Here is a 263885-nt window from a genome sequence, read left to right as displayed (position 1 = left end):
TACATATATACATACAGTGGGGCAAATAAGTATTTAGTCAACCACTAATTGTGCAAGTTCTCCCATTTAAAAATATTAGCGAGGCCTGTAATTGTCAACATGGGTAAACCTCAACCATGAGACACAGAATTTGGAAAAAAAAAAACAGAAAATCACATTTTTGATTTTTAAAGAATTTATTTGCAAATCTTAATACTTTGTTATGTACCCTTTGTTGGCAATAACAGAGGCCAAATGTTTTCTGTAATTCTTCACAACCTTTTTACACACTGTTGCTGGAATCTTGGCCCATTCATCCATGCAGATCTCCAATAGAGCAGTGATGTTTTGGGGCTGTCGTTGGGCAACATGGACTTTCAAATCCCTCCACAGATTTTCTATGGGGTTGAGATCTGGAGACTGGCTAGGCCACTCCAGGACCTTGAAATGCTTCTTACCAAGCCACTCCTTTGTTGTTCTGGCTGTGTGTTTGGGGTCATTGTCACGCTGAAAGACCCAGCCACGTCTCATCTTCAATGCCCTTGGAAGGATATTTTCACTCAAAATCTTTCGATACATGGCCCCATTCATTCTTTCCTTTACACAGATCAGTTGTCCTGGTCCCTTTGCAGAAAAACAGCCCCAAAGCGTGATGTTTCCACCCCCGTGTTTCACAGTGTTCTTCGGATGCAATTCAGTATTCTTTCTCCTCCAAACACTAGAACCTGTGTGTCTACCAAAAAGTTCTATTTTGGTTTCATCTGACCATAACACATTCTCCCAGTCCTCTTCTGGATCATCCAAATGCTCTCTAGCAAACCGCAGACGGGACTGGACGTGTACTTTCTTCAGCAGGGGGACACGTCTGGCAGTGCAGGATTTAAGTCCCTGGCGGCGCATTGTGATACTGCTAGTAGCCTTTGTTACTGTGGTCCCAGCGCTCTGTAGATCATTCACTAGGTCCCCCCGTGTGGTTTTGGGATTTTTGCTCACCGTTCTTGTTATCATTTTGAGGCCGCAGGGTGAGATCTTGCATGGAGCCCCAGATCGAGGGAGATTATCAGTAGTCTTGAATGTCTTCCATTTTCTAATAATTGCTCCCACAGTTGATTTCTTTACACCAAGCGTTTCACCTATTGCCGATTCAGTCTTCCCAGCCTGGTGCAGGTCTACAATTTTGTCTCTGGTGTCCTTTGGCAGCACTTTGGTCTTGACCATAGTGGAGTTTCGAACGTGACTGATTGAGTTGTGGACAGGTGTCTTTTATCCCGATAATGAGTTAAAACAGGTGCCATTAATACAGTCAACATGTGGAGCCTCGTTAGACCTCATTAGAAGAAGTTGGAGCTCTTTGACAGCCAGAAATCATGCTTGTTTGTAGGTGACCAAATACTTATTTTCCACTCTAATTTGGAAATAAATTCTTTAAAAATCAAACAATGTGATTTTCTGTTTTTTTTTCCACATTCTTGGGGGGGGGGGGGGGGGGGGGGGGCTTTCATATTTCATTTTATTCACAAAGGCATCCAAAATTACATTTGAAAACCATAATTTGAAACACATACTGTAAATAAGAAATAAAAAAAAGTAACATTTCATATATATCTATTTTCATCATTTGCGTCAAGAGCTGTTTGTTAGTTTGGACACCCCTTGAAGGAAGTTGTTCCTTGACGTAACTTTGAGCGCATATATAAAATGCTCACTAGCCGATGAGTTATTTGTCAATGAACAATGAACCAGCGTACGTTTCATATTTCATCTGATTTTTTTTCCTTTACTTGATTGAAAGCGCGCACTCGCTGACTGTCCGGAAAGCGAGAGCAAAAACTTTTTTTTTTTTTTTGCAATTTCTTAAATGTTCATATTACATTCATTAAACCTGCAGCCAGCACAAATATTTTCAGGGCTTCAAAAAGTAATTAACTAAGTAAGCAAGTAAATAAACCTAAATGTACGCCAATGCTCCCCTAAAAGTTAAATACACCTAAATATGCGTGTACAGAAAAACGGATAATTTTTTTATGGAAAGTCTGTTACCTTTTGGTGAATATTGTGTACAACAAAATCTCTGTTTTTGACTTCCCAATTGTGGATAGAAGAAAAACAAAAATCATGAAAAATACAAAATACACTATCTTCTTCACATGGACTTTTTTTCTTGCAATATTATTGTCTGATTATGATATGAACACTCACGTGGAATACCGTAGTCATTGCATAATACGACAAAATGGATGAGGTGCTCCAGTCAAGTCTTATCACATGATCGAGACAATCCATGATAGGCTGATCACAACTAATGAAAATCAAACCAAAAATCTTGTCAAAAAAAAAATTATTCAGATCACATTAAGCAGAAAATCAAGCTGTGGCAAGATGACCGCTATGGAGGACCAGGAGTGAAAACATTTAATAAATACACAATTATATGAATCATTAAATGGGTTATAAAATATTTCTATTAAAATACTTATTTAATTAAATATTTCATTATTTATGTATTTATTTCAATTTTCATTTATTGATTTCAATTTATTTTTATTTACATTCTTATTTTATTTTATCGATATATTTCAATTTATATTCATTTATTTCGATTTTTATTTAATTATTTCAACATTTATTTCCGTTTTATTTACTCCAATATATATCGATTTATTCCAACATTTATTCATTTATTTCAATTTTTAGTTATTTATTTTAATATTTATATCTGCAATTCTTGATTTCACTTTTTATTTATTTCATTGTTGCACTCTTGTTCAAGAAAAAAAATTATCTGTCGTTGGCTCATCAAACTCGGTGGGCAGGCGTGAACTAGGTGGGGTTTGAGTTGAGTGAGTCAACTACATGGCTCTGGAGTCAAACTAGTGCACCTTCCTTTCCAACATGCATGCTAAGGGTCCAAATTTCCTGTGTCAATGTTTTCTGTCTAACATATCCGTTATTAAATTCCGAGAAAGCTCATGCAGAACCTCAGCAATCGCTGCCATGCGGGGAAAGAAGAGGCACTAGCTTGACGGTACTGTACTGTAGCTTGACTCGCTCAAGTCAAACCCCGCCTAGTTCATACCCGCCCACTGAGTTTGATGAGCCAATGACAGATAAAATCATTTCATGTAGTTCAAGGGGAACAAGAGTGCAAGAATGAAGCAAAAATCGAAATAAATAAATACTATAAATAATAATAATAATAATAATAAGAAGAAGAAGAAGAAGAAGAAATAAATACTGAAATAAATAAATATACTGTATATTGAAATAAATGCATGTTGAAATAAGTGAATACAATGGAGATAACTGTTGAAATAATTAAATAAATGCTTAAGTCAATAAAAAGTGATATATAAACATTGAAATAAAAAGTGAAATATATAAATACATAATACATAAACATAAATATTGAAATTAAAGCAGTTTATTGACACATTATTTGTGTATTTATTAATATTATATATATATATATATATATATATATATATATATATATATATATATATATATATATATATATATATATATATATATATATATATATATATATATTAGGGCTGTCAAAATTAACGCGTTAACGCGCGGTAATTAATTTTTTAAATTAATCACGTCAAAATATTTGACGCAATTAACGCACATGTCCCATTCAGACAGTATTCTGCCTTTTGGTAAGGTTTACAGTAAGGCTTTTTATGCTGTCTAACAGCGAACTCTTGTGGTCGCTTTGCGACATGGTTTACTTTTTTCTTGCCAGTTCTATATGGCTGCACGACGTCTCTGTTGTGCTTATATGATCCTTGGACAAGTTTTGTCCGTAAGTATGGTTGTTGTAAAGAATGTACATATTATATTAATAAGCGAAATGTTATATTTTTTGTATGAGACGCTTTTTGTTTATGTTCAGTTAACCTGTATAGCGTGCTAAGCTAACGTTGTTGCTAATGCAATGCTTGTGTACTTTTTTTTGTAGCTTTACGACGGTCTAAAGAGGACAATGGTTTGAGGCCATTTTATTAATAAATCAGATGAAAAAGGAAGAAGTCTGATTATTTAGGCGTCGTTCACTAGCTGTCTAGCTTTGGAAAAAGTAGACGCTTCGGCATGAGGACAGCATAGACAGATTTAAATGACAGTAGAGTGAAATGCCCACTACAGTCCTTATGTACCGTATGTTGAATGTATATATCAATCTTGTGTCTTATCTTTCCATTCCAACAATTTATTTTACAGAATATATATATAATTCACAGAAAAATATGGCATATTTTATAGATGGTTTGAATTGCGATTAATTGTGCTTAATTAATTTTTAAGCTGTAATTAACTCGATTAAAATGTTTAATCGTTTGACAGCCCTAATATATATATATATATATACATACACATACTGTATACGTACATATATGGTGGAAAACACTGACAAGACTGAAAAAGCAGTTTCTGCTCTTGCACTCTTTAAAATAAACTGCTGTATTTTAGCCAAAAGAATTGTTGTATTTGATGGAACAATATGTCTTATGCTGCCTTAGCAGATTCATGGCACAAGCCCCCGAACTGTTTTTAATTTGTCCGTTTACAGACGTCGCACAACCCCTTTTGTTTCAACCAGCCATAAAACGAAGGTAATTAATTATATTTTTTATTCAAAATGTCTGTCATTTTTAGCTTAGAAACATTAATTGATTTCTAATATATAGTTTAAAAAAAAAAAAGACTTTAAAAAATTATTCACTCGCATATTTTAAACAAATTACGTAACAATGAAAAAATTAGCGTCTGTAAAAATGTCACGGATATCCTTCTCATAACTGTCACTTAATTGTATTTTTATCATTGCTGTCGCATTTTCCCCAGTATTTTAGATGATAAATAATTGATCCAAACAAAGAAAAATTGAAAAAAAAATGTTAAAAAGGGTAAATATATGGAAAAGAAAATCTGGGCCACTCCTTGATGACTGCGATTACTGCATCGCGACCCTTGTTATATGACCATGTTTCACGTGTAAAATCCCCCCAAAATCCGGCTGTGGCCATCCACAGCTGTGTCTTGACACTCGGTGATACATGCTACATGGAGTTTTTGGATTGAAAAGAAGTAACTACGCGATAATATCTCGTTAAAATCATGGCGTCTTTAATTATGCTCTCGCATACTCTCACCTCCAGTTAGGGTTTTGCTGTATAATGTTTTTTTTTTTTTTTTAAATGCCCTCCTGTTTAATTTTTTTCTTCTACCAGAAAATTGAGATTTTAAGCTTTCCAATTATGTATCTCACATGCATATAGGACAATTTTTAAATTTGGCCAATTTGGAGGTCTCAGAGCAGAACTTCAAGTCAACCTTGGTGTTTTCCGCCATATATATTTAATTTTTGCACTCTTGGTCCTCCGTAGACCACTAACACATCTGAGTCGTAACACGAGGCAGAAAGGGGATTATTTTCAGAGGACTTGTACTTGTTGTGTAAAAGTAACGATACATTTTGCAGTTACTGGACAAGTCTGGCCAATTGGAAGGGTTCTTAACGGAAAACAATTCTGTGTTTGTCAGAGGTTCAGAGAGTGAAAGTGACTTTTCATTGATGTCCACATCAACTCGGACCCTCAGCACTTCAACAGGCGGATTCCATGCTCCATATGCGACAGAAGGTTTTGTGTATTTACAGTCACGAATTCCAATGCACCAAGTGAGTATTTTACCTGGAAAACAAGGGTCCCCCCACGCAACCCCCACCTGCCAATCATTGTTGCCTCCCACCTCAACGTCCCAAATGTGTCTTCCCGATTCCAAAGCACTTCCCAGCACAAAATGCCGCATATTCCTCTCTGGATTTTTTGGACGCTGCTGTGCTTCTTTTACCAAACTGGTCAGATCCTCGGACAGACTGAATACTGGATGGGCCGTGTTGGGGTCTAGAATGACGGGACTGTAGGAGAGCATCTCCTTCATCCCCTCCCACACGTTGAACTTGAGGTTACCCACGTGTTTAGCTTCGTCCAGCAGACCTCCTGGGAGCAGCTCTGGTTCTTTGGGCAGCTCTTGAATTTTGTTCATCGCAGTTTGGACATTCTTCAAGAAGGAAACGTCGCAAGATGCCAACTGCTCTTCTGTGCTTCTGATAATGTTCAAGAGAGTGTCCATTTGTCCACCGAGAGCCGCAATCCTCTTCTTAATGATCTGACGTTTCGTCTTCTCTTCCTCCCTGACTGCAGCCAACCTGGCATCCTCCTCAAAGTCAAGGAAGCGACGAAGCTCCGCAAAATCTTAATCTTGCGTTCGACCTTCTCCCTCTGGACATTGATGTACTCTGCTTGTTCATTGCAGGTCTCTCTACAGTCATGATAATCTTTGAAAATTTCTTTGGCTTTCTGTAGGCCGTCCTGAAGTTTCACTTTGAGATCTTGCAAAGCTTCATTACGGGGACAGAATTTGTGGCCAGCGTGGATTTTTGCGTCTCTGCAGATGAGGCACACGAGCTGCTGGTGGTTCAAACAAAAGAGTTTGAGTTCCTCCTGGTGCAAGCTGCAGATGTCTTCTGACTTGACTGAGGCGCATGTCATGTTTTCACACAGATTCTTCAGTGCCAAATTCAACGTTGGATCCATCCACCAAAATCGTCTCCTACAGACGGGACAGGATTGATCTCCTTTGACCTTCCATTGCTGCAGACAAGTTGTGACTGCACGGCAGGATGACAGGATCACTGAAAATATCCAAACAGGTCGGACATTGAAGATGGTCCGCCAGTCGTCTGGCCTTGGTTTACACCTTCTCAGCGTATAAGCTTTGAATGTTGACTTGAAGCTACCCCAAATGCCTTCTCGTTTGGTTTCGTTCTCGTGTTTTGTTTTGAAATGTGGTGATGTAATTGGCCACGACAGCCGTGCTAACATTCATGATGAACAGGATATTCAAGTTGGTGGAGTTTTCACTTGGCAGGTAGCCAACTCTAGATTCTCACATTTGAATCAGGGTTGAGCTATAAAAATATACTAGGTTTAGGTTTACTTTCCTAACGTATTGTCTAGTAACTAGGCTTGTCAAATATAACTTGCTAGAAAACAAAAATCGCACCTTTGGTGGATCTAGGGCGTGGCTACTTGGGCTGAAGCTATGTTTTTCAAAAGCCCCGGATCTTGTGAGCCACACTCTTGTTTTTGAGCTGCTATGAGTGTAATGTGCAGGACTGGAATTTACCAGATGGGCAGTATGCGCAGGAAAGCCTGACTGTTTGACTCTCGTATTGAGGTTTAACTTAAAACCTAACCTATTCAGGCACACAGGTGAAGGACATTAGAATATATAAAATGAAGATAGGCTAAACACGATTTGACAATGCAGCAATGAAAATCATCTTTCCGTAGGCAAGGCAAGGCAAGGCAAATTTATTTATATAGCACAATTCAACACAAGGCAATTCAAAGTGCTTTACATCACATGAAGATCATAAAAATCACATTTAAATCAATACAACGTAAAAACCAAGACAATCAAAATCGGAAATAAAATTATACATAAAAATCGCATTTAATAACAAATAGCATTTAATAACAAATAGAATAAAAATAAATAAATAAAAATAAAACAAAAACTACTACTACTAATAATAATTGAAATCAGCAATGGAGATAAGCACAAGAGGAATAGAAAGCAAGTAGATTGAAATATGTAGACAGTTATGGATATGCAGTGCTAAACAAAAGCGTTTTTGGCCCTGATTTAAAAGAGCTAACAGTTTGAGCATACTTCAGACGTTCAGGTAACTTGTTCCAGAGGTGAGGAGCATAATAACTAAATGCTGCCTCACCCTGCTTTGTTCTTGTTCTTGGAACATGCAGAAGACCGGTTCCAGACGACCTTAGGGGTCTAGATGTCTCATAGGAATCTAACAAATCAAGCATGTAAGGCCAGTAACTGTTTTGTAGACGAGCAGTAGTATTTTATAGTCTATCCTTTGACTCACTGGAAGCCAGTGTAGTGATTTCAAAACCGGTGTAATGTGATCCAGCTTCCTTGTATTTGTGAGGACTCTGGCTGCAGCATTCTGTACTAGCTGCAGCTTCCTGACTGATTTTTTATCAAGACCCGTAAATATACCGTTGTAATAGTCCAATCTGCTGAAAATGAATGCATGCATAAGTTTTTCCATGTCTTGTTGAGTCAGAAGCCCCTTAATTCTGATTATGTTTTTTAGGACTTTAGATGGCTATCAAATTTTAGGTCTGAGTCAATAATTACGCCAAGGTTTCTGACTTGATTTGTAGCTGTAAGTGACATTGAGCTAAGTTGCCTGCTTATCTTTGACCTTTCCTTTTTTGGCCCAAAAAAAATCACCTCTGTCTGCTCCACATTTAACTCGAGAAAATTCTGGCACATCCATTCATTGATTTGATGAATGCATTTACTCAGGGAGACTAAGGGACCATAATCATGTGGGGACACAGAAATATACACTTGTGTGTCATCTGCATAGGCGTGATAGGAGATGTCATACTGTTCCATTATCTGAGCTAAGGGAAGCATATATATGTTAAATAAGAGTGGTCCAATAATTGACCCTTGAGGGACTCCACACGTGAATTTGGTTCGTAAAGGAATCAATTCATATTGTGTCTGTTGGAGAAAAGCTACTGTATGTCTTGGCACATGCTGACACAGATAATCAAATGGGCAGACCATCAATGAGATGTGTGGCATGAATCGCTGTCTTTAGGTCATGCCACAGCATCTCAATGGGGTTCAAGTCTGGGCTTTGACTTGGCCACTCCAGAACGTGTATTTTGTTCTGAAACCATTCTGAAGTTGATTTTGGATCATTGTCTTGTTGCAGCATCCATCTTCTTTTTAGCTTCAACTGTCCGACAGACGGCCTCAGGTTTTCCTGCAATACGTCCTGATAAACTTTTATATTCATTCTAATGATTGAAAGTGGTCCAGGCCCTGAGGCAGCAAAACATCTCCAAAGCATGCTACTCCCTCCACCATGCTTCAAAGTGGGGATGAGGTGTTGATGTTGGTGAGCTGTTCCATTTTTCCTCCACAAATGACGTTCTGTGTTACAAACAATTCAACTTTGGTTTCATCAGGCCACTTAATATTTTGCCAACATTTCTGTGGAGTGTCCTTTAAGCAAACATTAAACGAGCAACAATGTTTTTTTTAGACAGCAGTAGGTTCCTCACGGAGTCCTCCCATGAACACCTTTCTTGGCCATAGCTTTACATATACTGTAGTTGATGTGAACAACGAGATATTGGACTGTGCCAGTGATTTTTGTAAGTCCTTAGCAGACACTCTAGGGTTCTTTTTTGCCTAAGCATTTTGCACTGAACTCTTGGCGTCATCTTGTGTGGACGGCCACTCCTTGGGACAGAAGCAACAGTGCCAAACTCTCTCCATTTGTAGACAAGTTCTCTGACTGTCAATTGATGAACATCCAGAATTTTAGAGATGGTTCTGTATCCTTTCCCAGCTTTGTACAAATCAACAATCCTTGATTGCAGGTCTTCAGACAGCTCTTTTGACTGAGCCATGATGGACATAAGACAATGCTTCTCATCAAGACAATTCTTAACCAGGTGTGTGTTTTATATTAATATATATATATATATATATATATATATATCATTTCTAATAATTCAAACCACTCATCAGTGATTAGGCACACACCACACTTAAATTGTTTGGCAAAAACTGGTTTCGATTGCTCTTTAAGTCTCCTTAGGGAAAGGGTTCACTTACTTATTTTTCCCTCTTTTGTCATCGTCATCGTGTCATATGAAAACCTATAAATGTTTTGGTGGTTTTAGTTAAGTTTAGTTCAAAAATAGTATTTCTCAAATAAAAGTAGAAGTCGTCCAAAAAAATGTACTCAAGTACAAATAAAACGTTTTTGGCAAAAAGAATACTGAAGTAAGGAGTAACATTGTGAGTACCTGCTTATATTTTTGTCTGATTTTCTTTTTTTTTTTTTTTAAACAATGGTATTTTATTTTCTGAGCACAAAGTTACCTCTACGAATAATTGTTATAATGATACTGTACAGGAACCCATTACATAACCCCATTAAGCTAAAAAATTACAAAAAAAAGAATTCTGACAAGAGAAAAAAATTACATAAATGAACCATTATTCGTCCAAAGAACATGAGGGCCCTCCGGTGGAGAAAATAGTTCTGATTTTGAATAGTGAAGAGTTCCTTCATAATTACTATTATGAAATTAAACGGATCGAATCTCCGGTTTATCCGTGGCCAATCGTTGCGAAATAAAAATTGGGAGGGGTTAAAATTCGAGTCCTGTTGAGGGCAGCACTCTATTTCAAATATTTTTTTTCGGTGCTTTAAAAGACAGCACTTGATTGAACAGGCTGGCGTGAACATAGAACGGCAAGCTTGCGTCTGATTGGTATAATGGAGTCATGTGATTATTGTTGCGACGCCTCATTTGTGAAATCTGGACAGCAACTCTTAGCATCACTAGCTAAAAGAATAATAAATCTAATATGTAGAATAAAGTGGAAAAATAACGACTCATGTGTATCCTAAAGTAGCGGTGTAAAAGTAGTGTTATTTCTTCACAAATCTACTCAAGTAAAAGTAAAAAGTATAGCTTCGTAAAACTACTCTTATAAGTACATTTTTCTCAAAACCTTACTCAAGTAAATGTAACGGAGTACATGTAACGCGTTACTACCCACGTCTGATAAAATGATAAAACTTGTCCACTGGCGCTCCTCCCCTCTTGATCCCCCAGTGTAGTTTTGCCGTACAGGCAGGGGGGTAGCCGACCGTACGTTCCTTCAGCCAATCAATCTGTCCAGGTGTTCGTTAGCCTCGATTAAGAGCACCAGAGGAGAAGGGTTCACGCTCGCACAATTGCCACACCCTCATTCTTCACTGTAAGCAGTGTGTTGATAAAGTTAAAACTGCAAAATCAAACCAGAGGAACCAACAAAATCTCCAAACATGGATTCAGCATGACATAGATGAGACTCTTTGACTTTTTATGCTGTATGTGAACTCCTGGTTGGAAGTGGAATGTTTTGATCAGTTAGTAGCTACAATGCGCCATTGTGGATCTAACTCGCCATACGCCTTAAATCGAAACTAGCTGGAGACAATAAGTTAAGGATGTGCTTAAAACCTAGGATGTACCTAAAAGATATTGTGTTTATTCTTATCACTTCGCTGATCATTCGTGGACAAAATCCTAACAACTTGTCAGCCTGTGTTGATGTGAGTTGAACATTTATACGCCGGCCTCTTGAGTGACCAAAATGAAGTGAAATCACAAATAATATTACAGTTGCCGAATGCAGAAGGGCTGACACGGATTTTGTTGTTACAAGGAAATACTACAAGGTATGTACTGTACATATAAACAAAAATAGTATGTCATTTTTTTTTTTTTCTATTAATGGTTTAATTACATATTGGATTCCAAAGACAATATATAGGAAGGAAGCTGTGCTTCATTGAATTTGTGCTTTATTGTATTTGGTAATGAAGTCACAAATCAGACAATCTGTAAAACAAAAGGCAATTACAAAACGAATGGTAAATGCTTTTATTGAAACTAATGATTTGTATAATTATACAATGAATACAGCCCCCCTGGCCTCAGTTATGTGAATGAAATTTGTTTTATGCTTGTAAATTTTATGTGGTAAATATAATTGAGTTTTAAATACTCATGGAGGATTGCAACTATTCATGCTGGTTCAGATCACAGAGAAAGCGCTTGCTGGTGATCTTCTATGAGCAGGCTGCACACTGACTGACTCGCCATTATGCCTGGTTTCTCTTTCCTTACGGTGCAGACAAGGGTCTGATTGGTGTTGGGTCTTTAAAAGACTGTGGGAAATAAATTGATGACATTTCATGAATGTTTTATAAACAAATCAATGAAATATTTATGCCAGCAGAAAAGGCTAAAAGGGACTTTATTCTACACCACTGTCCATAATTCATCCTGATCAGTTGCTGCTGCTGATCTTTCAAGGAGGGCAAGCTCAATTTCAGCCTACATCATAGAATGTGTCCATTTATATATACGTAAATTATACCTTCCGTTCTTTGTGACGGAGGTGGAGCTCAGCGGCACCCGCTGCTTGGTAGGGATAGAAACTGTAGAGTGACAGAAGTCACCAAACAGAAGCAGCTACAAAGGAAACATAAACACCAGAAATGGAAGCTTGATTTTTCGAAAGTCATTTTTACCAAAGAAAGCACTTATCTTTTTACATTTTAGAGGAAGCATCGTGCAATCATTGTGCATGCCTGCAGAACGACAACTTTTGGCAACCTTTGACACTCAAAGAGACATGTCGACCCGGTTCACATGGAAAAGACAAAACTGGAAGCAGCTCAACTTTTTGATGTATGAAATGATGATGTTAATTCAGGTAGCAGTTCACTTTTGATCTAGGGAGCCTAAACAACCCACATACTCCATTTTGTACATTGTGTGCTGTGGTGCTTATGAGATTAACAAAGGAATTCAGCTTCCCTTTAGTAAAAAAAAAATCAGGTTCACTAGTTTTGTATCTTTGTTCACAGAACACTCACGCAGGTCATGAATTGATCATGTAATGCCAAGGTGCCACTTGGAAGGTGTACCCACAAGTGTTTGCGTCATAGGGGCAGTTTACATGGCGACTCTACGACACGAAGACGCAATGACTGTGTTGCGGAGTGGCATCGCGTTCGTATGGTGTCGGCGAAGACGGACGGCAAAGACGAAAACCTTGGAATCCTGCCTCCAAAATGGAAGAATTCGATCGCTGGGGCTTGCTCCGCATGCATATCAAAAGCTCCCGCGGGACCACGCCGATAACGTCAGCACTTGTACACGTCACATTGGGCGTGCACAGCGGTGCTACTAAACATTAAAAACAGCAAATATGGCGGAACGTCGGCTTAAATTTACTGTTTTTATGACATTTTTATTTAAATAGGTTGAATGTTTCCATTTTTGTGCCTTTTTGAACATAAGAAAATGCCATTGCTTGGAGTGGGCGGGCATGTTGTCTTCCAGGCTGAGGAGGTCAAAGTGCATCATTTGCTGTCGCCTTGTAAATCTGCACTGCCCCTAAGGGCCTGGCATGAATATTACATCGTTTTCATGTGGAATTGCGACATTGTTCGAATGGAGATGGAACCATATAAATGCAAGCATGACATTTTTCGTCTTCTCGGAGAGTCACCATCTAAATGGCCCCATAGACTTGTGGTTAGGGGAGACTGGGGTAATGTAAGATAAAGGGAGAGGCAGACATATAGGCCTTTTTAATGGTGATGCTGCGACACCAAGATGCAACAATTGTGTTGCGCAATGGCCTCGCCTTTATACAGTATGGTGACAGCCAAAACGGAAGGCAAAAACGCAAACCTTTGATTCCAGGCTCCATGGTGGAAAGATTTGATTGCTTAGCTTGCTCCGCAACCATATAAATGGAAAATTCTCGTGCCGATGCCATCAGCACTCACACGCGTCACTTTGAGCGTTAGCAGGGCTGCTACTAAACATTAAAAACCGCAAACATGGCGTAACATCGGCTTCAATTTACTGTTTTTATAATATTTTTAATTTGAAAATGTTTCATGTTTGCATTTTTGTGCCTTTTGGAGCAAAAGAAAAATGCCGTTGTTTGGAGTAGGCGTGTATGTTGTCTTCCGGGATGAGGAGGTTGTTGTTTTCAAGGAAGTGCATCATTGGCTGTCGCCTTGTAAAACTGCACTGCCTCCTAGGGCCTGGCATGAATACCACATCCTTTTCAGGCGGAATTGCGACTTCGTTCCAGTGGAGACAGAACTATATACATGCAAACATGAAATTTGTCATCTTCTCGGAGCATCACCACGTAGACTTCATAACCTATTGACATGACAAAGGAAACGGGGATGATCCGTAAGGGCCTATTTTAAAAAAATTCAAATATTTTCAAAACCAAAGCTGCTACTGACCTAAAATCAAAACAGGCCCCTACCCTAGCTATATATGAGTCTCCATTAGTAGCGGCATAAAAAAAGTCAAAGTCGTTCCCTAATAAAATCCCGATTAATTATTTTTTATATAAGTATAACAAAACTTAAAATGATTAGAAAATTCTCAGATTTCACAGTAGATGCACAAAAATCACCAAATGCAGAGATAATCACTTATATTTTCAGGATCAATAGTAATATTTAACATATCATATAAGCTTTTGCCCAAAATACCAACTTATTCCATAGTATTTATTTTACGTAAATATGGCGAATGTGCGGCTCATCTTTAAGTTCACTGTGGCGCCGCCTGACCACAAGTCCACAGCAAAGAGCTTTCTATGTTGAAATTCTTGTGAATAAAAGCTTAAATCTCTGAATTGTTCATAGATATGGACGTTAAACAGTCTCGATTCTTGGTTAAAAGCAAAAGAGATCGTGCAGGTAGTATTTATTTTATTTAAATATGGCAAATGTGCGGCTCGTCCTTAAGTTCACTGTGGCGCCGCCTGACCACAAGTCCACAGCAAAGAGCTTTTTACGTTGAAATTCTTGTGAATAAATGCTTAAATCACTAAATTCTTTTTAGATATGGACGTAAAACTGTCTCGATTCTTTGTTAAAAGAGCAAAAAAACGGGCAGTTACGCAACTATTTTAAGTATATACTAGTATGTCGAAGAATGACGCCAATGCCGTAGAGGTTCCCATTCTCCCATTGATTTTTTTCGCAATGTTTCAAAACGCATGCATGGTACGAAAAATCAAATATTTACCCTGAATCCTCGAACAAATCACTCCTGAGACAATCCTTCCTGTTTGTATGTGGTACAGCTTTCATAGTTCTTCAAAAATCCAAGCTTAAATCCAGCTTGGAAATAGCGTGTGCCGTCTTCGGCAGATTATTACTAAATGAAGCTCGGCCCCCTATGGTAAAGCGTGACACAAAGAATGACGAAGTGTCAGGTCAATAGAGTTATGAAGTCTATGATCACTATGTAAAAAGCCCAATAGTGAGACACCCCCTGTATCTAAGTGAGAGCACATTTGTGATCATGCAACAATCATGTTTTCAAGCTCCGACCAATTCACCTTGTCGGTGTAGAAGACATCTTCCTCCTACTGTGGTAAACATGTTTCTTACACAAAAAATATATTCTTTGCATGTAAAAGTGAATCTTCTTTCTGTCAAATTAATCAGCTGTTGTGCCAAAGCAAATTGATTTAGCTTGAAAATACTTTATCACACATGTCGATGAAATAACAACATATAAAACCATGTGATGATGCTAGTTTAAGATTAGCCAGTGTTGCTAGGAGAGTGTGTCAAAATGTTGCGATAGGGTAAAGTGAGTCAGTTGATGTGGGGTAAAGTGAGACGTCTCACCTTACTCCCTCAGTCAGCAGTGAAACTACACAACATTTTATCTGGATTTCGATCTACTGAATTTTCTCTAATTTGCACCATCTATGGTGTCAGATGGGCCAAACCCTGAGCTGCAGCCTGCCACTGCAGAATATCTGGATGGCCCACTCATGCAGATGATCCCCCTTCAGATGAACTACTCACGTCAGACAATTCAGTAACTGATAATAATCCATCAACTGCACATGGTCCACCTGGACAAGCCTGGTCAGCTGACTCAGATGTGCTACATTGTTCCAGTCAGAAATTGGTTGGGAATAGGCAGAGTTGCAAAGGAAAGACCAACGCGAAAAATAAAAACAAATGAAAAAATTGATATTCTTGTCCCACTTGCCCCATGAAGAGATTTCTGAAGATGAAAGAAGTGAGCCAGGAAACAGTTCTAGTCATGGGTAATTTTGTCACATTATGTTATGATGTATAATGATATTCTATTATGGTGTAGTAAATCTTGAGTTGCATTCAGGTGTTTAAAAATTTGTTTAATTGACCAAACCAGAGGATGCTGCTACTATTCTGACTTTCATTCTGAATTGTCTTACTGTCAAGCTACCTGTTTGGTTTCTTACTTTCACAGCATTTGCTATTAGGATATTTTATATGAGGATGGAAAAAGTAACAATCAGTTTACCCAACACTGGTTCACTTTATCCCTTTAATTTTTCTAGTCACTCTCAGTTTGCCCTCAAGATGGGGTAAAGTAAGACACGATACCACTTTATTTTTTAACTAGTTATATTTTCAATTCTATTCATCCTATTCTGATCATTTCCATTGCTATGAAGCATCTAAAATTAATGGGAAATATGTACATTCTACCGGTTTGTTGTTTTAGCTTGGTAAAGGACAGAAAATGAAAAAAAAAAGATGTCTCACATTGCTCCAGTCTCCCTTACGTAGTTGGTAAATTCATGACCTGTGTTTGGGTTAATAAAAAAATCAAAAAGTGAGCCTTACTTGTTCTGCTTATTAAAGGAAAGCTAAATCCTTTTGTTAAATCTTGTATGCACCACAATGCAATTTATTCAAATCCTCATATTTTATTTTTTTAAAACTGAGCCACATCAAAGATCGAAGAGCCACATGCGGCTCCTGAGCCGTGGGTTGCCAACAACTGGTTTAGATCATTCCCTCAAAAGAACTAAGATCAATCCATTTTTTAAATGTAAGGGCTTACTTAGTTTTTTTTTTCTAGTTTTCTATTTACCGTAATTTTCAGGCCATAAGCCGCTACTTGTTTTCCTCATTTTGAGTCGCGCAGCTTATTTGTTGATTTATTTGGGTTAATAGATAACACTTTGACAGCAGCGTCATAAGACTGCCATGAGACTGCCATAGTTATGACATGACGCTATCATGGGCATTCATGAACGCTTATGATAGATGTCGTTAAGTGTCATCTGGTACATTATGTCACTAACTCCTTAAGTCAAGCTTGTATGTGTTACATCCATTCAAAAGTCAGATAATTTGCCGGATGCCGCAAAATGACATCTGTCATAAACATTCATGAATGCTCATGGCAGTGTCATGTCATAATTATGGCAGTCTCATGGCACCAGTGTGAAATAAAGTGTCAACAAATACCATGGATAGCGAATAATGAAACAACTAGAACAGTAACTTAAGAAATAATTAGCACAAAACATGAATTTCGATTGTTATTTACATCTGTAGCGCTGCAATGCATGCTCAGAGGCATGTTGGACGAAAACAGTGTTGCCAGTAGGTGGCAGCTGAGGTTGACTGTCTCCCGCAAGTGAGCAATGATGGCCAAATGAAACTTTTTGAAACAATGAGTGGTGGTTCATTTGATCTTATGACAGTCTTATGATGCTGCTGTCAAATAAAGCGTTACTGGTTAGGATATTTTGGTGTCAATATCCCAAATACAGTGAGGACAGCTGTGGCTTACACTCTGGTGCGGCTTATCTATGAAGAAATGTTGTTTTTGTGTCAAATTTGGTGGGAGATGGCTTACAGTCAGGTGCGCCTTATAGTCTGAAAAACACGGTACATTAAATTTTCAGTCATTATATGGATTTTTTTTTTTTAAGTGTGGTTAGTCATCTGACTAACCACAGACTCTGTAATTATTCATTAGATTTTGACCATATTTTATGACTCAATTTAAGCGGAAATGTAAGAAACTCCAAAGGGTTCACAATTTAATATATCACATATCAATTTTGTCAATGTTATCATTTAGGGTTTGTGATAATGAGAACAACATTGTAAATACAATACTGTATACAGTATATGTGCTGTTTTGAACCGACTAAATATTGTAATGGTTTGTGGGCCTGTAGTGTACTTGTCCTTCACAAGTCATCCTGGATCTGGAGGAGCAAAAGAAAAGACACCCAATCCCAAGACATGATGATGAAACTGTGACAAATCAAGTCTTTCTCTCCACCACTTTCTGTAAGTCGCTGTGCCATGGGATTCTAGCTTTTCTTTGAATTTGGGAGTCAGTGAATCTCATGGCTCAGTGGTGTTCATTTCTATAATCCAATCTCTGTATAAAACCTTCCTTTGAACAGCTACAGAAAGGCTGAAAGACAGCACATCTCCCTCCCTTCTTTCACGTGCTCTCTACCGCTCTGATCCACACACAGCGTCCAATGCACAAGCACTAGAATAAAGATGGGATGAAGAAGATCTAATTACGTTTTTTTTTTTTTTTTTTTTTAACAGGGAGAGTGATGATTATTGTTCTGGAATAATCACAAGAAAGTGGCATAGATGATAACTACTGTAGAATGACCTCCCCTTGTAAGGATCATCATTATCGCAAAAAACATCATTAAGACTGGCATTCCCCAAATACTCCAACATGTTTGGAATTAATTTAGCCTAATTATAATGTCCACTTTAAATGTACATTTAGTAGATTAAATCATTGTAGCATATTATTGACTTGTATTATTGACTAGGCAATGTTTTTACTGCTTTTATAGTTTTAGTTAGAAGGTACACAAAAAAAAAATACTTAACGGTTTTATACATAATTGTGCAATGTGTGGAGGGGCACTTAGGGGCATGGCACTGGAATCACATACAGAAGGGGGTGCTGAGGATCTTTTTTAGTTTTTTCCCCATCACAAAATAGCCATTTTGGTCCAAATTTGTCATGCTAGCGCATATTCTTCATACAGGACGTACACAATGGCAGTACAAACGTATGCTTGATAGTTTACGTACTACTACCGTATTGGCCCGAATATAAGACGGCCCTGATTATAAGACGACCCCCTCTTTTTCAAGACTCAAGTTTGAAAAAAGACTTTTTGAACACAAAATTAATTTTTATACAGAAAATAATTACAGTACTTCTGAAACAAATCCACAAAACAAAACAAAATGAGAAAAAGCATGTTATTTTGTAGCCTGGTACTCCAGACTCACCGCTGTTCCAGCTATTGAGTCTGGCCACCATTAAGCGGATAAAATTTCCAGGGCGGAGCAAGCCACAGCAAACAGACAGCAGAGTGGATCAATCAGCGACGGGCGGGACGGGGGACTTGTGCGCGGAAGTAAACATACAAGGAGAGCGGAGTTTATTCAACATGGCTAGCGCGAGACAGACTGTTGTCAATGACTTGTGTCGATGTGTTTTTGGTAATTTAAAACTTATTTTACCGTTGATTGAAACATATTCTCGGCTCTCCTGTTCGCCATCTGTGTTGTTGTGGAGACGACTTCCGACGCGGAAGAGTGACGTTGCTCGTTAAGAACACGTCACGCAAATAAACGAATCTGATTTGTCGATTGATTTCGTACTTGCTCAAGGGGCCGTTAATGGGCTGGGTCCCAGACTATTCTCTCTGTTCGAAAAACACAGGGAGAACAGTCTGGCCGTGCCAGGCAAGTTATTTTGCCTCATTCAAATCTTAATATCTGAACATTTAAATATGTAAACTAAAGTGCAATCACATTCGTAAATGAATGGCTTCTGGTTTTTGAAATGTAAAAAAAACAATCTATTGTGACAAAAAAACAACATTGCAATAACTGCATTAACCATCAAAGTGAAGTCTAACTGTAACTGTAGTCTTGAAACAAATCTGAATAAGGAAAAACATTGCAATAAAATAATGCAAACTGGTTGAACTTGAGAGTAGCTAAGATCTGTCATGACAGAACATCGCTTCAATGATTCCTGGCACCATCCAGTGTCGTGAATGAGTATAACGTCTAGACCGCGAATGTAAGACGACCCCCACTTTTTCAGTCTTATTTCAATGCAAAAAAAAAAAAAAACGTCTTATATTCGGGCCAATACGGTACTAGGCTACTATAAAGAAAGCATTAGATTTCACCGACAGTGCGTGTAGGGAGTTTTTGAATTAGAAATAAAAGCACCCGTGTATTATAATAATAATATACTGTATAACACAATGACACACAAACACATTTGAAAACTAAAAGGGCCAACAAGCCTCGGTTTGACGCCCCCTTTTGACAACACTGAATTGCACACAAATATCCAACAGCGCTCTGCACGGCGGCAGCTCAACAGCAACAACAAATAATAATATGGCTACAATGCAAGCATGTCTTACCGGTTTGAAGACACCAAAGGACAATCATCTTCATTTTCAACCTCAAACTGAATCTTTAGAAAATGTTGCTGTCTTTGTGAAGAAAAAATTGCTAATTCGTTTTTGCGCCATTATAATGCCTCCTCTGTCAACAGTTTACTTTTCTGTTCCAATATCACCTTATTCAACGTGACCCGGTAGCAAACAAGTTTCAGGCGGTGTTAATAATAAAAATAATAATAATAATAAAAAACGTTTTCAACAAATATATTGAATCCAAAGTTAAATATGCTATTGTTGCAATATGTTTATTTAATTTTACAAAAAAATTAAAGAATGTACCAAATCACTTTTTTCCCCCGACACCAGGAGGTGCTCCAGCACCCCACTTCCCGCGCCACTGTTTGGGGGAATTTGGCAGCACAGGGTGGGTGAGTTAAATGTCTCAATGCTGGAGTTCCTACAATTTCTTGGTGCCCTGGGGGATGGGTTGAACACCTTTCTGAAATAGGGAGGGATTATCTCGGGGGCGGGCAAACTATTCCACAAAGGGCCACAGTGGGTGCAGGGTTGTTTTTTTTTTCAAACCGATCACGAGGACAGCCTCACCAATCTGGTTTCTTACAAGTATAATCACATAATTGCAGTTATGTGCTTCTTGTTTCTGCTGAAACCTCACAGGTTAAACTATTTGTGCTGAATCAGTTGGAAAAAAGACCAGGACCCAATGCAGCCCTCGAAGACCAGTTTTCCCACCCTTGAGTTATCTGCATGATTCCAATATATCTGTGACCCCTGCTACTTCTGCCCCCTGACAGTGAAACAAACCTTTCGTTTCACAGCATTACATACTGTGTTGGTAATTACTTATGCCTTAAATTAACTTTGTGCCAACTAATGTGTAATACCTTTATGACTTCAGGGGTATTTCGGAATGTTCCAGTCGTACAGATAGAGATCTGATACACGCTGTAAAAAAATGGTTGTAAATATGACAAAAAATGCTGTAAAACATGACAAGCAAAACACGTAAAATGTAAAACAAAAAAGTTAAATTGGCTGTAATATTTAGAATTAACAAGAACTGAATATATGTTTATTTTACAGTTAAAGGAAGCAATTTTTTGTAGCTTTGATAACATACTGTACTTCAGATGTAAAAAAAACTACAACAAGCAATTGGATAATTCAGTAAGATTTACAAGACGATAGTGGTAAAATAACCTTTTTTTTCTCAAGTGCTTTTATTTGTAAAGAAAGGATGGGGATATCTTAATGTTCTCATACTTTTCAATAACCAAAAATAAGGACTTTGTAACATTAAAGTTTAGAGTTCTCTTATAATGACTTTTGAAGTGATAACCGATATCCGAATATTGCCCAACTCCAAAAGTCCAATGCTTATATCAAACAGATACCGATATATGCGGTCGTGCACTTAACATGTTATCGCTTATTGTATTGTAATGCCCCACTGAATGCTTTAATAATGGTAAATGTAACAACTTCAAGCTTTTCCAAATAAAATAAATATTCTGTGAAAAATAAGAGAATAATTTCATCTCAAGTTATAACAAAATAAATATCTATATAAATCATATAAATTGAAATGAGGCAAAATGTCCATAACTAAATAAAAAGGATCATTTACAATTAAAACACGCGTACAGTAGTTTCCCCAAACAGCCGCTAGGGGCGACCAAAGCGTTACAAAAACAGGCAGGTGTTGTGTAGTGCAGACAAATAGCAGTGCTTGAGTCTGTTGCTGCACAATTAATTTTATTTTGTTCTTTTCTTGTTTTTCCTAAAATACAAGAAAAATAACTTATTTTATATACAGTGCCTGTTTGGCATGGCTGCGCAGGTGTCTCATACGTCTTCTTTGCTGTAAAATGCATAGCATCCCTTCCTGTGCACGCCAAGAAGCGCACGCTGCTACCTGCTTGTTGAAATTTGTCATTTGTTGAGGAGAAAAAAAGTGATTTGGTAGAATATTTTTTGGGGGGGGGGGGGGTTAAAAATAAATAAATAAAACATTGAAACGTGTTGACAAAGGAGGCATTACCATGGCACAGAAACAAATTTGCATTGTTTTCTTTGCAGAAACAGCAATATTTTGTGAAAATTCGAATTCGAAAACGAAGATGATTTTCCTTTGGTGTCTTTATATAGGTAAGACATAGACTTCAAGATACATTGACAGGTCACATTAGGTATTCTCTGCGCCCCGCCAGCCTGTAGGGTGCTGTGTGAGTCAGCTTCATTTATTAGAAGTCGGTGGGAATGACTCTCACACACACATGCTTTTGAACACAAAACTGGAATTACCTTCAATTTGGACCACATACTAACAACAAGGATTGTCTCAGGAGTGATTTGTTTGAGGATTCAAATTAATTATTAAATTTCTTGTGCAATGCATGCATTTTGAAACGTTGTGGAAAAAAATCATTGGGAGACGCAACGGCACTGGCGTCATTCTTCCACAAATGTAGGTAAAATAACTGCCAACTGCGCGGTTTTTGCTTTATGTCCATATCTGCAAAGAATTCAGTGGTTTAAGCATTTATTCACAAGAATTATAAACGGAAAAAGCCATTGCGGCAGCCCCCTTATCATAACAAAGCTAGCCTAGCATCATTCTTTGACAGATTTAAGTAACTTCAAACTGCTTTTTATTTTTTTCCTTTTTTTTTTTCTGCTTTTACCCAAGAATCGAGACTGTTTTACGCACATACATATAAAGAATTGAGTGATTTAAGCATTTATTCACGCGATTTTTCTTCTTTGTTTACACATGGAGGCAGCTAATTTTCATAACTGAATAGCCTCATTGTTCGCAATATTTACGAGAAATAAATGCTACCTGCACATTTTTTTTAAGCTTTTAACCAAGAATCGGACTGTTTTACGTCCATATCTGCAAAGAATTCAGTGGTTTAAGCATTTATTCACAAGAATTTTAAACGGAAAAAGTCATTGCGGCAGCCCCCTTATCATAACAAAGCTAGCCTAGCATCATTCTTTGACAGATTTAAGTAAAGTAACTTCAAACTGCTTTTTTTTTTTTTTTTTTTTTACCCAAGAATCGAGACTGTTTTACGCACATACATATAAAGAATGGAGTGATTTAAGCATTTATTCACGCAATTTTTCTTCTTTGTTTACACATGGAGGCGGCTAATTTTCATAACTGAATAGCCTCATTGTTCGCAATATTTACGAGAAATAAATGCTACCTGCACATTTTTTTTTTTAAGCTTTTAACCAAGAATCGAGACTGTTTTACGTCCATATCTATAAAGAATTCAAGATTTACAAATGTATTCACAATAATTTCAATGTAAAAACCTTTGTTTTGCTACGGCGGCCATGTTGGATTTTATATCTCTAGATTTTATTTTAGATATATCTGTGTCCATATTAAAAATAATCAGCTTTTACATGTTTTATTTTATGTAATATTTCAATCTAATAACTTTCAGTGAAACACCATGGTCCTACACCAACCCATATATGACGACGGCAACAATCAGATCTTCATCTACTTTGACGCCGTGCACCTTTGGAAGAACATCTACAGCAGAGTGGCAGACTGGCAGAAAGGAGATAGCGAGGAACAGAGACTTATACAAGTTGAGGAAGCTGACCGGAAAAAACACAGCAATAGTCCAATATTCATTTGCATGCAATATTCTATGTTTAATACTTTCTCACCTGCATTATTCAAAGCATTAACTGTCAAACTGCTGCTCAGTCACTTCGATTATTTGCACTGCCTGAACATACGACTATCTCATATGCATTTTATATTTATTTAGATTTTATACTTGCAAGTCACTTTTGAGATTTTCATTTATAATGCACAGTAAAGGGAAAATTGTGATTTTATACAATTTGTGATTGTATATACAATTAATTAATAATCTATTTATATATTATTAATAGTTGATTCTGCATGTTTTCCTCACGTATTAAGTTTCTGATGTGAAAATTGATTGATTTATTATCTGTTGAAAACTTGCAGTAAGTAAAAATATAAATGAAGGTGCTATTTTGGGCAAAAACTTGTATGATATATTTAATATTGCTATTGATCCCGAAAATATACTGTAGGTGATTATCCCTGCATTTGGTGATTTTTGTGCATCTAGTGTAAACTCTGATAATTTTATAGCCATTTTAAGTATTGTTATACTTATATAAAAAAATAATTAATCAGGATTTTATAAGGGAACGACTTTGAATTTTTTATGCCGCTGCTCATGGTGACTCATATATATATGGCTAAAGTAGGTACCTGTTTTGGTTTTAGGTCGGTAGCAGCTTTGGTTTTGAAAATATTTGAATTTGAAGTTTTTGAAAATAGAACCCCTATGGATTGGCCCCGTTTCCCGTGTCCTGTCAAGTATAGTGAAGTCTATGGGTAAGACATGCTTGCATTGTAGCCATTATTATTAGTTATTATTAGTTTGTTATTGCTGTTGACCTGCTGCCATTCCCAGTGCTGTTTTGTGTTCACGTGCAATTTATTATGGTGTTGGGAAAAAGGGGTGTTAAACCGAGGATTATTGGCCCTTTTAGTTTTCAAATATGTTCATGTGTCATTGCGCCATCTAGCTACGGGAATTTGCATTATCATCCATGGGTGCTTTTATTTTTAATACAAAAACTTCAACACACACTGTAGGTGAAATAGAAAGCTGTCCTTGAAATAGCCTACTAGTAGTAAGTAAACTATTCAGCATGTGTGTGTACTGCCATTGTGCACGCCTTGTATGGAGAAAACAAGCATGACAAATTTGGACCAAAACGGCTATTTTTGGATGGGAAAAACTTAAAAAGATCCTTAGCACCCCCTGCTGTGAGTGACTTCCAGCTCCCCTGATACTGTATGAATATTTTGACCAACACAAACGAATGTATATAAAATTGGAAGGACACATTTCAAACACAGGGGGAATCAAATATGTGTAGACAAACTAAAAAACTAAAACAATTATTTTTAATTTGACTGTGTGCCGCACAGGACATAGGAAATGCCATTGAAATGACAAGTCCCAAGATGCATTTTGCTGGGCATTTGCACAATTTTTTGTACAAACACACACACACACACATATATATATATATATATATATATATATATATATATATATATATATATATATATATATATATATATATACATATATACATACATACATACATACATACATACATACATACATATATATATATATATATCAGAGGTTGCGCTAGACATTTTCGTTGTCTGTCATTTTGACTGACAGGGTCATAAAAATCCGGTCATAATCTATTTTTACCAGTCACTTAAATTTTTCAAATGATAATGATGACATATTCAATAGTATTTAGTTTTCATTCATTTTTAATTAATATTGTAACGCTTGCTTGGCGGCGAAAAATTAGACACGGAAGTTGTATTTTTCTCCCTCTTTTTACTTTGCTTACCGCCAACAACACCAACAAAACAACTCCACTCCCAAAGAAAAAGAGGCAACTATATAGACCCCAATCACCAACGTCGCACAATGATCTTAATTGTGGTTGTCAGCCCAAAATCTTCTAAATATATATTAAATGCATCTTACCAGATATAAAATGACTACTACATAGTCTGTGGTGATCGTTTGGTGCCCAGATTTCTTGTCGAATTACAGCAGTCCATCTCGCTCTCCTCTTCGGGTCTCTCAGAATACGGTAGAACTTCAAGTCTCTCCGTCTATCTTCTCTGTTACTGCAACCAACCGCCACACACGCCTTCACCATTTTGATTATTAATGTTAACGAGCAGAAAAACACGCCGTAATAGGAGGCATGTACGTAGCGGTAATGTGTAAACACGACGAGCTGACGGACAATATGGCTGCTCCAGTCAGGGGGCGGAGTTGTGACATCATGTGATTGGGGTCTATAGACAAGTTTCCTGAGCGAAATATGGGCTTCGCACTTCCGGTCCGGTTGAGTATCAGTGTATTAGCAGTGTATTGACGACGATAAAACTACGAAATCAAGCCAGAGCAACCCATGAAATCTTCAAAAATTGATTCAGCACGATCTAGATGACACGTAGATGAGATTGGATGGCAGTTCGTGTCACTTCGTTGATCATTCGTGGACAAAATTATTAACAACGGTCAGCCTGTGTTAACGTGAGGAATGGATTGATACTACGGCCATTAGTGACCAAAATGTGGTGAAATTACAAGTTATATTACATTTGCCGACTGCAGAAGGGCTGACATGGATTGTTTTGTTACAAGGAAATGCTACAAGGTTATGTACATATGATGTAAACACAAATAGTATGTCATTCTTTTTTTTTATTGCAGGTATTGATCGCAATAAAACATTTAGACATAATTCCATTTCTTGTTTTATTTAAAACGATTGGTACACTCCAAAACAGGTCAATAAATCACATTTATAAAAGTATTGCAAAAATAGCATACGAGAATGTGATATCAGACCGCAGAGCTCTGGAGCCTCGTGAACAAATAGCGACATCACGGAGGCCCTCGGCGGCATTTAGATGTGCTTTTTTCCCGTCCTCGGTAATTCCAGCTCCAATAGCATATATTTAAAGATGCTACCGTTCACAAGTTCGTAGTTGGATCACGGCGATCTCGGCGAACCGCCGTCTGTCACAATTCCTGCCTCTCTCTCGGCCTCTCCCGGGAGTCGAGCTGTCATCATCATTGTGGAACGCAAACGATATATGTTCGATATATGTCCATCAACATACAAGCCAAGTTGTCTTCCCTTTTATAACAGCGTTTCCCAGCTGTAAACAAACATTTAAAAACTTGCAACACTTGGATTTATGCGGTGCATTCAAACACGATTAGCAACAGGCGGCTAGCAGCAGGAGCAGAAGCTAGTTGTTGTAAAAATGATTAAACTTCGTAATTACAATCATCATCGTAATATCAATAGCAAAGGCAACAAGTCGTTTCATGCGCCAGATTTTAGGTTTCGTATTTTTAGAGCACATTACCTTCCATAACAGCGGGGGCATGACTGCAGGAGCTGTCAGTTTTTTACATCTCCTTCCCTCCCTCCTGTATGACGAGTACGAGCACCCATGGTTTGGAAATCGACATGGTACGACGCATGGAGGCCTTGGCTTGGTTCTCCACCCGCCTACATCAAAATAACATTCCCGGGATCTTGTATAAAGACCTTCCAACTTCGATTCCACCGCCATTGACTTCAATGGTAAACGGAAGGGGAAGGAAGACATAAGGAAGTAAACCGGAAGTACCTCGGAAACTTGTCTATACACAGGCGGCAATCTAGTCCACCAATTGGATGACGCGCTGGCACACCTGGTGCACCAATAAGAACCTCGCGTTGATGTGTCAATCACGGTGCTGCCGCCAGACCCGGTGACGCTACAATATTCTGACAGAATAGCCAACGACGTCATGCATTAAGAGAGACAATAGCTAATTAATATGCTCGCTCGCCAGCCTGTGGTCTGGGGTGTGAATTGCAACCTGTCAAAATGACGGACAGACTTCAGTTTTTTCCGTCACCGTTTTAAAAAACCGGTCAACGACGGAAAATATTCGGTTAACGCGACCCCTGATATATATACAGTACTGTGCAAAAGTTTTAGGCAGGTCTCCTGCTGTACTGTATATATATATATATATATATATATATATATATATATATATATATATATATATTTTTTTTTTTAAATTATTGAATTTATTAGGATCATGGAAGCTTCCACTTGGGGAAAATATATACATACAGCATATCCTGTATATACATAATATAATAAAAACATACAGTACTGTGCAAAAGTTTTAGGCAGGGGTTTTCATTTTTCTAGTTTTCTTAGTGAATATTTTATTCCTGGTAACACAGTAGTTACCGTATTAACCCCAAGGGGTTGGACTATTTAATGGAAACACCTAACATTTTGGCAACTTAATCATTGAAGATAATTGTCGGTAACACCTTATAATAACTTTGTTTTACTAGTTGATAGATCATTAATAAACTGTTGATAAATGATTTATTGTTGATTTGTGAAGTATTTGTTAACAGTTTGTTAAGCACTTACAGGGTATTCTTAACCTGAAACACAGTTTGTGTAGAAACGTTTCAAGTTTTTGTGTGTAACGTTTGGCATTTCTATCTTTTCAGGTTAAGAAATGCCATCCACTTCAAAAGAAAAGGCATTTTGATAAGGCATTTTGCAGGCAGCGCTCATGTGGCACATTTATGAAAATCTGCTATAGAACCAACAAATATTTGTACTTTTCTTTATATATTTAACCAATAAAACTTATGACCTTCAACATAAACTCTATATAGTTTTATTAAAATCCATCAAATAGCATGGGCATTTAGAATGGGGTCAACCATATTGGAACACCCTGTAAATGCTTAACAGATTAACAAGGTTAACAAATACTTCACAAATCAACAATAAATCATTTATCAACAATTTACTAATGATCTATTAACTAGTAAAACTGATAGTTATTGTAAAGTGTTACCTAACTGTTAAAGAATGGCATGAGGAACATTGTAATGTAGTCGAGCATCTCGTATGGCTGGCACAATCCCCAGACCTTAACGTTATTGAGCATTTATGGTCAGTTTTAGAGATTCAATTAAGACGTCAATGTTCATCGCCATCGTCTCTAAAAGAGTTATATGGTATTCTAATTGAAGAATGGCTTAAAATTCCTTAGGAAACAATTCACAAATTGTATGAAACAATAGCTCGGCTCATTGATAATTGCCGCAAAAGGCGGACCTACACCACATTAGATTAGTTTTTGTAGATTTGTCTACGGTGTTTCCATTATTTTCTCCAACCCCTGTACACTAAAATAAATGTACATACACTATTTCAACTTTTAAATAGGTGTTTTTTTAATTGTATAAACACATTAGTTTTGTGTTTTTACAAGTCACACCACAACTGTAAGTAGTGTTGTCTGTAAATAACTGGAGTGTGTTCAGTTGAAAAAACACGTGATAGTGTGCCTGACTTCTGTGCTTACCTAAGGGATGCAAAGTCCATCTGTTACCTGTCACGAGTGCAACAGTAGGGTACAATTGCCAGTTCGGACCATGTTCTGCACTTGGGTCCCCCACTCATCTAGAATATTCACAACATCACAATGAATATTTAAAATTAACACTCCTATTGTTAAAAACCAAAGGTGGTCACAATTTTGGATGTAAATGTTTTGAATAGCTTAACTTGTTCAAGTAGCTTATTAGGTCTTACTTTCATCATTTAGACATCTTTCATTTAATTACAGAACTTAAAGTGCGTATGACACCAAAAAGCATGTTAATTTCATATTTCACGGGGAGTTTTATTCTCCTGAATGAAATGGACCGCTTGGATGTGTGTGGAAGCGATCGTTTTATATGTTCAATTTTTTAATGCCGCGCCATGAAAATGAGTGATTTCCGGCTCCAGCCTTGGGTTTAGGACGAATGCGAATGTGACGTCACCCGCGTCAGCATCTCACAAGCATCCGTGTCCACCGAGAATGCCACTCGGCCGACGACCGGCGGCTTGTCGCACCTCCCCTCCAACCCCCCGCCGGGAGAGTGCTATACTCGCCTTATTGCCCTCTTCATGTGCCCGGTGTTCTGTCAAATTTTCCACCCCGTCAGAAATTGCAACTTTGTGTTAAAAATGGCCGCGAATACAGCGATTACAAAGTAAACTTCACAAACTTTGTGTAAATAAAGGAATATTTCCTTACTTTTGATCATGGACGTATATGTAGAAAAGTTCTCCTCAGACACATTCTGCCTTTTTAGCTGTACACAGCAACTGCATGCCGCTCTCTCACTGTTTACGTCTTTGCCGTGATTTTCAGCATTAATTTATGCCATATTCGTGTTCACCATGTGGCAGCTACGCACTCCTCTGAAGTCGGCCGGTTTGTCCGGCGTTCATTTTCAGTTGCTTCCCCGGCAAATGATCTCTCCTCACCGCAGCAGGGGTAAGAGTCCGACGAGCTGGAACTTACTCGCCGCCGGGCGGGTTGCCAATCGGTGAAGACAATCGACAACCCCGCCACCATGTCACATGATCCTGGGTTGTTTTGAGTGATTTTTCGCTTCGAAAGCTGAGAATATATTTTGAAACATCAGTAGGTTCGGGTTAGCATGTTGGCTAGCTTTCATGCCTCCCTGTTTGTCAAGCCGTGGCAGGTAAATGACAAAGCCAGACAAACTCCAGTGGCATAAAATATTGTTTGGGAGGTGCAAGAAGTGGACAGTTTTGACCCTTATGGAGTAATTTTTCCATGTCGTTCTGAATAAATGCATTTTTAATATTTCATATTCCATTTAGCACAAGACTGTTATTTGTCATGACCATACCATTTATTTAGCAATTGGGGAAAATAGTTTGATAAAAAGAATATCCTGTAAAAATATTGAAGTAGAAAGACTGAAACAATGAAATTTTGTGGCCCTCTTCGTCGCATTTTCCTCATTTTGAATAATTCCCCTTCAATGGGAAACCATGACCCTGCTGACATCATCCTCCTGTTGGGGACGCTAGAACCCTATAACGGTAGGCGTAGCTAAACGGCAGATCAAAAGACTAATTTTTCATCATCTGCGCTTTGCCAAATTGTTGTATATAGTCAAATTGTCTCAAAATATGATTGTAATTCACATAATAATGCTATTTAAGACTTTTTTTTAATCCTGTCGTATAGGCACTTTCATATTTACTTAAAGAAGTTGTGTGAAACCATTTGAAATAAGGTCCTTGCATAAATGCCATGTTTCTTTTTTTAAATTTTTTTTAGTGATTGGTCCTCAACTAAAAATGAGACACTTATATCAATAATGTCCGACATCAGGTTTTCTATTAAAATGTTGTTATACACATAACATCTGTCGAAAGTATACCGCAGTATTTTTTAACAATAACAGCAATTAAATGTAAAAATTACTGGGGTGGTGTTATGAGCGGCAAGCCGTTGATGTGGATCCCAAAAACAGACAAGGAGATCAGGTAGAGCTAATGTTTGTATTTAATAAGTACAACAAAAGGGAGCACGCCAAAATGCGAGTAGAACTGAGAGAGCACGCCAATAAACGCGGATATAATAAAATACAACAAAGGGAGCACGCCAATAAACGCGGATATAATAAAATACAACAAAGGGAGCACGCGAAAAATGCGAGTTTAACAAAGTACAACTAAGAGAGCACGCTAGAATGCATGAATATAACACAGTACAAGAATCTGACTACAAAGCCCAAAAGAGCACTAAAGTAAAGATGACCAAACCAGAATACGACCGTAGAACGTCGGGAAACTCGAAGGATGACGATGAACACACAGGCGGTAAGCAAGGCAAATAGCAAGCAATAGTCCGACACTTGCAGATGGTGACAGGCTTCCTTAAATACTGAGCTTTCCTAATCAAGCACAGGTGTGTCACATTACCCCGCCAATCTGGCTCAATCAGGTGCTGCATAAAGGAAAGAAAAAGAACTGAGACACACACAAATATGACAGAACCCCCCCCTCAACGGACGCCCCCTGGCGGACCACCTGGTTTCGCGGGATGAAGGGAGTGGAAATCCCGCAGCAGCGACGGATCGAGGATCCAGGAGCGGGGGACCCATTGGCGTTCCTCCGGGCCATAACCTTCCCAGTCGACCAGGTACTGCACCCCCCTACCCCGCCTCCTAGAATCGAGAATGGAACGCACCGTATACACTGGCCCACCGTCGACCACACGAGGAGCAGGAGGAGGCACTGGCGGGGGGTTCAAGGGACTGGTGGAGACCGGCTTGAGCAGGGAGACGTGGAAAACCGGGTGGACCTTCATGGAGCTCGGAAGCTTCAGCCTGACAGAGACCGGATTCACCACAGCATCCACAGCGAACGGACCGACGTATCTCGGGCTCAGCTTCTTAGAAGTCCCAGCGAGGTGCAAATCTCGTGACGACAGCCAGACCATCTGGCCCGGACGATAGACCGGAGCAGGCCTTCTGTGGCGGTCAGCAATCTGGCGGTTGCGGGCTGCCGTGCGGACGAGTGCATCCCTTGCTTTCCTCCAGACTCTATGGGCCCTCCGCAGGTGGACCTGGACAGACGGCACAACTACCTCCGCTTCTTGCGACGGAAACAACGGGGGTTGGAACCCGTACGCGGTCATGAATGGCGACCTCCCAGTGGCTGAGCAAATGAGGGTGTTGTGGGCATACTCCACCCACGGGAGATGTGATGACCAGGAGGCCGGATGCAGCTGACAAACACAGCGAAGGGCGGCCTCCAGCTCCTGGTTGACCCGTTCAGTCTGTCCATTCGACTGTGGGTGATAACCGGAAGACCGGCTCGACGTGGCCCCCAAGGCCTTGCAGAACGCTCCCCAAACTTTCGACACGAATTGTGGCCCCCTATCGGAGACAAGGTCACTCGGAATGCCATGACTCCGGAATACGTGCGCCACCAACAGGTCAGCAGTCTCCAAAGCAGAGGGCAACTTGGGGAGTGCGATGAAATGCGCCATCTTTGAGAACCGGTCCACGACGGTCAAGATGACAGAATGACCCTTTGATCGCGGGAGTCCAGTGACGAAGTCCAGTGCCACATGGGACCAAGGGCGAGATGGGACAGGCAGTGGATGCAGCAATCCAGCTGGAGGGCGGTGAACCGCCTTGCCTCGAGCGCAGATGGTACAAGCAGCAACATAGTCCATGACGTCCTTGCGCATACCCGGCCACCAAAACCTCTGTGAAATGAGGAAGAACGTGCGGGACACACCCGGGTGGCAGGCGAACTTGGAAACGTGACCCCACTTCAGCACTCCTGCACGTTGAGCATCTGGAACGAATAACTTGCCCGTGGGGCAGCCTCCAGGCACAGTTACACCCCGCAGGGCCTCCTCCACCAGACGTTCGATCTCCCACCGTAGTGTCCCTACAATCAGGTTGTCAGGAACGACCGGCTCGTCGGAAGGCCCTTCCTCCACTGGCTCATGGATCCTCGAGAGTGCATCGGGCTTCCCATTCCTTGACCCTGGACGGTAAGTAATAATGTAGTTAAAGCGGGTCAGGAACAATGACCAACGGGCCTGACGAGAGTTGAGGCGCCTGGCTGCCCGAAGGTACTCCAAGTTTTTGTGGTCCGTGAGTATCTGGAACGGCTCTTCTGTCCCCTCCAACCAGTGCCTCCATTCTTGTAAAGCCTGCACAATGGCGAGCAGCTCCCTGTTGCCGACATCATAGTTCGCTTCCGCCGGGCTGAGGCGGCGGGAGTAGAAAGCGCAGGGGTGCAGTTTCTGGTCGACCGAAGACCTCTGGGACAGGATGGCCCCCACTCCGGAACTCGATGCGTCAACCTCGACCACAAAAGGAAGATTAGCATCAGCATGGACCAGGACAGGTGAACTCGTAAACGCTCGTTTTAGGCCTACAAATGCGGCCTCTGCCACCGATGACCACATAAATGGCTGTTTGTTAGAGGTCAGCCTAGTAAGAGGCTCGGCCCTCATGCTATAATTACGGATGAAACGTCTATAAAAGTTGGCGAACCCGAGAAATCTTTGTAATTGCTTACGCGATGTCGGAGTTGGCCACTCGGCCACTGCCTGGATTTTAGCGGGATCGGGCCTGAGCTGTCCCTTTTCCACAATGAACCCCAGAAACTGTATTGAAACTCGGTGAAATTCGCACTTCTCTGCCTTGACAAACAATCGGATTTCCAGAAGTCTTTGGAGAACAAGGCGAACATGTTGCCGATGTTCTTGCAGGCTTCTTGAGAATATTAAAATATCATCCAGATATACGAAACAGAATATGTTCAACATGTCACGCAGTACATCGTTTATGAGACTCTGGAACACGGCAGGTGCATTTGTGAGGCCGAAAGGCATAACAAGGTACTCAAAATGCCCGAGCGGGGTTTTAAAAGCGGTTTTCCACTCATCTCCCTCACGAATCCGGACCAAGTGGTAAGCACTGCGCAAATCTAATTTTGTGAAAATGGTGGCTGATTTCAATGGGGCGAAAGCTGAATCTAACAACGGTAGCGGGTATTTGTTTTTAATAGTAATGTCATTGAGACCCTGGTAGTCAATGCACGGCCTAAGACCCCCATCTTTTTTGCCAACAAAGAAAAACCCCGCTCCCAACGGAGAAGATGAAGGGCGAATAAGGCCAGCAGCCAAGGAAGAGGAGATGTATTCCCTCATTGCCTCCTGCTCTGGTTTAGAGACCTGGTATAACCTTGAGTTGGGCAGCGTGGCATTGGGCTGCAAGTTAATGGCACAGTCGTAAGGGCGGTGCGGCGGTAAGGTTTTAGCATGCTCTTCACTAAAAACGCGCTTGAGATCATGATAATCAGAAGGAACATTGTCCAAATTAACTGGCTCTGTAGCAGTGTGTGCATGACTGGGAAGCAGACACGCCGACCGTAAACAGTGTGCATAACAAAAAGTACTCCAAGTTACTATTTGCGTTTTAGCCCAGTCAATATTGGGGTTATGTACTTTCAACCAGGGGAGCCCCAGCACTACTGGAGCAGATTTACACGGCATTACCAAAAAGCTACGGACCTCAAAATGATTTCCGGACAGTTTTGTTTTGAGCGGAGGCGTAATAAACCTCACGTCCGCCAGGGGTCGCCCATCGAGATCTAAAACCCGTTTGGGCCTAGCGAGTCTTATTAATGTACATTTAAGAGCGTCCACAACACTCTGGTCAACAAAACAATCATCAGCCCCCGAATCGATTAGAGCAGAAAACTTAATATTAACCCCACCGTGTGACAATTCACCCGGCAGTTGCAGTCTCATAACACCTTGGGGTTCGCTGGGTTCCTTTATCACGTCGCGGGGCAATTCACTTGACTGATTACTGTCATGTACGAACCTCGGCCCCCCTCGGGCAAGGGGAACCCCTGGGACCGAAGATCCAGATAGACGCGAAGGGAAAGCGTCACAGGCGGCGATATGGTGCCCCGGCGAGCCACAATAAAGACACAAGCCTGCCTCCAACCGCCTCAGTCGCTCCGCAGCAGAAAGGCGCCCGCCACCGAGTTGTGTAGGCTCCCCTCCTATCGGGACCGGACTCCGCGTCGGCGTAGAAACGAACGGCGGTTTGACGAAGCTGTCCCCACGGACTGCAGTCGGACCGCTCCGCGGCGATGACCAACGACGTCTCCGAGGCTCCATGGCACGTTCCCTCTCACGCGCTTTCAGGCGATTGTCCAAAAGCACGGACAAAGAAATCAGGTCTTCCAGATTCGATGAATCATCCCGAACCGCCAACTCGTCCTTCACCGCAGAAGACAGCCCACGCCGAAAAATCCCACACAGCGCCGCTTCCCCAAAACCGCACTCAGCGGCCAAAATGCGAAACTGAATAGAGTAGTCTGCAACAGTTAGATCGCCCTGAAAAAAATCCAACAGGCGGCTGGCTGCCTCCTTGCCTCTAACTGGATGATCAAAAACTCTTACAAACTCAGTCTCAAAAGTTTCAAAAGAATTACGGATCGCGGGCCTTGTGTTGCTTACCGCCATGGCCCATGTAGCCGCTTTACCGGCGAGGAGACTCATTACATAAGCTACACGGGATCTGTCACTCGCAAACGTACAAGGCTGCTGGTCAAAAATTAGGGAGCACTGATGCAAAAACTGTCGGCAAGCACCTGGCTCTCCCTCATAACGATGAGGGTGTGGCAACATCGGCTCCCGAAAAGAAGCCGACGGGCTCATCGGGGGCGGGGCGGGTAGATCGGGCGCCGCAGCAGCGTCAATTATACCACCGGGCTTTACAGGCGAAGCCATATTCGCAACTCTTGTGGTGAGCGAGCCAATCACATCCACTAATTTGCGTATGGATTGCTCGTGTTGACTGATCATATGGTAGTGACCAACGAGAGCACGGCAAAGACCCTCCGAGTCCGTGGGATCCATGTGGTCGGACTATTCTGTTATGAGCGGCAAGCCGTTGATGTGGATCCCAAAAACAGACAAGGAGATCAGGTAGAGCTAATGTTTGTATTTAATAAGTACAACAAAAGGGAGCACGCCAAAATGCGAGTAGAACTGAGAGAGCACGCCAATAAACGCGGATATAATAAAATACAACAAAGGGAGCACGCCAATAAACGCGGATATAATAAAATACAACAAAGGGAGCACGCGAAAAATGCGAGTTTAACAAAGTACAACTAAGAGAGCACGCAAGAATGCATGAATATAACACAGTACAAGAATCTGACTACAAAGCCCAAAAGAGCACTAAAGTAAAGATGACCAAACCAGAATACGACCGTAGAACGTCGGGAAACTCGAAGGATGACGATGAACACACAGGCGGTAAGCAAGGCAAATAGCAAGCAATAGTCCGACACTTGCAGATGGTGACAGGCTTCCTTAAATACTGAGCTTTCCTAATCAAGCACAGGTGTGTCACATTACCCCGCCAATCTGGCTCAATCAGGTGCTGCATAAAGGAAAGAAAAAGAACTGAGACACACACAAATATGACAGGTGGGGGGCATCATGCATCTTAATGCAAATAAAACAGAAAAGGTCTGTTCAAATTATAAAATTAAAATGTTTTACTGACTACATTATGGAGGAAGTCGGCGTGATGTCACAATGACGTCACCTTGCTTAGCAACGTGTCGCCGTTTTGTGAAGGGGGAACGCACAGCTAAACATTCCATAGACAAACGTCTGAAATTCTTATATTTCAGGTGTGTTTTGCGTCTCCGTTCCTAAAAACGTCTTAAACGTGGCTTACTATTATCACGAGTCACTGCCGACAGACGCGAGGAGGCGATGCAATTTAAAATTAGCGTTTATTCGCGTACAAAGCTGCTGATACAAAGTCGCAGCTGATAGCTGGATAAACAAAGAAATCGCCTGCAGTGGAGTTCGGAAACATCTAAAACTACCTCATAAAGTCACCCAGTAAGTTGACCTTTATCATTTACGTGGAATATGTACTGTGTGGAACTGAGAAAATTGGTAGTATACACGAAGTGATTATTTCTGCCGGTACCGGTAATTCGCCTCCAAGCGTTATTTAGCCGTCAACACGTCACGGCAAAATAACCAATTCCCACCAGGCCAATAATATACTGATTGACTAATTAGAGCAGTTCACGGCAAAAGAAAAAAAATTCCGGTTAAGGTAAAAATAACCACTGCCTAGTCTATTGAATCGTAGCAGCTAATTGGGGCAAAAAATAATCGATTAAATTCACCAGTAATAAAATGTCGGCTGCAAACGTAAATGTGCTTGGATTTAGGTTCCAACAGGCGAAAATAGTCGACAGAACCGTCTTCTTTCATTGTTCCTTGATTAATTACGCTCAGCCATTTGTTTCTCCTTTTCTTCTCACGTGGAAGAATGAAGAACTTCAAATGCGGCTCAGAACTTTTCCTTGTGTGACAACCCGCAACACAGCAACTTTTAGTCATTCCGACGGAAAAAAGACCGCAAATAAGACGAAAGTTCAACGCGTTTGTATTACAAGCAACTGCTTGTGACTCGTCTTTTGCCCCATTTTCAATATGGCAACGCTTTGTTGTGGCTGGTGACGTCATTAAATGGCCGGATGCCCGACTTCCTCTATACCAGCTAAAACTGAAAAGAGCATCATACATTACTAAAATGTTTTATTTTGCATGCATTTTATTTATAGATTACAGTTTTTGTCTCTAAATGTTTTTTTTAGATTTTTTTTTACAGTACATGTTATGGTAGTTCCATGAATTTTACAGCGTATAAGGGATAACCACATATTCTAGTGCATTATTGTATGAACGCACTCCGGTAAAAACTGTTCAGAAAGTGAAAAAACCAGAGGGAATGAAATAAGCGTTGATTTATATAGTTAAGTGCTTATTGGCCATTAAAACGACCTCCAGAAAATGAGACCACTCCAGCAGCACTTAGCCCCTCCATCCGTTGACCACCGCCTCTTTCTGAACACCTCCCACCCTCACTCCTTCCATTACACGTCCCAGCCAACCGGGAGTGCTTTCGTAGCAAGTATAAATGAAAAAATGAGACTGTGCGTTGTTAAAGACGGGTGGGAGAGGGCGCCGTTAATGCTATTCACTCAGTGCGCGGGCAGTGTGGCCAGTATCAATTGATGGTGTGCGCCTCAAGCTCATTTTATACGACTTGCTGGATAGCTCGTGGTAACTTTGTCTTGAAATTTCATCTAACTCAGCAATTGATTGCAGTAAACTGTTTAGTATATTAAATCGTCCCGGAATGGGTGAGCTTTGCGCGCTCTTATATGATCCGCGACTCGTCCTGTAGGAATTGAATCTGCTGTATGTTGCACGCCCCTCACCGGATCACATCAAGTGGACTAAAAGAAAATAAGGGAACAACAGGGAAGAAAAGAGCAATGCTACGACAAGGTCGACCAGCCTTTCCTTGAACGTATCCAGATCCAAGGGCGCTGAAAACTATTTTTTCCCTCTCCAAATGCTGCCTTGTTTGTGCGTCAAACCATTCACAACTTCGCCTCCCCATCAAAGGATTTAATGGAGACCAGTTCCGTCAAGTTACGGAAACCAGCGCTTCCCAACAAGGTAATAGACTTTGATTTCAATTAATACATGTCAAAAGTGTAGAATCAGATTGGGTTCAGTATACAATGTACTTTATACTGTATTACCTTTTGATATTGACTATAATATTTTGTATGTATTATTCATTTTATTCAATATTTAAATAAAAAATACTTAATGATGATATTTAGGTATTTTCCCCTATTCAGGATTATGGAAATCCATTAGAAAAAATCGTGTTTTGTTCAAAATCATACCACCAGGAGAGAAAGTCATTATCAGTCCCATTTTGTCCATGGTGGGTCTCTAACGTGTCAGTCTCCAATACAAAAGCCTTACTTACTGCACCTATATGCGCCCATTCATTACATAGATGCAACACACACGCAGTAATAGCAGAAATTAAAAAATATATAAATTGAAAATAAAATGGTTTCTCAATTTACACACGACTTTGCTCAGGGCCGTTCCTGACCAATTTGGTATCCTAGGCAAAATATTAAAATATTTGCTGGGCCAGACCCCCCCCCCCCACACACACACACACACACACACACTATTTTCACCACAAATATTTAAACACTCACACTGAAAAAGCACATTATCTCTTTCGTAATGTATTATATAAAAATAGCAACAACAACCAACTGCAGAAATCAAAAGAAAAATGCTCTAAATGGTGAAATGGTGTTATACTAACTATTCAAAACCACCAATCAAAAACACTTCAAAAACACACATGAATAAATAAATAAAATAAAATAAAATAAATAATTAAATGAATGATTACAATATTATTAATAACCACCCGCGCAAACCTATATAAACAAACACAGAACACTTTAAAATGCAACTTTTTTAATTTTTTTTTTTTTTTTTCACCTTGACTTATAACCTTACTCGCCTTGTCTTCACTGATGCAAAAGCATCTGTTGCACATATGACAGCTGTTTTGGAAGGGGCACTTCTTTCTCCAGTGGAAGTTTGTGTATGGGAAGGTACTGGACTTGGTGGGCTTGGACTTGGTGCTTATGTGGATAAGTTGGCTGTAAAAGATGGCCCGGGATGTACAGGGGGAAGGAAAATATTTCAGAAGAGCACCTACAAAGAGAAGAAAGTGGAATGTTACATTGTATTAGTCAAATAGCTGTTGATTGTAAAACCAGCATGACATAACCATAATAGCGCCTAAATTCTTGCAGCCTACTATACCTGGCCCGATCAGGTGTTAGGATCCGGCCAGTATCTTTGATGTGCGAAAATGAAAAATAAAATAAATTCATGAAGCACTGCAACCACACAGGACCATCCAATAATAATATATGATAACAAACTAAATAAATTGAATGTTTTTTTTTTACATCAACGGAATTGCCATTTTAATGAATTAATGACACATTTAATAACAAATGTTTGCATTTAAATCCATAGCATTTTTAGTCCCCCATACAACAGAACTATGAAATTATTAATTGCATATTTAGTGGTGTATTATTTAAATAACCTTGGCACTTTTAGGCAAGGCAGATTTAATAGCAAAATTTAACACAAGGTAAAAGTGCTTCACGTCACAAGAAAATCAGAGAGACACTGTTTTAGTCCCCCATATACTTTGTCCAACTTTCTCTAAAATGAAACTAATCCTCAGCTGGTTGAATACTGACTATATTTCTAAAACAACAAACCTGGTTAATAGTTGTACAATTACAGTATACAGTATAATTTAGCTTTATCAGTATGTCATATAAACACTATGTAAACTGCTAGCTTGTAATTGCGCTAAGTATACATGTTTATGCAGTTGAAAAAAGTTTTTTTTAATAAAAAAAAATTAATTTAAAGACAATACGATATGTTTTGTTTTATTGTCTTGTATAATTTTTTTGACTACTGCTATCATCAAATATTATTTGAACATTTTTTTATGCCCTTTTGGATGCTGCGACGCCCCTAGGCATTTGCCTAGCTCGCCTTATGGACCGCACGGGTCTGACTTGGCTTCTGTCTCAAACCACCCTCTCGCCTTTATTTCCTTTAGGGAATACCTAAAGTTCAAGAAGAATGAGGAGTCATCGGGGACGGTGGAAGCAGCATGAGTGGCCCCTGTATCACTGTTAGACTGACGGCCCTCATGTTTCTATGGAAGTGGATAACAATAAGCCTGCTACTGAGCTGGATGTTGGTAGAGGCCAACGATGGAGAGCCTTCAGTGACTGGATTCACTGGCTCTGCAGGGGCCCTAGGCTGGCTACTGACAGGCAAGGGTCCTTTCCACAACTCACAGGAGTTTACTGATTTCGCAGAGCGCTACCAGCAAGGATTCACCACGAAATACAAAATATACAGGTAGGACTTAAGAATAGTGAAATGGAAGTACTGTAAATCTGAAGCTTGTTAGTGATAAAACCATCATGCGGATTTATAACCAAGGTTTGTTTGTATGTTTGTTTGTATTGTTTGTTTGTTTGTATGTATGTTTTATTTGACTGTTAAAGATGTTGTTAAAATATCAGTAGAAGACATGGATTCACATTGAGTTTATTACCGGCTGCAAACAGACGAAGGCTACTGTATGCATGTGTGCTTTGTATTACTAAGCCCCTTTTAAATTGCCCCTATGCCTTGTTAATTTAGGAGGCCCCGTAATCATAAGATAAGACTGATATATAAAACTCCAAGGCTGCAAACTGCATATCAGAAAATAGATACCACAGACACATTTGAGCAAAGGCGATATCTGACTGAGCCAGCTGATGTGTGACAAGAGTTTACAGAATGTCTTCAAAGGTGCGTGTTGTGTAGCACTGTGGGTGTGCATACAGAAGCCACGGGGTATTGCTGGAAAGCCACATTCTAAGATTTCCTTAGTTTGCACAGATGGATAAAAATCAGGGATGAAGTCAACATTTCAAAATCCTCTGAAAAACAATGTACACAATGATGCACATTTGCATTGTCAGTCTGTGGAATTTGAAAGTCAAATTCTTAAAAGCTACATTTCGTCTGAGAATGACTAAAGGATGGCAACAATACTGACTTCCTTTTTAACAAGCAAATGCAGGTGTTTGCCCAGTATTTCCCCATTGAGTTGAATTCTCTGTTTAATATAGATATCACTGAAAGATATAAATTTCAACTAGCCAATTTAAGCTACTTTAAGACTGCAAAGCATGCATAATTTTGCAAAATACGTATGCCGTCTTTTATTAAGTGGATTAAACGGCACATGTGCAAATGCTGTGTGCGTATTTGTCTATTGAGTGAAAGCTACTAGAGGGATACTTGGTGTGCATACCAATATATGTACATGCTTGTGAGTGTGAGCCAGATAGGTAGATGTTCTGTCTAAGCAGCCACACTGATTTATCAGTTTGGGGAGCTGTTGCAACTTGGACACAGGTTTGACTGGTGCTGGCATTTAGCATTTGACAGCGGTGACAATGCCAGGTAGGTAGAGCTGGCTTCACTTAAGAAAAGAACAAATGACATTTAATGACACACATATCCCTAAAGCATGCAAATATAGCATGGTCAATTTAATCTAAAATGGCATTAAAACAATAACTGGCAGTAGCGGAGAGACGATGTGCTTAAAATTAGAGCTATTTCTTTCATTTCATGTATATAATTTGGCAGAAAACACTCAGGTGACGAAGTTCCGCTCTGAGACCCCAGATTTGGCAAACTTTCAAAATTGTCCGACATGCAAGTGTGATGCATCATTGGAAAGCTTAAAATCTCAATTTTCTGGGGGAAGAAAAATTTTGAACAGGGGGGCATTTTAAAAAATTAAATAATTTTAAACAGCGAAACCCTATCTGGAGGTAAGAGCACGCGAGAACAGAATTACAGACGCCATGACTTTAATGAGATATTATCGCGTACTTACCTTGTTTCGATCCAAAAACTCCATGTAGCATGTATAACTGAGTGTCAAGACACAGCTGTGAATGGCCACAGCTGGATTTTTGGGGGATTTTATTTGTGAAACATGGTAATATAACAAGGGTCGCGATGCAGAAATCGCAGACATCAAGGAGTTGTTGAGATGTTCTTTTTCATTTATTTACCCTTTTAAACGTTTTTAAAAAAAATATTTTTCTTTGTTTGGAGTGGTTATTAATCATCTAACATATTGGAGAAAATGCGACAGTAACAAAAAAATACCATTAAGCGATAGTTATGAGGAAGATATCTGTGACTTTTTTACAGACGCCATTTTTTTTGTGACATAATTTGTTTAAAAGTTTTAAATATGTGGGTAAATAATTTTTTAAAGTTTTTTTTTTTTTTTTTTAACTAAATATGAGACATCAATTAATGATTCTAAGCTAAAAACGACAGACATTTTGAATAATAAATATAATTAATAACCTTCATTTTATGGCACGGTTAAAACAAAAGCGGTTGCGCTACGTCCGTAAACGGGGTTTTTTTAGGGTAAAACTGACAAATTAAAAATAGTTCATGGTCTTAATGTGCCATTAATCTGCTATGGCAGCATATAGACATACTGTTCTATCAAACACAACAGTTCTTTTGGCTTAGAATACAGCAGTTTCTTTTAAAGAGGAGTGCAAGAGCAGAAACTGTTTTTTTGTCTTGTCTGTGTTTTCCGCCATACATATATATATATATATATATATATATATATATATATATATATATATATATATATATATATATATATATACCCTGCGGACCCTGAGCAGGACCCTCAAGCTCCCAGGACCCGAGCTTGAAAGGAGAGACCATACCGCCCGGGTGGGCGAGACAACGATTTTTTTTTTTTTTTACATATAAAATATATCCATACACACATTATTTTTTGCATTTGCATGTAAATTGTAATACGAATTAGAAAATGGAATATTTCATCAAAATAGCCACCTAACTTTGTTAATGAAACCATGTTTTTCAATGAGTAAAAAATTATGATTTATGACAGCACAGTCAGACTGTTGAATGAATACTCTAAGTGTTTATTCCAAGAAAGTAATGCAAAAAGTGTAATTACATCAAAATATGGCAGTAAAAAAGGGGGAAAACATGTATTGGCGTGAACAAAAAAAAATGCAATGCTACGAAACGAAGAGTATCCGGGCAAAAACAATCATACAGCAATGAAGGAGTGGTAAAGCAGGGAGAAATCAGGAAGACGCCAAAACTAAATGAGAAGAAACTAGGAATACATTGAAAAAGATCATAGTGGAGTCAATCAGATAACAGTAATGAGACAGAATGCAGCATAGTAATCAGCTGTAAATGAAAAGTCCTTGTTTGACTGCTGAACTTTGTACAGAAGCTGATTACAATTACTAGCCGTGTTTCTCGACACTCTATCGATAACCAAACTTACCTAGCTGGAAGAAAGAAACCCTGCAGGGAGCGCAACAGAATGAAATGGTTTGGTGCTCAAAAATACTTGAGTATATTACAAAGTATAGTATATTTGACACTAATTTTGCAATAGTATTAACCTAAATCACTTGTACATTTTGTTAGCCTTTTTGGTTTTTAGTTGTTGTCTGTTAGTGTTTATCCGGTTTCAGAGGTGGGTAGTAACTAGGGGTGTGACAAAATATCGAAATGGTGATATATCGTGATACTTTGTATCCCAAAAGTTTATCAATATGCTCCTGTCAAGACTCGAGATATCGTTTTAAAAAAGTGTCATTTAAAAAGAAAAAAAAAAAAAAGGCTCCCATTGACGGTGCTCGACGCTCAATCCATTTAGACTGGGAAAGTTTGTTCATTCAAAACCAGAGCATTCACAGTCATTCGGTCCGATTATCAGGGCATTTACAGGTCACTTGATGTTCATTTTAGGGCATTTACAGGTCATTTCCTCTTGAGTTTGAGTCACTGCCTATTCATTTGGGTGATTACCAGGTCACTTCCTGTTCTATAATGCAAAATAAACAGGAAGTGACCCATAAAATAACCCAAAATCAACACGAAGTAACTGAAAATCAACAGGTAAATGACTTTAAATGGCCTAAAATTACCTCATTGCCTGGCATTGGCTGCCACTGACGGCCATAGACGTTCAATCTGTTTGAAGTGGGAGGGATGGCTGCGAATGAAAGAATGTTCTTCCGCTGCCACCCTCCCGGTTCAAATGGATTGGATGTCTACTAGTGATAAACTCATTCTAATTCACAGCAGAAGCTTGTTTTTCGGGTTATTCGTTTTTTGTAGAATATCCTTCAATGATTTCCTGACCAATGTATCGATAATCGTTGTATCACCATATCGTTAGATCATCGTTATCGTGATTTTTGTATCGCAAATCGTATCGTATCGTGAGGTACCAAGAGGTTCCCACTCCTAGTAGTAATGCGTTATATTTACTCCATTACAATTACTTGAGTAACTTTTTGAGAAAAATGTACTTCTAAGACTAGTTTTGCTAAGCTATACTTTATACTTTTACTTGAGTAGATTTGTGAAGAAGAAACGCTGCTCTTACTACGCTACTTTGGGCTACACCAGAGTCATTACATTTTTCCTCTTTATTCTACATATTAGATTTTTTTCTTTTTTTTTTGCTAGCGTAGAGAAGTGAGAGTAGAGATGTGCCTAGTGTATTACCAGGGTAGCTCTACCAATTTCACCAATGAGACGTCGCAACAAATATCACATGACTCCATTATACCAATCAGACGCAAGCTTGCCGTTCTATCCTCACGCTAGCCTGTTCAATCATGCGGTCTTTAAAGCACCGTAAAAAATGAAGTACAGTGGTACCTCGACATATGATTGCTTCGACACACGATCTTTTTGACACCCGACGTAAAATTTGACTCGCCATTTGTTTCTACATCCGACGACATGCTCGAAATGCGATGGTTTTTGACAGCACCGCAATTTCTTTGTTTTGTCGGAATACGGACGCACAGCTGATTTTCTTGTGATAGAAATCAACACTGGATCCAAAAAGGTTAGTGCAGGTGGAGAAAAAAAAGAAAAGGTTACACTTACCATTGAAATAAAGATGTAAGTGATAGCAAAATATAAGCATGGTGTGTGCATCCATGAACTGGGTCGACAATAGGGCCGTGGAATGTTGATCTTGACCGGCGGTCCTTCTTCATTCGCCAGTCTTTATAAGTTAAGGTGACAATTCTTATTGTGGTAAAATCCCCAAAGAAATCGCCAGCTTCGTCAGGTTTCTAATCATTTATTCCATCAACTTGTGCAACACAACGCCAGCGTCCAAACAGAAAGCAAAATAGAGCCGTGCTCTCTTGCTCACTGTCACGTCAGCCCTGCGGTGTGTTCAGGTACAGCAAAAAAAGTCCGCCATATTAGAACCCGATTCATTACATTATTACAGGTATTATTATCATTATTGCTATTATTATATTATTATTATTATATATTATATATTATTATATATTATTCTGACTTTTACTCATAATTTATTTGTTTTGCTCTCTGTAGTTGCTATTTGCAATACTAACAGCAGTATTTATTCAGGATTTAGTGTAGGTTTTTGGGCTGTGGAACCTATTAATGGGATTATAATGTATTCTTATGGGAAAATCCTGCTCGACATACGACCATTTCGACTTACAAAGTCCTGGAACAAATTTACTTCATATGTAGAGGTACCACTGTATTTAGTATAAAGCGCTGCCCTCAACATGACTCGAAAGCGCGGATTTTAACCTCTCTCCCAGTTTTTATTTGGCACCGATTGATTACGGAAAATCGGAGATATGATCCTTCTAATTTCAAGACAGTAATTATGAAGGAACTTCACTATTCAAATTCGGAAGTATTTCCTCCACCAGTAATGCTCTTTGGACAAATAATGCTTACTTTTTGTAATTTTTTGTCTTGTCGGTAGACCTGTCGCGATAACAAATTTTAGTGTGCGATAATTATTCTCATAAATTATTGCGATATGCGATATTATTGCGCCCCCCCCCCCCGATTTTTTAAAAACTAATTTACAATAACACAGTGAGAATACACTATATATTAACATATCAAGTACACCCATATAACGCGATAAATATTGACTAAATTCAAAAATACTTTTTAAGAAATCACTAAAAACAATAGACCATGCCTCTTAAGTAAAAAAACAACAATATTGATACCGCACAAAAACACAGAATAAATAAAATGTGTTTAAAAAAAAAATAAAAAAATTGCACTTAATAACTTAAGCATTTAGGCGAATGAAAACTTCCCGTCATAGCCTCTGCAGCGGTGTTCCATAGGGATGCAACGATACAGTTAAGTCACAGATCGGTACGATTTTTGATACGAGGGAGACGATTTTCGACCTGATTCAATACATTTAATGCTCTGTAAACAAAAGAAAAAAAAAATTGTGTCGTTTATTTATTTATTTATTTATTTATTTATTTTTTTGCTAACGAGCAAAAATTAAATTGGCATCATATAAACATGTGTAACACGGTAGTTCTCGTTTGGTGCTGCTACGAATGGAACATCTTATTTTACCTAGGTTCGACTCAAGGAGCAAGAGCGACTAGGAAAAATATACAAAACATGCATTTTAGTGCATAATATTTATGTGCTTACTTCTTACTGATCTGATAAAAGTTAGTATAAAAGTGCTGAGAACAATCTTTACTGTTTGTAAAGTGAGGCAGGGCACACTGTTGACTGCTACAGCTCTCTTAGCAGCTATGTTTACTACATGAACAAGACATCCTATTTGTGGTCCGAATCCATCTGTGTCACGTACTGAATTAACAATATTTGCAACATTATCTATAGTCACTGGTATGGATTGATTTGGCCTTCTTAACTTCCATTCAGTCATGACAGTTTAGAATTCATCTGTGTAGTATATGGACTACGTGTCCCATAATCACTCTGGGCTCACGTAGCCAATGGCATGGGACGTAGCACATCTAGTTTGCCATTTCATGATATCTAGTGTGTGGGCGCATTAAAAAAGTTAGCAAGCACCGCTGTCTGCTCATTACTACACAACACCAGACTTTCATAAACAGGACGAGTTTGAAGTACAGCGCTCTTAATTTCATTCGACTGTTCGGTGTCAAAGCGAGGTTGTTCGTAGCAGCCAAGTCGGTAACAATGTTTTGGCGGACTTCGTTGTAAATATCTGGCGTTGTGCCGAAAAATTGCCGGCCCGCGTGAAATGTCACTCCTGACGGGAGCGCCCACACGTCAACTACACCGGCGCGCCGTAGATGGTCCACAGTCACTCCGGAGCACTGACGCGGCCGGTATACGTTGAACAATAGGATATAATGGGAACGATTGGCTCCGGCGCTAGTTTTTGCTAGACCTGGAAGGAAGATGCATTTTGCGCAGTTTTTGATTGAACACGTTTATTTCGAGTACTTAATACATAGGTACCGATAATCGGTGACAATAATGAAAAAAACAAAAAACAAAATATGAGTATTCGAAAAGGAGTGAGAAGAAGTAAAAACTTATTTACTCCCACCCCTTGTCCTTAAGTCCTGACATATCAGTTCCATTCCTTACATTTAAATATATACATTCTTGTTTAACACATATACAATCTCACCATATAACCCTGCATATGACCTATACACAAAAAAAAAAAAAAAAGCCCAGAAAACATGAATGACAGCACTGTCCCATATCCCAATAACCGCCCTAGTTATTATCCATATTTCCATCATCCTTATATTTCTTGAAAATCATATCTTTATACAGTTTCTTAAATTGTCCAATATTTATACATTGTTTTAAATCCACATGAAATTTCTTCAGTAGTCTCACCCCACATACTGATATGCAAAAACTTTTCCTTGTCGTCCGAAATCTGGGTTCTTTGAAGTCCCTAGATCCCCGTAAATTGTAACTTGTTTCGTAGTTTGTTAACAACTGCTGAATATTCTGAGGTAATAAATGTCTTACAGCTTTGAACATTATTTGTGCTGTTTGGTATTGTACGATATCTGAAAGCTTGAGCAATTTTGACTTATGAAATAGTGTGTTTGTATGATCCTGATAACCAGCTTTGTGTATTATCCGTAATGCCCTTTTCTGCAGTACATTTACTGAATATAGCGAATTTTTATAATTATTGCCCCACACTTCGGCACTGTATTGCAAGTAAGGAGAGACTAGTGAACCATATAGAGTGTGGAGTGATTTGGAATCTAATACCCACTTTGCTTTATTTATTATTGCAATATTCCGCGAAATTTTGCCCTGTATGTGTTTGATATGTTGTTTCCAGTTAAGTTTTTCATCAATAATTACCCCCAAAAACCTGATTTCATGTACTCTCTCAATTTCTATCCCATCTACTATTATCTTCAACTGTGCATCGTTTTTACAGTTCCCAAATAATATTAGTTTTGTCTTCTCTAAATTTAATGATAATTTATTATTACTAAACCATATTTTTAATTTGTTCATTTCTGTTGTTATTTCCCCCTGCAATTGTAATATGTTATCCCCTGAGTGAAAAATATTTGTGTCATCAGCAAATAACACAAACTGCAGTAGCGTGGAAACCTTGCACATATCATTTACTGTATATACAAAAGAAAGAATTTGGGGCCCAATACTGACCCCTGTGGGATACCACACACAACATCCAAACATGATGAGGAATTATTACCTAATTTGACAAACTGCTGCCTCCCCCTAAAATAACTTTTTACCCATTCAAGCACTATTCCTCTAATGCCATATCGTTGGAGTTTATTAAATAATATCTCATGATTAATTGTATCAAATGCCTTCTTCAGGTCTATAAATACTCCAGCAGCATATTTCTTGTGGTCTATAGCATTTGTTATTGATTCTATTGCTTCTATTGTTGCCAGAGTTGTAGACCTGCTTGACCTAAACCCATACTGATTTTCAGCAAGGATGTTGTGTTTTTCTAGGAATGAGTCTAGTCTATTGTTGAAAAGTTTTTCAAATATTTTTGAAAATTGAGGTAATAGAGATATAGGTCTATAATTCGTAAATGAATGCTTGTTCCCAGTTTTGAATATTGGTATTACCTTGGCTATCTTCATTTTATTTGGAAACTTACCAGTCTGAAACGACAAATTACATATGTATGTTAATGGTTTTGAGATGGCCTCAATCGTCTTTTTCACTAATGACATATCAATGTCATTATAGTCTGTAGAAGATTTATTCTTACATTTTAAAACAATGTCCACTAGTTCCTGCTCTGTCACAGGTTTGAGAAAAAGAGAACAAGGATTTCTTTCAGATAAATATTCTTCATAATTTCCGGTATCTGGTATATTTTCTGCTAGTTTAGGACCCACATTAACAAAAAAATTATTCATTTTTTTAGCAACTTCATCCATGTTGTACTTTTCTACATCCTCATCAATAAAATATTTCGGCAGACTGTTGTACATATTACTATTCCCTATGATATGTTTTAGTATCTTCCATGTTCCTTTCATATTATGTTTGTTATCCTCTAATATCCGTGCATAATAATCTCTCTTGGTAGCTCTCATAATATTAGTCAACTTATTTTTATATTTCTTGTATTTCTGTTCAGACTCTGTAGTCCTCTCTCTAATGAAATCTCTATAAAGATAATTCTTCTTTTTACATGCATTTTTTAATCCCGTTGACATCCATGGGCAATTACCATAGGCATGTTTTTTATTGTGTTCCTTAATTGGGCAATGTTTGTCATATAATAGCATAAATATTTCTAGAAATTCATTATATGCGTGGTTAACATTGTTGCCGTTATATATGTTTTCCCAGTTTTGATCCATCAATTCATTTCTCAACAAATTTAAGGATTCCTCCGTCTTCGCTCGTCTGCGTTCTGTTTTTTCCTCTTTTTTCCTTCCAAGTTTTATATTGCTTATTGTAAAGACCGGGAGATGATCACTTATATCATTTATCAATAATCCACTAATTGCTTTATCATCAATATTGTTTGTGAAAATATTGTCAATAAGCGTAGCAGATGTAGATGTAATTCTACTTGGCCTAGTGATTCTTGGGAAAAAACTCATGCTGTACATTGTTTCAATAAAGTCAGTTGTAGCTTTGTGACTATTAGAATTTAAGAGATCAATGTTCCAATCTGCACATATAAAAACCATTTTGCTACCTATATTTGAAAACATCCTTTCCATCCATTCACTGAAAGCAGCAATATTTGAGTCTGGTGTCCTGTATATACAACAATAATACTTCTTGAATTCTTACATATTTCAATAGATAAGCATTCAAGAGCATTATCCACCACAGTTGTCATTTGTTCAATAACTTTGAAGTCTAATGCTTCATCAATGTATATAGCCACTCCTCCACCACCTTTGTTTTTTCTGTTTTTATATATGAATTCATATCCCTCCATTTGAAAGTCTGTTCCTTTTTCAGTATTAATCCATGTTTCTGAAATTGCAATAATATCGAAATGTTCTGTAAAAGTATTCAAATAGTCCTTAATTTTCTTGAAATTTGCATACAAGCTTCTACTGTTGAAATGAATAATTGATAACTTTCCCATATGTTTAATGACCTTGTTATATTGTTCATCTGTATAATAGCAGCAGTTTTTGTCAATGGAAGAGAAAAAATTACTGTCCGGATCTATGTCCTGTTCTAAATCCAAATTGTGGTGGTCAATGTACTCAAAACTTTTTAGTTTCTGTTCCCCGCTGTTGCGTATTATCTGTGTTAGTTGGTTCCTATCCCCCGATCCATAATAAGTTCTGGCCAATTGTGAAGTCATGGTTGTGTTACGTTTGCTACCTCCGTATCCAGTCCAGTCTTGATCAGCTCCATCCTATGTTGACACTGCAATCCGTTGACGTTTATGAATATTTCTCCAGTTCAGTGATATTTCGTATGCAGATTACTCTTGCTTCTTCGGGGGTCCCGTTCAATTTTATATATACTTTGCAACTTGAAGTCCACATGTGTTTTGTATTTTCCTCTGTTTTTTAAGTTGTCGCGCTTTCCAGGCTATATCCGAGTTATGTTTGGTTAGGTGCTCATTGACGAAGACATCCGTTCCCTTCAGCTTTCTTCCTTGTTTCAATAGGGCGATTTTGTATTTTCTGTTTGTGAACCGAAGTAGTACAGCTGGCTTCTCACCATCTTTTCTCCTGGGCAGAGGGTGGCAGGCCTCGATGTTATTGTGGTCCAGTTCGATCCCTTTGGACCATAGGAATTCAGCCACCTGTTTCTCCGTGGAGCTATTATCTAGCTCAGCGGGCTCTCCCCCTGCGCTCTCCGCTGCCGCCGCCCGCGCGTACAACCTCGGTTTGATTTTAAGACCAGTCACAATAACGTCATTCATTCTGGTGTACTGTTCAAGGTCCGCGACACGGCTTTCCAGATGTTGAATACGCTTGTCTTTCTCAGCATTCTGTATTCTCAGCTGCATTACTTCCCCGACCAAATCCATAATAGTTTTCTGCTGTTGCCGAACAGCACTGAGTTCCTCCGTTATGAAGTTGAGAGACTGTTTGATCTCCTCAATTTCATCCATTGACGGGACTTTTTTTCGGCGGCATTTTAATGCAAAATGGGCCACGCCGAGTTATTCAGTGTCTATCGGGCAGTTGGTAACGAACTTTTAACGAACTTTTAACAGCACGTCAAAATTACCGCCTTCATTTTAATTTATCGCGCAATAAATGGAATTAATGCATATTGCGACAGGCTTACTTGTCGGAATTCAATGATTTTTTAAATAAAAAAAAATATATATATATATTATGCATTTATTTGGCTTAATGTGGTTATGTAATGGGTTATTGTACAGTATCATTATAACAATAGTCCATATAGATAACTTTGTACTCAGAAAAAAAAATACAGTTTAAAAAAAAAAAATCCAACAAAAATATAAGAAGTGACTCACAATGTTACTCATTACTTCACCAAATACTTTTTTACTTGTAATTGACTACATTTTTTGGAGGACTACTTTACTTTACTTGAGTAATATTATTTTGAAGTAACGCTACTCTTACTTGAGTAAATTTTTGGCTACTCTACCCACCTCTGTTCGTATTGCACACAGAAGTGCTAATTACTCACATCCATAGATGATAACATAGTATTAAGGTTGGGGTGATATTGCCTAAAAATAAAATCTCCCAGTCCCCCCCAAAATTGAATCACAATTTTTGTTCCCCCGATTTTCTTTCTTCCCTTTCTTTAAAAGGAGACAAGTACAAAAGAAATAGATAACTAAAAATACATTTTGTTTGTATTTATTTTTTAAATACCAGTAATTAACTAACGCAACCATAATTTCCCTATGTCTTGAATAAAACACTTTTGGAAACATAGATATACTTAAGTAAATTGTATGAAAAAGCACTGTGAATCAAAACAATCAATGAAATTGATAAAGTGCTTGTTTCAAATGTTTGTTCAACTTTGTTTTAATACTGAAATGAAAGTGCAAAACCTTTGTATAAAACAATTCTACAAACATTAACTTACCACATTGTTTTCAAATAAATAAATAAACTCCAACATTAGGATTAAAAAAGTACAACTTTAAAACGTTTTCTCAATTTGTTTGAAAAGCTGAAATCAAAGTACAAAATGTATTGTATACAACATTTCTACAATCATATGTCTACACACATTGGGTGCAAATAAAGCAAGTTTAATGCTAGGATTACTAAAGTACAAACATTTGCAGAATAAAATGAAGCCCCCTCCTTGCTGATTTTACTGCAAATACTGTAATCAACACTTGTGGACAAAATTGTTGGTACCTTAATGAAGGAAAAGCACACAATGGTCACTAAAATGACTGATAATTAATAAAGTAACAATAACTAACATTTTCTTGAAGATTAAACAATTAAAATTAGCCATTACTTTTGAATCTTAGTTCAATAGAAACATGTATTAATAATATTAATGATAATAATGTTGAAACAGTCCTTTACATAAATGATTATACCAATAAGTAAAACTTTTGTTGCTTCTTGTTTGTCAGTTTAGGCAATCACAGCAATTAAACATTTTCTGCAAATGTCAACAACACTTAAGAAACTGTCAAGGGTCGGTTTACAACCAGCTCTGTATGCAGTTTCGTTCTTGTCTTGGTAAACCCCACAGGTAGGGAGAAGTGGCGAATTTTCATCTTTTTAAGACAATCACTTGAAACCTGTTGTTAAAAATAAGACTGTATTCCGACCATTGCATGTTAGAGACATGTCATTTAGATGTGGCGGAAAACACTCAGGTGACTTGGAAGTTCCGCTCTGAGACCCCCAATTTGGCTAAATTTCAAAATTGTCCTATATGCATGAGTGATACATCACTAGAAATATTAAAATCTCAATTTTCTGAGGGGAAGAAAAAAATTGAATAGGAGGGCATTTTAAAAAATAAATAAATAAATAACAGCAAAACTCTAACTGGAGGCGAGAGCAGAATTAAAGACGCCATGATTTTAACGAGATATTATTGCATACTTACCTTGTTTTGATTCAAAATCTCCATGTAGCATGTATCAACGAGTGTCAAGACACATATGTGATAAGGTAATATAACAAGGGTCGTGATGCAGAAATCACAGTCATCAAGGAGTGATCGAGATGTTCTTTGTCATATATTTACCCTTTTAAACATTTTTTTCCCAATTTTTCTTTGTTTGGATTGATTATTTATCATCTAACATATTGGGGAAAATGCGACAGTAACAAAAAAAGCCATAGTCATGAGGTAGATATCCGTGACTTATTTAGAGACACCATTTTTTTCATTGTGACGTAATTTGGTTAAACGTTTAAAATATGCGAGCGAATACTTTTCTAAAGTCGTTCTTTTTTAAAACGAAATATTAGACATCAATTAATTATTCTAAGCTAAAAATAAAAGATATTTTTAATAAGAAATATAATTAATTACCTTCTTCTTATGGCTGGGTTGAAACAAAAGTGGTAGGCCACGTCTGAAAACAGGGTTTCCAGGGTAAAACGGACAAAATAAAAATAGTTTGGGGGCTTAATGTGCCATGAATCTGCTATTGCAGCATAAAGACATATTGTTCTATCAAACATAACAGTTGTTTTGGCTTAAAATACAGTAGATTAATTTAAAGAGGGGTGCAAGAGCAGAAACTGCTTTTGCAGTCTTGTCTTAGTTTTCCGCCATATATTGGTTTTACGTGAAGGAATGCATATGACGTTATACTTGTGCTGCAATTCTGGCAAGAATTGATAGATTTGAGCACAGAAAAATATATTGAGAAAAGAAAAAAAAAATCTACTCTGTGCTCCATATTTTTGTTTGCATGTTAATTTTACCGGCTCAATTACCCCGTCCTTCTCTCGCTCAATCTTTCGACCCCTGCGCTCGCTGGTTTGTTTTCTCTTCGCGCTCAGTTGTGCACACACGTTACAAATGTGTCACAAATCCAACCAGTCAGAGAGCTGAGAAACCACGCAGTAGAACAACACATTCTATAACATGAAACAATAATCATAAGAATAACACGGAACAATAATGATAATAATAATCTTGTACTGGAGGAGTTGAGATACAGAGCGAGAGCAGGAGGGGGGAATTGAGCGGAGTCGAGATACGTAGCGAGAGCAGGAGGGGGGAATTGAGCGGCACAGAGTAGATTTTTTTTGCTCAATATTATTTTCTGTGCTCAAAATCTACGATTGCTCGCTTAAAATCTTTAACTGCTCGCTCAATATAGTTTTTTGTGCTCGAAATCTAGGTTATTTTTGCTCATTTTCCATTATTAGTATGGTAACGTGTGTGCCATACTGAGCGCACAGAGAGGACAAACTGACGTGTGCAGAGGTTGAAAGATTGAGCGTGAGTGGGAGAGGGAAGTGAGTGGGTAAAACTGACATACAAACACAATTATGGAGCTTAGAGTAGATTTTTTTTGCTCAATATATATTATTGTGCTCAAAATCAATTTTTCTGCGCTCAAAATCTATCATTGCTCGCTCAGAATTGTGGCATAATTTTAATGCTAGAATTGCATGCCTAAAGTAAATGCAATGTGATTACAATTTGGCTTATGACAAAGCACTGAAGAAGCATTTTTACAAAGCGGCCAAACTACAAATATCATTATCTAGTATGTGTCTATTAAGCTTCAAGGCCTCACTAAATCTAGCACCATTTTCCTTAGCCTCTTTCCTACATTCCCTTGTCAAATGATCCAAACTAATTGCTTTTTCTGGCTCATAAATATTCTCTAGAGATCAGTTGGCCTATGCTGTCAGTAGAGCATGGAAGTCAGGGATGGGATGAAAGGCTGAGGGAGTTGGCTGAATAAGGGGACATGTGGGGAACCAATATGTAATACCTCCTGCTGATGGGTCGCTTTCACACACAAGAACAAATTACAGAATGTTTTTGCAGTATAATATAATAAGAATGCAACGGATTTCAGGCTCAGACATTCTGACATTGAATACCTTGGATCCAAGGAATGTAACGTGTGACTAGACATGTGCCGATTACGGGCTTCAAGGTATACCGTGGTATGAAAACGTCACAGTTTTAAAACTGCAAAAAAATCTGTCATACCGTCCCTACGGTATTAGCTATTGTTTATTTCCCAAAAAAGCGTGGAGAAATCCCTCACAAGGCTCAACCCTCCCCGACCGATTGTTGCTCAGTGTCAGTGAGTCAGCTGTGCTACACGATGGCTGGAGGAGATGAAACTCCTGAACTCCCCCACCCCCCATCGAAGAAAACAAAATCACCTGTATGGGAATACTTCGGCTACAGAAAAATTAAAGACGGCCACGGCTCAGAGGAGGAGGGCCAAGCGACATGTAAAACATGTTTGCGGAGGGTGTCTCCCAAGGAGGCAATACCTCCAATATGATTTTGCATTTACACAAAATTAAAGTTTAGTAAACAGTAGGCATGTGCCGGTATGATATTGTGATGGTATGATAACCTTACGCCAAAATATCACAGTTTCACGGTATTGCAATTACAGCTCTAAAATGTGTTACCATAATTTCCCGAATATAAGGCGCACCTGTGTATAACGCACACCCCAAATTTACTTGTAAAATCTAGGGAAAATTATTGTACCCGTGTATAACACGCACCCTAATTTTAGCACCAATAAATAGAAGAATACAAGAAAACAGAGCTGGTGTACAGATACAGAAATGTCATTTTACTGACTGGTGAAACAGCACAGGCATAGCACATTAGTAGTTCAAAACATTACCGTAAACTGACAATATGTACGGTAATAATATGATCTGATAACTTCTTGAACTTACCAGAATCCAGGAGAAAACAAAAAAGATGTGACTTTTCTTTTAAAGGCTGCTGTATAACTTGCTCGTTTCATCATGATGAATAAATGTTTCCTCCATGGATTGATACGGTAAAACAGAGGTTGCGCTAGACTTTTTCGTTATCTGTCATTTTGACTGACAGGGTAATAAAAATCTGGTCATAATCTATTTTTACCAGTCACTTAAATTTTTAAAATGACTATCTTGATGCAGTCACTATATGTATATACACAATAATACAATATAATATAAAGTAACTAACATTAGTGCAGTCATGGATTACAGTAAGCAGGCCAGTACTGTGTTTCCATATATATTTTTATTATATATATATATATATATATATATATATATATATATATATATATATATATATATATATATATATATATATATTTTTTTTTTATTTATTATATTATATATATATATTTTTTTATTATATATATATATATATTTTTTTTTTAAATTATATTTAATATAATATAATAAAAAAAAATATATATAATATAATTAAAAAATATATATATATATATATATATATATATATATATATATATATATATATATACACACATACATATATGTATATATATATATATATATATATATATATATATGTTTTTTAATTTATTATTATTATCAAATAAAAATGCACGTTGATACGACGCACATAAAGGCAACTTCCATTTTTAAAAAAATCGTTAGAAAGTTGTATGGACTTACAATCCGCTAGCTTGTTGTTTCCTGTTGTCTTCCGAAATACACCTGGGTGACGGCTTGTCAAGTGTTCATAGCCGACGTGCTACCGTGGTATGCGAGCTCAGCTTAGCAAAAAGAGTACACACAGTGGTGGCACCCTCCATATTTTCCTTGAAATAATTTCAGGCTCTGGCTAGTCCGGTCCGCTTTTTTGGCTTTATGCCGCTTTCACCGTGTTACCAATTCTGCCCTTCTTGGTAATTAGCGGCGTTTTCAACTGCTCGCCGCAGTGAGGAGTGAACCGGCGATTCACTTGATTCGTTGTCATCCTTCACTGCATCAGTCCCTCTTTTTTCATCTTTTTTATCAACACCATCATCGTTTTGGGGCTTTTTGAAGAAACTTCAGACACTCAGTTGCCTTGACATTTTTCCAAGTAAGGCCAACGACGTCATGCATCAAGAGAGACAATAGCTAATTAATATGCTCACTCGCCACCCAGTGGTCTGGGGTGTTAATTGCAACCTGTCAAAATGACAGATGGACTTCAGTTTTTTCCGTCACCGTTGTAAAAAACCGGTCAACGACGGAAAATATTCGGTTCACGCGACTCCTGCGGTAAAATGAAAGTCGGAAATGTGAGAGAGCTCATCGCTGTTGACACAACAGTAACAATAGGAACTATTGTTATTTGGATTTGAGTTTCCCGAGGGACAGATATAGTTGACGGACACAGAAAGTCTGTGTTGTGTTATGTTTGTGACGGTCCGAGTTGCGGAGCTGCAATAAACGTTGACTCAAAAGAGTTCAAGAAACTAAATTCTGTGCTTTATGAAGAGTGAAAAAAGCAGAATTTAACACAGACGAAATCATTCGACCAATCAGAGTGGAGTATTACCGTGTAGCGAGTTATAACATAATTCTCTGGCGGAACTTATGTTGGCACGTTGTATTGTTCCCGGGGGGAGGTATTTTGTTGAGGGAGCAGCTGGAAAGATAGTTATATTCCGCGCGGAGCATGTGAGAAAGACATTGCTACCGTATTTTGTTGTCAATAAAGCAACGCGGATTAGCTCCGTTGTATGATACTCCGCCTCCGACTCCTTCCCTAGCTCGCCACAACAGAAACGTGACGTCACGTACCGTAATGGTCGGCAAAGGATCGCCGCATACGTTTCTTCAACACAACATGGCCGTGTCAATAAAAAAAAATCGGTCTTTATATACAGTATATATAATATATTTATATTTTTGTCTCCATCCCTGTACCCATTTATAATACGCACCATGATTTTACAAGTTGATTTTTGGGAAAAAAAGTGTGCGTTATATTCGGGAAATCACGGTACTTTTGGATAGCTGGGTTATGGTGTTATGGTGTTACACTTATATAGCGCTTTTCCACCTTTCATTTAAAAATAAAAACATTTTTCCATTGAACTGGATTTTTATTTTTTGAAATATGAGCAAATTGGAACATATGTACAATGTTAAAATAAATTTAAAATAAAAACACAATATTCTGAATAAAATTAAAATAAATGCAGTCCTTTAGGTGAGCCTAAACCCACAACCACAGCTCAACATTAGTATCATCGGAACAAAATTGATTGAATTATTTTCCATAAAAAGCACTTGTGTAGGACTCATATCATGTTCACATTATACACACACTCACTTTCTCAACACAGACAGTTGCCAGAGAAAAAAAAAAACACATTTTACCACTGCTAGACACACTAATCATGATGGAGTTCTCTCTGAGCTGGTGGGAAATGTTCATGACAGTGCACTTTAACTTTCCTTTAATTTTGTATAAATGCAAAAATCATATTGGAGGCATTGTCTCCTCGGCAGCCACCCTCAGCAAAGATGTCTTACATGTTGGTTGGCCCTCCTCCTCTGAGCCGCGGCCGTCTTTAATTTATATGTAGCCAAAGTATTCCCATACCAGCGATTACATTTTCTTCGATAAGGGAAACATTTCAGGAGTTTCACTTCCTCCAGCCATCGTGTAGCACAGCTGACTCACTGACACTGAGCAACAACTAGTGGGGTAGGGTTTAGGCTTACAGCTGCAACAGAAATTTTTCTATGACATAAAAAATAGCTAATACCTTAGGGACGGTATGACGGAAAATTTTTGCGGTTTTGAAACCTTGATGTTTTAATGCCGCGGTATGCCTTGAAACCGGTAATCGGCACATGTCTAGTAAACACTGTCATGAACGTTTCTCACCAGCTAGGAGAGTTAACTCCAGCGTGTTTAGTGTGTCTAGCGCTGGTAAAACATTTGGTGTGTTTTTTTCTCTCTGGCAACTAGCTGTGTTGAGAAAGAGAGTGTGTGTATAAGCTAAAAATGATATGAGTCATAAACACATGCTTTATATGGAAAATAATTCAAGTACTTTTGTTCTGATGGTAATGATGTTGAGCTGTCAAATAATGATCTATGTACAACAAAAGAACAGTCGGCTAAATTACATAGCAAAAGTCCACTAGCTAAAATGATAGAAAAGGCTAACTTTTTTTTTTTTTTTTTTTTTTTTTTTTTACAATGCTCTTAAGAAATGGTTCAGACACATATTCCCACAAAAAACAGCTAAATATACCTATACCTAACTAAATTACGAATGCATTAAAAAAAAAAAAAAAAACATTAGCACAAACAAAAACTTATGTGGCTTATGTTGGTCTTAACATGGAGCAGCCGGATTCAGCCATGTGAAATGAGGCAGACTAGAGGGCAGTGTATCCACCCAAATCAATAAAACTTAATGCAAACACTTTCAAAATAAACCATTACAACGCAACTTTAATTAAGCGAATACTCGAATCAGCAAAATTTAATTCGAATTTTTTTTCTAATCGAATACTCGAGTTAATCGATTAATCGTTGCAGCACTAATTTATTTTACTCTTTATAATATTTCAGTATTTTTTTTCAAATATATTCTAAATTAACATCCTTATATTCCAATTTGCAAATATGTTTTGAAAAATAAAAATCCCGTTCAATGGAAAAAAAAATATTATATATTTTTTTAACCCAGATGTACAGTAACACATTTTAGAGCTGTAATTGCAATACTGTGATCCCGTGAGACCGAGACATTTTGGCTAATAGTTATCATACCGTCGGAATCTCTTACCGGCATATGCCCACATGTGACATGACAAAAATAAACACAGAAACATTTATTTATTTATTTATTTAAGAATGCAAAAAAAGCGATCCAAAGTAACTTACATTTGGTGATGTTCAGGTGTTCAAGTGTCTTGATACATTAATGCAGTCCTAAAAGAGGAAGAGGCGAAACAGAGATCTGATGTGAAAGCACTTAAAGGAAGCAATTTCACTTCTTCGCATGCTTAAAATGTCAGGCAATTAATGTCATTCCTTAAGTGAGTGGCCTTCTTTCTCACACTGACAGAATGAGTTTAACATGCCACCCCCCGCAACCGAAGTGGTTAGTGGTGAAAAGATGAGAAAAATGCATGTTTGCAGTGATGTGCCTATAAATTATTTCTGGAAATATGAGGGGCTCTCATACAGTATATAACATGAAATTCAACAAATTACTCAAAATGTCAGGTCCTTCTTTTATCCTCTTCATGGGCCATAGCTTTTATATCATGCCTCATCTGCCATGTTTTATCCTCTCATTTTTCATGTCCTTGCATAATGTTTAAAAGCTTTGTCAGATTTAGATATATATTGTGATTCTTTGAAAATCTCATTATAATCTCATTATAATGTTTTGATTACATCGTGTAGCACGTCACTAGAGTTGGAAGTGGAAAGGTTGACTTTGAAGGGAATAGTTACTGTTCTCGCACACACCATGTACTTGTTTGCATTAGTCGAACACATTCATCTAACTATAGTTTAGGCAGACTTCACTCCATGCCCTTGAACACAGTAAAGTGAATCACCTTATCGGGGCTCATGAGGGGGAAATGGAAAAAATGGTACCGTTTCTCGTAGGCACCGTCTAACTGTTTGATTTCTCGAACACACATAATATAATTAATCAGGGAATAGTATCATTTCTCATATTTACTGTAGGACTGAACTACTCTAAACACACCTAATATAAAATAAATAGCACGCCATTGTTTAATGAAAAGAAGCAGAATAGATACACACCGCCATCTTATCACAGAAGCCCAACGTGTGCGTCACGAGTAAGATTGATGCACCAACTATCGCAATCAGTTCTCCTGGCCACAACAAGGACAAAGAGTCACGCGCTTTGTCTTAAAACAAGTAGAGACAGCCTGGATAACAAAATTGATAGCGGGCGCTTGGGACGTCCAGACCAGCCTCGGTCTCTGTGGCAACCACGTCCCATCCACGGACAACCTAACCGCCCAAAACCGGCCACAGAGGGATGGTCCCGAAACAACACTCAGCCACACCTTCGGCCCGGCCTACTCCACCACGGACTTAAAAACACTGGACACTAAGATAACACAGATTTTGCTGCTCGGAAACATTTTCTATGTAGCCTTGTTTTGGATCCAGACTTGTTCCTCCTTCGTCTGTTTTTGCCTTGTTTTTGACCATTGTCGACGAATAAATTGTCAGCCTGTTTTCGGTGAGACTTCTTCAAACTTTTGCAACATGGAGTCAGTACAAAGGGTTAACACAAGAGGTGAACGCGCGGAATATCCGCCCTCCCGGTTGGCACACAGAAGCGTTAAGCAGCAGAGCACCACTTCGTTCGGCTGTTGCCGTTTTCCGTGCGGCTTGGCCGGGGGGGCGTACTCCAACAAGTTTGAATGTAAACAAACAGCAGTTTTTTTAATAGCCATTATTTCGTCCGTTGATGAGTAATACATGTACAGAAGGAATGGTTAGAATCACATCTCATTTGGTGCTCCCTTTTGCTTCACGTCACTTGAATTTAGCACTGATACCTCTCGAAATCTCCGGAATGCAATTTCTAAGGGGGCAGCGGCCGATTTCTTTCCATGCTAGGATCCGATAAGTCGGACATTGTTCGCTAATTATTCACAGCTTACGCAATGTAACAGTGCAAATAGTTTAGCTTAACATGAAAATAATACAAGGGTAGAAACGAATAAAGGAGATAGTTAAAAGTGCTGTCAATTTACAGTCACACTCAACAACAACCCCCAATATTATCCACCCAAAAAAATCTAATAAGTAAGATGCTCTAAATACTTCAGCAACATGTTAGTAAGATACAAAAAAAAAAGTACAAATAGTCTAGGGCTGCAGCTATCAAATATTTTAGTAATCGAGTATTCGACTGAAAATTCTATTGATCAATCGAGTAATTGGATGAAACAGTTTTTTTTTTTAAGTAAAGAGCAATTGAATATATACATGAGAAGACATTTCACCTAATATTGAACCATTTTCAGTCAATCAATGTCTTTTTTTATGTACATTGTTGAAAACATCCAACAATTGCATCTCAGATGTGACTAGAAAAAAACAACAACAACTAATTCACGGCTTTCACTCAAAACATTTGTAGATGTTATAAAAAATTTTAAAAAATGAAATCTTACTTCTTACTTTAAAATGTCAATACGCTTAAACACATCACTTAAAAGTAAGGTGTTTTTCCCACGTGTTTCAATTGAATATCTAGTTGTGTCTAGAAATCTTTGAGTTCTAGTTAAGTTTTGAATTAGTCTAAATTGTAAGTCCTGATCGGATTTTGAGTTTTTGCAGTGTTGAAAATAAATATATAAAACCTGTGGTTTTGGAGCACATTGGGCACCAGTGCTACTTGGTGTTTTATCCAGCAATGACTACTGAGCTAGAATTGACAGTTAGCTTTATTATGTTTTTATTTTACACACTTATCACTCTACAGTACTATGGTTTTACAGATTAAATAAAGCCTAAATGTAAGACACGTTAGCTACGTATCGACAGTCTTCATAAGTAATAGAAACCTAGCCCACCGCAGTTCTATATACCGTTATTTCCCTAATATAACGTGCACTTTTTTTCCCCAAAATCAGCTTGTAAAATCATGGTGCGCATTATACACGGGTATATGGATGGAGACAGAAATACAGTGGGGAGAACAAGTACACTGTATATACTGTATGCATATATATATATATATACAGTGCTGCTCGAAAGTTTGTGAACCCCACAGCGATGGTCAGATTTTTTGTAAAAAAAACTAAAATAACCTTATTAAATGTTAAGTTATACCCAAATCCACAATACTGACATTCCAAATAATGGACTGAAACAAAAGAAATAGTTATATTGTCATTCTTTATTTAACAAAAGTGGTTGATTTAAGAAAAACTCAGATATCATGTGTGCAAAAGTGTGTGAACCCCTTCAGTTAATAGGATATTGCGCCTCCTTTTGCAGAGATTACCTCAACCAAACGGTTTCTGTAGTGACTAATCAGCCTCTCACATCTACTTTGGGGGATTTTTGCCCATTCTTCCTTGCAGAACGCAGTCAGTTGAGAGAGGTTTGATGGGCGTCTGGCATGAACTGCTCGCTTCAGGTCCCGCCACAGCATTTCAATGGGATTTAGGTCAGGACTTTGACTGGGCCAGTCCAGAACACGAATCTTCTTCTTTTTCAGCCATTCCTTGGTTGTATTGCTGGAATGCTTTGGATCATTATCATGTTGCATGATCCACCTTCTGCCAAGCTTTAACTTCAAAACAGATGGCGTCAGGTTATGTTCTAGGATTTGACAATATTCCTCAGAATTCATGATTCCCTGGACTATGTGGAGTTGTCCAGGTCCTGAGGATGAAAAGCAAGCCCAGATCTTGACATTCCCACCTCCATGCTTCACTGTTGGGAGAAGGTTCTTTTGGTGGTATGCAGTGTTGACTTTTCGCCAGACATGGCGGTTTTGGTTGTGACCAAACAGTTCAATTTTGCACCTACATCAGTTGATGAAAACTCTTTTTAATTTAGTCTCGACAACACAACTGTTAAAAAAACAAAAAAAAAAAAACTACTGAATTGATTGATTAGGAAATCAGGTTGAAATAATAGAAAATTCCAAAATGTTGAGGGGGTTCACAAACTTTCGAGCAGCACTGTATATATATATATATATATATATATATATATATATATATATATAAAACATTTTTTTTTTTTAATTGACACGGCCATGTTTGTTGAAGAAACATATGTGGCGATCCGTTTATCCGTTTAAACTCTAAAATAGTCATAAAGAGACATACAGTAAAATGGATGCATTTTAGCAGAGCTGTAGCATCAGTCTGCCAACACACAGTTGATTTTGAACAATTAACCAACAGTTCAGCCAATTTGTTAATATTTTCATCAAATATTGTTCAGCAATACGTTTTAGAAAAACGTCTTATTATTACTGATTTATTAACATCTAACTGCATGTCTTTTTAACTGTCAACGGTCATACCAACACAACAAATATCAGTTATGTGGTGTCTCAGCCTAGACACAACTGGCAGGATTTAAAGGGAATACGTCACAAGATATGCTGTTGAGTCATGGACTTTGTGGAAAAAAACGCTCCCAGAGAGTGCGAGTAATGCCTGACTCACTACATGAGCTACAAGAGCCCGATTTTGGCCCTACAGATAGTTAAGAACCTTGGACTGTTGTCCCTGACGTTTTGAGGTGGGAGGGTCACAACACCACATGTAATGCGACATATTCACCGTCTGCCGATCTGAAGTCCCAGAAGCCTCGCGACCACATTGCAGAAAGTCTGGCTTGTCAGAATTTCTGCCTTTCTGCTTTTCGTGCCGCATAGTGTGACACGTCCTGTGTGGAAAGGTGGAGTGGCACTATACAAGAGTAACTCCATTTACCATAACAATCAACGAACTCTGATTCTACTCCAAAGGTAAAGAACAATGTTCAGTCTGGTGGATAAACAAGTAGGAATAGGAATCGCATGGAAACCATAGGATAATCTGCCAGGAGCTTTGTGGCATGTCAATATGCGGTTTGCCAAATTTCGGTCTTTTTTTACTACACACGCGCTAAATTTTTTATACCCACAGTGTTCACAGAAAAGTGCACTCCTATGATTTCAAAATGGGGGGTCTTTTTTATGTTCTGAGCCTGCTCCAATGCATTTTTGATTGATTGATTAATAAATTGATGGATTCAATAGCACATTAAATAGCCCATAAGCACTTCTCAATTTGAATTAAAGTATTATTGAGGATTTGAGAAAAAAAAAAAAAAAAAAAACGAAAAAAAAAAAAAACATTAAAGCCTGCGTGTTAATTTTCATTGCCCTACAACAAGACGGGAAAAAAACAACACAACATCAAAAAGATATTGAAGTGCAACATTAAATCCGTCTCAAGCCATCAAAGCGTTTGGCACGGATCTTGACTCTGTGTGGACACTGGAAATCTACCAATATTTTTTAGAGATGCATGTTTCAGCCACCGATTGAAGGTCCTGGTAATTAGGATAAAGACCCAGTATAGAGCTAAGAACACCAAAAAATGCTGAGAGCGAAACAATATTTCGGAAGTGGCGGTCCAGATGTAAATCCAATTGAACACCTACACAAAAAAGGAGATGAAATATGCTGTCTCGTAGCTCTGCTACTTTTTACCAATTCAAAAAATCGATCAAACTCAGTCTTAAAAACAAATACGCAAATAGTAAGCTTGATGATCTTTTTTTTTTTTTTTTTTTTTTTTGTATAAATATCTTGTTTGACAGTTTGTTGTATCCCACTGGAGACTAGACTGAGATGTAACACGATGCTTCAATACATTTGCAATTGAGGATTTCTTCCACCTTTATAACTGTTACCATTCTTGGCTGTGACTCTTGTACTGGAATGTGGAAATTACAAACTGCTCAGGATCACTTTTAACATGTGGTATTTATTGCTGCGAACACAACACGTCCGGCTGCCTCGAATGTAGCCACACACACACAACGCGCGCTTCCTTATCCCCCTGCCCCCGCATGCGCACACAGAGCCTGTCTGTTCCAAGGCAGTACTCGCAACATAAGATTCCCAAGAAAAAAGAATTAATGAAAAATTAAATGACTCTTGGAGGAAAACCTCAAGCAATCAGCAGCAACAGTGTATGGCACGCCACTTCATCTCCCTAGCATGATAACGACTCAAAACATATGTCACTCCTGGTAAAGAACTACCTCTAGAACAGGAGTGTCCGAGGTCCTCTTTTCAGAAACACAACATAAATAAAAGAAGGCGGCATTGTCAGTATGCCATTGTTCGGCTTTTGGATGTATGGAGAGGATGGAGGGTATACACAGTCTTAGGGAAAAATAAAGGCAACGAGCCACATGGAAAAAAGATGCTGCTACACAGCGTTCCTTTTTGGCCGACCAAAGGCTTCATCTGCGCCCAAAATTGAAAAAAAAAAAAGAACGCGATCCCACCGCGCCTATTTTATTTTTGCTTCTGTTTGAGTTTATCAGCGGTTGGGTGCTGTGCGCTAATGGTGTCAGTGTTGCTAACAATGTGCACAAACACCAGAATATTTGTCATTGAGATTTAACTGTAATTTAAGTGAGCTTCATTCGCCATTTTTTTTTCTCACGGCATACAACTGATAAGCCCCTACCCTTCTCTGCCGTTCTGACATATCCTGGCTGGCTGTTTGTAAGTTTCCTCCGGCAAATAAAGGGTGGCTTGGGTGTATCTGGTGTTGGATTCATTCCAAAATGGTAGCGCCCAGGAGTGTGTTATTTTCCGCAATTCAACATTATCGTCATTAGCATTGATATGCATTTCTAGATTCTTTGAGTAAACATCTTACATATAAAGGTAATTTTCCATTTGTAAAACGTCCTCTGACGGCTGTTTGCCAAATGTTTGCTGAAATTTCTGTCAGGGCACTGAACCGCTAGTATTTATTTTGTTGAAGAAAACACTTATGAGGCAGGTACCGTAATTTCCCGAATGTAAGGCGCACCCGTGTATAATGCGCACCCCAAATTTACTTGTAAAATCTAGGGAAAATTATTGTACCCGTTTATAACGCGCACCCTAATTTTAGCACCAATAAATAGAAGAATACAAGACAACAGAGCTCGTGTACAAATACAGAAATGTCATTTTACTGACTGGTGAAACACAGCACAAGCATAGCACATTGGTAGTTCAAAACATTACCATAAACTGGCAATATTTACGGTAATAATATGATTTGACAACTTCTCCAACTTACCAGAATCTAGGAGAAAACAAAACAGATGTGAGCTCCGGTGCCTCCCCAAACTTTAACCCGACATTACGGCCTCTCCCGCTGTCCTCGGTAATTACAGCTCCGATAGCGTATCTTAAAGTTGCTGCGGTTAAAAAGCTTGTAGTTGGATCTTGGGATTAAGCTGACGAGCCACCGTCTCCCAGCCGCCCCCAGGTTGAACGCACATACTCTTGAAATATGTCCATCAACGTACAGTAAGTGTTGTTGTGAGGCACATCAACTTGTCTTCCCTTGCCAAACAGCGTTTTCCAACTGTAAACACACAAACAAAAAACTTCTAACACTTGCATTTATGCGTTGACATAATTGTGCCATCCAACACGTACTGATTAGCAACAGGCTCGCAGCAGATACAGCAGTTGTAGTAAATAATATTAAATATCATCATAATTACAATCATTGTATTTATAATATCAAAGGCAACAAGTCATTTCATGTGCAAGATTTTAGCTTTAGTATTTTTTGAGCACCGGACACTAGGGGTGTGTCATCTTGGGCACCCCACGATTCGATTCGATTGCGATTCAGGGTGCTATGATTCGATTATTGAAAGATGATCACGGTACTGGCGATGATCACGGTTATTGCGATTATCGTGATTATCACGATTATCACGATTATCGATGCATCATACATTACTAATTAATAAAGTAGCCAAACAAATGTATGTCAATTATTTATTTAAAATATCCTTATGAGTCAACAGGAACCATGGAAACAAGCCCATACAACAAAACGCTGCCCTTATATATATTTTTTTTTTTTTTTACAAGAAAGTGCAAAATCATTAACCATTTTAAAGGCAGTACTTATTTCTCAACATGCCTATACAACAAGAAGGTGCAAAAACCTTAGCTGTTTCAAAGGCAGTACTTATTTGAGCGCACCCAAAATATCCAACTCAAGTCATGTAAATCCGCACCCTCCCCATTTACCTCTGGTGTGCCTCAGGGCTCTGTCCTCGAGCCCCTACTCTTCATCATATACCTAATTCCCCTTGGCAATATTTTTCATAAATTGAGCATTCACTTTCACTGCTAGGCCGACAACACCCAGCTTTACCTCACTTCCGAACCCTCGTCCTCTCTCCCGCCCTCATCCCTGATTGACTGTACCACAGAAATAGAAATCTGGTTTACCCACAATTTACTAAAACTCAACAGCAATAAAAATGATGCGGTCCTCATTGGCTTCAAATTCACCATCCCAAAAAAACATAGCCTATCCCTTACCATTGATAACTCCACTGTTTCACCCTCCCCCCAAGTCAAGAGCCTAGGACTAATCCTGGACAACACATTTTCGTTTAAATCACACTTCAGTAACATTACTCGGATTTCCCACTTTCACCTACGCACCATTAATCGCCTCCACCCTTTCCTCAACCCATATTCTGCTGCAATTCTGGTTCACAGCCATGTCACTTCCTGCCTAGACTACTGCAACTCTCTCCTCTTCGGCCACCCTCATAAAACTCTCCATAAACTCCAACTGGTCCAGAATTCAGCTGCCTGCATCATAACCCATACCCCCTCCATCCACCACATCAGTCCGGTCCTCCAACAGCTTCATTGGCTCCCGGTCCACTTTCGAATCCAGTTCAAAGTTTCCTCCTCACATTCAAGGCCATCCATAACCTCGCCCCTCTATACCTGTCCGACCTCATTCATGTTACAACTCCCTCCTGTGCCCTTAGATCCTCCTCCTCGATACAACTGTCTGTCCCCCCCGCTCGCCTCAGCACCATGGGGTGCAGAGCGTTCAAATTCAGGTTTGGAATTCACTCCCACCCGACCTCAGGAACACAGATTCCCTCCCCCTTTTTCAATCAAAACTCAAAACACACTTGTTCAGACTTGCCTATTCACAATAATCACTCATTTCTGGTCTGTATTTCTTTTTTCTGCCCTTATATCTCCTTTAGTATTTTAAAATTGCCTTGAACATTCTATGCTTTAATTTTCTTACTTTAAATATATTTCCATGTTTTAAATAATTGTATGGCAACCTTGAGTGCCAGAAAGGCACCTTTAAATAAAATATATTATTGCAATACAATAAAATTTACACTGGTGGAATCAATTCCATATTTTCTGGAAATAAACAAAGTGTCTTTAGAAATAAGACTTCTTTTAACCAATATTCTTTGTTTTCACAGATTTCTGTACTATTGCACATGTTTGTAGTGTTACCGCTGTACTTAATCCTGGTTTTACACGTTCTGCATCTGGAATTACTTTTGTACACAGCCAAACAACGCATAACTTGACATGGAAATAAATGTTAGCGAAGTCGCTGATTAGCATCGCGTTCGGCGCTAACTAGTAACATCTCAAAAACAACCACAATAAAAGCTAAACAGTACAAGATAGTTCGTGTACTCGCCTTTGATAGACAAACACGGGATTTAGCAAAACTCTCGGGACTTTTTCCAATTAACACGACTGGAACCTAATGCTGGACAACTTAAAGACAAGGAGCAACAAACTACAGTATCTCTCTTCCCTACTACTCACTCTCCCAATATTAGTAGGAGTAACGTTCTTACAGGAAGGTACTGCCTCCTACCAGGCCGGTGGCATTCTCTTCACATCCAATGTTGTGCGTGCGTCCGTTAAAGGTGTCCGGGTGGCAGACGTGTCTTGAATCTCTTTCTGCTACTAGCGGCTGTCATGAAGTTATGAGGCAAATTCATCGTTTTTGAACATTTATGTATCGTAATCGAATCGTCACGTGTCGATTCGCGATGCATATAATGCAATAATCTATTTTTTTATGGAACACCCTTACCGGACACATTAAAATGCAGTGTTAGGAAGAACATACCTTCCATAGCACAGCGGCAACATGGCTAAAAAAACACACGGTCTTTGTGGAGGTACGAGCTTGGTTCCGCATCTGCCTTCATGAACATGTTGTCCTCCTCTGTCGTGATGATGGCAGTTGGATGCGGTATTTCCAAATCGTCTTTTTAAAGGGATTTTGATGAGTAATGTTACTCCAGCTCCACTGTTGTTTTGGATTTAGAAATTCTAAAACGGAAGTAAAGCGGAAGTACCTTGGAAACCTCTATATTCTCATAATTTGCTGTGAGCGGTAGTTTGGACACCCCTGCTTGAGAAGACAAAACTGGATGTTATTGGATGCCCTGAAGAATACTTACTAGGAGGGGCCTGATAATTCTGTCCGCCAATGGATTTGTAATATTTGGTACAATTAATGCCGATTTTATTTCAAATCAGAACATGTTTCTGAGACACTACATTGCAAATATGATATATTGTAAAACAAGTATATACCTGTTAGAAAAGTTCATTTGGAACACATGAATATCGGCATGGCTTGTTGTGGGTGAGAATCTAGTCAAGGTTGACCGTGTCTTCAAGGGGGAGAAAAAAAAAAAAAAAACTGAGCAAAGTCCTTCGCTTGATTGCCAGCAGCAATATCAATGACGAGGACATCACCCAGCATTGAGCTTATGACTTGTGACACGTGTGTGATGGAAGAATGATTTGAGCCAGAGGTTCATGGAAACAGACTCTCCCACACTAAAGATTAAGTCTGTGTGAGCTTGTACCATATTGAAGAGATGAGTATTTGAAGTGACGTAGCTGTTACGCGTTAAACATTTATGAATATTGTATGTCTTGTTTTAGTTTTTTTCATGCATTTTTAAAAAATACACCCACACTAATTTGAAATTAATAAAAATAAATAAATAAATGAATGCATTTCATACGGTGTCAATGGGTATGTTAAATGCAGCCTGTGAATTCCAAAAACAAAGCCAAAACATCACATTAATCATGCCCCCCCCAAAAAGGTGATTTGGTCAAGTGTGGATGTTAAATAATATTAGCAAAAATCACAATAACTATGGGAAGAAGGTAATGTGAAATGAGTATAATGTACTGAAACAAATCAAAACCCTGAAGAAAATTACAGAAACACAAAAACAACAGGAAATCACAATAATACGGTTGAAGAGACTATTTGAAATACGAGGTGGCAACTAGCAGAACATAGGAACAAGCACGACAGTCTACGCAATTGCATGGCAGTGTCTACATCTTCTCCTGCGTCTAAATGGCCAAGAGAGAGCAGCTGCATCATAAAGTATGACATTATAGTTGTTGATTGGCCCTCTGTCTCTGTTGTTTGTGTTTTGTGGTGTTTGTGCATTAACACAAGTACATGCTTCATTATGTATTATACAATTCATTGCATTTCTTGTTTGTGTGAACACACATCACTTGTCAAACGTGTCGTGACAAATTGGAATACAAAAGGGATCAGTAACTTCGCTGTTGGCACACCCCCCTGCAAATCACACTCTCGCTGACTCTTGTTGTTCTCTATTGTCAGAGGTGCAGTGGCATTCATGGAAGCAACAAATCAATACTGCAATTTCCTTGTTTAATAAAACTCTCATCCTGTGGTTTTGTAGTCTTGCCACGCAATGTGGGATTCAACCATGTCATATGGCTTCATTGGCTTGTTAAAAATAAATCCGGAAATAAAATAAAAGCAAGATGGTGTCTTCAACCTGTTTTATCTATTTTGGTGCTAAAACAGTGATCTGTTTCCAAGTACATTGTTTGATTTAAATTACAGCACGTTCCACATTGGTGAAACATGTAATAATTAAATGGAAATTTAATGAAGTATGAATGGAAACACTGTAAAAACATACTGCTATTTTAATTTTCAATGAAGAAAGTAAGTTTATTCACCAATCCATTTTCATCTATTATTATTTTATATTACATACTGTATATTCTGTATTGTGTAATTACTATGTTCATGTCTCCAGAATGCTCCTAAATTGGGGCATTTCACCCATAAAAGTTTATACAAAGCAAGTACATTTTTCATTTACTTTCACCTGTGCAAGTAGGAATTTTGTAGATATAATTAAAAAAAAAAAAAAAAAAAAACATTATTCTTGAATTTTTTTCTGGCTGAAAAACTTCTACTCCACACTTAAGCCTAATTGTTGGCGGGAATGCACAAAAAATAAGCTAAAGCATTGTATTTATCAGTAATATAGTAAACATGAGTTGACATGAAAATATTGACAGGGTTCCATCAGCTCATGCAGAGTTAAATTCAAGACTTATTAATGTTGTTTGAGACCAACTTGACAACAAACCAAAATTGTTGGCGGGGGCGGGCACAACTGGGCGTCAAGTAGTGTGATCTAGTCGTTGCTAAAAGTCACACCCAATCGTATGACATCCAACAAGTGGAGGTACAAAAACAACATATATTATCGGGAAGTGATATCACATGATTGATCTGTTTTTTTCTTACCACCAAAATAAACATCTTGCAATGGAACTGCAAAGTCAAATTGTTAGTTGAATTTCATCATTTTGACAGTGCCATTGTTTAGTTACATTTGCGTGAAATCTCGCACAAAATTACGAGATTGGTGCTCACAGAAATCCTAGATGAGACGAGTTTTATAAGTATTAGTATTTATCATGAAAAATATGGTTCAGTCTGCGACCAAATGGTCGCATTTTGTGACTAAAATTAGAGCCAATACGATGTTTTTTTTTTAATCTACTCACTAAGGATGCAACAATACTCGGTTTTATATCGAACCGTTCGGAACGCCCTCTTCGATTCAATATGCAAAAACATTCAATCCAAATGAAAACCTCCCAAAATGTATTTTCCAAATTTATTTTTGTCGTCTCTCTCGCTAAAATGTCCGGAGCAGTTTTGCCTTGAAAAAACAAACTCTGCTGCTAGCAGCCCCCCTTTTCCACTCCTCCCCCAATCTGCATGAAAAGGTGGGAGCTGTGGTGTACGAGGATCATTGCTCGGGAGGAAAGACAGAATCGTAAATGTGAGAGAATTTTATGCTTAAAACACAACTATTATAAATTATATTTTGTACGCTTTTGTTATGCTTGCATGAGAACATTGTAGCATAAAGCATCATTGTTATATTAATCTGTTTGAGTGTGCCTTCCCATAGCCTTCGTAGACTGTATGACAATATGCCCAAATATGGACTGCTATGTTCCTGTGTTTTCCAATATGCCCTGAATGAGTACAATGGGTGTCTGTGGACCCCCTTATTAGATCTGACTCACTCTATACCAGCCGGGAGAAGTGCTCAAGGTCTCGGCTCAAAGATGTTTTTGTATGGGAAAATACCCAGGTTTGTGAGATGATGAGTTTAGTTTCTTAGAAAGTTTCGTTTCACGGTGGGCTTCGGCACAGCCCTTTCAACAGTATAAATGTCCAGCCTCTACTGAACTCCTTTGTACTTCTGGGTGATCACAGCTCCTGGCTGAATCACATCATTTTGTACCCGAGAGCTCTTGTTCATAAAGCCTTCGAAGCAAAGCAATCCATGGTTGGGGTCTGATTCATTTGTCTAATTGAGATATCGAGGTAACACTTGTCTTGGAGTTCAAAATTGAATTTCCCTGACAGTAAGGAGGCGGCTTGCCGGCTTTATATCGTACAAATCAGTTTTTTTGGCAGCGTTTTGGATGAGCTGAAATGCTATCACCACTCTTACATATTAAACAAAGACTGTCTTTACGAATTCGTACAATGAAGTCTGCCGAAATATTGTTGCCGATTTCGCTGCTACGAATGACCTCACTTTGACAAAAGACAGGTTAAGACCGTGGGTCACAGAGGGCTAACTCACGGTTACACGATGAACAATGAGTGGTATATTTAGAGCGCTGTACTTCAAACTCGTCCTGTTTATGAAAGTAGATTGTCAAATGCTGGCATTGTGCAGTAATGAGCAGGCATGACTTTTGTTAAAGGGATCCTCTGTTTTTAAGACAAGTCATTCTTAAAAGATACATGTTAGTATGAGTTATAATAATTTGATATTAAAACCCCTCTTAAAGTTTTTGTTTTAATAAAGTTTGTAAAATTATTTTAAGTGATAGGTCGGCAGTCTTGTTACGTCGCAGTGTGTGATGTCACTGGTCCCGTTGCGGAAATCCCAGCGCGTCACTCATTAGCTTTCCCAACATATCGTCAGTACTACCCTTCTTATTTGAACCAGATCTGAAAAGTGAAGAGCAGGACAGCACTGTTGGTCGTTCACAAGACGAGTTTCAGGGAAAAATGCATGCAGCAAATACCTGATAAGACAAAAGTTGGGTAAAACTGGTGATGCGAGAGAGTCCTGTTGGGAAGTCCGGTTGGGAGCGAGAGTGTATGCTGTCCGGTTTTATTAGCAGATATTCAAGGTAAGCATATTGTGTTTTCAAACTTATCCCAATATAATTATGTAGATTGTTAGCATCCAGAGCTGTCGTGTGCTTACAGTACAGGCCAAAGAGCACACCTTGTGTAATCCATGTCTTGTACATTGTAACGTGTGGTAGCTAGGATACGTGTATAAAAGTACCAAAAAGGGGAGAAGCTTCCAATTATGCACATTTATTCACAAAAAATAATATTTCCACCTTGACCACTTTTCACTCGGGAGCTCAGCAGTACGCAAACACGCGTTCCCTGACGAACTCCCAACACTGTTGTAAGGTCCACGTCAGAGTCACTGTCGTCACTGTAGCGTGCCATAGTGCTTTAATTATTTAGTATGATTTGGGGAAAACTCCCACGAAGAATAGTCAACAAAAAAGATAGCAATAGTAATCCAAATCCACGTTTTTTACTCACTCGAAGATCCAGGAATTAGACCGATACCATGGCAATGTCGCAGCCACGATTAGGCCGTCGATTCCACAAAATAGACTGATCCGAAAAGCCGCTGTGGGACCAACGAATCAAAAAAATGGACAGATCCGAAACCAATATTGCAGACGCGTTGGGACCGTCGGATCCAGAAAATAGACGGATCCCTTACTTGACTGAGGATCCAGGAAAAATGTTCGGGCGCTAGTTGTAACGCGTGGTGGGTAGGATGCGTGCATACAGGGACCAAAAAGGGGGAGACGCTTCCACTTGTGCACATTTATTCAGTAAAAATAATAATTCCACCTTGACCACTCACTTCACTCCCCTTGTTTCCATTTGACTGGAAATTGCATCCAAAAGCAGCACATCGTGGCATTTTACTTCGCGAGTTTAGGCAGCAATAAGCAATTGTTGAACACGCAAGATACCAATGACGTCATCACTGCGAGCCCGCAAACCATGGCGCCAACTAACGGTCAAAATATGGACTAAATATTATAAAATATTGCCATTGATTTAACATTTTATGTGTTTCTAACAACATATTTTAGTACAAGAGAACAATTGTGGTTTATTAGAGCCTACATGTATTTAAGTTAGAGGATCACTTTAACTTTTTTTAATGCCCGACTATACTTGAGTGCACTCACTAGATATCATCAAATAGCAACCTAGCTATGCTATGTTAGACCGCCCTCCACAAGTCCCATGCCATTGGCTGCATGAGCCCAGAGTGATCATAGGACGCGTAGTCCATATACTACATTGATGAATTAAAAACCGCCGTGACTGAATGGAAGTTAAGAAGGTCAAATCAATCCATACCAGTGACTATAGATAATGCTGCAAATATTGTTAATTCAGCACGTAACACAGATGGACTCTGACCACAAATAGGATGTTTTTCTCATGTTGTAAACATACCTGCTAAGAGGGTAATAGCAATCAACAGTGTGCCCCGCCCGCCTCACTTTACTAACAGTAAAGATTGTTCTCTGCACTTTTATACAAGATTTCTTCAGAAGATCAGTAAGAAGTAAGCACATAAATATTATGCACTATAACACATGTTTATATGATAGCATTGTTATTTTTGCTTGTTAGCAAAATAAAAAAACAAAAAAAAAAACCTCTTGTATTTTTTGTTTCAGAGCATTAAATGTATTGAATTGAATTGAAAATCGTGTCCCCCCCGTGTCAAAATTCATACCGAACTGTGACTTAACTGTACCGTTGCATCCCTACTACTCACACATATCAATGTCCAGTGTCCAGTAACAATTGCAGGGTTTTGTTGTTGTTGCTGTTGCTGCTGACAAACTCCTTCACGGTTAAATCCACTAGTTGGCGGTAATGTAACGAGTTGGTTTACCAAGGGAAAATACAATAGAAGAAAAATAAGGTGGAGGTGGGCGATGTGTGGAGCGGGTCAGGGCTTGACACACGGGAGTCGATGAGCGATGGCGAAATGCGAAAGTCATCGCCGTTGAGCTGAAAGTGCGACAGCACCGGCAAAGCGACATGCACTGCCCTCTGCCTGTGCGTCATCGCTCGTCTCCGATTAGCTATAAGTTTGGAGGGCATTTAAAAAAATTCCGGTCTTATCTGAGCGCAGACAACTTTCCATACTGCTGCCTTTTTATTTGTGTCCTGAAAATCATGCCGAGAGGTATCATAAAGTATGTGCTGGTCGCAAAATGCTGCTAAAATGGTGCACTCCTCCATGTTGACAAAGTGTGGTGTGTGGAGGATAATTACTGGGTTGGCCAGTGTCCTCGCAGGTGACTTGTCGGTCAAAAAATCCGTTGCTGATTGGTTGTAGTGCCAGGCGACAACAATAGAAATAGAACAAAAGTCCCATGTCAACCTAATTTCCAAGAAATATACTGTTTGATGTCAAAACATTCCTAAGTTTGTAGTTTTACAGTGTATCACAAAGCCCGCAAACAGTTTGCTGAAGACATGTCAACAAAGCACATGGATTACTGGAACCATGTCCTATGGTCTGATCAGAAGGGCGGGTTTTCTTTTGTACCGTCTTCAGAAGAGGCTTCCTCCTGGGGTGACAGCCATGCACACCAATTTGATGTAGAGTGCGGCGTATGGTCTGAGCACTAACAGGCTGACCCCCCACCTCTTCAATCTCTGCAGCAATGCTGACAGCACTCCTGTAACGAGTCACATGACATTTTGGAAAATGACAAGCAGTACTCAATTTGGACATTTAGGATGTACGTTTTTTTCATAGGGGTGTACTCACTTTTGTTGCCAGGGGTTTAGAAATTAATGGCTATATTTTGAGTTATTTTGAGTGGAAAATGAATTAACTCTATTATATAGGCTGCACACAGACAACTTTTCATTATGTCAAAGCGTCATTTTGTCAGTGTTGTCTCATGAAAAAATATACTTAAATATCTGCAGAAATGTGAGGGGTTTACTCACTTTTGTGATACACTGTATGCATTTATTATGGAAGTATTATCGGTTAAACAGTGAAAATTGGGGGAAACTTTGCAAGTCGATTCTGCTTGGGCTCCTAAAATTTTAAATAAGGGGCCACTGTGCTCCTAGTAAAAAATGTTATTGTATATAGAATATTCTTGTCCAGGGCATTGTTTTCTTACATTTTATTTAAGCTACTTTCAGACCTAAAATACAGCAACGCAACATTACCGGGTGATGTGATCCGGAATTTACCCGGGACTTTGTTTTCAGACACAGCGAAATGTAATGGGACATTAATGGCTCGTCTGCGTTTACATTAGAGGGAAATGGAGAGGTATTTACTCAGCTTTCACATGGATCATGCAAATCGGGCATGACGTGATGCCTGTTTACTTTCTTTAGATTTGGCTGAAGATTTAAAATTAATTTACTGGACCAATCTGACACATTCATTTGGAGGAGAGCAAGCAGCAGAAAATTGACACATCTTCAATTACGCTCATTGAAAAAAATTATACGAAGAAAATACGCTATGAACACTCACACTGTCTTTGCTCAGCCACAGGATCTTGCAGCGTTCCATTCAAAAGTTAGCTCTCCTCCCTAAGCCCAAACAGTGACAGTTGTCAGATCTAGTTTGCAACACATATATTGTTAATAAGTTCTTTGCTTACTGCTTGTCAAATCTTATTCTGGTCAAAAACAATGAGCACACGAGATAGCTACGTCATCAACCTTTGCACTCTGAAGTGCTACATTACCTGCTGCTGCATTCAAACATAGCGCCAGCCAGGAATGTACCTGACTTGTGACTAGGTTGCTAGCGAGTAAAGTCTGTATCAGCTGAGCCAGCAAATTGTATTTACACATGTCGCGCACCGAGTAAATACCTGTACATTGCCAGACTTCATCGTATGTCTGAAAGGGGCTTTACAGAAATAAGTCACGTCTATATTTACAGTTAAAGAAGGCTTCTTCACTTTGAGTTTGCCATTTTTGTGGTTTATTGTTTCCTCTGTCATTACAGCTCCCTATTTGAGTCGACTTGTTTTATGTGCTTCTGTGCAACCATTTTTTTTTTAAAGTTGTTTGTAATGCTGAATAATGCTAACCTAACCTGGTACGCCAGATTAATTGTTCAATATATCTGCCACGAATATATCACACATATCAATCTGGGCAAGATCCATTTGAGACCTTTTTCATGGGGGAAACCTTCAAAAATATATGACTACTGATTGGACGATGGCTCGTGTCATCGCACTCAAAAAAAACATTGTTCCAATCAAAAAAGCTTGGAGTGACTTTCTTTGCTCCTTTTTACGAGAAAATGTATTGTATTTCAGAAAAAACGATTGAAAATTGACCTATCTACAAGAGCAGCTTTGCATTTTGACATAGTATTCAAGCAGATCGTTGCTTCTTGGTCTCATCTGAAGCTCCTGCCTCTTTGCCTGATTGACTTGCTCATCAGATGGCAGCGAAGTGGTTATTCACTTGATTTTGGGAAAACTGTACTGTAGAATGAATGACTGAAGCAGACAGGTCTCGCCAGCAAGGCTAGTATAATGCCCTCCCTCTGTCACAATTCAGCAAAATTGTTACAGCTATTATGTTTTTCTAAACAACTCACACACTGGAGTTATTTTTAATTTTAACTTACACAAAAACCAGATAATGAAATGTTGTTTACTAGGGCTGTCAAAATTATCGCGTTAACGGGCAGTAATTAATATTTTTAAATTAATCATGTTTAAATATTTGACGCAATTAATGCACATGCCCCACTCAAACAGACTAAAATAACAGTACAGTGTAATGTCCGCTTGTTACTTGTTTTTTGGTGTTTGGCTCCCTCTGCTGGCGCTTGGATCCAACTGATTTTATGGGTTAGTACCATGAGTGAGCACGGTGTAATTATTGACGTCAATAATGGCGAGCTACTAGTTTTTTTTTTTTTATTGAAAATTTTACAAATTTTAACAAAACGAAAACATTAAGAGGGGTTTTAATATAACATTTCTATAACTTGTACTAACATTTATTTTTTAAGAACTACAAGCCTTTCTATCCATGGATCGCCTCAAGAGAATGTTAACAATGTCAATGACATCTCTTTGATTTATTGTTATAATAGACAAATACAGTACTTATGTACCGTATGTTGAATGTATATATCCGTCTTGTCCAACAATAATTTACAGAAAAATATAGCATATTTTATAGATGGTTTGAATTGCAATTAATTACGATTAATTAATTTTTAAGCTGTAATTAACTCGATTAAAAATTTTAATCGTTTGACAGCCCTATTGTTTACACATCACATAATGCTGGTGGATGCAAAGCGTTTTATCAACCAGAGCGGATATGGGTTGGAATCTCATGAAGAAACATGAAAATCTAATAAAAGTGAAAATCTGTGAACAATTGATCCAACTTAACAAAATATATATTTTTCAACAATTAATTCAGATACTTATCAACCCACACTCTTTAAACACATTCTACGCACAAAACATTAATGGATGTACTCTATGTGCTGTGACTCATTTTAAACTCAGTAACCTTACACACATACACTTCAAAACTTGAGAGATGACTCAGAGATTATTAAGTTTTCAGTTTCAATAACATATTTCTTAGCATCTATTAGATGAAACAGGGATATCAAAAGGGATGTTCATCAGGGCAGACTTCAGCTTTGGATGAAAGATGGGGAATAATTAACTAAAGGCAGCTTCCCTTGTATTATGCATGTACCTACATACCTATTTTAACCCAAGAGAGAGTCGCAACCTGAAAAAAAAATATGCTGCCAAACCCTTTATCACATATTTCAGAATGATTGTCTGTTTGCATAATGATACACATTGTTATTGTAATCTCTGAAAATGGACTAAAATGTTTTGGGGGAACAAGAACATAAGCAGAATAATGTATTAAATTCCTACAATTAATTTATATATTATTCATGTTATGATCACTTGATTGACTGTGGACCAGTCAGGCACTGCTGTGTCTGACCTCCTGTCATGTGATTTGTATCAATCTTCAAAGGCAGGGATTGAATAAAATTGAAGCATACAGTGGGGAGAACAAGTATTTGATACACTGTCAATGGGAAAACCCATTGTGGTTTTTGGGGTATATTTTATATATATATATATATATATATATATATATATATGTATTAGGGCTTTCAAAATTATCGCGTTAATGCGCGGTAATTAATTTTTTTAATTAATCACGTTAAAATATTTGACGCAATTAACGCACATGTCCCGCTCAGACAGTATTCTGCCTTTTGGTAAGTTTTACAGCAAGGCTTTTTTTGCTGTCTAACAGCGAACTCTTGTGGTCGCTTTGCGACATGGTTTATTGTTGTCTTGCCAGTTCAATATGGCTGCAGGATGTCTCGGGCTGACGCCTACGTTGTAATGTTGTGCTTATATGATCCTTGGACAAGATTTGTCCGTAAGTATGGTTGTTGTAAATAATGCACGTATTATGTTAGTAAGGGAAATGTTATATTTTTTGTATGAGACACTTTTTGCTTATGTTTTGTGAACCTGTATAGCGTGCTAAGCTAACGTTGTTGCTAATGCAATGCTTGTGTACTTTTTTTTTGTAGTTTTACAACGGTCTAAAGAGGACAATGGTTTTAGGCCATTTTATGAATAAATCAGATGAAAAAGAAAGAAGTCTGATTATTATGGCGTCGTTCACTAGCTGTCTAGCTTTGGAAAAAGTAGACGCTTCGGAGTGAGGACAGCATAGACAGATTTAAATGACAGTAGAGTGAAATGCCCACTACAGTCCTTGTGTACCGTATGTTGAATGTATATATCCATCTTGTGTCTTATCTTTCCATTCCAACAATTTATTTTACAGAATATATATATAATTTACAGAAAAATATGGCATATTTTATAAATGGTTAGAATTGCGATTAATTGCAATTAATTACGATAATTACGATTAATTAATTTTTAAGCTGTAATTAACTCGATTAAAAATGTTAATCGTTTGATAGCCCTAATATACATATATATACATATGTATATATATGTGTGTGTATATGTATGTATATATATATATATATATATATATATATATATATATATATATATATATATATATATATATATACATATACACACACATATATATACATATGTGTATATATATATATATATATATATATATATATATATATATATATATATACATATACACACACATATATATACATATGTGTATATATATATATATATATATATATATATATATATATATATATATATATATATATATATATATATATATATATATATATATATATATATATATATATATACATATTTATATATATATATATTTATTTATTTATATATACCCATTGGGGTATATTGAAGCTACCGTATTTTTCGGACTATAAGTTGCAGTTTTTTTCATAGTTTGGCTGGTGGTGCGACTTATACTCTGGATAGATTTATGTGTGAAATTATTAACACATTATTATATCATTTCACATGTTATTTTGGTGTTTTGGAGTGGCACTGATGGTTTGGTACACTTGTTAGCATGTTCTTTATGCTATAGTTATCTGAATAACTCTTAATAGGTATGTTATGTTACCTACCGGCCTTGTTGGCATTTAGTTGGTTATGCACCATGTAACATTATCATACTGTACACTTATTCAGCATATTGTTCTCTATTGTATTTTTATTTTAAATTGCCTTTCAAGATGACATATCTATTCTATGTGGTGGATTTTATCAAGTAAATTTCCCCCAAAAATGCGACCTATACTCTGGTGCGACTTATATATGTTTTTTTTTTCTCTTCATTGCGCATTTTTGGGTTGCTGTGACTTATACTCAGGTGCCACTTAAAGTCCAAAAAATGCGATACATAGTTGACCTGTTTGTACGGGCTCACACCTCTCTGAACAGGATAAGTGCTATAAAAAAAAACATGGAGAAATGGGAATTCCAAGATGCATTTCATTTTACATTGCTCCACTGGCTTCCAGTTTATATAGAATTCATATAAAACTTTTACTGTTGTTTTTAATTCTTTTAATGGCCAGGCTCCTTCTTATTTGTCGGAGATTTTAACCCTTCGTATCTCTGGCAGGTAGAGGTGGGAATCTTGGGGCACCTAACGATTCGATTACGATTCAGTGGCTACGATTCGATTAAAAATCGATTATTGATGCACAACCCCCCCAGCTATTAGCTGCTTTTAATGTTTCCTACATTAGTTACAAAATTTGTACAAAAATCCTCTCAGGCTTAAATAAACTACTATTTCAGTATCAAGTTAACAGTTCAAAACAGTAAATAAAATAATCAAGGCCCCATTCTGTATCAGCAGCTTTAAACTACATTCAGTTAATTTAATGTTGTGAATTAACCCTTAAAGCTAAAATTGCTCCCGTTATTCCATAATTTCCCTTTTCTCTACTTTGGACATGTGAAAGTTTTAAAACTGTTTCATCATCTAAAGATAGATTCAAGTCAAGATTTTGCCGATTTAGGAGTATTTTAGATAAAAAGTTAATTAGGTTCGCTCGCAAAGTTCGCTACAAATGTCTTTTAGAGAAGTCTACTGCTTTAAGCTGGCGGCTGTTTACTAACGCTGGCGAGTCTATCATTTCACGTCTAGTTTTCTATACATGTGCTAACGCGTCCGAGTCTGTCATTTCGCATCTAGTTTTCTATACATGTGCTAATGCTGCCGAGTCTGTCATTTCGCCATGTCATTTAGAGGTCTACATACATGTGATATCCACCGTAGCATTATGTGGCCGTAGTTTGTAGTGGCTGTCGGCCACAGTCAGGTATTATTGTTTTTTTATCTAGCGGCATGAGTTGAGCATGATGATTACTCTCGGTCCGTTCCTCATTGCGTCCCAAAGACTGCGCTGTGTTTTAGTTCTGCTTTACTTGGCATATTTCAATAATCGGAATCTAAATGTTTGTGAATCATTCTCAAATCTTCCACGGCTGAATCACGAATAATCTAAGCATCGGAAATTTCGCACACCTCTACTGGTGGGTATCTACGTTCTACTGGCCAGCTTCTTCTGAAAATTCTAAGGTCGAGACTTAAACAGTGGGGTGATCGATCTTTTGATGTTGCAGTCGCCAGGTTGTGGAATAGCCTGCCCCCTGAAATCCGCACCATTACGAATATTGGCCTTTTTGTATTGCAATAAAAGAGCCACTTTTTTGACTCGCCTTTCCTCCAACTAGGGTAGCCTTGTTTTATTTCTTGATTTCTTTTAATGTTTTCGGATTTAATCTGTTTTATTGTTTTATTTGCTGTTTTGACTTCTATTGCGATGTGTTTTACTTTTTTTTTCTCAATGTCATTGTATAATACTTTCCTGCCTTTTAATCAACTTTATCAGCTGTATCGTTGTTGTATAGCACTTTGAGGAGCTTTCAGGTTTTTGTAATGGGCTTTAGAAGTAAATTTGATTTGATTTGATGCGTGATTGGATGACACAATTGCAATATCACATAATCTGTTACATCATAATTAAGTGTAGCTACCTCCTTTTGAACCAATATGACTATATTACTTGCATTGAACTATCAGAGTATGATTTGTTTCGTTTTGATTTTTTTTAACCTTATCACAACAGAAGCATTTTCAGAATGCTGTGTGGTATTTTCAAAACGTGCCACGAGTGTATTTCTAGTGCAGGATAAATGGTGAAGGTTACACTATGAAGAGCATCTGGCAGAAAAACATCTAAAGCAATTGTACAAATTACAAACTTCACTTCCATAATAAACTCCCCGGGGCAGGGGTTAACAATGACTCCAAACAATCCTGCTGAGCTACAAGATCATAGTGAAAATTGGGTTGCTGTTGGTCAAAATTGTAGAGCACATGGTGGATTGGTTAAAAGATAAAAAATCTAAAGCAAACTTAGAAGTGCTGGACAGAGAAATGGAATGTCAAATGACAACAGGCTGGCATAAAAGCCAGATAGCTGGCTGGCATGATTCAGAGACCGGTAGATCATTTGTGTACTGGAGACCAGATGGAAGGGCAACAAGGTTAGAATCATCTAACGAGAATTGAAATTGTTTAGTCAGTAATGGAGAAGGGGTGACTGTGAGGAACGCTTTGTGCAAATCTTATTATTGAGGTGAAATTAGAGTCAAACAAATTGGTTATTGCAAACTAATGTCAAGGACTTTGGGAACAAGCAGGGGAGGACAAGTTATGGGTGGACCGAAAAGCTGGGAAGCAGGGAGACATGGCAGGTTGCTGGCAACTCAAAAATGTTTTAAAATACTGAAAAGGTCCAAAAACAAGGTACAAACAAAACCTCAGAAGGCAAGAAAAAGGCTGGGTATCAAAATCCACTTTCTATGAACAGCGCTTGGAAGGAGGCTCTAGAGCACAGGTGACATAGACAATCACGCAACAAGGAATGGCAGAACATGGGATCTTGAATATGCAAACATGGGGCAACGAGATAATGATGGCACAGGTGGGTGATGCGAGTGTTTCCCCGGAATGCCACTTGGTCCGTGTGTCAGCTCAGATGCAGACCACCTGTGTTGCCCAATGCCCACTGCATACGACTCACATGCGGTCCGCACACCCGCGGACTCTAGACGCGCACAGGCAAAACGTAGGAGACTACGTGATCAGATCAACACAAAGTTTATTATTGTGACAGTATTTTCAGAAATAAAAAACACATATATATGGGCCAATAATGCACGAAGGCCAATCATACAGTTCAACTGCAGTTAAGTTCCGTTCAACACACACAAAGGTACACAACAACCAGCGAACGCCCCCACCCCCCGCCCTACAAATTCATGCACGCACGCACGCGCACACACACACACAATTATATTGTATCACTTGCAAGAATTGGCAGCGGAAATTAGCTTCAGTAAATGAGCACAGATGTCTAGCTCACTTTTTACTGTTTATTTTTCTCTGCGCTCACTCAGGTCCTACCAGTAACCCACTAGGGAGCATCGCGTTGCTGCATCAAACGCATCAATAGGAGGGTCGTGCTAACGCATTATTTCAGCGCTTCCTTGTGACGCTACAATATTTTAGGAAGAATATCATTTCCTTTAGTCATTTTAAAATAGATTGTTTGATGCATAATAGATTAGATGCATAATACTTTTATAAACATTTACTTTGAAAAAAACAGATATTGCTGCCGTTCTAATTTCTGTTTTGTGCGTGCTAAACGGCAGAGATCTGGCCGCAGGTTGACAGACCAGAAAATAGACCTCGTCCGTATTTAATTTTGAGGGACCAGAAAGGCCGGCGGTTCCGGATCAGACCTGAGCAGATCACGTGGACCACCTCGTATTGACTACAATACAAATGTTTTTGTTGAGTTGTTTGAACTGTAGCTGAGAGTAGCGCAGCGGACCCAGTGGGATTCCGTGGTTAGGACTGAATTATACTTCTGCATTGCGGAGACGGCGGAGCAACGGCGTAGAACCTATGTCGTCATTGAGGATTCCAAGTTCTGCGTTAAGGGAACGCATTGCTCTGTAATTCACTGCCAAACCACTAGAGGCGTGTGGCTTGGTCTTTATACGGTTTTGGGAGACTCTTGTGGAATTCCTTGAGTTTTCCTCCGGCCATTGACAGCAATGGCAGCGCAGACAGAACATGTGTATTTGCAGCTGCAGCTAATCAATATTGAATAAAAAATGTTGTTAATACAAATGTTGAAGCATAAGCGACACAGAAGACATTTGCGAATGTTTGAAAATGGCGGTCATGTTGTGCTGAACCAGAAACAACGATATGAGCGGACCAATCACAGTCCTTTGTCATTCAGGTCACAACGCTTTGACGTGAGGCATAGTCAGGATTTTTTGGAGGCGCACGTTAGGCTATAGCATATGGTCATAAATCGGGTGTGCATTAACGGTGTAGGTCTGCCGTCACAGTAACGCAGAAGCATAAATCTGCCTTTTGCTGATTGGTCAACACAAAAGAGGCAAGAATAACAGGTGGGCGATCACAAGGAAAAGACAGAATAAGGGTCAAACTTCAATGAACCAATAAAAACGAAACTAACTAGAAAGTGATGGCATGATAAAAGTTTTTTAATTGGTTGTGCCCCACGGATGGAATGCATGTTGGAGGGGAAGGAGTCGTTTTGGAGTGAATCTGCTCAGGTCATAGAAATTATTCCATGACTGCAGAATGGTGACAGGTGAGACCTAAATTGGTAAGTTGAAGAAGAGATTAGTGATATTGAGGTGGTGATAGGCAGGATTTGTGTTGTGGAAGGGAATATGGATATGCAAAAGAGTTAAGAAATTGCTGTGGTGAACACATAATTTAAAGAGAACAACACAATGTGACATACAAGAGCATAGACAGGTATGTAAGGTATGTAAATGATGCCACCTGAGCAAAATTGAAGACCATATGTTGGTGTCACAAGGGATTGCATAAAATCGGCAATGGATGTCAGTGTTGATTTCCATTCATTTTGATGGGGTAAGAAGATTAGATATTTTTTTGAGTGTCGTCATGAATGCATAAACTATTTTTAAATGCATACCTCTTTAAAATGGAGTTTCTGCTTTTAATCTAATTGAACTATGTATAATGACAAATAAAGTAGATGTTGCCGGTGGTCAGACATTCTTTTAAAATTTTTATGTGGATGTACAATTGTTTGTACAATCCCTTTTCAATTGAAAACCCTGAATGTTCCTGAAATTGCTTGGAACTGGCGAGACTGGAATACGCCAAAATGCATATTGATGAGCCACAAAGCTTCTTCAACAGACAAGACAAAACTTTAGCTTTTGGCAAAGCAATATAGCTCTGTTTAGTGATGCAGAAATAAAGCCTGCATTCAAAAAAAAAAACAAAAAAACTTTTAACCATGAAACAGACACGAGATTTGTTCTTGCCACAGTTTGCTGTCCAGTTTCGGTACAGTGAAGTATGACATTGTGAAATTATCAATGCACCCGAATAAAATTGGCTCCTAAGTCTTCAGGTCATCGGTCGTCTTACAGGATATTGACCCTAAGAATAGTTAATCTACAGTGAATACAGAATTAGTATTCATGGATTATCTGGACCATATGGTCTCGAGATGGCAAACTTGAACCACCTGGAGCAGTACACTATCTGTCAATAGTTAGAGAAGTCTCGTCCAATTGCGGTGAGGCAATCAGGACTCCTACAATTATGCCTAGCAGTTTAACTGTATATAAGCACCACTCTTTTTTCTATTGTTTTGTTATTTGAATTGTTGTGGAGAGTACACTTCAGTTGGATGTTGAAAATGTTCTTTCCTTACTAAATGCCGCAAAGTGCCCTCTTTTTCAGTGTTGTGGAAATGGCCACTAATACTGTACATCATGGCTACCATGGTCTTCAAATTACATCTTACTGATTAGACTTGCTTTGTTTTTCCGTGACACTCAAATAGTCAAATGATTAGACCTATTGAGAATGCACTGAGTAGTTCACCACACATAAGTGTGTTTGGGAAGCAGACTGTTTCAAAGTTGTGAATTGAACAGCTTGTGTTGACCTTGGGTTTTCCTGTTTTCCCTTTGGGTGCACTTGTATCCTCTTTTGGGAAACATTTATGTTTGGTTTGTTTTAGACTGTGAATGTGAATGACCTCATCTCTTTCTCAGCATTCAGCCTTGTTAGCCACTGGAGAATTGTGATTTGTGCTCACTCAAATGTCCTTGGTAAGTTGAGTAGGATTTTTATACAGTGAAGTACACTATATATGGGAGTTCTACTGTGTCGTTAATTGTTGTTTAAAATAAATATACAGTATGTGTATATTCTATAATAAATATATACTGTATATACGGTATATATATATATATATATATATATATATATATATATATATATATACAGTGGGGAGAACAAGTATTTGATACACAGTCAATGGGAAAACCCATTGGCAGTCACCTCAACTTATAAATACTGGCAAACCGTGGTCGAAGGAGGACCGTCGAGATCGTAGATATAGACCCTACTCACCTACGTCACAAAATGACGTGTCGCTGTATCCGGCCGCCATATTGTCCGTATTTTTTAGACCTATTCTCATTGTTTTCAATTAGTCGTGCAAGTTATAGAGCAATTCATGGAAGCCCCGGTGTTATCTGACGCTGTAAACTCATTGGATGCGTTGCATAAAAGGCCTTATGTGGAAAAGCTTCAGTTTATCCATTCGCCAGATCCATATTTGATGCCTAAATCGATGTTTTTCGACCCGCTGTCTTCGCCGTCTTTGCCTGACACCCCTGATATTTACAACTATCTTGTCCACACAAAATCAGCCTATTCTCACGAAAGTTTGAACAACTTTAAGAGCTTGGAGGCTTATAAATACTTCGTCGCTGGTTGGGTGAAACAGGTCCTCGTCCACGAAAATTCGGCAGGAATCTATCTTATGCTCGGGAAGGTGAGTTACAAAATTTTCAATTGAAAATCTTTTGTTCTTGCTAACATCCACTGTCAAGTCTAATGTATTTCATGTCATTTGTCAATGGAGCTAGGGCTTTTAATGTTTATATGGTTCAGCGATAGCACTCTCACTAAATACATATATAATATGTAGTATATATGAAGTGCAATAGCACTACTCCAGATTGTCCCTAGTTGAATTTATTTTTTGGCTTTTGACCTCAATAGTGAAATTGTAAATTAATTGTATGACAACTGTCTTATTATCCCCTTATAATTATATATTTTCGGGTAGTTCATTCACAACGTCTGAGTGTATGTTGTCGGCGATTAGCCTAGCAATGATCTTAATTGTGGTTGTCAGCCCAAAACCCTCTAAATATATATTAAATGCATCTTACCAGATATAAAATGACTACTACATAATCTGTGGTAGTCTTTTGGAGCCCAGTTTTCTCGTCGAATTGCAGCAATCCATCTCGCTCTCCTCTCCGGGTCTCTCGGAATACGGTAAAACTTCAAGTCTCTCCGTCTATCTTCTCTGTTTTTGCAACCGACCGCCACACACGACTTGACCATTTAGATTATTAATGTTAACGAGCAGAAAAACACGCCATAATAGGAGGAATTTACGAAGCGCTAATGCATTAACATGACGAGTAGACGGACAACATGGCGCAGGGGCGTGGCTGTGACGTCACGTGAGTAGGGACTATTCTACGGTCGTATTGTCAAGCCTGTTCACGGATGCATACACCTCGCTCAGAATTTTTTATCATTTCCATCTTCATTTCAATGGTAAGAGTCACCTTTTTCCTTTTTTCACAGCCTGCATTAATCTTCTTTGAACCCAAGTTTATTTCTCTCACAACAAAATCCGCCGTGCAGCCGTCTTGCGGGAAATCAAAGAAACTGCGATGCTGTCACAAATCATCATATTTCGAGCATATCGTCGGGATATAGAAACAAAAGGCAAATCAAATTTTACGTCGGGTGTCGAAAAGATTGTGTGTCAAAGCGATCGTGTGTCAAGGTACCTCTGTATATAAATGTTATGGAGAGTGACTAAAAGTATGGCGTTAAACGTGTTGTAATGAAAAATGTGGGTGCGCTGACATTTTGTGCTGGTTCACCTTCAGAAAAATGTTAGGCCCACCTGTATAACCAATGCAAAAGGGAAGTGTGGAGCCTTGACAATGTGCTGTATATCGCCATCGTAATTTTTTTCCAGTATCTTTCAGACCATATATGGCGGAAAACACTTAGGTGACTTGAAGTTCCGCTCTGAGACCCCCAATTTGTCAAATTTCAAAATTGTCCGATCTGCAGGTGTGAGCTATCATTGGAAAGCTTAAAATGTCAATTTTCTGGGGGGAAAAATTTTGTACAGGAGGGCATTTAAAAAGACAAAAAAAATTAAACCGCAAAACCCTAACTGGAGGTGAGAGCAAGCGAGAGCAGAATTAAAGATGCCATGATTTTAACGAGATATTATCACGTACTTACCTTATTTCGATCCAAAAACTCCATATAACATGTATCATCAAGTGTAAAGACACAGATGTGAAGGGCCGCAGCTGGATTTTTGGGGGATTTTATGGGTGAAACATGGTAACATAACAAGGGTCGCGATGCAGAAATCGCAGACGTCAAGGAGTAATCAAGATATTAATTTTCATATATTTACCCTTTTAAACATTTTTTTTTTTTCCAATTTTTCTTTGTTTGGATCGATTATTTATCATCTAAAATATTGTGGAAAATGAAACCGTAATGAAAAAAATACAATTAAGTGATATTTATGAGGTAGATATCCGTGACTTTTTTACAGGTGCCAATTTTTTCATTGTGATGTAATTTGTTTAAAACTTTAAAATATGCGAGTAAAGAATTTTTAAAAGTATTTTTTAATGAAATATGAAACATCAGTTAATGATTTTAAGCAAAAAAAGACAGACATTTTGACTAATAAATAGAATTACCTTCTTTTTGTGGTTGGTTTGAAACAAAAGCGGTTGCGCGACGTTGTTTGCAGGGTAAAACGGACAAATTAAAAATAATTCAGGGACTTAATGTGCCATGAATCTGCAATGGCAGCATATAGACATACCATAATTTCCCGACTATAACGCGCACTTTTTTTCCCCAAAATCAACTTGTAAACTCATGGTGCGCATTATAAACGGGTACATGGATGGAGACAGAAATATATATGTATTATATATATATATAAACCGATTTTTTTTCATTGACACGGCCACGTTGTGTTGAAGAAACATATGCGGCGACCCGTTGCCGACCATTACGGTACGTGACGTCACCATTTTGTTTCGGTAATACTTCACTCTAATCGGCCGAATGATTTCGTCTGTGTTAAATTCTGCTTTTTTCACTCTTCATAAAGCACAGAATTTAGTTTCTTGAACTCATTTGAGTCGACGTTTATTGCAGCTCCGCAATTCGGACCATAACAAATGTAAGGACACACACTTCCTGTGTCCGTCAACTATATCGGTCCCTCGGGAAACTCAAACCCAAATAACAATAGTGCCTTTTGTTACTGTCGTGTTGACAGCGATGAGCTCTCATGGATTTCCGACTTACGTTCTCACTTTCATTTTACCGTATCAATCCATGGAGAAACATTTATTCATCATGAGGAAACGAGCAAGTTATACAGCAGCCTTTAAAAGAAAAGTCACATCTGTTTTCTTTTCTCCTAGATTCTGGTAAGTTGGAGAAGTTGTCAAATCATATTATTACCGTAAATATTGTCAGTTTACGGTAATGTTTTGAACTACCAATGTGCTATGCTTGTGCTGTGTTTCACCAGTCAGTAAAATGACATCTCTGTATCTGTACACGAGCTCTGTTTTCTTGTATTCTTCTATTTATTGGTGCTAAAATTAGGGTGCGCGTTATAAACGGGTACAATAATTTTCCCTAGATTTTACAAGTAAATTTGGGGTGCGCATTATACACGGGTGCGCCTTATATTCGGGAAATTACGGTATTATTCTATCAGACACAACAGTTATTTTGCCTTAAAATACAGCAATTTATTTTATAGCGGGGTGCGAGAGCAGAAACTGCTTTTTCAGCCTTGTCTGTGTTTTCTACCATGTATAATTTTACTTTTTAAGGCTTAAAAAGTAACAAAATAATCCAGAAATAAAATGGCATTGCCAAAAGATACAGAAATATATACGTTTTCTACCCCATAACACTCCTGGAAAAATCGGAAGAGGATGTACTGTAAAAAGTACAGTACTGTAACATGTTTTGAACTTTTGTTCAAATAAAAACAACATATCAACAGGGTAACATGTTTTGCCATATCCGGGCAATGCATTAATGTGGTTTCTGCTACTTTGGACCAGTTCTGGCCCAAACTTTTTGCTGATCCGGCAAGTGAATCCGTCCTGAGTTTGGCCCATTGTTCAAATAGACACTGGGGCAGATCGGTTTCACGAAATTGGGCCGAAATTTGCAGGACATCTGGCCCATGTCTGCTCCAGTTATATTTTGCTCTCTGAGTAACATTAACACTCGTTTGAATAACTTGTTTAACAGTCAAGCAGTGACTTCAAAACACAATTATGTCTTTGAATAAAGAATTTACCATAAATATTTGCCGTCAGCGGAGGAGCTGTGTGTTCTCCTGTTTAGTGTCACAGCACTGATGCCTGCCTTCAGGGTGCGCGCTGCTGTGACGTCACACGTCAACCGTTAAATTTCAGATTTTGAGCGCATCCGGTGTGCATGGCCTGCCCCGGAACAGTGCGTAATCTATCATTTGGACTGTCAGATTCATGATTCCGGCCACGTCTGGCGCACTGACGTTCAGCGGGCTATGTGGATCTTGCAAGCTGAGCCTGGATCCGGCACAAAGTCATCTGCTATTGGGGATGCCAGATTGTTGTTGTCATTGTATTTTCCTTTATAAAATGGTGCATTCTGATATACTGCAAGTCATTCAAAATATCAGCACCTACAACTGTTGCATGTATTGGGAGCTGTCACACCGAGTCACGCCCACCCAAACACACCAACCCATGTTGAATGGGGGTCAAAGGAGTCGAATATTTAAATTCGAAATAAATGTTATTATTTCTTTATTGTTTTATGATTTCATGATTCCCACCTATTTACACCTTAAGTCTTTGGCTTATGGGGCCGTTGGTGAATAATTGCCAATACTGCATCAGATGCCATTTTTCTTGATCAAGCATTATTTTCTTTTCATCAGACAGCTGGGGGTTCACTTTAACATTCATCACATGACAGTCCTCTTCAGCTGCAACCCTGTGCATATCTGCTCTGACGGGTAGCCTCCTGGCAAGGCTCTCATCTAAACTTGCTCCCTTATAATGGCAGACAACAATCTTGTCAATATCTGCACTACAGCGTATTATAGCATGCAAATACACTTATAGAATGTGGAAGTTCGAGGATGGAGAACCTTGGAGTCATCTTTTCCTCAGGATTGGCAATGATTGACTTACGTATGCTCAAATTATGGGGAGTTTGTTTTCTAATTCACCTGAAGTCAGATCAAATAGTAATGAGTGTATGACTGCTGAGATTATACTGTAGAAACAACGTCAGCCCTAGCACAAACAAAAATATAATCTATGCTGTACTTTTTTCCATCGACATGAAGCAAAGCTCAGATCAAATAATAGCAAATGCTGAGTCCTTGGATGAAACAGATATGACAATTTAAGACAGTGTTTTACAGAAAAAAAAATCAAATAATAACTAGGATAGCGCGAACCATAAAGGTAATGCATTGCAAACACAAAAGTGTTTGCTGCGGTTACCGTACTTAACCTCAGAGTTGTCAATAGGATTAGACATGCACAGTTCATTGCCTTTGTACCTCTTGGAAGTTGATGTGGAGGAATTTGCCTGAATGATAGGACTCACTGTATTTTCTTTTCTAATGAAAAAATATGTGGCCTCATGGCAATTTTGTTTGAATCTAGAAAGGCTGGAAGTAACTAAATGGTAAATGGTGTTATACTTGTATAGCGCTTTTCCACCTATCAAGGCGCTCAAAGCACTTTACACATTACCATCTACCTACTGATGACGCAGCACCAGGAGCTCATCAGGCAGAGAATCGAACCCACAACCTCTGGGTTGGGGGGACAACTACTCTACCACCGAGCCACGCCATCCCCATAACTAAATGAGTCACATGATAGTTTAGCCAGAAATCTGTGGCATATACCGCATTCCCTGAGCCTCAGACTGTTTTCATACACCTCGTATGTTATTAAATTAAAAGACTGCCTTTTTTGTAGACTTGACAATGACAATTTACCTTTTTCAGTAACAGTCAAGCTTTGTATGGTGAGAGCAAGTTGACTGACTGACTGACTGACTCGAGGTCTCTCCCAAATTGTAGAGGCTTAAATGTACACACTCCATTGACTCCATTGTTATGTTTACAGGGGTAGACAAGAACGGTAATTAGCCTCAGGCTTTTGAAGTTCAATGGCCTCACTATCAAAACCACTGGCCCAGGTCAACACAGTTATTGATCCCAATAATCACGAAAAAGAGCAATTTGCTTCAATAACATGAATAATATATATATATTTTTTGGTAGATTTAATGAAAAGTGAAGCAAAACGGTGCAAAAACATGAATCTAGTACAAATAATCCTTTTCCAATTCCATAATCATTCCATAAATACTCAAGTATATCCAGCATTTTTTTCTTGGGAGCTCCAGGGGCAGGCGGGCCCTTGGGAGAGCCCCATGCCTGGGCGAAGCTTTCCTGTCTTACCCTTACCGCCCTCTGGAAGTCTACACCGGCTCTGTTGTTGCGGTAACAATTTAGAAGTCAAAGAGATAACTAATTCATTTATGGCTAAAGATTTTCATGCTAGACCGTCGTTATGATATTGTTTTCTCCATCGTCACGCGGATGAATTATCACGTTATGTTACTTTACATTTTCTCTAACTTACCTGTCTGTCAAATGTGGGTATTGATCTAAACACCTCACAGTAAAACTTGTTTCTCATCTCATCGTTGCCGAGCCAATTCCAGCGGTGTCGCCACCGCTCTCCCTTTTCTTTTCTTATTGGATTTTGCTTTCCCTCGACTCTTCGGGTGACTTTCTCTTTCTTGAGTGGTTCTTCTTCCCCGGTGCTTGACCGGGTGCTGGGGGTCAGAAACATGTTGTCTTGTAGTACAAAATTAGGTGGGTACTGAGATACTGACAATCAATCAGGAGCAGTAATCACGTTGCACACGTTCACGCAGGAGCAAGCGAATGAGGTGTGTTTATGCTCCACAGAGAGCAACAGCTGACTGCATAGACTGTAAGGTTGTCTTTGATCAGGATAGCGTAACATCATCCTGAAACTGTAAAATAATATTTTATTCATGCTTATTAAACACATAACTGCTGTGAAACTATATTCATTTGTGCTGTGACTGTATCAATTCATGTTTGTGTGCTCTATCTATTTCTTTGACCATAATACAAAGACTTTGTGTGGACTGCCTTATCTGATTTAACTCCCTCTTGTACCAGCTACGGGTACGTTCCCAAGGTCGTAACTCAAGATGTTTTTTGAGTTGATACTTAAGGTTCACTTTTCGTTTTCGTAGGTATCGTTTCATAGTAAGTAATGCCCTTTCAACAAGCAAATAGACCCTTGACTTGTGTATTCTCATTGTACTCCTGCATGATCATAGCACCTGGCTGGATCACATTGTTTGTACCCTTGATATTTATTTTGTGTTCTATAAAGTCTTTGAAGCTGGCAATCCTTGATTGTTTTGATTCATTTCTCATTTGAGCTATTAAGTTGATACTTGTCTTGGAGTTCAAACTTGAACTTCCCTGACAGAAACCACTGGGAATTAATGTGAAATGTGATTTTTTTTTTTTTTTTTTTTTTGTAATCGACACATTGTCTTTACTGGCCCCACCGGGCAAATGGTTGGAGCATTCTGGTGGCCCTCACGGTTTTAAAAGTACATCCGAGCCACCGGGCCATTTATATTGTCAACACCTGGTTTATCCAATGGTACTGACACAGAATGGTTGATAATGGCTGTCCCATCACAGCGCGCATTGAACATCCAGCTCACTATATACGTATCTGATACCCATGGCAGAACCTCACCTCACAAAAAACAATCACCCACCCCGTTAAAGGAAAAAGATTGTGTGTTTGATTTATTTTTTAAGGTCTAATAAGTAACAAAATAATTCAGAAATACTATGGCATTACCAAAAATAAAATATATGCAATGGTACCTTGACATATGATCGCTTCGACACTTGCCTGGCACGGCCAGATTGTTATCCCTCTATTTTTCAAACACTGTGAGAATAGTCTGGGATCCAGCTCCTTAATGGCCTCTCGAGGCGAACAATATCATCCGTCCAATCAGATTTGATTATTTGCGTGACGTGTTCCTATCGAGCAAGGTCACGCTTGCGCGTCCGAAGTCGTCTCCACAACAACACAGAGGGCGAACAGGAGAGCCGACAATATGTTCCAGTTCGTGGTAAAATCAATTTTAAATGACCAAAAACACATTGACACAACTCATTGACAACAGTCTGTCTCGTGCTAGCCATATTGAATAAACTTCTCCATTCTCCACTCGCGCTAGTTTCTTGTCGCTTTACCAACGTCACGTCCGCCCGTCGTTGTTTGGTCCACTCCGCTGTCTGTTTGCCGTGGCTTGCTCTGCCCTGGGAATTTGATCCGCCGGACGGTCGCCGCACTCAATCATTGGAACAGCAGTGAGTCTGGAGTTCCAGGCTACTTCGATACACGATGTTTTTGACACCCGACATAAAATTTTACTCGCCATTTGTTTCTACATCCGACGACATGCTCTAAATACGACAATTTATGACAGCGCCGCTGTTTCTTTGTTGTTCCGCAAGACGGACGGACAGCGAATTTTCTTGTGAGAGAAATCAACATGGGTTTCAACAATGTTAGCGCAAGTGGAGAAAAAAGTAAAGAGGTGAGGCTTACCATTGAAATGAAGATGGAAATGATGGAAAAATACGAGCATAGTGGAGGGCTGGGCGATATGGCCTTAAGTACGTATCACGATCAATTGAGCAGATTTACCTCGATAACGATAAATGACGATAAATTCGCCCAAGCAAACTGTTATATAATTTGAAAATTTGAATCAATGCATGGAATACAAATTAAGTTTCTCATTAAATTTATTTACCAGCTTTCAATTTAACAATTGCACATGCAGTCTAAACATTAAGTATTAAAAAAAATCGTGTAAACAATAATAATTATTTTGTGAACATTTATAACAGCTTGTATGACTTGAAAAATATCATCACTTGAATTTCATTAAATTCATTCCGCATTGTTATACACTAGATAGTGGCATACGTTTAGATATTTAGAATAGATACAAATACGACACATCCACCCGCCCCCCAGAAATTATACTTAATTAAAGAATAAAATGTTTCACAAACCTTTCCTTTCTTTTATTCGGCTCAATTATTTACATCTTATGATTTTGGAAATCCTTACAGTATGCAATAAATAATATTCCTGTTCCCAAGCACTGTGCTTACTGTACTGTAATTTTTACAAAAAATAAACAATACAATAGTTACTCCCCGTCATCTAGGACGAGCCACTTACAAGACTAGCACTGTCGTGTATTACAAATACTGCTTTGAACACATCTTCACAGACAAAAGCAATGACACAGGTTTCACATAGTTTAATTGTGTAAATCACACTTAATAACGATACGATCTCCTGGTTGAAATAGACGACATCCACTTAATTCTATTGAAGATATGTAATGCTGAGGCAATTTGTCAACTTTACTTTTAAAAAGAAATGTGCACTGTTTATCCAGTAGATGGGGCTCTTGCAGTGTGTCAAACAGTGATTCAATTTAGGGCAATTGTCTTAAAAGTGGTTCATTGTTTCAGAAAGCCTCGGTTTTTCCATCCCTATCTGGAACCCGTCAAGAGTTTACTTAATGTCGGGTGAAAGTTTGGCGAAGCTAACTTAAGCCCGACTTCATCCCGTTTACTTGTAGCGTTAGCCGCTAGCGTTAGCTGCTAGCGTTAGCCTAACGGGCTTCTGTTTGATTGGCTTCCTGAAAACCATGTGACTCCAAACGTAAGCACACTGTCTGCTTTCTTAAAGGGGAATGAACATAGCCGAACAACACAGAGTCAAAGCGGGATGAAAAGACTATATTTTCTTCTTTTATTAAATCACCAAATTTACCGACATGGTCAAAATTACGTCGGTCATCGTGAAGAATTTCGGTAACGGTAAATTTTCGGTTTACCGCCCTGCTCTAGCATAGTGTGCGCGTCCGTGAACTGGCTCGACAATACGACCATAGAATGTCTACGATCTCGTTGGTTCTCTTCTGTTCACCAGTCAGTCGCGGTGTACCAGTCAGGTACACCGCGCAAAAAAACACCGCCACTTTAGAAACTGGTTCGTTACATTATTACAGGTATAACTGTTATTATCATTATTATTACTATTACACGCATTATTTCACTGTACTGCTGGAACGGTTTTACTGTTATACGGGACAGTTTGAAATACTCCCTTTGCTGGTGTTAAAAATGGAGCTGGACAGGAAAAGGTTTCAGTAGACAGACAGAAAGAACAAGTACGGAGAATATTATGCTACATGACAGCATTTGAAAAGTACTGAAGACACTCAATTTCAGTGAGTTCTCAGTGTTTTAATTTTTTGAACAATTTTAAAGCCAAATTTCACACAACTCACTAGGCTTGTTTGAGAAGCCAAAAATTCATAAAGCATAACTTTCAAATCATTTAATTGCATTTAATTATATGTTCAAAAACTGTCTTCAAGAAAATGTGTAAATGACTTCAATTTATAATAACATGAAGGAACAAAGAGTAAATGTACATCAATGTTTTTTTTTAAAATTTATATTTATATGTTTTTCACTTTACCTCTTGTTGACAATGTTCATTCGAGAGTGAAAACCTGCTTGTTTCTCATACAAGGGTGTAGGTTTGCTTAGGGAGGGTAGGGACAAAACACCCCACCAACTTTTAAGCAACCTTATTTGCATAATATATTGTGTTCAGTTTTATAGGTCATTTAGATTGTCTTACCATTTGTTGTAACCAGGGTGATAGATTGACCCTACCATTATTAAGTTAATTATTTAATTATAGTTAATTATTTAATTATTATTTATTTATTCACACAATAATACACACGGCCCCAGGCTTCAACTGGGACCGTGTGCTTTGGTCAGATGAGACCAAGATTGAGCTTTTTGGCAACAAACACTCTAAGTGGGTCTGGCGTGCCATGAAAGATGCGCATGCTGAAAAGGACCTCATACCCACTGTGAAGTATGGGGGTGGGTGCTGTGGGGCTGTTTCGCTTCCAAAGGCCCTGGGAACCTTGTTAGGGTGCATGGCATCATGAATGCTTTGAAATACCAGGACATTTTAAATCAAAATCTGATACCCTCTGCCCAAAAGCTGAAGATGGGTCATCACTGGGTCTTTCAGCAAGACAATGATTCTAAACATATGGCCAAATCTACACAGTAATGGTTCACCAGACACAAAATCAAGGTCCTCCCATGGCCATCTCAGTCCCCAGACCTTGTTTTGTTGGCAAAAGGGGATTGTACAAAGTATTAACACCAGGGGTGCTAATAATTGTGACACACATTATTTGATGTCAAACATTTTTTTCTTTAAGTGGGATTTTTTCCCCACTGAATGAATGCACTTGTATTGAAGGTTGGATTTTTTTTTTCCCATTAAGGTCCCATATTATATGAATAAAAAAAATATATATTAGAAGCTAGAAAACACATCTTTTTCAGGGGTGCCAATAATTATGGAGGGCACTGTAGTGATAATACACACTCAGCAGGAAAACAGTACATAATTTTCAATTAACTATACCGATCTGGATGCCATGGACTGTATGTAAAAAAGTGTCCAAGAGTTTTAGAGGACGCTCGCTGTTATCAATAGCCTAACGCGAACGTGAATGGAGTGAATTGGAATGAACTTGACGAAGCACTTAAAATGTCACAGTCCATCTCCCTCTTTAAGAAAAAACTCAAAACTCATCCCTCAGCAATGTATGTATGATATGCTGACTCTTTAGATAACATTACTAAGGTGTCTCATATCAAATCCAATGTAACCAGAAATTTGAAATTGTCCATAGTTAATTGTATGTAGATGTACGGGTGTGTGACTGTGTGTGTATGTGTATGCTGTCCAACTGGGCCCCTGCTAAAAGTTTTAAATAGCTTCTTTGGAGTGTCCTTTTCGCGCATCTTATCATATGAACTGCTTGCTTGCGCATGACCATGTACTGTATCTTGATTTGTGAATAAACTGAATTGAACTGAATACTATGCTAATTAGTGCTGCAACGATTAATCGATTAACTCGAGTATTCGATTAGAAAAAAATATTCGAATTAAATTTTGCTGCCTCGAGTATTCGTTTAATTAAAGTGGCATTGTAATGGTTTGTTCTGAAAGTGTTTGCATTTAGTTTTACTGATTTGGGTGGATACACTGCCCTCTAGTCGGCCTCATTTCACATGGCTGAATCCAGTTGCTCCCTGTTAAGACCAACATAAGCTAAGTTTTTATTTGAACTAATGTTTTTTAATGCATTCATAATTTAGTTTAAAGGTACAGTTAGCCGTTTTTTGTGGGAATATGTGTTTGAACTATTTGTTAAGAGCATTATAAAAAAACAAAACGTTGGCATTTTATCACATTTAAACTAGCGGACTTTTGCTATGTAAGTTAGTCAATTGTTCTTTTGTTGCACATATATCCTCTTTTATTTTTTTTATACCGTTTGAGGCGCAGGTCAGGTATTTTAATTCCGATTACTTGATTATTCAAACTAACTAGTTCATCGATTAATCGACTACTAAAATAATCGATAGCTGCAGGCCTAATGCTAATGATACGAGTGTGTAATGATCACTCGGCACAGACTTTGCAGACATTGCACATTTTTGTCTTGCTATTTTTCGTCTCCCAAGACATTTTTTTAGCTTGTTATCGTCTCATCATCATCATGAAAAAAAAGTTTGTCGTGAAATATTTTCGTTATTGTCATCATTGACGAAAACAACACTGTTCAAGTTATAATTGATGGATAGATGAAGGCACACTTTAGCTATACTGCCAAAAATGTACCGCAATTCCCAATGCAAGGTAGAGTGCTGGTCTCAGACAATTTTGGTGAGCTATGGACTGTGTGTCATGGTTTTGTTCTGTCAAGTTTGTTTCCTAGAGTGTCTTGTCCATGTGATTGATCATTGATTTCATCTGTTGCGGCCTGCTCTTTGTGTATCTACCAATCTCTCGTGTCACCCACCTGTGCCTCATTGTCTTGTTACCCCATGTCTGTATTTTGGACCCCCACATGCTTTCAATTCTTGTTGTGTCACTCTCATCTCGTTTTGCATCTAAGCTTGTTGTTCCTCTTTCCAAAGTAAGTTTTGCTACCCGGTCTTCTGTTTGATCCCCTCAGCTTCTGTTTGTACTTCATTTTTAGCATTAAAACAATTTTGAGTTCATTGACACCTTGCCTTGGCTCCCAGTTTTTCCCTGCATTTGGGTCCACTCCATTGTCCTTGCCTGTCTGCTCGTCTGCTACCTGTGACATAGTGATCCAGGTGTAACGCCATCTCCACCACACACACCATCCTGGTCAACGTCACATGATCTGACCGTGCAGATCTGAATGTACTTTCTCCACGTCAGAAGTGAATGATTTGATGCTCCTACCATCATGCTTCACAGTCGTTATGGGCACTGTTGCTTGTGCCAAACATATCTTAGAAATATAGCCAAAAAGTTCAAACTTGGCTTCATCAGGGAATAAATGATATCTGGGAGGTTTAGTGGTGTATGTGTGTGTGTGTGTGTGTATTTTTTTTTAATCCAAGCCAAACTTTTCTTGATTCTTCCATCCATGCTACCCAATAGTCAGCCAAGATAATGATGGAAGAGTGTTGTCACATGTTCTGAAGTACTGGCTATTTGCCAGAAATTCCTGCATCTCCTTCAAAGTTGCTGTCAGACTCTTGGCAGCGTCACTGACCAATTTTCTACTTCTCATCATTTTTTGAGGACTGTGCAGTTCATGCTACTGTCACTGTGGTGCCATATTTTCTCCACTGGATGATGACCATCTTCACTTGTGTTCTATGGTGTATGAAATGCCTTGGAATTACTTCTGTACTCTTTTCTGGAATAATACCTTTGAATAACAAGATTCTGATGCTGTGCAAGATCTGTACAGAAGATTTATTAAAGAAACAATTCAGAAAAATAGGTCAAAGAGCACATTAGCAGTGGCAAATGTGTTGGAATTATTTCTGGTGGCTTTTAAATTATTTTTGTTATTATTTTACACCACAAAAATCTGGCAATTGAACAGGGGTTTATAGGCATACTGTATATCCACTGTACGTAGTCAGGCATGCAATAATTCATTGTGCCATATTTTGTCTGCAATTTTGTTAACCAAGGTTGAATGACTTGATGGATCATTGGGCTCGGCTAAGAATTATTCCGGTGTATTGATATGGTCGGTGTGTTTTTACGACTTTAGCAATTCCTAAGGTTGTTTCACCAATTTTCCCTGTTCAGCAGGGTGCTGCAACCTCAACACTTTGATGTGAGACACCAAGGCTCTGATGGACAGGAAAAAGATTACTACCTTACTACTCTGATGACAACCCTGTAGCTGATTCTTTCTCAGATACAGTACCCCACTTTCCAACAAAAAGAGTAGTTGACAGAAACTCATTGAGGCCCCCTCGTTAAAGTGCCTATGACAGAAAAAAAGCATGTTTATTTCATATTTCACGCGGTATTTTATGCTCCTTAATGAAATGGACTGCGTGGATGTGCGTATAAACGATCGTTTTGTTTATTCAACTTTTTGAATCAGGCGCCATGAAAATGAATAACTTTCTGTTTTGTGGAGGAATGCAAATGTGACGTCATCCGGGTCAGCATCTCACAATGCAGCATTGCTTTATAGTATGCAGATGGACTGCGGATTCAGCTGATTTTGTGGATGAATGAATAATTAACTCATTCACTCCCAGCCATTTTCACCAGAGCAAGGCCATTCACTCCTGGCCGTTTTACTGGATTTTGACTGATATTTCACGGCCTACAGAAAATTCTGTTCTATTGCTATATAAACATGGAATCCACCAAAAGAAAGAATAGACTCTCTTCTTTCAGCAGACAAAAGTAAGTTCATGTCTTTTTCCATTCTTTAGAAATCAGCATTAGAAAATAGCTTAGTTTGAGCAATTTTCCAATTTCTGATGAAAAAACGGAGAAAATGAGCTTTTTGTAAACGCATACATTTCAAACATACCTTTGACTTTAACACAGCTATTTTTTGCTTTAGTTACATCCCAAACATCTGAATAATGTTTTCCTTTTACAAAATAACATAAACAACCAGACAAATAGAGGTTTTGATAGCAAAGTAACAATTTATTCGCACATAACTAACTGAGATATGATGCTTGGTGGCAGCGACAGCGGGTTAAACTTTTCCCTCATTGGCGCCTGTCTCGTAAAGATGGATTTTTTTTTAGTCTTTCTTTTGTGGTGACCAGTGCCTCGTTCGCCTGGGGAACTTATGTTCCTGGGGAGGGAACTGGTTTGGCCGTGCGCGTTTCCGTGCGGGATACTGGAGGGTGCGGGGGATGCGAGCAGTGAGCCTTCGGAGCGGGCTCTGCTAGGCGAGCAGCATGGTCACAGCTACGCTGTACTTTTTGAATCGGGTTGGGGGGGGTCTTACCAAATGCGCTACTGACTTCCAGTGGCCAGTTTTATTGCTTTAAAATGGGTTTTAAGCTTTGTGCATTTTATCTAAGATACATGGGAACCTGTAGATGCTGATTGTGAAAAAAGACATATAAATATGCTTTTGGGACACTGAAGGAATTAAAAAAACAACATATTTATATGTTTTTTTAAAGCAAATGAGTTAATAACTGAATAAATGCATTTTTAGTATTTCATATTCCATTTAGCACAAGACTTTTATTTGTCATGACCATACCATTTATTTAGCAACTGGGGGAAAATACTTACATAAAAAGAATATACTGTAAAAATATTGGAGTAGAGAGATTGAAACAATGATGAAACATTTTGCTGCTCTGTGTCGTATTTTCCTCATTCTGAATCTTCCCAATTTTTTCCTTTCATGTATTTATTTATTTGTTAATGGATCGGAATCTTCTCTCTCAATGGGCTTAATTCTAAATCAGCTGAAATCGTGACCCTGCTGACGTCTTTCTCCAGCTGGGGACACTAGAGCGCTATAATGATAGGCGTGGCTAAACAACAGATTAAAAGACTAATTTCTCGTCATCTGCGCTTTGCTAAATTGTTTTATATATTGTTGAATCATCTCAAATATGATTATAATTCACATAATAATGCTATTTAAGCCTTTTTTTTTTTATCCTGTCATAGGCACTTTAAAGCTATTGTTGTGTACTGGTATGTTTGTTATGGGCCATTATTGCCCCCTCCAAAACCCCCACCCCTGAAAAAATAAATAAAATCTGTGTTTCAGAAAAATCATATCTTTATATCAGCGAGATTCTAGTGACGTTAACTTTGAAGCATTCAACAAAAAGATTATTCATAGTTCTATACTTCGCTCCAGTGCAACGCATAAGTGTCAAAGAGTGAGGTGCATATCTCTCTAAAATGCATCCATTTCAAATCCATCCCCATGGAAACTAACACAAAAATATATAATGGTGACTCGTTATAGGGGGTGATAGACATGAAACGGGGTTTAATGAGCTGTTTTCTGTTTTGTATATTTCCCAGGGGCTCATTGTTATTGGTGGGGAATTGATTGGCAGCTGGCCTACGCCCATGGGGGCTGAATGTTATTCTGGGCAATCGGAAATTAGTTTCAGCAAGGGTAGTTTTGATTCACTGTTTGTGGCTGCAGGATTTGTGACTGCAATCATTTTATTAGAGTGTCGGTGACCTCAAAAGGATTTGGTGTTTGTATGCGTCGGACAATTTCAGTGTGCTCATTTCTTTGTTAGAAAATGTCCTATAAAAGATATGACTAATATTTATTTTGTTGTGCATATGAGGCAATTAATTGGGCATTGATGGCACATTCTTTTGGTGTTGCTGTCTTCTAGACCATGTCAAATTTATGTTTAATTTCTTTTTTATTTTTGGGTTTGTTTGTTTGTTTGTTCAAATAAAACCTATTTAATTCAAACAGTAAATTTAATAAAATATATTTGACTTGTGCACAAATTGGTATTGAGCCACTCAGTTAACAACTTGCATATAATATTAGGGCAATATTTTTAATTTCTTTTGTTTTTTTTTTCTTTTTTAAGGTTGCGATGAGAATTTATAATTGGGTAATTGAATGTGACAAAAAATAGCAACCAATTACCTACAACTAATTAATACTGAAGGCATATGCATGAATGAATAACATTGAAATGAACAGAGTACAATGGTACCTTGACATGCGAACACATCGACATAAGGGCTGTTCGATTTTGCCTAAAAGAAAATTATTTTCAGAATATTTTCTTTGAAACCCGATTTTCTGATATCAATTATGATTTCTTGGCAAAATAAAAATAATACCAAATAAAATATTTGGAATATCTTCTGTCTGAACTATTTTTTCTTTATTAGAACTGACAGGCAGAACAGTCCCTTGGGATTAAGAGTGTTTGATTATATAACAGACCCCATATATGTTCTTAATTAAAGCGATAATAAAAGAAGAAAGTGCATTTACCATTTGAAACAAAATCAAACATGAGAAAAGGTAGTCAGTCAGTCTGTAAACCAAATAGTATGTCATCAAGTCAGTCTGCCAACCAGCTAGCCAGCCAGTCATTCAAGTCAGTCAGGTGAAGTAGGTAGGCAGCCAGGCTCTGGGTGATGTGCAGTCACATTTCTCTCAGGTCCTAATTACACAAATTAATGATTAGTGCAAAACTCTCACTCAATAATAACAATATGCAAGGTGGCAATCACTTTGTCTAAACAAACACAAATATGCACCGCAATAAAGGTAACAAATAGAATGATCCCTTGGGTTTATGAGCCATCTTTGCAAAAGACTCAGGTCAAACACAATTAGCATAGATTCAATTTTCAAATGTAGATGATGCATTTTGCCAAAATATGTTATTGTATTAAAATAAAAAAAAACAACATGGCATGCTTTTCGTTACTGTAATCTAGTAGCAGCAATCTTGAGAGACAGAGGGACCGAGAGACACACACACACACATGCATATGCTTTCATACTTGTGGTATAGTGCAATATACACTCAGCCAGACTGGCGCTATATTACTGTCTGTCGTTGTGTTATACAAGTGTGCAGACAAAGTAAATGAGGAAGTGTTGAACAATTCAAGGCGTCGTGTTATATTTGACAATCCACGGCAATCATTCTAAACATACAACAATACTTTAAGTACTTTATGAGATATTACACTTACTCACGGTGTTATGCAATTTGTGTCCAATGCTGGCTGGGCAAAAGTAGCAGAATCGACTGGAGTCATGGTTGTTGTTGTTGTTTAAGGTGTCGCGCTCTTGTGGAAGGAAGTGGAAATGCAGAGGAAACTATGAAAATTGAACGTACCGATTTTTACGTTTTTAACATCGTTCTAACCAGAAAAGTCAGTTTCTGTTCAAAATCGATTAATCGACATATGATTGTTTCGACATACAAAGGAAAATGTCTCTTGACATTTTACGGCATGCTCGAAATCCCACGATTTAGATTTAGATTAGTGCAGGTGGTAGTGATGAAAAACGAAGAAGGTGATGCTTTCCACTGAACTGAAGAAATTTATTTACCGTATGTTTCAGACTATAAATTGCACCTGAGTATAAGTCACACCAGCCCAAAAATGCGCAATGAAGAGGGAAAAAAAACACAAGTCGCTCCGGAGTATAAGTCGCATTGTTGGGGGAAATTTACTTGATGAAATCCAACACATAGAAGGGATATGGCATCTTGAAAGACAATTTGAAATAAAAGTACAATAGAGAACAACATGCTGAATAAATGTACAGTATGATAATGTTACATGATGCATGAACAACAAAATGCGAACGTTGCCGGTATGTTAACGTAACATAGCTATTAAGACTTATTCAGATAACTATAGCGTAAAGAACTTGCTAACAAGTTTACCAAACCATCGGTGTCACTCCAAAACAACAAAATAACATGTGAAATGATATATTAATGTGTTAATAATTTCACACATAAGGTGCTCCAGAGTATAAGTCGCACCCCCAGCCAAACTATGAAAAAACAGTGACTTATAGTCCAAAAAATAAGGTATGCATAATTAATTGTTTTACATGTCTAATTTAATGATTTTTTTACAATTAGATAGAACACGGCTCACCGTATCCTACTTCCACACCCATCTCGATAAGTTAAGGTCACAATAAAAACACTTTTTAATTTCTAATTTGTTTGTTTTAGTATATGTAATTGCTATTTGTAATTGTCCCTGCAGTATTTATTAAGGATTTGGTGTAGGTTTTTGGGTGGTGGAACGAATTAATCGACTTATAATGTATTCTGTTGAGTAAATCCTTCTCAACGTATGACCATTTCGACATACAAACCAGGTCCTGGAACGAATTAAATTTGTATGTTGAGGTACCACTGTATGTTTAACCTATGAGATTGGTAGTCTTTTATTTTTTTAGGCTACAACATTGGGTATTGTCGAAGTAATATTTGAGTAGTCGTAATCTAAGTGCTGTATCTGGTTCTGCAGACAGTAGATAAAGACAGCTTGGTGTTCTCCAAGGCCAGGTTTAATATCAAATGGTTTCAGACAAAGCCAGCAGCAAAAGAAGTGCTCTGAGCTGCAACGATTCAGCCAAGAAATTAAGAAAAAAAAAAGCAATTATAATCTGGTAGCATCAGATGATTAAAAAATGGGCAGTCATTAAATCTTCTGAAAAGCAGAAGTCAGAATTAATAAAAGTCTGCCAAATGCCAATTATTAATATTAAAAAAATCTAAGTATGTGTAATAAGGCGTTAAAACAAACAAGGGGGCACGTCAGGTCTCAGATGTTGAAGCTGACTGTCCTCAAACCACACCACACACAAGTGCACACTGCCAATCAACTACCTAAAAATGTGATGATGTGGAAAATACTACTTGATTGAGCTTGTTTCCTTTGTCCAAATGACTCATATACCATGCCAGTGAGGCTTCATGAGAGAGCATGGAGGGAGAACAATCTCTGCCACTTTTCCAGTACACCTTGCTAACACCACCATGCTGGCAGGTCTTTGCGATTGCATGCCCAATCCAAAGCATTCCCCCCTCCCCAAAAAATCCTGCTGGCTGCTGAGGCGAAAAAGGGTTTATTGCTATAGCTCAGCAATCCAGCACTTAATTGTTTCCAGTCTGTGCGCATTTTTTCAGGACATATCTTCAAACATATTCCATTTATTTAGAAAAAAAATCATGAAAACAATTAAAAAACATTCTCAATAAAACTAATGAATGCAAAACCATTGTTACAGCCAGAGGGAACAAAATGCACAAGGATGCATGAACAAAAGGCTCATGCACACCTACATACGCACACATCCAAACATCTTGGAGAACTAACCACAGATCTTCTGTGGATGTAGGCTTCCTCAAATCCTTCTGTCTCTTCATGAAATCCCAGACAGACTCGATGATGTTGAGATCAGGGCTCTGTGGGGGCCATATCATCACTTCCAGGACTTCTTGTTCTTCTTTAAGCTGAAGATAGTTCTTAATGACATTGGCTGTATGTTTGGGGTTGTTGTCATGCTGCAGAATAAATTTGGGGCCAATCATACGCCTCCCTGATGGTATTGCATGATGGATAAGTATCTGCCTGTATTTATCAGCACTGAGGACACCATTAATCCTGACCAAATCTCCAACTCCATTTGCAGAAATGCAGCCCCAAACTTGCAAGGAACCTCCACCATGCTTCACTGTTGCCTGCAGACACTCATTGTTGTACCGCTCTCCAGCCCTTCGGCGAACAAACTGCCTTCTGCTACAACCAAATATTTCAAATTTTGACTCATCAGTCCAGAGCACCTGCTGCCATTTTTCTGCACCCCAGTTCCTATGTTTTCGTGCATAGTCGAGTCGCTTGGCCTTGTTTCCATGTTGGAGGTATGGCTTTTTGGCTGCAACTCTTCCACGAAGACCACTTCTGGCCAGACTTCTCCAGACTGTAGATGGGTGTACCTGGGTCCCACTGGTTTCTGCCAGTTCTGAGCTGATGGCACTGCTGGTCAACTTCCGATTTCGAAGGGAAATAAGCTTGAGGTGTTTTTCATCTGCTGCACTAAGTTTCCTTGGCCGACCACTGCGTCTACGATCCTCAATGTTGCCCGTTTCTTTGTGCTTCTTCAAAAGAGCTTGAACAGCGCATCTTGAAATCCCAGTCTGCTTTGAAATCTTTGTCTGGGAGAGACCTTGCTGATGCAGACTTGTGTCTTGTTGCTGTGCTCAGTCTTGCCATGGTGTACGAACTGTGACATTATATACTGTCTTCCACAACCTCACCTTGGTAGCAGAGGTTGGCTGTTCCTCACCCAGTTTTAAGCCTCCTACACAGCTGTTTCTGTTTCAGTTAATGACTGTGCTTCAACCTACATGTGACATTGATGATGAAAATCCCTGACTCTGTGCAAGTGTACCTATAAGAATTGATGCTGGTTTGAAGGCAACGGGTAGTAACTCCAAATATTGATTTGATTTAGATTTTTTTTTTTTTTGTTCACTCACTTTGCATTTTGTAAATTGATAAAAATAAACAATCATTGTTTATATTTTTGAAAGCATTCTTAGTTTACATCATTTTTTCACACCTGCCTAAAACTTTTGCACAGTACTGTATATATGGCGGAAAACACAGACAAGACTGAAAAAGCAGTTTCTGCTCTTGCACTCCTCTTTAAAAGAAATTGCTGTATTTTAAGCCAAAACAACTGTTGTGTTTGATAGAACAATATGTCTATATGCTGCCATAGCAGATTCATGGCGCATGTATCCCCCAAACTATGCTTAATTTGTCCGTTTTACCCTGGAAACCCCCGTTTACAGATGTCGCGCAACCGCTTTTGTCTCAACCTAGCCATTAAAAAGAAGGAAAGCAATCGTATATAAAATTCCAAATGTCAAAAAAAAACAAAAAAAAAAACTATATTATTATTCACTCCCATGTTTTAAAACATCACGGATATCGACCTCATAACTCGCTTAACTGTATTTTTTGTTACTGTCACATTTTCCTCAATATTTTAGATAATATATAATTGATCTAAACAAAGAAAAATAGAAAAAAATGTTTAAAAGAATATATGAAAATGAAAATTTTGTTCACTCCTATGTCTGCAATTTCTGCATCGCGACCCTTGTTATATCAACCATAAAATCCCCCCGAAATCCAGCTGTGGCCATTCACAGCTGTGTCTTGATACTTGATACTGATGTCGTGATACATGCTACATGGAGTTTTTGGATCAAAACAAGTCAAGTACGCAATAATATCTTGTTAAAATCGTGTCTTCCCCCAGAAAATTTAGATTTTAAGCTTTCCATGATGTATCACACATGCATATTGGACAATTTTGAAATTTGGCCAAATTGGGGGTCTCAAAACGGAACTACTGCTCTTGCACTCCTCTTTAAAAGAAACTGCTGTATTTTAAGCCAAAACAACTGTTGTGTTTGATAAAAACAATATGTCTATATGCTGCCATAGCAGATTCATTGTTTGCAGTACACACTGTGTTTCTTACCTGACTTTAACCAACAAAAAGCAACGTTTTGGTCTGTGACAATAAAGTGTGACTGACTTATTAAATCTACTCAAAACCTGCACAATTTTTGTTAGTAAGTAATTACTTAAAAAAGCATACATATAAGTGACATGAAAATGGATATTATGAGGAAAACCTATATTTATGGATATTATAAATGAGAACTGGGGAGGGGTTAAAAAGCAGGGTTCCTGGAAAATGCTTAAATTTTACTGTCGTGTTTTCAAGGTTTGGAAAATGATTTAATTATGTGTAAAGTCCTTGAAAATGCTTGAAAGTGTTAGGCACACAACATTTCTTAGTACCCGGTTTAAAAATTTAGATTATTAAATGAAGGAAAATAAATACACTCAAGGCCAAAAGTATTGGCACCCCTGGAATCTTTTCAGATATGCTTGATTTCCCCCAGAAACTGATTGCAATTACAAATGCTTTGGTAGTAATATCTTCATTTCTTTTGCTTGCAATGAAAAAACACAAAAGAGAATGGAAAAAAATAAATTAATAAATTATCATTTTGCACAAAACTCCAAAAATGTGCCAGACAAAAGTATTACTTCTCTAATTTGTGTAATTAACAGCAACTGTTACTTACCTGTGGCACATAACAGGTGGTGGCAAGAACTAAATCACACTTGCAGCCAGTTAAAATGGATTAAAGTTGACTCAACCTTTGTCCTGTCTCCTTGTGTGTACCATATTGAGCATGGAGAAAAGAAAAAAGACCAAAGAACCATCTGAGGACTTGAGAAGCAAAATTGTGAGGAAGCATGGGCAATCTCAAGGCATCTCAAGGCTCAGAGTCCATCACCAAAGACCTGAATGTTCATGTGTCGCAGTATCATCAATAAGTGTAAAGCCCATTACACTGTGGCTAACCTCCCTAGATGCGGACGAAAAAGAAACATTGACGAGCGATTTCAACGAAAGATTTTGCGGATGGTGGATAAAGAACCTTAACAAACATCCAAACAAGTTGAAGCTGTCCTGCAGTCCGAGGGAACAACAGTGTCAACCCGTGCTATCCGTCGGCGTTTGATTGAAAAGGGACTCTATGGTAGTATACCTAGGAAGACCCCACTTCTGACCCAGATACATAAAAAGCCAGGCTGGAGTTTGCCAAAACCTACCTGAGGAAGCCAAAAACATTTTGCAAAAATGTTCTCTGGTCAGATGAGACAAAAGTAGAGCTTTTTGGGAAAGGCATCAACAATAGAGTTTAAAGGGGGGAAAAAACGAGGCCTTCAAAGAAAAGAACACCATCCCCACAGTCAAACATGGCGGAGGTTCCCTGATGTTTTGGAGTTGCTTTGCTGCCTCTGGCACTGGACTGCTTGACCGTGTATATGGCATTATGAAGTCTGAAGACTACCAACAAATTTAGCAGCATAATGTAGGGCCTTGTGTGAGAAAGCTGGGTCTCCCTCAGAGGTCATAGTTCTTCCAGCAGGACAATGACCCAAAACACACTTCAAAGCGCACTAGAAAATGGTTTGAGAGAAAGCACTGGAGACTTCTAAAGTGGACAGCAACGCGTCCAGACCTGAATCCCATAGAACACCTGTAGAGAGATTTGAAAATGGCAGTTAGGAGAAGACACCCATCATATCTCAGAGACCTGGAGCAGTTGGCCAAAGAAGAATGGTCTAAAATGTCAGCAGGGCATTGAAAGAAACTCATTGATGGATACCGAAAGCGGTTGTTTACAGTTATTTTGTCTAAAGATTGTGCTGCCAAATTTTAGGCTGAGGGTGCCAATACTTTTGTCCGGCCCATTTTTGTAGTTTTGTGTAAAATGATTGATTTTTTTTTTTTTTTCATTTTGTGTTTTTTCATTGCAATCAAAATAAATGAAGATATTACTACCAAAGCATTTGTAATTGTAATCATTTTTGGGGAGAAATTTAGCATTATCTGACAGAATTGCAGGGGTGCCAATACTTTTGGCCAGCAGTGTAAATAAATTTTTTTAAAAATTGATTTATCTACTACACGTACATTCTGACGTTGCTTTTTGTGAGTAGTTAGGAGTTTAATCAAGCAAACAGTACACAAATAAAGTAGTATTTAAATGCATGCATGTGCATTTGCTGTGGTTAAGTACAATACTTTTATTGCACCAGTTCTTTTTTTCTCATTTTTTCCTGCGACTTCCACACCCCCTCTGCCAGTTGCCGTTTAATCCGGCTGGGAGCCACTTCGTTTGGCTTAGTTGCCGCCAAAACTTGGCCTACTTGCCTGGCTCTTCATCGACTTTTGCATAAGAAAATAGCCTTAGTCTTAGCCTAGTCTTATTTTAAGGAGTAGGACAGATTGTAATAGCCTTGTAAAGAGCTTTACCTAGTTCGGAATCGTTTAGTTGATTTTGTGAACTACAGTTCCACACAAACGTAGATAGCGATATCATTTAGCCCAGCAAATGGAGGAGTGAGAGTCATTTTTTGAGTGTCCCAAGCTGTTAGGTCTAAACTTACTTGTATCTAGCAAAATAATAAAGACCTAGAGGAGGACGAAGACAAGGATCAGATCGGAGACAGTGATAAGGCTTTTACACTAACGGCCGCCAGGAGAAAGATTGATGCGGGCCGTGTGGCTCACAACAAGCTTATCTAACCTAACCCCTGAGGAGCGCAGCCTTTTATTGACCAGTGGGAGAGCATTCATTGCACATGCGTAAGTTTTGTTTACCAAGAAATAGCTGTTATTGTATCATTTACTGCGAACAGAAACCAGAATGAAACATTATGGTGACATCTACTGAAAACAGAAACATTATGGTGATGTCTACTGAAAACAGAAACATTATGGTGACGTCTACTGAAAAAGGAAACATTATGACTCTTTTCATTGTGTAAGCACTAAAGCACAAGCGAATAGACTGTTACATGAGAAAACATAATCATAACACCTAGTTTTAAACACACATAATTGGTTTAAATACTGTTAGTGTGCAAAAGCATTAAAGCACATCTTACATTTATTAAAAAAAAAAAAAAAAGCATTCATCAAGGTTTCCTCAGTCGTGACTAGTGTGTCTCCGTCCACCGAACAGCATACTTTCACTACGCCTCGTCAAAAAAGCATTCATCAAGGTTTCCTCGGCCGTGACTAGTGTGTCTCCGTCCACCGTACAGCATACTATCACTACGCCTGGACCTCTTCTATAAGACGCGCTCAGAGTTTGCCACAAAACTCTCACTGCCGCCAAGAACGCAGCCTCTCATGGGGTTTCAGGATTGGTACCTTTCAAACTAAATTTCTCTAGCCTCTGGGTCCGCAGAGCAGAGATTTCATTTTTGCCTGATCTTTCTGAACAGTCTTTAAAAAGCGATTGAATTTGGCAATGAAAAAGGTGTACGAATCCTTTAATAAGTTCTCTTCATCCCACTCTTTTTCAGGCATGGGTTTTGTTTGATTTGTTTGTTTTGTTACTTGTAATGTAAACCAGTTGTAAACTGATGAACTGCATGCAAGTCCTAATAAATGTTACTGCCTGAAATGAATGAATATAATGACTTCTTTTCCACCATTCCGTCCAATCTGGCAACACTGTGTGCTGCATCGACTTAACTTTGGGTCTATTCAAGCCACATGCACAGAAGACATCACAATATTAATGAATATTTGTGATTGTGATGGAGCGGCTCCGTCACTGGCAGCGCGTGCATGCACACACAAAAGGCAGCAGCTGCACTCACGTGCACACACGACACTTATTTTTTTCACTCACTCCACTGTTTAGACAACATTCGGGACATGTTTCCATTCTGAACAATCGCTGACAGTGGCGCGACCGAGGGTTCAAGCTCGACACGTCTCCAGATATGGACATTCATTCTGAACATGTAGTAGCACTCATCAACGACAAAGAAGCGAGGAGAGCCAAACAGCCGTGGCATTTGAGAGCTCTTTAAATAGGGAAGGTTTGCGCAGTTTTTGGGATCAGGTGATACCTGAGGGGAGGGGCGAGTTGTATAAAAGGAGGAATTTTTGAAAGTAGATAGAATGTGAGGTGGGTCCACGTCAGACCAGAAAGGTTGTTTTGTTTACTGGTTTCCCACCTGTTTTCTGTGTTTTTTTTTTATATTGTTTGCTCAATGTTACTGCTTAAGTCCCTTCAACGCGGGTGTGCCAGAGATTATCCCAACCAACAATGGGCAGGAGACACTACACGTTCAGTGGTTGCCCGCCAGTTGCGGGGCACAAACACAACCATCCACGCACACACCAACACCTACGGTCAATTTGGAGTGTTCAATCAGCCTGTCATACATGTTTTGGGGATGTGGGAGGAAGCCGGAGTACACGGAGAGAACCCACACATGCTCGGGGAGAGCATGCAAACTCCAAACAGGGAGGTCGGAGCCAGGATTGCAAATTAACCATATTTCACTACAGTTTCTTGGACTAGGGAATCAGTTTTTAAAGGTTTTCTTAAAGTAGGAATAAAGTTGTTGTTTGTCAAAACACTAATGTATCTCGAAGTCCGTTATGTCACCTTTAGCCTCCCAATCTAAATTTGAGATCCGCATCTTTATGGTTTTATCCTATTTCAAGACATATTTTCATATCCCATCACAGACGTAAAGGAGAGAGGAGCCCACCAAGCTCATACCAAACTGGTGGTCCCTGAGCCTCCTCATGAGTGACAAGCCCCTTATAGCTCCTTATTTAGTTAGTTAGTTTAGTTTAGTTTAGTTTTTTTTTTTTTTTTTTTTTTTTTGTAACTACCATTTTAAAGAAGTTTTTTTTTTTTTTATGTTGATGTTATATTGATGAAGTATGCATAATGAAATACAGTGATCTCTGGCACAGTCTTGGACATACATATGTTCATGCAGCCTGCATGATGTGAGAGGGTTTTTATGGATACCACTGGGCTTGACGAGTGAGTTTGGATTAAAGGGGCTGTTTTCGCGTGTACATGGAGAATTGTTTTTTTGCCACTGAACAATCCGTGCTTCCTGAACTGGGGAGAATGATGATCTGCACTGATCATAAATCATCCGTGATCTGTCACAGCACCAGTACATATGAATATTATGTATTATTCGCCTTATGTCTTGTTTGTGACCTTTCAGGGAGTTTGGACGATGGAAGGTGAACAGCCTGGCCTTGGAAAGGCAAGTTAACAATGGTTTTCCCTTTCCACTGGACCCGGAATTCCTCCAGACCATTCGGCAACTTGGAAGGCGGCCTAGTCTCAGCGTGATCACTGACAACCTCATTAGGAAATACGGGACCCACTTCCTACTTTCTGCCACGCTCGGAGGTAAATAGAGTTTTTAGTTATGTTGTAGTATTCTGTATTACAGTGATCCCACGTTTTTTGCGGTTAATGGGGAGCAGAACCCGCTGCAATAAGTGAAAAACAGCGAAGTACCGCTTATCACCCACACAAAAAAAATGTGTGTTCAATGCATTTATTCAGATTTAGCAATGGAAAGATGTATATATACAGTATATGTTTTTTTCTTCTTCACTTTTTTTCCCAAAGTATAATAAAAAAAAAAAAAAACTCTTATGTATATAGAAATATATTTTAATAAATAGTTTTTAAGCACTCCTATGTAATAATTATGATAACTTTTAAACGTCTTTCTGTCCCACCAAATCATTTTTAAACAAAAAGCAGAAAAATGCTTTGCTTTATTAAATGCTTCATTGTTTGAGTCCAATCAAATATGCTCCAGCTGCTCACTTACCCACAGCAACTGTTTAACAAGTTAAACATTGCTTGACGCATGTGGCGCTTTGAAGTTCACTTTTCTGGCAAGATCAAACATTAACTGCTCTCAATCATCATTAACTTTAATAAGCAACTCAAGTGCACTCACTGTGTGACCAACAAAGAACAGGGAGGGAGGGAGGGAGGGAGGGAGAGAGAGAGAGAGACTACGCGATCGGCACGGGACAGCTCATCTGTATTTTTTATTATTTTTTTTAATTGAAAAAAAATCCGCAATGGACTGAGGGCGCGTAGTTTGACACACCAAGTAGCAAGGGATTACTGTATCCTACTTTGCGTCGGCTAGAAAATGTTATGCTCTGAGTATGGGTTTTAAAATGTTATTTTAAATGGCATGGTATATAAGCTTGAGAACGGTAAACCGATACGACTGGATATTTGATATTGATATATTTGATATTTATAATTTTTTTTTCCCTTCAGGCATGACAAATCCATACAAACATACAGCATTTATATGTGTTTAAAATTAATTCAACCCGAAAAGAAAAGGGCTGACGGGAGAAGCCGAAGCTTATTGAAACCCGTCCCCAGTAAATATCCGGTTTTACAGGTGAGAGATACAGCTGTATCAATAGTAAAGTCACCATTCGACAGTAACTAGCCATTAAATATTCAATGAACCGATAGTAGAGATAGAATTCGGCTATCGCGAGCACAAGAATTGGCTTCTAATGCGTAGTTCGATGCATTGCTTAATATGATAATAATTTAGCTTTTACCTCACATGCTGCGCTTGTGTCATTCACCTCACAGCGCACTTAGATTGTGACCGCCGTCATGGTTGCCTCAACTTCCCATTCATTTCGGCAGAACCACTAGTAGTAGCCGTCATTACCCGATCGTCACGGGCGTGTCATAACAACGCGAGAGCTGACAAAACCACTGTAACGTACGCGCCGTAGCGTTTTCTTCACAGCCCAAAACAAAACTAGTACTGGCAACGAAGCAACATGCTAAAACAATGGACAGTTTGTGCACCATGCCAGCGACGTGCAGCGATTGGTTTTCAACGCACCCCGGAAAACAAAAGTCGGACTTCGAAGTGACCAAGGCAGCCGGATCTGTTCGCATGGGACAGAGCTAGTGTGAAGTGTGAAGCGGTACAGAGATCGTGAATTTTTAACCCTGAAAAATAACCCAGTACAATGGTGGAAAGGGTGGCATATTGTTTCCAGGAAACGCAGTCTACTTAAACACGACCATGTGGATCAGTTGATCTTCCTCAAGAAAAATCAAAAAAGGTATATACAGTAATGAGGAATAAAAAAAAAAAAATGTGGAAGCACAGGCATAGGTGAATGACTCTGCTGTGTATAAGGTTAAAGTAATGATTATAGACCTGTCCTGTCTAAAATGCCATGTTTTTATTCCCCCAGTTATAACAGTGGTAAAGCATAATTTATGTTTCATTTATGATACACAACAAATGTTTACTATCGTATCGTTTTCACTCTGTATCGAACTGTATCGTTCTTAAACTGTATTGAATCGTATCGAATCGCTCGGCCTTAAAAATGTATTGTTTTTTTTAATCCAATCGTAACCTTTGTATCTAGATACATATCGAATCGGCTTCATGCCAGATAATCCCAACCCTAATGGTATTAAAGCATTCGAAATTTAAGTCCAAAAAACTAAGAAACAATGTAATGGAGAAACACAAGAAGACACATGACACATGAAGAACAGTGATCTGAAGTAGATTTGATGGATACAGTGAGCTTGATGGAAGCAGAATAATGAAACACCTGGACATGAGGTGAATGGGTGGAGGGAGGTCGTAGACCCAATTAGCGGGGCGGATGGGAGCAGGTGGAGATAAGAACATAATAAGTAGACTGACAATACATTACAATTAACAAGGACACAGGATGATTACACATAAGATGGAAAAAATTTGTTTCAGTTATGCCTTTTTGGGTTTGACCTAATTGGTCTATTTCATCCCAATTGAACCACGCTATCTCATTCATGGTTTCCAAGGGAATTGGAACAGAGCTTGCTTGTGGGCCTACCGGACTAGGCTGCAGCACCTATATTCTGTCGCTGGTTTTGCCACCCAGGTTTGGTCCCTGAACAACACAATTTTAATCCAGTATATGTCGCATAGTGTTGGTTGACAGGGTGAGGGACACTGGGCCAAGTCCCTTGCCTGCCCCACCCACAATCTAATGAATCACATAAATCATACTCCCTTGGGGGACGATGGGAAATAATGTGCAGGCAGACCGCAGGGGTCCAGTTTTCTGTTGCTGTCCTGCATCTCCCTGACTGGGCTCTCCGGTTTTAACACATACACTGCACCTTTCACCCCCATGGGGCTGAAATATCAGTTTCCAAACAGGGCCCTGCAGCCATATTAATAGGGTGGAACAGGGCAGATAACTGCGAAAGATTTCACTCCCTCCATCCCGCAGCAGCCCCCCTAAGCATTTATTTATTACTTTCATCCCCTCCACCCTGGTGTCCTGGTTTGGCTCCGACTATAGCCAAAATGCTGCCTGCGCCTGTAGGATTGATGCTGACCCCTGCCCTACTCTAGGAAGCTGGTCCTTGGGTGCAGATGATATCCCATCAACTGGTTGCCCCAGGAGGTGACTGAACGCTACTCTTACTTAAGTAAAATTTTTGGTTACTCTTCCCACCTCTGCGTTAGAGCATGAATTATTTTGGGAAATCCCACGGGTCACAGGATTCCTGCGTGACTCCCCTGGGTTGGGAGTCAAAATGTTATTAATCCAGTGATTGGGATGGAACGGAAATAATAATCAACAGGAACAGGAGCACATAAATAGATGATGATTTTCACCTGTGTTAAAAAACCTAGAGGACCGACGCGTCCATTTTCAATAAGTTTTATTTTCGTGGGCCGCAATATCCCAAGTTTCCAACACTTCGACTTCCACCTACTATATTTGCCGGGACTCATCATAGACAATGGTGGAGGTAAAAAACCTGGAGAGAAAACTGAACATGAAACTCAGAAATAATGACCCATCTGTTAAACTGGAGAAGCTTGTAGGAGGAAGGTTCATGTTCTCAGAAAACTTCTTGGGAGTGGAATATGAAGGTGCCTCTGCAAAATATGTGACGTTTAAAAACTGTGCGGGACTAGTCCATTCCATTAAAACAATCCATTGACTTTCCTAATGACCAACTTAATGGTGTTTAAAAAATATAATAATAAAAAAATGGGAGTGGGTCAGTGGGAGATATTATATTCACTGTAAGCGGGACGGGGTTGGGAGTCATTCAACTGGAGTGGGATGGGATATACAGTGTGGCAAATAAGTATTTAGTCAACCACAATTGTGCAAGTTCTCCTACTTGAAAAGATTAGAGAGGCCTGTAATTGTCAACATGGGCAAACCTCAACCATGAGAGACAGAATGTGAAAAAAAAAAAAAAAAAACAGAATCACATCGTTTGATTTTTAAAGAATTTATGTCCAAATTAGATTGGAAAATAAGTATTTGGTCACCTACAAACAAGCAAGATTTCTGGCTGTCAAAGAGGTCTAACTTCTCCTAACGAGGTCTAACGAGGCTCCACTTGTTACCTGAATTAATGGCACCTGTTTTAACTCATTATTGGTGTAAAAGACACCTGTCCACAATCTCAGTCAGTCACACTCCAAACTCCACTATGGCCAAGACCAAAGAGCTGTCGAAGGACACCAGAGACAAAATTGTTGATATGCACCAGGCTGGCAAGACTGAATATGCAATAGGTAAAACACTTGGTGTAAAGAAATCAACTGTGGGAGCAATTATTAGAAAATGGAATACATACAAGACCACTGATAATCTCTCTCGATCTGGGGCTCCATGCAAGATCTCACCCGGTGGCGTCACAATGATAACAAGAACGGTGAGCAAAAATCCCAGAACCACACGGGATTACCTAGTGAATGACCTACAGATAGCTGGGCCCACAGTAACAAAGGCTACTATCAGTAACACAATGTGCCCCCAGGCCCGTCTGCGGTTCGCTAGAGAGCATTTAGATGATCCAGAAGAGCACCGGTAGAATGTGTTGGTCAGATGAAACCAAAATAGAACTTTTTGGTAGAAACACAGGTTCTCATATTTGGAGGAGAAAGAATACTGAATTACATCCGAAGAACACCATACCCACGTTGAAGCATGGGGGTGGAAACATCATGCTATGGGGCTGTTTTTCTGCAAAGGGACCAGGACGACTGATCTGTGTAAAGGAAAGAATGAATGGGGCCATATATCGAGAGATTTTGAGTGAAAATCTCCTTCCATCAGCAAGGGCATTGAAGATGAGACGTGGCTGAGTCTTTCAGCATGACAATGATCCCAAACACACAGCCAGGGCAACAAAGGCGTGGCTTCGTAAGAATCATTTCAAGGTCCTGGAGTGGCCTAGCTAGTCTCCAGATCTCAACTCCATAGAAAATCTGTGGAGGGAGTTGAAAGTCCGTGTTGCCCAACGACAGCCCCAAAACAGCACTGCTCTAGAGGAGAGCTGCATGGAGGAATGGGCCCAAAATACCAGCAACCGTGTTTGAAAAGCTTGTGAAGAGTTACAGAAAACGTTTGGCCTCCGTTATTGTAAACAAAGGGTACATAACAAAGTATTGAGATGAAATTTTGGTATTGACCAAATGCTTATTTTCCACCATGATTTGCAAATAAATTATTAGAAAATGAAACAATGTGATTTTCTAGGGTTTTTTTCCACATTATGTCTCTCATGGTTGAGGTTTACCCATGTTGACAATTACAGGCCTCTCTAATACTATTTTCAGGTGGGAGAACTTGCACAATTAGTGGTTGACGAAATACTTATTGGCCCCACTGTACATTTTGACTCAGCCACAGGATTGGGATGGAATGGGAATCTTTTTCTGGGAGGGGGAGGAAACGGGAGTGAAAATCCACTCCCATTTCATGCTCTACTCTGCAAATCACTTAACAGCAACTGGTAGGCGCGAGGGAAGTTCAGTCAACGACTTGACATCATGTCTTTCCCTTGTATGGCTTCATGCATGCAAATTGACCAGGGGGATAACTTTGGTAGATGCAAAACTGACCTGCCTTGAATCCACGTTTTATTCTTGGCAAGCCATGTTTTTGGTCAAGCTGTGGTATACTGTACGTAAGCTATACTCTCCTTGTCAGGAGAGACTGTGCAGGTATATTGTGGTCTGAACAACAATACCCCTTTGAGCCCTTGGCGAGATACTACCTTCAACAGCCAGATTTTTTAGCAAAACATAAATAAGCAGGGGATTAGGGCCAAATTTCAATAAGTATTCAATTTTTGGCATTCAGGGCTGCCATCACCACTGGGATCATTGTGACTAAGTAAATGACATGAAGGGGGCAACTTAGCTGGCCTATGATTAAAATCTACCCCAAAGGTTTCCAGTGTCAGCACCCTATTTCAAATATCCTTGTCTTCATTATGTTGTCATAAAACATAAATAAATGACTAAAAAAAAGTAAATAAATAAAAGAAAACATCAGTAGATATGTCTGTGACTGGTTGTGGGACCAAAGCTTCAATTTTCAAATCCCACATTAAAAGAAAAAAAAACAACACCTCTATATAAGCCGTGTCAGCGTGCCTTGAGCACACTACCAAACAACAAGCCAGTCACACCTCATATCTTTTCCTTTCGTACACATGTGGGAAAGGGTTGTATTCATTCTGTTCTCCACTGTTTCTGCAATGCTTAATGCTGTGCTGAATACACTGTGAGTGAAAGCAAAGTCAATGTCCACCAATTTTGTGAAGCAGGAAAATCAATCCAAGGAACAGAATATTTTTTCCACAAAGGTGAACTGCGGAAAATGGAGAATGGGGCCAACAGCAATGGTGAGGATCCAAGCAGGCTGGAACAGGTAGAGGAAGGTACCAGGTGTTCTGTGTGACACAAGAGTCTGCCAAAATGAAGGGCAAAGTTCATAAGACAGTGGTAAGGCCAGTCCTTATGTATGGTTTGAGACAATGCCACTTAAAAGATGACAGGAAGCCAAGCTGGAGAAGGCAGAAATCAGATTCAGAGATTTATTTGTCAATGACACGCGCTCTCACAAGATGACGACAAATGCAACGAAATTCCGTTCGATCAGTGAGCATCGGGCAGCTGCAGACTTTGTTCGGCGCCGCCACCTCTCTCTCTTCTTCAGAAATTAGAAGTTACAAGTAGACACACATATATCATACAACATAGCATGGGTATGACACGGCGCACAGGTCACTTGCAGGGATTTTTTTTTTTTTTTTTTTACGAAAAAAGGGGAGAACTACCAGTCATGGCTGGAGGAAGGGGGAAGGGGGATCGGTGATAGTAAGAAAAGGTGGCAGACTGGAGGGTGGGGGTTGTGTGTGTCTGCACAAGTGTATCAGTGTTTGTACATATCTGTAGACAAAATAAGAGTCGCAGGGCCCTGCGACCCGCCTTGGGAAGAGATCAAGGGCAAGAGATAGGGCCATCTGCGTGGTTCTCTCCAGGAGAAGGGAGGGGTGGGGTAAGGGTGTTTGGGCAAGGGAAAGGAAAATTATAATCAAATTAAGCCAAATAAGAATTGAATATGCCCAAATACGGTTGCTCTTCAGTCAAATTCGCACTCCTCATGGTGTAGGCGAGACCTCAGGTCCCTCAAGTCATTGCCAATAGTTGCGGTCTCCCTCGACAGTTCAGTCACCTGCCCCAACAGTTCCGTCACCTGATGCAAGGTAGCATCCACTTTTCTCCATCCTTCCGAACCATGAGTCATTAAATGAATAAGTAGCCAGTTTGGGTCAAATAAAAAATGATTTCATCAGAGCAACAATCAATGGTGAGAGGTTTTGGAGACAAAGAGAGATACAACTTTGATGGTTCAGACACATGCAGAGATAAGATTGTGTCTACATTGATTTTAGGTAATGCAGCATAAAGAAAAAAAAAAAAGGAAAAGATTGGCAAAAAACATTCAAATGAATCCAGTACATGCAAAAAGCTGTCAAATTGTTTGATACTGTAGTTGTACTAAAGGTATCTCCAAATTATGTTTTAGAAAATGTGTAATAAAACGACAAGTAAATTCAGTTCATCAGTGACTTAAAAAGGAGCATACACCAATATCACACAGTTGATTAATCAAATACTCTTGGTGCTCGATAGGCCAGACAACTCTGGAAATTATTGATCAAGTTCTTTTAATCATCCAAAAGGCCACATTCAGTCCAAGATACTGTTTTCGAGCCTGTTGATGATTGCTGAACATCATGGCAGTGGGAATATTATGTATTAATTATGTATGTAAAGGCTGCTTTTCCGTGCATATTAGGACCATGGTTGGGTTTACATGTAGACCTATAACATAAGTACAAATGTTAAATGTTTCTGCTACTTCTGGTAAACCGCTATTTTATGGGCAGTTACCGCATTTTTTACACATAAGCCTCTCTTAGCTTTTTCCTTTGATAATATCAAACAGAGATGCATTGTGGCTAGTTGAAAGAATTAATGAACCTGCATAAAATCCCGAACGAAGTGAAATGAAAATACAGAAACTTTAGACCTCAGTGAAATTGATTCACCGACAGTTTCCAACTGAAAGGGCACATTTTAATGATTCCGTGACCAATTAGCACCAGAACTCACATGCACATCTTTACTAATTCCAACTTTCATCAATACTTGGTGCTTTCCCAAACACTGCCAAGAAGCAGTTTGTGGATGTATTTGGCTTTATATAGAGATGAAGCAGCAGGTGTTGACATCGCCATTTTTTAATTAACTTATATTGAATGCAAAGAGGGGATTAGTGTTGATATAGTTTCCAAGGTTCAAGTGAGTATAAGTACATAGAGATGTAAACATAAGTCTCGTTGACAACCAATTAGTTTTCAGTCAAGAAAGGGACGTTACTCCTTTTTTCCTTTGTAAAAATGGTCTGAAGTTACTCTGTTGACATCACACCACCAGTAGGTAGATTTGGCTAAAGTAGGCATTATGGTACAATAGTCATTGAATGAAAAATTCCTATTGTTTTTATTACTCTGAAAGAACATAAACACCCCCCCAAATATTTTGCTATATTATGAAGATTTCTACTCAGAATAATATAATAGGGCGTTAGGTGGGTCCCACACTTTTCTGCATGGCGTGGCTCCCAGGGCGAGGTGTCCTGTTCACCTGGGCTGCCGGTTGCGGGGGTTAGATGGGGTCAGGGCTCCAGTCCCATCCCGCTGCAGCTTTTGTGCGCACTTCTGCTTTGCTTTCCTCTCTTTTTTTTCCTGGGTATCATCCTTGGGTCCTGGCCGGGGTCGCTGGCTGAGTGCCAGTGGGTTGGAGGAATTTTGTCCCCTTTATGAGGGAATCCTGTCCTGCTCCGTACCTAGCGGGCCGTGGGGGTCAGTTGGGGGTCTGCGGTGGTGGATAGTGGGCTGGGCGGGCCGTGATGGGAGCAGTCGTTGGGGGTGGTGGCGCATCCCGTCATCCCTTCCCTGAAGGCCGGTTAATGGGGACGCGAATGGTCCGGGGGACCACCATGGGTCCCAGAGGGATGGCCTTTTTACCGGAGCTGTGGTATGAAGGATGGGCTGCGCAGGCTCACCCTGCTCCTACCCACCCTGGTTGGGTGGGAGGTGCCGTGGCCCTGAGGCGGCCCCCGCACAGCATTTCCACTTGCCTGCAGGACTATCACATGTCTGTCACGCATGACTAGGTGAAACTAGACACACTCAAATAGAGAAATTGTTGGTGTCAGGATTAGCGATTACGCAGCATAAAATAGGATATCAACATATCCACACTTACATGTCACATAATACTGGGTTCCTCATCTCACATTGCTGATTTGTGTACCCTCCACCCCGACTAACCACATATTTTTGTTATTCACCCCCGTCCTATTTCTCCTTGGTCATCAGGTCTCCCACTTGCTGTCCACGGAAAATACAATTAGCTAACGATAGCACCACTATATTCATAAGTAGTGCAGACATTTATTGTATTTCTTGTTGTTTGTTCTTCTCCTCTTGTCTCTCTCTCCTCTTCTATTTTTCTTTCTGTCCCGTCGTAATCCCATCCTGCTCGCTGCTCTCTCCTAATAAACGAAACACAATGAATATCCACAAAGGGAGTATATCACACTCCCATGTGATTCATTAAAACTGTTCAGACCATGAGGAAACTCAGACTCCCATTCTCTATGTCAGAGCAGCTGTACTGGACAGGATGAAAAAGAAAAAATCTGAATATTAGAAAAAATCGAAAGAGAATTTTGACTCACCAGTCTCTTGAAATGAACACTGCATAACATTTTGAACTGTGTTGTTTGAAGGATTTTTCAACTTCTAAACGCTGTTGCCTGTAAATACACTGATAACTTTATATTTGTACTTCACAATGGCGCATTAGGTCTCTTGAATTGTATTAGAGTAAGAATAACGTAAAAGGCGGTATGAGCTAGAGCCACAAACGATAATTTAGTTATTTTACTTTGTTGTAAAGCACTTTGAGGACCTCTCAGGTTTTGTAGCTATATAAATAAATATGAATATGTGATCTGTGGTCAGGGTTGCCAGATCAGAATGACAATCTCCAGGCCAATTACACCGTAAAACCCACCCTGTTCAATAAAAACCAGGCCAAATTACAACTTCCCATTCAAGATAAGTGGTTTCCATTTTACAATCCAATTGTATTATAACCAAGAAGAAACACTGGTGGAGACATTGTAGTGAAATCTGTTGAGAGATGTAGTTCTTCTTAGAACAAGTTAAAACTACTGTGTTTTTGTTTCAATACACGCAATATATTTGTCAAATTTCTAACATTAAAAATACATGTTTGTCAATGGAAATCACTGTCAAAGTACAACTTTGCCAATATCTTCCTGAGCTGATTCAAATCCAGTTTTGGGAAAAGTATTCCTATTTAGATTGGTGTCAAAAGCAGAAGCAAATCCACCTGTCACAATGAAACAAATTTAAAACACACCAGAATATGCTACAAGCCCCTCCCCTGCAATAAATGAATACAATTTTAAAAAAACAGCATCAAATGCATTTTAATGCTGTCATTTTATTAATTAAACATTGTGTTGAATTTGGCTGTACACACCAGATAAAGGCAAGTTCATAGCTCATGCATTGTGAGGCGCTAAAATGCTAATTTATTAACGAAGCTGAACTTCAAGGTGACATACAAGTTTAGCTATTAAAACGAAATAAAACAGTTCCTTTCAAAACCGTCAAAAGTAGCCTAAATTTTATCAACCAGCGTAATGCATTTATCTCCCTCCGCGAGTCTTTGAAAATAGCTCAAACCTGCGGAACCCACCCAACTTACCATCGTTTTCTGTGGTGCACACTACATTAGATAAATTACAAAATTGACTAGTTGAAATAAATAAGTGTTGGTTTTTTTCTTCATTTGTCATTTTCCTTGCTGTCTTGAGCCTCAAACCCTCATTTATTTTGAAACTGCAATCATGTTATCTTCTCAGATAAATTAAACATTATCTGGATGAGTGATTTTTATTTAGTAAATTAACTTCTAAATTGAACTGACTAATGACATTTTAATGTCTATATATGTGTTTCAAATTCATAGGAGAAGAATCTTTAATGATCTTTGTGGACAAGCGGAAGTTGAGTCGGTCAACTGAGTTGACTGACACTAATGGTACAGCTTTGACACTGGAGGCTCTCCACCAACTGGCTGCCTCCTACTTCATTGACAGAGAGAGCACCCTTCACAAGCTGCACCACATCCAGATTTCTTCCACTGTCATCAAGGTAAAACATGTCCATCTGCTGGTTTTACCTCTACATACAGTGGGGCAAATAATCTATTTAGTCAACTACCAATTGTGCAAAATCTCCTACTTGAAAAGGTTAGAGAGGCCTGTAATTGTCAACATGGGTAAACATCAACCATGAGAGAAAGAATGTGGGAAAAAAAAACAGAAAATCACATTGTTTGATTTTTAAAGAATTTATTTCCAAATTAGAGTGGAAAATAAGTATTTGGTCACCTACAAACAAGCAAGATTTCTGGCTGTCAAAGAGGTCTAACTTCTTCTAACGAGGTCTAACGAAGTCTAACGAGGCTGCACTCGTTATTAGCAGTGCAACGGTTTGCGGTTCAAAACCGAACCGTACGGTTCGCCCTGTGCGGTTCAATCCGCCTTTATGAACTGCGCCTTTTTGGTTTTGCAATTACAGTAATTTATTCCGAACGCTTGTGGAATGAATTGGTCAAACTCTGTGTGCCTGTGTGTGACGTGAAGCGCAGCTGTGTAGAAATTCCCGCCCCGCGAGTAAATGTCCAATCGCTGTCAAACACCTGTGTAATAGGAGCCGAGTAACGCCCTCTCTCGCTTACGAGCGAGGTGAACGTGAAACAAGAAAGAAAACAAAAAATGTTATGGCGAGCGGAGGAGTCGACAGACCGATTTTTGAGGAGGCACCGGCTTCTTTCAAATCTGCGGTGTGGCAACATTTCAGTTTCCCCGTGGACTACAATGCAGACGGAGAGAAAATATTGGGAAAAAAAAAAAAAACAATTTGCAAGCATTGCTTAGCTCTTGTTCCCTATGCTAACGGCAACACTTCTAACATGACTTGGGCACCTCAGCCCAGCATCACCCACAGACATCGCTTTCTCAGAGCAGGACAACCCTGAAGATGACACCAGTGAAAACACACGGGTCTGTAGAAGAGGCGTTCCAAAAGCCTTACAATATCAGGTCAGAAAAACACAAGAAAATAACCCACGCAGTGGGGATGTGCATTGCAAAAGACACGCAACCATATTCCGTGGTTGAAGATGCGGGCTTAGTTAATTTAATTGCAACGCTTGACCCACGTTATATTGTTCCCTCGCGGACATATTTCGCCAACAACATAATCCCCGACATTTATGAAATGGCACGCAAAGCCATCCAAGATGATTTCGCGAAAGCACATAGTTTCGCCCTGACCGCTGATAGTTGGACGTCCCGTGCTACAGTGCTACTACCTAACTGTGACGGTCCACTATAATTCATACCTGTCAAGTTGTACGGTCTCGGCGTTATTTGTACAAGTGAGCACTGATTTTTAAATGTGTACGCCGTACGTTACGTTCAAAATCTGCACGTTTTTCGTGCATTGCGGATTTTTTTTTCATCCGTTTGGATTTGGTCACGTGTTTGGTTTGTAGCAAACGCGATGCTAGGCGGCTCCAATATTTCCTGACTGTGGCCGACATCATACAATGTACGCCTAGATATAACATGCATATAGAACTACATGCGAAATGACACACGGTACCGTTAGTAAACAGCCACCATTTTAGAGCAGTACACTTCTCAGCAAGGCTCTTGTAGTAAACCTTCCGAGCGAACCTCAGCAACTTTTAATCCAAAATACTCCTAAATCGGCAAAATCTTGACTTGAGTCTATCTTTAAAGGATGAAACAGTTTTGAAATTTTCACATGTCGAAAGTAGACAGAAGGGAACTAAGGCAAAAACGGGAGCAATTTTATCAACTTTAACGGTTGATTCACAACATTAAATGACCTCCAAACATAGCAAAGGTGACTATGTTTTTGGGTTTATTTTTTATTTTATTTTATTTTTTTATTTTTTTATGAAAAAAAACATGAAAGATATCACCAGTTACTTTGCCAAGTAACTTTTTTACTACTGTGTGTGTATTTCAGTAGTCAGTCACTACACTTGCCAAAGAGCTAAGAGGCATTTTAACAGTCGAAAATGTTTACATTTTAAGTGTTTATTTCATTTTTTAAAAAGTAAAATAAAGGCAGTTTATAAAAAAAAAAAAAAAAAAAAAAAAAAAAAAAAAGGCAAAACGCAAACCGAAACCGAACCGAAACCGTGATCCCAAAACCGAGGTTCAAACCGAACCATGGGCTAACTGAACCGTTGCACCCCTACTCGTTACCTGTATTAATGGCACCTGTTTTAACTCATTATCGGTATAAAAGACACCTGTCCACAATCTCAGTCAGTCACGCTCCAAACTCCACTATGTCCAAGACCAAAGAGTTGTCGAAGGACACCAGAGACAAAATTGTAGACCTGCACCAGGCTTGGAAGACTGAATCTGCAATAGGTAAAACGCCTGGTGTAAAGAAATCAACTGTGGGAGCAATTATTAGAAAATGGAAGACATACAAGACCACTGATAATCTCCCTCGATATGGGGCTCCATGCAAGATCTCACCCCATGGCGTCAAAATGATAACAAGAACGGTGAGCAAAAATCCCAGAACCACTGACTAGCGGTCATTCACCACTAGTGAATGACCTACAGAGAGCTGGGACAACAGTAACAAAGGCCGCCAGGGACTCAAATCCTGCACTGCCAGACGTGTCCCCCTGCTGAAGCCAGTACACATCCAGGCCCGTCTGCGGTTCGCTAGAGAGGATTTGGATGATCCAGAAGAGGACTGGGAGAATGTGTTTTGGTCAGATGAAACCAAAATAGAACTTTTTGGTAGAAACACAGGTTCTCGTGTTTGGAGGAGAAAGAATACTGAATTGCACCCGAAGAACACCATACCCACCTTGAAGCATGGGGGTGGAAACATACTTTGGGGCTGTTTTTCTGCAAAGGGACCAGGACGACTGATCTGTGTAAAGGAAAGAATGAATGAGGCCGTTTATCGAGAGATTTTGAGTGAAAATCTCATTCCATCAGCAAGGGCATTGAAGATGAGACGTGGCTGGGTCTATCAGCATGACAATGATCCCAAACACACAGCCAGGGCAACAAAGGAGTGGCTTCGTAAGAAGCATTTCAAGGTCCTGGAGTGGCCGAGCCAGTCTCCAGATCTCAACCCCATAGAAAATCTGTGGAGGGAGTTGAAAGTCGGTGTTGCCCAACGACAGCCCCCAAACATCACTGCGCTAGAGGAGATCTGCATGGAGGAATGGGCGAAAATACCAGCAACAGTGTGTGAAAAGCTTGTGAAGAGTTACAGAAAATGTTTGGCCTTCGTTATTGCCAACAATGGGTACATAACAAAGTACTGAGATGAACTTTTGGTATTGACCAAATACTTATTGTCCGCCATGATTTGCAAATAAATTCTTTGAAAATCAAACGTTTTTTTTTTTTTTTTTTTTTTTTTTTTTCACCCACATTCTGTCTCTCATGGTTGAGGTTTACCCATGTTGACAATTACATGCCTCTCTAATATTTTCAAGAGGGAGAACTTGCACAATTAGTGGTTGACTAAATACTTATTTGCCCCACTGTACAAAGTGTATAAACTACAATGCTCTGGTGCTGGATGCAGGTCAGGGTAGTCCTTAAAACCAAAGCCGGCCCTCAGCATAGATTGGGGGTCGGAAACCTGTGTTTTGAGAGCTGCATGCGGCTCTTTGACGCTGCCCTAGTGGCTCCCTGGATCATTTTAAAAAAATGTTTGAAAATGGAAAAAGATGGGGGAGGGACACATATTTTTTTGTTTTGATATGGTTTCTGTAGGAGGACAAAAATGACAAACATTGTTAATGGTTTCCAATGCTATAAAAATGTGTAGAATAAATATTACATTTCAACATTCCTGTCATCGAAAATTTGCGTCATGGCCTGTGAGACACATTTCAATCAGCAGGGTGGGATGCCTGGCAAGTGACTATTGGAAACAAACCGGCGGCTGTGTAATGGGTCATGGATCCGAAAGGGAAAAAGAGAATAACAACGAAGAACAGAGGATTCAACGTTTCTTAGACCGAATTATTTGCATTCATTGCCAATGCAGAAGGATTATCTGAATGTTTACTCTGTGGTGAGAATTTGTCAAATAAAAAAAAGTAATGTGGAAAGACAGAAAGGAAAGGCATGCTACATTTGAAGCCAAGTACCGAGTTGGGAGTTAGAATAAAAAGTGTGATTGCATTGGTTCTGAACTAAGAGGAGCGCAAAAATAGATTTAAGAAGTGGATTGCATCGCCAAACTCTGCTGCAAGTTTTGTTGCAACCCGGGAGATAATAAAGCGTGGAAAACCGTTCATAGATGGTGAGAACATGAAGGAGACATTCATCAACATATCAGAACACCTATTTGCAGACTTCAAAACCAAAACCGAGATAATAAGAAAATCATTAATATTGTAATGAAGTTGAGTTGGCATCATACAACAGAGTAGTCACGTGTTGGGTTGGATGCACTGCAGGGAAAATACAAAATAAAATCATGAAGGCTCATTATGTATTTTTAACCAACTTAGTCATGTTGACAGTAGTCTAATATAGCTTATGCAGATACATACAGCATGTGTTGCCTTATTATTATTATTAGGCTTATTTAAGGCTTTAATTTTTTGCTTATCAAAGTCCTAAATGATATTCGTCGGAATACCGATGCAGGCAAATCATCTGTTCTGTTACTATTGGATCTCAGCGCCGCATTCAACACGGTTCATCACAACATACTACTCAGCAGATTGGAACAATGGGTAGGGCTTACTGACACTATTCTTCAGTGGTTCACGTCTTATTTACATGATAGGGATTTCTTTGTGTCAGTCGGAAACTATCAGTCAGAACGAACCAAATTCACGTGTGGAGTCCCTCAAGGGTCAATTCTTGGACCACTGTTATTTAACATCTATATGCTTCCGTTAGCTCAGATAATGTAACAGTATGACATCTCCTATCACACCTATGCAGATGACACACAACTGTACATTTCTGTGTCCCCACATTATTATAGTCATTATTATAGAGTAAATGCATTCATCAAATCAATGAATGGATGTGCCAGAATTTTCTCCAGTTAAATGTGGAGAAGACAGAGGTGATCATTTTTGGGCCAAAAAAGGAAAGGTCAAAGATAAGCAGGCAACTTAGCACAATGTCACTTACAGCTACAAATCAAGTCAGAAACCTTGGCGTAATTATTGACTCAGACCTAAAATTTGATAGTCATCTAAAGTCCGTCACTAAATCTGCTTATTACCACCTAAAAAAATATAACCAGAATTAAGGGGCTTCTGGCTCAACAAGGCATGGAAAAACTTATGCATGCATTCATTTTCAGCAGATTGGACTATTGCAACGGTATATTTACGGGTCTTGATAAAAAATCAGTCAGGAAGCTGCAGCTAATACAGAATGCTGCAGCCAGAGTCCTCACAAATACAAGGAAGCTGGACCACATTACACCGGTTTTGAAATCGCTACACTGGCTTCCAGTGAGTCAAAGGATAGACTATAAAATACTACTGCTCGTCTACAAAACACTTAATGGCCTTGGACCAAAATACATGCTTGACTTGTTAGATTCCTATGAGACATCTAGACCCCTAAGGTCGTCTGGAACAGGTCTTCTGCATATTCCAAGAACAAGAACCAATCAGGGTGAGGCAGCATTTAGTTATTATGCTCCTCACCTCTGGAAAAAGTTACCTGACTGTCTGAATTATGCTCAAACTGTTAGCTCTTTTAAATCAGGGCTAAAAACGCTTTTGTTTAGCACTGCATATCCATAACTGGCTATATATTTCAATCTACCTGCTTTCTATTTCTCTTGTGCTCATCTCCATTGCTGATTTCAATTATTATTATTAGTAGTAGTTTTTGTTATATTTTTGTTTTATTTTTATTTATTTATTTTTATTCTATTTGTGATTAAATGCAATCTTTTGTCTTGGTTTTTACGTTGTATTGATTTAAATGTGATTTTTATGATCTTCATGTGATGTAAAGCACTTTGAATTGCCTTGTGTTGAATTGTGCTATATAAATAAATTTGCCTTGCTTTGCGTTGCCTTGCCTTTTGCGGCTCCAGACATTTTTGTTTTTTTGGTCCAATATAGCACTTTCAACATTTTGGGTTGCCGACCCCTGGCGTAGGTGAACTTGGTGGTTGCCTAGGGCTCCCTCTAGTGGAGGCGACACCAAATTGCTCTCGGGAAAAAAATACTCAGGGGATAAGTGTAGGCAAAATGAACTCAATACAACTGCTCATGTCACATTTCCCAATTTTTTCTAATATAAAGGTGATCCAAAAAACGGGACCTTTTTAACAATCCAATAAAACCAAAGGTGATGGAAGAAACATATTTTATTCATATTAATTGAAATATTAAAACATGCCATTTAAGAAATTCAATTCAATTCAATTCAATTTTATTTGTATAGCCCTCAATCACAACAGAAGTCTCAAAGGGCTTTACAGAGGCAATATGATACACAATTAGAAATGAAGCAACAAAGATGAATAGATGCAGTTCAAGTCCTGGGTATCCCCTATCCTTAAGACCCTCCATGCCGGCAAGGAAAAACTCCAAAAACTCCAGAGTCAATTGGGAGAAAAATGAGAAACCTTGGGGAGTACCACAGTCAGGAGAGATCCACTCCCAGGACGGATAGACAGGAACCCCAGAACGGCTAATGGGAATTAGCAAGCGAAATTATAGTCCGTAAAAATACAGTGGAGTGAAGGTGCAAGAAGAAGTCCCTCTAGTCAGATGAGACGGGGGTAGCAGCGAGGACGTCTATCCAGCCAGGGGTCCGGACAGTCAGGAGGCTGCAGCTGAAAAATAGCCCCTCCCCAGAGGGGAGGGGGGAAAGGGGACACCGGGTGACTAGTGATGAAGAGACTAGACAACTAGATATTAACATTGGAAAATAGAAATAAAGTAAGACAAGTGGTAGGTAGAGTAAGAAAAGGAGATAGAACTCAGCGGCTGTACTGCCCCCAGCATTATAGCTTCTAGTGCAGCTTTGACTAAACTGTGAGTCTACTCCGACTTCAACTAGCCTAACCATAAGCTTTGTCGAATAGGAACGTTTTTAATCTAATCTTAAATGTGCAGACTGTCTCGGCTTCTTTAATACGAGCTGGAAGCTGATTCCATAAAACAGGGGCTTGGTGGCTAAAGGCTCTAGCTCCGACAGTACTTTTATGAACCCTGGGAACTACCAGTAGACCTGCATTCTGAGATTGGAGTGTTCTGTTGGGGCGGTATGGAACCAGAGCATCGGTGAGATAAGGTGGCCCCAACCCATTAATGGTCTTAAATGTAAGAAGAAGTATTTTAAATTTAATTCTAAACTCGACTGGAAGCCAGTGAAGTGCCTGGAGCACAGGGGTGATGTGCTCTCTTCTATTGGTTCCTGTTAAAAGTCTTGCTGCTGCGTTTTGGACTAGCTGAAGACCTTTTAGAGAGCTTTTAGGACAAGCTGCAAGTAGGGAGTTACAGTAATCCAAACTCGATGTAACGAACGCGTGAATTAATTTTTCTGCATCGCTTTTAGATAAAATATTTCTAATTTTGGCGATGTTGCGCAGGTGAAAGAAAGCCGTTCTACAGGTTTGTTTAATGTGTGCTTTAAACGATAAGTCAGGGTCAAATAAAACTCCTAGGTTTTTAACTGTGGTGCTGGAGGCTACTCTTACATTGTCCAGAGTGACTATCTGGGCAGCTAAAGAGTCTCTAACACTTTTCGGGCCTATGATAAGGACTTCTGTCTTTTCAGGGTTAAGCAGAAGATAGTTAGTGCTCATCCAGGTATTTATATCTCGGACGCAGGTGCTTAGTTTTTCTACTTGCCTGACCTGCTCAGGTTTAATTGATAATACAGTTGTGTGTCGTCAGCGTAACAATGAAAGTTAATGCTATGTTTTCTGAGGATATTCCCTAGAGGAAGCATATACAGCGTAAACAAGATGGGCCCGAGGACAGATCCTTGCGGCACACCATAACTAACTCTAGAGTACGATGATGATTGTTGGTTTACATTGACAAACTGGTACCTATTAGATAAATATGATTTAAACCAGCAGAGGGCTGCTCCTCTAATGCCTATGTCACATTCTAATCTCTGCAATAAGATATTATGGTCGATTGTGTCAAAGGCTGCGCTCAGGTCCAACAGAACCAGGATCGAGACTAATCCAACGTCAGCGGCAAGTAACAAGTCATTAGTTACTTTAACTAATGCGGTTTCAGTGCTATGATGAGCTCGAAAGCCAGACTGGAACTGTTCAAATAAACTATTGTCCTGTAGGTGCTGACAGAGCTGTTTAATTACCACTCTTTCAAGGACTTTGGAGAGAAATGGTAAGTTAGAAATAGGTCTATAATTGGCCAAAATTTCAGGATCAAGAGTAGGTTTTTTTCAAGAGCAGTTTAATAACTGCATATTTAAAGGACTGCGGCACGTAGCCAGTAACTAATGAGGTATTTATTATATTTAAGATAGTGTCAATAGTTAGAGGCAGAAACAATTATGACATTTTCATTTACAAGAAAAAAACATCCTTTAAAGCAACACTTGGGAACTTCCATCCATCCATCCATCCATCCACCCATCCATCCATCCATCCATCCATCCATCCATCCATCCATCCATCCATCCATCCTCTACCGCTTAATGCAGGGTTGGGTCGCGGGTGCAGCAAATTCTCACAAAATTTGGCATGATATGTTGACTGACAACTAGTTGAATGACACCTCTGTTATGGCGTGAAGGGGTCTGTAACACTTTCACTGGCATTAATTAACTTGTGCAGGAACCCTGCCACACAAAAAACTACAAATGTGCTGATATTCTATATATGTACATATATATGTATATATGTGTGTGTGTGTATATATGTATACATATATATATATATATATATATATATATATATATATATATATATATATATATATATATATATATATATATATATATATATATATATATATATATATATATATATACACACAATATTCTAATTTCCTGAGACAGTCAGGAAATTAGAATATTGTGTATTCTAATTTCCTGAGACAGTCCTGTATATATACACAGGACTGTCTCAAAAAATTAGAATATTGTGTATTCTAATTTTCTGAGACAGTCCAGTATATATATATATATATATATATATATATATATATATATATATATATATATATATATATATATATATATATATATATATATATATATATATATATATATATATATATATGTATGACGGAAAACACTCAGGTGACTTGAAGTTCCCGCTCTGAGACCCCCAATTTAGCCAACTTTCAAAATTGTCCAATATGCATGTGTGATACATCATTGGAAAGCTTAAAATCTCAATTTTCTGGCGGAAGAACAATTTGGAGCAGGAGGGCATTTCTTTTTTTAAACATATTTTTTAAACAGCAAAACCCTATCTGGAGGTGAGAGCACACGAGACCAGAATTACAGACGCCATGATTTTAATGAGATATTATCGTGTACTTACCTTGTTCCGATCCAAAAACTCTGTGTCGCATGTAACACTGAGTGTCAAGACACAGCTATGAATGGTCACAGCTGGATTTTTGGGGGATTTTATGGGTGAAACATAGCAATGTAACAAGGGTCGCGATGCAGAAATCGCAGACATCAAGGAATGGTAGATCTTTTCTTTATCATATATTTACCTTTTTAAACTTTTTTTTTCAATTTTTCTTTGTTTGGATCGATTATTTGTCATCCAGCATTTCGAAGAAAATGCGACAGTAACAAAAAAAAATACAATGAAGCGATAGTTATGAGGTAGATATCTGACTTTTTTACAGACACCATCTTTTTCATTGTGACGTCATTTGTTAAGTTTAAAATATGCGAGTAAATATTTTTTTAAGGTCAGGTTTTTTTTAAACGAAATATTAGACAATAACTGGATACATTTTGAAACTTTTTTTTTTTTTTTTTTTTTTCAGAAAATTGCCGTTTACGGGTGAACGGAAAAGTTTGAAAAATTCCCTGCGTTGTGCGAAAATTCCGATGGTGCCGATACTTGGACGGTGCCGATAGGTGCAACGGTCTGGGCTGCGTGGTGTGCCGAAAAAACGTGGAGATTAAGATGAATAATAAGTAGGCTAAAGTTGCAGAATAACATTACCTGGGTCTTTAAAGACCCAGATAATTAATTATTCAAAGCTAAAAATTAGACATTTTGAATAATAAATATAATCAATTACCTTCTTTTTATGGCCGGGTTGAAACAAAAGCGGTTGCGCGACGTCTGTAAATGGGGGTTTTCAGGGTAAAACGGACAAATTAAAAAAAGTTCAGGGACTTAATACGCCATGAATCTGCTATTGCAGCATATAGACATATTGTTCTATCAAACACAACAGTTCTTTTGGCTTAAAATATAGCAGTTTATTTTAAAGAGGGGTGCAAGAGCAGAAACTGCTTTTTCAGCCTTGTTTGTGTTTTCCGCCATATACGTATATACTGGTCCTTCTCAAAAAAACCTCAGCGGGAAGTCTGTGGGAAGGAAAAAGTGTGGTAGGAAACGCTGCACAACCAGAAGAGTGACCGCACCCTGAGAAAGATTGTGGAGAAAGGCCGATTCCAGACCTTGGGGGACCTGCAGAAACAGTGGAATGAGTCTGGAGGTGAAACATCAAGAGCCACCGTGCACAGACGTGTGCTGGAAATGGGCTACAGGTGCGGCATTCCCCAGGTCAAGCCACTTTTGAACCTGAAACAGCAGCAGAAGCGCCTGACCTGGGCTACAGAGAAGCAGCACTGGACTGTTGCTCAGTGGTCCACAGTACTCTTTTTTCAGTTGAAAGCAAACTTTGCTTGTCATTCGGAAATCAAGGTGTCAGAGTTTGGAGGAAGGCTGGGGAGAAGGAAATGCCAAAATGCCTGAAGTCTAGCGTCAAGTATCCACAGTCAGTGATGGTCTGGGGTGCCATGTCAGCTGCTGGTGTTGGTCTACTGTGTTTTATCAAGGGCAGGGTCAATGCAGCTAGCTATCAGGAGATTTTGGAGCACTTCATGCTTCCATCTGCTGAAAACCTTCATGAAGATGAATTTTTTTTTTTTTTTTTAGCACGACCTGGCTCCTGCCCACAGTGCCAAAACCACTGGTAAATGGTTTACTGACCATGGCATTACTGTGCTCAATTGGCCTGCCAACTCTCCTGACCTGAACCCCATAGAGAATCTGTGAGATATTGTGACCAGACCCAACACTGTGGATGAGCTTAAGACCGCTATTGAAACATCCTGGGCCTCCATAACACCTCAGCAGTGCCACAGGCTGATTGCCTCCATGCCATGCCACATTGAAGCAGTCATTTCTGCAAAAGGATTCCCGACCAAGTATTGAGTGCATAGCTGATATAATTAATTAAAGGTTGACTCTGACACTGACTTTTTGTATTAAAAACACTTTTTTGTATTGGTCAGATGAAATATGCTAATTTTTTGAGATAGGGATTTTGTTTTTTCTTGACTTTTTTGCCAAAATCATCAATATTAAAACAATAAAAGGCTTGAACTACTTCAGTTGTGTGTAATGAATCTAAAATATATGAAAGTCTAATGTTTATCAGTACATTACAGAAACTTTATCACAATTTGCAAATTTTTTGAGAAGGATGCGTATATTGATATTTAAATATTGTCGTTGTAGTAGATTCAATTGAAGAGAGCTTAAAAAGATTTGTAAATCATTTACTCTGTTTTTAGATACATTTTAGGCAGGAGGTTTGTCCTTTTACAGTAAATATAGTGCTAAAAACCATCATTGTGCTTTGATCACCTTTGATGAGATAATGAAGAGGAGAAATATTTAACTGCTTGCCCAATAGTCGATGATGTGATGTGTCATTGGAGTTGACATCCACAAAAGCAGAGAGTCCAACCAAGAAATAGATGAAGCGAGCAGTACTGTTTGCTCATCTCTCATGAGTGTATTCTCAAGCTTGGAAGGCAAACAGCCAACTTTGCATATCAAGATATGCTTGCGTATGTAAATATCACTGTGCATCTTTTACCACTTGATACCTTCAGGGTGTGTTCATTCATCACTCTGTCAGTTCTTATCAAGCTCAATGAATTAAATTGGCTGTGTTTGCCCTTTGTGTACTGAATTCCTGTTGTGGTTCCTCACATTTGTTTAATGTATTTTTACTCTTTTCTTGTAAACAACATATCAACATCACACACTGTGGTGATATTGGCTTCATTGAGTATACAGTTGTGGTCAAAAGTTTACATACACTTGTGAAGAACATAATGTCATGGCTCTCTTGAGTTTCCAGTTATTTCTACAACTCTGATTTTTCTCCGATAGAGTGATTGGAACAGATACTTCTTTGTCACAAAAAACATTCATGAAGTTTGGTTCTTTTATGACTTTATTATGGGTTAACAGAAAAAGTGATCAAATCTGCTTGGTCAAAAATATACATACATGGATCTGAAAAAGTGAATCATTGACTTGAACAACACAGGTGTCAGTGTCCACAGTCAAGTGTGTTTTGCATCTCCATGGACTGAGAGGCTGCCGTGCAAGAAGGAAGCCCTTGCTCCAAAAGTGGCACCTTAAGGCTCGACTGAAGTTTGCTGCTGATCACATGGACAAAGATAAGACCTTCTGGAGGAAAGTTCTGTGGTCAGACGAAACAAAAATCGAGCTATTTGGCCACAATGCCCAGCAATATGTTTGGAGGAGAAAAGATGAGGCCTCTAACCCCAAGTACACCATGCCTACCGTCAAGCACGGTGGTGGTAGTATTATGCTGTGGGGCTGTTTCGCTGCCAATGGAACTGGTGCTTTACAGAGAGTAAATGGGATAATGAAGAAGGAGGATTACCTTCAAATTATTCAAGATAACCTAACGTCATCTGCCCGAAGATTGGGTCTTGGGCGCAGTTGGGGGTTCCAACAGGACAATGACCCCAAGCACACATCAAAAGTGGTAATGGAATGGCTAAATCAGGCTAGAATTAAGGTTTTCGAATGGCCTTCCCAAAGTCCTGACTTAAACTTGTGGACAATGCTGAAGAAACAAGTCCATGTCAGAAAGCCATCAAATTTAACTGAACTGCACCAATTCTGTCAAAAGGAGTGGTCAAAGATTCAACCAGAAGCTTGCCAGAAGCTTGTGGATGGCTATCAAAAGCGCCTAATTGAATTGAAAATGGCCAAGGGACATGTTACCAAATATTAGCGCTGCTGTATGTATATTTTTGACCCAGCAGATTTGATCACTTTTTTCTGTTCACCCAAAATAAAGTCATAAAAGAACCAAACTTCATGAATGTTTTTTTGTGACAAAGAAGTATCTGTTCCAATCACTCTATCAGAGAAAAATCAGACTTGTAGAAATAACTGGAAACTCAAGAGAGCCATGACATTATGTTCTTCACAAGTCTTTTGACCACAACTGTATATACAGCATATCCTGTATTTACAACCCCTAGCAAAAAGTATGGAATCACCAGTTTCGGACGAGCACTCTCTCAGACATTTTATTATGTAGAACAAATTCAGATAAAAAGCTTGAAAAAATAACGAATTAGGGGCAGTTTACATGGCGACTCTGCGACACGAAGACGCAATGACTGAGTAGCGGAAAGGCCTCGCGTGCATATGGTGTCGGCAAAGACGAAAGGTGAAGACTTCTGAATCGAAGAATTCTGAATCCTACCTCCAAAGTGGAGGAATTCGATTACGGGGGTCGCTGCGCATTCATATGAATGGAAACCGCCTTCGCTTTGATGACGTAAGCACTCACACATGTCACATGGGCATGCGCAGCGGTGCTATCAAACATTAAAAACAGCAAATGACGGAAGGTCGGCTTTAAGTTACTGTTTTAACAATATTTTTAAATTTAAATATGTTGAATCTTTCCATTTTTGTGCCTTTTGAGCAAAAGAAAAATACCATTGCTTGGAGTGGGAAGATTTTTTTTTTTTCCCGGGCTGGTGGTGGAGTCAAAGTGCATCATTGGCTGTCACCTTGTAAATCTGCACTGCCTCCTAGGGCCTGCCATGAATACTACATTGTTTTCATGCGGAATTGTGACATCGTTTGAATGGAGACGGAACCATATAAAAGCAAATTTGAAATTGTTCGTATTCTCAGAGAGTCACCATGTAAACGACCCCTTAGTTCCAAAGTGGATTATTATTAGTGGATAACTCTTTAGCATTCAGAAACACTAAAAGAAATGAATAAAAAACATTGTGGTGGTCAGTAAATGTTACTTTTATAGAGCAAGTGCAGGGAAAAATATATGGAATGACTCCATTCTGAGGAAAAAAATATGGAATCACGAGAAACAAGCAAAGAAATAATTAAAACACATCTCTAGTATTTAGTAGCACCACCTCTGGCTTTTATAACAGCTTGCAGTCCCTGAGGCATGGAATTGATGAATATTCTTCATCAATTTGGTGCCAACTCTCTTTGATTGTAGTTGCCAGAATATCCTTCCATAGGGATGGGAATTGATAGGATTTTTACGATTCTGATTCCATTATCGATATTGCTTAACGATTCGATTCTTTATCGATTCTCTTATCGATTCTAATTTGGGGGAAAAGAAGAACAAACATTTTGATTGGCATCGAGTTTGTTTAATCAGAAGTCACAACCTTACAAACTCACAACGAGATCAAAAGAGGCCCAAAGCCTCAACGTTAACTGTGGCAATAAGTGGCAAATACACAAGAATGTGTAACATTTTACTGAAACATTTATCTAATAGAAATAAAAGATATTGGGATATATTGGCAGATAGGTTGTTGTTCTGCCTTTGGCAATATGTGTTAAAGCAGGGGTCCCCAAACTTTTTCCTGTGAGGGCCACATAACTTTTCCCTTCTCTGATGAGGGGCCGGGGTCAGTTTGTAACAGAAAAAGTGTGACGATTGCAGATGTGCATAAATGTAAAAAACTATTGTTTTTCAGAAAGCCACAATCAAATAACCCTTTCTGGATTCTTCACGGAATGAAAGTAAATAACATAAAAATAATGATATAATATAATAATAATAATAATTAATAATAAAAACACTATTAATTAAATAGATAATATCCAAATAACCCTCTCTGAATTCTTCCAAGGAAAAGGTCAGGAAATAAATAACACGATTGAGAAAAAAAAAAAAAAATCAAAATGGCCGGACCAAATGTGGAGGCGGGCCGTATTTGGGCCGCGGGCCACAGTTTGGGGACTACTGGGTTAACGTGTATTATTTACCATTACATTGAAATGCATGCCTTTTAGTTTTTGTGGCCCTTACACGCTCAAGTGTGGGCGCCCTTGCGCTTCCTCGCACGAAGAAGAACGCGCTCACGTGAAGAAGAGCGCGCTTACACCCGAAGAAGAAATGCCGCATCTAAGTGAGTGAGCAAGTTAGTGAGAGAGGGAAACACTTCTACGAGCCTACGTTCTTTGTCAATGTTAATATCTACAGAGGCAACGCCTGTATGTATCATCTTTTGTGTTGTTGTTGTTGTGTTTCCACTCGCGATCGGACACTTAAATCCAGTTGTGTAGTGGTTTGAACGATGTGCTAATGCTAGCAAACGAATGCTAACCATTTGTTATTACTGTTATTAGCAGCTAATCATCGCTGATTTACGTTGATGCAAACCTGTTTGTTATTGGGGACGAAATTGATTTGTTTCATTTCTATTCTTAGTTTCACTCTTCAAGTGATGGTTGAATAAAGTCAGCAAATTATACCAACGTCTTCTGTATCGTCATTTCGGTGTTTAGCTAGCTGTATAGCCAGGACCGAGCCTTAGCCTCTCTGTGAGGACAGCGCAGTCGTATTCCCTCCCGATGCAGTTATCTCCACGTTGCAATGACCAAGTCGCTTTGTTGTAATTTTTCCTCGTGAAGTGAAGACACACTTTCGACCATTTGAACCTACGTGCTGTCATTGTTATGTTTATGGCTGCAATGCTCGTGCTTACCCGTCGTAACCTTTCATTTTCACACTCTTTCCTGGTAGTGTAGTCAAACTTTGGAGCAAGTGGTTCTTGGCGCCATGCTAGTTTGATGCATCTGGACAACAAGACACGTCACGACGCAATACGCGTCTTTAGGAATCGTTGAAGGGATCGTTAAGGCTTTTTCATTGTGATGTCGAGGCCTCGAAACACTCGGAACCGGTTCCGAATTGGAATCGGATTTTGATTCCCATCCCTATCCTTCCAGGTTGGAGCCTTGCTGTGGACCATTTTTTTTTCAATTTCCACCACTGATTTTCAATAGGGTTGAGATCTGGTCTTTTTGCAGGCCATGGCATTGACTGGATGAGTCTTTCTCCAAGGAATGCTTTAACAGTTTTAGCTCTGTGGCATGATGCATTGTCATCTTGGAAAATGACAAACATGTTTTCAATTGAAGGGATAAGAAAGATGTCTAAAATGTCAATGTAAACTTGTGCATTTATTGAAGATTTAACCACAGCTATATATCCAGTGCCTTTGCCTGACATGCAGCCCCATATAATCAAAGACTGAGGAAATTTAGATGTTCTCTTCAGGCAGTCATCTTTGTAAATCTCACTGGAACAGCACAGAACAAAAGTTCGAGCATCATCACCTTGTCAAGAGTCAAGAATCTGCATTCTTTTCCCTTCAATTGAAAATATGTTTGTCATTTTCCAAAATGTCAATGCATCATGCCACAGAGCTAAGACTGTTAAAACATTCCTTGGAGAAAGACTCATCCAGTCAATATCTTGGCCTGCAAATAGCCCAGATCTCAACCCTATTGAAAACCTGTGTTGGAAATTGAAAAACATGGTCCACAGCAAAACTCTGATCTGCAAGGATGATCTGGCAACTGCAATCAAAGAGAGTTGGCACCAAATTGATGAAGAATACTCATCAAGTCCATGCCTCAGAGACTGCAAGCTGCCACAAAAGCCAGAGGTGGTGCTACTAAATACTAGAGATGTGTTATGAGCAGGGGTGCACATAATTTTTTTGCCCAGGTTCTCAGAGGAGGACCTGGAGATGTGACTTGGTCCTCATTGAGCTTGAGAGCCAACCCGCCTGATGCGATAAATTTATGACAAGCTTTACTTAGAGCCATTTAACTTTAATTAATTATATTAACAATTAATGCTTGATTAACATCAACTGGTACAACAAAATTGCCATTACTTTGAAATGTAAAGAAATAAAAAGCACCAATTCAAAATAAAGGGCATTATGCGGCTCCCACATTAACTCCAACCCTTTTTAAAAGTGGGATGTCCTCCTCATAAGACCTTATTGAACGTGCATGTTTAGCTTTGTAAAATGCGAGCAAAAACACGTTTGTCAGTGCATGTCGCTGTTCATTACCTTTATTCCGCCACTTGATTATAGGGCGAGCGGGGTCCTGTTTGACATCGATAGTTTGCTGAATTGCCACATGCTCTCTGTTTTTTTCGTGCTTTTCAAAGTTTGGATGGCTGAAATTCTTCGACCCTACATAAAATGCGCTGCTCTTATCGGCGACATTGGGATTCTCACAGCACATTTTGTACCGCTGTTCTGCCAAAATATCCTACATCGGCGAAACGTCCTACATTAGTCGAATTTGACACCTAAAGTACTACCGTGCGCTCTAAACTTGTTTTGTTTAGATGCATACAGGAATAACGTACTAAAAAATGCCTGCAGAAAATACTTAAATGTAGTTATATCAAATAAGGACGGTTTAAACACGCTACGTGACTAATATGGTCAACTGCTTCAAAGCTAACACAAAAAAAACACAATGGTTAAAAGTATGAGAGGGTAATACATGCAAAAAGTATCTTTGAGGCTGTGAAAAGGTTCTAAATAACTAAATAAAAACAAAAATAGTGAGTACTCGCCGCTTCTAACCAATGTGCGCATGCGTGTGAATGCATGCGCAAGCGCCCTGAGCATTGTGTAGGACTTTCGCCGCGTAGTAAGGAATGGCCGAACACCGCATTTCCGTGTGAGCATCATTTGCTTCTAGCCATGGTACCTCCTACTTTTCAGCAAAAGTCAATTTTTTCGGTAGCTCCGGTGACGTCTCTGTCGTCTGTCTGTCTTTTGACGGGGGTGGGGGAACACGGAAGTAATTACTCAGTGTGGCCTGCCTCTTTGACATTTTGAGAAGTTATTTTCTCGTGTCCGCCGCAAATACGGTGGTCAGCCATCGGTACGCAAAAGCGTATGGAAGTCGTTGAGGGCCAGCGCGTTTGTCTAGGTCCGGTACGCATGCGCGCATGCGGACCACTTATGTGCACCCCTGGTTATGAGTGTTATTTCTTTGATTGTATCTCATGCTTCCATATATTTTTCCTCAGAATGGAGTGATTCAATATCTATTTCCTTGCGCTTGCTCTATAAAAGTAACATTTACTGACCACCACAATGTTTTGATTAATTTCTTTTCGTGTTTCTGAATGCTAAAGAGTAGCAATTTTGAACTAATTCATTATTTTTTCAAGCTTTTATCTGAGTTTGTTCTACATGATAAAATGTCTGAGTGAGTGCTCGTCCGAGACTGGTGATTCCATACTTTTTGCTTTTGTTGTATTATTTTAAAAAATGCTAGCCATCTCTGAAATCACTACTTTGTGCAGAGATAATTTAATTAAATCTATTATTAAAGATGATTTCTTATCGATCCATTCATTTTCTTCGTGCAGGGTCAATAGTAATATGAAACTGCTCCCATCTGACAGTCGGCAAAAGGCAGGATAAGTACTTAATTACAAAGGAGTCAGACCTAGAGACAGACATTCACACAGAATAGTCTCTGAGTTGAAATCCAATTCTGTTTCTGGAACACCTCTGTCAGGATCTTAAATTACCAATTTTGATACCATTGTACTGCACCATTCAATGTAACAAATGTTGCCCACTCTGCATCATCCCAAACATGGTCATCCTGAAATCAGTATCCCCCTTCTGCTGACCCTCTTCAATATTTTTTAGTTTCCCTAATTCTCTCTTGGCCTTTTGGGGAATTACATCAGGCAATAACATTGCTTCTGTCATATTTTGGCCCGTGAAGCCCTTTGAAACATTGGGTCGCAATTAAAGGCGACTATATACACAGTATATGTACTGGTAATTGAATGCAACCAATTCACTCATATCTTTTAGGGCTTCCTTTTTTCTCTCACATGAGCTTTAATAGTGTTTTGTTGGTATGAAATTTGAAATAGATTTTTTTTTTTTTTTAATCTGTCAACTAAGAAGCTTGCATGGCAACTGGCATTTTTCAAAGCCCATGTCACATATTGATATTTAACGCTTGCCAGTCTAAACAAAGTTCATGACATAAAATCCGACTTCAAAAAATTGATATAAAACGTGGTGCAAAATTAAAACCAACCAATGTTATAGACTTCAAGTCATTCCTTAACTCCTCCAGGCTCATCCTGACTCGATGCCGAGCGAATTGGCGTATCCCAAGTTACACAGGTTTGCAATCGCTTTCACTTTCGTGACTTTTCGGACTGTTGCCGCTTCCAGGAGAATGAGACTCAGGGCGCTCAGAGATGCTCCGCCTGTCTCGGCCGCTGTTACGCACACGTCCCACCTTTTCTTCTTCCTTGGTTTCCGCTTCCATGTTCCACACCATTCTTTGTCAAATTTTCCAAGTATTGAGTGTGCAACTGGGCAATGATTGTAAGGTCCCATGTAACGATGTTTGACTTTCTTTGTTGATTTCTTAAGATTTATTTCAATCGCAATTCTATGACTACTTGTAAAGGCAGAGCGTGACCACACTCTCCCTCCCGTGTGATGCATTCAAATGCGTTCACGACAGAAACACTGCTCACAAAATCGGACAAGCTGGCACCAAAACATAGAATATACTGTACAGTGTGTGTTTATATGAAACAATATGGCACACCGTTTTTTTTTTTTTTTTTTTTTTTTTTTGTGGTAACCAGGTGAACTACACCATAATAAAAAGTAAATTAAAAAAAATTAAAAGCTGCTTGCGCACAAAATGTAGCGCTGTCACTTTAAGAATCGCACTAGTCCAATGAGAACTGGCAGAGACGTAAATGCGGAAGTGGAGAGAGAAAGGCCGCAACTACAGGCAGTTGCGAAAAGCAGTGCATGAAGTCAGTTGCTTGTAAATGCATTATTACTGAGAAATTTCATGGTGACCCAAAATACAGTTTATTACAGTGATAAGATCCGGCATGTGTCTGAAGATGGCCGTGCTGCGGCATTTTTGAAACCGCGGGACAGCAGGGGGGAATTAAAGTGTTGCTTTCCGCGTGTGTCTTGGCGGACGCAGCACACCGGAAATACAGCAAGTGAGTCGTTCAAATGATGTGCACTATAATTGTTTGTTAGTTTTAAAGATCTCTAAATAATAGGGTGGTAAGTTGCTTGAGAAAGATTTTTTTTTTTCAATTTCCTTTCTCAGCAAGCCACGATTGTTGTCTATTTAATTTTGAGTCAATCTGCCAGTTTATTATTTTGCTTATTGTTTTTCTAAAAGAGAACTGTTTTACTGTGAAGATAAGGAGGACCATATGGCAGTGTGATTTGATTTATTTATTTACTTTTTTCAGTCTCATAGCTTACTCAGTTAATGCTGTACAAGTGTTTGCATGTGCGGGCTATATCCCACTTGAAAGAAAAAATATTTTGTGTTGGTCCAATCTGTCAATTTACCCAGACACATATATAATTTATAACATTATTAGGGTGGCCCTGACAGGACACTCAGTCATGGAGGTTTTTAAAAAGGACAACTTGGAAATTGAAACTGACTCCTGGGCAAGATTCTGACCTCGATCAATGCCCTAGTATTTGTCGTAAAAATAAAAAAAAAACGAACACAGAGAGCTCAAAGACAAGGCACTACAATGAAAGCTATGTTTCGTTTGGATTTACTTTTACGGAGGATGAGACGAAACCTACTCCATTATGTTTCATGTTCCATCAAATATCACACAGAGCAAGTATAAATATTGAAGGAATCTGACCCTCTAGCCAGACTGCCGAAATCACGCTAGCCGAACCGCCGCATCCGCGCTGGCGCAGCTCCAACGACCCGGGCCGGCGAAATCCAGACAATCCAACCAGAAGGCCAAACGCTGCGTGTTCACCTTAGTCTTAACCCTTTGTACTGACTTCAATTTGAAAGGTTTAAAGAAGGCTCACCGAAAATAAGTTTAAAATTTATTCAGGTTGACAGCGATCAAAACGGCGAGGCGAAACAGAAACACTTAGACATGGAGGCAAGGTCACCCTATCACGCGTCATCAAAACGTTCCCGAGAAAAATGAAAATGCCTAGTTAAACATTCAGTCTTTTGAAGGCTCTCGCTGGGCGGGCCGTGGGCAGGAAGAAGGGTGTGTTTGTTTAAGATTATTATCTGTTTGTGGATTAGACGGGAGGATTCTGGAGTTACTGTTGTCAGGGCAACGAGGGTTGTGGATTTTGCCACCTCAGCGTCAAAGACTCTCTTGGAATCTTGTCAGTCATGCTATCAGCTGGATATCGGGCGTTCTCTGGTGATCCTTGTGTTGGGACAGGGCATCCCACCATTTGTTCTGGACTGTCCGGGAGAACTGACTGCGAGAGTTGGTGGTGCAGACATGGGCTTGTCAGCGTCAATCTTGCTCAGTCAGTTCAGTGTGCATGGCGCACACGTTGGGCTTCCGTGATGAGAAGGCGTTGTTTATTTCCTATGCCCTATATTCTGCTTGTTTTCCTTAAACTGAGGTATAAGTGCTATTTATTTTATATTGGGTGTGTTAGAGTAATGCAAACAGTCAAACAGTCAAAGAGTAAATACAAGAAACGATACTATTCCCTGATTGATTATATTAAGTGTGTTAGAGTAATGCAAACAGTTAGACGGTCCCTACGAGAAAAGGTACTATCTCGTTCAATATTGAGAAATTATAATATTATTATAATATTAATGATTAATATATAAATATTAATATTAATATTATCCCGTCTTCCTTTGTCTGTAATCGTCTTTTGTCAGGCAAATTATTCCATATTCTGTGTCAGTGTTTCTCCTTTCTGGTCAAACTATCCCACACTCTGTAACTGTCAATGATACTGATGATGATGACAATGACAATAAATTCATTCATTCATTCATTCATTCATAATAAAATGTACAGAAAGTCATTTTGGAACATTTTTAGTTTGTGGTGTGCTGCAAGTTTTTTTTCAAATGGAGAAACTTACCGGGACTCAGAAAATGTGAAAAACACTAATATAATATATACTAGTATGCATACATACACACACTCTGTATGGCTCTGGTGGAATCACATTTTAAAATATGTTGGGTGTTTTGGCTCTATCGGTCAAAAAGGTCCCCGAACCATCATAAACCCATGACTATCTTTAGATTTTTTAAATATTTTTTTATTTATTTCTTTTTTATATATATGTATTTATTTATTTTTTCTCATGAATGGGACACTCCACATCCATCTTATAGCTGTGTCTCCCTATAAAAGAAAAAAAAAAAAAAAAAAATCCCATGTTAACCTAATTTGTAAGCAGTGTACTGGTTGATGTCAAAACTGATAGAGCATAAAATATACAATAGATGCATAAGTAGTTTTATGCATTTGTTACCAAAGTATTTAGCAGTTAAACAGTGAAAATTAGAGGAAAAATTTCGATTTGCAGTGTTCACTCCTGAATCTTTTGCTTGTGCCCCTAAACTTTAAGTTAGGGGCCACTGTGCTCTTAGTAAAAAATGTTTGTCTGGAGCCTGTATGTGCAGCTATTGGAGAATCAAGCTTTAATGGACCCAGGATGTGAAGCAGGCTTTGTCTGAGTCTCAGACAGAGAAAGGAAAAAGACAAAGTTAGCGTACAGGTAGTTCCCACATCCTTTTCATATTTGGAGAATGGGGGAATGAATCCCTGCTGCTGACCAATCCTGATGGTAGCCACTCGTCAGAAGAATCAGAATTTGAATCACCTACATGACCCATTGTACCTCTATCCTTCTCGATCACATCACTAGTGTTAGCTGCCTTCATTTTTCATCTTCGCTTGATGCTCTTGTTTTCACCATTTTTCACTCTCAGCCCACAATCCAACCAACGACCATCTTCTTCATAGCCATTGTGCGACAGAAATACTTCAGACTTAGCCCTGGAGCTCCTACTAAAAAGAAGGAAAATATATTGATCAATGTCAATGAGTTAAGAATTTCTAAATACGCCACTGCAATCATCCTATCTTCTATGAATGAATACATAGAAATGCTTTTCCATGTCTTGTTTGTGTAGAAGCCCTTTAACTCAGGCAATGTTTTTTTTTTTTTTTTTTTCGTTGGTATTTGATAGATTTAGTGATAAACCTTAGATTGCTGTCAAAGTTCAGTTTTGAGTCAACAATTACACCAAGATTTCTGGCTTGATTTGTAGCTGTCAATGACACTGAGCCAGGGTGAAGTGCTAATCTTTTACCTTTGCTTTTTTATCTGTATTGAAAACCTCAGTACAAGTTTCAGCCACTTCATGGGTCAGATGGTATTTCTAAACAGTTCTCACAGAGGTCTCCTGCATTATAAAACCAGTTATACTGTATTAAAAAACACATTGGTGGTCAGAAGCCGCCAAGTCAATGCCAGTAGACCAGTCCTGTGACAACCAGATCGAGGGTGATCGTGCATAAATGATTAAATACTCTGAAAACGTATTACCTCCGTGATGCTAATTTATATAAATGGTAAATGGAGAGCACTTATATTGTGCATTTATCTACAGGGTCACCATGCCCAAAGCGTTTTATATTAGCACACATTTACATTTGCACGCACACATTCACACACCAATGGTGCTGCTGTCATGCAAGGTGCTGCCAACCCATTGGGGGCAAATCTGGGTTTAGTGCCTTGCCCAAGGGCACTTGGACGGTGGGCAGTTATAGCCGGGAACTGAACCCCTGACCGTTCGGTCCCAGACAACTCGAGCTACCAACTGCGCAAGGGCCACCCATATAACTATGATGTCAATCGTTTGTGCTTGTTTCATGGGACAAAACTGACAAAATGAGACTTTGACACAATGAAAAGTAGTCTGTGTGCAGCTTATATAATGGAGTTAATTTATTTTACCCTCAAAATAACTAAAAATATAGCCATTAACATCCAAACCCCTGGCAACAAAAGTGAGTGCACCCCTTAGAAAGTAAATCCTTAAATGTCCAAATTGAGTACTGCTTGTCATTTCCCTCCAAAATGTCATGTGACTCGTTAGTGTTACAAGGTCCAAGTGTGCATAGGGTGCAGGTGTGTTCAAATTTGTAGTGCAGCTCTCACACTCTCTCATACTGGTCACTGAACGTTCTAACATGGCACCACATGGCAAAAAACTCTCTGAGGATCTTAAAAGACATGTTGTTGCGCTACATGAAGATGGCTAAGGCCACAAAAAGATTGCCAACACCCTGAAACTGAGCTGCAGCACAGTGGCTAAGATCATCCAGCGTTTTAAAAGAGCAAGGTCCACTCAGAACAGGCCTCGGGTTGGTCGTCCAAAGAAGCTAATCGCATGTGCTGAGCATCACATCACAAATGCTTTCTTTTAAAGATCGTTGCAGGAGTGCTGTCAGCATTGCTGCAGAGATTGAAGAGGTGGGGGGGGTCAGCCTGTTAGTGCTCAGACCATATGCCGCACTCTACATCAAATTGGTGTGCATGGCTGTCACCCCAGGAGAAAGCCTCTTCTGAGGACGGTACACAAGAAAGCCTGCAAACAGTTTGCTGAAGACATGTCAACAAAGCACATGGATTACTGGAACCATGTCCCAAGGTCTGATGAAACGAAGATTAATTTGTTTGGTTCCGTTGGTCTCAAGCATGTGTGGCGGCGACCAGGTGAGGAGTACAAAGATAAGTGTGTCATGCCTAGAGTCAAACATGGTGGTGGGGATGTCATGGTTTGGGGCTGCATGAGTGCTGCAGGTGTTGGAGAGTTATATTCCATTGAAGGAAACATGAACTCCAACATGTACTGTGAAATACTGCAGCAGAGCATGATCCCCTCCTTCCAGAAACTGGGTCACAGGGAAGTGTTCCAGCATGAAAATGACCCCAAACACACCTCCAAGATGACCACTGTTTTACTGAAGAGGCTGAGGGTAAAGGTGATGGACTGGCCAAGCTCTAAACTTAAACCCAATAGAACATCTTTGGGGATCCTCAAGCGAAAGGTGGAGGTGCGCAAAGTCTCAAATATCCAGCAGCTCCGCAATGTCGTCATGGAGGAGTGGATGAGTATTCCAGTGGCAACCTGTGAAGCTCCGGTCAACTCCATGCCCAGGAGAGTAAAGGCAGTTCTGGATAATAGTGGTGGCCACACAAAATATTGACAGTTGACATGTTGTATGTTAATATTGACAACTTTCACTAAGAGGTGTACTCACTTTTGTTACCAGGGGTTTAGATATTAATGGCTATATTTTGAGTTATTTTGATGGGAAAATAAATTAACTTTATTATATAAGCTGCACACAGACTACTTTTCATTGTGTCAAAGTGTCATTTTGTCAGTGTTGTCCCATGAAAAGATGTAATTAAATATCTGCAGAAATGCAAGGGATGTACTCACTTTTGTGATACACTGTATGAATTAATATCTCAATATCTATAACACAGCACAAACATAGCATAAACTAATGGCCCCATTTCGGGTCCATTTTGAAGTAAATGGCATGTTGCGTGACGTCGTCACTCGAAATTAATATCTTAAAAATGATAGCATTGCAAATGAAGTGTAAATGATTTGACACAATTTTTAGCCATTTTTAATCAAAATCGGGGCTTGGTTGACCTCAGATTGACCTGTAAAAGAATTGTAAATATCTTAAAAATGATAGCAGTACAAACAACTTTTTACATCACAAACATGGCACAAACAATTGACATCACTTTTATATAAATTTGCGTCTGATGGGGGGCCAACTTCATGGAGGTAAATTCATTCACAAAAAGGACACATTTTAGGGAAGTCTATATATTGTAAGGGAACATTTTGAAAAATAGAGTCCGGTAGTATTCAAAAGTAATCTATTTATTAGATAAAATGAATTTTGGTTCCCAGAGTGTTTGTACTCCTGACTGAAAATACTAAATTAAAATCAGGCTGAGAAGCTTCTGTAAGAACAGTAGCCGCATCCGCACCCAGCCAAGTCTTATTTAAAACCAGTCAACTTTTGATTGAAAATGAAGTCATTTACATTAAAAAAAAAAAAAAAAAAAAAACTTTCTCTGCAGAGAGCAGAGCAGAGCATTTTGTGTGATAGGAATGTAATAAAAGTATGAAAGACTCTTGCTTGACGTATAGGCCGAAGGTCTTCTACATTAAACAAGAAGCTATTTTGGTTACTACAAGAGACTTTGGTCTGTGCTATACTAACGATAATGTGAATATTACAAATCTGACAATATTGAGAGTTCACTGACACAATGGTGGATGTGGAGGATGTGTACCTTCAGGATAGTGACTGTATTGGTAGTCCAATGATAGAAAGGAGGATGGAAGCGGTCCATTTTAAAAAGTTGATTTAAAAAATGCTAAAAGGTTCTCCACATCAGTTTACAGTGAATTTTTGCCATAATTGTACGTTTCTATAGCGGCTGAATTTCACACCCCAAAACACAGGTACCGCAGGGGTCCTGATATGATGAATGTCTTATTACTGCTGTGGATGCTGTCGATGAGGGTGATGAAATCCCCTTGTTTGTTTTTTTTGTTTATTTTTTAAGTCTGAGATTATTGATACTGACATTAATTACAACTATTGAGGGTGAAGGATAGCAAGAGGTGAGCACACTCCTCCTCACGCGAATGTGTCTCACAGTGGAGGAACCCAACACGTACACAGATGGTCCTGGTGAGCTCTAGTTGAGACCTTAACCCCAAACCCCTTGACCTTGAAGGAAAGGGGTCCGATTTTTGCGAGGACTAGGGGTGAAAAGGCACCGCTTGTCCTCATGGACAATGGTGGCTCCTGGCAGGGTCTGGTGGACGGTCGCCCGAGGCGGCAAATTGCTAGGGGTGCATGCATGCGAGTGTTTGTGTACCAGTATAATTGCCGAACCAAGCGCCGCAATGACACACCCTGCAGATCGAAGGTACTGTCTGCACACAACCCCAAAAGGTGAAAATATTTTGGAAACTGCTCGTGCTTTTATTTCCAGTTTATTTCTTCATCATGTGTCTGATCCTTTAATGATGATGTGAGTATGGCTTGCAAAAGTGAATTCAAGGCACTGCACATACAACCCCTAGCAAAAAGTATGGAATCACCAGTCTCGGACGAGCACTCACTCAGACATTTTATCATGTACAGTGGGGAGAACAAGTATTTGATACACTGCCAATGGGTTTTCTCATTGACGCAATTAACACACATGTCCCACTCAGACAGTATTCTGCCTTTTGGTAAGTTTTACAGCAAGGCTTTTTGTGCTGTCTAACAGCGAACTCTTGTGGTCGCTTTGCGACATGGTTTATTGTTTTCTTGCAAGTTCAATATGGCTGCACGACGTCTCGGGCTGACGCCTACGTTGTAATGTTGTGCTTAAAGTATCCTTGGACAAGGTTTGTCCGTAAGTATGGTTGTTGTAAAGTATGTACATATTATGTTTGGTAACGAAATGTTATATTTTTTGTATGAGACGCTTTTTGTTTATGTTTAGTGAATCTGTATAGCGTGCTAAGCTAATGTTGTTGCTAATGCAATGATTGTGTACTTTTTTTTGTAGTTTTACGACGGTCTAAAGAGGACAATGGTTTGAGGCCATTTTATTAATAAATCAGATGAAAAAGGAAGAAGTCTGATTATTAAGGCGTCGTTCACTAGCTGTCTAGCTTTGGAAAAAGTAGACGCTTCAGAGTGAGGACAGCATAGACAGATTTAAATGACAGTAGAGTGAAAATGCCCACTACAGTCCTTATGTTCCAACAATTTATTTTACAGAATATATATATAATTTACAGAAAAATATGGCATATTTTATAGATGGTTTGAATTGTGATTAATTGCGATTAATTACGATTAATTATTTTTTAAGCTGTAATTAACTCGATTAAAAATTTTAATCGTTTGACAGCCCAAATATATATATATATATATATATATATATATATATATATATATATATATATATATATATACAGTATATATTTATTATAGAATATACACATACTGTAGGTATGTATGTATGTATGGAATCACTCCATCTTGGAAAATGACAAATATATTTTCAATTGAAGGGATAAGAAAGCTGTCTATAAATTCAATGTAAACTTGTGCATTTATTGAAGATTTAACCACAGCCATCTCCCCAGTGCCTTTGCCTGACATGCAGCCCCATATCATCAAGGACTGAGGGAATTTTGATGTTTTCTTCAGACAGTCATATTTGTAAATCTCAATGGAACAGCACCAAAAAATAAGTTCCAGCATCATCATCTTGTCAAGAGTCAAGAATCTGCATTGGAAAAGATGTCAAGAGTCAAGAATCCGCATATTTTTTTCCTCAGAATGGAGTGAGTCCATATATATTTCCCTGCACTTGGGCTATAAAAATAACATTTACTGACCACCACAATGGTTTTTATTCATTTCTTTTAGTGTTTCTGAATGCTAAAGAGTTGCACTTTTGAAATAATTCATTATTTTTTCACGCTTTTTATCTGAGTTTGTTCTACATGATAAAATGTCTGAGTGAATGCTCATCCGAGACTGGTGATTCCATACTTTTTTGCTTGGGTTTGTGGATCGAGAATATTACTCACAATGCTGGGTCGAAGAATAGTTGTGTTGAAGTTGGTCGTTAAAATGATATGGTTCAATATTTAATAAGCTAAACACATTAAGAGGTCTGTGAATGTTCACTATATGTATGTTATTCACTAGGTGCCAAATGTGTGTACATGTATGCACACATGCACATGAGCCCAACAAGTATTTGATTTAATCTCCTGTGCTTTGTAATCGGAGACCTTGTAGTAGACCTGAGCCAACTGGTCACTAGTAAAATGTTCTACGCTTTCTATACTATTTCTACAATATTTTATTCATGTTTGTGATGTCAAATGATTAGTCTCTTGCACATAGCCTACTGTACGTATTGTTGTGGTCTTTCAAATGGTTTGATGGCGATAATAAATTTCTTAGCAAATAGTTCTTGTATTGTTCTTAGCAAATGCTGTGTTTTGGTTGGTGGGTTGTTGCTAACTATACTTCTTGTAGGCTAGGAACACCACTCCTCATGGAGATGTCTGAGCTGCAGGTTTGGTTGCTCCTGGCTTAGCTGTCGAAAGGAAAGGGACCAAGCAGCGATGGTGAGGCAGTGATTGGACTACTCATCCCTGTGTTGAGGTTTTGGAGTGAAGTGTCGCTGACTGCTGCTGGTTTTGACAGAGGCCGGGAGGTAGTAGCAGGTCCGGGAATGGTGTTTCATTGGCGGTGCAGAAAGAGAGCCTTTGTGACCCTGCTTGATGGTGTGGGTCAGTATACTGAAGTGGTGGAAAATCTTCATGGTCCAGCACATCAAACTTATTTCGCAGAAAAATAAATCCAACAGGCAGTAAACTGAAATGATGTTCCACCTTGTATGGGGGGGGACAGGTTGGACTTGGATTGCCTTATGTATGAAGCAATAGTTCTCTGATGAGACATCGCAATCTGGTGGCAACTTCATAGTGTCGGCTAAATGGAACGATGTATCAGGAGTTTGCAGACGATTATTTCCTGTTTTTTTTACCTTCATTGGGTGTAAAATGCTTCCATAGGTACTGTTCAACTACTTGGAGGCTGTCAGACACACGGGCAAGTTAAGGGATATTTCGGGGTTAGGTTGAGAGTCATATGAGTAGTGTTGGAATGATTAATCGATTAACTCGAGTAATTCAATCAGAAAAAAAGCTTCAAATCAAATTTAGCTGCTTCGAGGATTTGTTTAATTTAGAGTGACGTTGTAATTGTTAGTTTTGAAAGTGTTGCATTTCATTTTATTGATTTTGGTAGATACACTGCCATCTAGTGACAACAGTGAATATGTCATAACTCATCTAACACAGCTGAATCCAGCTGCTCCCTGTTAAGACCAACATAAGGTATGTTTTTATTTGAGCTAATATGTTTGTTTATGCATTCATGTTTAGGTTAGAAGTATATTCAGCAGTTTTTTTTTTTTTTTTTTTTTTTTTTTGTGGGAATATGTTTTTTGAACGATTTGCTGAGGAAGAGCACTGTAGAAATAACATTAGCATTTTATAGCATTTGAGCGAGCGGACTTTAGGTTTGCAAGTGGTTCCCATTATTCTTTTGTTGTGCTTAAATCCTTATTTATTATATTTTTTTAATATCGTTTGCGGCTAAACTCAGGTATTTTAATTTTAATTCATTTATTGTTCTTGAAATGTAGTGCAATTCTGCATATTTTTGAAGAAACACACAGGAATTTTATTTTGTATTCGTATTTACACTCTTTTGAAAGTGTTATCTTAGCAAGCCAAAATTAATATCATTGCAAGCAGAAACACTTGCTTATTTGTTTTGCAAATCCTACCATTTATCCTGCAGTAAATGTTCATAATCTGATGACTCTATTATTCGAACTAATAACTGATGGATTAATCGATTACCTAATTAATCGATAGCTGCAGCCCTACTATATGAGTAGCACATTTGGTAGCTTATTCATACATTATCATAGATCACAATATTATGTGCAAGGGTTTGAAAAAAATTGTGAAACATCTGTCCACATTACCACTTTTGACACCCAGGTGCAACCCTTCCACTGTCGCAACAGCACGAAATCTCCAAACTAATGGGAAAAGGCACCCAGGCTACATCCTGCTTCCTTCATGTATTTAATTTGACAGCATCAGGACACTGACCCCAGATTTGTTAAGCAAATGTGCTTTCCACTTTCCTAACGTGTCAAATTAGAAGTTAAATTTGTGTATTTCCTCTGAGAACCCAAAATATATTTTTAAAGTGTCATGTGAAACTGAAATGAAAGGAGATCATGAAAAAACGAGCCCTAATTTGTAGTGTTTTAGCCCACGATGGAATCAGTTACGCCAGAAAATTTGCATCAATCAATGCTCATTCCTTTGATATGAAGCCCATATTCCATTCTATTGAAGATTCTTTCAAAACTAAAGTTAGGAGAGGGAATTCATTGATGAGTAGGAAATGAGTGTGTTTTTTCATAACCACTGCAATCTAAATTATGAAAAATAATAGTCATTAATTTAAAAAATATATATACAATAATGTAAAAAGCTTACATTTCTTGATCAGTTATTGCTTTGGTCTTTTAGAGTTGAACATTATTATGCTCTGCGAGAACGAAAACAACAAACTCAAACAAAAATACAGTATATCACATGCAGAAAATGCACTTTGTACATGCAAATACCTTAGCCTAGTTTAAAGAGAATTAATGAGTATGTATTTGCCAAGTAATGACCCTTGTGAGGATAAGCAGCTTGGAAGATGAATGAATGAATAAATGTTGTTTCCTCTTTACATAAAAGACTATCTTAGCTCTCTTGTGGCTTTATGTAGCTTTTTTTCTATGGAGAGTGCATAATAAACTCATTATGATGCTACACTCCCCATTCATTTGTGTTTGTAGTTGAAAAGCTTATCTACCTCTGCTTGACATTCGAATGTAAGCCATTGCTCTTAAAATTCTATACGACTGTATAAACAGACAGTATCCAAGATGCAAATATGGATTTGCACATCTAGTACGCCTGAAAGATTAAGCAAATGGCAGCTCTTGAAGGTGTAGAAATGAGGCAATTTTGAACTAAACGACAGTTTTCATGATCTTTTACTTTTCTCCAGTAGGCAGAATGTACTGGGGTTGAAAGTTATTTGGGCTCACATCTCACAACACTAGCTTTGCAAGTGAAACATTGTGCTGTTTGGATGGAATTATTCATAAGAATTTCATAGCACAGCTAAAGGTTTATCAGTAAAATACATGTTTGTAATTGGTGAAAGGAAACCAGAAGACACAAGAAAATCCACACAGGCATGGGAGAACATGTAAACTGCACACAGGAAGGCTGTGCACTGCTAAAACACACCTCCTTAAAACTAGTTAAATTCTCTTGTTTTCAGTGTAAATCTACTAGAAATGAGTGAAATTATCTGCCAGTGCCTCAAGTAAATTTTACTCAGACGTCTTTAAACAAGAAAATAAACTAATTGAAAATAAACTCAACAGAGTAATTTTTAATCTTAAAAAAAGCTTGTTTGTCAGAAACATTCTTAATTCAAGAATAGATAATGTTCAAAGTGTTATTTGAAAGCAATTTTGTCTCCATTTAAGTGTACTCTAGGTGAACTTTTAGATGTATAAGCTTAATATGAACAAGTAGTAATATTTACTTAAAGTTGGTGGAATAATCTGACACATTAATCTCAACAGAAAATAACCTACACAATTCTGATTGATTTTCTGTGGTTAGCAGAAGTGAAAAAGAAGGCACAGACCCTTTAGTATAGTACAGTTTTTCCACAGAGACAGCTAAAGTTTTGTAGGTTTTGGCATTTATTTATTTTAATGAAATTACAGTAGTATGAAAAAGTATCTGAACCTTTTGGAATTTCTCACATTGATCCATAAAATCACCAAGACGTGATCTGATCTTTGTCAAAATCACACAGATGAAAAAACAGTGTCTCCTTTCACTAAAACTACCCAACATTAAGAGGTTTTCATATTTGAATAAGGATAGTATGCAAACACTGACAGAAGTGGGAAAATAAGTAAGTGAACCATCACATTCAATATTTTGTGCCTCCCCTTTGGCAGCAATAACTTCAACCAGACGCTTCCTGTAGCTGCAGATCAGTCAGGGACATCAATCAGGACTAATCTTGGCCCATTATTCTCTACAAAACTGCTGTAGTTCAGTCAGATTCCTGGGATGTCTGACAGACGGCCTCAGGTTTTCCTGCAAAACATCCTGATAAAATTGTGATTTCATTCTTCCATTAATGATTGCAAGTTGCCCAGGTCCTGAGGTAACAAAACAGCCCTAAATCCTGATGCTACCGCCACCATACTTCACGGTGAGGATGAGGTGTTGATGTTGGTGAGCTGGTCCCTTTTCCCTTAAACCTCCTAAAACCACTGAAATGCTAAACCTTTGGCACAGTTGTAATTATAACATAAAATAAAACACGACAGTTTTCACACACACACAGTGGTTAGCACGTTCCCCACACAGTTCTGAGATCAAGGGTTCAATCCCAGGCTCCGGCCTTCCAGTGTGGAGTTTGCATGTTCTCACCATGCCTGCTCCTGGTACTCCTGTTTCCCCCCCGTCCCAAAAACATGCATGTAGGCTGATCAAACACTCTAAATTGTCCCTAGGTATTACTGTGTGCGCCTCCTTATGCCCTGCGATCGGCTGGCAACCGATTCAGGGTGTACCCCGTATACTCCCCATTGATAGATGGGATTGGCTCCAGCTCCCCCGTGACCTTCGTGAAGAATGAATAAATTAATAGGTTTCACGCATGCATTAAGCTGCTGCATTACACTGGAATAAGGCATAAATGAGAAACTGATTTCCATTTTTTTTTTTTTACAAAATTCCATCTAAAACTTCATCTAATTTTTATACATCCTCAAATATAAAAGCAAAACCTCAATTTTAACTATTATATAACATAGGATGTACTTTAAAATTGAAGATAATATAAACACTTAAAAAAAAAAAAAAGTAACATAATTAAAAAAAAAAAAAAAAGTACAAATGACTTACATTATGCACAGAGAAATTGAATATATTTTGAAGACAAAGCAAGCATTGGCTTGTTTAGAAGGTAGGAAATAAATAAGTAGCCTTCCATAAATGAACAAAAATAAGTTCAAAGTGCACATTAACATGGAAGAAGTTCTGAACCACCGAAATAAAATAAAATAAACCTCACCTTTCTCTTAAAGATCTGATCACTTTTCCGTTGCATTGCCCCTTTAATTCAACAAGCAAAGATCTGATCAATTTTCCGTTGCATTGCCCCTATAATTCAACAAGCTTTTTCCCCCCTCTATTTGTTGTCCAAAAAAAAAGGTGCATCTGAACCAATCACAGCTAATTATCCATGCTGATCACATGTCAGTATGTCAGCCAATTGAATGGACAGCAGAGTCCTTTTTTTTTTCCTGCGTGCCCTGCAGTGCATGTGCACTATGTGTGCAGGGCAACGCGACTTGTCAGACGCTTGGAAGAACTACGTACAATAAATGAATAATAAATGACACTACAAAAGCTCTTCATTACGCTTGTTGTTACCACTTGTACATGCAAATCTGACATTAGTAGAATGTTCTTATTGGAGATGAGTGTGTGGCAGTGTGGCAGGGTTTTTTTTAAACTTGGGGTTTTGACAGTTGCTGTGATATTTTCGGGATCAAAGCACCGTGTGCCAGAATGGCGTTCCGCCTCCGTGGTTCATGGCGGAGCACCGATCCGGCTCGTTCCGGCCCACTTTCATCCCTGCAGATGACACAATTCATACCACTATAAATATCAACTAATTTATTACTAATGAGTTCTGATAACGTGATATAAGCAGTCCCAAAAGTATTATAGGTAAGTATTAGTAGATTATTATATATCTTTACATTTCAGAAAAAATATGTATGTTACTGTGTTGGGAAAAGCTGTCCTGATTGTTGTATATTTTTTTTCACAAAATTATGAAAAAATGTCTTACACCCAGGGGTCGCGTTAACCGAATATTTTCCGTCGTTGACCGTTTTTTTTCAAACGGTGACGGAAAAAACTGAAGTCCATCCGTCATTTTGACAGGCTGCAATTCACACCCCAGACCACAGGGTGGCGAGTGAGCATATTAATTAGCTATTGTCTCTCTTGATGCATGACGTCGTTGGCCTTACTCGGAAAAATGTCAAGGCAACCGAGCGTGCGAACTAAGGCTACGTTCATACTACAGGTCTTAATGCACGAATCCGATTTTTTCGTGTTTTTCCGACTCGAGTGAGGCATTAACTTGACTGTCTGAACGTGACAAGTCGCTTAGAACGGGACCATTTCAAATCCGATCTGGGTCACTTTCGTATGTGGTGTAAATCCGATCTGGGCCACATTTTTCCTGACTGTCGCGGCGGTCTGTACTGTCCATTCCCGCAAATCGGATTTAATGCAGCAATTACGTCATCAAAAAGCGAGAGACGGTACGGTAGCTACGGTAGCGATGCAGCTGTGCGTTATTAGCGCCTAGCTTGCCTTGAACACAGCTTTTTAGGAAGGGTTTTCTCTCTGCTCCATATAAGCAATATTTCAACATTGCTTACACGGCCGAGAGTCGGGGCAAACTGCCCGTATGTGTGTGTGACATGCACGAACAGTGCGTGTATGCTATCGATCCATATACTTTGAATATAAGCCTAAACGGGGATTATATATGCCTGTTATTTGTGTCCTCTTTTTAACAGCAACAAGCCTATGGCTACGTTCATACCACAGGTCTTAATGCATGAATCCGATTTTTTTGTCATATCTGGTTTTTTGGCGTGCCCGTTCAGACTGCCTTTGTCCATTGAGACCATTCAAGTATTATGCATGCGCACTGATTCGCAGTCCGACATGCGCAGAAGCATCAAAACAAATGACCATACAATCACACATGCTGGCTGTCATCCGTCATTCCAGGGATATCATATTTTGCTTATTAAAAAGAGGACACAAATAACAGGCATAAATAATCCCTGTACAGGTTTATATTCAAAGTATATGGATCGATAGCATGCACGAACAGTCACACACACATACGAGCAGTTTGCCCCAACTCTCAGCCGTTTAAGTAATGTTGGAATATTGCTTATATGGAGCAGAGAGAAAACCGATCATTCTCAGGCTTATCCTCAAACCCTTTTTTTTTTTTTTTTTTTTTTTTTTTATGACTTGTCAAGTCCGACCCTTCCTAAAAAGTCGTGTTCAAGGCAAGTTAGGCGCTAATAACGCACAGCTGCTTGATGTGTGATGGCGCGGTGTGGATTCTCTGTTAAGCTTGTTCGGACAGAATATTGATTAAAGATGAATGAAAACTAAATACTATTGAATATGTCATTATTAACATTTTAAAAATTTAAGTGACGGGTAAAAATAGATTATGACCGGGTTTTTATGACCCTGTCAGTCAAAATGACAGACAACGAAAAAGTCTAGCGCAACCTCGCTTACACCGTGGCATATCGTGACACACAATGACCCATGTCATAATAACTTTTTTCCCACCATTGCACAGCCCTAATATCTGAACTAATAGTCCATCAGTTTCAACAATCTATCCAAATAGATTACATATGTCTTGACAAGATAAATTATTTGAATACCCTCTACCAACTATCATTTACCTTGAGTACCACATTGTGTGTCCTTATAGAGATTGTCTACCACCCACTTCAATAGTAACAACAAATGGAGAAAATACAATAGTGGAGGTCGCCTGTCTGTCACAATACAATGAAAAAGGACTATGCAAATGAACTGATTTACATTTATGGATCTCCTCTCTTTTGATTTGGGCAGCAGGTGGCTTAAAGTTGCCTTTGTGTTGTGTCGCTACTGTGAAAATGACCCCCACACTAAAAAGCAGTCCCTTTTGCTGACAGAGCACATGGCATATCAACAAAAATTTCCCAAGAGATACATTCATAGCACCATAGACAAAGTTTGTATTTTGTGGGAGGGGGGCAAAACATGTTGATGCCCCTGAAACGCAGTGTCACCAGAGGTGGGTAGAGTAGCCAAAAGTTTTACTCAGGTAAGATTTGAGTTACTTCAAAATAATTTTACTCAAGTAAAAGTAGCCATATAAAAAAATGTACTGAAATACAAGTAAAAAAGTATTGGGTGAAAAGAATGCTGAAGTAATGAGTAACATTGTGAATAACTGCTTACATTGTGTGATTTTTTTTGTTGTTTTTTTTTAAACAATGGTATTTTATTTTCTCAGCACAAAGTTACCTATATGAACTATTATTATACCGTACTATGACCTATACATAACCACATTAAGCCAAATAATTACAAAAAAAAAAAAAAAATTGAATTCAGGCGAGAAAAAAAAATCTAGAGAAATGAAGCAGCATTCATCCAAAGAGCATGAGTAAATCTGGTAAGGAAAACATATTTTCCATATGAAATTTAAAGGATCATATCTTTGCTTTTCCTTGGTCAATCGGAGTCAAATAAAAACTGAGAGACAGGTTAAATCCGAGCTTTTGCATCATGTTGAATGGCAGCGCTCTATGTCAAATACTTATTTTTTTATGGTGCTTTATCGATGCCATGTGATTGAACAGGCCGGCGTTATCACAGAACGCATGCCTGATACAACACATATGCATTCAGTGCTGCCATGTCAGTCATATTGATGCTAATTGCACCAACCCAGAGTGAACCCCCCACCCCTTTCACACCACGGCAGCAACTCCACAGGAGTGTGGGTTGTCTGCTTGATTGCTTGTTTGAGTGGTCTATTGTTTGACAAAGGCAAGTACCGTAATTTCCAGACTATTGAGCGCCCCTGATTACAAGCCTCACCAAGTACATTTTTAAAAGAAAAAACATTTTTTACATACATAAGCCTCTACTGTTAATAAGCCGCGTGTGCCCACATAGTAACATGAGATATTTATGAAGAAATACACAGAGCTTTCTGAGTTTTAATAACATACTTTAACGAATTGGGTTATAAATATAGCACGTGACTTACGGGAGTAAGAGAGGTGCGGAAGAGCGAGAGAGTGGGTGTGTGTGTGTGGGTCGACTGCTGCAGACAGCAGTCGTGTGTTGTTCCACGAGTTTCCAAAATAAAGAATTGCAACCTAACTAAGCGGGTGACTCTTTGTCAACGTTATAATACCTTAAATCTTCTTTCCAAAGAGCGCCAGCAAAACGGCACTTAGCGGACTCCTCGAGCTCACTCCTGACCGTGTGTCATCCTCTTCGTCACGCAGCAGACCGGCGTTTCGAAACCCGTTGGTGATGGTGGATTTTTTTTGCACTGCTCCACGCTGTCAGACTTGTGCAAAAGTAAACAATCTCTCATCCAAGCCTTCTATTCAACTCGGCATGTCATATCCATTTCTTCTAGCATTGTTCGTAATGTGGGTCTGCTAATTTTACTAATGCACAAAGATGAGGGTCTGCTTCTTTTATTCGTGCACAAAGCACAAAGTTAAAATACGGGTAAGAGTGCAAACTAGCGTCTTCCTCGACACATATATTCCACATGTTTTACGCTTACATTTTATGCTGGAATGCTCCTGGCGGTCGTTAGAAAAATTGTTAAATTGGCCACATCATTGCATACGCCGCAGGATTCAAAATGAGGGAAAAAAGTAGCAGCTTGTAGTCCGGAAATTACGGTAGTCAGTTTGGTATCGGGTTTATTTGACACCTTTTTGGTCTTTCTTTATAGCCCAAAAAAACTGCGGGACTTCCAGTATCACGTAAAGTATATAATGGTGCATCTCAACCTCTTTTCAAAGCCGAAGCTTGAGCCTGTATTATAATCAAATTGCCTGTTCCCAAACGCCACTTGGTGCAAACTCATGCTCTTCTAGGTTTATACGCTGTACAAAAATAAGGCCGTTTTTTTTTTATTTTTTTTATATATCTTCTTATCTTAAATTTATTCACTGAACCCTGTGGATTAATCAAACTCATCTTAAGAAACACTTTTCTACAGTTAGCCGACTCCAAAGGTGTCTCAGAGAATTATGCAGTACTTCCACTCTGTCTCACAGCAGCAGAACACATGTAGCTCGAATTAATATATACATTATTATCTTGAAACATCCACCCAGAGTACTACTACAGCAGTCTGCATGAAATAAATATTTCTGTAAAGAATATCGGAATCCGTCTCAGAAAACTCTATCTGATTGTTGACGTAAATCCAGGAAAATGCTGACATTCAATTCGTCTGGCAGTAGAAAGGTGTCCTTTCTCTGGATTAATCTCACTTTTCATTATACAGGACAGATTGCACACAGCATGCATGATGTTGCTTGAGAGAGTGGTTAGTGAATGTAATGTTTTTTGGTTGGAGTGGGCCACTTTATTGATGGAATTTTGAATGCACAAAAATTGTTGTGCCATTTACTTCATGTCTTTATGCATGGCCCCATATTGTAGGGATCTGAATTTAATTGCTAGAAGATTAAAACATCCCAGTTCTTGCACGGCTAGTATACTAACAGGACATCATCACCTTCTGACCATGTTTGAGATTGGAATTGGGAATTTATAAGAATTCACATTTCCAATTACATTTTATTAGTTATGAATAGTGCTGATCAACCCGATACTTTATTGTATCTCTTATTCTTTCAGTGGATGGGGAATGAGATAATACAAATGGGTTTGTTTGTTTGTTTGTTTGTTTGTTCGTTTGAGTGATCATTTTCAGTTCTAACATATTTTGTAGCATAATTTTGTTATGAATACATCACCTACTTATTATCAGGAAACATATTCAAGATAATTTCCCCCCATTTAGATCTGATGTGTTTTCTAGGGCTGTCCCAAACGATAATTTTTCTCCCAATTAAACTGCAGACTTTTTAAACAATTATTTGCCTAGTCTAATAATTTGTTCATTAACTTGTTTTTTTTTTTTTTTTTTTTTTTTTTTTTTTTTTTTTTTTTTTTAACTAATCTTTCCATTAAATATATGATGATTATTAATTCACGAAAACATTTTTGGACACTTAAATTCTTTATCTAAGTACAAATAAAAACATAAATAAAAATAATAAATCACAAATAAACATTGAGGTCAAACGCTCATGGCATTAACTAGTGCAAAAAAATGGAATGTAAACAGATTCAGAACACTGTGACTTCACTTTTCCAACAGGATTCAAAACAATTCTTACTTTCTCTTTTTGTGGAATGTCTATATTGTTTTCAGCATTAGAGTGAGCACCAGCAGAGTAGATAAATAAATTTCACGTATAACTAGAGTGAAGTTTGTGAAAAAAAAAATAATGATGAACTTTGATACTACACTACGATGGATTACTAGGGCCAAATAAAAAAAAATAAAAAAAGAAAAAAGAACGAGATTAAAGTCGTAATATTGCTATGAGAAACAAACGTCACATTATTATGTAGGGGTGGTGTAGCTGTGAGCCGCTACGCACTTTACAGACATGTACCTTCGCTCAGAGGTACTACGAAGCATTAGTATAAATACTTCTATTGATTATAATTTGATGTAGATGAAGCAAAAATAATAAGGATTTCCTTATTTGTAAAACCGACTCTAAAACTAAAGATGCTTTCAATATTGTTGATTTTAACGTAGGCGCAACGCGCTACCTACCTGCTTATTCAGCTACATTAGCCCCTAAGACTCTGTCTTACGGCCCACATAAAGGCAACTTGAATAAAAAATGTTGTTATACGGACTTTCGATCCACCAGCTTGTTGTCTCCTGTTGTCTTCCAAAATTATACTGGACTGTCTCAGAAAATTAGAATACACAATATTCTAATTTTTTGAGACAGTCCTGTGTATATATACAGGACTGTCTCAGGAAATTAGAATACACAATATTCTAATTTCCTGAGACAGTCAGGAAATTAGAATATTGTGTATTCTAATTTTCTGAGACAGTCCAGTACCTGGGTGGTGGCACTTCAGGTGTTCATTCACGGTCGACATGCTGCCTTGGTATGCAAGCTTGGCATTGTGTGCTTTCCATATTTTTGTTGAAATAAATCCATGCTTTCGTCACTCTGGTGCGCTTTTTTGGCTTTGTGCAGCTTTCCCCGCTTGAATCCCGAGCGACTGCCATTCTCAACTTTTCACGCATATAGTTGTTTAACCCTTTATTAACTGTCGATTGGATAGTGTGCTCGTCAACGTATTTACATCATCGATGATGTCAACTATGTCGACAAGTCGGGACCACTCTTGTGTTTTCAAAGTGTTCCTTTAATTTTTCTGTTCAGTATAAATTTATTGGCACATTTTCGTACGTCTCATATTTGTATACATTGTGGCTCTTCTGCACTTAGGCTTTAGAATTTGTATCCGGACCTGTTGTACCCAGTCTCAGTTTGGGGGGGTCACTGCCCCAAGTGCTCCGACATCCATTGGAACTTTGGAATCATGCTCTTTTTAAGCCATTACTTATGCAACAGGGCCTTTGTGTTGCAGGCATACAGGGTTGAAAACTAGCTCATTATTTATACAGTTTCTGTGGTGAGTGATACATTCACTTTTTAACCCTATATTGCAAAATGTAAAAAAAAAAATTAAAAAAAATTCTGGACCTCATTGCAATAAAAAAAACTTTGTTTAAAACCTTATTGTGTTCAATCTCACTTAAGTTATTTCTGTTTTACAACGAGAATTGCATATAATGCCTAATGTATCATTTATGATAAAAATTAGAGAACATATATGCAAAATAATGTTATTTTTTTAAATCATGTTTAAACACCACAGAGATATTTTAAATCTAAAAAAAAAAAAATTTAATTTTCTGTTCATTATTTCTGGGGTCAGGCATTGGTATATCACTTAGTATATCTTCAAACTGGTTATTGGCACATGCCTAATTATAGTGTTATGATCAGTCCAAAAGTGCCCCAATTGTACCATAGTGCATGGAAGTAGTACGTGCTCAGTGTTTTTCTTTATTATGCATCTGCTCTTATATTTTACCCTCACTAGATAAGAAATTTTTGAGACACTGGTTTTGCAGTGTCAGACACGACATACTGTATGTTGTGACTCATGCAAAAATGAGATACGACTTGCTGTCATATGCAATTGGTCAGTCAAAAGGCACAATAACACTGGTTCATCTGCTAAGCTTTTGCCAATAAAAATACATCGAGTACAGAGGAATGATAATGTACTAGCATATGTAAACATATAAATATATATATATATTTTTTTCAAACGATGACACAATTGCTGCGATCAACCAGTCATCAGGATCGACATATCTTGCACCGCTGATTTAACACATGCCAACGTTAATTTAATATATCATGCATGTTTTATAAATGTTACTACTTCTTGACTCGTGTACTGCTTCCAATGTGTGTCAGGTTTAAACCTAGGCAGTTCTTAAATATTATGGATTTAATTATTAATTCTCAGGTGAGTATATGTTCATATTAAACATGATCATACATTTGTGACATTGGGATTTGCTTTTGAGGCTTGCATAGGTTTACATTGTAATTACTCAACATGTTTTGAGTGGCAGCAGTACAAGCTTACAATTCTCAGAAGTTGTTCTAGAGCCAACATGTTAAATAAAATCATTAATCTTATTAGGATTTACACAAGAGCAGACAAATTAAATATATTACTTGTTATGAAATGATATTTTAAGAGTTCACAAAAGAAGCTGTGTGGAATCTCATTCATCATTTAAGATTGTAGTTTCTCTAGTTTTTTTTTTTTTTTTTTAATTAAAATTGCTGTGCTTCTCTCTTTTCCCTCTGTTAGGTGACGGAAACAAGGACGGGTCCTCTTGGATGCAGTAACTATGACAACCTTGACTCTGTCAGTTCCGTTTTGGTTCAGAGCCCTGAAAACAAGATCCATTTGCAAGGTTGGCCATTCATAATTGAACTCACACAATTTTTGATGAAATTGTCAGGCTTTCTATTTTCCGGCAAACTCAAAAGTACATCCTAAGGGTGTCAGAATGAATCTAGCTTGTCACTCTATCCCTCACTTTTTTTTTAACAATTGTTATTTGGTGGACTTTGAAGTATATACTAAGTGGTAATGGATTAGAACAAAAGCAGCAAAACTATGACGCAAAAATAAAACTTTAATTCAGCATATGGCAGCCAGTACGTTAAGTATGTAAGAACACGAGAGCGTAGGGGTGTCTGGTCTTGAGTGCTTTACAGATGGACCATATAACTCCAATCAAATTGTACTATATGACCATTTCCATTATTGGTTAATAATCTTCATAGCCTAATGTTTTCTCAATCACTCAGGCCTTCACGCTATACTGCCAGAATATCTGCGGGACAGGTTTGTGCAGGCAGCACTCAGCTACATCGGATGTAATGAGGAAGGCCATTTTGTGTGCCGGGACAATGACTGCTGGTGCCAGTGTGCTGCAGACTACCCACAGTGTAATTGCCCTGAGTTGGATTTGAAGTCTATGGAAGCAAGTTTGCTGCAAATTCAAGATTCTTGGAACACAGCCAACCAAGAATTTGAAGAGTCAGGTCAGTATTTTCAGTTTCACATTCTTTGTCTGTGACCTTTTACTGACTTCAAACAGTGAGTGCAAGACAATTATTTTGCTTCCAGCTGAAGTTGATCAGGGCTCATAGTTAGCACTTTAGGGCACTTCCCGCCGTGGCGCAGTTGGTAGCTCGACTTGTCCTGGAATCGACTACAACTACCCACTGTTGAAGTTACTTTTTGGCAAGGCACTGAGCTCTGAATTTGCCCCTCAGTGGGTTGGCAACGCCTTGCATGGAAACAGCATCATTGGTGTGCGTGAATGGATGAATGTGAGCCAAGGTAAAGTGCTTTAGGCATTGTAAAAATCTTTAGATAAATGCACTATATACAGGGGTGCACATAATTTTTTCGCCCAGGTTCTCAGAGGAGGACCTGGAGATGTGACTTGGTCCTCATTGAGCTTGAGAGCCGACCCGCCTGATGCGATAAATTTATGACAAGTTTTACTTAGAGCCAATTAACTTTAATTAATTATATTACCAATTAATGCTTGATTAACATTAACTGGCACAACAAAATTGGCATTACTTTGAAGTGAAATCTAAAGAAATAAACATAAAAGCACCAATTCAAAATAAAGGGCATTATGCGGCTCCCACATTAACTCCAAGCCTTTTTAAAAGTGGGATGTCCTCCTCACAAGACCTTATTGAACATGCATGTTTAGCTTTGTAAAACACGTTTGTCAATGTATGTCGCTGTTCATTACCTTTATTCCGCGACTTGTCCATAGGGCGAGTGGGGTCATGTCTGACACCGATAGTTTGCTTAATTGCCACATGCTGTCTGTTTTTTTCGTGCTTTTCAAAGTTTGGATGGCTGAAATTCTTTGACCCTACATAAAATGCGCTGCTCTTATCGGTGACATTGGGATTCTCAGGGCACATTTTGTACCGCATTTCTGTGCGAGCATCATTTGCTTCTAGCCATGGTACCTCCTGTAGCCACTTTTCAGCAAAAGTCCTTTTTTTCGGTAGCTCCGGTGACGTCTCTGTCGTCTGTCTGTCTTTTGACGGGGGTGGGGGAACACGGAAGTAATTACTCAGTGTGGCCTGCCTCTTCGACATTTTGAGAAGTTATTTTCTCGTGTCCGCCGCAAATACAGTGGTCAGCCATCGGTACGCAAAAGCGTATGGAAGCCGTTGAGGGCCAGCGCGTTTGTCTACGTCCAGTACGCACGCGCGCATGCGGACCACTTATGTGCACCCCTGACTATATAAGTACTCTCCATTTACCATTTTGCACTTTGGGCAATGCTTGTAGCAAACCTAAGCTGTCCGCCTTTGATCAAGCCTTTGACTCTGCTTAACTTTAAACCTTACTTTTTAAGGGCATGGAAAACATTTTGAAAGCAACGGATGAGCACATCACATAACTCTTTGTCTTGGTTGTGTATCAGAATATTTTTTTAGCATTTTTGAGCATATACAGGGGTATGAAAAAGCATCTGAACCTTATAGAATTTCTGACATTACTTAAAAAAAACATCATCAAATGCGATCTGATCTTTGTCAAAATCAGACAGATGAAAATACAGTGTCTGTTTTATGTAAAACCACACAAAAATTTAAGGTTTTTATATTCTAATGAGGATAGCATGCAAACAATGACAGAAGGGAGAAAATAAGTTAACCCTGTGCCTAACGAGACTTAAAGAGTAATTAAAACCAATTTTAAAACCTTTTTAAGTCAGGTGTGTGCCCAATCACTGATGAGTGGTTTAAAGCTGTGACCACCACAGACTGATGGTAGTATCCCAGAAGGACCCCGCAGCAGCTTGATGGCAGGCTGCTACAGCAAGCTTGAAGCTTACCAGTTATGTAAATATTAAAATATTAAGACTTTTTTTATCTTGCATGACAGAATATGCAATGTTGCTTTAGACTTTTCACGTATTTACTGAGTGATTCTTACACGCTAAATGTAACTCGTAGCGTTAGCGTAGTATTCGCGTTAGCAGTAGCTTTAGCATGGCAAACATCCTCTTAAACTATCACTCTCACTTATTAACATCTCATCGTGAGGTTCTGGTGGGTTTAATTATTTGAAAATAATGTACTGTTGTAGCTGAGTAAGTATATTTATAAAAAGAAGTGCTGTGCTCATTGATTTGGGAGCACTATACTGAAATAATCTTTTTATGCTACGTCTACACTAGGACGGATAATTTTTTTTGCCTTGCAATTTGGAGGATGCAGAGCAGCTGGCACAAGACCGCCAGCATTGGAAAAACCAGGTTCATTTGGTGAGCTCAAGGCACAGGGACGGAACGCCCCGACCCCAGCTGGAGCACAAATGAAAATTAATAAATATATAACATCCCTCTCACCCCTCGTGGAATGGTATCTGTGTCATCCTTAAGCTTGGGTCTTCTGCCAGAGGCCTGGGGGTTTGAGGGTTCTGCGCAGTATCTTAGCTGTTCCTAAGATTGTACTCTTCTGGACTGAGACTTCAGATGTTGTTCCTGAGATCTGCTGGAGCCATTCTCCTAGCTTTGGGGTTACTGATTTGGGGTTGCTGCCTCAAGTGTTCCTACTACCACGGGAACCGCTCTAGCCTTCACCTTTCTTAGCCGCTCCAACTGCTTTTTCTGCCCTTGGCATTTATCCTCCTTCTCCTGTTCCTTCTCCCAATTACAGGTGTCCGCTGGTATTGCCACTTTTATCACCGTCACTCTACTCTGCTCTTTGCACTCTTTCCACAATGTCCGGTTGGTTAGCTTGGAGCTGTTTGTCATTGTCAGTCAAGAAGCTGAAGTCCCACAGACCCTCAGATTTTATTGAATACAGATTTAATATATATTTTTATAGGGGTGCCAGAGGTCAATCCTTCCAAAAAAATAAATATATAAAACAATTATTTGCAAGTTAACTATGACCACATGCAATTAATTGCAATTAAAAGATTAGCACTAATGTATGTATCTATCTATCTATCTATCTATCTATCTATCTATCTATCTATCTATCTATCTATCTATCTATCTATCTATCTATCTATCTATCTATCTATCTATCTATCTATCTATCTATCTATCTATCTATCTATCTATCTATCTATCTATATATATATATATATATATATATATACACACACACAGGTCCTTCTAAAAAATTGCATATTGTGATAAAGTTCATTGATTTCTGTAATTTACTGATAAACATTAGACTTTCATATATTTTAGATTCATTACACACAACTGAATTAGTTCAAGCCTGTTATTGTTTTACTAATGATGAGTTTTGCAAAAATGTCAAGAAAACACAAAAATCCCTATCTCAAAAAAATAGCATATTTCATCCAACCAATACAAATAAAAGTGTTTTTTAATACAAAAAAAGTCAACCTTCAATTAATCATATCAGCTATGCACTCAATACTTGGTCGGGAATCCTTTTGCAGAAATGACTGCTTCAATGCGGCGTGTCATGGAGGCAATCCACCTGTGGCACTGCTGAGGTGTTATGGAGGCCCAGTATGCTTCGATAGCGGCCTTAAGCTCATCCACAGTGTTGGGTCTGGTGTCTCTCAACTTCCTCTTCATAATATCCCACACATTCTCGATGGGGTTCAAGTCAGGAGAGGCGGCAGGCCAATTGAGCGCAGTAATGCCATGGTCAGTAAACTACTTACCAGTGGTTTTGGCACTGTGAGCAGGTGCCAGGTCGTGCTGAAAAATTAAATCTTCATCTCCATAAAGCTTTTCAGCAGATGGAAGCATGAAGTCCTCCAAAATCTCCTGACAGCTAGCTGCATTGACTCTGCCCTTGATAAAACACAGTAGACCAGCAGCTGATATGGCACCCCAGACCATCACTGTCTGTGGGTACTTGACACTGGACTTCATGCATTTTGGCATTTCCTTCTCCCCAATCTTCCTCCAAACTCTGGCACCTTGATTTCAAAATGACATGCAAAATTTGCTTTTCTCTACTTTGGACCACTGAGCAACAGTCCAGTGCTGCTTCTCTGTAGCCCAGGTCAGGTGCTTCTGCCGCTGTTTCAGGTTCAAAAGTGGCTTGACCTGGGAAACGCGGCGCCTGTAGCCCATTTCCAGGTTTCATGCAGTCTGGAATCGGCCCTTCTCCACAATCTTACTCAGGGTGCGGTCACCTCTTCTGGTTGTACAGCGTTTCCTGCCACACTGTTTATTTCCCACAGACATCCCACTGAGGTGCCTTGATACAGCACTCTGGGAACAGCCTATTCGCTCAGAAATTTCTTTCTGTGGCTCAGGCCATGTCCACACGTAGCAGGGTTTTTGGCAAAAAGAAGATATTTTTCTACGGATTGACCTATCATCCACACGCGCACGCAGGATTAAACCAGGGTTAAAAACCACGGGGAAGGTGAAGATTTGCGAATTCTGCGTTTGTGGCTCCATCATGTGGACTTTGATAACCGAAGATTTACTGTACGTCACTGGCTGCGACAAATTTTGTCCTCACGTTACACACGAGACCATTTTTACATTTGAAGTATATTAAATAGGCACTTTTTTGCTTCAATTTTTTTTTGACAAACTCTTGATGTGCTTCTTATTGAATAATGGGTATTTTGGACAATTATTTTATTGTTTTGAATGTACTTAAAAATGAATGAAAGCGGTTGGCTGTGGAAGTTTTTTTTTTTTTTTTTTTCTACACAAACGTGCAGGTGTGGACGCAAGTATTTTTCCCCGACGTATTAGGGCAGAATCCTCGTTTTTTTTTTTTTTTTTTTTTAAACCTACTACGTGTGGACATGGCCTTAGACTCTTGCTTGAGGGTGTCAATGATGGCCTTCTGGACAGCAGTCAGGTTGGCAGTCTTGCCCATGATTGCGGTTTTGAGTAATGAACCAGGCTGGGAGTTTTTAAAAGCCTCATGAATCTTTCGCAGGAGTTTTGAGTTAATTCTTTGATTCGGATGATTAGGTTAGTAGCTTCTTTAGAGTACCTTTTCATGATATGCTAATTTTTTGAAAGAGGGATTTTTGTTTTTTTCTTGCCTTTTTTACCAAAATCAGCAATATTAAAACAATAAAAGGCTGGAACTACTGCAGTTGTGTGTAATGAATCTAAAATATATACTTTTCTAACCTCATTTAAATTTTTGTTTGCGCTAATATGTTTGTTTATGCAAATGTAATTTAGTTGAGAAATATATGTAGATTTTTTTTTTTTTTTGTGGGAATATGTGTTTGAACTAGTTTTTAAGAGCTTTGTAAAAAAAAAAAAAAAAAAAAAAATGTTAGCTTTTTATAGCATTTAAAGCATTTAAGCTAGCGGACTTTTGTGAAGCAATTTAGCCAATATTTCTGTTGTTATAATTCGATCTTTTTTTTTTTTTTTTTTTTTTTTTTTTTTTTTTTAATACCATTTGAGGCTAAGCCCAGAAAATTTAAATTTAGTTTTAAATGCTTTAATTGCTTTTATGAAATGAAAGTGCATTTCTGTGTAGTTTGAAGAAACGCTCAGCAAATTTGTTTTGTATTCACATGTAATGCTTTTTGAAAGTGCAATCTTAGCAATCCAAAATAAATATTATTACAAGCATAAACACTTGATTCTTTCCTTTTACATCAGCTAAAATTTATTCTGCAATACATTAAATGTTTTCAATCCGATTACTTGATTATTCAAACTAACTAATCTATAATCGGTTACTTAAATAATCGATAGCTGCAGCCCTATGTACGGTATACTGTATGTCATATAAAATGTGAAGATTAAAATTAATAAAAGAGAGTAAATGACTAAACAATGCCTAAAGCTTTATGGATTACCATCATTGCATTTTAAAGTGGTGATTAAAGACGATTTTGAGCTGATTAAACATTCACACCATTTGTTTTCCTGCAGGTCATTTAAAAACTAAAGTGTAACTGTAGCAGTGGTTTTAATGAGTGTGCTGCAGCATAAAAGAAAGTTGACGAATGTATAAAGCAGCTGCAGTTCCTGAAAAAGTCACAAACACTTAGGCTATCATGTACAAACAATTCATTGACTCAGGGTATTTTGTTCAATAAAAGTAGACTTCGTACACAAGAGAGTAACATGACAAGTTTTGTTATGCCACATTATTTTGGTCAGTTAGCTGTTCTGTAAAAGAGAACAACGTTCCACCCTAACAATGAACAGGCAAATCCAGGCAACATAATATTGTACAACAAAAGAGTCAGTGGGAGACTACTCATGAAAATGATGGATTCCACAATCTTGATTTTAAAAAGGCAAATAATTCCAAAATTACAATACCTAGAAACCTTTATGCATGAGACTTAAAGTTCCGCATTCCTACATGCCTGCCAGCCTCTCAGTTAATGGCAATGCAAAACACAGTTGTCTGTGCAGATAGGCACTCATAGCTGCTAATTCTTGGTAGATCTGCTTTTCGGTGGTTCTTAGTTTACTCTGGAGCCTCCTGAACAACTTTCTCAAAGGAGCAGATGATATTACTTTAATATTCCTGAAGATAAATAAGGTTGGGTCTTGGTTGGCTCGTCATTGCATGTCAATGTTCTTGAATTGGGTGGAAGCCTGTTATGTTAAACTTTATGTCAAACATTATAAGTGGGAATTGATTCTTTCTCTTTCATGATCGCCGCAAAGTGATTAGTGCCTATTTGTGGTAAAATATTTGCAGGCAATATTGTTAAATTTATGTGGCAGTGCATTTGCACCCCCTAGCAAACTTGGGCCATAGACTTCATAACTCTGTTGACCTGACACTTCGTCATTCTTTGCGCCATACCATAGGTATGTAGTAAATTCAAACTGCCCGTTTTTGTTTTTGTTTTTTTGTTTTTTTTGCTCTTAACCAAGAATCAAGACTGTTTCCCGTCCATATCTATAAAGAATTCAGGTATTTAAGCATTTATTCACAAGAATTTCAACGTAAAAAGCTCTTTGTTGGACTTGTGGTAAGGCGTCAACACAGTGAAGTTAAAGACGAGCCACACATTCGCCATGTTTACGTAATATAAATACTACTGGCACGGTTTCTTTTGCTTTTAACCAAGAATCAAGACTGTTTTATGTACATATCTATAAAGAATTGAGGGATTTAAGCATTTATTCACAAGAATTTCAACATAAAAAGCCCTTTGCTGTGGACTTGTGGTAAGGCGGCGCCATAGTAAACTTAAAGACGAGCTGCACAATCGCCATATTTACGTAAAATAAATCCTACCTGCACGGTTTCTTTTGCTTTTAACCAAGAATCGAGACTGTTTTATGTTCATATCTATAAAGAATTCAGGGATTTAAGCATTTATTCACAAGAATTTCAACGTAAAAAGCTCTGAGCTGTGGACTTGTGGTAAGGCACCGACACAGTGAAGTTAAAGATGAGCCACACATTCGCCATATTTACGTAATATAAATACTACCTGCACAGTTTCTTTTGCTTTTAACCAAGAATCGAGACTGTTTTACGTCAAACACAAGGCATAGTCCAATATTCATGTATATATTTTATGTGCAATACTTACTCACCTGCAATATTCAAAGCCTAAACTGTCAAACTGCTGCTACTTCCCTTCAATTATTTGTGCTGTATGAACATAGCGCTCTCTCATACGCATTTTATTTTTGTTTATTTAAATTTTATACTTGCAAATCACTTTTGAGATTTTAACTTATCATGAACTGTAAAGGGAAATGCTCCACAATTTCATTGTACAACTATATAATGAAAATAAAGGGCTATTCTATTCTATAAAAAGTTGTGATTGTATGTAGAATTTATTAGTAATCTACAGTGTTGGGCACGTTACTTTAAAAAAGTAATTAGTTACATTACTCACTACTAGTAACTGAATTACTCTATAGTAAAAGTAACTAGTTACCAGGGAAAGTAACTATTTCTGTTACTTTAAAAAGAACTTGTTGTATGTCCAAGAATTTGAAATTTTCTGAGCAGTATTCGAGTCAGTGGAATAGAGAAGAACAGACAGGTAGTTAACTTGTTAGGTGCTTCAGCAGATGTGAATTGCTTACCACAGATGTCGACAAAAGCTTTGCCCCGGGACATAAATTACACATTACATGCAGGTTCTTTCCTTTAATTTCGACAAACTTGAAATAGTGTCTATATCTCCACCTCTCAAAGGACAATTTTTCTTCTGAATGCTCTGCCATCCCGACGAAGTGCATCTGTTTTGCGTATGTGTGTTTGCTGCACGCGCTGTTCCGGTTTGCTTGTGAACTCACCGGCTCTGATTGGCTTACCATGACACATGACTCTAACCCTCAGCCAATCACAATCACTTCCATCGCATCTCTCGAGGGGCTGCATTTAGGTAGGCTCGTTTCCTGACAATTCACGTCACCTTCAAAGCGCCTGCCGTCCTCAAGATGGAAGCAGAATTATTGCTGGCTGACAGTGGGAGATGGGAATGAGGCTAGCATCAGGTGTAGCAAACACAGAAATGTTACCAAACTTTGGAAAGCATTGAGCAGGGACAAACAGCTTGGAGTCAGAAGTACGTGCGCTATTCTTGAACCTGAACGCACCCCAAGTCTTGGATGACAAATCAACAGAGCAGAGAGTCGACTTGACACGGCTGGTGGTTTCTTTAATTTATTCAGAGTAAGTAACGCACCGCTTTTGACCGTCAGTAACGGTAACAACGTTGTAAAGGCGGAAAAAGTAATTAGTTAGATTACCCCGTTACTGAAAAAATAACGCCGTTACGTAACGACGTTATTTATAACGGTGTTACTCCCAACACTGGTAATCTATTTATATATTATAATTTGTTCTGCATGCTTTGCTCAAGTATTAAGTCTCTAATGTGAAAATTGAGTGATTTATTAGCTGTTGAAAACATGCAGTAAATAAAAGAATAATAAGTTGGTATTTTGGGAAAAAACTTATATGATATGTTAAATATTGGTACTGCTCCTGAAAATATAGGTGATTATCTCTGCATTTGGTGATTTTTGTACATCTAGTGTAAAATCTGAGAGTCGACTTTGAATTTTTTTATGCCGCTGCTCATGTAGACTCATATATGGCTAAGATAGGTGCCCGTTTTGGTTTTAGGTCGGTAGCAGCTTTGGTTTTGAAAATATTTGAATTTGAAATTTTTGAAAATAGGCCCCCCCATGGATCGGCCCCGTTTCCCGTGTCATGTCAATAGGTTATGAAGTCTATGCTTGGGCCTTGGGCAACCCACCGGCCAGCCAAGGACAGGAAATTTATGTAAAAACGATGTCGATCGTTCGTATATTTTGAAAATATTTCCAATTCTTTTATAGTTCAATCTGAGGTCAACCAGCCTCCCATTTGGATTAAAAATTGCTAAAAATTGTGTCAATCGTTTATGCTTCGCTTGTGCTGGTTTGTGCTGTAAAAATGTTTGTGCTGCTATCGTTTTATAGATATTGAGATCTTAATTTCGAGTGATGACGTCAATCGCAGCCCCTCCATTGCGGCCGACCGAGCATACCAAATCTCTTAATAAAAGAGGGGTGTCCTCATAACTAGCACAAACGTAGCACAAATGAATGGCACAATTTCAGGTCCATTTTGCAATAAATGGGGGGCTGCGTGACGTCATAACTCAAATGTATTTCTCCATATCTCAAAATAACATCAGCACAAACGAATTTTAAACAACTGACACAGTTTTTAATCAAAATGGGGCAATGGTTGGCCTCGGATTGACCTATAAAATAATTGTAAATATCTTTAAAATTATAGCACAAACGAATGACATCATTTTTGTGTAAATTTGCATCTGACGGAGGGGTAACTTCACAGAGATGACAGGAACGGCCACTGCCCTCTGCTTTCGTTCACTTTATAACCAAAAATACATCCCTCCCACCTTCTGGCAGAGATAATATCAAACCTGGAAGGCATCCAACTCTGAGAACTACTTACCTTGCAAAGCTTGGGGGTTGTATTGGCTCTGGAGCCTGCCGACACTCAGCATTGGGATCCAACATGCTCACCCCTCCTTTTGAGTTGGACTTGAGTAGGACATCAACATCAGAGAGCCACATCAGTATCACCCGTGACATACCATTAAGGGGTGGACAAACTTTTGTAGTGTCCCAACAATGAGATGAAACAGTGATGTTGTCATTTCCCGTCTTCACATTAGGTTAACAAAAATAATAAAAATGAGAGCATCGGCAAGGATGAAGCTGGGAAAGTAAATAAATGAAAGACTAAAAAATAAAAAATCCACAAACTATAGAATGTCAATAATTTCATGTTAGAAATTCACCCGCTTATAAATATTTCACTTGCAAAGGCCTGGAAGGTGTGAAAGTCATGTTTCACATGGGCTATAAGTTTTCTCACCTCCCCAACAGAGGTGGAATTTCTGAGGAAAAAAAGTATAAGAGTATCCAAACAACAACCATGAAGACCAATGTTTTCCTGGAAGCAACAAAACAATGGATATATCGTTGAAACAATTGTAAGAGGAGCAAGCTATAGAATGCCTGTTCACACATAAATTATTAACAGTAAAAATAAGTATCAATGTACGCTGCAAATTTATAACGTCTTAATCAGATCACGTTTCTTAAATCTAGTCAAGTAATTTTCTCCATCTTGTTTGGAGTGGAAAAGACTAGTTAATAGATTAATGCGTCAGATTATTACACTTTAAGTAAATATTAATTCAGTGGTACCTCGAAATACAATCGCTTCGACACAGGATCTTTTCGACATCCGACGTAAAATTTGACTCGCCATTTGTTTCTATATCCGACGACATGCTCGAAATACGACAGTTAATGACAGCTCCGCAGTTTCTTTGTTTTGCTGGAAGACGGACGCAAGGCGGATTTTCTTGTGAGAGAAATCAGCACTGGTTCCAAGAAGATTAGTAAAGGTGCTGAAAAAAGGAAAAGACTTCCACTTCCTAGATAGCCAAATATACCTGGAGCGGACATGGGCCAGATGTACGGCAAATTTTGGCCGAACTTCATGAAATGGATCCGCCCCAGTGTCTTTTTGAACAATGGCCCAAACTCAGTAAGGAGTCACTTGCCGGATCAGCAACAAGTTTTTTGCCAGAACTGGTCCAAAGTAGCAGACACAACATTAATGTATGGCCCGGATATGGCACACATGTTACCCAATCTGGGCCAGATTGGTATCAAAACCATTTTCAGTATTAAATTTGGAGTCCATTTTGTTCAATGAATCATACTGTAATGTGTTTATATTGCAAATTAAATTTGTCTATGAAAAGCAATACAGTGATACCTCAGCTCACGAACGCTTAAGCTCACGAACTTTTCGCCTCAAGAACATTAAATTCGCGAGCATACAGTCTCTGCTGACAAACTAGTTTTCGGCGGATGAACCAAATCACGCGGTCGAACAGCGCCACGAGAAGCTAACGCACGCTCACGGCGTCCCAGTTCGTCCCCTCCCTTTCGTTGAGTGCGGACGTGGTTTGTGTTTGATAGACATTTTGGACCATATTGAGTGTACTTTTGCTATTATGGGACCGAAAAAGAGTTACCTACAGTCCTTATGGAAGGTGACTCGTGTTACCAATTCGCCCTCGACTGGTAATTGGCGGTGCTTTCAGCTTCCCACCGTCGTGAGAAGTGGACCGGCGAGTCACGTTGGCTCGTTGTCGTCGGTTGTCTTCGGTTCACCCGATTTCCTCTCCAGAAAGGTGGCGGCGTGCATACAAACACCCAGAGGCGTCGGATGGCTTTTTGTGGGCACTTTTATTAACAACCAAAAGCATGTGGGGGGCACAGCAGTGGAGTCTACGCTAACTGCGCACTTTGCCGGTAACACTCTCCTTCCAAACAGTAACTCCCTCCCTCCTCCTCCCACTCCATTCCATCAAGCCATCAACTACCATCACAAAGGTAAATAAAACGACTTTATTATACAGTACAGTTTATTTCTTTAATTATAATACAATAGCACATTTATTATAGATAAAATAAGGTATATTTTTGTGTAGTTTTAAGGCTTATTTAGTAGAAAATTATGTTTTATGGGGACCTGGGAACGGATTATTCTCATTTTAATGGTTTCTTATGGGAAATAAATGTTCGGAAGACGAACTTTTCGCCTCACACACAGTTTCTGGGAACCAATTATGTTCGTGAGCTGAGGTATCACTGTATTTACGTTCTTTTTCATGCCATTTATTAATGCTACCATATTAATGAAACATAAAGAACATAACAATATAACATTTTTTTTTCACAAAATATTTTAATTGGAACAAGCAACTCAACATTAAAGATGGCCCATTTTTAGACAGTAAACAACATATTGTATTTGTTAAGATTCTGGGGTAATGGAGAACCTAATTCATTGACGATGAGAGGAAGTGTAAGATAGTGTCCAAAGAATCCAGTGGGCAATTTGGTGATAGAACAGGTAAACGGGCAGGCAGGTGTTTTGCCAGGCAAGCAGTATAGGATCTATGGGGGGAAAAACACAAAAATGAGCTCAGTATCAGGATTACAAGATTCTTTGTTAGCTGAAAGTCACATACAGTACCTGTAGGTGAGTTGTTGATCTGGTGATGATGTGAGGCCAAGGACCGGTTTTAAGTTGGCTGCTGACGATGATCAGCGGCACATGGTCCCCGGCTCACTCATCTGTGCAATTAAGGCGACAAATAAGGCAAAACTGTCCTAGTGCCGATCCAGGCCGCATCTGGTACACTGACGTTAAGCAGGAGTTTGAGCACGTCCGGTCTGCAAGGTCCTCCCTGGAACGGTGCGTAACCTATCATTTGGTCTGTCATAGTGCTGATCCGGGCCGCATCTGGCGCACTGACGTTAAGCGGGTGTGATTGCTATGCGGATCTGGCGAGCTGGGGCCGGATCCGGCACGCAGTTGCCTGCTGTTAGGGAAGATGGAGATGGAAATGATGGAAAAATATGAGCATGGTGTGCGCATCCTTGAACTGGTTCGACAATACGGCTGTAGAATGTTGATCTCGACGGTCCACCTCCGACCTGCGTTCGCCAGACTTTATAAGTTAAGGTGACAGTTATTATTGTGGTAACATCGCCACAGAAATCGCTAGCTTCGTCAGGTTTTTAATCATTTATTCCATCAACTTGTGAAACACAACACGCCTACTGTCCACTGAAGTTGACGCCAGAAACAAAACATTAAAAGAATAAGTAAAATAGAACCGCACTCTCTATCTCACCATCACGGTACAGCAAAAAACTTATTATTAATATTATTATTAATGGTTATGGTTATATTCCGATGTTTATATATAATTTATTTGTTTTGCTATGTGTAATTGCAATTTGTAATTGTACCAGCAGTATTTATTAAGGATTTAGTGTAGGTTTTGGGGCTGTGGAACGAATGAATGGAATTACTGTATAATGTATTCTTATGGCTTGCTCAACACACGAAAATTTCGACTTACAAACAAGGTCCTGGAACAAATTAACTTTGGATATAAAGGTACCACTATATTTGTTCTTATTAAGCCCCCGCATCTAAAAGTTGGTAATTTTTCCACATGAATCAAGAAAAAATTCTTTCAAATAATGTTTCGAACAATACCTTTTCTTGAATTCAGAACATTTTGACATTTCAAAGCTGTATACTGATCCTAACTCATGGTTCTTACTTGCACAGTGAGAGACATATTGTTAACTATTTGTATGTGATTATTATGCCTGTGTGAATGCAATATATTCTAGTTTTTCGAATATGTTTTGGAAAAGGCCATAGCTCACCGACTGGACCACACAGATTTTTCTCAGATTTAGATGTTATATTTTGAATCCTCTTCAAGTTTAAATTTACATTGTGTATTTTCTAAAGTTCAACAACGAACCATAATTTTCACTTTGGGTTGTGTCATTAAATATTTGGATCTAACAAACATAATAATAATTATTATTGAAAGAAATTCTTTAAAATCCTTTGAGCGAGCATGTTTTTTACATGAATCCTGAGTTTTGATCTTTACTATGTTCAGTAATATTTATCTGATTCATCACTTGGGAAGATATTTTATTCCACTATTTAATCAATTTTACCTGGGAGTGAAAGTGGGCAGGAAAGGTCCGAAACACCATTCGGGTAAAAGATTTGTTGCCAGAACTGCCTGGAACGCTGCTTTGATCCTGAAAATATGACCGCAACGGTCCAAACACTATGTTAAAAAAAACCTGCCAGTTGCCACACACGCATCTCCAAGAATAAAACATTCTGCTAACATCAGATTTACATACACAAGTGTTAACAACAAGCCTAATAAAGGGCTTGTGTAACGTAATCCGTTTCCACCGATGTTTATGATGTATTTGTTCCACCTAGTTCTCCCCAGTGGCGCCATTTCTCTCAAGCCCCTTTCACACATACCTGAACATTGTTTAAATCCCAGGATTAAAATGGGTAGCCCGTGTGTGAAAGCAATTTCACCGGGTCGCGTCCTAGTATAATGTCTGAGACTTACCCGGGACGCAGCATGTGTGAAAACAACCGTTGAATTCCCGGGTCACAGCACAAAGGCCGATAAAGTAAATATCATGGCGGACCGATCGCCATCTCCTCTTTCTTCACAATAAGACAAAAAGTGGTAAACAAACCTCACAATTAACAACATGGCAAAATGGAAATAGCAAAATTAAACTGAAATCAAAACGAAGTTAAATTTGTACTGGATCGTAGCGCCGAGGAAGAGAGTCCATTGTCCATCTTTGGAAATGTTTGGTTTATTTCATTGCTAATGCTGACCAAAAATGACATAATGTCCGGTTATAAATTCGCGCCGGCCTGTCTGTGAAAGTGTCGAACACTGGTTATTCCCGGGATATCCCTCCATGTGTTAAAGCCATGACACGGGTAAATGTCGGGGTACCTTACACAGGAATTTACCTGGATATAATGTATCGGTATGTCTGAAAGGGGACTTCAGTGTATCTGACGATTTGTGTCGATTTCGCTCCAGATACACGCAGCAAACCACCCTGATGGACTGACACATGAGCAGCATGGATAGTTAGGTCTGACTTGTTGCTTGTCGGGTTTGGACTGCACAAGGCGGTGGAAATTTTGGGGCCAGAGAAGACGGGGAGATGATGTTACTATAAGTCCCACCTGTGGGCAATTGCCCGTGCTGAGCAGAGTATAGCCTAAATAATTGGTAATTGTTGTCATAACATTTATTCCATGGATATTATCTGAAATTGAGGCTTGTAAGTCCCACAGCATGGCAAGTGGGCATGTGTGTGTTGTTCTCAGCACCATTTGCTGCGTATGTTCCGGGACCTGTGCTCGTCTCATCATCCCTGAGCTGTCATATGTACTTTGTGTTCAGGCACCTTATGATTTACAAATTAAGCACTGCCCACCCCCCATCCTCCTCAAAAAATAAAAAAATAAAATAAAATTCTGGCTGCGTGGCGACCTTTATGTCAGGGAGTACCAGCAAGAAATTCTAGCCACTTTCACCCCTGATTTTACCTCATTAAGATAGTTTGATTGATGGCCTCTGAAGCAGTCATTTTATCATCTGAGTTTCATGTCAGTGAGAATTAATAAATTGATGTTCACTATCATGTGAACTAATCTGTTTGTTAAACCATGCTTTTATTTGACAGTTGCTCTGATAAACTATAAATTCCTATCCCTTGTGCTCAATGTCAAACCTAAAGTATTTTCTCTACAAAAAGAAATAAGCTCTTGGAAAGCTTTTGGCTATTCATAAAATGAAAAAATAGGGGGGAAAAAAAAAAAAATCCAAACCCTTATTTAGCGCTGCCGTATTTCATTATCATAAGCATCAAACAATTTCACTTCCAGTTAGCCCCAGAGCTGCCTGTGTGGCCTGCGTGAAGGGATTTTCTCATTTAGTCCGATTAAATTAGCCACATATATTTAGAGTGAAGTGGAGAAGGCGTGTGTGTGATAGGAAAAAAAAAAAAAAAAAAAGAATAACAAATAATAAAAGACCGTTCACATTTATCTTCCTCCCTTCCAGACGAATTCCAGAATTTTGTTCGGAGACTTCCCACATTGTATGCTTTGAACACATCTGCCGTCGAGTTCTTCTGGAAAATGGAACCGGCAATTCATCAGCGCTACAAACAGCTGGAGCTCAACACTCAGCAGCTTCTGAGCAAATCTAGGCGGCTCATCAACAAGCTCTTCACCCTCAGCAAGAGGTGCCACACCAAGCCCAAAATCGTTACTCTGAGGGAGAGGTGAGGTCCTCTGGTATTGTTGAAGTATTCCCGCTGACCTTGCTGTTGACAGAATGTGCGTGTGCATGTGAGTGTATGTCTCTGCCTGTGCCAGCAAGCACCACAGTATGAGAAAATAAGCAAAAATTCAAAAGCCTCCAGCCACATCATAGTCCTTTTAAGCAATGCGAAAATGGCACAGCTCATTTATTTTCTTCTGCCTACTCGGTGCACAGCACGTTTGCCTGAACTAAGCATTATGCTAATCTCACATACACTATATCAGGCCTTTGATAGTCGAGGTGCCACAGATGTTGGCCATTGTCTCACATCTAATGATTGCAGGTTGTAGACTGCCAGCCGTTGTAAAAAGAAATTAGGACTGTACTCGTGTAATATTAAGAATTCAGTTTTTGTGGACGTTTTTGTTCCCCCAAGTCTTTTTGAATTAAAAGAAAAAAAGATTGAGGCAAGGAAAGTTCTGATCGTTCATTTTTTTCCACATGTATATGTTATATGAGGAACAACAACATGTATTTTGTTAGGCACTGTTACACGATCACCCCCACGCCTACACCCATCATTATTGAAGACTGAAGCTGCTAAAATTAAAAGAAATTAAAGACATTAACAAATAAATAAAAATGAAAACCACTATAAATACAAAATAAATAACATTCAAAGATTGAAAATAAATATAGAAATAAATGAATAAATTAATCAAAGCAATAATAATAATGAATAAAAATAAGAAAATAAAAGTGGAAATTAGAGGTCAACCGATATACTGTATTGGCCGGCTGATATATGGACGGCGATTGGCCGATTAGCAAACAAAAAATAAGCCGATTTAAAAAAGGATTTTGATCAGGCATCTGTGTGCCCATAGCAAAAATTTGCTACTCATCTATTGCTTAATCTCGTCTCGCGAGACGAATTTGATCATCTCAAATTTATCTCATTCTCTGCTTATATGTACCCTTAGGAGAAAGTGATGAGTAAAAATGAGCAAAGACATGAATGAGACAAAGGAGATTGATTTGAGAAAACCAGATTTGAACAATATTTGAGAAGAGAAATTCTCTTAATTAAAAATGGAGTTAAACTTGTACAGCAACTTTCAGGCACTTAAAGCACTTTGATACTATATCCTCATCTACCTGCTGGTGACGCAACGACGTGGGGTTCAGTGTCTTGCTCAAGGATACTTAGATGAACTCACAACCTCTGACTTGGGGAACGACTTCCCTACCTCTGAGCCACACACAGTCTCAGATACACTATGATCGATGTGATGTGGCACATCAATGGAAAGCAACTTCAGAAAGCGTGTAGCAGCGATGAAGAAAATGTATTATATTTTGGTTCATTTAATAATTTATAGATTTCTTTCATATTTAAAAAAAAAAAAAAAAAAAAAACTTCCAAATCGCAGACATGTTGCCTGTGAGCCAGTAGTTTTAGCGAGACACCGTTAGCCAGCGTGTTGCCCTTTTTTGATTACGTCATCAAACAAGAGGACTGAGGTTCTTTAAACTCTTTTGTGGTAAACTTTTGGTCTTCGAAACCAAAAACCGATAATGCATTTGTAGTGGCCGATAGTTTTCCTCGCCGAATTTCAGTCACATCTCTAATTTTTACATTGAACAAGATGAACCAAATGAACCAGATGTTATTTAATTAATTATTTGACCAATTATAATATTTTCTCGGATTTGGCAAGAGATTAATTAAGGTGTGATTGGACATGACAAAGCAGAAACTATTTTTTCTTACAATGAAATAATCTTGAAAACCCTAAATGAGCAATTCCAGACTGCAAGGAGATCAAATTGAGAAATATTTGTGACTGGCACAATAGAAGGTTGCGCCGCGAGATCAGTAAAAGAGGCAGCTTTGAGGCAAGTTGAAGAAATAAAATACTTTGCTCATCCATATCTTTTACTGAGACATTACTGAGATCGTGACTCCAAGCAACGAGATAAAATTGAGACGCATTTCAGATCGACACAACTACTCATAGTTGTCTCTTGGTAAGATCTTGAAAAGAGACAACTTTGAGACTTTATTGAATAATCGTGCCAGTAAAACGATTCTGAAGACCTTCTCATGTAATGCTCACTATGAGACTTACTTCTCATGAGACAAATTTGAGAAACCTGAGAAAAACACCCTGGTCTCGATTATTGCTGATTCATTTCCCAGAGTTGTAAATGAGACATGAAGAAGATTTCATCTTCAATTTTGCTTTGCTATGGGTGGGTAACTGTAGCCGCCACTGACTGGTAGGACCCCAGAAGGACCTTACTGCAGCTTGAAGGCAGGCTTCTAGAATTTTGTAAATATTGTAAGATTATTTTTATTGCATGAGAGAATATGCAATGTTGCTTTAGCCTTTTAAGGTGTTTACTGAGTAATCCATTCACTCTAAATTTGACTTGTAGCGTTAGCATAGCATTCGTGTTAGCATTAGCTTTAGCATAGCGGGCATTCTCTTAAACTCTCACTTGTTTATATCTCGTTATGATGTCCTGGTGTGTTTAATTATTTGAAAATAATGTGCTGTTCTTGCCAAGTGTGTATCTTCATAAAAATAATCGCGCACTCGTTGGTTTAGTGGCACTAGACTGAATTAATCCTTTATGTATCCTTTATAATCTACATGCTTTAAAAAAAACTAGATCAGCCTCAATTATCGGCTTACAAAATTGGCTTTTGAACATCGGCAATCGGTTGAATTTTTTTTAAAGATTTGGGCCCTTGAGAATCCCATATCAGTCGACTTCAATTGGAAATGTCTACAAAAATAAATACAGTATATGATTAGATCTGTTGGTTATTTGTTTTTCTCAAATCCATCTAATTTCTCTCAGTGATATCTCTTTTTTTTTTTTTTGCTGAAGGTCTGTCAAATCACCACTCAAGTAGAAGTTAGTGTTCTGCAGAACATGAAGAAGAAGAACAACTTTTGGGGGGGAAAGGTCCTGAATTGATCGTCTTGAAATTAAAATATTATTAGATTTTTTTTTTGTATACACTGTATCTATAAAGCAAGTGGGCCATTGTTAGCCACATCCTTTAAACATGCCCAACCGCATTAGTTTTCACAAATCACATTTAGAAAGACAAGGTTTAGCTTGAGAAATGGGCTTTTCTCATTCCTTTCTCTTTAACATTATTGTACTTTATTTTGAGTCTAGAAATATGGAAAGTTTTGTTTTATTAACAGTATTTTTTAATTAATTAATTATCTATGTGAAAAGAACTATTAGTGTAAATGAATACATAGCAGCATGTAAACACATCTCCTTTTCTTGCCATGCACACTGTGTCTCCATGACAGTTTACATGTCCTGCTGACACAGAGTGCATCTTAATGGTGGAATGGCTTCTCTCACCTGCTGTGCACAGCCTTGACAGCAACGAGATGTGCATGACAATCAGATGTTTCATCAAAAGTGAAAAACATCAAAACAACATAATGAAGTTTATTTATATAGCTCTAAATATATAAAACAACAGCTGACATTAGTCATTCATTCATTTTTCAAGCCACTTATTCTCATGAGCGTGATGTAGCCTATCCAAGCCAACTATGGGCAGTGAGCTTGGTAAACCCTAAATTGTTTGCCAGTTTATCGCAGAGCACAAGGAGACGAACAACCATCTACACACAAACTCATACCGAGGGATAATTAGGAGTGTTAAATCAGCTAACAATGCATGTTCGCATGCATTTTTTTTTTTTGGATGTGTGGAGTTTGCATGTTCTCTCTGTGCCTGTGTGGATTGTCTCTGGGTGCTCCGGTTTCCTCCCACATCCCCAGAACGTGCATGGTAGGCTGATTAAATACTCTAAATTGTCAGGTATGAGTATGTGTGGAAATGGTTGCTTGTCTCCTTATGCCCTGTGAATAGCTAGCAACCAATTCAGTTTGTACTGCCAAAATGGGGTGTACAGGGCAAAGAAACACAATAATATCGGTTAACGATAATTATCGGCCGATAATGGCAATTAACTCATTTGCTCCCAAAAACGTATACATTTTTACAAGAGGCATCTATGGGTTCCGATCTATCTAAAATGTAATGCACAAAGCTCAAAACCCATTTTAAAGCAATAAAACTGGCCACTGGAGGTCAGTAGCGCATTTGGTAAGAACTCAGGCCAAGAAGAAAAATAGTCAGGAAACGGAAGTTGGAGGGATCTTGTGAAGACGTGTGAGAATTTGAGAAAAATGTGGAGAACGATCAGGAATAAAAAGGCAAACCACACTGGAGGAGTGTTTTGAAAAGAAAACGAACCATCGTCAAAGAAAGATTTTTAAAAAATCTATCTTGATTAGAAAGACCATGACGTCCACAACAGCGTCAGGTTCCACACGGGTTCTGCGGAGCTGACCTTGCGTTACTCCTTAGCCCGAGGTTGAAACCAACGATGAAGATGATGAAAAAAGTGAGACCGATCTTGATCCGGACTCATAAGATTAGCCACGGGAGCAGCCGAGAGCCTTCCCCATTATTATGTGCGCAAATAGTTCAACAGTTCATTAGTTTAGTTATGTGTAAATAAATAGTTACTTTAAGATCAAAGCTCTATTTGTCTTGTTGTCTATCTTAAAAGGAAAACATTATTCAGATGTTTGGGATATAACTAAAGCAAAAAATAGCTGTGTATAAGTCAAAGTTATGTTTGAAATGCATGCTTTCATAAAAAGCTCAATTGCTCTTTTTTTCATGAGAAATTTTAATAAATATAATAATAATTTTAATAAAAAGTTTTTTTCATCTTTTTTTTTTTTATCTATCTTTTATCTAGTCTAATCTTTCTTTTGGTGGGTTCCATGTTTATATAGCAATACAACAGAATTTTCTGTGGGCCTTGCAAAATCAGTCAAAATCCAGTAAAATGGCCGGGAGCGAAGGGCCTTGCTCTGGTGAAAATGGCTGGGAGTGAATGAGTTAATGACATCACACAGATAATCACGATTTTTTTTTAAAAAATCAACCAATAATGCAATCCAATAATTATAGACTTGAATTAGCCCCCAAGTGTGCGCAATCGACGCAGTTTTTTCCAATTCTGCTCTGCCGCCTCAACCCCTCCACCCCCTGAAGCCCCTGTCGCATGAGTGACGTTACACAAAATGCTTGATATCATAGCAGCTCTGTCACAAGTGTGAGTTACTTTTCCGTGTGTGAACCAAATAATGCTCTCGCCATCTGCAAAACATGTACTACAGAAGTGTCACGAGGCGGAAAGAAAGCATCCTCATTCAACACCACTAATCTGATCAGCCATTTAAGGATTTGTGGAACGAATACAAGTCTCCCACTAGTGCGAATGCTAAAGCTAATAGTGGAAAGCATACTACAGGGCTTGTGACGATTAGAGACACTTTTGACAAGCAGCCGCCGGCTCAGTCTCAGGCAGCACCGCCCCTACTCATCTCCGATTCAACTCATTAAGCACCACCGCCAGACTGAGGCCTAATGCAGGTGCTCGTTTTGTGGCTTGACAGACGGAAGAGAGGCCAGGCTCGGTCGAACGAGAGCATCTAGAACCCCGCTACTTTTTAGATGTATGCTTACCTGCCTTATACGACCACCATTCTTTGTGAAAAACATGCCGATCACATCAGTTTCACCACGGACATTTGGACAAGTGTTGTCAGTCAAGTAGGCATGCTTATCATCACGGCACAATGGATAGATGATAATTTCAACATGCACCAAACCACACTCACAAGAACTGCCTGGCTCACTAATGCTAATATTACTATTTGTTTTTATCAAGCCCATACATCTAAAAATGTGTCATTTTTCACCTAAATCAAGAAAAAATTGTTTTCAAATAATGTTTTGAACCATATCTATTCTTGAATAAAGAACATTTCTGAAAATTTTGTTTGGATTAAATATATTTAATTGTTTAAAATAAGGCTGTTAAGCTTATTTTCAGCTAGCTATATTTCTTATTTCAAGAAATCTAAGTGAGAGAAATTTACTTGAAGCGCTGGCAGATAATTTCACTTATTTCCAAAAGAGATATTCTGAAAGCAAGGGAATTTAACTAGTCTGTTGGAGGTGTGTTTTTGCAGTGTAGTAATGTTATATATGTTAGGGATGGCTTACTTTTTGTACAACTTAGGTATTTACTCTGTAAGTAATTGTTGCCAAATGTTTACCATTACACAATGTCAGACAATCTGTCAGTAGCCACGTTTACATGCTGACTTTTATTCATACCGATTCAAATCATTCCGAATGGAAATTTCACATCAGCTGTTTACATGTCACTTCATCTATTCCGATCCAGCGTTTACATGTGTCTGCCTTTATTCCGAAAGGACGTTTGACAACTGCCGTCTGAGATGCGCAGATTAATCAAAACAAAGCGTCACGTTGCAAAACATGGAGATCGATCGTCAGATCAGCTGCTGTTTTAACTTTTCGAGTGGAAACAAAACTTCAGAATGACACGCCGTTCATTTAAAAAGTTGTGTGGGTGCGCTGTGCGTGTGCTTGGAAGCCATGTTGCAAGTGACGTTACTTACGTCACCAAGTGACGTCACCACGTCAGTACGGAGCATGCGCAGAAAGAACGCAACCAGAGACAATTCCGCTTCCCTGTTTACATGATATAATTTTACTTCTAATCAGTTTGGGAAAAGGAATATTCCACCCCTGTGAATCGGAATGAAATTCCATTCGGTATTGGCCTGTTCATTCCGAATGAGGTGTTTATATGGAACACATTTATTCGGTTTGAACAAATATTCCGATTGTAATTGGAATATTTGGCTCCATGTAAACGTGGCAATTGTTTAGTTGTTGGAATTTACTGCTTGTTCACATTTGATGTGAAGAAAAAAAAGCTATACATTCTATTTTTGCACAGTAATATTTACTCTTGTGTATACTTTAAAATTTTACACATATCTTTCCATAGAATTATCGGCTTGAAATGATCGTTTATCAGCTGGAACGAGGAGGGAATTATCAGTTATAGGTAGTAGTTGAAAAATGTATTATTGTGCATCACTAGTACAGGGTCTGCTGCCCATCATTAGCTGGGATACACTCCAGCAGCCCCGCTACCATTGTGTGGAAAATAGGCACGGAAAATATGAATGGAAAAAAAAAATAACCCCTATCGCTATTGTCGCAAAATAGCGACATTCCAGACTGTAGCAGCCCCAATGCTTTTTTTTTTTTTTTTTTTTTCCCATGGATCTGTGTCGCCTCTACTTTCCATCATACATACAGTAATGTTTTTTTATTTTTATTATTATTTTTTATTAATATAATTATTATTAGGGTTGTTCCGATCATGTTTTTTTGCTCCCGATCCGATCCCGATCGTTTTAATTTGAGTATCTGCCGATCCCGATATTTCCCGATCCGATTGCCTTTTTTTGCTCCCGATTCAATTCCAATCATTCCCGATAATTTTTCCCGATCATATACATTTTGGCAATGCATTAAGAAAAAAAATGAATAAAACTCGGACGAATATATACATTCAACATACAATACATAAGTACTGTATTTGTTTATTATGACAATAAATCCTCAAGATGGCATTTACATTATTAACATTCTTTCTGTGAGAGGGATCCACGGATAGAAAGACTTGTGACTTTGTATATTGTGACAAATTATTGCCATCTAGTGTATTTGTTGAGCTTTCAGTAAATGATACTGTAGCCATGCCCAAATGCATGATGGGATGTGGAACCATGACTGTGCGTAGTGCTACCAATTGATATATCTTCTCTGCGTTGGGAAATAACATAAGGTGTTAAGATAAAGATCAGTTGCTACCTTGCTTCTCATGATATTATTAATCGTAGGGAGAGGGATTGTAAGGCTTTAGCCAATTAAAAATAGGCTCCAAAGGATGCCAAAATTCACTCTACTCATTTAACGCTGCCTTTTATCTCTCTGTATAGGTAAAACAGCGCCATTTCAGATTGAGCGCGACAATGCGTGAGTGGGTCGTGCAAACCATGCATTAATTGCGTAAAATATTTTAACGTGATACATTTTTTAAAAAATTAATTACCACCGCTATCGGGATAAATTTGATAACCCTACCTTAAGCCTAAACTAAAGACTCTGTATGAGTGTAACATATTATGTCTGTAACGTTAAATACAATTAGAAAACAATTTAATTAAAAAATATTTATATATCAAAAAAAGGCATGGCCGATATTTTTTTGCCGATTCCGATACTTGACGTGATCGGACCCGATCGACATCTCTAATTATTATACTATGAGTTTTAATTACCTTTCTCAACTATATTTAGCATTTACATGAAAGTTTTTTTTTTTTCACTTCTAACAAAGAAAGTGCCGCTAGGATGAATATGAAAGCCTCAACTCAGTACTAGTGATGGGAATTTCGGCTCTTTTTAGAGAGCTGGCTCTTTTATAATAAAACAACTATTTACAATAAAACAACATAAGTAAGCTTTGATTACCACACAACAAATTATGAATTAAAATTTGTAAAACAAAAAGAAAAAAAAGCAGCATCAAGGTAAAAGTTTTAGCTAGTCTTTAGCAAAGATTGGCATTAAAAACCATATCATAACCATAAATTATCTAAGTATATTAAATACAGTTGTGGTCAAAGGTTTACATACACTTGTGAAGAACATAATGTCATGGCTCTCTTGAGTTTCCAGTTATTTCTACAACTCTGATTTTTCTCTGATAGAGTGATTGGAACGGATACTTCTTTGTCACAAAAAACATTCATGAAGTTTGGTTCTTTTATGACTTTATTATGGGTTAACAGAAAAAGTGATTAAATCTGCTGGGTCAAAAATATACATACATGGATCTGAAAAAGCAAATCATTGACTTGAACAAGTCAGGAAAGTCACTTGGAGCCATTTCAAAGCAGCTGCAGGTCCCAAGAGCAACAGTGCAAACAATTGTTTGTAAGTATAAAGTGCATGGCACTATTTTGTCACTGCCACGATCAGGAAGAAAATGCAAGCTATCACCTGCTGCTGAGAGAAAATTGGTCAGGAGGGTGAAGATTTAACCGAGAATCATCAAAAAGCAGATCTGCCAAGAATTAGAAGCTGCTGTAACACAGGTGTCAGTGTCCACAGTCAAGCGTGTTTTGCATCTCCATGGACTGAGAGGCTGCCGTGCAAGAAGGAAGCCCTTGCTCCAAAAGCGACACCTTAAGGCTCGACTGAAGTTTGCTGCTGATCACATGGACAAAGATAAGACCTTCTGGAAGAAAGTTCTGTGGTCAGACGAAACAAAAATCGAGCTGTTTGGCCACAATGCCCAGCAATATGTTTGGAGGAGAAAAGGTGAGGCCTTTAACCCCAAGTACACCATGCCTACCGTCAAGCACGGTGGATGTAGTATTATGCTGTGGGGCTGTTTTGCTACCAATGGAACTGGTGCTTTACAGAGAATAAATGGGATAATGAAGAAGGAGGATTACCTTCAAATTCTTGAAGATAACCTAACGTCATCAGCCCGAAGATTGGGTCTTGGGCGCAGTTGGGTGTTCCAACAGGACAATGACCCCAAACACACATCAAAATGGAATGGCTAAATCAGGCTAGAATTAAGGTTTTCGAATGGCCTTCCCAAAGTCCTGACTTAAACCCCATTGAGAACTTTTGGACAATGCTGAAGAAACAAGTCCATGTCAGAAAGCCATCAGATTTAACTGAACTGCACCAATTCTGTCAAGAGGAGTGGTCAGAGATTCAACCAGAAGCTTGTGGATGGCTACCAAAAGCGCCTAATTGAAATGAAAATGGCCAAGGGACATGTTACCAAATATTAGCGCTGCTGTATGTATATTTTTGACCCAGCAGATTTGATCACTTTTTTCTGTTCACCCATAATAAAGTCATAAAAGAACCAAACTTCATGAATGTTTTTTATGGCAAAGAAGTATCTGTTCCAATCACTCTATCAGAGAAAAATCAGAGTTGTAGAAATAACTGGAAACTCAAGAGAGCCATGACATGAAGAATAAACTTTTGACCACAACTGTATATGTATATTATATATATATATATATATATATATATATATATATATATATATATATATATATATATATATATATATTCTCCTCCCTCTTCTAACATGGATCTTGACCAATCACGTGCGGCTTTAACCAAAGGGGGGGGGGGGGGGGGGTGTCAGGAGAAAAAAAAAGTCGGCTCCTATTAAGAGCGGCTCCCGTCGTTCACTTCAAAGAGCCGTCTCCAAGAGCCGGTTCGTTTGCAAACGACACATCACTACTCAGTACAACAGAATGAAAATTGAAAAATGCCTCCCGTGGATGTTCATACGACAAGATCGCTGATTCGCTCATTTTGCTGTCAATAAAAAAGGGATTCAGCCTCAGACAGATTATTCAATCATCATGCAGAGAAGCCTACATCCGGGGCAACATAGCCCTGCCCACTGCCCATATACCCCCAGAGAAGCTCGGCATCCGATGGGGTAGATAAACCAAGCGGTTAAACCACGCTCTAGTGGAACAATGCACTCTGAACTCTGGAGACGCACCTGTGTCCACACTGTTTAAATGACTGAGAAGCTGCATAAATGAAAGAAAAGCAAGCTGCATCGTAACCAGTGATAAGCAGCTAATTCTGAACAAAAGCTAAGCGTATTACTGCGCATATTTAGTCAGTGACATGTACACACAACAGTATACATTTGAACACTGTTTTTTTTTTTTTTTTTTTTTTTACATTTTGGAGTAAATGAGTTTCCCTTGCAGTCCTGGAGCAATCACTGGTGTGTGGGTGTATGTGTGCATGTGTGGTACGTGTGTGTTTCATGTGCCCTTCTCAATTTTTTAAAATTTCCCACGCATTAATGTATATCATCATGATGGAAATATCAAAGATGAAGCAAGTAAACATAACATTGTCTATTATTAGGGAAAAAACATCATATAACTGTTAAGATTTAAATTAAGTATTCATTTATAATTAAATGAATTAAGCATTTCTCCAATCTCTTTTGTCTTTGTTTCAGACCTTTGACCTACTGGTTGAACTACATCCTCTCCATTAAGTACTGCAGTGAAAACAGTCACATTGGCTCATATTTGGAGGAGACCCGCAGTTGTTCCTGCCCCTTCGAGCACCCTAACTGTCAAGGTCTTATTCCCTGCACAGTGGGTGAAGGCACATCCTGTGGCTCCTGTTCTTATGAGAACCGTTCACGCTGTGCCACGTGCAACCAGGGTTACATGCTTAGTCAGGGCACATGTCGCAACGAAGTACCAGACTCCATTGACCATTACATTGGCTTTGAGACGGACCTGCAGGACTTGGAGTTACGCTATCTACTGCAAAAACGGGACAACCGCATCAGCATCCACGGGATCTTTGTCAGCAATGATGTCAGGTTAAATAACTGGTTTGATCCATCTTGGAGAAAGAGGATGCTGCTGACGCTAAAAAGTAACAAATATAAGTCAAACCATGTCCACATGCTTTTAGGGATTTCTCTTCAGATTTGCCTCACCAAGAACATCACATTGGACCCAGTTTTGTCTGTTTATATAAACCCATTTGGGGGAAGTCATTCAGAGAGTTGGATCATGCCTACAGACCAAAACAACTACCCCGAATGGGAGAGAACTAAGTTAGAGCTAGCCCCTGACTGTTATAATTGGACTTTGACTTTGGGCAACAAGTGGAAAACATTTTTTGAGACCGTTCACTTCTATTTACGGAGTCGTATCAGGGGCCCTTCGAGTAATGGAAATGGAACTGTATATTATGAACCGTTGGAGTACTTGGAACCAGGGCAAAATCTTGGCTACATGAAAATCAACAACATACAGGTTTATGGCTATAGTATGCACTTTGACCCAGACGCAATCCAGGACCTAATTTTACAGCTGGACTACCCGTACACTCAGGGATCACAAGATTCAGCCCTGCTGCAGCTGCTGGAGATCCGAGATCGGGTAAACAGACTTTCACCACCCGGAGCTCAGCCTTTGGATCTCTTCTCTTGCTTGTTGAGGCATCGGCTCAAACTAACCTCAACAGACGTTGCCAGGATCCAGGCTGCACTGCAGACATTCAGTGCCAAACAGCCCAACTCGATGGAATACGAAACAACCAAATTATGTAGCTAATAATTGGGCAGGAGGCCAAGTGCACAGATGGAAATACATCACACACTGCTGATGATGGTTAAGAGCAATTTTGTTTGAGGGGCATTCTCAATGTCAGTAAGATTCTCAAGAGTGCATTTTCAGCCTTCAAATCAATTTGTACAACACTCTAATTCAGGGGTCGGCAACCTTCGGCTCCGGAGCCGCATGCTGCTCTTTTCACCCTCTGATGAAGGCCAGTTTTATATTTTATGAACAGAACAATTGATTAAAATTTATTCTGGCGGTTGCGAGATTTAACGAAGGTTTTTAATTTCCCTTTAGTTGGCAGATCACGTTAGGCTTACTGTATTGTGTGTTTGTTAACAGAACATTCACGCAGGTCATGAATTTACCAACTATCTAAAGTCTCAGTTGCGACTTGGAAGGTGTAGCCACAAGTCTTTGCACCATTCACTGGTGCAACGACTTGTGGGTACACCGCAAACCGTTGCACCGCTAATGGCCACACACCCGTATCATGTCTGTTCAAAATTTGTATTATAGCAAGTTATATGGCTTACTAAAAGAATGAAATTACAGCAGCAATTTTTCATTAACTTACTTTTTAATATAATTGATTTGGCCCACTAAAATGAAAAACACAAAAATCTTGTTGTTCATGAGATGTGTACTATGTTACATGTGAGAGTTTTGCTTAAACCATGGAAGAGTCCTGTTTTGGCCTGGGTAAGGTCCAGTTGTAGCATGGGTGAGTTAATGAATTAAACATAATGAACACCCACAACGGGACTATATCAAACTCACACATTAAAAGACATAATGGACACTCAAGATTCCTACTCTCCCTATCTAAACAGCTATACAGGACATTTCTTTATTACTTTTGCTTGATGAGTGTAGTATCGCCGCCTGTTCCTTGCGTTCATGATAAGAAACACAAATGCTAACCCCTTAACTCCGCTACACTGTTGTTAGCTACGTAGATAACCTGCCCGGCGCGTATGGGCAGGGCAAATCTGCCCAACACTGATGATGCCATGATTGGTCGCGTGGTGAACTGCATACTATTATTGGCTAGACACCTGTTGCTCATTGAGTTGCTTTGCAAAATGCCATCCATTCATATATCCATTCATCATCTGCCGCTTAATCCGGGGTCGGGTCGCAGGGGCAGCAGCTTTAGCAGGGAAGCCCAGACTTCCCACTCTCCAGCCACTTCAACCAGCTCCCAAGGTGTTCCCAGGCTGAGAGACATGGTCTCTCCAGCGTGTCCTGGGTCATACCCGGGGCCGCCCTCTGGTGGGACGTGCCCGGAGGGAGGCGTCCAGTAGGAATCCGAACCAGATCACAATGCGGAGGAGTATCGGCTCGACACGGAGTCCCTCCCAGATAACCGAGCTTCTCACCCTATCTCTAAGGGAGAGACTGGACACCCTTCGGAGGAAACTCATTTCGGCTGCTTGTCTCCGTGATCTTGTTCTTTCGGTCACGACCCACAGCTCAGGACCATAGGTGAGGGGAGAAACGTGGATCGACTGGTACATCGAGAGGTGTTGGATTTTGAGGTGCTGATCTTCATCCCAACCACTTCACACTCGGTTGCAAACCGCTCCAGTGAGAATTGGAGGTCATGGCTTGATGAAGCCACATCACACGCACCACATCATTTGCAAAAAGCAGAGATGCAATGCTGAGGCCACGAAACCGGACACCCTCAACGCTTCTTTTGCTTTGCAAAATGGTGACAGAAAACAATTGTGTTGGTCTAATTAACTAGATTACATAAGTTCGAATATTATACAACAATAAATACTGTAGCGCTTGCAAAAATTGCCAGCGGAATGTTGCTTCAGTAAATCAGCACAGAAGTCTAGCTCACTTTTTACTCTTCATTTTTGTCCGCACCCACCTTGTAGCAACCCACCAATTGGAGCGTTGCGATGCCGTATCGAACGCACAAATAGGAAAGTTATGTTGCCGTATCGAACACACCAATAGGAGTGTCATGCTGATACAACACTGCAGCGCCAATAGTAATCCTAGTGACCCTGCGATACGTTTCTGTTAATTTTCTTTTGTGCGCTGCACATATATTCTTGTGCGCCGAGTTTCTGCAAGCAGTGCGCGATTGCACACACGCACAGCTTATAGGGAACATTGTCCACACGTCTTTGCACTTTACATAGTTAGTGAATTAATGACCTGGGTGAGTGTTCTGCGGGTAAAAGTGTGTAAAAGGTATAGACCCCAGAATATACGTAAATACAGTATATGTACATATACACATATATTCAGTCGAGCTGACACAATCTTTTCAAATGTCAATATGTGCGTGCGGCTCCCAGTGTTGTCTCGTCTGTATGAATTGGGTCTAAATCAGCGGTCTCAAACCGACTCCACAAAGGGCCGCAGTGGGTCCTGGTTTTTGTTCCAACAGATCCAGCACAAACAGTTCAACCAATGAGGTTTCTACTAACATAAGCAGCACCTGATTGCAATCAACTGATTACACTTGTAAGAAACCAGATTGGTGAAAAGGTATTTGTCTCGTTTGGTTGGAATGAAATCCAGTACCCCCTGCGGCCCTTTGAGGACCGGTTTGAGACCACTGGTCTAAATGGCTCTTGGAGTGTTAAAGGTTGCTGGTCCCTGCTCTAATTTCATCACTATCTCCAATTATTTTTTCACAGACTGAGACTTAGACATACTGTATTTACAATATAGTCGACTTTTGCGACCACTGATACATTTCCAAAACATGCATTTTTTTTTTTTTTTAAATAACACATGAAGAAAGCTTCTGTTATCTCAATCACTGACTTTGATGGATTCAGCTGCTGTAGAATATCAACCCTAACTGGTTAACTAGAGCTGGCACTAAGTGATTGGAAGATCTTACAATGTAATGCTCTCAAATATATAAAATAGACCAGCATATTTTATATTTTTGTTGTAGTGTTTTGCAGTCTATATTTTGCAGCTAAGACAACCTTTATCTGTTGCTGATATATCCTGACTTTATAGTTTAACTTGCGAACTGATTGGCAGCTCCGTTTTCAAGGTTTCCTATGAAAATAACAATTAAAAAAAAAGGAAACATCTTAAACATATTTGTATAAACAGAATATATACAGTATAAGAAAAGTGTATTCTACTAGAATTGCTCAAAATACACATTGATCACAATATGTTATGTGTGTTTATTTTTATATTGTTGTTTGTGGGGGGAAAATGTTGTGTATAAAATTGTATTATAAAATTTGTTAATACACTAAATAAAAATCTTTTTACGTGTGATTTGTAGTTAGTGTAACGTGTTGGGGAACCTGGTGTTTTTATTTATGATATGCATTTTCCAAACTCAAACAAATTCAAGTAGAGGTCTTTCATTTGAAAACAAGTAATAAAAATACAAATACTGAGCACAAAACCCTGTTTAGGGCACAGAAATATGTATTTTGTGTGCTAAGCTTAAGTCTTTCTTTGCCTTGCTTCGAAAACATTACATTACCATCAGTGTACACTAGCTACTTTGCATCACATGCATAACTGTTTAACAACAGAAAAGTCACTGTCCAGGTACGACAAAATCGTGAGTTTAGGCCAGGAGTGTATTTTCCCTTGCCATTTTACAAAAACACTATTGTAATTAGGAACTTTCTCTAAAGAGATTAAAAACACCCCTCCGAAAATGAAAGTAAACCAAACGTGTGCTTCTTAAGGATGATGATTCAAGGAGTCGTGTTGTGGGAGTCCCAGGCAATTTTCTATTTAATGGTGTATGAAATTCACAAATTCGTAAATCAACTGGAGTGAAACTGTTACTTGAATGTGCTTTAGAATGATACTATATGCCTAAAAAATATACAATACTTATTTTAAGCAAGCAGATAGGGAGAAGCAATAACATTTTACGTTAAAGAGGCACTCTACTCCGTTTCCAATATTTTGAACTGTTTCATGCATAAGCTAGGTCGAAATGGAAGTGTGCACTTGGTTGAAGTATGTTATCCAAATGTTTATTCATTATTATTATTATTATCATTATTATTATTTGATTGAAATCTCGTTTGGAAGTTAAATCCTCCTGCAGACGCTACGATTTGAAATTGTCTGAACTCCTACGTCACACTTCAGACATTACTGCATGTACCAGCCCTCTTTGTTGGTCTTTCAGAACCACCTTCATCAGAAGTGCTGAGAAAAATCATGTGGTGGTTGCTACTTTCTGCATACAGTATATAAATAGCACATTACTTGGATCTATACATGTGCATTTGATGTAGTTTAGTGCAATACTTTTGTCGCATGACCAGTTCCACACTTATTTTCCCGCAACTTCCACTCCCGGGCCGCTATTTGCCACCTCACTGGCTGAGAGCCACCTCGCAGGTTTTAAGTCGCCCTCCTCCTTTTGTCTGCAACAGTGTATTTTTTCGTCAACAACGACTAACGAAAATGTACCGTCAACGAACAATTTTTTCATGACAACGACGAGACAATAACAAGCAAGAGAGCATAACAAAATACGCAATAGTATACGTCACAGGTTCACAATGTGTGACTTTATGTGTAGTTAGCCTGCATCGTACCAGCGTCTGGTTGTGTCACTCATGTGATGTGCTGCGCACCCCGCCACGGCTCACCAGTGTGTCTTCTCCAGTCTCCAAGATTGCACACACAGTAAGATTTGTTTTATCTTGGCCAGAAAGAATATGCAATGTGGCTTCAACCTTTAAAAGGTCTGTGCTGAGTGATCAACACACAGTAAATGTAACTTGTAGCGTTAGCATAGCATTCACGTTTGCAATACGCTAATGTTAACGGCAAGTGTCCTCTTAAACGCTGACTTTTTTTTTTTTTTTTTAACAGTTTGTTGCGTCTAGGTGGGTATAACGAATTGAAAATAATGTACTGCTTTACTGCTCAGCGTATATTATCACCAAGTTGGCGTTGTCCTTGTAGACGTTACAATATGTGCTCATCTGTCAATGTTCATTCGAAATAGTCGTGAACCTTTATTTATTTGTTTTTGGAGTACATTTTATTATTTTACAGACAAAAACATTTTTAGTACAGGTCGACGAGAATTAGACGTAATTACTTTTGAGTTTTCATCACCAAAACGAGACAATGACAAACAGATTTTGAGATGACTAAAATATGACTAATAAGCATCAACCAAAAGACTAAGACGAAAATTAAAAGGGCTACCAACACTGGTCCGCAATGGACTTTAACAGCCCCTCCATCCCGCAATGCTCTCCACCGTTTACCTGGCTGAGAAGCACCTTGCTTCACCACCAAAAGTCGGCTGCCTCATGGTTCTTGCATGACAGGTTTTCCTCTGCAACGCCCCTCGACATCTTGCCAGCCAAAAGGCACTTCAGCCGGTTTGTTCGTAGTCAAGAGTAACCGTCTTTGTCTGAATGACTTTAACCCATCCAATCTCTCATGCGTTGTCTCCTGACATTTGCAAGACGACGATGATTTCCTCGCACAGAGTGCTGTCAAGTGACTGAATATATTTAGGGCCCAAGCACTAAGCGTGCGAAGGCCCTATTGTTTTGCAAATGATTATTAGGGCCCGAGCACTAGGCGTGCAAGGGCCCTATTGTTTTGCAAAGGATTATTATATTTTTTTTTTTCATGGCAAATGAAAACGGCCAATTTGGAGGCCTGAACATGCACGAAAAGTCACCAAAATTTGCACATACGTGCGGAAAATTATAAATTTCGATAATTTTGCAACGTTGCAAAAAAATGTAACAAAATGGCTCAGTGGCGCCCCCTTGAAATTTTAAAATTGGCCTATAACATTAGGGTCTGTCGGCGTAGAGCGATGAAATTTGGGAAGTCTATACCTTGTCCAAAACCGCTCCAAAAAAGCATTTACACCCATATTCCAAACCCAACAGGAAATCGGTTATTTTGGATCGAATATGAAATTTTTATCGATTTACAGGGTGCACATTTGAGACCTTTTCGCCGAGGGAGTTAGTTGGATCATCTTCAAAACTAGTGAGACCATTCAGGAGACATATGAGATCTTAAGTTTTAAAAATGGTGCGTTTTCATTCACGGGTATGACCTGGGCGTGGTGCCAAAGTCGGCCATTTTTTCGGCAAAATGACAAATTCAGTAAATGACTAATAGTTCCTTGACACAACGTTCAATCTTTTTCATATCTGGCATGTATGTGCGGTATCCCACCCTTAACACGAGTGCATTGAAATATTACCCATTCGGCCTAGCGCCCCCTAGTGAGAACAGGAAATGCCTTTTTTTACGAGACAGGTTCCTTCTCCAAGGGAAAAAAATCTGTTGACCTCAAACCTGCATCAGGGGAGCCTTAAGACCTGTGTTCAGGTGCCTGATGAAAAATATTGAGGTTTCGTTGAAGCGGAGGGGTCCAAACATGAAAGTGAAAATAACCGTCAACAATTTGTCTCGCAAAATACTTTGAACAATCATAACTCAGCAGATATACAACATATCTGCGCCAAACTTCCCGTGCTTGTTGAGAGTCACACCCTGAAGGGTCCTGTATGGGTCATTTGCATCAACTCTACAGTGCCAACTAGTGGCGACAGAAAGGAGTTTTAAAAAAGCCCTTTCCTATTGGGTTTTTTCAACATAGAGCAATGAAATTTGGGGAGTAGATACCTTATGCCTAACTGCTCAAAAAAGCCTCTTGCACCCATATTCCAAATCCAACAGAAAATCGGGTATTTTGGATCGAATGTGAAATTTCTGTCCATTTGTAGTACAGTTTACATTTGGAGGCCTGGACATGCACGAAAACTCACCAAATTTTGCACATACATGCGGCTTTGTGTGGATTTCGATAATCTTGCAACGTTACAAAAAAACGTAGCAAAATGGCTCTGTGGTGCCCCCTTGAATTTTTCAAAAAGGCGTTTCCTATTAGGTTTTTTTAACGTAGAGCAATGAAATTTGGGGAGTCGATACCTAGTGCAAAACTGCTCCAAAAAGTCTCTTGAACCCATATTCCAAACCCAACAGGAAATCGGGTATTTTGGATCGAATGTGAAATTTTATCAATTAACAGGGTGCACATTTGAGACCTTGTCACAGAGGGAATTAGTTGGATCATCTTCAAAATTGGTTACACTATTCAGGAGACATAGGAGATCTAAAATTTTCAAAATGGTGCGTTTTCATTCATGGGTCTGACCTGGGCGTGGTGCCAAAGTCGGCCATTTTTTCGGCAAAATGACAAATTCAGTAAAGGAGTAATAGCTCCTTGAAACAACGTTCAATCTTTTTCATATCTGGCATGTATGTGCGGGATCCCACTGTTAACACGAGTGCATTGAAATATTACCCATTAGGCCTAGTGCCCCCTAGTGGGAACAGGAAATGCCTTTTTTTAGGAAACAGGCTCCTCCTCCAAGGAAAAAAATTATATTCACCTCGAACCTGCATCAGGGGAGCCATAAGACATGTGTTCAGGTGCCTGACGAAAAATACTGAGGTTTGGTTGAAGCAGAAGGGTCCAACAGGAGAAGTGAAAATGACTGAAGCCATTTCGTCTCACCACAAGTTTTGAACAGTCATAACTTCTACAACATATCTGCGCCAAACATCTCGTGCTTGTTGAGTCATACTCTGAAGGGTCCTGTAGGGGTCATTTGCATCAACCCTACAGCGCCAACTAGTGGCAATAGAAAGTCACTCATTTTTCTAATATATGTCCATTCTTTTCAGGTTGGTCATTGTAGTTTCAAGACCTTTTGAAATAGTTATTTTATGGCCCACGTCCACATGTCTCTGTCTGTTGCCGTGATGACCCTTTATTCGCTCCTTTTTTGTAGTACTCTCTCCAATAAGGGTTTTTATCTCTTAGGTGTGTGAATGTAAAGAGGCGACTTTCGAGTGTGTTAGGTTCTAATGAGATGATTAGAGAGGACGATCTGCCACCAACCTGACCTGCACACTGTCCGAGTTGCGTGATGTCCGAGTTGCGCTAGATTGCGAGGGCCCGTTCAGTCCTGCTTGCAGGCCTAGTATTTTTAGTAACCACGAAGTCAAAATGAAAGTTCCTGTGTCCTGACTAAAATACACCTCTCTGTGCACACAGAACCCTGTTAAAGCCAGGAGTGAAGATTGTAGTCCGCATCTCCATGATGTGTAAGTCACCACACGCATAGCCAACACACGTTTTTTGACAGACACACGTTTCCACCGATGGCCAATCAGAGCACAGAATATGCAGATTTGCTCCAGTCAGCAGCATGGTAATGAGAATCCGCAATTCTGCAAAGGAGGCCTAAAAGTACCAACTAAATTGGCTAAAAAAAATACATTCTGGGCGCTTTCAATGTTAAAAGCTTTAAAATTGTACATATCTAATGATATTCACAATATTACTACCTGTCAGAATAGTTTTAATGCATCATATTTTTACTTTGTCTTGAGTTATTGTATGTTAAGAAACTACCTTTAGTACATTACACTGAGTTCCATTTTGCATGCTACTATCATTTCTTGATTTGTTAACAATCGCATGCTGAGAATTTTGAATTCCTCATTGACTGCTGTTTCACATTTCAAACATAACCACTATTGACTTTTGACTCCATTTCACCAATTAAATGGCATCATACAGTCACTATGTGACCACACAGCAGCTTCCAGGGCCGGCCAAAGTGACTCAAGGACGATATAGTGGGCCGACGTGGGACTCATATTTCCACTTTCGACAAAGGAAAAAAAAGCAGCTTTGTCTTGCATTGTTGTGTCGACTGGAACTTGGATATTTCAGCCCACCTCTAAATTCAGAAAACACCAAACGGTAAGTTGCAGCAGTTTTATGTCACAAGGAACTGTCAAACTTGTTTCTTGTAGGGTACAGGCTGTGATCAGTTTTACACACACACACACACACACACACACACACACACGCACACACACACACACGCACACACACTTTGTTCACAGCAGAGGATGTGATGCCTATTTCCGATTTTTTTTTGTGTAGCCATTCATGTTGTAAAAACATATGCGTCTTGCAGTGTGAACAAAATGCGTCACTGAAGTGACCCATGTGCACTGCGAGACATCGTCACATGTGGTGTTTATTGGAAGAAAATATGGTCCCTTTCAGGGGTCTGCACCATCACACATTTGTGGCAACTTCAAGGATTTTATGCTACTGGACCCAACATTATCTTAACCTAATAGCTTCACATTCTATATCAAATATGCTTTCTGTGCCTTTGTCCGCCATTGCTCATTCATTTATTGTTAGTTTTATTGTATAGTGGTCATGTATTTCGATTGTTGTTGGCATTCAGAGATCCGATTTGTATCCGTATGTGAATGAGCCCAAGTCAGTTATGAAAAAATCAGAATTGGACGGTTCTACTAAATACATACATATATATATATATATATATATATATATATATATATGTATATATATATATATATACACACACTCTCTCACCGGCCACTTTATTAGGTACACCATGCTAGTAACGGGTTGGACCCCCTTTTGCCTTCAGAACTGCCTCAATTCTTCGTGGCATAGATTCAACAAGGTGCTGGAAGCATTCCTCAGAGACTTTGGTCCATATTGACATGATGGCATCACACAGTTTGTGCAGGTTTGTCGGCTGCACATCCATGATGCCATGGTGCCAGAAGGGCTGGTCTGAGTATTTCAGAAACTGCTGATATACTGGGATTTTCACGCATAACCTAGGGTTTACAGAGAATGGTCCGAAAAAGAAAAAATATCCAGTTAGCGGCAGTTCTGTGGGCGGAAATGCCTTGTTGATGCCAGAGATCAGAGGCGAATGGCCAGACTGGTTCGAGCTGATAAAAAGGCAACAGTGACTCAAATAACCACCCGTTACAACCAAGGTAGGCAGAGGAGCATCTCTGAACGCACAGTACGTCGAACTTTGAGGCAGATGGGCTACAGCAGCAGAAGACCACGCTGGGTGCCACTCCTTTCACCTAAGAACAGGAAACTGAGGCTACAATTTGCACAAGCTCATCGAAATTGAAATATAGAAGATTGGAAAAACATTGCCTGGTCTGATGAGTCTCGATTTCTGCTGCGACATTCGGATGGTAGGGTCAGAATTTGGCGTCAACAACATGAAAGCATGGATCCATCCTGCCTTGTATCAACGGTTCAGGTTGGTGGTGGTGGAGTAATGGTGTGGGGAATATTTTCTTGGCATTCTTTGGGCCCCTTGGTACCAATTGAGCATCGTTGGAACGCCACAGCCTACCTAAGTATTGTCGCTGACCTTGTCCATCCCTTTATGACCACAATTTACCCAACTTCTGATGGCTACTTTCAGCAGGATAATGCGCCATGTCATAAAGCTGGAATCATCTCAGACTGGTTTCTTGAACATGACAATGAGTTCACTGTACTCAAATGGCCTCCACAGTCACCAGATCTCAATCCAATAGAGCATCTTTGGGATGTGGTGGAATGGGACATTCGCATCATGGATGTACAGCCGACAAATCTGCACCAACTGTGTGATGCCATCATGTCAATATGGACCAAACTCAAACAACAAATTATATATATATATATATATATATATATATATATATATATATATATATATATATATTAGGGCTGTCAAACGATTAAAAATTTTAATCGAGTTAATTACAGCTTAAAAATTAATTAATCGTAATTAATCGCAATTAATCGCAATTCAAACCATCTCTAAAATATGCCATATTTTTATGTAAATTATTGTTGGAATGGAAAGATAAGACACACGACGGATATATACATACAACATACTGTACATCAGTACTGTATTTGTTTATTGGAACAATAAATCCACAAATGGCATTATTAACATTCTTTCTGTTAAAGTGATCCACGGATAGAAAGACTTGTAGTTCTTAAACGATAAATGTTATAGTTACAAGTTATAGTAATTTTATATTAAAACCCTTCTTCATGTTTTCGTTTTAATAAAATTTGTAAAATTTTCAATCAAAAGTAGAGTTAATATAATAATAAGAATAAAAATAACAATAATAAAAATAGAGTGAAAAGTTTTACGTGTATTTTGCATAGCTAAATTGATATGGAATGCCAGTTTATTTAGCATTGTTGTTTAACTGTGTGTCAGAATAGGGCCTCATTACTATAGACTGAAGTGCTTTTCTTTTTGAGAACATTTTTTTTTTTTGAGAGATAGGAATATTATTTTTGTTGTGCTTTCACTAAACGATACTTATGTTTGTTGTGAAGGAGAAGCTTATGCCAATAAACGGCGCACCTGTGTCCACTCGCCTTTACTGTATAACATATACAGTGGGGAGAACAAGTATTTGATACACTGCCAAAACCCATTGGCAGTGTATCAAATACTTGTTCTCCCCACTGTACCTGTACATATCTTACCCAAAATAAAACAAGAGACACATAATTGCCACTAAAACAAAGAAAACTTACCGAAATATGTGTGGAGCACAAATAGCTATTTGCATTGCATTGTGAATACAGCATAAACGTCTCACAACTACTAATTCTCCCACGTTTAGAAGACATAACATGAGTATGGAACGGCGCTGCCCCCAAGCGGCCGGTGGCATTCTCTTCACTCTTAATGTCAATAAACGGCCTCATTGTAATGTTTGAGGCAATATGCCAGCGGGTGCGTTAATTGCATCAAATATTTTAATGTGATTAATTAAAAAAATTAATTAACGCCCGTTAACGCGATAATTTTGGCAGCCCTAATATATATATATATATATATATATATATATATATATATATATATATATATATATATGTGTGTGTGTGTGTGTGTGTGTGTATATACAGTATAGGGTGGAAAACACTCTTGAGACCCCCAATTAGGCCACATTTTAAAATTGTCCTATATGCATATGTGATACATCATTGGAAAGCTTAAAATCTCAATTTTCTGGGGGAAGAAAAAAATTTTAACAGGAGGGTATTTTTAAAAAAAAACAATTTTTTTTAAACAGAGAAACCCTAACTGGAAGTGAGAGCATCAAAGACCCTCATTAAAGACACCATGATTTTAACGAGATATCATCTCGTACTTGCCTTGTTTCAATCCAAAAACTCTGTGTAGCATGTATCACCGAGTGTCAAGACACAGCTGTGAATGGTCTGACTTTTTGGGGATTTTATGGGTGAAACACGGTAATATAACAAGGGTCACAATGCAGAAATCGCAGACATCAAGGAGTGGTCGAGATTGTCTTTTTCAAATATTTAACCTTTTAAACGTTTTTTGTCCAATTTTTCTTTGTTTGGATCAATTATTTATCATCTAAAATATTGGGGAAAATGACAGCAAAAAAAATAAAATAAAAAATACTATTAAGCGATAGTTATGGGGTAGATATGAGTGACCTATTTACGGACACTATTTCTTTCCATTGTGATGTAATTTGTTTTACAGTTTAAAATATGCGAGTGAATAAGACATTAATTGATGATTCTAAACTAAAAATAATAGACATTTCAAATAATAAATATATAATTACTTACCTTCTTGTTATGACTGGGTTGAAACAAAATCGGTTGCGCAGTGTCTGTAAACAGGGGTTTCCAGGGTAAAACGGACAAATTAAAAATAGTTTTGAGGCTTAATGCGCCATGAAACTGCTCTGGCAGCATATAGACATATTGTTCTGCAGCATTTAGATATATTGTTCTATCAAACACAACATTTCTTTTGGCTTGAATTACAGCAGTTTATTTGTGTGTTGAGTGGTGCAAGAGCAGAAATTGCTTTTCAGCTTTGTCTGTGTTTTTTGCTATATATGTGTTCTCTGTGTAGAAAAAATCTGATACATGTCGCAAATGTAAAAATAAATCAGAATTGACCTGTCGTGTGAACGGAGGCTGACACACACAGGGTAAGGCTCAGGTGGTGGAGTAATCACAAAGATTGTGAATTCAACACCCTTATATGACTATGTCGAAATCTACTTGAGCAAGATACTGAACTGTTCCTCTGGATGCTGCGTCGTCAATAGCTGAAAGAGGAGAATGTGCAAAGCACGTTGACTACTCTGAAGATAGGAACACACTATTCAAGTGAAAGCCTATCTAATCGCATGCACACGCACACGCACACCCAAACAACACATGTGGAGCAGTGTTGTCAGATAGGAAAGACCGTCTCCAGCCCAATCACACCGTAAAACCCGTCTAGTACAATAGGAAACAGCCCAAATTACCATCTCACGTTCAAGATAAGATGTTTACCATAAGCAACTCAATCTATTCTGATATTATAACCTAAATAAATGAATAGTTGGAGAATTGTCGAGTAATCACTGCTGTTTTGCTGATAAGCATCATGTGAGATTTCGTTCTTCTCGAAAAATTAAAACTATCGTATTATTTTCATTTCCATAAACACAATCAATAATTAACCATATATTAAATATTTAAAATAAAAAAACGTGTAACAATAGAAATCACTGACTTCAAATACAACTTTGACATTATTTTCCAGAGCCGATTTAAAGTACATTTTGGAAAAAATATTTCTATTGCGATTCGTGTCAAAAGCAGGAGGAAATGCACCTGTCACGAGGAAAGGACCCAAAGCACACTAGAATTTTCAACAAAGCAGCAAATACAGTTTATATAATGTATTTTAAAACATTTATTTTTTTAATTATTGTTGAATTTGACTGTGTACCTACAAATCAGAAATAACATGCACTTCACGTCTCCATGTGCTGTGGGGAGCTAAAATGCCAAATATAATCAGAGCAGATAACATGCTCCTGTAAAAAGCAATGTACGCAGCTCAACTTCAGGCTATAAACATACAAGTTAACAAAAACTGTTGAACCAAGTCAAAACTTCCAAACCGTCAAATTTTGTAGCCCAAATTTCCTCAACCCGCCCAGTAACTTTTTCTCCTGCCCCAGACTATGAAAGTACCCCAATTGGTTGGGAACCCAAACAATCTGGCAACACTGTTTTCATCACATGTGGTATGAGCGGAATTGTTTTGTTGTAGATTCCATTGGGTGTAATAGGGAATACTCACTTGGTTTATCCTTTACTCTATTCTGACAAGGGTAAATGCAGAAACAATGTAATGGAAAAGATAAACTCTAATCTGTAAATGCAAGACAGATACCATTAAAATATACACACAGATGACGTATGCGCATGTACTAAGCAAAGCCGCACGGTAAATCAAATCTGCAGCAAAAATATTTCCAATGTGAAAAATATGGTTTGATATCAGTGTTGTTTAAGGCAGCCCTTTGAATTTTTGTCTTAGTCTTTTGGACGATATTACATAATAATTTTAGTCATATTTTAGTCATTTAGAAAAGTGTTTGTCTTCGTCTAGTTTTTGTTTACGCAAAATAAAAACTAATTTTTTCAAGTTTTAGTCGACATTTACTAAAAATTATTTCATCTGTAAAATTGAACATTTTTACCCCATAAATAAGTTAAAAAAATACATAAACTGCTTCCAACTACAGTGGTACCTCTACATACGAAGTTAATTCATTCCAGGACCTTGTAAGTCGAAATGTCATATGTCGAGCACGATTTTCCCATAAGAATACATTATAATTCCATTAATTCTTTCCACAGCCCAAAAACCTACACTAAATCCTTAATAAATGCTGCAGGTACTATTACAAATAGCAATTACACAGAGCAAAACAAATAAGTTATGAACAAAAATATATATACGGAATAATACCTAAAATAATGTAACAAATTGGATTCTAATATGGCGGATGTGTTTTGCGTTGTGACCCTGAACGCACCGCGTGGCTGTTGTGACCCTGAATGCACCACGTGGCTGATGTGACAGAGTGAGGCAGGACTTTGACTTTTCATGTTCAGCTGCGGCTAACAGTAGGCATGTTGTGTTGCACAAGTGCTAAAATAAATGATTAAAAAACCTGACGAAGCTGGTGATTTTTCGGCGATGTTACCACATTAATAATTGTCACATTAACTTATGAAGACTGGCAAACGGAGTCAGAGGGGGACAGTCGAGATCGTAGACATTCTAAGGCTGTATTGTCGAGCCAGTTCACAAACGCGCACAAACGCTCATATTTTTCTATCATTTCCATCTTCATTTCAATGGTAAGCCTCACCTTTTTCCACCACCTGCACTAACATTCATGGAACCCATGTTGATTTCTCTCACAAGAAAATCCACTGTGCGTCCAAAGGAAGAAACGGCGGCGCTGTTATAAATCCTCTTATTTCGAGCATGTGGTCGGATGTAGAAACAATTGACGAGTCAAAATTTACGTCGAATGTCAAAAAGATTGTGTGTCGAAGTGATCGTATGTCGAGGTACCACTATTTTGAATGAACATTGACATACGAGCACTTATTGTAGCCTTTACAAAGAGAACGCCAACTTGGTGATAATACACACTCAGCAGGAAAACAGTACATTATTTTCAATTAATTATACTCACTTGGATGCCACAAACAAAAAAGTTTAAGAGGACGCTTGCCGTTAGCAGTAGCCTAATGCTAACACTAATGCTATGCTAACACTACGAGTTACAAACAGTGTGTGATGATCACTTAGCACAGACCTTTAAAGGCTAAAGCAACCTTGCATATTCTATCTAGCTAAGATAAGGAAACAAATATTACAGTGTGTGCATGTGTGAAAGCCTTGAGAGTTGTGAAGGCACTACACTGGTGAGTTGGGGGGTGGGGGTGCGCAGCCAATCACATGAGTGACACAACTAGACACTACTATGATGCAGGCTAACTACACATAAAATGTCACATATTGTGAACATGTGACAGTAACTACTGCTCATTTTCGTCTCATCAGACGAAAACTGGCATTAGGCTCGTTAGTCTCCGAAAAACACATTTTTAGTTCGTTATAGTCTCGTCATGAAAAAAGTGTTCGTTGACGAAATGTTTTTGTTATTGTCATCGTTTACGTAAACAACACTGATATATGATATTAAAAGCATTAAAAAAAGCATCTAAATATGAAACATTTTTTATATATGTAATCTAATTGGCTGAACTGAAGACAGTGTGCAACACCTGCTCGGGTTTTCTTTCAAATGTGATCATTATTTTTGTTGAGACCCTATCATTATATTGTTATCACATTGAAGACTCCCACTTTGCACCTTGCTTTCTCCTTGATGTACTCACTTCATGTTTCAATTTTCGTCATCCTGTTATTCGCCGTCATCCATTTCTTTTCTGCCAGTGACATGGTTTTCATCTACAGCTTAGGTGTATTTCGTCTTTGCCCTAATGGTCTCGTCCTCAGCATTTCATCTTTCAGCAATATTCCATTTTTCGACCTAATTAACATATCCTCTCCACCCCAACACAAAGTGTGTGCTTGTTCTTCTCTCTATCTGATGTCTACCCTCTCAATCTCTCCCACTTCTCTCACCAACCCTCATTTGTCCTCTCTGCCTCACGAAACAGAGCGGCAACTATACTGCCCCACCTCAATTTGAGATAGCTAGACTGCCATCCACAAGCTCTGTTTAATCACTCAGCCAACCAGACATCCTAAAAGCTATCTGACAAGTATATTAGCACAAAAGAACAATTGGAGAAGGGAAGAAAGAAGTCAAAGAATCAGCAAGAGGGGCGTATTCATTAGGGACCCAGGTATATAAGGAAATTGTTTGGAAATCACAGATCATTTGTTTCTTTAAAAAAAAAAAAAAAAACATTAAACTATTTCATACTACTTTGCAATCTTTGTTTACTATGTTTGGCTGCTAGTCATTTATAGCCTCAATGGCGTTCTGGGTGTTTATTCTTTTAATTTTCTTCTTACTTTTGGACAGTAATACTTATTATTTCTTAGTCATATTCAAGTCATCTCACAATGTGTCTTAGTCTAGTTTTAGTCGAGGTTTACTCAAAATGCCTGTAAAATTCAAAAGTTTTAGTCCAAAAATAAATAAAGATATCCAACAATTTTGAATGAACACATAGCACGAGCACATATTGTAGCATCCACAAGCACACCAGCTTGGTGATAATACACACCCAGCAGGAAAACAGTACATTATTTTCAATTAATTATACCCTCCTAGACGCCATGAATTGTATATATAAAAAAAAAAAAAAGTTCTTAGAGTTTAAGAGGACGCTCGCTGTTAGCAATAGCCGAATGCTAACGTGAGCGTGAATACTATGCTAACGTTACGATTACATTGAGTATGTGATGATCACTCGGCACAGACCTTTAAAGTGCCTGTGGCAGCATAAAAAAAATCTTAAATAGCATTATTATGTGAATTAGAATCATATTTTGAGACGATTCTACTATATACAACATTTTGGCAAAGTGTAGATGACCATCAATTAGTCATTTAATCTACCGTTTACACCCGCCTGTAATTATATCACTCTAGCGCCCCAAGCTGGATGATGACGTTGGAAGGTAGGGCTGGGCGATATGGCCTTAAGTACGTATCACGATAAATTGAGCAGATTTACCTCGATAACGATAAATGACGATAAATTCGCCCAAGCAAACTGTTATATAATTTGAAAATTTGAATCAATGCATGGAATACAAATTAACAGTTTCTCGTTAAATTTATTTACCAGCTTTCAATTTAACAATTGCACATGCAGTCTAAACATTAAGTATTTAAAAAAATATTGTAAACAATACGAATTCTTGTGTGAACATTTATAACAGCTTGTATGACTTGAAAAATATCATCACTTGAATTTCATTAAATTCATTCCGCATTGTTATACACTAGATAGTGGCATACGTTTAGATATTTAGAATAGATACAAATACGACACATCCACCCGCCCCCCAGAAATTATACTTAATTAAAAAATAAAATGTTTCACAAACCCTTCCTTTCTTTTATTCGGCTCAATTATTTACATCTTATGATTTTGGAAATCCTTACAGTATGCAATAAATAATATTCCTGTTCCCAAGCACTGTGCTTACTGTACTGTAATTTTTACAAAAAATAAACAATACATAGTTACTCCCTGTCATCTAGGACGAGCCACTTACAAGACTAGCACTGTCGTGTATTATAAATACTGCTTTGAACACATCTTCACAGACAAAAGCAATGACACAGGCTTAAAGAGGTCAACTTTGTGTAAATCACACTTAATGACGACACGATCTCCTGGTTGAAATAGACGACATCCACTTAATTCTATTGAAGATATGAAATGCTGAGGCAATTTGTCAACTTTACTTTGAAAAAGAAACGTGCACTGTTTATCCAGTAGATGGGGCTCTTGCAGCGTGTCAAACAGTGATTCAATTTAGGGCAATTGTCTTAAAAGTGGTTCAATGTTTCAGAAAGCCTCGGTTTTCCTATCCCTATCTGGAACCCGTCAAGAGTTTACTTAATGCCGGGTGAAAGTTTGGCGAAGCTAACTTAAGCCCGACTTCATCCCGTTTACTTGTAGCGTTAGCCGCTAGCGTTAGCAGCTAGCGTTAGCCTACCGGGCTTCTGTTTGATTGGCTTCCTGAAAACCATGTGACTCCAAACGTCAGCACACTGTCTGCTTTCTTAAAGGGGAATGAACATAGTCGAACAACACAGTCAAAGCAGGATGAAAAGACTATATTTTCTTCTTTTATTAAATTACCGAATTTACCGACATGGTCAAAATTACGTCGGTCATCGTGAAGAATTTCGGTAACGGTAAATTTTCGGTTTACCGCCCTGCTCTATTGGAAGGGTCGCGATTTCATCTGATTTAGAATTCAGCCCATTGAGGGAGGAAGATTCAGAAAGAGGAAAAGAAGACAGAGAGGAGCGAAATGTCATGAGTTTTTCAATCTCTCCAGTATTTTTACAGGATATTCTTTTTATCTACCGTAAGTATTTTCCCCAATTGCTAAATATATTGAATGGTCATGAAAAATAACAGTCTTGTGTTAAATGGAATATTAAAAATGCATTTATTCAGTACGACAGGTCAAAATTACTGCGTAATGTTCAAAACTGGCAACTTCTTCCTCTCCCGAACGGTATTTTATGCCACTGGAGTTAGTCCAAAACTTTTGTCATTTCCCTGCCCCGGTTTCAGAGTCGAAGGAAAAAGTGTCGTTCTGCTGTGGCCACAGCAGTGCTCGTCGCCAGGAATGAACGCCGAAAATAGCCCATTCTTGGCGGACAAACGCGAATAAGACCGAGCAGGCTGGATCCGCCAACCAAAACGACCGACGTCAGAGTGGGGTCCTGCTCATGGCCAAGCCGAGGAAAGCGCAATGTCGGCGGGCACGCTAATAGGAGCAGCGGGCTGGATCCACCAGACAAACTGGCCGACGTCGCAATGGGGTGCTGCTCGTGGCCAAGCCGAGAAAAATGCATTCTTGGCGGGCACGCCTTTATCGGCCGGCGACCATGGTGTTGGACAAGTCGCCGGTCGTCGGCGGTGTGGCCTTTTCGGTGGACAGGGAGTCTTTTCAGTTCACCCAAAAAATGCAAGCCACCTCCTTATTAAAACATGTGCCATGATTCCAGTATTTGTAGCTTCGTAGCTAACTCACCTCACAATGGTCCCACAGTTGTCGGACTTGTTTTGGCCATTATCCGCGGTAAACGGGAACTTTCTGAAACCCAAAAATGCTCACACGCCTCTCCCTAGTGCATCAACAAAAGCCTGCAGCACACTAGGCTGGCATGATGCGAAAAATAAATGTAATCATCCGCTAAATCAGCAGTCAATCTGCATACTATTGGCTGTATACTGAAGATGTTTATCCCACTGACATTACATTCGCATTCTTCGTAGATCCAGGACCAGGAAGTCACTCATTTTCATGGCGCAGGATTAAAAAAATTGAATAAATACATCGATCGCTTCCACACACATCCAAGCGGTCCATTTCCTTCAATTGCACAAAATAAATATGATATCCTTTCTGGCCAAGATAAGAACACAAATCTTACCACGTATACCAGCCTGGAGAGTGGAGAGCAACATCACGTCACATGACTGACACAAGCAAACACTGCTACAATGCAGGCTAAATACACATTAAATGTCACACATTGTGAACATGTGACGGGAGCTATTGCGCTTTTTCGTCTCATCAGATGAAAACTCTCTTGCAAAATGACTGTTATGGCCTATTTCTTTTTTTGTGTATTTTATTTTTCTTCCCTTGATGCGTCTTGTTCTGTTGTGTTTCTTGTCCTTGCAATTGTGCGTTCATATCAACTGTTGTTGCCAGCTCCTTGTGTATCAGAGAAAGCAGCTTCCACTCACATCACCTATCTGTTTCTCATCGTTTCTTTAACCCCAGTCGTAATGCTGTGCTATAAGTGAAAAAAATCCATCATGATTCGGGCCATTTACTATCACAATATCGATATGCCACAATATCATATACAGGTATTCCCTGGGTTATAAACGAGTTCTGTATTTCCGCATAAGTTCCCCTAAAAAAAAAAACAAATCTCAAAATAACTCCCCAGAAACATGTATATTACGTCATACTATTATAATAAACACACAAAAAAAGATACTGTACTTACCATCAATGCTGAGAGGTGTTACTGTCACGCAAAAAAAAACAAAACTCGAGACCAAAGCCCCTTTTAGATTTATATCCCGCTAAATTCCCATGTACTAATTCTACGCGGGATTTACCCGTGTCATGGCTTTCAGACATTGGGAGATGTACTGGGAATTACCCGGGTTGGACACTTTCAGACATGTCCCGTTTCAGTGACTCAGCCCTCTCTTTGTATGGAGGGCGGCGGACGTGATTTTATAACCCGGACATTACGTCATTTTTGGTCAGCATCAGCAAATAAATAAACCACATATATTCTTCAAATATTTCATCAAGATATTTCATATTTCCTGTACCAGCAATGAATAAAAAAAATACTGTATGTGCTATGGGTGTGGAGTTGTCACAATGTTGACACTGCTTTTTCGAGGAACCAACTCAGGTGCAATGGCTGGCGGTCTCTGGTGTTTACTAGGAGCGTCATTAGCCTGGCCGTCTCACAGCCTTGAAATTTCATAAATCCACACTAATGAACTCAATCCCCAAACTTCCCTGCTGCAGAGCCCATATTAATCCAAACACTCAAACTCAGCAGCCAGAGTCCCACCACTCATTAACCATGGCAGATATCAAGATAGGAATAATGAGGAAGTGCCAGCAAGTCAGAAAATATATTAAAGTGGAAATAGCAGGAGAGAAGGCAGAGAGAGAGACCTGAACTTAGAAGACAACATGCATACTCAATATAGTTTAGAGATGGCGCTTCACACGTCTGGTCCTTGGAACAGAGCACAAAAATAAAATATACAGTACAGGTTAAAAGTACTATGAAATGATGACCATATAAAAAAAAAAATAAAATGACTGCACTTATATAATATAAAATGTAGAAAATTTGGCACTAAAATCTGGCTGTTTTTTTTTGTTTTTTTTTAACTATCTCATCAAGGAATGGCCACTTTTTCAGCAATTCAAGCAGAATTGATGATCATGTCTAGCTTTCTAGTTAGTGCTGCACAAGCAACTACACGTTGACAGAATGACAAAACGCTCAGATGTCTACAAGAAAATAGCCTATGGATCGCATGCTAGCAAACTGCAAATATCTGCAGCTGATTCTAGCATGAGACATCATCTATCAATCTAATTTAATTATTAAGCCTTTTCAGTCACTTTTTCAGGGTTCCTGCACCATTTCAAAGACATTTTTAAGACCAAAAAATGTCACAATTTTTGATGAAGAAAATATCTATGGCGGAAAACACTCAGGTGACTTGAAGTTCCGCTCTGAGATCCCCAATTTGGCCAAATTTCTTGTTTTTTGTTTCTTTTTTTTTTTTTTTTAAACCTGTCCTGTTCAGCTGTTTGACACGGAGAATGGAAGTCAAAGTGTCCGGTTGGTCTGAACGCTTTTAATGTTTCACATTGAGAGTATGACATACTCCCGTTGTGATCATTCAACATACCTCATTTATTATGACAAAGCTGCAAACAGGAAGGGGTTATGGGGGAACAGAAGAAAAGAAACACAAACAACAACAAGAAATACATTGACCGCCTACACTAACTATTAATATGTTGGTGCTATCGTCAGCTAGATGTATTTCTGGTTGACACCATGTGGGGGGCCTGTTGACCAGGGAAAAAAGGGGATGGGGGTGGGGGAGTCTATAAGCTAAGTGATTGAAAGGGGTAGAGTGTACACAAATCAGCTCTGTGATGTAGAACCCAGTAATCGTGTGAATCCCTTGTGAGTGTAAGCCCGTTGGCGACCGACCCAACGCCACCCCATTGCCAATCCCGGCACCGGGTCCCCCTACTTGAACGCGCTTAATCACATCCAGCTGCATGTGGGCCCCACCAAGCATGCGACAGCCACGCAGACGAGCGGAGACGCTATGCGGGCCCCAACCCAGGGCCACGGCCCCCACCCAGCCAGCCAGGGGAGGGAGGGCGCGTGGGGGTTATGGGAGGTGGTTGGCAGCGCAGCCTATCCTCCTCCCACAGCCCAGCAAAGGAGCCATCACCCCCCCCCCCCCCCCCCCGCCACCTGCGAACCCATCTACCGGCCTTTAGGGATGGCAAGAGGGGACGCACCACCAACCCCCTGGGGGAAGAAAATTTTTGAACAGGAGGGCATTTTGCAATATATATATATATATATATATATGTATATATATAAATATGTAGTTCTTTCAACAGCAAAACCCTAACTGGAGGTGAGAGCACGCGACAGCAGAGTTAAAGATGCCCCAATTTTAACAAGATATTATCGCGTACATACCTTGTTTCGATCCAAACCACGTAGCATGTCTCATCGAGTGTCAAGACACATATGTCGATGGCTACAGCCGGATTTTTTGGAGATTTTATGGGTGAAACATGTTCATATGTATAACAAGGGTCGTGAGTTAGAAAACGCAGACATCAAGGAATGGTCGAGATTTTCATTTTCATATACTTACCCTTTTAAACGTGTTTTTTTTTCAGTTTTTCTTTTTTTGTTTGGATCGATTATTTATCATTAAAATATTTGGGAAAATGTGAGTTACGAAAAAAATACAGTTAAGTGATATTTATGAGGTAGATATCCGTGACTTATTTACAGACGCCATTTTTTTCATTGTGAAGTAATTTGTTTAAAAGTTTAAAATATGCAAGTGAATAATTTTTTTAAAGTCTTTTTTTTTTAAAAATAAATATTAGACATCAATTAATTATTCTAAGCTAAAAATGACAGACATTTCAAATAATAAATACGATTACTTACCTTCTTTTTATGGCTAGGTTGAAACAAAAGCAGTTGCGCGATGTCTGTAAACGGGGGTTTCCAGGGTAAAACGGACAAATTAAAAATAGTTTTGGGGCTTCATGCGCCATGAATCTGCTATGGCAGGATATAGACGTATTATTCTATCAAACACAACAGTTCTTTTGGCTTAAAATACAGCAGTTTATTTTAAAGACGCAGAAACTGCTTTTTCAGCCTTGTCTGTGTTTTCCGCAATATATATTTCACTGTAAACATATAGCTGCTTTGACCCCCAATTGTCCCTCACGAAAAAGTCTTTGCAGACTCTAAACTAGGGGTCGGAACCTCTGGGTACCTCGCGGTAAGATCTGATTTACGATACAAGGCTCACGATCACGATAATCTCACGATATGGCTAGGGTGACCAAACGTCCTCTTTTGCCCGGACATTTCCACTTTTTACATCCTGTTCGGCGCGTCCGGCGGGGTTTTACAAATTCATGAAAATATCCAGTTTTCATTATTTTTCACGGGACCAATTAGCATGTCTTGAAATTGACTGGTGCTTTAAACAAAGTACTACGGTACTGTGCTGCCTGTGACGTGTTCCCAGAGAGCCTGTCCAGTAGTTGGTTTTGCTATGGTCAGTAACGGAGGAAACAGAAATTGGTACAATGTTCCATCATCACCCAAAGTGCTAAAACACACAAAAAAAAAGACTAAAGTTTTTTTTTTTTTTTTTTTATAAGTGTTGATGTGAGGCTCTCACATTATTTCACTGGAAAGAGAAGAGCTTTTTGTTAAAGCTGGATTTTCTACAGAAGAAGTATTATTTCAAACATTATTTCAGATTATTTATTTGTACAGTAAGAATTGAAAAGACAGCTACTATTTAGTTGGAGGAGGATTCACTAATCGAGAAGAGGCATTATTTTTTTTAATCATTATTTGGCTCCAGTTATTTTAGGTTATAATGATTCTATTATTTTAGGAATAAGAAAACTTATTCAGTGACCTGCGAATTTGAATTTGTGTATTTGGTTGTATAGCTATTATTTTGGTATAAAACTGAATTTTCTATCCAGAGGGAAGAGACACACTATAAATATATTAAAGGGATAAGGCATCTCTGAGTGAACTACGAGTAATATTTAAGTATCTCGAGGCCTGTGTCCTCTTTTTTTGGAAATCAAAATATGGTTACTCTAAATATGACGATACAACAATTATCAGTACATGGATCAGGAAATCATTCTATGATATTCCACACTAAAACTGAAATGTGTTTATCACTAGTAGACGATTAATCTATCTGAATTCAAACGGATCAAATGGATTGGACATCTATGGCCATAAGCGGCTGACAATGACAGGCAACAAGTTAAATGGGGCATTTGACATCATTTCCTGATGATTTTCGTTCAATTCCTTACCCTGATGAGGCATTTAGGGATCACTTCCAGTAGATTTTGGGGCATTGACAGGTCACTTCCTATTGATATTGAGTTACTGGAAACGAAGTGACTCAAGAATGTCACTAACATACGCTGAGCTTGCGGACAACATACCGTATTAATCACAAAATCTCATTTATTGCACGGTCATTTATAAAACAAATACACACCATTTGAAGTTTAACGGCAGACGACAGTGATTTCCTGGAATTAAACACATTGTCTTGAAAATTTAATACCAACTGCAATTTACCATTAAAGACAATTTAAAGACCTTGCTTATAAGGATGTTAAATTTAAGACTTTAAGACCCACGGGAACCCTGTTTTTGGGATGGATTTGTGTCCACAATATTATCTGCTATCATTTTAAAGTCATTTCTGTAATATTTCATTGCACCTTTGTTAAAGGGACCCTTGGGCTGAACATTACCACATATATAATAGGCTTGTATCTCAAAATGATGTCAGTCCTGGCAGGGTCACTTATGGCAAACAGGTCCTGGGTGAGGGACCGGACCAAACACAGCACAAATTTATAAATTGATGATGGATTTATGTTTACCTTACCTGTATGAGGGTCACCTGGGCCTCTCTCTGGAGCCAGGCATGGGGTGGGGGCAGCCCCTGCCAGGCACATCTTGAAAATGCAACAGCAGTATTTTGGTCCAACAGCCTCAACCTGTCGTGGTCGATGTATCGAGTTCCTAGGCGCTAATTGCACTCCATACTGACATATTCATACAGGGCCAATCTGGGGTCTAGGACGCCTCACAACCACAGCGCAGAAAGTTTAACATGCCTATATTTTTGCTTGCCGTGCCCCATACTGTGAGATATCCTACGTGCTCCTAGGGCTTGTTGCTAAATATTGATTCGGCAGTTCCTCAGAGGAGCGCACATGATTAGTTTTGAAAGCTACCTTGGCTTCCACTGAGGTGAAACTGTGGGGGGACTCAAGATAATCAACAACAGTTTTTTCAGAAAAGAATCACAGATGGGGCTACCTAGGACTGTAGACTACCTGTCTGAGCTAGAGCATCCATGTGCAGTAGTACCTGTGTAGCCCCTACCCACGTGACACGCTGGGTGGGCTCTGGGTTCGAATTTTTAGTGTAAGTGGTGCCGTTTCTAGAATTTGAATAAAGTATGAAAAACAACTTAAATGGTTTGGTGCCTCCACTTAGTACAAATTAGTATATATACTTAACCCTACTAAGAAATAACAATAATAATAATAATATTTCAGTCTTTCATTAAATTAAAAATGTGTATTTTGTTTTAACTCACACATTTCCAAACTTTTCACACACTCATATATAAACACAGGAAATCAAATAATGTATAAAGGAAAAAAAACTTCCCACCAAAAAAAAAAAAACGTTGCAGGCCTCAGTCGTTGCTTGTGAACGTTGAGGTCATAAACTTAGTGACCGTTTCGCTTTAACAGCAAAAAAAAAAAAAAAAACAATAAGTGCACTTTCTGTGTCAGTACTCACAGTGAGATGTTCTTGAGAGGGAGATCGATGGAAAAGTTAGAAATAAGAAGAAAAAGAGATGAGAGATTGGCTCTGGTAGATGGCAAGATGGTCGATGACCGTTAGGCTGTATTGGCTGAGCGAAAATTGTGTTGGTTCGTTCCACTAAAGTGGATCTACATAACCTCTGCATTGTAATTTACATACGTTGCTAATTAGTACCAAAAAAAAAGTTCTACTCACGGTTTCCAGTCATTTTTTAGTAATTAGCGTTTTTGTGTTGGTCTTTTTTTCCCCCGTGGAGCAGTGATATTGATACGGCGGAGTCGTATCGTCAGTGTGTGAAGCCATTTTAGGTCACGTGCACCAATAGGAGACGAGGATTGTTGCTATGGGTTTGGAAAACAAACAACATAGCGGCGACCGTGTCAAACTACGACACGAGCGAAGATGAAAAAAAGATAAGAAAACCGCATTCGAAATTTAGTCAAAAGGCATCGAAACGATGCTATATGCATCTCTCAACTGTCCAAGGGCGAAAAAGGGCAGGAATTTGGAAAAAACGTGCAGAGCCGCGTGGTTGCGTCAGACAATGGCTTTCTCCCCAGGCTTCGTCGAAGGATATTGCTGAAAATGCGTCGACTGGGATTTTTAACGACATTCACTACAGGTAAGCCACACGCACGCCTTTGCTACAAGGTTAATTGTTGTTAACCTATGCTCAAAAAAATCTTATTTAAACTAGTGTTGTAACGATACCATTTTTTAGCCCAGATATCAATACCACTTTGTTATAAAATGTATGTACAGTGTATAGAAAGTGAATCCAGTAGAACTTTTTATTGCATACCTGTTATGGGTGACAATGGTTAAATAAACCTTTTGGCTCAAGAACATCAAGCTGTAGTCAATAAAAGCCCTGATACTGACGTGGCCACGGGGAAAAAAAAGACCGACACAAAAGCGCTAATTACTAAAAAATGACTGGAAACCGTGAGTAGTACTTTTTTTTTGGTACTAGTTAGCAACGTATGTATATTATAATGCAGCAGTCATGTAGATCCATTTCAGTGGAACGAAAATTATTTTCTAAGCACTTTTTCCATGGTGCCAATACAGCCTAGAGAACGCTGAGAAGATGACGCAGCCCGACACGCTGTTGACGCCCATTTTTCCCCTCGGTGGTCCTCAATGAATTTAACCAAACAGAAAAAAAGGTCCAAGGAGCACACACATCGTGTCCCTTGACAAACAGATATTTACACTTAGCCAGTGTAAAATATTCAATGCCTATTTGAAGTCTTTTTGAGTTCAAAAACGGCAAAATGTACACACACTAATACAAGGAAATAGTTTTCACTCGCGCTAGCATGTTAGCACATGCTAATCGCTAGTAACGGTTAACTTTTTCTTTTAGCAAATAAAAGCAACATGAGTTACATTGCTCATTTTAATTTACCTCCATTAGGTTTTAGGGTCCACACAGTGAAGATAAACTCTGCATTTATCGTGGTGTGACACAAAAAACTTCCAGGACGGATGTATTTTCTCATTCATGTGAGCTCTGCTCGTCGATTTGCCTCGTTCTCCCGAAAATCCCTCCCCCTTGTCGTTCTTCTTGTTGGAATACAACATCAAGCCACATACAAATAACCAATCAACAGGCTCAAATGAGATGAATGACAGTTGAAAGGAAGAAAAAAAAACACTGCTCTCGAACTAACTTGCTTAAGACACTTCTGTTCAACAATATGACATCATCATAGTGGAAATGGATTATATTCAACATTTTACCATTCTTGAACAACGTTTTAGAACTTATTTATTTTTTAATAACTACTTAATTTGTCTGCTGCTGTATTTTTATCTTAACTATTTATTTATTTATTAATAATATAGTGTTTTTTTCCCTTTGGGTTACACCCTCCCCCTTCTAAAAGGTTTAGATGTCCTCATCTAACTCTGTGTGTCTTGGACTGGGGCTTTTTGGAAGGTGTACAGTCTTTGTGTTTTAAAGAACTACCAGCAGTTCTTGGACTAAGATCAAGTTTTATGACCATGCCATGATGTACAATAGTCACCGGTTGGTCTACGGAATGGCCAGGTTTGTCATAAGTCAAGCGAATGACTGGTTTGCGTTGTCATTGAGAATGTCTAGTCAGGTTGTCGCTTTTAACACTCTGCTCTAAAGGTAATGTCACTTCTGGTTCTACTTCTACATCATTTTCACTGTTTTCTGGTTCGTCTAAATCATTGTCATTGCTTTCTGGTTCTTCCACAACAATGTCACTGTTTTCTAGTTCTTCTAAATCATTGTCACTGTCTTCTGGTTCTTGTTCATCATGTGATTGTCTTTCTGGACTGTCTGACTCACTTGCTTCACTTTCAATGACCTCCGAGTCCTCCTCTTGAATTTCAGTGATCTGACTGGATGGTTGATGTGTATACAAAACACGTCTCTCAACTTCGTCCATATCAAATGAATGGGGTTCAGGTGCAACTTCCCACTCTGACTCAGAATCAGTGTTGTCACCAGTCACTATTGGTTGTTTAAGTCTCTGGTGCATGTTCTTGCTTCTTGACCTAGTCGCAGGCCTGTTTACTACTTTCTCGGTCTTCTCTTCGACAACCGGCATCCTTACCAGATAACCAATTGGCAAAAGATGGTCTCTGTGAAGGGTTAGTTCCAGAACCACTTTCTGGCTTCACTTCATACACAGGTAAGTTAGGTAGCTGTCTGACAATGATATATGGAGTAGATCTCCACCTATCTTGGAGTTTGTGCTTCCCGGTCAAGCCAAGATTTCTCAACAAGACTCTGTCGCTTTCTGCCAATGGCTGACCTCTCACACGTCGATCATAGTTAGCCTTGTTTCGCAGATGATTTTTGTCTGCTGCTTCTGTCGCAAGCTTGTAGGCTTTCTTGAGGTCTTGTCTTAACTTCTCCACATATTGCAAATGATTAGATTCAACATTTTCACCTTGAGTGACCTTGAAACAAAGGTCAACAGGCAAACGTGCTTCCCTCCCAAACATTAAAAAATATGGAGAGTACCCAGTTGTATCGTTCTTCGTACAGTTATACGCATGTACCAACTGACTGATGTGTTGACTCCATTTGTGTTTTTTCTCGCTCTGCAGAGTACCCAACATTGATAAGAGTGTTCTGTTGAATCGCTCTGGTTGTGCGTCACCCTGCGGATGGTAAGGAGACGTTCATGACTTTTTAATACCAAGACTTGAAAGGAGTTGTTTAATAATTCGACTCTCGAAGTCTCTTCCCTGATCTGAATGAATACGTGCTGGCAGACCATAATGAACTAAATATTTTTCCCAGAGAACCTTTGCTACCGTCATGGCTTTCTGGTCCCTTGTAGGAAAAGCTTGTGCATATCGGGTGTAATGGTCTGTAACAACGAGTACATTTGTTGTCCCTTTACTGTCTGGCTCAATCTGAAGAAAATCAATGCAGACATGATCTAATGGACCAATACTAGTGATCTTATTAAGAGTAGCAGAACGTTGGGGAAGCTGCTTTCTAGAGATGCATCTTCCACATGTTTTCACATACTGTTCTACTGCATTTGCCATATGTGGCAAATAGAACCGGTCTTTTAGAAGCTCTAATGTTCTTTCTATTCCTAAATGACCGCATTCGTCATGAAGAAATCTTAAAACCATGGATTTGAACCTCTGAGGCAAAACAAGTTGTTTAACCTCTTTGCCAGTCACTGTTTGTTTGACTCTGTACAGTACCCCATCTTGAAGTTGGAGCTTGGATGCTTCTCGACAAATCAAAGCAACATCAGGGGAGTCATGTGTGGTTGCAGCTGGTACTTTGCCAGCTCCAATGGCAGTTTTAACTGGTCCTATGTTAGGATCCAAATCCTGGGCAACCATGATTTCTTGTGGTGTGAGCTGATCAATGGTGTTTCCACCGAGACTAACTGGACAGGCATAAACGTCCGGAACAACTTCTGGAGGAGTACCAAGCTGATCTACTAGTCTTGGTGTTGTGGATGAATTTTCAGCAGCATGCGCCCATTTGCAGAGAGCTTTGATGCCTGATGGCGGAATGATTGTCCAGTCGTTTTGAATCTCAGCAGCATACTGCCTAGACAACAGATCAGCATCAACATTTTGACTGCCAGGTCAAAACTGAATTGTGAAGTCATAAGTAGATAGAGCTGCTAGCCAACGATGTCCTGACGTATTCAAGCGTGCTGAAGTGAGAACATAAGTGAGGGGATTATTGTCGGTCCTCACATTGAACTTCGCTCCGTCCAAGTAGTCGTGAAATTTGTCAACTACAGATCACTTTAATGCCAAGAATTCAAGTTGATGTGCAGGATATCGCTGTTCTGATTGGCTGAGCTTTCGACTTGCAAAGGCCACTGGCCGAAGCCCTTCAGGGTGTTGTTGATTTAAGACTGCTCCTAGACCAGTCGTGCTAGCATCAACATGTAGAATATATGGCTTAGCAGGGTGAGCAAAAGCCAGTACTGGAGCATTGATGAGGCAGTCGTTTATTTTCTTGAAGGAGTCTTTGCACGACTGATCCCATCACTCTCCAAACTGCTCAGATACCTTAAGGTACGACTTGTTGGAAACTGTGGCTTGCATTTTCCTCCCTTTCTGTGTGGGTGGATACCCTTTGGTGAGCTCTGTGAGTGGTCGAACAATGCGGGAGTAATTAGCAATGAATCTGCGGTAATAACCACAGAACCCAAGAAATGACCTTAAGCTCTTGAGATCTGTTGGTTCTTTCCAGTTCTTCACAACTTCTATCTTTTCAGGATCTGTGCCAATTCCTGCTTCTGACACAATGTGACCCACATATTTGACTTTAGGTTGGCAAAATTGGCACTTATCAAGAGACATTTTTAAGCCAACTTCTTTCAGACGGTCAAGAACTTTAAGCAAGCGGTACTCATGCTCTTCCAGTGTTTTGCCAAAGACAATTATATCATCTAAATAGACAATTACCTGAAGAAGATGCATATCACCGACTGCTTTCTCCGTGAGTCTTTGAAAAGTGGCTGGAGCACCAGAAATCCCTTGGAGCATTCTTTCAAATTGGTAAAAACCAACTGGAGAGATGAATGCTGTTTTCTCTTTGTCTTGCTCACTCATGGCGATCTGATAATACCCACTCCGAAGGTCTAATACTGAAAACCACTTGCTTCCAGTCAGGCAATCCAAAGCATCGTCAATGCGAGGAGTGGTGTATTGGTCTGGTATTGTTCGACTATTGAGCAGACGATAATCAATGCACATTCTGATGGAACCATTCTTCTTACGAACCACCACTATAGGTGAAGCATAAGGGGATTGTGATTCTTTCACAATACCGGCAGCAATCAACTGTTGGATAGGTCTTCTCACGTCATCTATGTCAGCTGGAGCTAGCCGACGAGATCGTTCCCTGAAAGGGGTGGAGTCACTTAAACGAATGTGATGTTCCACTCCAGAAGCAAGGCCAACATCCCTTTCATGAAGAGAGAAAACATCTCGTCTTGCTGCGAGTGCTTCACAAAGTCGCTTCTTCCATTTTTCTGGGACAGATGAGTCTCCAAAGTCAAAAAGACTCAAGTCAAGGGGATCATCGGACTTGTCTGAAAGATGTGACACAGCGACTGTATCGACAGCATACATTTCAGCAAGAACTGTTCCGACTTGGATTGAGGTAGATTTCTGGCACTCATTTTGCAAAAGAACTGTTAAGATGTTGCTGTCAATGCTGAAGTCAGTAAGAACCCCCGGCTGAATCATAACACCAGCTGGAAGTTGTTGCATAACTGGATTGTCGATGAGAACCATGTCGTTTGATGACAAAGTTTGTTATTCTACTTTGCAGGTGACGTTCATTTTCTCTCCAGGAGCTAAAGTGAGTGAACCTGGACCTTGCCATGTCACCTGTCCAATTGCTTCTTCCTCGGCTGTTTTCTGAGGCAAAGATGACTGTGACTGTATCGGCTCATACAGTGCTTGAATTCTCATTGAGTGAACTTTATGTTGACTGCCATTCTCTTTTGCAATGTCCCATAGTCTGTGGAATAGAAAAGTGTTTGTCCCAACTATGACAGGTGCCTGTTGTCCATGTCGAGGTTCTGGGCATATGAGAGCAAGAACAGTTACAGAACCTTTGACACCTGACATTTCTTCTGGGAACTCCATCTCCACCACTACATAACCTTTGTAGGGGTACTCAGACTCAGCAAGACCCCAGATGGCCAGTCTAGAAATAGGCTGTATGACGACATGTGACAGATACTTTTCATAGCAGCCTTCGAAAATTTTTGTTACATTTGATCCAGAATCTATGAGAGCATCACAGGTATGATCATTGACTTTGATTTTGCAAATGGAAGATGGACCAACAAGTCCTTCAGGTAGGTCTGTTTTTGTATTAGAAACTTTCATTGTATTCACCCTCGCAACATCACTGTCTGGTCTTCTGGGATTCTGCCCCTCTTCAGCAGGATTGTTACGGAGCTGACGAATGAGCTTTTTAATAACTTTTGATGAATTTTCAGGGGCGGTGCATTTGGTCGCTACATGTCCATTTTCCCCACACCTGTAGCAAAAAAATTTAGTAAACTCTTCGTCAGTTTGGGGTTTGAATGGAGCAGCTTTTGGATTTAATGTCACTTTGTTCCTACTGTATTCAGGTTTTCCTCTTGAGTAGTGAGAAGACTGCACTGGCATCACTTTTAACTGGTCTTTGAGTGTGTTTACTTCAGCTCTTAACAGTTGCATTTCTTGGTTAGATGAACAGTTAGCATCACTATTCTCCCTGGACCTTTTTGTAGAACCCTCATTAATCGACAATGACTGCACATTTCTTTGCTCATTCAGTTTGGCTTTTAACTCTTCAACTTCAGCTCGTAACTGGGCTTCACTTTGTTGGGTTAGCTCACAATTTTGCTCTACTTGCACTGCATGCACGTATTGACGAGACGCAGGCTTTCGGAGACAACGTCTGGCAGCTTCCAGATCTTCTGCTTCACGTATCTCCTTCAACAGATCAAGAAATGTTGGAGGTGCGGTTCTTTTATCTCTTAAATTGAGTTGGATTAACATGAGGTCGGACTCTACTGCACCTTTAATGAGCTGGTCCAGCCTGGCTCTGTTTGCAGCAACGTGTGGCAGACCACCGCTTTGTATTACTTTACTGAGGGATTTTTCAAGTCTGCGTAAAAAATCTGATAATCTTTCATTTGGTTTCTGATAGAGGGACTTGAAAGACAAGTACAGGTCTTCTCCAGACTCCGTACTTCCAAATGTGTCATCAATAGCTTGTATATATTCCATACAGCTTGCATTAGGGTTGGACCCTCGGACAGCCTGAATAATTTCCATGGCTGGCCCTTTAAGACTTTCAACAATCCTCTGTTTCTTCTCTTTCCGAGCACTCATATTCTTCTGCCATGAATCTTGCTTGATCCAACCAGCTATCTAAACTTTCTTCACCAGCTGGAGTGGGGCTGATACCTGAGAAAGTTCTCAGACGGCGGTAGTTGTGACTCTCTGTGGGTTTGGGACTTTGTCGCAGAACATCGCCAACAGCACGGATTATGGATTCAGGATTCCAATCACTACCACTAGTGCTCTCTGTTGTAAAGTCTTCCAACGTTTTCCCCTCCACTTCAAGAAATTTGGCTAATTTGTCTGAGAAGTCATCTTGTTGCGGCTGAGTTACCACTACTGTCCAACGTCCACCACTTGTGGGTGAAATCAGTTCTGGCGGGACTTTGGATGAATCTACTCCCTCCCTACACTCACACAAAACAGTCAGAGTCTGGGTGTCAAATATTTTGCCTCTGACCCGAACTCTACCAAGAGCTTTAATAGTTTGCACAGTCTCTTCAATAACAGTCATGTCTTCATCTTCTGAGACCCCATACAATAAAAGGGCATGTGTCACAGAAATTCCCTCCCCTCTGCACCAGTTGGTCAACTGAAGTTGGGTTGATTTACTCATGTTTAAAATGTTTGGTCACTAAGTTGTTTATAATTCAATAAATCACTTTACCAAAAGGAAAAAACACTTCAGAAAATATTTGGTTATTTACCTTTGGCTATTAATAAATAATAAACAATATATGTTATGATCCCAGCGGTGCCTCCAATTTATGTAGCCCCTACCCACGTGACACGCTGGGTGGGATAAGGGTTCGAATTTTTAGTTTAAGTGGTGCCGTTTCTAGAATTTGAATAAAGTATGAAAAACAACTTAAATGGTTTGGTGCCTCCATTTAGTAGAATTTAGTATATATATTTAACCCTACTAAGAAATAATAATAATATTTCAGTCTTTCATTAAATTAAAAATGTGTATTTTGTTTTAACTCACACAACAGAAATATTTCAAAACTTTTCACACACTCATATATAAACACAGAAAATCAAATAATGTATAAAGGAAAAAAAACTTCCCACCAAAAAAAAAAAAAACGTTGCAGGCCTGAGTCGTTGCTTGTGAACGTTCAGGTCATAAACTTAGTGACCGTTTCGGTTTAACAGCAAAAAAAAAAAAACAATAAGTGCACTTTCTGTGTCAGTACTCACAGTGAGATGTTCTTGAGAGGGAGATAGATGGAAAAGTTAGAAAGAAGAAGAAAAAGAGATGAGAGATTGGCTCTGGTAGATGGCAAGATGGTCGATGACCGTTGAGAACGCTGAGAAGATGACGCAGCCCGACACGCCGTCGACGCCCGTTTTTCCCCTCGGTGGTCCTCAATGAATTTAACCAAACAGAAAAAAAGGTCCAAGGAGCACGCACATCGTGTCCCTTGTCAAACAGATATTTACACTTAGCCAGTGTAAAATATTCAATGCCTATTTGAAGTCTTTTTGAGTTCAAAAACGGCAAAATGTACACACACTAATACAAGGAAATAGTTTTCACTCGCGCTAGCATGTTAGCACATGCTAATCGCTAGTAACGGTTAGCTTTTTCTTTTAGCAAATAAAAGCAACATGAGTTACATTGCTCATTTTAATTTACCTCCGTTAGGTTTTAGGGTCCACACAGTGAAGATAAACTCTGCATTTATCGTGGTGTGACGCAAAAAACTTCCAGGACGGATGTATTTTCTCATTCATGTGAGCTCTACTCGTCTGCTTTGCTCGTCCATTTGCCCCGTTCTCCCGAAAATCCCTCCCCCTTGTCGTTCTCCTCGTTGGAATAGACCCTACCCACGTGACGTCACAACTCCGTCCTCCTGACTGGTGCCGCCCAATTGTCCTTCAACACATCGTGTTTACCTGTTACGGCTACGTACATTCCTCTTATTTACGGCGTGTTTTTCTGCTCGTTAACATTAATAATCAAAATGGTGAAGGCGTGTGTGGCGGTCGGTTGCAATAACAGAGAAGATAGACGGAGAGACTTGAAGTTCTACCGGATTCCGAGAGACCCCAGAGAGGAGAGCGAGATGGGCTGCTGCAGTTCGACGAGAAAACTGGGCTCCAAACGATTACCACAGATTATGTAGTAGTCATTTTATATCTGGTAAGATGCATTTAATATATATTTAGAGGGTTTTGGGCTGACAACCACAATTAAGATCATTGCTAGGCTAATCGGCGACAACATACACGTATGTATGTAGTGAGAGTGCTATCGCTAAACCATATAAACATTAAAAGCCCTAGCTCCATTGACAAATGACATGAAATACATTAGACTTGACAGTGGATGTTAGCAAGAACAAAAGATTTTGAATTGAAAATTTCGTAACTCACCTTTCCAAGCACAAAATAGATTCCTGCCGAATTTTCGTGGACGAGGACCTGTTTCACTCAACCAGCAACGAAGTATTTATAAGCCTCCAAGCTCTTAAAGTTCTTCAAACTTTCGTGAGAATAGGCTGATTTTGTGTGGACAAGATAGTTAGTTGTACATAACAGGGTAGCTAGCAGATGTCAGGCAAAGACGGCGTAGACCGCGGGTCGAAAAACATCGATTTAGGCATCAAATATGGATCTGGCGAATGGATAAACTGAAGCTTTTCCACATAACGCCTTTTATGCAACGCATCCAGTGAGTTTACGGCATCCGAAAGCACCGGGTCTTCCATGAAATGCATTATAAATTGCTCGATCAATTGAGACCATTGATAATACAGACACAAAATGACGGACAAGGGGGCGGAACAATACAGCGTTGACGTGATTTTGTGACGTCGGTGGGTAGGGTCTATACAACATCAAGCCACATACAAATAACCAATCAACAGGCTCAAATGAGATGAATGACAGTTGAAAGGAAGAAAAAAAAACACTGCTCTCGAACTAACTTGCTTAAGACACTTCTGTTCAACAATATGATATCATCATAGTGGAAATGGATAATATTCAACATTTTACCATTCTTGAACAACGTTTTAGAACTTATTTATTTTTTAATAACTACTTAATTTGTCTGCTGCTGTATTTATATCTTAACTATTTATTTATTTATTAATAATGTAGTGTTTTTTCCCTTTGGGTTACACCTGGTTCTGTAAAACTGCTAATTACTGCTCTTGTCCATCTACTGACTGTCTTATTTGGCTGTTATGGTAGCCATCATTGTTTTGCACTGTTAATCTTAATCCAAAATATTGAAATTTTGAACTGTAGTATTTATTGGCCTATTATTGCCATTTACTATTGCAGGACCCTTCAGACATGATAACACGACTCCACCAATATCTGTAGTGTCCCCTATAAACAAAGCTTACAGAATGTTAACCCTTTGACTACATAACACTTGTAAATAACTACATATCTCCAGGTAAACTCTAGGCTAGTTTTTAACATGTTGAAAAATGGTTCAATTGTTATTGTTTTTCATAAACTTCCTTTTCACTGTCCTTCACTCTCTTTAAACAGACTATGATCTCTCTTATTATTCAGTCAGGCGGTGACATAAAACAAGTCACGTGACGAACCATCACTCGCTACATTAGCAATATATGGCCATAGAAATTACTCTAGGTACATAGAGAAGAATATCCACAAATTGTCCCACCATTTTTTGTATGATCGCATTTATTATTCAGTCAGGGGGTTACGTAAAATGAATCACACGAAATACGAACCTTGACGCCTTCAGATATGGAAAATATGTACATTGCATTATTACAGTACTTGCATCGGTTTACATAAAAACCTACTAGTACGTTGGCAGTCTGTGCATATTGTATTTCCTCCATGTACTGGTGTGTTGGTGACAGGTTAAAGCAGGGGTCCCCAAACTTTTTCCTGGGAGGGCCACATAACTTTTCCCTTCTCTGATGAGGGGCCGGGGTCAGTTCTTAACAGAAAAAGTGTGACGATTGCAGGAGTGCCTAAATGTAAAAATGTATTGTTTTTCAGAAAGCCACAATCAAATAACCCTTTGTGGATTCTTCACGGAACAAAACTAAATAAAATAAAAATATAATATAATATAATATAATATAATATAATAACACTATTAATTAAATAGATAATAACCAAATAACCCTCTCTGGGATCTTCACAGAAGAAGCCAGGACATAAATAACACAAGTAAAAAAAAAAAAAAAAATTGTTCAGGGGGCCGGACCAAATGTGGAGGCGGGCCGTATTCGGCCCGCGGGCCGTAGTTTGGGGACCCCTGGGTTTTAAAGGTTAATACAGGAATTTTCTGTTATGATGTATTCAATGTGATTCTGCAAGTTGGGACTTGTTTGCTTATTTTCCGTATAAAGGATCATTTTCATCGCATGCGGGAATGACTGCATTCTGGTGAGGTACGTCAGCCAGTTGTAATTTGCAAGCATTAAAATAAATTTGCGTGATTCCACACAATGCTCTGATGCAGCTCCACTCTGGTGGTCAGATCAGATACGTAGACAACTGACGTGAGTTGTGGCTGACTTGTACATTTTTACGTTGAATGTATTGCTGCATGTTCAATTAAGCAAGTTCCATCTCGTCATCTGGCAAGGGCATTTCAGTATTATGCACAAATATAACATTAGCTTTCATTGTTATACAGTACTGATGATACCATCTCCATATGCCATTTCAATGAGATTTTCACACACCTGTCAACTCTTGCGGTTTACCCGTATTTTGTACAGGATTTTCAATGTTTTGAACAGATACGGCAGACACAAAAAAAATCATATGGGGAAAAAAACGAAAGTCCATTTAAAAAAAATGAAAATAGAGAGCAGAGACATGACTACTGTAAGCTGTAGCCAACAAAAATGAAAACAAAACATCAATCCTTTCCGTCCCTCTCTTTTTCCCCAGTCAGTCATGTTTAAGGACAACACGTCATACACTATACTCCACACATCAATTATTTCTAGAATCAATAACTGTAACGGTATGAAGTTTGCATTTCCGAACACTTTTTAGTAGTAAATAGAGAATATTTAAAATTTTATATACTTATGAAATTTACCGTATTTTTCGGACTACAAGTCACACCTGAGTATAAGTCGCACCAGCCATAAAATGTCCAACGAGAGAAAAAAACAACAACATATAAGTCGCACCGGAGTATAAGTCGCATTTTTTGGGGAAATTTACTTGATAAAATCCAACACATAGAACAGTTATGTCATCTTGAAACACAATTTAATATAAAAATACAATAGAGAACAGCATGCTGAATAAGTGTACAGTGTACAGTGCATGAACAACGAAATGCGAATATACTGTCCTCACTAGGACGCTACGGCTCGGTCCTGGCTATACAGCGAGCTAAACTCCCAAATGACGATGCTGGAGGTTCGTATAATTTGCTGAATCAATTTCGTCCTCGATACCAAACAGGTTTGCATCAAGGTAAATTAATGATAATTTGGTGCTATTACAGCAATGACACAAACGGTTAGCATGCGTTCATTAGCATTAGCACATCGTTCAAACAACCACACAACTAGCTCTAAATGTCCGATTGGGCATGGAAAACACACAACAAAAACAGAAAAGATGATACACACAGGCGTTGCCTCTGTAGTGATATTTTACAAGCATAAACAATGAATGTAGGTTCGCAGCCGTGTCTCTCTCTCTCGCCCACTCACTCAGAGACGCTTCGTAGCTGTCAGTCTTCTGGCGTGTGAGCGCTCTTCTTCGCGTAAACAAGTGCGAGAGCGCCCCCACGTGTGCGTGAAAGCGCCACAAACTAAAAGCATGCATTTCAATATAAAAAAAGTCAATAATACAATTATACACACATTGTATAACTAACTATAGCATAAAGAACATGCCAACAAGTTTACCAACCACCAGTGTCACTCCAATACACCAAAATAACATGTGAAATTATATCATAATGTGTTAATAAATTCACACATAAGTCGATCGTGAGTTTAAGTCGCACCACCAGCCAAACTATGAAAAAAAAACTGCGACTTATAGTCCAAAAAATACGGTAGTTATATTTCACAACAATACTAACAATGTGTGTAGCAATCAAATTTAATACAGTTTAAAAAAATTTACAGTTCAGAATTTAAAACAATAATAATAATAATAATAAGTCACATTAATGTGTAATACATACTTACACACTTAAATTTTCGCTGCATAAGGGTTTTGTTTAAGTATTAACGCTCTGGTGCATAGCGGTCGCTACAGTGGACAGCTACTGAAATATACCTTTCTCTTTAATGAATTTGAATATCTGCAACTTAATGAAAAAAATCTTATTTATTTTTTATGTGCCGCCAATGCTACAAATGGAAAGCACCTATTTTTTTTTTTTTTTTTTTAAACCTGTCCTGTTCAGCTGTTTGACACAGAGAATGGAAGTCTAAGTGCCCGGATTCTGAACAGTTTTAATGTTTCACATGGAAAGCACCTATTAGCGGTATGTGTAGTTGAATTGAGTTGAAACAAGTTTAATCACGAATCCTGTCCAGGACAACCGTCCGATTATTTAATTCTTCATAACGTAATGATCAAAGACAAAACTATTAACAAGCTTTCTGTATGAATATAACAGGCAAAAGTGAAATATACTGTATTTATCCTGCATTATAAGATTTTACTTGTAGAGTGATTTAAGGAAATGAGCTTACATTGCACACCCAATCAGAATTTGGCAGACTTGACTGAGGGACAGATTTTCATTTGGCCAGCCAAATCACTATTTTTATAGGCCCTTTCCTATTAAACATTCCCCCATGTTAACAGAACTTTCAGATGAAATTACTTCTTTATGTGCACTGATGCTCTTAGTCCATTAAATTCCTTTTTATTGCAGCTAAATTAGATCCACTTACTCCCTATGGTGCAGTACTTATCATTTTTTTCTCCCCGCCCCCCCCCCCCCCCCCCAAAAAGAAGAATACCGTATTCCACCCCCCAACACTCTCTGCTGTGACAATAAACCGAATACATCAAAAACGATCATTGTCTTGCTATAACATGAGGGTAAATGTGATAGACTGGCCAAGCATGTCACTTAACCCAGTATTTTCAACTGGAAAGTGAAGGACCACAAGGTCTCTAACTTCCACATCATCATATAGGATTGGAAGAGGATCATAGTGGAAACCTGTGAGGCTCTGGCAAACCATTTTATTGATGGTCCAACAAAGGGACAGTCCAAGGGAAAATAAATGTTATCAACACAAAATATCGACAGTATGGGCCCAATGTACTCACCCTTTTGCAGCCAGCAGTTTAGACATAATTTGCTTTACATCAGGGGTGTCCAAACAGCAGTGGGTGCTGGATTTCTTTCCAACAAAACAAGACGACACCTTTTCACCAATCTGCTGTCTTGCAAGTGTAATCAGTTGATTGCAGTCAGGTGCTACTCGTTTTAGAAGAAACTTAATTGGTTAAACTGTCTGTGCTCGTTTGGTAGGAACAAAAATCAGGACCCACAGCGGCCCTTGAGGACCGGTTTGGACACCTCTGCTTTACATTCTTATTAGGGATGTTAAAGTTTATCTCAGTGTCATTTCTTCAGAAAAAAACATTTGTATTTGTACTGACTTTTAGTGAGCTACTGTACACACATCCATACGCATACCTAACACACCCCCACACACACCTAACCATAAAAACTATGTTTTCTATTTTTTTAAGTTTTTCTTGGGATTTTTATTACTTTAACTCTTTTAGCCATTTAAAAACTTCATTTGTGTTTTTGAACCTCATTTGTTCCTGTATTCTTACTTCCTACCTATTCTTACCTCCTACTTCTTGTATTTGCATTGCAACATGACTTTGAAGTCAGCATTCTGGCTGTTGGGGGAGGACAATACCATACCTCTTATTTAAGGATCTTGCTCACCAAGAGTGAACGGTGTTACCCCATTTTCTCCACCTATGAGTCGGGCCTTAAAGGGATCCACGGATAAAAAGACTTGTAGTTGTTAAAAGATAAATGTTGTTATCAATCAACCAGTCAAATTTTATTTATATAGCCCTTTACAAAAACCAAAAAGCTCCTCAAAGTGCTTTACATCAAAGACAAACAAGGTACATGATAAATAAAAGGCAGGAAAGTATTATACAATGACAATAAGAAAAAAAACGAAAACAACAACAGCACATCACGATAAAAGTCAAAACAGCAACTAAAACAATAAAACAGAAAAATCCAGAAACATTAAGAACCCTTAAGAAATAAAAAGTTAAAATAATAGTTTCGTTTTTATACAATTTGTAAAATTAGTTTAACTAGTAGGTCGCCATTGTTGTTGACATCGCCAGGCAGTGATGTCACATGGTTACGCTGCCGGGCTTCCAGAGTAGGACTCTAGCGGCATAAACATGTCATCTGTTCGAACCTTTTAATTTGAACCAGAAAGGAACATTAATGAGCATGACAGCACTGTCGATATTTCACAAAACAAGTAGCAAAAGAAAAATGAACAGGAAAGACGTGATGAGACGAGAATTGGAAAATAAAGTTTTCTGACAAAATGTGCTAAACCGGCAAAATGTCTACAAGAGGCGAAGTTGACACCGTGCGCTTTAAGCTTGTTTTGTTTAGATGCATACAGACAGACCATACTAAAGATGCCTTAAGAAAATACTTAAAAGTAGTAATATCAAATAAGGGTGGTTTAAATATGCTCCGTGACTAATGTGGTCAACAGATAAACAATCTGCTTTAAAGCTACCACAAGAAAACACTATGCTTAAAAGTATGAGAGGGAACACATGCACAAAGTATTTTGAGGCAATGATGATGGCTGAGTGGTTAGCACATCCGCCTCACAGTTCTGAGATCAAGTGTTCGATTCCGGGCTCCAGCCTTCCTGTGTGGAGTTTGCATGTTTTCCACGCCCCAAAAACATGCATGGTAGGCTAATTGAACACTCTAAATTGTCCGTAGGTATGACTGTGTGCGTGAATGGTTGTATTTCTCATTGTGCCCTGCAACTGGCTGGCAACCAGTTCAGGGTGTACCCTGCCTTCTGCCCGTAGTTAGCTGGGATAGGCACCTCCGCGACCCTCGTGAGAAAAAGCAGCATGGAAAATGAATGAAGAAAAGGTAATAAAATATTCAATAAAAACACAAATAGTAAGTAATTGCCTCTTTTAACCGATGAGAGCATGTGTTGGATGTCTCGCCGCATAGAAGGAATTGGAGTAACCCGGTAATATTCATCGAGTGACAGTGACAATCTACGTCATCACCCTGAGCGTCAATTGCTCACTTAAAACCTGGCGCTCTCCATAGGTCAAAACATGTACTAAATATCTTAGACTTTTAAATCAATGGCAATATTTTGTGTTTCTAATAAAGTGGTTCTTAACCTGGGTTTGATCGAACCCTAGGGGTTCGGTGAGTCGATCTCAGGGGTTCGGTGGAGCCTCTGTCGTTGAGGTCAAGACCGACTCATCATGTCTATACGCAATGGCATGCCCCTTCTGGCGATCACTGGCTACAGATGATCATGTGACATTGCCTGGCCAATCAGTGCTGTAAGAAATTTAGTGCACTCAGGAGTGATCCAACATGTGAATGTCATCGTAGTACGTTGTGTAATTACTTTCTACATATTTTAATCCATACCAACGATGTTGAGCAAAAAAGACTGTGGTCGGACGAATACAGTATGTACAATATGCATTTTCATGTATCACGGAACGTCACGGGAGTCAGCGTCCTACTTGCATGATTTGCAATGCCAAAATAAGCAAGTCTAGCCTCGCACCAGCAAAACTAAAGGAACACTTTTAGAAGCTGCATGGAGATGGGTAATATAAAATCACAACGCTTGCTGAATTCAAGGTGAAGACAGCCAGATTCGATGATTGGTCCACTCTGCCTGATATTGGATTTGTATCCATTAACAAACCGGTCCTCACAGTTTAATATTAAGTCACGTACCTAATCGCAAAAGAGGAATGTAATTTTTTGTGGGTTCACGCACTATGTTGGTTTTGTTCTGCATGGTTCATCTTGGCAGCAGGAGAAAAACGATGTCTTGAATTTGAAAAAGAAAAAAAAAACATTTTATTTTACACTAAAGTAGGGTTCGGTGGATACGCATAAGAAACTGGTTGGTTTTGGTTGGTCCAACAAGGTTAAAATCCACTGTTCTAATAACATATTTTAGAAAAATAGAACAACAGTGACTTATTAGAGCCTAAAAGTCTTTTAAGTCAGAGGTTCCCTTTAATCTACTAAAAGTAGATTATAACATTTATGGTGTGGTGGTGGCATTGGAATGCCTTGAGGGACTTTTGGCACCAGTTCTTTATTTGACCTTTCCACCTGTCAATCAATATACTTTGAAGAAACACTACTTCATTATTAGGAAACATATCTCCCTGCCAAACTGCAGTCCCGCCACTGTGAAAAATCTGAACCATGTCAATGGTATGTGCTTGGGGTAGGTGGATATTTTCTAAATATAGCCATGGTGCCACACCACGGAAAGACCAAAACATGTGCATCCATTATTTCCAGAAAATTCGGATGATGTTTGTCCATGTCTTGCACGATAGATATTTCGTTCGAAGACCTCATCCGCCCATCATTACAAAAAAACAGTTTCAGCAACGCATAGCAGTTCAACATCTTAATAGAGGACCAATCCTCTATTTTGTTGCTGTTGGACAAAGCGATAAATGAAGTAATGGCAATGGACTCAAATTTCAAGTGCATGCCAGTATGTATGGGCAAAAAAGCGCCCGAGACCTGAATCTCACAACCCTCGTTGACCTGACCCACTTTGATGCACTCTGTTCATGCGGCATTAAGCCTTTTGCCTAAGTCTAGGAAACTGGACGTCATGTGGGCCACGTTTGGGTTGGAAGAATTGTAGCGGAATCAGGAACCCCTGTTATCCGGTCTCTTCATTCACCAGGCTGCCAACTACCACTCAAATCTACAGTAGATTGCAAAACTTGGATGTTTAATGAAGGGGGGGGGGGGTGTCACTTCACTGCTATTCCTGCAGATTTACACCGACCCCTCTGACACGCACCTTGCAATTTCTCCAAACCATGGGATAAGTGGGATTTTGGTGAGAGAGGGCATCATGCACCCGAAATTGGAGGCCAAAATCCTAAACTTCGCACTCCAGTACATTGCGCAAATGGGGGACATAAACAACCCTGTGCTGCCCCATGGAACAAATGCTGCCGTTCAAAAAAAAAAAATGTCCCTCTGTCATCGAAGCCAAATCATTCAATTCAATTCAGTTCAATGAAGAACCTATGGACTCTCTGGCTGCAAAACTACTCCTCATCCCCTTGGTCAAGACGCCTGACACAATGAGTGTCAATGGGCTGTCAATGAGGTTCTTTTACACCTTCATCATGTACTTTGCAGTGCCTTTGAGGTCATAGAAGGCCTATCAGGCAGAGCTGGTCTGAGAGGAGGTCCTCTACGGCCACATTCTGGCCCCCTCTGACGGCCAGCTCTTGATGGCCCAAGGAACCTCCGCCAGTCATCACAAGAGCATGACATATTTGTGTGGAATCGTAGGACTGTCAGGCTGGAACCAGGCCACATCAGAGGCATGCCCACCCCCACTTAAGAATAGGACAGTGGACCCCCGAAACATCGCGCAGGTACACCGAATGTTCCCGCTGCTTGATGCGCTCAGGGCAGCACCCTCCGTTGTGGGTGAAAAGCTATAGACAGTGCTCCTTGGGGATCTGTATGGGATCCCGGCCGATATGCTTCCGCTAGCCAAGCTGAAGGCAGAAGGAGCCTCTGTTCAAGATGCTTGTGGTGGGGGCACAAAACAGCGACTCCCTCATCGAAACGTTTGTGGGAAAGCACTGACTATATATAAGGCAAAACAGTATGTGACAAAAGCTGGTTTGGACCCCCTCCTCTGCCTTCACCTTGGGCAAGTAGAGCTAAAACTACGCTGGTTCCCAAGGATCACTATCTGGCAGACCAAAAATTCCCGGCTCAAATGGGACCGGAAGTCCATCGTGGAGCTCATTGCAAAAGACCAGTCGGTCCACATGGTCTCAAGGGTGGCGTTTCTGAAACAAATTGTGTATATGTAAATATTTGTAAGTAAGGTAATATGTTTGTTGTTTGATTGCTTCGTTTTAAATAGTTGTGTTTGTATTTGAAATATAGTTCAGTTCCTCGTTGTGTACTTAAAAAAATACCTCCACAAGGAATTTGTTGTTCAGCTGCTGCCTTACCAAACAGCTGTAGACCAGTTGAGGAAACTCAACCTCCCAGTCCACAGGGCTCATGACGATCACTCAAATAGTCCAATTAACACACACATACACACACAGTGGCCACATTTGTAGCATCATCCCATCATTGTAATAACTCCATGCGGGAGGTCATTAGATTTGTCCATCCTAGAGCAAAATGTTCTGAAAATTGAATGTGACATATAATCTTAGACCCGCTGTCACCATCACATTTCTTTTTATTGTATCACAGAACTCGTAATAGGCAAAGGCACATGAAACAATCTCAAAATCCCTAAGCTATCCGCATTTGGCAGAGTACTCATAGAAATGACCAACAAGTCATTAATTGCTGATGCTCTGCCAGAATTCTTGTAGCAGATCATAAATGACAGACAAATGGAACTTCTGATGGACTGCTTATTTGCTGTAGTCATTTGCTGAGGAAGACGGGGCTTAAGATGAAATGAATCATTGTAGTTGTTTTTTTCCATTTTATATTTCATCAAGGGTGCACACTTCATTGATGTTGAAAATGACAGGCAATACCCTTCAGTATTTCACCATTAACAAATACCACAGACTCTTTGAAAATGTACAATTTTGTAATCCAGACTATGAAAAATGATCCTCTTTTCATGAACAAACAATGTTAACCTGAATTAGGATTCTTTTTTTCAAGCCTTTTCATAACTGCAGGCGCGATCTGAAAAAAATCACCCGTCTGTCCAGTCATTATCTTTAAGGGTAAACTAAAATGTGAACTCTTGAAAGTTGAACTCTTGCTTCTCTAAAAAACAGGTGGAACAAAAAACAGGGGAAAGTATTGACAATGACATCAAAAACAGCACAATCACAATGAGATATTGTCGTATAGTATTTATATTTATAATTGTTTAGGGAGGGTAATTCCAATGGTTTGGGTCACTTCATCTAGATGAGCAATCATTTTCAGTCTGAGAAAAACATGACTGATTTTGAGGTCTGATTAAAGTGTGAGCACATACAATATGCCACCTAAAATATTCATTGTAATTATATGGAAAAAAACGAAACAACTAAAAAGTACTACTGCATGATAACACGTATACAACAAAAACATAATGTGGGTATTAAATGAACTGCTTTTCCATTCAATGACAGTATTTTTTCTCATTTATCAACAGCTCATCACTGGTGCATCTTGCCAGTATTCCACTTTATCAAATACAGTGGTACCTCTACTGACAAACGTCTCTACAAGTGTAATTTTCAGGTTATGACACGTTTAAACTGGATAATATTGCCTCTTCTTAAGAAAGAAATGTCAGATTACCAGAGGCAAAAAGACTATACAATATTGTAAAATAAACGTATGTACTTCCTGCTTTTAAATGTCGCGCCTGATCCTGCTGCCCTATTGGTCATATTTCCCATCATGCCTCTATTATGGAATTCTGCTCTCCTATTGGCCTACTGTTGATGACGTTTCAATTGGACGTCGCTGTATGATGAATTGCACAGGCGCGACAGTGTTATTGTAGATATAGCGTGTCGACATCTGAGCCAAATGAGCACAAGGCTCCTCGTGCTTTTGTCTTATGAAGACTTTTTTTAAGCGCAAAGACGGTTCATTACATTAGAGCATTGGTCTCACATTTTGTGTCACGAAGAATGAGATACGCAATAGGCACTATCGTTCTTGTAAAAGAGGACATTGCCTTACTCGAAAGGTAAATATATATTTTTCTTTCTTTGCATTTTGTTCTATTATCTACTTCATTACAGGTATTAAGGGTAAGGTAAGGTAAGGTAAGGTTAGGTTAGGTTAGGTTAGGTTAGGATAGGTTAGGTTAGGTTAGGTTAGGTATATAGAATGATTCAAATGTGTTTTACTGTAGTTTGATTCCGGTTTTACCCCAATTATAAAATTTAATGTGGAGTGTCAGTAGTGCCTTGAACTGATTAGGGCATTAACATGTAAAATGGGTGTCTATTTACGAAATATTCGTGTTACCAGACTACTTCCAGAACCAATTAATGTCGTGAGTAGAGGTACCACTGTAATAATCATTATCTGTATGTCTTATCGTCATAAGGGTCGCTGGGGTATTGGAGTCTATTGCTGACTAAATATATATATTATACATATTATTTATTGAAAAAAAAATAAATACATACAAATTTATTCAACTACATTTATTTCTGTCCACACTCCTGAAAAAACTTCTAGAGGAAACACTGTTCACACGCATGCGAACATACACACATCACAACACATGAAAACACAGTCAAACAACCATTCACGCTCATATGGACACTTGCGGACAGCGGGCAATCAATATACCAAGAATTTTTTGGGGTTGTGGTAGTACCCAGAGAAAACTCACAGAGAACATGCAAACTTTATACAGGCAAACAGATGGGAGTGAAACCTTACTATTTTTTCAGATCTATATACAGGAGAGCCCCTTGACATACACCAGAGCACCATTAAAATCCCTGGTTTTAAATGGGCAGCCCTTGTATGTGAAAGCAATTTCCCGGGTCGACTGACACGGCGATTACTCGGACATTTAGTGGGTCGCGTCTTTGTATAATGTCCGGGACTTTCCCGTGAAGAGACATGTGTGAAAGCAAGCGTTAAATTCCCGGGGTCACAGCACAATGGCTGATGACATAAATATCATCGCGGGCCAATCATCTCTTCCTCTTTCTTCGCAGTATGACGAAAAGTGGTAAGCAAACGTCGCAATTATCAACATAGCAAGCTGGAAATAGCTACATTAAACTGTAAACATGACTAAATTAAATTGCTACTGGATCGTAGAGCCAAGGAAGACAGTCCACCGTCCATCTTTGGAACTGTGTGGTTTATTTTGTTGCCTATGTTAGGGTCCGCAACTGCGGAAACAAGGTTGTACCTCAAACAGAAAACAACGGAGGGATGCGTTCTATGGTTTATTAAATACAAGCAAAAATACACGCGATCGCGGTAAGGGGGGAATAACACAATGGGTCCTTGACAGTAGGTCAACGGGGATCAATAATACTGACTTAAGCGGTAGGCAGAGAGGCGATAAGACAACAAAACAAATGCACTCAAATCATAGGCGGAGTTTAACTTTTGGGCCAGGGGGGGCACAACATGTTGATGACCCCAAAACGCAGTGTCAGCAATAAAATTAACTTACAAGAATATGTATAATAATTAGTTGAAAATGAAAGTTTTTTTGTTTCCCATTATTTTTGAGGGAATTCTAAATTAGGCTGCTTAGGACAGCTATACTTTTCGCCAAGATCGTCAACCATTGAATATCGTACGCCCCCCGGTATCGTGCCAGTGTAGTTACCCAAGTCAAAAATTGTATCCCCTGGGCGGAGCCTTATGCAGGTAGATTTGTGTCTCCATTATTCGATCAAAAAAAAAAAATGTGTTTGAATGCAAAAATAAATGTGAAACTCAAAAAAATGCATTTGAAAGCTATTTTTCTTTGAATTTTTGTTTTGATTGAAGCAACTTTTTTGATTGAAGTAATGTTCTTTTGCGTTTGGGCCACATCTTTGGATAGGACATTTGTGTCTTTATTATTCAATCAAAAAATAAGTTGCTTCATACAAAAAGTTTATATTTCAAACGAAAAATCATTCAAAAAAATTTCAATCATCGAAAAAAGTTTTTGAATGCGAAAAAACATTTGAGACTCAAATATTTGCATTTGAACACTTAATTTTATATTTAAAAAGTTTGATTTTAGCAATCCTTTTTGTTTTTGGGCCATATTATGGGTAGGACATTTGTGTCTAAATCATTCAATCCCCAAAAAAGTTGCTTCAATCCCCAAAAAATATTTTCAAACAAAGTAAAAATCATTTGAAAGATAAAATTGCCCACCCCTATTTTTAAAAAAAAAAAAATATGCAAAGCAAATGGCCGTCTTAGGTGCTAGTCACATGATCTGTTCGAAAAATAATTTTGACCCATTATAAAAATATTTTTGTTTGTTCATTTCATTCATTTTTGTTGTTTGCTTTAATGCTTTACAACTTTTATTCATACAGTATATACATATATAGGAAAGTCAATTACATGCAATGACACTTTTCGGCCACCGGGGTGGGGGGCTGGCCCCCCCTTAAAATCCGCTTATGACTCAAATACCAGCACAACATAGGGAATTTCAAAACATGGGCGGCAGAGGTGTCGAATGGCGCCCAGCAAGTTAATATCTCGACACCCTTCTCTTGGATCGCCTGGGCTTGAATACAGTCTTGATGAGCTTGAATTGGCTGCAGTTACGACGTCGGAGCAGCTCCCACAACAAAACACGATTTGACTAACATTGTGACAGCCGATATGCTGACCAAAAATAAGGTCCGGGTTATAAAATCGCGCCAACAGCCGTCCGCGCACAGAATGTGTTAGTGGGCATGTGTGTGTGAGTGTGAAAGTGTCCAACCCGCATCATTCTCGGGACATCTCTACATGCATGAAAGCAATGACGTGAGTAAATCCCGCTTCATATTACATGACAATTTAACAGGATTTGTTTGTGAAAGGGGCTTAGTTCAGCTGTTTGGACACACAGACTGGTAAATCTGAATGTCTTTAACTACTGGAACAGTTTTTTTGGTGTCATTCATTCATTCATCTTCCATACAGCTTATCCTTGCAAGGGTCATGTACAGTAAGTGCTGAAGCTTATCCCAGCTAACAAAGTGCACTAGGCAGGTGGGGTACATCCTGAACTGGTTGCCACCAATTCGCTTTCTGATTTTACTATGTTTTTGTTCTTTAGCTGTGATAGGGACACGGGGCTTTCGAGCCTAACTAGATAGGTGGTGTTGAAAATTTAATAGATGGATAACATAATGATTAGGAATAAAGGTAAATATATTGTGTGTCCACGAGAGTGTGGGGGAAGGCAGTGAGGCTATAAGCCTTTGGGCAGGGTTGAAATTGTTTTATAATAGTGTCGAAGGGAAAAGAAATGGGAGTTGTGGCTTTCTTATAGAGTTTGTTAAGAATGTCATGGAGGTGAAAAGCTTTTCAGTTCGAGCGACGAAGCTGAAACTTGAAATATATTGAGAGTGGTATTTTTAAGAGTGGCGTTTTTAAGAGAAATTATCAAAGGAGTCGTAGAAAACAGTTTAGAACAGGGCAATGATTGGTGCAGATTGACATGTTGCAGAAGGAAAGAGGTGTGATGAAGTATAGTGATGGGTAAATTTGGCATCAAGGAAATAATTTCTGAGAGAAAAATGGTGGTGGACATTTCCAAGATTGTGAAAATTGCTATAGTGGACACTTTTCACCCAGAAGAAACATAGGCTGACCTGCCAGAGTATAGGTTAGACGCATATATGTGGACTGGCTTTTATACGGACGAGGTAAATAGAACGTAATTACAGAATGTAAGGGACTGGAAGGGGAGAAATCAACTAGGGGGTGACAAAACAAAGAGTTTTATTTCTTGTCTTTAAACACAGGTTGAATTTTTGCCCATGTTGTGTCTTTATTATTCCTTTCTTTAGTATTTAATTCATTCATACATACATACATTTTTATGTGATCTTGTTATTGTGTTGGAGTTTTATTTATGCACAGCACTTTGACATATCTGTGGTTGTTCTTGAATGAAAGTGAGTTGAGCACAGCATGGCTGGCTGTGTGTAAAGTAAATTTCTGGAGGTGAAAGGAAGATTAAGAGGACAAAGCCAAAACAAAGAACATGTTAAAAGTGAGAACGAAAGAGTGTCTGGTGGCGTTTAAAGAAGAGGTGACACGGGCGCTCAGTGGGCAAGCAAAGCTTTCAGAAGACAGGTCTACTATAAACAAGCTAATTAGAAAGACAGGAAGATAGATTTGTTTGTTTCTCTATTGGGACGAAAGGGGAGAAAAAGACCTGCTCTTGGAACCATCATAGAGAGTATACAAGGGAAGTGGTTATGTTAAATGAGAGGGACATATATGTTGTAGTTATTCAATATGCAGTGCTAAACCAATAAATCATTTGGGCAAGGTGCCCTCAATCAGAGGTCGGTACAGTATCCAATTTTTTTTTACTGGACTGGCATTACCTCAAAATAATATTGCTTAAGTAAAAGTTGTCATCCAAAATATGTGCTCAAATTCAGGTTAAAAAGTATTCTGGGAAAGGAATACTCAAAAAATGAGCTTACAGTGTCTTATTTAATTAGTACTTGATCTATATGAACTGTTATTATTATTATACCGTACCCATTACGTGACCATATAAGGTAAAAAAGTAAAGTAAAATCATCAAATTCTGAACTAAAAAAATCTAGAGAAATGAAACATCACCCTTTCAAAATGCATGAGTGACCTGTGGCTGAGAAAACATATTCCCTACTATGAAATTAAAGCAATTATACCTACAGTTTTCTGTGGTCTGAGCCAAATAAAAACAGGTTGCGATTTTGAGAAATATTGACGTGTGAAATACAGTTAATATAGTTGTTCTTTATGACATTTTTGTGTTCTCAGTTGTTCTTTAAGGAGCACACTGTCTTTGTGACACATTAGGAGCGCACTGTATTTAAGGACGCCTGTGTCTATCAGCTGTGTCGGACGATTGCTTTGCTTGCCTCTGTGTGTGCCCTCATCTTCACGCTCTCAACGTCTGATCCGGTTGTATCCTACTTGATCATTTTGTTTTTTTGTGCTCTATTTTCTAGTGGACATTGTTAAATTCACATGCTGTTTGGCATGCTTCCTTTATTGTACATTTTATTAAATACAAACCTATTCGCTATTTCTGGTCGTTGAGTCAGTTATTGAGATCCACTTAAACTGCTTGAAGTTCATTACAGGAAAATGATGATCAAATGATTTCACACTGCAAGCTTGGCTGTGGTCATGCAACTGTTACGTCTGATTGGTATAATGGAGTCCGTCTGATTGGTATAATGAAGTCATGTGATTATTGTTAAGATATATCATTGTTGAAACTGGCAGAGCCACTATGGGCATCTCTGGATAAAGAAAATGTTATATTAATTATGTACAATAAAGAAGTAAAATGTAACGAGTCTTGTGTAACCCAAAGTAGCGAAGTAAGAGTAGTAAACCCTTTTAAAAATGCTCCTAGAAGTATATACCTGTAGTCCCTGGGTTACGAACGAGTTCTTTAGCTGGCGACGTAACCCAAATTTATGTTTAAGTCGGAAGTAACCCTTAGTTACCTCTTAATCTCAAAATAACTGTCCAAAAAGTCCAAAAGGATTGTATTTTGTTGAATGGTGGAGGATACACTGCCTTCTGGTGGCAGCATGGGGTTTGGCTGTATGACTGAGGAGCAGACTCGTTTGACATGAAGGGAGGACAGCTGCGCCCTGGTTTGGCCCACATAATACTGTAACTTGCTTGAGCGAATATATGTTTGTTTATGCATTTGTATTTAAGTTTAGAGTTACAGTTTGTGGAGTTATATGTGAGCAATATGCAAAGAGAATTGTAAATACGTTAGCATTCGTAGCATTTAAAATGGCAGACTTTTGTTTAGCAAATGAGAGTAATTAAATCTGCTAAATTTACATAATGATCAGATTAGATGGACGTTTGAACACCAATTGTTTTGTGTCAAGTGCTTGATTTTTAAAATTTGTGTCGTTTTAAACATGTGTGTTACAGCTTTCAAATTGTCAAAAGTGACGGAAAAAAACTTCAAAAACCACAATTGCCTTGTTTGCTGTCTGTCAAGCTAAAAAACTTCAGGTTTAGTGAGGACAGAACACGTCACTAATAAAGTAAAGTAAAAAAATAAGATATTGTAAGGTACAATAATGTACCGTTTATGCGACAAAAAAATAAAGGAAAAAAAAAAGAAAAAGAAAAAAAGGCTGTAGACAAAATGGCGGACGAGACTCTGGCATCGTTAAGTCGAAATCATGTAAGTCGAGTACGTCGTAACCCAGGGACTACCTGTACTAATATTTTTCCAAAAGGTTTTAAAGCAAATATAACAGAGTATTGTGCAGTGGGGCAAATAAGTATTTAGTCAACCACTAATTGTGCAATCCCCCCCCGCTTGAAAATATTAGAGAGGCTTGTAATCGTCAACATGGGTAAACCTCAACCATGAGAGACAGAATGTGGGGAAAAAGAAACAGAAAATCATATTGTTTGATTTTTAAAGAATGTATTTGCAAATCATGGTGGAAAATAAGTATTTGGTCAATACCAAAAGTTCATCTCAATACTCTGTTATGTACCCTTTGTTGGCAATAACCGAGGCCAAACTTTTTCTGTAACTCTTCACAAGATTTTCACACACTGTTGCTGGTATCCTGGCCCATTCCTCCATGCAGATCTCCTCAAAAGCAGTGATGTTTTGGGGCTGTCGTTGGGCAACACGGACTTTCAACTCCCTCCTCACCCCGTGGTGTCAAAATGATAACAATAATGGTGAGCAAAAATCCCAGAACCACACGGGGGGACCTAGTGAATGACCTACAGAGAGCTGGGACCACAGTAACAAAGGCTACTATCAGTAAGACAATGCGCCGCCAGGGACTCAAATTCTGCACTGCCAGACGTGTCCCCCTGCTGAAGCCAGCACACATCCAGGCCTGTCTGCGGTTCGCTAGAGAGCATTTGGAAGATCCAGAGGAGGACTGGGAGAATGTGTTATGGTCAGATGAAACCAAAATAGAACTTTTTGGTAGAAACACAGGTTCTCATGTTTGGAGGAAAAAGAATACTGAATTGCACCATACCCACTGTGAAGCATGGGGGTGGAAACATCATGATCTGGGAATGTTTATCTGCAAAGGGAGCAGGACGACTGATCTGTGTAAAGGAAAGAATGAATGGGGCCATGTATGGAGAGATTTTGAGTGAAAATCTCCTTCCATCAGCAAGGGCATTGAAGATGAGATGTGGCTGGGTCTTTCAGCATGACAATGATCCCAAACACACAGCCAGGGCAACAAAGGAGTGGCTTCGTAAGAAGCATTTCAAGGTTCTGGAGTGGCCTATCCAGTCTCCAGATCTCAACCCCATAGAAAATCTGTGGAGGGAGTTGAAAGTCGGTGCTGCCCAACGACAGCCCTTAAACATCACTGCTCTAGAGGAGATCTGCATGGAGGAATGGGCCAAAATACCAGCAACAGTGTGTGAAAAGCTTGTGAAGAGTTACAGAAACGTTTGGCCTCCGTTATTGCCAACAAATGGTACATAACAAAGTATTGAGATGAACTTGTGGTATTGAGCAAATATTTATTTTCCACCATGATTTGCAAATAAATTCTTTAAAAATCAAACAATGTGATTTTTTTGTTTTTTTTCCACATTCTGTCTCTCATGGTTGAGGTTTACCCATGTTGACAATTACAGACCTCTCTAATATTTTCAAGTGGGAGAACTTACACAATTAGTGGTTGACTAAATACTTATTTGCCCCACTGTAAATGTAACTCGTGACTACCCAAAATGCATGATTTAAAGTAGGGATTACATCTGGAAATTAACTTTGAAATTGGGTTAAAATGCTGAAAATTTCCTTCTGCAATCAAAGAGTTTTATGAATAAAAATAAGGAAACGGGTCCCAGAACAACCAATGCGCGCCCAAACCTTGACGTTAATTCATTGATAAGATTATATACTTGGGCTAAAAAAAAAACTCTTTTTCTCCAAATCTCGTTGAGTCCAACATGGAGGGCATATTCAAATAAAAACAGTGGGATGTTGCTTTCATTTAACGGAACAAATAAAGCAATTGGCTTCACGTATTCAATAAAGTGGAGCGAACGTGTCAAATGCAAGATTTCTTTTCCCGCTAGTTGTGATAAATAACAGAACGTATTTGTTGTTGTTATGAGTTGATATCAATATTTAAACCCAGTTTTACAAAATTAACTGCATGTTTGTGAAGGGAATGCATTTGTGTACGGGGGCATAAATTACATCAACCCAATAGCCCTACAGCAAATGTGAGACGCATCCTGTGACAACGATGAATGATGACACTTTCAGAAGCATATTTCTTCCAGACATTATAAGGGTGATGATGAATGAATGAGGATCCAGGATATGGAACATTTTCACGGTAAAGATGCCTGAAATGGATAGTGCTTAGGGCCAGAAAAGAAACAAGAGGGCCTATTCTACCACAGTATATGTTGAAGATAAAGAGACATTCACCTCTCACTAACCTCAGGTGTCAAACGCACATGAAGAAGTGATGCCTTTTCCCATAGGACAGGGTTTATGATTGTGATTAAAGGCTCTTAGTCGACTATTACTTTTCCAATACGGTAGCCACTAAAATATATAGTGAGGATGTATAAAGGTCATAGCCTAAAGTCTATATTTTGTCACGTCTATACCTATTTAAAATGTAAAAACCTCAACCATCTATGGACATACAACATGTTGTCAATATTAGAAACATGATATAATGTAATGGAATCTCCATCAGCAGGAAGTATCTTCATCAGAAGTTGGAACAAGCAATGCAGAGCTGAAATTATAGTGTTTTGTGAAGCTGTTTGGGAATAGAACTGTGCTCTCTACATTAAAAGTATCTGCATGTACTGTACCTCTGCACTCAAAGTGTAACTCACAGTAAGCAGAATTATATTGTTGCAATGGAAATTACTTTCTGACATTGCTGCATTGCAGTTTAAATCTGAAAGCTGGTGGCTGTGCTTTTATGAGCGCACTACGCAAAGACATCATAGCTGCCTACAGTCATGACTCAAATTACTGGTTACTTCAGATCTCAGTTGACACATTTCCAAAACCATTTTGCCCAAATAAAAGAATGCAAAGATCAATCATTTTAACAGCATTAACATTTTATGTGATATCGGTTTTAATTTATTGGTTCATTAAAATTCCAGTTAAACAAATGAAGTAAGCAAATTTAATCTTAATTTCCTTGGGGATTGAAGACAATCTCATTCCACTACAGAAGTCATTCACTCATCCTGTGAGGCCATTATGTGTAAAGCGGAATAGATTCTAGGATGCAGAAGATTAAAGAAAAAGACTTTAATTTAAAATTTTATAAAGTCATTAGGAAAAAAAAATGCAATAATTTTACTACTGTCCTCTACAAATACATTAGCGTTTGAAGGGAAACCCGGCCCGAAAATCCGTTCCTATGCTGCCGATGTAACCCGAAGTTCTGCTTATGTCCGATGTTAAAATCATAATTTACGTCAAAATACTGTGTATAACCGGGGTCCTCAATTAAAGGACCGCGTCTAATGGTCCCACAGTTGTAGGGCTTGTTTTGGCCAATATCCGCGGTGAGCAGGAAGCTTTTGAAACCCGAAAAAGCTCACACGTCTCTCCCTGGTGCAGCAACAATTTTCTGCAGCTGTTTGGCTGGCGTGATGTGAAAAATAAACAAATCAATCGGCAAAATCAGCTAAATCCGCAGTCCATCTGCATGCTATAGAGCAATAATGTATTGTGAGACGCTGACCTGGGTGACGTCACATTCATCCTAAACCCGAGACTGAAGCCGGAGGTCACTCATTTTCATGGCGCGAGATTCAAAAATTCAATATATAATACGATCGCTTACACACACATCCAAGCAGTCCATTTCATTCAGGAGCATAAAACACCGCATGAAATAAACATGCTCTTTGGTGTCACACGCACTTTAAAGACAATTGCGCTGTTAAAAGTGAAAATGTGAAACGCCATTATGTTAAAGAGCACAGCTCTGTTGAAGAGAAGTTTCCTCCTAAATCAGAATTGAGAAGGCAAGAAATTACCAGGTTGAAGCAGTCATATCAAGAGTCATGCAAAGTTATTGTTAAATCTATGACACAACAACATATTGCAGCAGAGTGCTCACTCAGAGTGTCATGGCCAAACATAAGAAGCCGTTCTCTGATGGAGATATAATAAAAGAGTGCATGACTGAAGTGTTGGCAGCAATGTTCGAAGGAAAAGAAAAGGAGGAATTGACAACAAAAATCAAACAAATCTCACCCCCAGATTTATCAACCACAAGACGCACTGAAGTACTGGCTGATGATATGAGTAAACAGCTTTGTGACCCGCAAATGCCATTTCTCTCATTCAGCAGTGTTTTACAGTTAGTTAGTATCAATAAATATTATGTTTGCACCTTAATGACAGATCTTTTCAATTATTTAGTATACATGTGTAAACATTGTACTTGCATGTTTTTTTGTTGGTGTTGGTTTTTTTTTGTATTTTTTAAGTCAATAAAATGTTTCACCAATTTATTTTTATTTAATCAGAATGTGCATTGTATTTTTGGGGGTTCAAAAGAAAACCACCTTTAGCACCTTCGACCTGCCTTGTACTTGACTGACATTAATAAATGGACCTATGCTTGTGGGAAAAAAACAATTGTGGACCTTCAAGATTTGTATTTGAGGACCCCTGGTGTATAAGAAAGGTATAACACAGTAAAATTAAAAAATATATATACTGTATATGATGGTGTATTTATTTCTGCTGAGAGGTGGATGGAGCGTTACAGAAGGATATTTGTCGTCATGTGCAGCTTCGCGGCGGCAAACTGGTATTTTCCCCACTCGGCAGACGTATTTTGCCTTCTAATAAGAAAGACGACCCACTGCTCAAAGGATTCACATCATAGTCTTGCAAATGTCCGCTCCCAACGAATGGCCATTAATTGTTGTATCTTTTCGAACAGTACAACAGTTTTCATTTCCAGAGGTGGGTAGAGTAGCCAAAAATTTGACTCAAGTAAGAATAGAGTTACTTCAAAATATTACTCAACTAAAGGTAAAAGTAGTCATACAAAAAATATATTCAAGTACAAGTAAAAAAGTATTGGGAGTAACTGCTTATTATGTTTGATTTCTTTTTTCTCAAGCAATGGTATTTTCTCAGCAAGAAATTATCTATATGAACTGTTGTTATTATTATACTGTACTATAACCTATATATTACCACAATAAGCCAAATAATCCTCCCTTCCCCCGAAAAAATTGAATTCTGTCAAGAAAAAAAAAAAAAAAAACAACCAAACTGAAGCATAATTTGTCCAAAGAGCATGAGTGCCCTCTAGTGGAGAAAAAAGTTCCTAGTGAATGGTTGAATACTGAATAGTTCTTTTATAGTTCATATTATGGAATTAAAAGGAAGATATCGCTGGTTTTCTGTGGTCAATTGGTGCCAAATAAAAACAGTGTTTAAAATCTGCGCTTTTGAGTGATGTTGACAGCAGCGCTCTATGTCAAATAATTATTTTTAATGCTCTAAAGATGCCATGTTTTTGAACAGGCCAGCACGATCACAGCAAGCTTGAGTCTGATTGGTATCATGGAGTCATATGACTATTGTTGCGACATCTCATTGGTGAAACTGGCAGAGCTACTGTTGGAATCTGGCAAAAAAAAAAAAAAAAAACTAACGACTAGTGTAATCCAAAGTAGCCACGTAAAAGTAGCATTTCTTCTTCACAAATCTACTCAAGTAAAAGTAAAAAATATGGGTTAGTAAAACTACTCTTAGAAGTAAGGAGAACAAGTTCTACACTGGTGACGCAATCTGAATTTCCGCTTAAATCTGAATTAACCCTTAAGTACCACTAAATCTCAAAATAACTTTCCAAAAACTCCCCAAACATTGTATTTTGTATAGTGATGGAGGATACGCTGCCATCTGGAGGCAGCGTCGGGTCTGGCTAAAGTGTCGCCTTGAATGACTGAGGAACAGACTCGTCTGATATGGATAAAGGACAGCTGCGCTCTGGTTTGGCCCACAGAAGGCTGTAAGTTGTTTCAGCAAATATATGTTTGTAATTAAGTTTAGAGCTGCAGTTTGTGGAGTTATGTGTGAGCGATTTGCTATGAGAAATCTTAAATACGTTAGCATTTATAGGATTGAAACTAATGGACTTTAGCTAGGCAAATAAGGCCTATTTAGATTATTATCTAGATGATCTAATCTACTAAATTTACATATGGATCAGATTAGATGGACGTTTGAACACCAATTGTTTTGTGTCATTGTACTGTTAAAATGTACTAGTATGTTGTTTTAAACATAAGTGTACATATCCACCCAGTTAGCAAAATATAACTCGAGTGGACATGAGCCAGATGTACTGCAAATTCTGGCCCAATTCTGTAATATGAATATGCCCCTGGATTCACTTGCCGGATGTGCACAGTTTTGGGCCAGAACTTGCCCAAAATAGCAGAAACCACATTAATATATGGCCCAGATATGGCTCACATTACCCAATCTGGGCCAGCACTGGGCCAGATTTGTATCAAAACAATTTTCAGTATTAAATTTGAAGTCAATTTTTTTCAATGTGTCATACTGTAATGTGTTTATATTCCAAATTAAATGTGTCTCTTCAAAACAATAATGACAATTTTTCTTGCCATTTATTAATGCACCATAAGATTACGACAGTTTTTTCACACACTATTTTAATTGGAACAAGCCACTTAGCATTAAAGATGACCCTTTTTTAGACTGTAAACAACATATTGTATTTGTTAAGGTCCTGGGGTAATGGGAGACCTAAGCGCAGAGACAGGAGGAACACTGGCCAGAACATGCCGGTCAGGTCCAAGGTTCTCATTAGGCCAGAAAAATGTCACGAATCCCATGAAGGTATACAGTGGGGCAAATAAGTATCTAGTCAACTACCAATTGTGCAAGTTCTCCGACTTGAAAAGATTAGAGAGGCCTGTAATTGTCAACATGGGTAAACCTCAACCAAGAGAGACAGAATGTGGAAAAAAAACAGAAAATCACATTGTTCAATTTTTAAATAATTTATTTCCAAATTAGAGTGGAAAATAAGTATTTGGTCATCTACAAACAAGCAAGATTTCTGGCTGTCAAAGAGGTCTAACTTCTTCTAACGAGGCGCCACTCGTTACCTGCATTAATGGCACCTGTTTTAACTCATCGGTATAAAAGACACCTGTCCACAATCTCAGTCAGTCACACGCCAAACTCCACTATGGCCAAGACCAAAGTGCTGGCGAAAGACACCAGAGACAAAATTGTAGACCTGCACTAGGCTGGGAAGACTGAATCTGCAATAGGTAAAACGCTTGGTGTAAAGAAATCAACAGTGGGAGCAATTATTAGAAAATGGAAGACAAACAAGACCACTGATAAGCTCCCTCGATCTGGGGCTACATGCAAGATCTCACCCCGTGGCGTCAAAATGATAATAAGAACGGTGAGCAAAAATCCCAGAACCACATGGGGAGACCTAGTGAATGACCTACAGAAGGGACCACTGTAGCAACGGCTACTATCAGTAACACAATGCGCCGCCAGGGACTCAAATCCTGCACTGCCAGACGTGTCCCCCTGCTGGAGCCAGTACACGTCCAGGCCCGTCTTCGGTTCGCTAGAGAGCATTTGGATGATCCAGAAGAGGACTGGGAGAATGTGTTATGGTCATATGAAACCAAAATAGAACTTTTCGGTAGAATAACAGGTTCTCGTGTTTGGAGGAGAAAGAACACTGAATTGCATCCGAAGAACACAATACCCACTGTGAAGGATGGGGGTGGAGACATCATGCTTTGGGGCTGTTTTTCTGCAAAGGGACCAGGACAACTGATCTGTGTAAAGGAAAGAATAAATGGGGCCATGTATCGATAGATTTTGAGTGAAAATCTGTTTCCATCAGCAAGGGCCTTGAAGATGAGACGTGGCTGGGTCTTTCAGCATGACAATGATCCCGATGTGTGAAATTATCAACACATTATTAAATCATTTCACATGTTATTTTGGTGTTTTGGAGGGACACTGATGGTTTGGTAAACTTGTTAGTATGTTCTTTATGCTGTAGTTATCTGAATAACTTTTAATACCTATGTTACGTTGACATACCGGCCATGTTAGCATTTCGTTTTTTGTGTGGTTCTGTGATTTTTGCTCACCGTTCTTGTTATCAGTTTAATGCCACGGGGTGAGATCTTGCATGGAGCCCCAGATCGAGGGAGATTATCAGTAGTCTTGTATGTCTTCCATTTTCTAATAATTAATCCCACTGTTGATTTCTTTACACAAAGCGAAGCGTGAAGAGTTACAGAAAACTTTTGGCCTCCGTTATTGCCAACAAAGGGTACATAACAAAGTATTGAGATGAACTTTTGGTATTGACCAAATACATATTTTCCACCATGATTTGCAAATAAATTCTTTAAAAATCAAACAATGTGATTTTTTTTCCCCACATTCTGTCTCTCATGGTTGAGGTTTACTCATGTTGACAATTACAGGCCTCTCTAATATTTTCAAGTCGGAAAACTTTTCGTGGTTGACTAAATACTTATTTGCCCCACTGTGTGTGTATATATATATATATGTATATATACACTATATGTATGTCATTCGCCCAGCCAAACTCTGAAAAAAACTGCGACTTATAGTCCGATAAATACGGTGTGTGTATATATACCGTGGGGAGAACAAGTATTTGTATATATATATATATATATATATATATATATATATATATATATATATATATATATATATATATATATATATATATATATATATTTTTTTTTTTATTTATTTTTTTTTTTGTATAGTCAAGCTGACACAATCATTTCAGATGTCAATATGTGCGTGCGGGTCCAAGAGTTGACTTTTCTGGAGGGATTGGATTGAAATGGCTCCTAAGTGTTAAAGGTCTTAGACCCATGGACTATCACATTCAGGAATGAAAATTTCTTCCAAAGTGTGAATGTGTCTGTGATTTGTTGTTTGTTATGACACTGCTACACACAACAATTAGGCTGTCAAAAGAGAGACACACAATATACAGTATGTAATAATGTATTGTTACTGCTCCTTAAAGTGCCTATGACAGCAAAAAGCGTGTTTATTTCAAATTTCATGCAGTATTTTATGCTCCTGAATGAACTGGACCGTTTGAATTTGTGTGAAAGTGATCGATTCATTTATTCAATTTTTTGGATTCCGCGCCATGAAAATGAGTGACTTCCTAGATTGATGTGATGTCAGCCGGGTCACCATCTCACAATACAGCCATTTCTATGTATCATGCAGAAGGACTGGATTCAGCTGATTTTGCGGATTGTTTATTTTTCACATCACACCAGCCCAATGTGCTGTAGACTGTTGTTGCTGCATCAGGGAGATGCGTGTGAGCCTTTTTGGGTTTCAAAAAGTTCCCGTTCACCGCGAAGCGTGGCCAAAACAAGTCCGACAACTGTGGGACCATTGGACCGACAAGGAAGTGAGTAAAATACGTGTTTTGTATTATGTCAAATCCTAGGATCATGGCACACGTTTTAATAAGGAGGTGGCTTGCATTTTGTGGGTGACAATACTCCCTGTCTACCGAGAAGGCTACAAGGCCGACGATCGGCAGCTTGTCGCACACCCTCCTTGGTCCTCTTCACGCGCCTGCCCACATAGCGCTTTCCTCGGCTTGGCCTCAAGCAGCCTCCTGTTCCGACGTCTGCTGGTTTGTCCAACGAGATTGGGCCATTTTCGGCGTTCATTCCCCTCTCTGCCTGCCCGCTCGAGCCGCAGCAGAACGACAAGCCGTAACTTGCTCGCCGCTGGAGGCTGGCCAATCGGTGAAAAGAATCAACCCCGCCGCCGTGTGTGACAAGATATGGGGTAGTTTTGAGTGATTTTTTTGTTTTCGAAAGGCGAGAAAAAGACTTGAAAAAGCCGCTCAGTTCGTGTCAGCATGTCGTCGAGCTGTCACGCCTCCTGTTTTGTTTAGGCTCTTTCCTCCGTCTCCGAAGAGGGGGCACGGAAATGACAAAAGCCGGTCTAACTCCGGTGGCATAAAATACCGTACCGCATCGAGAGATGCAAGAAGTCATCAGTTTTGACAATTATGCACTAATTTTGACCTGTCGTACTGCATTTTTAATATTTCATATTCCATTTAGCACAAGACTTATTTGTCATGACCATTTATTTAGCAATTGGGGCAAAATATTTAGATTAAAAGCAAATCCTGTAAAAATATTGGAGTAGAGTGATTGATGACATTTTGCTGCTCTCTGTCGCATTTTCCCCATTCTGGATCTTCCCCCTCAATGGGCTGAATTCTAAATGAGCTGATACCGTTACCCTGTCGATGTCATTATCCAGCTGGAGACGCTAGAGCGGTATAATGACAGGCGGGGTAAATGGCAGATTAAAACACTAATTTCTCATCATCATTTGTTGTATATAGTTGAATAGTCTCAAAATATGATTTTAATTCACACAATAATACTATTTAAGATTTTTTTATGCTGTCACAGGCACTTTAAAATGTACTGTTTTGCTCCATTTTCATTCGTATATATTGGCTTTTTGGCCACCACTTTCTACTTCTAATCTATCATTGTCCACATTTTATATATATGTATGTTATCCTTCACAACTCAAGCACATTTTCAGTAGCATCTTGATGCATTCATGCATATTGCATGACAACACATATATTAGATTGGTGTTTGGAGACCATTTATAACATTTCCAAAACAACCATACATGCACAAAACACAGACACACACAAACATGAAATAACACTACCAATCCATCATTTAGCCTCTAAAGCTGGATTGTACATAATAGAGAGGTAAAAATACTTGGGTCAGCTCTTTATGTCTTTGGGGATAATCAGGAGCGGGGAAAAATTGTTCAGACAATTTGATCCCACACTCATGGGCAGGGGCTCTCCATTACCTGACTGAAATAGACCTTTCCCATGAGGCCCTTGGCCTCATTGAGTGGGAGAG

The 263885-nt window shown here is 38.9% G+C and overlaps 2 protein-coding genes and 1 long non-coding RNA gene across 3 annotated transcripts; 1 reads left to right on the top strand and 2 right to left on the bottom strand.

Annotated features, from left to right (window-relative positions):
- Positions 1–4399: 4399 nt before the first annotated feature.
- Positions 4400–6777, bottom strand: LOC130919019 (nuclear factor 7, ovary-like). Its single transcript, XM_057841386.1, has 2 exons — positions 6129–6777; positions 4400–6096 (listed from the first exon to the last, which is right to left on the bottom strand). The coding sequence occupies exons 1-2, from the start codon at positions 6582–6584 to the stop codon at positions 5377–5379; spliced, it is 1176 nt and encodes a 391-aa protein (XP_057697369.1). The 5' UTR covers positions 6585–6777; the 3' UTR covers positions 4400–5376.
- Positions 6778–38039: 31262 nt separating this feature from the next.
- Positions 38040–201712, top strand: LOC130918507 (BMP/retinoic acid-inducible neural-specific protein 3-like). Its single transcript, XM_057840250.1, has 8 exons — positions 38040–38543; positions 40561–40868; positions 116337–116527; positions 127593–127777; positions 170291–170396; positions 170797–171033; positions 187001–187223; positions 198247–201712. Exons 2-8 carry the CDS (start codon positions 40615–40617, stop codon positions 199361–199363), a joined length of 2313 nt encoding a protein of 770 aa, XP_057696233.1. The 5' UTR covers positions 38040–38543; positions 40561–40614; the 3' UTR covers positions 199364–201712.
- LOC130918508 (uncharacterized) lies at positions 183263–234692 on the bottom strand. Its single transcript, XR_009063770.1, has 4 exons — positions 234558–234692; positions 234119–234341; positions 183538–183886; positions 183263–183458 (listed from the first exon to the last, which is right to left on the bottom strand). It is a non-coding gene; the product is annotated as an uncharacterized LOC130918508 (long non-coding RNA).
- Positions 234693–263885: the final 29193 nt, after the last annotated feature.

This window comes from Corythoichthys intestinalis, chromosome 7, assembly GCF_030265065.1.
Source record: "Corythoichthys intestinalis isolate RoL2023-P3 chromosome 7, ASM3026506v1, whole genome shotgun sequence".
Lineage (NCBI taxonomy): Eukaryota > Metazoa > Chordata > Actinopteri > Syngnathiformes > Syngnathidae > Corythoichthys > Corythoichthys intestinalis.
Note: the sequence above shows the minus strand (reverse complement) of the source record. Positions and strands in the feature narration are given on the sequence as shown.

Excerpts from the sequence above, each read along its gene's own strand:
- LOC130919019 (XM_057841386.1), bottom strand. The coding sequence starts at position 6,584 with ATGGATCCAACGTTGAATTTGGCACTGAAGAATCTGTGTGAAAACATG. Across the intron at positions 6,097-6,128 it reads GAAGAGGATTGCGGCTCTCG|AGAAGCACAGAAGAGCAGTT; the intron begins GTGGACAAATGG and ends TTGAACATTATC.
- LOC130918507 (XM_057840250.1), top strand. The coding sequence starts at position 40,615 with ATGAGTGGCCCCTGTATCACTGTTAGACTGACGGCCCTCATGTTTCTA. Across the intron at positions 116,528-127,592 it reads ACTTTCTGCCACGCTCGGAG|GAGAAGAATCTTTAATGATC; the intron begins GTAAATAGAGTT and ends TCAAATTCATAG. Across the intron at positions 171,034-187,000 it reads CCAAGAATTTGAAGAGTCAG|ACGAATTCCAGAATTTTGTT; the intron begins GTCAGTATTTTC and ends CCTCCCTTCCAG.